At 42.0% G+C, this 288,358-nt stretch overlaps 1 protein-coding gene across 1 annotated transcript; it reads left to right on the forward strand.

Annotated features, from left to right (window-relative positions):
* The first annotated feature begins 12,047 nt into the window (after positions 1-12,047).
* On the forward strand, positions 12,048-229,976 carry LOC127380384 (sodium channel protein type 5 subunit alpha-like). Its single transcript, XM_051609169.1, has 28 exons — positions 12,048-12,082; positions 53,490-53,808; positions 55,448-55,566; positions 60,940-61,029; positions 64,453-64,581; positions 69,242-69,333; positions 77,259-77,489; positions 92,426-92,489; positions 105,429-105,570; positions 107,032-107,229; positions 111,084-111,266; positions 113,678-114,079; positions 123,530-123,662; positions 127,417-127,655; positions 132,372-132,545; positions 133,994-134,350; positions 155,977-156,447; positions 172,166-172,312; positions 179,161-179,281; positions 188,244-188,398; positions 192,349-192,522; positions 207,821-207,943; positions 213,953-214,234; positions 220,903-220,956; positions 222,293-222,434; positions 223,152-223,252; positions 223,742-224,012; positions 225,768-229,976. The coding sequence occupies exons 2-28, from the start codon at positions 53,542-53,544 to the stop codon at positions 227,000-227,002; spliced, it is 6,096 nt and encodes a 2,031-aa protein (XP_051465129.1). The 5' UTR covers positions 12,048-12,082; positions 53,490-53,541; the 3' UTR covers positions 227,003-229,976.
* Positions 229,977-288,358: the final 58,382 nt, after the last annotated feature.

Here is a 288,358-nt window from a genome sequence, read left to right on the forward strand (position 1 = left end):
GCCTCTCACACAAGCATTTTTCTCATCAATCAAGTAATCTTTTGGCTCTTTTCAGTGTCTTCCTATATCTGATCTACAAATGCCAGACCAGCTGCCTGTCATGACCATTAAAACCCTGATAGTATGCAGCCAATTTTCCTGCTCCTGGGAGCTGAAGAGCAGGAATCAACTGTGAGGAGCTTTGTTGGATGTGGAAGGGAAAGGGTTAACCCATTCAGCCATCAGGAACCAGCTGCAATATATAAAAGGTCAGGGTAAAGGGTGATTGCTTAGGGTAGGGGTGAGTAAGTTGGAGAAGAGAGTCTTGGCTCTTTTAAGGTGAGGAAGAGCTGGGTGTTGTTTTGGGAGGAGAAGTGATCTGAGTGCTAACAGCTGGAGGAAGATATGGATGAGTTTAAAGGGACTGGATGACTTTGGGTAAGGTGTGAGCTTCTGTGGGTGGGAAGATCTCAAAGAGGTGACCTGTGGTAAGTAAGCATGGATTTGGTGGTTTTTTTTCCTGCTTCCTAACTCCCTGGTGGGAGATGACCCTGTGCCATGAGGGGGGCCAGGCTGAACCTTAGCTGCTGTGGAAGATAAGATTCTAGCAGTGTGCTGAGGAGAAGCAGTTGGGCTTGCTTACTACTCTGGTTGTGGATTTAGCCTAGGTTAACTTAACCTACAGGGAGTAATCCAAATTATGTATGTTTCCACATATCTAAAAGAAGAAAGTTCAACCAGGGTCAGCATAAGATTAATAATGTACTTAGAAATGTTTGGTGTACTTCATATTTTCTCCCTTCAAAGCAACATGGAATTTTGAAAGGAAATGTCTTTCCTGGCATTGGGAGCACTTGTTTAGTGAAGTTTTAGATCATCCTGCTTGGTGATCTTCAAACATTCTCACCTGATTTCTACTCTACCCACCCAAATATAGGGAAGATCTCAAATAGATCTGTTTTCTTTTTCTGGTTTGGCAATTCTCAGTGACTAAAACTGGTGTTGGCTGAGGGTGTCCCTGAGGCAATGAGGCCCAGAGTTCCTATCTCAATAACATGCATGATATAGTTCTCATCTTGGGCTCATAGGTTTTGCAAGGTCTTCTACCTCAATGAGGTTCAAGTCATATTTTCAAGTTTCTCCTCACTGTGTGAATTGCAGCTTTTTTTCTGAAATGAGAACTGGTTGAACACTGCATCATGGGGTTCAACACAGGAGCCACTATGGGTATCTCAAAATGGCAGAGGAGACAAGTGACCTTCTCAGAGAGAAGGATTCAAGAAAAGATGCTAAAATGTGTGATGCAATGAGAGCATTTCCATTGATACTCAACTGTAGGGCAACCTCACCAGCTTGTTCACCCCAGTGCTCCTACTGTGAGGTCAGCAAAGCACAGCAGGATGGGGGAAGCTCTAACCCCTGTGTATGCTGTAAGCCATTAACAGCTTTTATGTTTCACTGGATCAGGTATCTTATATTTCACACTGTGCTTGTTGGCACTGATTGCAGGATCAAAATGTTTAATAACAAGTGGAGGATGCCAAAAGTCTCCTTTTCACACAGCTGTGTTTGCCACATAGTGACTGCTATGACCCTCCTAAAAAAACCAAAACAACAAAAAACCCCACAACAAGCCACATAGCTCCCTCCTGAGCTAAAGATGTCTACACAGGTAAAACCAAATCCTATGAAAAAACCCTGTGCAGGACAGGATGTGCCTGTGATACAAATTGGGAAGATAACTGAGACTTCAATAGCCACCAGAAAAACCCTATTTTAGGCCCTGTTGTAAAATGCAGCACCAAGCATTGCTGCCACCACTGATGGTGAGCAGCAGGTAGCTGGTGGGGGTGAGGATGTCCCTCTTTCCTCATACTGCTTCCCCCACCACCTTTAACAACACTGTATTCCACTGTTGGGTTTCTAAAAAGGTAAATCTGTAAGTGTATTTGCCAGATCCTCTAGGCAGGGAGCAGGACACCTGATGTTAATCTAAACATGTAGGTTGCTCCACATCTGCTGATGGGATGGGAAGGACACTGCAAATAGCCCCATCTGGGGGCTCAGCACCATCCCCCTCTGCATCACATGTAGCAGGTGCAAAATACAACTTCAATTTATCCCACCTCATTTATCTATGGACAAAGATCTTACTGAAATGAATACTTTCTTTCCAGAATTATTTTTTGCCCTCTGTTCTTCCTCGAAGTTCTCTGAGACTTATTTTCGAGCGAGTTTTTTCAGGGAAAAGGCAGCTGGTGAATGTTCAGGTTAATATGGCTATTAGTTCCCTCTTGCATTGAGAATGCAGCACAGTAGCAAGAAAAATTGTAGTGACACCCACCAACACCCAGAACTTCAGCTGTTAATTATTTTTTTTAATTTGTCTGGGAAGCTTTTACCCACTCTTCATTTCCTCAAGCAATTCCTGAGTTAGGCCCTCAGCTGGTATAACTTGATTGGTGGTGTTGAGCCCATTCAGACCAGCTGAAGGCCTCATCTGCTAAAATCATCATGAATTAAAACAAAGTTACTTGAGTTTTGGGTTTTTCAGTTGTCTTTTGGTTTTTTTGTCTTGGCTTTTCCAGCAGACATGAAACAAACAGAAAATGCACCAACCTTGTAGTTGTAAGGGACCAAGCTCTGATGGTTTTACTGGAAAGTCACAATGTTGGGAGAAAGTCTTGAGCTCTTCAGTGACCTCAAATTTGCTTAGTCTAGGGGGTGCCCTCCTTGGCTTCAGTCTCAGAGATTCTTGTGCTACATTATAGCCCTAAAGCAGTCACAGGTTCTGTAGTAAATGAGATAACAGGGCTGAGATGGATTTCTCTGAGAAATACAGCACAAGTATGTTTGGTGGAGCCAGGCATTCAAAGCATGTGGAAATTGGGAGTTCTTCAAAAAAACAAACAAGCAGGATGAAGTCAGTGCTTTCATTTGTTTGAAATGATAGTTTTTTCCCAGGCTGGGTTTCATTGCTCTGTTTGTGTGAGATGTTAAACTTGGGGTGTGAAGTGAGAGTGCAGAGTGGTGGGATGTTCTTGAGGAGGGACTGACATGACTGAGTTACAGATGTCAACATGCTGTACAAAAATAGTAAAATGGTGACCCCATGTGCAAAAAAAAAATGGGTAAACTGTCATTCAAATCAGAAGTGGGTACCTGCCTTTTACATATATTTACACTTCAACTTGTCCTTTACTTCAAACCATCATTTTAAAACAGATTTTGTGTTGGTTTTTTCTTCTCCTTTGATATGAACATGAGTATAGAAAAAACAAGTGAAAACTGGTTAGGAAAAGGAAAATATGAAAAGAGCCAGGTGGTGGGAGGTGCTTCTCAGCATCCATCCTTTCTGTTGGATACCCAGAAAAAGGCCACTTCTAAGCCCATCCAACTCTTCTGGAGATCAAAGGCAATTGTTAGGTTTTTGTGTTATTTTCCATGGGGGGTGGTGTGTGCATTGAAAAGAGCAATCCCCTTCAAAATACCTGGCAGAAGCCCCAGTCCTGTCCCATTTAAAGTCACCCCGAAATCAATGCTTGAAAATGGATGAAAGAGTAGATGAAATAATAAAAAAAACCCCCAATCCTCTCTCACAGAGCACTCAAATGCTGAAGAGGAAAAAAAAAAAATAATAATTGGGCTTTGCTTGATGCTGAGGAGAGTATTCAATATCCAGCAAGGGCCTGACCCTGCACTCAGAGAGGGTCAGTTTGCAAAGCAAAATGCAGTTGTTCAGTGTGTGCATTGATGTGCTTTAATGCTGGATTTCCAGTCAAGAGCAGTATGGTTCTTAAAGGCTCCATTTGTCAGAAGTAGGATAGTGCATTAAGGGTGAAGTCTGAAAAGCTGAGAGACTTGAGCAATTACAGGTTTGGTTAAAGTCTTCTCCAAAGAGGCAAACCAAAAGGAATCCAAGTATTCCTTGATTTTTAACAGGACAAATTTTCAGATGCTCAGAGGGAGCCAATGACTTTATTGTACCTTATCCCAGTAGGTCACCAGGCCTGTTGCATTAACAACCAGTTCCTGTTGTCCTCCTGCTGCCTTTTCTTGCTGCAAGTGTCATGCTGGTTTATTACATTAGGGTTACAGGTGATTTATTCTGGAGGATCTTCCTGTAGAGGTTCTAACTTTATCTCGCATCTAGTTTTGACCAGAAATGGCTTGTTGGGGAAAGGAAGAGGAAGGGGAAATCTGTGGTGGAACCTGGTGGAAGTTTCAAGTTGGAAGTGACAGTAAGGAGGTGAGGGGTGAAGTGTTTGCAGACTGTACTTGCAACCAGGCAGACAAGGGAGAGGAGAAAGTCCAAAGAGATGTGTGAGGGCTGGTGCTTGACTGTTCACTCAGCCAAGAGACAGCCCGTGCATACATCTGGTAATTATTTCTTGTTTTGTGTGATGTTGACTCAAAGGTGAAGGGTGGGGATTTGCACGTGAAAAGTGTCTCCTGATATCTGGTCTTGTTGGTACCTTTTGTATTCCCCAAGTAGGGAACTGGTCAGCCCAACACAACCACCAGTCTGTGAGTACATTTTTGTTATCGAATGCTTTTCTATTTATAACCTTCCACCCAGGGTTTTGCTGATCATCCGTCCTCCTTATGCCTTCATCCCACCAGGGATTCACATGAGCAATTCCTGAAGGCAACAGATCTTGGACAAGTTGCCCACGTACATGTGGTATCAGAGTGAGAATTTTAAGCTGAAAGAGCTAGAGGGTAGGACACATACCCACCTGGAGCTCCTTAAGCTGCTCAGCTTGAAGATGCTGACCAGTTCTAATGACAGTTACTGAATTCAGTCATGCCTTCCTCTTTTCTGAGAGAAAGACTCTTGTCACATCTCTGGTGATGCAGTAGACTTGGATTGGAAATGGATGGAGAAGCAGGTATGCTAGGAAAACAGGACCAGCTAGAAGTCATCTGGGGGACTGGAGAACTTCACCAGCAAACTAACACGGGCTGTCAAGCCCTGCAGCCTTACAACCCCTGAGTTTGCAACTTGGTACGTATGAGGATGAAAACATCAGTGAGGAGCACTAGGGAAAGGGCACTGAAGGGTGCAGATGATGTAACAACCTCTCAGGAAACCCCACAAGAAAAGGAATAGGGGGGTAACAGTTTAATTTTCCTCAAATTTGTCAAGCTTTTATCAGAAATTCTGAGTCACTCAACCACGTGTGACAACAGTTTGCCCAAGATCTGGCTTATGTGAGCATCAGTAGGCCTAGAGCAGTCATGAGGAAGCCCACAATATTATTTCTGTGCTGAAAGACATTGTGGTCTTGATTGCTTAACTATGCTGGGTCTTTCTACTCCAAGCACCAATAGACATTACAATTAATTAGAAGACCCAATTAGAAGAAAAAAAAGGAAATAGCTCATGATTCATGTAAAAAGATTAAGTAAATGTACTGGAAGGAAGCTTGATTTTAATTAGTGTTAAAATGAGGGGAGACAGGGCATGGTGGACTGCAATGAAAGAACGAAGAAAGATTGGGATACTAAATGCAAAAAATGACTTTATCACTTTGAGTTTCCCTACAGTCCTGGTGGGGGTCTTCTCATTAGCTGTGTCTCCACAGTGCAACCAAAGGCATGTTTCTAACTGCAGGCTTACAGGTAGTGTTTGACCAAGAGCAACCAACCAATTTCTCTGACTCTATAAGAGTTTTTTTTGGGTTTTAAAATTGTCTTTAACAGAGTGAAATGCAAAGGACAAGCCAGAATCAATTTCAGGCTGGAAGCAGCAATGATCTCACCTTGAAGAACCTCTGTACAATGCACAATAGTGGCTCGGGAGGCAGAAGTAAGGCAAGGATTTGCTCAAAGTGCCTGTGCAAGGAAAGGACACAGGAAATGTCATTTTTATACCATGTATGGTTGATCTTGCAACATATATAAGGCAGCAGTATTTCTAGATGCTTTAGAATCTATGTAGAAATATTTATAGAACTTTTCTTTGGTCTGCTTTGAAGCCCTTTCCCTAAAGAGATCATAGCCAAAACTCCCATGCAGTTTGGCAAAGTTTAGATTTCAGGCTTCAAAACATCTCCCCAGGGCATCCAAAGTCCAGTTGTGCCTAGGAGCTCTCTTGATTTTCTCCGTGGACTAAGCCTTGCTGTTTCTCAAAGCCACTGGAGATGGCAATGTCCTCTGCTAGAGAGACTGCAGGGGTAAAGCCACTTTGCTCTCATGAGTTGGTGCTTCTGACCTAAAAAGGAGCAAAAATATCAATATTTCTCCATCTTGGCAGGGACTCAGTGTGTGACTGCTCCCTTGAAGGAGGGTTTACCTGGGCATGGGGGAGTTCAGGTAACTTTTCGGAGGCAGTTCACAAAAGAAAGTTCTGGTGAGATAAATCTTCTGGGTGTCAGAAGGTCATCCATCCTGTGGTTTATTATGATTCAGAGAACATGGGAGGAACAAAAAGCTTTGCTGAAAAACCAGTCTCTGCCGTTCTGGCACTGCTAATCACTAAACCCCATGTAAAGGCTCTCCCCACTTAGCAAAGCTGTGTTTCTTTGCCCTCTAATCACCAAATATTTGTGCTGTCCACAGACAGCAAGACCACAGTAATGGGACATAATTCAGCCCAGCACAGCATAACCTTCATCCCCTTTCTAAATTAAAATGCAGCTACATTCTGGTGTGACATAAGTGGACTAATATGGGGGGGGAGAGGGGAGGGGGGAGCCGTTTCAGGGAGGTGAAATAAATTTTACTTTAATGATGTGAGCTGTTATGTGTCTATAAGAGCACCAAATGCTTTCTTCACACTTGAACGTGTTCATTGACAGAGGCACTGCCTGCCTGGAAATTTTTTTCTTTCCCCCATTAAATTAGATTAGTTCACTTCAGGATTATATCTGTGAGTCTGATTGAACAAATGTAGCAATTTAACCAGGCATTACAGAATTTCCCCATGGATGCTTGATGAGAGATGCTCCATGAGGATCATACACTTAATTAAAAGAAAAAAGCTGAGGACTGATACAGATGTATCCTGGCACAGCAGCTGGGTTTATGTCAGGGTCTGTCTGCTTATCAAAGCTGAAGTGGAGATTGAGAAGAATGGAGCTCTTATTGCAGAGGGAGGAACAAGCCCAGATCCCAGACAATGACATAAAATGAAGCTTTAGCACCATAGAATCATAGAAGGGTTGGAAGGAACCTTTAAAGGTCATCTAGTCCAACCTGACCTTGAACATTTCCAAGGATAGGGCTTCTACCACCTCTCTGGGCAACCTGTACAAGTGTTTCACCACCCTCATTGTAAGCAATTTCTTTACTGTATCTAGTCTGAATCTCCTCTCTTTTAGTTCAAAGCTTTTACCCCTTCTCCTATCACTGCAGGCCATGCTAAAAAAGTTTGTCCCCCTTCTTGGTGCAACCCAGCAGTGGATTCAGTCCTGGTGCAGATACTGGCCTGACCCTTATGCTTTCCATAGCACAGGGATGGGGATGTTCCATTTGCTTACAGTGGGGCTGGGAAGGCAGCAGGGAAGGGAACTTCTGAGGGATCTATATTCAAGGGGGGGGATGAAGTGTCAATATGGGATGGCCAAAACTCTTTTGGCCAGTTAATAAATGAGCAAAGTGTTGGATATGCTGAATGTGATGCCCTTTCTTCATCCCATGCACCTTGAATCACCTGTCATCTTTAGATAAGAAAACCCTTCTTGTCCTGCTATCTCCCTTTATTTCAAAGGCAATTATAATATCGTAGTATTTTTCTTTTCCAGTAGAGGGAAGTATTGGCTAAACCGAGTTTTCCATGCCACAGCCTCATGGCATCTCGTGCTAAAGGATCTTCTCACAACACTTATCCCAGTGAGTAAAAGGCTTTATGGAAAGCTGGAGTCTCTGGAAATCAAAAGCACTCCACCGAGCACCAGCAGGGTGGGCAAGCCAGGAAAATCTTCAAATATTGAAGAAAAAAAAAAATAATTATTTCTTCTTTGCCAAATGAAGTTTTACAAGAGAAGTATTTCTAAAGCAGCACGATTTCTCAAGAAAAAACCCCAAAAAACAAACAAGAAAACAACCACACAAAAAAACCCTAAACCAAAATAACCAAAGAACGTGTTTTAGTTTAAAACTTCTCCAAGCTCTCACAATTTCAAAAGCTTTACACTCTTCAATACCTTTGTTTCATTAAAAAAAATGGTGGCAAGAAATGTGTAGGGCTATGGACTGAAAGAAAGGCTTTATAAACATCTCAGAAGAATGACTGGCTCTTTGCAACCAGCACTGCTCTCTGTAATCCCTTTAAGAAAGCAATGATTGGTTTGTGGGGAAAAGCTATCCTCATTTTTTTTATATAGAAGTGAATAGGAAGATGACATCCATGGATCTCTCATGTAGGGGTTATTTTGCTTCTGGTACTTAATTCCATCTGACATGCACTTCTATTGGGTTCCAGCTGATGCAACTGAACTTTTTCAGACATTTGTAAACCAGTATTACCTGAGTATCTCTCACAGAAATGAAGATTTTTTTTGCAAGACAGCACAGGTTTAATCTATTTTCCTCTCTCTGATCAGCCTGTCTATAAGGTTCCACATAAGGTGGTTGCTTTCTGATTAATGCCTGCACGAGCTGCTCCTCTGCCAAGGATGCTCCCCACTTGCTGTGTGAGTTTGGTGCTGCACAGACCCCAAACCCACCCCTGAAGTGTTGCCCTCAGCTTATGCTCCTGGGTCACGTTTTTGAATTTTCTGAAGTGATGCTCAAAGGGAGGGAATTTTGCAACATGTACCCAAATAACACATCCTGATTTCACCTGAAAACTGGGAGAAGGGACAGTTTTCTGGGCTGTGAGTTGAACTCAGGGGTAGGAAATGGGTGAATTCTCTTATTCCTGCTCCTGGCATGAAATAAATTTGATAGGTAGATTTCCCTCCATGACTTCCTACCTTTTATACATCTTATTCCTTTGCAAATATTGCTCTGTTTTCTATAAGCTGGGTTCAGATTGAGCTGATTTAATGAGGATTTGCTGCTATTAGCTAAAATTTCCCAAGTTCTAGACAGTATTTCCTCCCTCCACAAGCAAATGATAGAGGTGAAAATTTAGAGTAGCCTTATGTGTTACAGGCTGCAAAAGAGAGACCAGAGGTGGGACAGTGGATGGAACATTAGGTGAAAGCTTGTGGTTTTCCCCTTTTCACCCTGGTTGTGACACTCAATGTGTGAAAATGGGACCTGCTTACTCCCCTGTCCACTTCCATTTCATTTCTGTTATCAACCCTGAGACTGTCATTGCTCAGATTGCTAAGGAAGGAGGGAGGACAAATGAGGATCTTCATCCATGGACTGTGAGTGGAAGAAAAACTGGTTGGAAGAGAATATTTACTTCTAGCTGCCAGTGCTCCTTCCACATGAAACTCATGAAATGAAGTTAAACCTCCAGCAATGTCTGTGTAACAACAACATACAGAGTCAAACATTGATCTGTGAAAGCACAGGTGAGGAGGATATACTGACCCAAAAATTCCCTCAAATGTATACACGTGTACATCAGCCCCAAAATGTACATCTTCTCCTGTCATCAGCACAGAGAGCATGATGCCATAGCCTAACTCCTTTTCAGAAAGAAGCAAGAGGTTCACCTATCCTCTCTCCACAAGCTCAGCTCCACCATGATAATATTTTTCAGCTGTTCGGGTGATCTGAAGAACCATTTTCAGAAGTGAGGTAGGGCATGGCTGTTGCTCTTGTAAGACAAAGATGTGCCAGCATGGCAGGAGGGGTTCAACAGCAAGGGTTGAAGTGCCAAGGACTCAGTTTGCATTTCTGGTGTTGAAGACTTGCCTGTTCTCTGCCCATTTTGGGTCCTCATGAGAACATCCCTCCCTTTGCACAGCCACTATTCATCTTCACATTGAGTGATTCAATCCCTGAGGATTTGTATTCCTTTGTCTCCTACCTTGTACTTTGCTCTGTGCTGCTCTAGGATTTCAGAGGCTCCCACCAGGGAGCTCATGTCCCTCTTCCTCTGCCTTTCCTAGTCTTCATTCTCCTCCATCTCTTCTAATCTGTTGTCTTTGTTTTCCAGTATCTGACCTCTACCCCCTCTTTTCAGCTCCCTCTTTCCTCAGCTTTCTCTTCCCTGTTACATTCTTCATTCACTGATTTTCCAGTTCTGCATCTTTCTCTACATTCTCTGCTCACTTGTTAATTTCCTTGAGCATGAATTTATTCTTGAATGCAGACTCACTCTCCTTCCTGCCCTTCCTGGGTCCACTGCTGCTGGTTTTTGGGCTGTTTTGTAGCCCACTCAGGTTTTTTTCTACATTATCAGCTCCTTTTCCAGCATTTGCTTTCTTTCATCACTACTAAGCCCTGAGCTGCTTTTACAGCTCCACACTCCTCCTGGACTGGTAACAGCCACTTCAGAGCCCACTGGGCAGCAAGTAAAGTGATGTCCTTCTCCCTTGTATGCCCTATTTCATGTTGCTCAGTACTGTGAGGTCTTTTTGCTGTTCTTCAGAAGTTTCTTCTAGTTTCACCACCCAGAATACTTAAATACTGCCAGCATCCATCTATGAACTTCTGAGTTTTGTTGGACAGCTTATTTCCAGTAAAAGTCACTGCTCCTGCTCACTGGGGCTGCTGCCTGTGAGCATGACCCAGGTATCTGTTCCTTATAGTCCTCACTTGGGGCAGGTGGCTGTGGGAGCTTTTGGGTTTGGTTGTCCATGGGGTGAACAGGTGGTCCAGCTCTGGCAGTGTTCACACCTGCACCCTTCTCCTGTGTCCTGGGGACATCCTGCCCTGTCCCACTCCCCAGCACTTCTCCTCATCCAGGTCAAAGGTTCTATCCAATCTCCTGGCCACCCTCAAATTCCACTGCGGCTCCATCCTCACTTCTTCCCTCTCCCACCTTTCTCCCCAGTCTTCTTTATCTCACAGGCTCCTTAACTAGCTCTCCTTCATCTCCTCTCCTGCCTTACTTTCCATCCTTCCTTTCCACATCCCTCCCTAATTCTCAGCCCTCCTCACTGCTCCTTCCTCCCCAACCTCCCCAACCTTCTTTCCCCAACATTTCTCCTTCCCCACCTCTGCATCTCCTTCTTCCCTATCCTTTCCTCATCCTGCCTTTCTGCCCATCCCCACCCTTTCTGCCTCTCTGTTCTCGAGGTCTCTCTATCTTCCCTCTCTCCCTTTTCTCTTTCTTAACCCACATCCCTCTCTCCCTCTCTCTTCTCTACCTTTCCAGACCCCTCCTTATTCCCCCCTCCTTTCCTCTCTATACTCTATCCCTCCCTCTTCCCCCATCCCTCTCTCCATCCCTTTCTCTACCCCTCTGCAGCCTTTTCTCTTCCCCCTCTCCCTCCTTCCCCCATTCCTCTTTCCCTTTCTCCCCATCCTCCTTCCTCCCCCTCTCCATCTTCCTACCTCTTTCCTCCCCCCATCCCTCCTTCCCTCCTTCCTTCCTCCCCCATCCTTCCTTCCCTCCTTCCTTCCTCCCCCATCCTTCCTTCCCTCCTTCCTTCCTCCCCCCCATTCCTCCTTCCTCCCCCCCATCCCTCCTTCCTCCCCCCCATCCCTCCTTCCTTCCCCCATCCATCCCTCCTCTCTCCCCCCCATCCCTCCTCACTCCCCCCCACCCCTCCTTCCTTTCTCCCCCCCACCCCTCCTTCCCCCCCATCCTCTTCCCCTCCCACCCCCCATCCTTCTTCCCCACCCCTCCTTCCTCCCCCCCGTTCCTCCTTCCCCCCCCATCCTCCCTCCCCCATCCCCCTTCCCCTCCCCTCCATCCCACCCCCACGACCCCCCCCTCTCCCCGCACACCAGCAGAGGGCACTGCGGGTCCGGCGGGGCGGGCGGTGCCTCCCCCATCCCTCCCTCCCTCCCTCCCTCCATCCATCCATCCCTCCCTCCCGCCCCTTCCCCGTTCCCCCCCCCGTGCCCGTGCGGGGCTTCGCTCCCGCGGCAGCGGCAGAGCGGGGCGGCGGCTCCGAGCCATGAGCCCTCGGCGCCCGGCAGCCGGGCCCTTCCCGCGGGACCCAACCGCTCGGGGACTAAAACTCTGTGGATACAATGAAGTGGCTCTGGGACTCTTGGTTTAGCAGGAAAAATTAAATAAACCCATGTAAGTTTCTCTTTTTTTTTTTTTTTTTAATTTTATTTGCTTGTTAATCGAATAATAAAAGGAAGAAGAAGAAAAAATAATAATTAAAAAAAAAGAAAAAAAAACCAAAACCAAACCCACCTCCTGATCTGAGCGTGTGGTGGAGGAGGAATCGGTAGCGCCGGGATTTTCCCTTCCCTAAAGTTTCCCTTCCAGGCGGGAAGAGCGGAGGCTCCGGCACCGTGTCCGTCCCGTCCGGGCAGGGTGGCAGAGACCAGAAGGGGCTGGAGGAGAGAGAAGTTGGCTCAGCAAAGCTTGCGGCAGGGTTTAAAAGCAGAGGATGTGGATGGAGAGATTGATTTTGCTGTTGAAGGGTAACTCCGGAGGGGAATCGGTCTAGTTTCCGTCTCGTTTCTGCACCCACAAGTGCTGGAAAGAAACAGCAACACAGAAAATACTCTGCCAATTGTTCAGTTAGTGTCATGTGGCGTCGGATGTGCTGGAGTGGAAATTTAGTGGCACGTTTTGAAGGGAAAAAAATGAAGGGAAAACATTTCTGTTGCGGCAGGGAAAATGTATCCTCCTGTGTCAGGAGAATATTACTGCTATTACTTGTTGTAAGAACTGATTTATTTTTAAGTGTATATCTTAATGGCACCACTCACCTCACAGCTGCTTGTAGAATACATCTACTTAAAACATCTGGAGTTTTTACCAGCAGGAATTTAAAACTTGGCTTATGCAAAGAGTAGAAAAACAGGGAGAGCTGTTCTGCTCGCCAGCAAGGTGATTGTGGTTTTATCCCGAGGGAAACAGGGAGATACTGGGAGCGCTGTGAGAGGGAAGGTAAAGCTAAATTAAAGCAAAACTTATGCAATCGGAGTGCGGCTGCAATGGGAATAAACCAGACCTTTTTATTTTATTTTTCCTGGAGATTTGGGTGAGGAGGTGGAGATGAGCTTCTAGAGAGCGGAGAAACAGGAGCCACGCACACCTCTGGCAACAGGTCTTGTTTTGCCTGGGAAGGATAAGCTGAGCTTTGTGAGTGCTTGAGCTCAGCCTTTCCAGTTGCAACTGGGGCAACTGCTGATCCCGCAGACAGGAGCTGGATCCAGAGCTGGTGGCCCTGATGTCTCCCACTGCTGGGTTGGTGAGCAGCTCTCCCCGAAGTACAGGGAGGATGGTGGAATAAAGGCGGCGTTTCAAAGAGGATTTGTCAATACTAAAAATAAACAGGCCCGCAGATGTGTCCTGGAGGGTCGTGTCCAGGCGCAGTGATTTCAGGGCCGATGAGCTGATTTCGGCCACTTTTCCATCCCTGTGTCCTGTCCAAGGTGCTGAAGTTCGTTTTGCTGCAAATTCCCACGATTTCGGGGCTTTGCAGAGGTGGTATTGGAGGCTTCCTCGCATTCGAAACTGGTGGAGGGGGTTCCCCTGAGTGGTACAAAGAGAAAGCAGGGATGTGTTTTCAGACACGTATATTTGATCCGTCCTTTTGGCGTGGGAAAGCAGGCCAGGTGGAGCCGCAGATGGATCCGGCAGATCCTATAAGCTTTTGGTGGCAGAGCATTGGAAAGGTCAGAGCTGTGAGGCAGTGAGGATTGAAACTCCCTTATTCTAAAGGACCAAGAAAGTGGTATTTCTGAGGGTGTCATTGCTGTTGGTTTGAGTGCATTGCCTCTGATGAGACATCTGGTTCCAAAAAAGTTGAGGGGAGCCCAGTGTCAGGATGGGATGGGAATCAAGCAAATGGGATCGGAGTGATGTCCACAGATTTTGGTAAATATATATATATATATATTGTTGTTGTTGTTCTGGGCCTTTTCAAATGGCAGGTGCAGTTGACAGAGAGCTTCAGAAGTAGAGGATCCTTAAGAAAAAAGCATGTCTTTTGGGGGTCTCAACATTTAAGCAATGGAAGCCTGTCCTGCAAGTTGTGGTATTTTTAGATTAATGTGCCAAAAGGTCTCAGCTTTAAGTAGTGGAGTTTATGTAACCTTTGGTATGAGGCAGATCACAGTATTGCTAGAAATAACCAGAGATGAATATGTTGCTTAACTTCTACGTGATTGGAGTTTGATGTTGTAAAGTGGTTTTCTCAGTCCTTGATGCTCATTCCAAATCCATTCATAATACAGCTTTGTACTTCTGTCTGAGACTGTCAGAGGGTTTTACAAACACAAAGGGTCAGGTTCTGATACCCGTGTTTGCACGGGAAAAATAGTTTGTGCTGCGAGAAGTCCTGCAGACTTAAGGCATGCAAAACCTCAGTACAGTATGGTAGAGAACTGATACGGTTTCATGCCCTCAGTCATTCGTCAGAACTCAGAAAGGTATTCAGTTGCATCACTGGGTATGTAGCCTAAATACCTTGACCATGAAGGGTGTATGTGAACTGTGAGGCTTCCTGACTCTGAATGACAGCTTCTGGGTAGAGACTTTAAAACTGCAACAGAGTTGACAGCATTATATTCCTGGCTTGAATCAGAAACTGGCCTCGGTTTTCGTTCCGATGGACTAATATCTGTGGCACCAGCTAACACCTCCCAGGACTTTCACAGGGTACAGAAAAACGTTGAGTAGTTGCTATGTTCTTGATTTAAATATGTTGTCAAAATTTTATTTTAAAATGTACTGGTAGGAAATGGCATCCTCATGGGCATGGGAGATTTATGAAATACAGCTAGTTTTAGTTTCTTTAAAAGATCCTGTTTGTGATGTTAGACAGGTATTGGTCTCTTCTCTACTAGAAAAAACATTGAAGAGACTTGTTGTTTTCAGAGGGTGGGTGGTCATTTCTTCCTGAAAATTACTGCCTTATAAGTTGTCTTCAGTCATCCTCAAGAATTACTTTGGAAAATTATAGCTTTGATAGTTAAAAGGTGACAACAAGTAATTTCTCAGTTCTGTTAAATAAAACTTGGGTATCACAGAAGCAGCATCACTTTTAAGTATCTGCTTGACTTTTCTGCTTTGTATTTCTGTGCTGTCCTGAGGTAGGGCCTTAATCATAGTATGAAGCAATTTATATTTGAAATTCTGTCATTCCTTCTCACTTTTACCATCTTACCTGGTGGAAAATACATAAAGTCAGTTTGGTATATTCCTGTTTGCTTAAGGTGAATATCTCTTCCATAGTGTCACATATGACTGCAAAAAGTTCAGATTAACATGTGTTTATTTATATTTTAAATTAGCATCTACCAAAAGAGAACCTTAGTTGTAGTTCTATTGATCTTGGTTTATTATTTACTCCGCCAATGAAACTCATGGGCCCACTTTGACCTGGCTCTGTCTCTTTGGGTTTAACTTGCAAAGTGACAGTTTCTAAATCAGGAAGGAAATCAGGTCACATTTCTGGCTCTGCAGGATTTATCTCATTGCTCTTCTTTCAAAGTAATTAGAGTTACTAATAATGAGGAAAAGAAAACTTTTCCAGAACTGGATTGTCCCTAACCCTCTCTCCTTCTTGCGGTTTTTGTGTCACTGAAGAGATCCAGGTAGTTCAGAAAGTTTGTTGTGAAGGATCTTCTTGCTTCATTATACAGACACTGACTTCCTTTAAGTTTAGCTGCAGGTGACATGGTCACCCTTACAGATGTTCCTCTTTTTCCTTAGATTAATAACTTTCCCTTATTTATTTTCCACTCATTCCGGGGTGGTGTTACTGGACCAGCTCTGGGCTGCCCAGTTGCAGCCAGTGAGATCCCAGATTTCAGACTAGGAGAAGAATGAGGAAACATTTTCCAAAATTGTCCCCTGTCCCAGTCCCTAAGCAGGCTGGAGGCAGTGTGGACACACTGGTTTTGTTAACTGCCTGTGGTATCAGCTGTCATGATCGCCCTTTGTACCCCTCCTTTTTAGGCTTATTTTCAGTCCCTGTTCACAGAGGTATATTCCCAGGAAAGACACCCAACGAGCCATAAAAATTCCTAAAAAATTCTTCTAATACACCCACATTGGAGGAGGTGCAGCTTGGCCTCCTGTGAGGAGGTCACCTTGTGAATCTTTTGTGTGCACAGTTTTCATTGATGTCAAAAGATTCCTTATCTTTCATGGCAAAAACATGCCTCCCTGGTTTTTGTCATGAACAAAGCCTTTTTTTAATCACAATTCTGCATAACAAGAATGGCCCAGTCTTAATTTTTATCATAATATTGCAAGAGCTTTTTAAACTTAGAGATATTGCACATCAAATAATAACGTTGTACAAAAACATCAGAAAAAGTAAAAGTTCTGTTAAGCCTTGAGTTTTCCCTTTGCCTTTTTTAAATTTAATTTTAAAATGATGAGATTTTCTGTTCTATCTTGGAAAAAAAATTAGTCTATTGTTTACCAGATTATTTATTTCATCTTTCAGCTTGAACTTTCCTGGTTCACTAAACTTCTGTCCAAGAGGCTTTCAACTGCAATGCTGAGAGCCCTACCAACAGGTTGTAGATTCTTTTTAAAGCTTGCTGGATTCCTAAGGTACTTAAAGACCTCTCCATCCAGGTTATTGTTTGAAAGGTATCTGAAAACTGTGCTTTATTAATTTTAATCCAGTGCCAGTATTAGTATGGGATATTTAAATGGTCTTGCTGGTGTCAGGTTCATGTTCAAGCATGTAAAAGTCAGCAAACTGAACCCAGCTTGTGGGCGTGAGTAAGGTGTCTGTGTTAGAAGCAAGGAGTCTCTCTCAATATTTGAGACATTTGCAGGCTGATTTTTAACTAATAAACCAGGTTTTTGAGGTTTTGGAGGGGTCTTGGAAGGGGTGAGTGCCAGCCCATTTCAGTCGTCTGAGGACAATCTCTGCTGCCAGGCTGTACAAGGGCAGACACTGCCCCTGGGAAATCCTGAAAAACATGAACTTTAAAGAAAGATATTATTAAATAAACAAAAACCCCTCACTGTCATGTAAAGACGAGCAACTCTATGATGAAGTTTTTGTTTGTCCCCATGGTATAGCCACCAAAAGCAGGCATGGAGCTATGGAGAGAAATGTTAGAGGGAGGTTGTCGGCAATGGGAGGAAGCTCTGTGAGTGTTTGCCTCCCTGGAGATGCAGGGAAATCCCCTGGATAGGGATGGGGGTGGAAGAGGAGGGCAAAATAATGGGGGGTTTAAGCCCAGACTGAACAGCTCTGAAACGCATCATTAAAGTATTGGAGCCCGACCTATAGACAGACATTTAGTGTTGTCTGAGGCCTGACATGTTAGTAACTGTTACATAATGCACAATTATAAAATCACACTAAAGCCTCTTTAAGACACCTGATTATATATAACAGGGTAATTATGCCACATTTTAATGGAGCTGGCTGCTGCAGGGAAAGGACCCCCCTGCACCAAAAGCCTGCTCCTCTCCTTGCCGTGTCAGATGCAGCTGACAGCACCATCCTCTTGGCCCCAGGGAAGTCCTAAACCCTCCAAAGCCCCCCACGGTTGTGTGCCTGCTCCCCTGGCTCTCGTGTTACAGGGGTTGGTCCTTTCCTTCCGGATGAGGATTTCTGGCCACCGCTGCTCCCCATATTAGTCCAGCCAGCGCCACGGTGTGACGCAGCCACCCTTGCTCCCTCCCCGGGGCCGAGCACATCGTCCCCGCTGCCTCCCCAAACCAATTTCCAGCGAGCTATGCACAGCTTCCGTGCTGCTGGAGGGGCCAGAGGTGTTGCCAGCGGTGTCTGCAGCAAGAGGGTCTGGAAAGCACTGCAAGTATCTCAAGAATTTGTTATTATTTTATTCCCCCCCCCTCCTCCTTTATCTCTTTTCACCAGCGTTTCACGTCGAGAGGTCTAATCTCCCTCGATGCGTGCGTCTAATTCTCATTCATGTGAGCGCAGGGGCTGCTGCTGGCCGTGTGCTCCGTGTCTCATAGGAAACAACCCCTTTGGACTCGCAGCACAGGGCAAAGTTCCCCTAGTTTGCTGAAGTCCTCGTAGCTCTTTTCTTCCCTGTGTCCGTCAAACAGAGGGATGAATCCTCCTCTTGCCTCCGCCGGCGTAAATCCAGATCGATTTGTTGTACTTCGGCGAAGGAGCTAATCCAGATTTACACAGCACTTTCCCTGAGGACTTCCCCTTTCTTTTTTTTTTTAATTTTGCTGTAGGTGACAGCTAGTGGGCTGATGTCAAAATACATCTGATGTAGTCAGATTCCCTGTCTCCAACCATTAATTACTCCTAGCAAAAGTTTCTGAGGAAGAGCAGTTGTATTTGAAAACAATATACAAGTTCTGTTGCTAATTTTAGAAAGTAAGGGAGATTTTTTTCTTCCCCCCTCCTGTTGAAACTAAATATAATTTGAAAGATAATGTATGAAGATGTAAATATAGCAGGCAATTACATATTGCATATGAATAGTTTCTCTCGTTTTTAACATGTTTAGTTTGTTTTTCCATCTTTCTCAGGAGACAGCTGTTAGATAAAGAGAGAAAAGCAAATACTGGTTATGAAACTGTACGTCATAGCTAAAAGGAAAAAAAAAAAAACCTAACTGGAATTATCATATGAATGTGGGAAGAAAAAGGCAGCATAAATCCTCTCTGCTTTTCCCCTCCTTTCTTTATATTTCTGTAGTAGTGCTTAGCTAAATAAATACTTTAGGACAAATTTCCTCTAGGTCCACTGTGTTCCTGTTTCTACTGAGTTTGGGCAGTTCTGAATTCTTCTCAGAATGATGAAATTGAGGTAGAAACTTTACGCAGAAAGTCTCTGAGGTCTTGGATCCCTTTGCCTCTAGTGGAACTTTTGCTGGAGTTTACTTTTCTATGTGGTTACTTAAAGTTGACCACCCCCAAAAGTTTTGTTGTGACCACACTGTGTCTGAACAAGCATCTGTCAGGTGGACAGATGTCCTTTTGGTTGGTGAGGATGGCTTGGAGAACATGATTTTTCCTGTAGCTGTGAAATTCAGCACTGCTCCTCTTGTGCTGTTTGATTTGTGAAAAGTTGTTCTCTTTGTTAAAAGATTCCTCCACTTTTCCCCAGGTTTTCCTGGTTTTGTGAAACCTGAGCAGTGCTGGGCTGGCAGGTCCTGCTTTCTGTGTTGTGAGCTGAATAGACAGGACCCAGCAAAGCTCTCTGCTTTTCATCTGCCTCTCAGAGCAAGCCAGAAAAAACCTAAAAACACTGCACTGGGTCACACACATTGCCTTTTTCTTTAAAAAAAAAGATGGGGAATGGCAAAAAAGTTCCCCAAAATACTAGTAGTAATAGTAGTAGCAGTACTACTACTACTAAAATAATAATAATAATAATAATAATAATAATAATAATAATAATAATAATAATAATAATAATAATAATAATAATAATAATAAAGCTGTTGATTCTAGACTCCTGGGAGCAGAGCAAGTGGCTGAATGTGAGTTTATGATCTGAAAATACTGAAAGATTCTGGGCTGTGGTTTTCTTTTATTAATTAGCTAAAGTGATGTTCAGAACCTGAAACCAAGGCTTTTAGACACATCTCTGGTGCCTAATTCTGCTCACTGTCTCATAACAGGGTGGATCAAGAGACTGTTTATTGAAGTCAGTGATGCAGCATCAACCTAAAAGCAACATAAGGGAGATGGAGGATTTGTTTATGAGCATAAATGTCCCCTGGACAGTTTAACACTAACAGTGAAAATTACTGAATAGCTGCAAAGCACCGAGCTTAAATGTAGCTGAAATAAGTTTTCTGGAACATTTCCAAAACTATTTTAAGGGCCTGATCCAGAGCCTGGTGAAGCCAAAGGTAACGTTTGTTTTGACTTCATTGGATCTGACATTACACTTTTAAACATCATTCCCTCCCTGGAATTTTCTAAGGCTGTCTTTTAGGTGTTTTTTTAATTCACTATTATGGCAAATGTCATGTCTTTTGTATCCTTTTAGCGCTTGGATTGGTTAAATATAAGAAGGAAATAGCATAACTACTTTGTTGCACAGGAAATTCTAACTTTCCATCTATTTAGTCATTCATTGTGCAAACCACAGAAAATAATCTTTTGTTGCTCTGTTTCTCAGTTGGTTGCTCTCATGATGCATCTCTCCTATTCTGTAGCTTTTGAATCCACTGGACAATTTAATTCAGAGGTTCAGGATTAAAAGTTGTTTGGTTGTTTTTGCAAGTGCTGTCAAAGGATGTTCCTCGATAGTCAGCAGAGACACTCAAAGGAGTGTCCTGTGAAAGACAGTGGCTGCAGTTTGACTGAGCCACGTGCTACACAGCAATGAATCCACCAGAGATCCATAGGGAAGCAGATTACTTGGTAATGTGGATTGTTCATGGATTTTTTTATTGTGTTATACCATATTGTATAGTATTTCATGTGTGGTGTCCTATTGCCAGGCCAGTGACTGCTTAACCTACATCATCCAGGTTGATGAGATCAGGCAGTGCCAGGCGTAGGCTGGGACTGGGCAGTTTTAAAGGGAACTTGGAAGCAAATCCATGACATTTCAGCCCCTTTTGAAGTCACATCTGAAAAGGCTCCATCATACAGATTTAGTGCCTGATTCAGACCTGTTGGCTTCAGGAGGCTGTGGATAAGTCTGCATGTGCTGTCTGCTGAGGAGTGGGTGTCAGGAGCCAGGGACCAAAGTTGGTCCCAGCCTGTGGTCCTGTTGAAAGACTGGAGGAGGTGGAAGAGGGACAAAGATGATGTCCTGGAGGACAGTGGGTCTCCATCTCTAGTCCTGCTCCATGCACGATTATAGCTGAATCTCTGTGGGTGGGGGGAGTGTTTGATTGTATTGACAATGCTGTCTGCTTATATGCATCAGATATGGATTAATAACCATATATACGCTTATAAAAATACATTTTTAAAGTGTGTGCATATATATATATAAATCAGGAATGGAGCAGAGTTATTGAAAATGTAATTTCCAGCTCAGCCAGTTGCATACTCCCCATTTTGCTGGGAACTGGCATATCTGTGACGTCAGATAGGACAAGAGTGCCCAGCTCTTGCAAGCATCTGGTGCAAACCAGGGTGAAAGGCAGCAGGGGTACACTGAGGGCACCTGCAACCCTTGTGCACCCTTGCAGTGAGGTTGTGGCTGTTTCTCCCCCCTCCCTTGCCTTGACCATCGCTGTGAGTGGTACGAGGAAGGGAAAATGGAGGGTGTCCCTGACCCCAGTAATCCCCAGCTGCCACCAAGCCTCCCGGGAGGCACCCGCAGCCAGCACAGATTAACACAGCCCACAGCAGGGACTGGCCCATGGCCAGCATGGCCCTGGGATCAAAGGAGCATGGAGGTGGCTGAGAGCCACCCTGAGGCCCCTCCTCCTTGCCCCGCTCTGCAGCAGCTTTTCCATTCCCTGACAAATCAAACCCACCCTCTGCAGTTGGTTGCAGATCAAAACAGTGGTTTTTTTTTCCCCCTATATACTGCATGGGGTTGTTTATGGCCAGATGTGCTTTCTGAGCTAATAATTGGCACGTAGTCATCTTAAGCATCTTGCTAGAGGAGCAACATGCATGCGTGCTGCCTGCCTTTTTTCTCAGTGAGCTGAAAAAGGGTCTTCTGACCCCAAAGTATGTTATGAGGCTGTGAACCATCATGAGGTTGTCATGGGCAGATCCAGTGTAGAGGCACGTAATGAGCTGTACCCCATTCTCTGCAGCGTCCTTGCTGGCCAAGCTGCCTCTAGGAGGAAAGGAGCAGGAGGGAAATGCATGCATCATTCTTTTGGAGTTGAAAAGGTCACAAGGAGCCAGGGAAAGCATATGCAGGTGCTCTAAAAATGGTATATATTAATGGCAAGCTAGTGCCCTTGATTGGGTTGGCTGTGGTGGTCTAGCTAAGAAGCTTTATCCCTGTTAGAGATGTTATTTTGAAGGGCGGGTCTGCTAGGACCAGGAGGAAGGTATTTTAAAGTATAATTTGGGGTGAACAGCAACATTGTTCCCATCAGCTTCAGCAGCCCTCATGCCTGAAAATGCAGACTATTTCCCTGTGCATGGGTGAGCCCTTTTGTGGAGGTCCCTCACCCCATGCCTTCCCCTTGAGCACCTTCATTTTCAGTTTCATCCCTGGGCCAACAGCAGTTTTGTAAAGCAGGTAGTGCTGCTGGCCAATGCTGCATGGCCATACAACCACCAACAACCTGCTCCACCAGCCCTGTGGGTGCTAAGTCTATTTTCCAAGGTGGGGATTGTGCCAGCTGTACTGTTTTTACAGGGAAATGGTGCCAGGGGTTGGCCAAGGATTAACTATGCCTTAACTTTTGTGTGTCTGGCAAGTTCTCCCTCCCCAGTATTAACCCAAAGTCCCCCTCAGGCAGGGAACAATCTGAGCAGTGACATGTGGAGGAATGCTCTTGCAAGGGCATCTTCTTCTCTCACTTCAGTGGACCAGGATCTCACCTGGAATGCAGAGCACCACCACTTCATGCTCCTTTTAAATTGTAGCAGCTGAACACACACAGTGGTTTGCAGGAGCCCGTGGCCCCAAGCAAGGCTCAAAAAGCAGCAGCTCACACATTTATGTCTGTGAGAGGTAAAATATGTTGGATTGTTCTTCCTAGTGCCAGTTTGAAACCTAGTTTTATAGTCATAACTTATCTTTGTATATGTTTGAATGGTTTCCTGGTACATGATTTCTTTCAGGGGGTTCCTATAATGTTAATGAATGTGAAAGTTGTGATTAGCATGGGAGATTATTGCTTATAGCAACTACACAGTGCATTAGGCTACCCATCAGTCTTGCTGTTAGAGCACTCTGCAGAACTCAGTAAGTGACATTATGTGCACAGTTGCCTTTATGAGCTTGGGAAACTTTGCAAAGCATCTTGTAATTTAGGCAATAGCTTTGCTAAAAAGCAAGTGAGCTCCATTGATTGCAGTTCTTCTCTTTGGTTACTTGAACTGCAAGCTAAAAATAAATAAATAAATAGATAAAGCAGAACTGAGATCAATCTCTAATTGATTTTGACTTGTATCCAGTGAAAAGCAGAACCAATGTTTTCCGAAATGTTACTGGTGTTTGGGAGCTTTGTAGAGCTGCATATGAGAGAAAGCATCAATAGCAGAGTGTAAGATCTCTTAATTTGGGCTTCATACAGAGTTTTAGGCACTTAAATGTCAGACTAAAGTTCAAGTGTTCATCAAAGTCCTACGAGGAGCTTCAATGTCAATGAAATTCCTATTAAAAATGGTCCTGTGAGGCTTTGCTGCCTGTAAGTGCTGGTTCCTTGGACCAGAAATTGCACGAACAGTTGAGGCAAAGGCCTCCACAGGATAAGGGGATGGCCAGAGAGTTTCCGAGCAGGGAACAACGGGGGAGCTGCCAAGAGACCCAAGCTCAGCTGCTTTCCTTTGGCTGTGGGTCTGCTGGGGATGGCCAGCATCCCGGAGGGCAGGGATGGGCTGTGTGGCTCCACTCTGTCCCCACAACCTCCAACAGGGCCAGAGGGTCTCGGGTTGCAGCTCCCATGCTAAAGGGGATGGAAATGGCTCTGTCCCAGAAGCAGGAGGTCAGGCAGGGACCCCCGGCATGATGTTCAGCCATAACACCCCATCCTTCTCCTCCATCTCCAGAAATACTGCCCAGCTCCCTCTGCTGCTTTTCTGGATGTTTTCCCCTGGGCCGCCAGCCCTCTGCCTTTGTGGGGGGATGGAGGGAGGGGAGAGCCAAAACAGAGGGCAGACTATTTTTAGGCTGACTATCTCCCACTCCTGGAAGGCTGGGTGCCAATTAGGTGGTGTCGTGGGGTGACACTCGCCTGCCTGTAGAGCAGCCCTGACGGCAGCTGGAGCAGAAAAGGAGCAGATCTGAGCCATCTTTCCCCAGTGAGGGAACCTGAGCCTGTCTAGATTTGCAGGAATGTTTACTTCTTACCAATGCATCTGTTTATTTTTAACTGGAGAGCTTTCTTATCCCTCCCATCACGTTTTATAACAGAGCTCCAGACACACTGTGTTGTATGGGATTTTGGCTCGTGGCTTTGAAATTCAGACTCGCCCCCATAATTTAGAGATTATAAAACCATAACATAAAACTGTGATCATCTACTGTCTGCAGAATAGCAGAGGGCTCCCCATAGTTAGCATTGTTTGAGGTTCAGCCTGTACTGTCTAGAAAACAGGAATTGAGAGGGATGGATTTTCCATCCTTCAGTCTTTGGTAAATGATCAGTCTTTGGTAAACCGTGGTTAAATTATTTTCTTAAACCCATTGCACCTAATTTATATTTATTTTGTTACAGTTCCTGGGTACTGGATTTCTTAAATCTTAGTCTGACAGACTGCAAAATACTCTGTAATATGTGGAGGGGGAGGAGTAGTATTGTTGTAGCTGTGTTTCTCCAAGGTACAGTGGTTAATTCATCCATTTTTCTTTTTCTTTGGTATGATTGAGCTCTCTGCTGCATTTACTATGGGCCTGTTTTCCAGCCCATAATTGTCCTCAGTGATACTTCCCTAAACCTTTCTAATTTATCACCATAACCCTTGTGTTTTGGACATCAGAACTGAAATGCTCTACAGGGGTAATGTTCCCTTCAAATTATATTACTGTCCTCTGAGCCCTGATTAGCTAAGCCCTGCATCAGCTATTCTGCTCTTCTGCCCAGAAAGCAGAGAGGCTGACAGCCACTCAGATTTTTCTGTTGATCTGTATAAAACTACAACTGTGGTTTTCTTCTGGTGCTTTTCAGCAGTGTCCCAATATCTAGGAAAGGAACACTGATTTTCAGAGTGCATCCTGGGCAGGACCTGTTGATTAAAACAGTCAAGCTGAAGAAGCTGGTGTATGTTATACTTCTTTACTGCTCTTGAACTGGAAGGAATGTCATTCTTAGTATATATTTCTCCATCACATGGATTTTTTCCCAAATACTGAACAGATACATATATGGGATGTTTCTGCCATTTCATTGGTGTTGCACCTGCCAGTACTTACAGGACACATTGTTCCTTCTCTATTTGAACAGTTCCTTCTTGTCCTTAAAAAGGCCAGCAAAGTCTCTATCTACAGTTTTCTCACTGTGTCTTTTTGCTCTATCACTGCCACCTGAGTTACATGTATTATTCTTTACTTCCTTTTAGCCTTATTTTTAAAAGCATTTTACCTTACAGAGCTCGAGCAGCATTTCTTTGCATTGTGCAAGCGATTTTGGTTGATATAGGACAGGATGTAGAAACTTTTGAAGGATGATGCAGCAGGTATTTGGAGAGAGCTGGGAAACTAGGAAAGGGAAAAGTCCTCAACATTGTTAAGATTGAAGTATTTTCACTCTAGAAAGCCTCAGCAAACCAGATCTGCTTCACATCACCAAACCTTTGTGCATCCCTATTAATAAAGGACAGATTGTTGGAGGCTACAAACTTCCCAACCACTAATACAGAGCAGTGGGAAACATGGTCCCACATCATGGTGGCAACTGCAAATATGCTTTTTTTCCTTCCCGTTATACGTGGCTGCAATATCATGTCACCTTCTGTCCCAAGCGGGGCATCCTGCTGCACCTTCCTCTGTTTCTGCTAACATCCTACTCTTACCTGGGACTTAGGAAAATGACACCAGGGTCAAAACCAGAGTCCTCATCCTACAGCCACTGTTTTTCTGCAGCTGAGCTGTAAATGGCTCCTCTCTGACTTAATCCTGAGCTGCAGAATGCAACAAAACAGCATCATTGAGACAGTCAGTGGCCTCAGCATGCTCTTGCTTGGCTGAAACATCCAGGACATCAGGAGATGCTCTCTGCTCTATGGGAAAGCCCAGGCTGAGAGAGGGGACTGGGTCAGTGAGCCAAATATCAAGGGTTATGAGGAGGAAGGATAACTTCCTAAATCATGATTGAATCCCCACAAGCCAGTGAGATTTTCTTCCATGTACTAAAAGTATCAGAATTCAGTCTTTCCAAGTCACTTGATTCTGGCATCCCTCACTGAGAGACACAAGGCTTCCTAGCTGGGACTAAACATGACCTCTGGGCTGATGCATATTTATTTATTATTATTTTCTATTTCATGCTGCTGATTGTCCTAGATACAGGAAAGGAAAATGACTTTAAAATGAGATGATTTCTTGTAAGCCTGCAGCAAGAGTGTACCTGGAATGCAAACTTTAATCAGTTACTTGCTGGAAAAGTGTAACACAAGTATGTTCTCTGCTGGGTTTCCTTTCATCCTAGTATCAGCTGTACCATGGCATCCCTTGGAAAAAACATGGATTCTGTGTAAATAATGTAGACTTTTCTTAAGAACCTTGTGGCAGGGTCCATCTACCTTTCTTAGGGGCCCTTAGAGTAATAACAAATATTGTTAATAGCAATAAACTTGGTTTGGTGGGAAAGCTGTGCTTCCTTGGCTTTTCTGGGTTTTAGTGTTGAGAATTTCTAACTCATACTCTTGGATCCAAGTGTCTGCTTCTTCAGTTCAGAAGCAGTCAGGTCCCCATATTCTTGGTCAAAGGAGTGCCCTTAGCCCCAGGCAGGCATCCCTCCATCCTGTGCCTCAAAGGCTCTTGTCCCATGCACCTTGCAGGTGGTCACACACCAAGTGGGAGGAAGCTCTGCTGCAAGAGCAGCATTATCTCCCTGGGGCTGATTGCACGAGCTGGTGATGGTCCATATCATCCCTTTTGGGGGTACAGATCATCTCTCACCATCCCACTGAGCCCAAGGGGCAGTCCATGCCCCAAGAGCTTTTGCTATGCACCTAAAAAAAAAAAATCACTACTGCTCATGTAAGTGGTTGCAGTAAGGAGGCTACCCCAAGGAGGCTATTTTTTTTTTCAGGGCACAACCAGAGAGGCTACTTAGCATAGTTTTACATGCTGCTAATGTGGTTTTATTGCTTCTATGGCCTGACCTACTATCATTGTGTGCTGCTGTATTATGTGCTATGAATGCTTTTACTCATTTGGAGCTGGTCCAGGGATCTCTAATGGGGCTCTGCACTGAATGACCTAGGTGTGCTTAGCATGACACCATCCCCTGCACTGGGAAAGCTGGTTTATCACACTGCTGTGAGCTGGGAGGATTGGGGAATTAGGCCAGAAGCCCGCCCTACCTTATGCTGTAGTGTAGATCCTGCAGAGTACTGGGGGATGCTAGGGAGGTGTGGTGGGAGGGATGCCTCTGTGGTCCCCATCACTGCATGAGGCCACAGGTTTCCTTTTGCTACACTCAATGTGTGTGTGCAGAGTGCTTCAGTGTAAGCCCTGGTGTGCAGGGGATTCAGCGAGTTGTTAGTCATCCCCCCTGCTGCTAATGGGAAACCTGACAGCATCCAAATTAGAAATGGACAAAAGGTGTTTTCTGGAACTCACCTTCCCCCACACTGCTGAGCCCAGGAGTCTTGCAGCCACGGCTGCTCTACTCCATCCTATCTTCTTCCTCCAATGGGTTGAGCCTCCAGAGCAGAGGGGAAGGATGAGGGAGAGGAAGGTGGAGGAAAATGCAGAGAGTGCTGTTGAGGGAAAGAGCTCTCATTTATCCTGACCCATCACCAGGACCACCTCATCTTATAATTATTCCAAAATAGCAGGTCTTAACATTATCTGTAGCCCTTTAAGCACTTACCTTAAGCATTTTAGTAGTAGTCTAAACTATGTTTTGTCTGTTTTGGTGTTGCTAGTTTGGACCTTCCTTCCTATGCTACAGCCTCAAATTGCTAAACTTAGTGTGCTGTTCATTGTGCTTCTCATGGTTTCTTGACAGTTAACAGCACTTTGCATTTGGAGTTCTCAACTTTTTATTTTTTTTTTACTTCTTGGCCCCACTTAAAATGCTGATCCAGGCAATAACATCTTTGTTGTGAGATCAGTTTCTTTCTGAGATGCTTAAATACAGATTGAGAAAACCTTATTTTGGTAAAGGATTACTTTTATGCTTGAATAGCCCATAGAGACTTTGTGTTTTGAAAATCTGAAGAGCTCTTCTTTGTTACCAAAGTAGCAATTTCATATTGCAATATTGTGTTATGGAGGTAAAAGCTTTGGATGACAATGTGATTTTATTGTTGGGTACTGCGAGCTTAACTACATATGTAATTCAAGGGAGGTATTGATATGTGTTACTTACCATTATTTTTTAAAGTTATTTTGTAAGTGCAGGGCTTTCTTTATCCAAACACTATTCCTGGCTTTTTCTGTTCATGGCACTTCACTTGTTTCTCTGGGTGTGGAGAACAAGTGAAGTCACACGACAGACCAAGCATGGAGCTGGAGTAAGGGTCAGACAGAGCTTCTCAAGGGCTAATCCCGTTGTGTTGGGAACCTCTGCCATTACTGTGGATCTCTGCTGGAGGCCTGCCTAGTTTTTTCTCTGCATGGAGTTTGCCATGCATGTAGAGACCCTGCTGTAGGAATAACAGCATTCAGAGTATGTTGGCATGAGTGGTTCTAACCCTGATCCTAGCTCTATATAGACTCCGAAAAACCAGACTCAACAAAACTGCTGCAAATGTGTTGCAGAGCTCTGCCCTAAGCACACAACATCTGTAGAATATCTAAAAAGTAGTCAAAAAGGAAAAAGTTAAGAGTAAAAACAGAAGAAAGTGTGCTGCTGGTTCAGCAGAAAAGGCAATGGGACCTGCTAGTAGCAAGAACAACTTCATCATCTGATGCATGGACTTCTTCCAGCTTGTCACAACAAATAGTGCACACCCAAGGCTATTTGTTACATTAGCAATAAACCAGTGAGCACAGGGAGCCACAGCTCATGTTGACACATAAGCTGGGCACCAGTTACAGGCTGTGCAGACATACAACTGTTTAGGAAGGAGGAGAAGTGGTGAAGATATTAAATGGCACCAGGCTCACACTTTGTTTTCCACCTCCTCTGAACTGGGTGTTGATCAAGCCTGGGTGCTAAGTCAGGTCTCAAGTGGTAGTATGATCTACTATTTTGCGGGGAGTAGTTAAAAGACACCTGTCACCCTACAGCTAAGATTCACTTTGCTGTGGTTAAGATAAGACCAATCTTTTTTCTTGGAGGAACAGAGTTTAGTGGTGGACTTGGTAGTGCTGGGTTAATGGTTAGACTTGTTGGTCTTAAATGTTCTTTTCAAGCAAAATGCTTCTATGATTCTATGATTGGCACGGCATGACAGCAGCTGTCTTCAGATCCTAAACAGCATTAGAGAGATGAGTCTAAGTAAAAATCTGTATTAGCTTTGCCTGAATAGATGGACGTTATTTATCTTACTCTGAACTCAAGCAGGATGAAGGCAACAAGCTTTTCCCAAAATGGCTGGATTTCAGAGGTTGGATCTGTCCCGCAGACACAGTTTAGCTCCATCACAGGAGAGCTGCATTGGAGCAGCAGTACAGCTGGGGCTCAGATCTTCCCTTGAGTTTGTTGCTAAGGTCTTTCACAGTGGGAGCAAATTGCATGTGAGGTGTGCCCGTATTGCACGTGTAATGCACACAAGTGATCTGGTTTGTTCAGATGGCAGAAGGCCTCGGATTTCAGTTCACTAGATTTTTGACAAATTGCCTTGAAAGGTAGACCCAAGTTGTCTGTGTTGCAATAATGCAACCTTGAAATGACAGAGACCTGAACAAATGTGGTGAGAACTCCATTTTATAAAGATATGTGCAATCTCCTGGATAACTAAAATGAAAAAAATGCACTTCTCTAGAACACAGCCAGAAATAGTCCTCTAGCTTGCAAATGACCCAGAGGGCATGTGCCAGAAAGGTTAAGATGAGGAAGAAGAAAGCCCACATTACTCTTGTTAAAAACACTTGAAGGTAGTTCTCTGCTGGACATCCCTCTGAGTTGTCTTATTTGATGTAAGATCACCTGGCTTTCACCCAGGTTCCTGTCTGCTCCAGTAGCTGGGTGATCAGAGAGCTAAGTGAGCTGCACCTTTTGGAAAAGGATTACAAGAGAGTGTAATTGGTTTTCATGATGGGATTATGTAACCAAGGTGTGTATGACTTTGCAATCCAGATTTTTCTCAGTGTCTAGACCCGAACAGAGCCGTTCACAACCTAAAGTAATACAGAGATGAGAAATTAAAATATTTACAGGGTACCAGGTATGCTAGCAAACAATGGCATAGAGCTATCAACAAGGGGAAAAAATTCTTGGCCAAGAGTTAGCAGGGCTCATTCACAGAGCTTTAAAATAGACTTGATGGGGGTAGGGGACAAAACTCCTGGATGGTTTGATTTCCAGGCCTGCTGGCATTGGATGGGAAAACCCTGTCCCACAGGGGACAAAGGGTCCTAGGGCAGGAGTTAGCAGGGCTCATTCACAGAGCTTTAAACTAGATCTGAAGTGGGAGGGGATTATAGCTGAGTTTGAACTAGTGGGGCATTGTTCTAGTATTAATGAAGACCAGAAGGCCTCCTGCCTCCCAAGGGTGCCACCAGCCCTTTATGTGAGAAAGCAACTAGAATGTAATGAGCTCTGTCCAAGGGCCAATAAGGAGCAAGTGGAAAATCTGTGGGTATGAGTTAAGGGGCAGGCTGGCATGGGTGATACAGCTGTGGGGGTCTGTTACAGACCTCCTGATCAGGACGAGGGGATTAATGATGCTTTCTACAGGCAGCTGAAAGCAGCCTCACAACTACAGGCCTCTAGTCTTCATGGGGGATTTTAACTACCCAGATATTTGCTGGGAGGCCAACACAGCCAGCCATTCACAGTCTAGGAGGTTCCTCCAATACATTGATGATAACTTCTTGATACAAATGGTGGACAAACCAACTAGGAGGGGAGTGCTGCTGGATCTTGTGCTCACCAACAAGGAGGGTCTGGTTGAAGCAATTATCATCAATGGCATCCTTGGCTGCAGTGATCACGAGATGATGGAGTTCAGGATCCTGTGTGGGAGGAACAGAATACTCAGGAGGACCAGAACCCTGGACTTCCGCAGAGCCAACTTTGGCCTCTTCAATCAATTTTTAAGAGAAGTCCCATGGGACAGGGTACTAGATGGTAAAGGGGCTCAAGATAGTTGGTCAGCATTCAAGGACCATGTCTTGCAAGCTCAGGATCAGAGCATCCCAATGGGTAGGAAATCAAGTAAGGGAGCCAGGAGACCCACATGTTTAAACAAGGAAATGCTGGGCAAACTCAAGTGAAAAGAGAATCTATGGATCATGGAAGGAGGGGCTGGCCACTTGGGAGGAATATAGGACTGTTGTCAGAGGATGTAGGGAGGCAATTAAGAAAGCTAAGGCCTCCTTGGAACTAAGCCTTGCTAGTGAGGTCAAAGCCAATAGAAAGGGCTTCTTCAAAGACACTGCAGATGGAACTAACATTAGAGGTAGTACAGGCCCACTGCTGAATGAGGTGGGTGCCCTGGTGACAGAAATTAGAAAGAAGGCAGAGGTGCTGAATGCCTTCTTTGCCTCTGTCTTTACTACTGCAGACTCTCTCCAGGAGCCCCAGATCCCTAAAGCCCCAGAAGAAGTCAGGATGAAGGAGGAGTTTGCTTTGGTAGATGAGGATTGGGTTAGGGATCAGTTAAGGAGTCTAGACATCCATAAATCGATGGGTCCGGATGGAATACACCTGTGGTGCTGAGGGAACTGGCGGAGGTCATTGCTAGGCTACTCTCCATCATCTTTGGCAAGTCGTGGGCAACAGGAGAGGTGCCTGAGGACTGGAGGATAGCAAATGTCACTCCAGTCTACAAGAAGGGCAAGAAGAAGGACCCAGGTAACTATAGACTGGTCAGCATCACCTCCATCCCTGGAAAGGTGATGGAACAACTTGTTCTTGGCACTATCTCTAGGCATATCAAGGATAAGGGGATCATTAAGAGCAGTCACCATGGTTTCACCAAGGGGAAGTCATGTTTGACTAACCTTATAGCCTTCTATGAGGAAATTACTAGGTGGATAGATGATGGTAGAGTGGTAGATGTGGTCTATCTTGATTTCAGTAAAGCATTTGACACTGTCTCCCATAGCATCCTTGTAGATAAACTGAGGAAGTGTGGTCTTGATGATCAGGTAGTGAGGTGGATCATGAACTGGTTGAAAGGAAGAAGTCAGAGTTGTAGTCAATGGGACAGAATCTAGTTGGAGGTTTGTGACTAGTGGAGTCCCTCAGGGGTCGGTACTGGGTCTGATACTGTTCAATATTTTCATCAACAACCTGGATGAGGGAACAGAGTGTGCCCTCAGCAAGTTTGCTGATGACACTAAGCTGGGAGGAGTGGCTGACACACCAGAAGGCTGTGCTGCCATTCAGTGAGACCTAGACAGGCTGGAGAGTTGGGCAGGGAGAAACTTGATGAAATTCAACAAGAGCAAGTGTAGAGTCTTGCATCTGGGGAAGAACAGACCCTTGTACCAGTACAGGTTGGGGGCTGACCTGCTGGAGAGCAGTGTAGGAGAAAGGGACCTGGGGGTCCTGGTGGACAGGAGGATGACCATGAGCCAGCAATGTGCCCTTGTGGCTAAGAAGGCCAATGGCCTCCTGGGGTGCATTAGAAAGGGTGTGGTTAGTAGGTCAAGAGAGGTTCTTAACCCCCTTTATTCTGCTTTGGTGAGGCCACATCTGGAATATTGTGTCCAGTTCTGGGCCCCTCAGTTCAAGAAGGACAGGGAACTGCTGGAAAGAGTCCAGCTCAGAGCCACAAAGGTGATTAAGGGAGTGGAACATCTCCCTGATGAGGAAAGGCTGAGGGAGCTGGGTCTCTTTAGCTCAGAAAAGAGGAAACTGAGGGGTGACCTCATCAATGTTTACAAATACATTAAGGGCGAGTGTCAGGAGGATGGAGCCAGGCTTTGTTCAGTGATGTCCAGTGACAGGACAAGGGGCAATGGGTGCAAACTGGAGCATAGGAGGTTCCACGTAAACATCAGAAAAACTTCTTTACTGCAAGAGTGACAGAGCCCTGGGACAGGCTGCCCAGAGAGGCTGTGGAGTCTCCTTCTTTGGAGAGTCTGTGGAGTCTCACTTCTCTGTCTCACCTGGACACGTTCCTGTGTGATGTGCTCTGGGTGATCCTGCTGTGGCAGGGGGGGTTGGACTGTGGATGATCTTTTGATGTCCCTTCCAACCCCTAAGATTCTGTGAATCTGTGAGGAAAGAGCAGTTGAATGAACTTGCCTGTTGAAAAGAGTTGGTACTGCCTTCCCTTCTTATGGAAGCCTTGAGGCTGTCTTCAAGACAAGACTTGCAGGACATTCAGACAGTACATCCTGAATCTTAGATGTGGGTACAGTGACCTTGAAAACTACAGGCTTGTTAATAGTTCTGGTCTAAGATACCAGAAGAGTGTCTACAGGCTTTCTGGGATGTGCTCACATGGGCAGGAGAAAAGGACAGACCACAAGGTACCAAGTGACTGTGAAGACCAATCTTTCAAGGCCTGCATTGACCAGCCCATAGAAAGCAATTGCATCAAGTCCATTTTGGCCTTCTAGCCACCTAAATTGTACCTTGTCCTTCCAGTTTTCAAAGCCAGCAGCTCTGGTTTGCCTGTTGGGTGTTGATTTGGACGTGAGAGTTACTTCCAGAACCAGACGTTGACTGATGGGGAAACAGCTTGGCTGTTGAGTGGGAAGATGACCTCCCATTGTGGGCATAATTACTGCATTCCTTGACTGGGAGAGGAGCAGAGCAAGCCTGCCTGTGTAGGACTTACATGGAAATGGCATTTTTATGGGAATGTCTGAAATGCCTCTTACAGGCACCCATTTAACCCCCTCACAGTCTGGCCACAGGCCATTCTGGAGTCCTTTGAACTTCTTGCCCTCCAGGCAGACCCTAGGGTTGAGTTTTCCTACTCATTTCCAGGACACCAGGTCATTGCCAGCCACAGTGGAGAGATCCCAGTTGCCTGAAGTGTTACCCACAGCATTGTGTGCATCTCCTTGGCCACGGCAGCAGTTTCACAGGCACATCCAAAGGCAGGCGTTGTTTTCTACACTTTTTGCAGCCCTGTGTCCACTGGCAGACCTCTGTTTTTAGCAGGGTTAGAAATCAGACCACAGCTGGTAGCCAGGCAGCCTGCCAGTATGCTGGGCACATCAGCCATTGCTCATGATACAGAGCAGCTGAGCTAGAATTTTTTTTGTGGCAGCTTTGAAACACGGTGAGCTTGCCACATGGGAAAAAGTTCTGTTAGTTCCTGTACTTGTCTGCATCCACTTGTAGCAAGGGCACATGAGCTCTGGAGTACATTTCTGTCCCTTGCTTTAACCCTTGCTTTTGTCACACTGTGCACAAGATCTCATTAAGATACCGAGGTACTGTTTCATGATGCAGATCTACAATGGAGTACTGTGCCCACCATAAGAAGGACATGGAGCTTTTGGAGGGAGTCCAGAGTAGGGCTACAAAGATGATCAGGGGACTGGAGCACCTCTGCTCTGGAGACAGGCTGAGAGAGTCAAAGTTGTTTATCCTGGAGAAGAGAAAGCTTCAGGGACATCTTAGAGCACCTTCCAGTGTGTGAAGGGGCTACAGGAAAGCTGGGGAGGGACTTTTTGCAAGAGTTTGCCGTGAGAGGACAAGGGGTAATGGATTAAAACTGGAAAACAGGAGATTTAGGTTAGAGATTAGGAGGAAATTCTTTACTAGGAGGGTGGTGAGATGCTGGCATGGGTTGCCCAGAGAAGTTGTGGCTGCCTCATCCCTGGAAGTGTTGAAGGGCAGGTTGGATTGGGCTTGGAGCAACCTGGTCTAGTGGGAGGTGTCCCTGCCCATGCAGGGGAGTCGGAACTAGATGATCTATAAGTCCCTTCCAACCTAAACTGTTCCATGATTCTATGATGTGGTGGATAGAGCCCAGGAAATAAAGTTAAAAGTGTGTGCTAATTCAGAGGCTGCTTTTGCAGCTCTCGTGTACCATCTGCTGCTCTCAGGAGAGCAGGAGGTCAGCCCAACAATCAGGCTCCTGTGGGAGTCTTTCATTGCTCCTCTGCTGCTCTGGTCAGAGGCTTTGCATGAAGTTACCACCCCTTAACCATAATGAGGACTGAGCACAGCCAAGGAGGCTGGACAGCTTTCATGGCCTCATTATTCTGCATGTTGCTGCTTTAAGGGATTGAATCATGTTTTCAGTGTTGGTTTTCTCCTCTTTTCTCACCAGCTAAATTTTAGACTTTACTACTTTACTATTTCAAGGCAGAAGAGGATAAGAGAGGAAGCCACAGTACTGATCCCTGCACAGCAACATGGATTCTGCTTTTCTAAGGTTATTACCCTAAAACAGGAAAAATAAAGCTTCTGTTGCTTTGTGAGCAACAAAACTAATTCAGCCTTGTTGCATGTGGATCTAGCTCCTTTAACTTGCCCTTCTACGCCCGTAATCTTTTCCTGACCCCTTGTGGGGCCAAGTTGCAATGGTGCCGTGGCTTATTGAGAATTAATTTGCATCCCTAGTTGATTGACATGCTGACTGTCACCTCTCAGAACAGACAGGGGTTGGAGCTACCCCTTAGTGGGAGCACTAACTACCATGGCCTTATTTAGCTTAGCTTTTAATTTCTATAGGATGGGTGGGTATTTAGTGTATCTGAAAAGTCGATTTCTGTCACAAGTGTGGTTGAAATTGGCCAATGGTTTCAGAAGTTATTAGAGGAGATTAAAAGACAGAAAGCATGATCAGATAAGCCTGTTTCCTCAGAAAACTAGGCTAAAAAGGGAAAAAAAAAATCTAGTGCAAGGACTCCTGCAATGTCCTCTGTACATCCTGTGTTTTTCAGCATCTGTGGTAGTTAATGCTGGAGGAAGCTCTGAGTATTTAAAAGTGAGGGACGTACCACATACAAAAATGCTGCTTTCCTTTCCTCTGACTGTTTATTTACATTACACTAAGAATATTGAATGTGGTCATCCCACTGGTGTGGCATCAGTCCTCTCTCTCAGCAGCTGAAATCTGTTGTGTGTGCACAAGGAGTGGTTACAGGTTTTCTATGGCTGAACACCTCCTTGCCCAAACCAGGATTCAGCTGCCAGGAGACAAGACCCCTGGATGAGTTGCTGTTTGTTGAGGGGTTGCAAGACAAACCAGCAGGTTGGTCATTCCGTGTCCTCCAGCAGCTGCTGAGAACTTTGTTTCTCCCCCTCAGTCTAGGTGTGAACATGGGAATATTTTAACTGAGTAGGTATAAGAGGCTGCGCCCACCTCAGCCCCAAGTTTATATTTGACCAGCACCTTTCACAACAGGGCAGCATTTTGCTGTCTAGAAGCTGCCAGTCCCATTTATAAATCAATTTTTCAGACTCTGGGAGGTGGGGAAGTCCATGAGGTGCCGTGCTCGGTCTGTAGATAAGACATTGTCACTTTGCATGTACAGCCAAGCCAATGACCCTGAGATCCTTGTGGATATTTAGAGCAAACTCTGTTAATCGTGATCCCGTGATCCAGGAGGAGTGTCAGAAAGGGGATGGGTTTAATAGAGCCTTTCATCTGAGAGAAGAGTGCTGGGATGAGAGCCAGTCTCAGCTGCAAGAAGAAAAATAGTTAATGTCTGTGAAGGTATTAAGACTTGGAATTTAATTTCAGGCTAAATAAAGGCACGTTCTGCGAGATGGAGTTTGAAATGTCAATGAAAGGTACAAGGCTAAGATTTGGGGTTCTGGGTCATCTTGGCATTTGTAGCCCAGTTTCCTATGTTCCTGTTTATATAGCAAAGCTGGTGCAAATTTCCAGCAGACGCATAAATCCATATTTTTTTCCTCCTGTGTTGCAAGAGATACAGCCTCAGATAACCTGACTCTGAAAGACTCCTGGTACTAGCTCCCTCCCACCCTCCTTGTTCCCATTTGTCTCATGTCTTGTTTTGCAACTGCTTTTATTTTATCCCTCTGGGGCTCCTACTAAGGCTACCCCTATGATGGATGCTACCAGACCAGATGCATAACTATTAAGAAAAGCAGAAAGAGCCAGACCTGCAATTTCTTTGTGCAGAACAGTGATGGGGATGCTGTTCTTGCAGCTGGCCATCACAACAGCAATCTGAGGTCCAGATTTAATAGCATGTTAGACTAAATTTTTAGCTGGGACTGTAACTGGGCAGCATCTTGTGGTCAGGCAGAGCAGCAAACATGCTGGTTATACTGGTGTTTTTCACTAGACTGCTGAAGGGCTTGTTCAGGAGACTGGGCTGGTCTCCAAATGTATGCTGTACCTTGTTTAATTTCTTGCTGCTAGAGCAAGACAAATTTGTGACTGGATGATCTTATTTATTTGGAGAGTTTCCTGAATCCTGACATGCAAAATCTGATGTGAACATTGGACCCTGCGCACAGCCCTAGAAATGATTATGTTGACTGTCAATCTGGGATGTTATCCTTGTACTGCAGTATCACAAGTCACCTGCCTACATGACCACCTTAATAAATCAGTGGGTGATGGCCTGCAATTGCCAGAAGTTTAGTATTATCAGAAAGCCTGATGGCAATATTCAGATACTGGAAGAACAGAAAGTCTTTATTAATGCTGAGTTAGCTGACTTTTCTCTAATGCTGTTTCCAGTTCAAAGGATGTCTTAATAACAGTGTTTGGTCTGAAGGCCACAGAATTATTGATGGTCACAGATCAAAATACCATCACTTTGAATAAATTATGCTGTCCTATTTCTGTTAAGAAGTGCACCAAGGATCAACATCTATAAAAGCAAGTGGAAAATCTGAGCAGTCACAGCAAAGACTCATAGTGCTGCTTCTCAGAGTGAGAGCGAACATGATTGAAGTGCATTTCCAGAAATGAAATTTGGGGAATGCAAATTCAACCCTGGCAGTGCACCTTTATTGTGGACCCTGCAGCACAGAAAGGCTGGTGCTGCTTTTAGACGATGCCAGATTCAAACTTTTCCTGCCTACAACTCTTTCTCTACCATTTATTGTCCATCTATCCCACCTATCAAGACTATTATTAAGAAGGCAAAGAATATTTTTCTTACAGAGCAGGGTTGCAGCTAATAGTGTCAAAATTTTTTCATAGATTAACATAAATTTAATGTTCACAGTCTTCAAAACATGAGTATTAAACCCAAGTGCTTTTGGTGAGATCATGCAAAGATCTCAATAACCCTACACCCAGTACCAAGTGAGTAAAGTGATACTTGTAAAATCAGAGATTATGAATATAAGATAATCTACATTTTGCCAGAGCTGATGTCTCCAGGTTAGTGTGGAGTATCTCAGTGATCTTGTCACTCTTCCAAGGATTTTACCTTGTCACTTATGTTCTGCAGGCAAAAGAAGGCTCATCAGTTTAGCATTTTCAAAAAATACTAACTTTCACTTGCAAAAAATGTGCAAATTACCTTCCTCTATTTAAAACTAGCAACTATATTTTCTGTAGTAGGAAACAGGTTGGAAGACATCTCATCTGAGAGCATACAAAAACTGACCAGAATCACTCACTTCAGCCCATTTACTAGAGTGAACCCTAAAAGTAGACCTTTGCAGAGTTCACGTTTCCTTAGGATGAAAACTTTTGCTTTGTGACAACCTATGAGCATCCATTAAAACACAGATTGTGGAGCAGAGCAGATTGTGTGGTACTGCCCATCTGCACGTTGGATACCCATGCTTACTTTTTAATAAGAGCAAGGAGCTGGATGTAATGTCATGCAGTCATAATTCTTGGCAGTTGTTATAGTTCATATGTTTATTGGAAGCTGAAGCTTTGGAGCATTTATCAGATCTTTTTACGCTTCCTGCATTAGTGCTTGGGGTTTTTTTCAGCTGAGCTCTCAGGCTCCTGAATCCCTGTTTGGTAGGGAAAGAGCCTTGTGTCCGGTGGAGTGTTTAATAGGAGGAATGACTATGCTGGAAAAAATGAACAAGTCCAGAAACACCTGCCTGGGCAATGCATGTTTGTAAAATTAGAGGGGTTTTAGATATTTTGAGAAGAACAGAGAAATACTTTCCTGTAAGAGAGTTGTGTGTTTAAATGGAAATGCAACCCTGAGAGGTGAAGGACTCTCCCTTGGAGAGAAGGTGGGTTGTGATGGACTGACCTGGGGAAAAGCAGCATTTTCTGCCAACAGAAAGTGGACTGCAATGAACTCACCTGTCAGCCTTGAGATGTTATTTAAAGGTTAGACTCAAACTTGAGCCATGACTTTGAACAGCAGGAGGTAAAGAGAGTTTCTGACTGTTTGATCCAGAAAGCCTTCTTATACTACATGTTGTCTCATCCACAAGGCCAACTTAGAAAGAGGATCCAGGAGTGCTGAGGACTGAGGATGTACATCCACCCCCACTCCTGCCCACTCCCTGTGCCATGGCACTATGGCACTGAGTGTTCCACATCTGTGTCCACCTAAGCCAGGCTGGCACATGGCCCCAGCCATAAAATGAGGGTAATGCTCCTTGCTGTGCAGGGCTGAGGGGGAAGAGATGCCCTCACGGGTTCATAGCTTTTGGCGTGGGCTGTGGGAGCTGCAGGGAGGGTGATTTCCTGGCTTTTTGGGACAGCCCTGAAATGCAAACTTTGGAGCTCTCAAGTCTTCTTTCCCACTGCTTCCATCTTGATGTAGGAGAGCAAAACCAGAGGATGCTCTGAGCTACCCTGCTCCTGTGGCCCCAGCCTCCTGAATAAGCCAGGTAAAGCTGGAGTTTGCCCTTGGGAGGATAATACAGTATAAGATTTCTCCCCGGACAAAATTCCTTCTTTTAATAAAAGCCCCTTTTAAATAATCAAAGTCCCAGAGATGAGATGCAACTGGCCTCTTTGCCCAAGAGAGTGTTTCAAAATACTTTTACCCAACAGTTGGGCTGAGATCAAACAGACTTGGCATTGCCCTGTTTCCTGGATAACACGCCATCATTATTTATTAATCTGAATCAAAGTGCTTGATGTTTTCATGCCATCAGTTAGACAGAGCTTTATTGTCTGCCTCTTTTTTTTTCTTCTTCCCTTTTTTTTTTTTTAATTTGTTGGGTTTCAAGACAGTTTTGAAGCTGTTGCAGTGGGAAATCCATAGCTTAAGTGGCAGCTTGCTCATCTTTTATTTATTTTGGTACTAATCCCATTGTTACTCATTCAAAGCTCCAAAACATCCTTGCCCTCTGTCAAATGTTCTATGTTTGGATGAGACTCTAATGGTGAGTTTTAGAAGAAAAGTGTTTTTTTTCTGGTTTTGAATAGATATTGTCACACTTACTGCTTTGTCATTTAAAGAGATGTAATTTGTCTGATGAAAACTGAGTAATTTTAAAATACGTTTTTAAAGTGGAAGCTAAATGACTATGTGAAGTTCCTAATTTTTTCATATACTTTAAAAACACAAATGCAGAGATGTCGAGCCAGTGGGAGAACCAGCAAAGGGATGTGATCAAGGTGATTTCTGGCCTGTTTCTCATCATTCTTACAGAGGAACTTTCTTTTTCCCCATGAAAAAATGTGATTTTCTCTGTTTCCTTTTCAGTTTGGAGGCTTCTTTGGTGCACAAATAAATTAGTATCTCAAAGTAGATGCTCTTTACTAAAATGCTTCTCTTATTGGAAAAGCCTTTTTCCATAGAAACAGAATTTCAATAGGAAATTTGCAGTCAGCTGTTACATGTGGCAGGCAATGCTGCTCCCCCTTCCTCTCATACGGAACCTGCACTTCTGTTTACCCATGCCACTATTGTGGTTTTATAAGCACATTTTCTTATTTCAAAATGTTTTCCTGTCTCCTGTTTTTGTGTAAAATATCCACACAAAGGAGGAGGATGATTAATTGGAAACTACAGAGGAAACTACAAAATCAATTGCACTCAAAGAACTGGTTAACGTAGAAACTAAGCTAATAAAAAACCCTAGAGAAATACATGTTTTCTCCTCTTCTGATTTAGTCATAGGAGTTTTAGCTGCTACTTGGGAGAATTTTCTGAAACAGAATTGTAACACTTGCATACTATCTTATTGGTGATCAGATACACATTATCTGTGAACATAGCAAAAACATTTAAAAAAACCCAACAAAAATATAAACTGTCTAATTATTCTGACCATTTACACCAAAAGAAGATCTGATCCCCAAGCTGATTGTGCTTCTTTATGAAATTAATCCATAAGATTTTATGCTCATAAATAACTGTGGAATGATTGAACTTTAAATCAGAAGACTTCTGATGTGCTAAACCTTATGGAAGAATAATCTCTAGATAAATTCAGTTTTAAAGTAACGGAAGCATAGATGATTGCAGTTCTATTTTTAGACGTGCAGTAAAATGTTGTTGTTTGGTTTGTAGCAATGATAGTTTAAGTTAGAGCCTCCAAATGAAGACAGAGTTGTGAGAATGAGCAGGAGCAGGAGGGTCAGCATGATGAATAGTCCTGCCTTTGGAAGCAGCTTTGGAGAGGAAATCAACCCAGACTGTGTTTGCCAGGGCAGGGAGAAGGAGGCAGCGAGTGAGGTATGAGAGGGACAAAGCTGATGGCTTCACTAGCCATATCAGAAGGATTTGAAGACCAGAGCCTGTATCTCTGCTGTGCATTTGTACCAGCCAGCAGAACTTAAGCCATCCATTCTTGGGAGCATTACAGCGTGCAGTAGATAAAATGGAGGCAGCATCAGGAACTCTAGGTCTGTGCTATCAGACCATACCTGGAAAATAGATATAAGTAGACCAGGCATTGAGATGTGTTTCTGCTTCATGTGTATAAGAAGGAAGTTAAGATAAATCAGCAGAACTCTGTCCTGGACTGTCTTTTTCTTGTTAGCCACTGTGAGAGTAAATGTTAAGCATGTGAAGTGGGATTTCCAATTACATTCTTAATGTGAATCTTCAATTTAATTTAGATTCATCTGGGAATATTATAAATTGTAAGAATTGAGAGGATCAGTGATGCTTTTAATGGTCTGATCTTTCAAGCTAGATGTTCTTTTGCTTGGACCTAAGGATGGTTGTTAGGCCCTTAGAGAGTGTGAAATGTATCCTGGAGACGTAGATAAAGGGAATCTGTGAAATGACATCCAACTTTGTCTTTTCCCCGCTTACATTTCTCTCTCCTCTGGCAGTAGAGATGGGCAGGAGAGAACCTGGAACTCAGACAGCTTTTCTGGAGTTAGCACTGCAAGTTTTAGGAATATTTTTGGAAGGGAAGTAGAACTGGGGAACATATTTTGGAACCAGGCTAAAGACTTCTGTTTGAAGAGAGGAACTGTGCCATCCCACTTGTTTCTACTTTTAAAATCACTATATGGTCTGACATAATCTGCAAGACAAGCCCAAGACTGGAGTAGAAAATTGTGAACTAGGATGGATGTGCTTTTTCAGCTCTTTTTTGGCTTGTTTTGTTGTGATCCCCTAGAAGTCATGGATGCTACTGTGGCATATTTCATTCTACTTTTAAAAATATTAGCTCAAAAAACTTTTGCCCATCTAATTGTGCAATCCAGATCTCACACATCCCTTTCATTTGTAGAAACAAAGCATAAGAAAATGTCTTCCAGATTTGTGAGTCTGTGGTGAGTCAGAGTATGAGGATAACCCGGGTGACCATGATTCTGGGAACAACGTGGTTGTAATTGACTAATTGAATAGATGTGGTTCGCTGAAGCTTAAGGTCTGTATTTCATGTTGTAAAGTAATTGTGGGCACTAGAAAGCTCTTGTAGAAGTGTTGGAGTTTGTCACCTGCTGGAGTGGAACAGCCCTATGTTCCTCTCCTTTACCTCCATGCATTTAGAGGTAGCTGATTCATTTTTTTCCTGAGGCAACTGAAGCAGAAGAAAATTACATGCCTGGTGTCCTATTCCACAATGGTTTGAATTTTGTGGGGACAGATTTCAGTCCAGATGTCCCTGTTCTGTCAGAGAGAAGCAGACATGCAAGTGTAGACACTCAGTTCACAAGTACCTACAGGTACATATCAACACCTAAATTTATGTGTCCTAATAAACAGAGTCATCAAGACCTTCCCTGGTGTCTAAAGCATAGTTTATCTCTCTAAGGTAGACATTTTAAGTAGGAGAGATTACTCACATCCTGACAGTGTCTACCTCTCCTTGAATATCTAACATTCTGCCTTTCTTTGGTCTGGCCAATCTGTTCCAGTGCATCAGAGAAACTAGATTTTAGTTGATTCGTTCTATCCTGTGTATGAGGCTATTTGACAAGAGTTACATATCAAATGCATATTTATTTTTTAGCTAGAGATTTCTAGAATACATTATTTGGCTTGTCTAAGCTGAGGAACTATATTGCAGAATGGATTAAGTTACAGGTCTTTACATGTTAGATTAAAAACTGAGAGATCTGGCAAAAATCTTCCATTTTCTTGTCAAATATTTATTTTTAGATTAAATTGTCTTGAGAAAGGAAAAAAATAAATAAATCTGAATGTTCACGGAATCACAGAATCACCAAGGCTGGAAAAGACCCTTAAGAGCATCAAGTCCAGCCTGTGACCAACACCACCACATCAGCCAGACCACGGCACTAAGTGCCACATCCAGCCTTTCCTTGAACACATCCAGGGATGGTGACTCCACCACTTCCCTGGGAAGTCCATTCCAATGTCTAATTACTCTCTCTGTGAGAAAGTGTTTCCTAGTATCCAACCTAAACCTCCAGCTTCAGGTCAGGCCCTCTTGTCTTGTTGCTAGATGCCTGGAAAATGAGCCCAGCCCCCACCTGACTGCAACCTCCCTTCAGGTACCTGTAGAGAGTGATGAGGTCCCCTGTGTTGAAGCAGTACAGTCAGTTTGGTATCATTTTAGGACCCTATCAGAGTAGGTGCTATTAATGTCCCTTGGAGGATTTTACCTTGTCCCCAGTGTTCCTGTATTATTGTAGGTCTCTAGCATAAAAAGAACCCTGGCTATAGGAGGGGATTAGGGTCAAGCTACTGGATCATCTCTTGGTGCAACTGCTGTTTATCAATGCTGTTAGTAATAATCAAGTTATTTTTAGGAATAGTGGTTTTAATTTTTTCCTTCAGGAATTGCGCACAGTTTCCCAAATTATGGATCTAGTGCATTTTCCATTTAAAAAGCATCCTGCATTGATACCATTATCAGATATTTCTCTTTCACAGGCCACTTGATGTATTATTTTCTGGTTTACTCATTGACTGTTTGGTCCCATAAGCTAAATTAAGCAAGAAGCCTCAACAGGGTTTGCAATACTAGGCCACTATTGTGTGCTTCCAGTCCATTGTGCCTCAGGTCCAACTGAGTGTTAGTAACCATTCAAGCATGCACTGTTGACACATAAATGCATATTTAGATGGAGCTTGTTAGTAAATAGAATGTCCCCAGCAGTTTTATTTGGATGATTATATTATTTCTAATTAACAGAAAATGTCAAGACTTTTGGAAAATAATTGTTTGTACAATGCCTTATTTACTCTGAAAAGCTGTTTCATGTAAAAAAAAAAAAGGGAAATTATACAGGGGAGAAGAGTAGGAATATTCAGGAGATCCACAGGGTTCTCAGAAGCATGAGTCTCATTGACATCAGTGGGACACAGCCAAAACCACTTCTGGTGATATGATTCACTCATATACCTTTAAAATCATCCACGTTCACCATTCTTTAGATGGTCCCCATCATTTGCTCAGGTTTTGGTTAGTGTCAGGAGAAATAAATTTAATTTGGCTAACTTACCAGCAAAATGTAGGTGCTGGAAGGCTGCAGTCTTGGTGCTAGTGTTAAAAGCTATTAGATATTAAAAAAACCCAACAATGAAAAAATCTTGTCTTCTCATCCCTGAACTTCCCAGTTCAAGAGGGACAGGGATCTGCTTGAGAGAATCCAACAGAGGATGATGAAGGGACTGGAACACCTGCCTTATGAGGAAAGGTTGAGAGACCTGGGGTTTTTCAGTCTAGAGAGGAGAAGACTGAGGAGGGACTTAATGTCTATAAATACATGAGGGCATCAAGGAGGCAGGGACAACCTCTTGTCACTTGTGCCCTGTGACAGGATGAGGGGCAGTGGATTCAAACTCGAGCACAGGAAGTTCCACCTTAACATGAGGAAGAACTTCTTTACTGTGAGGATTACAGAGCCCTGGAACAGGCTGCCCAGAGAGGTTGTGGAGTCTCCTTCTCTGGAGACTTTCAAAACCCATTTGGATGCCTTTCTGAGCGACCTACCCTAGGGTTTTTTTGGTCCTGCTCTGGCAGGGGGGTTGGACTCGATGATCTTTGGAGGTCCCTTCCAACCCCTAATATTCTGTCATTCTGTTATTCTCTGCCTCTGTGCTTCTGCCTACCTAATTTACATAATGGCTTAGAGCATGATGTAATTAAAACCAAGTCATTGTCTGCTGGCACCAGCACCCATTGCATCTTTTCCGCGAAGCTACTGCGAGTTGCTGAAGGAAACTTATTTGAAAGGAATGACAGAGATGAAATAGCTCTTGGCTCTCTGACGCCAGAGGTCTGACCCACTGCCTATTGCAGCCACACAAAATATTCCCCTTGACTGACGTGTGTGGAGGATTGCACCCCCAGAGCCATGTAAGCTCTTAACTCTGATTCCTAAACTTGGCAACAAAACCCAGTCGGTTTTCAATTGCAAACAGGCAGAATATCCCTCCTCTTTGGAGAGCAATAATCTCTTTCTGTCTCTCAGGGGGAGGAAATCTTTTCCATCAGGTTGGAAGATCCACTAGCTTTATCCAGATAGTATTGTCAAATTAAATTAAATAATGAATCAAATCTTCAGTTTGCCCCAGCAAGGAGCAACCAGCTATTCCCTGACAGGGTCCCTGTTCAGTTTGTCCTTCATGAGTCTCTACTTCCATTACCAGGGAAGATAATTTTGCCAGTGCACTTCTAAATCTGTGTCTTTTGGGTTTTTTTTCTTCTGTGTATTTTATTGCAAAAGCAGTGAAGAAAAAGCCCCCCAGCCAGTACCTGGGGCTGCATTAGCACCGAACACCATCCAAGCCTATAGACAAATTAGGAGCCTGCATCCTTGTCCAGGGGAACCTACCATGATAGAGATGCATTGCATGGGGCAAGCAGGACAATAAAGTAGCTGTGCCAAAATCAGGATTGGTGGGAATGCCAGATGAGGGTTGTTGATGTGGACATGGAGAGGTTTGTGGAAAGGTTGTCTTGGCTTAGAATAAAGTGGGTGGGAGGGTGAGGTAATTTTCTTGATGAATGAATAGGAAAGGGACAGAGGTGGAGAAGGATGGGAAGCTGGGCACACTGTGGATGTACTGATGATGTGGAGGTCAGTGAAAGTGGTCATGGAGGACAGTGCTCATAATATTGCAGATGAAGGAGTGCTTGGCAGTACTTGCTGTCTTGCCTCCTATCTGCAGGATGCTGGAGGGGAACCTGTCACCTCCCACAGCTTAACTTTGTATGATCTGGGTCTGTCTTTCTCAGCCTTTCATGTCTGGTGTTTTCTTCACCCTTCATCTCAGCCTGTTGTTGTTTCTATCACGTATATTGCTCCATTTACTACTAGAAATGGAGTTTGACTGTTACACCATGGCTCTCTCTTAGTTCAGTCTTACAATTGTGAAAGAGGCCTCTGGTATCGCTTGTAGAGTTTCATCCATCTTTTTAAATGTAAACATGCCAGTTCTGGTGGAGAATTGTATACATCTGTTGGTTTTCCCTGCTGATGAAATGTGTCCCCATAGCTTAGATGGGGGGGGGGGGATCAGTGATGCCTATAACTTTGTGGTAATAAATCAGACAGCTTTCCAGCCATGACTCCCTCTCCTCTAGAAGCATGTAGCCAAGGTTTTGGTGGCCAACAGAAAACCTGCCTTCTTTCAGCAGCATAAGTATCCCATAATGGCTTCAGAATATGTTTTAATAGCTGTTTTACAACCTCCTGTATCCGTTAGAATGTCTTTACAAAACACTCTGAATAAAATGGTCCAGTTTTGATATATTTTATTCATGTGAGCATTCAAAGCACCTAATGGTGTGAGTAGTGTATATTATATTTGGCACAACACGGAGTTGTTCTGTAGATTTCTTACTTGTTCAAAAGCTAATGACTGCATCCTGAGCTGAAAACATTCCTCTTTCTTAGTAGCTCTCTGCAAGCTCTGTTGGTTTACAGTAGCAAAGGAGAAATCTTGCCCTGCATCTGAAGGCTGAGTAGTTTACAGTAAAATAACTGAGGCCAATCTCTATTTAATTAAAATAGACATGAAAACCTCTTGGGTGCAGAGAATTATAATTTTCAGCCAAAATATAAAGGTATGCACAGGTAACTATAACGTGCTTCTTCCCTTTTGCTTATTTGTGTCATTTGGTTGCAGCATAATTTGAAACAAAAACACCTGCAAAGAAAGCAGAATATTTTTGGCTCAATGAAAAAAATATTTTCTTGTAAGAGAAAACTTAGTGCCAGCATTTAGTTCTTGGCATCACATTTGTCATCCCCAAATACTGTTTCAATACTAGGATGAAATCTTATGAATTAATTTCCTTTCAGCGTATGTTGACTTTCTGAAGACTTTATCTTATCAGTAAGTCATTGGTAATGTCAGAATGCCATAATTCTGATGAGGGAGATGCCAGCAAAACATATTAAACTGGATTTAAAAGAAGATATAGCACAGGCAGAGCTGATTGTAACAAAAGGTCTGTGGGTCAGTGACTCTGAGATTTTGGTTTGGACATTTGGTGTTGTTATGTTTGTTTTTTTTTCCCAATGATGTGATTGCAATTATTTCTCTTCCTTATTTATTTCTGCCCTGGTTGGCATGCATGGTGAACAAACAGGGCTCATTTTAGGAAGACTGTGTTATGTGATGCCTTATCAAGCTGCAGGGTTGCCTTGTGACGTGGGCAGGAAGATCATCTCAGTCTTACAGCTCCTCCTGCGTCAGTCTGGGGCTGATTTCAAGGCTGTGCTTTTCCTAGGAGATCTTCTTTGAGAGCTAAATTTTGCAGCCATTTCCATCAGGTTCTTGTGGAATACAAAACCTTTCCCCTGCAGTCCAGCCACGGGAGCCTGCTCGGTCCCTGGCAGGCATTGGTGACTCCAACACCCCTTTTTTGCACCTTGGACTTTAAGCTCACCCAACAAGATGTTGTTGGGTGAAGAAGCATTTGCAGATTGCCTTCACATATTGCAAAAACTCCAGGGTTTTCCAGCTCCCTGCAAGCTTGGTTACCTTCTAAGCCATTACTTTAAAACCTCAATTACACACTCTGTGGTGTACATGCTCTGGTCTGAAGGTACTGTCTTTAAAGGAAGCATTTCTATCTGAATATTCTTGGTCCTAATAAACCACTTTCCCAGATGCTGTGACTTCCCTGGGATGGGTAGAGCTGTGCTGATTTATGCCAGCTGGAGATGTGGCTGATTATATGTTAGAGACATGTACCAAAAAAATCATTGTTTATGGTCTTGACAAAATTATGCCTGTTGGAAAAAAGAAACAAGCCAGATATCAATTTAAGCAGAAATAATGAGTGTGCTGTGTAAAATTTCAAGGACAGTATTATTCAGTTCCCCTTTGTTTTGATGTGAGCACACAGCCCCTCAGAGTGTGTGTTAACAGCAACTGAAATTTTCTAGTTAAAACAGAATTTCCCATGACACCTTCTCGCTCTGGAATATGAAGTGCAGTATAAATACAAGTGAATTAAATCTCAAAAGATTGTCTGTCGCTTGTCAGTAAAATTATGAAGAGTGTCTAAGTCACCTACACTTCTTTAGCCTCTTGATCTTTATATGTATCTATATACAAAGTCTTTATTTGATCTTCATTAAAACCAGGAATTCTCCATGATGCCATAGCTGGAATAAAACTTTCATGCTGTCCCATATCACTTTGTAATCTTTTAAAATATAATACAAAGTTTTTGTGCATGTGTAAATTTATGCATAAGAATTTGTGTACCTGAGCCAATGACATTAAATTAGATGTGTCATTGTATTGTTCTTTACTTCCCTAGCCTATTATTCTCATGTTTTGCAGTGCTCTGGAGGTCAAAGGAAAATGCCAAAGAGATTAGATGGAAAAGAGGGGGAAGAAGAAGTACTTCATGTAGACTCCAAGGTTTAAAAGAAACCCGTTCTCATGACTATTTTTGTTACCACAAGAGTTCAGAATGTAAAGTCTATAGTTAAGACACAAATATTTATTAAACAAGAAGTGTATTTAGGACTCCTGATTGTTATTTTGTAAGATTTAGGTCTAGCAGAACTGTAGTTTAAACACACCTGCTGCCATGGGCTATCATCCATCTCAATCACAGAATTTTAGGGCTTGGAAGGGACTTCGAAAGATCATCCAGTCCCACCCCCCTGCCAGAGCAGGATCACCCAGAGCACATCACACAGGAACGTGTCCAGGTGGGTTTGGAATGTCTCCAAAGAAGGAGACTCCACAGCCTCTCTGGGCAGCCTGTCCCAGGGCTCTGTCACTCTCACAGTAAAGAAGTTTTTCCGATGTTTACATGGAACCTCCTGTGCTCCAGTTTGCACCCATTGCCCCTTGTCCTATCACTGGTCATCACTGAACAAAGCCTGGCTCCATCCTCCTGACACTCGCCCTTAATGTATTTGTAAACATTGCTGAGGTCGCCCCTCAGTCTCCTCCAAGCTAAAGAGACCCAGCTCCCTCAGCCTTTCCTCACAAGGGAGATGTTCCACTCCAGCCTTTGGTCAATAGTAGCTTCTTGAGTGGCACCATGGAAATCAGTAGGCTTAAATTATTACAATTCTGTTCGAGATGAGCATGTCTAATCTTTAGCCTGTGTGCAGGACTTTCACATTGTTGATCTTCAAGTTTAGGTTTTTATTATCAGTGTCTGAAATAGATGCATGCATGTCCTTGATACCACTCCAGGCAAGCAATCCTATGCTGTTGTTCAAGAGGGAGATGGAGGTACAAGAAGCTTCTCTAAAGTCAGTGCCCAACCAGGTGTAGTGCACAGAAGGAAGGGAAACCTTTTACTTCTGGGGGATGGGACCTACCTGCCTGCTCATGTCAGCATCTTGTGCCAGAATAAAGGGTTGGCAGGCATTAAGGTGATGATCTGAGTAGACAAAGCCTGTACAAGAGCAGGAGGGCAGCCAACTGGAGATGAGCAGAACCCACTTTCCTTGAATTTACAGGCCTGCAGGGAACTTATTGCCCAAGGTGGCCTTTTGCGTGATGGTCAGCCATCCATGGGAAGTCCAGGAAAGGCTTGTAGAACATGCAGGCCATGTTCCAAAGAAGAACTTTAAAGGTCTTCTAAGCTAGGATAGGCTAAAACTGTAATGGAAAATGGCATTCATCTTTCTGAATGGATGCAATCCCAAGCAGTATCTTATGTGTTTGTACTGTTCTCACTTCTTGCCAGGCCATAGAAAATATGCATCTTGGGACTTATTTTCATATGCACATTTATATCAGCAAGAACTGATGTTAACTGAATTTAACGAAGACAAAGCAAGAGGGAAATGTTCATTCTGTGCATGGTAATATCACAGAAACAATGCATTTAAAAACTTGTACTTCAAAAATATGCCTGTGAGGAATGGAAAAATCCAGGCTCATACTGTAAAAACGTGAGTCACAACAGCTATTATCTCTTAAGAAATGGCATTCCAGCTCTTTGATTCATTCACTGATGATTTCCCTTTTTAAGTTGTGGTGCTTACTTGCCCTTGCAAGAAACAAGTGTACTAACCCTTGCTATTTGTAGAAATGTGTGCAATTCAAAGATTAAAATAAATTAGACATAGAAAGGACTCATGAAATTATCTTGTTCATTTCATGAAAGCTTATAAAATAGACAAAGAATTAGGCTAAATACATATATATTAAAATCTGGAACTTTAACTTATATACAATATGAGGACAGAACATGTAAAAATTTTTCAATTCTAAGGGTGCTGGAAACTAATTTTTTAAGGAAAAGTAAAGAGAAGAATAGCAAAAGCTCTAATGAGGTTTGTGAAACATTTTGCAGTTGTTCTAGGCAGCTGTCTTTCTGGAATTTGCAGATAAAATGGAAGAGATCTAGTTCTGACCAGTTTGAAGTTGAATCAATTTTCTGGTAAGAGAGAGCTTTAAGCAAAAATAATTTCCTTAAAAACAAATTAAAACTTCTCATTTTGATTACTTTTTTTCTGGCTATTTTATCCCCCTCACCATCCCCTATTCTTTTTTATTTTTATTTTTTTATATATTTTTTTCTCTTTTAAAAAAATTCTGACCAGTTGTGTTGCCTGAATGCCTTCTTTCAGGAGTCTTTAATAAAGTATGAAAAGGATTCTGAATATTCTAGTGAAGATTCTGTTTTTGTGATCAAGCAACACCCACAAAAAGGTTGGAGGAAGTCACCTGGTCTGTGCTTCAAAGCACTGGAAGGAGGTGATTGGTGCATTACAGGTCCTGAGCACCTGCAGATGGACAGGAGGTGTTAAACTTTGCTTCTCCACGGGCTTCCATGTCTGCACAAGCTCAGGCCAGCCATAGTCATCAGGCAGATCGAGCCCTTGCCCAAGGCAGTGTAGACTTTCTTGTGTTGACATTAGTGCTACAGAAGGACAAAAGCACATGAGATGAGATGAGATGACCAGTTTCTCCAGGCTGGTAGCCTGGGAAGAAAGTAAAAATAGGGCAAACACAAGTAGTGTTTCTTGCATGCACCCAGGTTTGGCAGCTAAGGGATTTTTATCAGTGAGATGCAGCCTCTTTGAGTTCAAAACCATTAATGGATCCTTTGTCTTCTGTTTTTGTGAATCCTTGGCATTTGCAGCCAACAAGGTTGATAGGGTAACTGCACCATGTGGAAAGTGGCCTCAGTGGTTGTTTCAAACCTGCTGTTTTGATTTAATTTAAAACTGAGTCACAAAGTGTTGAGCTTAAGAAAACTCGCTTTGTGGGAAAGCTTCTCATTTCCTGGGGTTTTTTTGAGAGGAATAGGATAAAACAAATTATGTGGGGAAAGAGGGGAAAAGAATAAAAAGAATAAATTTAAATAAGAATGTCAGAATTGCCAAATTTCAGGAAGTCCAACTCATTTTAGCTCTGCTTGTTCAAACAAGCAATAGTGTGGAGTGTAATGTACACACTGCAGTAAATCACTCCTGTATGATAGGCTGTGATCAATGACAATTTAATGAATTAATTTTAAAATGAAGTCAGAATAGTAAAAACAGTAGTTATTTAAAAGAGTACTCCACTCAAATAAATTGAGTCAATAAATATGCTATTTGTCGTGCAGGGTCCAGTTAAAGTCTTGTTTGCTAACAAAAATGCTGTCATCACAGAGCCTAATAGAAGCAAACTATCTGGAACTATCCACTGTAAATAGACAAATAACATTTGAAAGCAGAAAACAACAATTGTGACTGAACAAAGAATTGTGTCCTGCACGCATGGATGACTGCAATAGCGTAGCCCACTACATATCTACTGTTTTTTTTTTGTCACCAGCTTATATTCTGATTTAGTATTAATGATCTGGTGGTGGTGAAAAACAGAGGTTGTGTTTCTTCTATTGAAATGAGTTTTAATTGTTGCCTTCAGAGAGTTTTGCTTGCTGGAAAAGCGTGCTATAAATGTCAGTATTAACTTGCAAAAATACGGCAACTTGGTTGGATTTCTGGAGGCTACTAGAATGAGGATAAGCTTCATCTCTTTTCATACAGTCGTTTTACAAAAATTTTCACAGCTCTTCACGTTGTTTAGTGTAGATCCATGGAGACTTTTTGTTCTGCTGTGTTTTTCAAGTACAACTTTATTCATGTCAGTTGAAGAGATGTGGCAATTCTCAGGCAGGGATTGGAAGTGTCAGCGGTGAAGCACCATCATCCAAGATGCTCAGACCTCATGGGTTTGGATTAGATGTTCAGACTGGTGTTGGCTGGAAGGAGCCTGGTTTTCTAATGTGAAGACTGGGCAGCAGTGGCTATTCAGCATCTCAGAAGCCTGGAGTGCTTTTGTGAGGGTCCCAGGGCTTTGTCAGGGACATTTAGGCTTCCAACATCCTTCAGATTGTAGGGTGTGGAGGACAAGAAAATGCTCAGAAGTCTTGACAGATATCTTGAAGAAGGTATTTCGTACCCCAAGGAAAAATAAAAACGATGTGGCAGAAGCCAAAGACAGAGACTATGAAGAATTTCTATGTGATTTAAGAACCTGAACTTGACCCTTCATTCTTTAAATTTGGAATAGAACAGCTGGGGCCTTTTTAGAGTTTGCATCATGTGGCTGCAGATTGGCTGATTTTAATCTGCCCTGCAGTCATCTTAGGCACATTGTTCATCCACTCCCAGAGCTACATTTTAAAAAAATGAGTTACAAATCCAAATCCCTGTGGTTTTCCATGAAACTTAAGCTTGTATAAATCTAAATTACTCCTCAGTTTGGATTAATTATTCCAATTGAATGAAAATTTTAAGAATACTCCACAGATTAAAACTTAAGAATACTCCAGGTCTTTTTAGCTCTGATCACGAGTAATTCCTAAATTGAAATTACAGTTTTTTGTCATTTCTGTTTTCCTTGATTTCTCTTAACCACAAAGAAATAGATGAAGGGTTTCCTGGTAATAGACAGCCTACAACTATTTGGGTTGTTTTGTTTTCATTCCGACGGCTTTGCTCTTGCTTTGCTCCTGTCAGTAACCTTTGGTACTTTTTCTTCCAGCTGTTTCCACTACTAGGAGTAAAGACCAGTATAGACAAAGCAGGATGAAAAGATGGCTGACTTCTTGTTACCACCGGGTACTAACAGCTTCCACCGGTTCACTCCTGAATCCTTGGCTGCTATTGAGAAACGAATCGCGGAGAAGCTCGCGAGGAATGCGAAGCAGGAATACAGAGAGCAGCTGGGCGAGGAAGAAAAACCTCAGCCACAGTTTGACTTGCAAGCTTGCAAGAAGCTGCCCGATATCTATGGGACTGTTTCTCCAGAGCTCATTGGAGAGCCACTGGAGGACCTTGACCCTTTCTACAATGATCGTAAGGTGAGCACCAGCCATCCATCCTGCTTATTTGCTTTTGCTATGAGCATAAAAGCTTGCTCTGTTTTCAGGGCTCTGGTTTTTTATCTTTCTACAGCCAGTACAAGTATTTTTTTCAGATTAGGAGTTTTGGCACGAGCAGGGCTCCCAGAAAACGTCTAAGCAGGAGTGCGAAAAGGGATAAAGGAGCAGAGCAGTAGCTGAGTTAAATGAAGCCAGAGGTTTTTATCTACCCTATCTTGTCTTCTGCATGAGCCTTGACTCTTCACAGGTCTGTTTATCACTTAAACTCCTTAATGTTAAGGGCTTCTGGGTGACCTGAGTCTTCTGCTAGCACTCTGCACGAGAGCAGGAGGCACCTCAGCAACCAGGTCCTCTGCCTGCTGAGGGGTAGCTCAACTCCAGTGAAGATGACCAGAGCAGAGCTGAAGGGAGATGTGAACAGCTTCTGCAATGCTGGCACTTTGCAGAAGGGTAAGCTTCATCCCAAAGGGAGCACCACCTGATGAGGGGTCATGTGTAGGCTGGCCCAAAGCCACTACAGCGCAAACAGCTTCTGTCAAAAGGCTGTTGACAGCAGAGCTGGGCTGGTCACTTACTACAGTTTGTTCCCCTTTCCAAACATTTTGCAACACGAGGGACAAAATGAGCCTTGGAAGCACAGTGTATTTTTAGGCAGCTTCCAGTACTTTCAGGTACTGATGTTCCTGATTTGGGGCTACGCTATTTCCTGTAAACAAAGAATGAATATGCCCACAACGCGGCTTCTGTTAAAGCAGTGCAGAAACAGGTGCAACAGCTACAGAATAAAAGTTAAATGGATAAAGACAAATAGATTACGTACCTGGAAGGGCCAGAATTAATTTACCTTTAAATTTTTCTGCTATCCCGAGGCACAAGCAGCAGGATATAGATTTGCAATTTTATTCCCATGGAAGTCTTAGACTCAAGCTGGGTGTGTTGCTTATGGTTTATCTTTTGAGTGTCCTGATCCTGTCTCTGAGTGAATATTAGTTTTTCTGTGCATGGTGGGGCATCTTTGGAGCTCTACAAATCGGGTCAGCATCCAGTTCACCTTTGCTTTGCATTTAAGATAACTCACCGTAATGGTTTCCTCTGCACTGAGTACAGTGACAGTGCCTCAGTGCCAGGGTCAGATCCTGCTGTGCCTCCTGCAGCTTCTTAGCTGGTGAGACAAAGAATCATTGACTGAGATAAACAAAATGCTCAAGGTAGGGAAGATGGGGTAATAACACAGTAACGTTTCCAACACCTGGTAAGATGGGCATAATAAAAATCCCTCTCTCACATTTGAAGTCCCCAGGTAATTTTCTATTTCTAAGGGTATTTCCTTTCTTTTCCCATCTCTGTGATGAAGGTGATGACACCCTGCAAGGAGTGAAGGAAGATAAAATACTTGGGATATTGCAAAAGGACAGGAGACAGCTCTGCAGGGAGGGTTTTGGACAAAATTCTTCACTGAGTGAAGAGTTCTTCCTTCACAAAGGAATTTGGGGGTCTCAGGAGGGAGTGAGGAGGAAGTATGGGATATTGGCAGGAATTTCCCAATGGGACATGGGCTGGGAAAAGCTGAGCATAACTGCAAATACTGAATATTCTCATTTTCTATTTTGTTTTCCAGACATTTATAGTACTGAACAAAGGGAAGACAATCTTTCGATTTAGTGCCACTCCTGCCTTGTATATACTTAGTCCTTTCCATCCAATCAGAAGAGCAGCAATTAAAATTTTGGTACATTCATATCCTTTCTGTTGATTTCCCTCCTTGTGTATTTGATATGGTTTTTAAACACAGATGGATGGAAGTCAGAATCCATTTTCTTTCATTAAGCTGTTTTAAATCTTTTGGCTGAATTCACTTGAACAAGCAGAAATGCTTTTGGATTTTTCACTTGTTTCAGTTTATATTGTTGTGTGAGCTATGAAAATGACTATATTATACTGCTGGCATCAGATAATGTGAATGGCACTGGAGGCTCTGGTGAGTTTACTCAGGATTAAAAGGTGTGAAGGTCTGATCATATTTAGTAGAGTCAGTGGAAGAAACTGGATGTAGTGCCTTTGAGATGAAGGGAGCCAGAAGGCTGGAGCACACATGGGGAAATCTACACTGATGGAGAGCTTTGCTACTGAGCATTTAAGCCACCTCTCCCGTGAGACGCTGTGACAACATATGCAGATGCAATTTAATTTTCAACTGCCTAAGAACTGATTTTGTTTTCTCTCCTGAAACAGAACATTTAAAAAACTATCTTTTGTTGTTTTTTTTTAGTTTGTTTATTGCAGTGTGGTATCCAGCTAGGATGAGCTGAAAGCACAGGCTGGTCTGCTTGACGTTTCACTGGAAGGGCAATGCCTTCTGTTCTAAACTCATGCAAGACACACTGCAGAGGTTTGTTTGGTCTTGGCTTTTTAACATGGCCACAGAAACGTTGTATTCTGACATAGTCACATCTTTCTGGAAGACCAGACTGACCCAAATGTTCAGCATTGTGTGAACATTACTAATAACACACCCTTGTTCATGAGTTGCCTGATTTCTCTACGGTGAGCGTGGGAGACCTGGAGGGGGTAATTCAGACACTCCACACACTGCTGGGATGAGCATGTGATGTTTTAGTAATGGAAATCCCTCATGTCCCTCAATGCTCATGTCTACCCCTAAGAACTAATAAATACTAAGCAGGTAGATTCTTAGAATCTTTGGCTTAGTATCACATTTCAGGGAAAAAAGCAGGGAAAGAAACCAGATTCCCAGGGGCTGTCCATGCAGCAGGAAAAAAAAAAAAAAGAAGATAAAAAGAAAAAAAAGGTGAGAATATAGATAGTGTAACAAGAGAAAAAATAGATAAAGCTTCTCTAGTTCTGTGCAAAAGTGAACATGTGATATCAGCCAACATGTTTGTATGGTTACTAGGAATACACCATAGAATATTGCAGAGAGATTTGCTTCTGGATGAAGTTATAGGTGCAAGCAGCACAGCACATGCAGCTGCAGACCTGGAGCCCAACAGTGATTCTGAGGGGCAGTTACATCAGCACAGCCTTGCTGAAGTTAATTGAGGTCAATGAATTTGCACAGGTATGGTTAAGAGAAGAATTTGAAAAATGAGCTTCTTAGAAAAAAGCATGTATGTGTGAATATTGCCTCCCACTTTGGAGACCTGTTCTGTCTTCTGCTCACTTTCTTCTACACCAGCTGGTGAAGCCAAGAGGCCATAGGTATGTGTAATAGACAGGAACTACAAGCTCTTAGTAGCAGTCAGCCAAAATACAATCATGCAAGAAGTGTTTGTTACGTTGCTTGCAAGGATGAAGACCACAGAGGGGAATTTGAAAGATATGTCAGGAACAGAAATGTCAGGAACAGATAAGGAGGATAACATTTCAGCTGTGGAAAGTTTCAACGCAAGTAAAATTTTAGTTCCAGAGAGACCCAAGTTATCACCTTGTGTTGCTAATGTCGGTCCAGCAGCTCAATCTTCATCAAGGAAAGGTAGGAGGCAGCAGCTCCAGTCCCAGTGAAACAGCAATGAAGTTCCTGCGTCAGGCACTGATTTGTTTTCTGTTGATAAAGACCTTTCACATCAACCTGAAACACAAAGGCCGGTTGGCTGAGCAAGCAGTCGATATCCCAGGCAAAAAAGGGGCCTGAATCTGCAAGTACTCAAGCAGATAATATCCTAGGCATGAATCTGGGAACCAGATCTATTGTCTTGCGTGAGTGTAATCAAGCAATCTTTTTTTTCCCTAGGGCAAAAACCAAAAAAGAGCATTAACAAATGGTGCTGTCACGTAAGTGTCTGAAGCAACTTCTTTAGTAGATGCCATATTTCCATTTCCAGTCATTGACTGTACCTTGAAGGCCAACAGTAGAACAGAATAGAGAGGGCAGAGCAAAAATGTCCTATATAGAAGCTCTGGGGGTCAGATTTCTTGGTTAAGTAGCTGTATATGGAGTTCCTCCTCTGAGACTTCAGGGAGGATGGGTCTTGTCTGTTCACTGCTCATCCAACCAAACGTGATCAGCCTAGTCATTCCAAAATGCACCTTTCCAAGGGAAAAAACCCCCCCACAGCCTACTAGTAATGTGTATTACTTCAATTAACAACATACCCCTAAACTTCTTTTTAGGTATCTGTCTTCTTCTTCAGAGTTTAGAAAGCCTCATGAAAGGACTGTAGTCCAGATGGCTGCCAGACAAGGTCCTGGTCCATTTCTGTCACAGAGAACATGGGGAGTGCAGGTCTGCATCCCATCTCTATCAAACAGAAAACAGAAATACTGGGTGAGCCCTTTTGCCTTCTGCATCATTGTTAGCTGGTATCGACATCTTTATTTACTATCTCCACCAGTTAATAAGATTATTTAAAGATTCTTTTCTTTCATTGATGCCTTATGCTTAGAAGACTCTTCTTATTTGTTCTTGCTTGCAAGCCAAAGTCCATTCTGTGGTATCCCTAGTTTCTCCAAGCAGTTTGCTGTCCCACGTAAAATCTGCAGCAATTGCTAGTTCCTAGGTTTTCTAGGTATTATAGACCATTGCTCTCCATTTGCCACTGATCCAGAAGGAGATTTTTTGCCAAAATTGCCTTCCTTGATGCCAAAATTATGGATTCTGTCCCATATTAAAATATCTTCTTTCAGAATTTCCAAACATTGTTAATGTTTTCCGCTTGCAACTTTTTCTCCCATCTGGTTTTGCACACTTTCCTCCATAAGGGAAAATGAAACCTTGTGAAGCACCAATTACATGTTGTATTGATTGGGACTAACCTTTGTTTGCACATATTCTCTGTAATTTTGCAAGGATCAGTTAAAGAGCCTCTAGTATTCAGTCCGCTAATTAACAATTATCCATCATAACAAGACCTAGAAGTATGCTGTGTTTGACTCAATGTCTTTGTGCTAGAAGTTAAAATTTGTAACTTTTAGAACCAGTTTGCTCAAAGCCTATTCTCTGACTTAAAATTGGAAATAATAGCCTTAATTTATTGCAGAAAGAATCCTGATGAGTAGCTTAATATATTTGGATTGCAGTCTGAAACAGGCTCTGACTCTGGATGCTTTTAGCCATGTCCACTTATGGATCAGTAGGCTTTCAAAAATCAGAATTAATAGCAGTTCTAAGACAATGGTGCTAATAAGATTATCTCTATTTAGTCACCTTAACCTTTTCTTTTTTTCTAAGTAGATCATCATTACTTTTTCTAACGCAAACTATTGCATTAAATTTCAGGTAGGAATGCTAATTTTCATTCTGTAGGTGGTTTTGGTTTTTTCTTTCTTTTATCACAGATCTCTGTCTTTGGTGCATAACCAGCTGAAATGTTCCTTTCTTTTATGTTCTTTGTAGTTTTCAGCTTAGTCATGAAACTCAGTTTGAATTCATCATGCGTTTGATGTCCCAAAGCTGACCCCTTACATTTTCAACCTGTGTTCTCTGGTATATTCTCTTTGGTGTTTCAGTAGGAAGGTGATGACACCTGCCTCTAAGTCAGCATCTGGGAAAGCTGTTAGATTCAGCTTATACCACAAGGAAACAGGGATGTATAAATCAGAACAATGATCCTAAAATGGCTTATTATATAAGAATTTCCTTGCTTGGAGTTCAGTTGGAGGATGGTATTTATTTGGCCTGGCCTGAAGATACCGTGCTGGTTTACAATTGTTGTTTTAATAGCATTTCACTGCATTTGAAAAATGAATGCAGTGTTTTCTAGGCTAGCTGCAGCTTATAACCTAATTGTGTTAATCAGATGGACACAACTTTTAGAAACGTATCTCAGGCTGACTTGAGAAAATGTGACTGGGTATCAGATAACCTTCCCAGTCCTTCAGCAGAAGGTGTTGACCTCAGAAGTGGAAAATGTTTGTGGGATCAGCAGTCCCTTTGAGTTCAATTACTTCTTTCTGTGGTGACCCTGGGGAATATGCAGGTTGGTTACTAACAATGTAACCTCATTGGTGCTTACGTGACCCATCGGAAAACTTTTCACTCTGTATTCAGCAGAGATTTTTGGCTCTGCAAAAGGACCATTTTCACACAAACGTTTCAGGACAAACCTTTGAAATTATAGACACTCTTCTGACACAAGAAATACCATCAACAGGATCAGTAAAGGAGTAAAAGAAACACAACATTTTTTTTTTTTTTTTCCCTAAAGAAAAAACCCCAAACATTTGGGTGCTACTGTTCTTCCTTGAGAAGCGTGCCAAGCTACTGACTCTTTTCCTTTGCCTTATCTTCTCTCCACCTAAAGTAATTAGTTAAACTTCCTCCAGTAGCACCAGACCTATTGTTTATGCAGGAGAATCGCATCATATTTGGTAATTTTTTTTACAGAAAGCAGCATGTGCTTTTAGGAGAGCAGCTCAGAGGACTGTGTTTACAGTTTCAGGAATCTGATTTAGGATGCTCCTGCTCGTATTTATGGCCTCAGTTTAGCAGCTAAGTGCTTGGACTATACACTTGGGAGGTTCATTTTAGCCTCCAATTAGCAAAACTGGTGCCTCAGCTCGGGCAGTCAGCTTTGCAGACCAAGACTGTATTTGCCAACCAGGTTTGCAGATCAAGCCTTAAAACTAGTGCTGTGAAACTCGTATTAGTTTTTGGTGAAACTTTATACTGAAAGCAAGACCTCAAGCTCATTAGAGAGATTAGGAAGACCAGATTTATAACTTGCCTTACTGCCTGAGAAGTGTTCCAGGATGCAAAATAAAATAGGAATTTGCAGACAAGGGTTTTTCTGTAGATACTTAAATGAAACTAATCCCTCTTTTCATACAAAGTTGTGCACCTATGCACATTGTCATCTGACCGACACAGCTGTAAATTTGGGGTATTGTATTTTCAGAAGACTGCAGAGTCAGTATGTTTGTTTGATGTATAAAGCACATGTAAAAGACACAGGCAACTGAAAAACAGACAGGGAAGATTCCCTCATTTTTGCTATGTTTATATAATTACTTGTTTCCTTATGTAGTTGCAAATGTCTATAGTGCTTTTTAAGCATCTTGCAAATTATGAGTTGTCACATCTTGTGTGAAATCACAAAAACTTATATAAAGTCTTAGAACATATGCATTGTTTTCCTTAATTCACTTATTTACATTGTTCAGTATGTTTATTATGTGCACTATTTTAACTAATTGTGTATTCATGGCACAATCAGAGACTCCGCCATGGAACAAATACGTTGAGTAAGTATCCTTGCTATTTTACACCTACCCTATCCTTATCTCATCCTTCCTCTTCCAGTTGTTACATTCTTCTTTTTATCTTGTTTGCTGCTGCCTAATTTCTTTTCAGTAATACTGTCCATACTGTCTGTCCTGAGAGAATATTTTGCCAGGTGTTTCTTGCTTGTGAAAACTCCCTTAGTAAGTCAACTAACAACTTTTAGTCTGCCAAGCTCATACTTATTACTAAATACACCTGCTGTGCTGCCTCTGAATGAAACCACGTGCAAGGAGAACTCCGTTTGAAACAGTCCAGTCTTCCACAGTTCCCATGCAAGAGATTTAATGGTTGGACACATCAGAAGAGGCTGATGGAGTTTAAGTTGAGTTATTTCAGAAAATACTTCCTGGTCGTATTTAGTTCTGTCCTTAAACTTGTTGGGAGCAAAAGTTTATTTTGGACTGAGCGCATCATGAGAAGTGTTCTCCTGTAATCATTGGTAGGCATACTTTAAGAGCAAGCATAAAATAGTCTGGGAACACTTTGATGAGGATTCCTGTCTTTTTAGCATGTCAAATTTTCAGAAAAATAAAGCAAAGATATTGCCTGAGCATTTTTTTGATGCTTTTATTATTTTTTTTATTATTATTTTTAAAAGAGACCAATGAGTTTCAGAAAGCTGATTTCATGCCTTAAAGTTGCTTTAAAATATTCCTGTTAGAAACAGATACCAGATGCACAAGCTAATCAACCTACAGTGCATTAAACAATTATTTTGGCTCATTGAACCAATCAGGGCACACTTTTTATTTTTGACTGACATATGATAAACACAGCCATCTGCTGCTCCACAGCCTTGTGGTTGGTCTACTCAGGGCTGTAAGGAAGATATCAAAATGCCCTTCTTTTAAGTTTCATAAAATCATACAGGGCACATCTTCTAGGCCATAAATTACTAATTATAGGTAGCACTGAACCAAATATTTCATCTGATCACAATAACTTCCTAATCCCAGGATGTTTCATGTATTTCTGTATGGTGCACTACCCTCAAGTAAGTCTGTGACTTTCCCTCTCCCCTGACATCATCCTTTTCTTACTGAAAACTGTCCCACTGTCCCTTGGCCATGACATATTCAGCTCAAAATGAGCATCTCATCCATGAGAGTCAAAATTTGGTGAGCAGGTCTGTGGCTGGGAATTTGAACATTCTGGAGGAAAATATCCAAGTGCTTGTTGCGTTTTCCATAGGCTGGAAAATGTGGGTGATGTTATCAGTGCACCAAGCAGGGCATGCAAGAAACAGAGCAAAAATGCAAATGGACCCAGGCAGCATGGAATAAATCTTTTCCCTTCCATATTTCCTCTTCTCCTGCATCTCCTTATACCTCTCAGTTTTTCCTCCTGAAATGCATAGAATGAAATAAAAGGCAAGTACTTTTGAGGAGCAAAATAGCCTGATGAACTTTAATTCAAATTGATTATATTGGATTTGGAAAAGAGAAATTGAATCCATTTGCTGTGCTGTTCCAGACTCACAGAGGAAGCAAGACTAACCTTGTGCAAATATGTGCCCTAGATCTTTAAAACATTTTCCTTACCATTTTGAAAAAATAAATCAATTTTACTTACCCCACTAAATATTATTATTATTTTTTTTAAATCCTGACTTCTGTTGTTAAAGAAGCTGTTCAGTTGCTGGAGGACTTTGCCCGATCCATTTAGAATTAGATGATGATTATACAATCAATTAAACCATCTGACATGCTGAATAAATACAAGTGCTCCATCATTTTAATGAGCTTATGTACCATTAAGTATTTTTTTTTTAGTTCTTTGCATGTGTTTTCTGCATATATTACTGAATACACATGCTTAAAGAGACTGTCACATGGGTGACCTATATTTGAAATACCATAGCAAAACTAAATAGGAGCTTTGAGAAGTCAGATACAAGATAATACTTAGGTGCATGGTCAGAGGGGATGTGAGAAACATTTAATACCCACTGTTGCACAAAACAGTCCTGCTAATCTCCATCTGAAGATGAAACATGCTGAGGTTTTATGTGTAACTAGCTCTGCTGTGTGACATGATGGCAGGAGGGTGTGAGATTTGCTACTACCTGTATGTATGCCCAGCTGCAGAGAGGGGAATACAACTAAGACAAAACTTGTCCTTTTTATGCATAATGAAGTTCTTCCATATATTATTACCTTTAATTGCTTTCACCTTTTTTTTTTTTTTACCAAACAGGAATTCCAACTGTTTTAATTTTTTGTTTGTAATGGCATCATTATTGCTGCTGATGTTTAGGGACTGAACATAAAACTCAAGCTAGTGTTTCCAGTGAAAACCCTAATATGATAATTGGTGAGCTTTATGCTTTATGGGGTTGTAGGTGTTTGGGGTTTTAAATAGACTTTGGTATAATTTGCATCTTCATTTGGAGAACAGGGACAGGGAGTGCCAGTGGTGTATAATAAACATTTATTATTTTTATTAAGATACAGCCCAGAACACAAAGGCCCATTGAGCTATATATTTCAGTTAGAAACATTAAAAGGAGGTGTGGCATGCCCTGAAGTATGTCCCTGATGGTAGCTAGAGCCCTGGGTGAATAAAGATATGAAGGTTGTCAGATACATTGCTGTTCTCCACAGAGAATTAGCTATCTTTTATAACAAGTGTATCTTTATTATAAAAGGTAAGATGTGTGCTCTGAGTTCATCACAGTCAAGAGGCTGTTGGTAATGAACAACTTATCTCACCAAGGGATAAAAACCACCCTCATGTTTCTCTCACAATCAGGCAGGTCAAAATTACTGCACATAGTATTTGGGTGGGAGTTTTCCTCTTTTTCAGTTAGGGCAATCTGATGTTTAATTCTGAGGGCTCGTAGAATTTTCCATGGATATAAAATGCAAGGGGAGTTGCAGGAAGAATGCCCTTCCTAGCCATGAAAACCTAGTGGTGATGTTTTTTAACCTGTGCTTCTTCAAAATGGCCAGGGCAGGAAAAGATGAGAGATATGAATAGAACAACCACCCTCCTTTATATCAGAGAAACCACAAGGAATGTGGCATAATCCATTCCTCTTTCACTAGTGACTGCAGGTGTCAGAAGTCCCATCGCAGATCTCAGCAGCCTCATATTCATGCTTGACTTAATGAGTGAAGGTTCATCAAGGGACACTCTGTGGTGAAAATGATCTTCATCCTGTGCCTGCCACTAGCACTTTCCCTTTTCTTATATGTCCCTCGGTCCACACATGAAGCTGCTCATCTGCAACCCAGTGCTGCAGCCGTGACCCACAGAAGCAACCCCTGTGAGATGGGCAGGAGTGTCTCATATGAGTAGGACGCGGTTGAGCGTGACTCTGCCTTTCCTGACGTCTACTGCTTGCTAATGCTTTTGCTTATCTTGGCTACTTTATTTCCCAGATACACTTTCACTGGCATTTACACTTTTGAGTCATTGATAAAAATATTGGCGAGAGGATTTTGCATGACAGAATTCACCTTCCTTCGAGATCCATGGAACTGGTTGGATTTCAGTGTTATTGTTATGGCGTAAGTAGCACTCCTTTATGTTTTTCATGATAGCAATATGCATTAGAGCTTTTAAAGAAATTGTCTGGCTGTTCTCTGTTTTTTCACTCAAATTGTACTGAAAATCAGAAAATGCTGAAGTGTATTAGGATGGAGGTTTGTTTGTTTTTTTTTTACCTGAATTGTTTCAGGGGAAGCCAGGGGAGTTCTCAATTCTATGGTCTCAATTCACTAGAATATCTTTGAGAAATTATTTACTCTCCCTGTTCTCCAGAGAGAGAACTGTTGGAAAGTATCTGTAATAATACTTGCCTATCTAATGTAGTTTTGGGAAGCTTCAGGCCCCTGAGTAGGAAGTGTTTTAAGTGGGACTGAATAGCTGTGTATTTGAATCTCTATTATTATCTACCTGTCCATAACACCACCAAAGTTGTTTTTGCATTCTTCACTTAACAAACCCTCTTCACTCTGCAAGTAATTACTATTTTACTACAATAGAGAACTAACGTAGAGGCCTTGAGAGTGGAAATATGGCCCCCAAACATGTTGTACCTCTTCATTTGTATACTTCTACCTATATCATTAGAGTTCACTCGGGGCATATGGGGTTCTTGTGCTTTGAAAGAACAGATGGAGCTGTGGCATCTAGACAGCTAAAAATACATGGGGTAGGAGAACAGTCAGCCAACACTCAGAGCATACACAGGGTCAGCCCCAGCTCTGGCCAAAGGCCAGACATGTTGGTATCTCCAACATGTTGGTATCTCCAACATGTTGGTATCTCCAGCTCAGCTAGAAATCCAGATTTTCTTCACAGCCAAAGAAGAGAGAAAAGCACGTGAAGAGCACATGTCGTCTTGAAGTGGAAGCTAATAGAGATGCTCTTAGAGGCCCCATTTTCTAATCTTAGAAAGATTTCATCTGGTCTGTCTGTATTTTCTGCTTAATGATGCCTATATATTGTGTTCTGGTTTTAGTTTAGTTCTTATTGCCCACTTTAAACCTTATAATTCACAGCCTTAGGTGAGATGTAAGCCTGCTTGCCCTCACACTGGAGCTGAATTTCTGGGCTTGTGACAGTTGAATGGAACCAAACCCAGTAAAAAAAATGTTTAACCAAACTTAGTTCGAACACCAGTGAGGGCAACTAAAGTTGGTATCAAAACTCTGGTAGGGTGGAAGAATCAGGACTAGTTTTCAAAGAGCGTCTGGATGATGGTGTTAGTAATATGATTTACTTTTAGACTGCCCTGTGAGGAGCAGGGAGTTGGATTCAATGTTCTTTATAGGCCACTTTCATCTTGAGATATTCTATGATTCTTAGCAGCAATTAGCAGAAGAACAGCATGAAGATACGTGAAACCTGTGAGGACATCATTGGGAAGACTCCTATTTATTTTAGTAGGCTTTGGATCAAAGCCAGCCCTGGGACAGATCCTGGTATCTGTTACTGCATTCCTATGGACTTGGCTGAACTGACATCTGGCTGTTGTGATAAGTTTGTAAAAAATAGGCAATGGAGATGGGGAGGAGCTTTTGGAGGCCAGCACACATCAGATGTTGTTCTCAGCTGCACTTTTTCTCAAGCAGTGCGAAGCGTAATTCTCCTACAACATAGAGAGGCAGGGCAGAGCAACACAAGAGGTCACTAGCCTCCTCTCCTGTCCATCAGACAGATGGAAAAAGCATCTGTGTGTGAGTTAGGACACGAGTTTATTTGCAGGTCTCTGAATTCAGCACAACATGGAGAGCTTGTGTGCATGGGTCCCCTCTGTTCTGCAGGGAAGGAGGCTTTTGACAGTAAAGCAGAGAGGAGCAGAGAAAAGGACACAAGCCACAGTTTGCAGCCTTGGCAATGAATCTGCTCCACTTCATCTTCTCTGCCTGGACAGAGGTTGGGGCATCACTCCTGGCTCTGCAGAGCTCCTCTGGGAGCATCTTATTTACTGTTGCTGAAGTTCAAATCTGAACAGTCAGTGCAAATCAAGGTCTGCATCTCCCTTAAATTCTGTCCCCATAATCTCTGGGTGTTTGTGGCTTAGGCAACTGGAAAGATCTGAAGGTTTGCACAGAGATGATGTGGGCAGTTGCCCAGAGGTGAATTCACTCCCTGCAGGTAGGAGCCAGGATTTGGTGCCCAGAGGCTGTGGCCTTACACCTATTTTTGCTTTTCTAATTCTTCTAGACTTGTATGGCCACTCTGATCTAGCCCAAGGATTCGTGACACCTTCTTTAAGGTTTATGTAGTGAGAGACTTGAGTGTCTGTTCTTTCTTTCCTAACTACATTTCTATTTTCTTTCCAAACAATATTTCATCTCTTAATTAGAAGACCTCTAATACAGGGAGGCCTACAACTGCAAAAAATTTGAGGTTCTCAGCATCAAATTACAGCAATGGCCATGCTCTTCAGAACTGGCATCCATTCCTATCATTTCTTTAAGGCATATTAGATTAACATTTTTAAAATAGAAAACAATAATTGGAATTCTGGAATAGAAAAGAAATAAAAAAGTGTTTATTTGAGGACATAGCACTGGGAAAGTTAAAAGTGACTGCAATATGATCTTCATATGTACACTGAAACCTCTCTCCTGAGTATGCAACCAGCAGATAGTACAGTGTTGGATAATGGACTCTATTCTGATATGATTTATCCTTCATATAAATCTAATTTGCAAGTAAAGTAAGAGTGATTATACAGGCAACTCTGTGTTGTCTTTGCTTGTAGCCAGTGTGATGCTAGAGGTGTTTCTGTATCTGGAAACAAAGATGGCATGAGGGTTCAAAATGGGAAAGCCTGATATGGGACCATGAGATCTAGATGGACCAAGGGTTTTGAGCTCACAGAAAATCCGATTCTTTCAGTTGTGGGTGTTATAGGGGAATGGCCATCACTTGCTTTGCACTTATTGCAAAATAACTTCTTACCTCCTCTTTTGGGCAGAAGCAGCACAGATTGGGTCACAGAGAGTAGTTTCAAATAGCATACTTGAGGGCAAGAGGTGCCACAGGTCTCCAGGGCTTTTCTTCCACCCTGAGCTAACAGACACGGCCATGGTTTGTGACCCTCTTGAATGGGTTCAGGGGAAATTTTGAGTTTGCCTCTGTTTAGATCACTCTTTCCCAGACAAACTAGTCTGCTGCAATTTCATCCAAGAAATGGCCAAAATAAATCTTAATGAACTCTTGTGAACAAGCAGTATTAGTATTTGCTTCATATGCTTGTTCATCTCTCAATGTGTTATTGCAAACCTCTGATCAGCAAAACCATATTGCTTCTCCCCAAATTAACCTTTTCCACCCTTGCAAGCTGCAGAAGAGTTTGGGAGAGAAGCACTGGGTAAACCTAGGGAGGAATTTCCAAATAGGTAAATCTTTGCCCAGACATCCCTATGAGATTATGAAGAGGAGAAGCAATATTGCTCTTCCAGGCTGTAATTTGAATTAGTAGATATGAAGAGGATGCTTTGTCCTCCCTAGAGACCTTTGCACAGGGTCTTCTTAAGCAGCCTTTGTGAAATAACCAGGTGAGTTAACATGTAAAAATGAATTCCTCAATGAAGTAAAATATGTAAATAAAATTTAAAAGAGATTTCATAGTAAAAATTAAAGGGTCAAAGAGCTGTTTTGTGCAGAAAATGCAGTGGTGACTATTCTTTTACTGTATAATGGCATGGAGGAAATAATTTCATAAAACACAGATAAAAATAAACTCATTCCATAACTGACCCTCCTGGGAGCATTTCTCTCAGATGTGGCTTGGGTCTCCATGATGACCAAAACAGGCACAGCAGTGAAGAGTTGGGACTGGTATTTCACTCATAAATAGTTTTTAGTAGGATTGCAATTATATTCATTCAAAATCCATCTTCCTGCAGCCAAAGGGCATGAATTTAATGTACAAAACAAAATAAAATTTTAAGCATCTCTGGAAGCCAACATCTACTTTACCACAGAGTGCAGCATCCTAGAATAAATAACCCAGTAGAAACATTTGCACTGATATTTTCCTATGTTGTCCTACATGTAGTTTGCAGAAACTATTATGTGAAAGTTACTTGGCTATTTGAAGCTTTTTTTTTTTTTTTTTTTAGAGCAGCAAAATAACTGTTATTGTTTCCTATAATGTAAAGAATTTCTGTTAAACTACATGATGGTAAAATCTTTTCAGTATTTCTTGTTGAACAGCACAATAGCAAAGTTCACCCAGTCCTTTTAAAGAATTGATGCCTATTAGGTAATTTTAAAAGTTCAGGAAACATTGAAATAATTTGTACTATGAAAAATCTAGGAGAAGTTGCATCAGGGAACAGCCTGAAAAGTGGATGCACTTCTCATTTGGCTGTGTTCACTCCTGCTATGTATGAATGCATTCTTCATTCAGACAAGTCTCATACTCTATTGTATAATTCCAAATAACTGTGACTTAATTCTACAGGTATGTAGGAGAATTTGTGAATGTAGGCAGTGTTTCACCTCTTCGGACTTTCAGGGTATTGAGAGCTTTAAAAACTATTTCAGTAATCCCAGGTAAGAAGCCCTGATCCTTACCTTTTGGCTCTCAGCTACAAGTGATTCTTTCTCTGTCTCTCTTTGTCCCTTTGACTGTTGTTGTTTTGTTGTTTTTTTTTTTTTGCTGGTGTTTTGTCATTGTCTGTGTGTGACTTTCCCTTGTTACAGATACATAACTGAATTTGTGGACCTGGGCAATGTCTCAGCCTTACGAACGTTCAGAGTGCTGCGGGCGCTGAAAACAATCTCAGTCATTTCAGGTGAAAATCAGGTTAAACACTCCGGCTGCAGTTAAAGCCTACATGCCATTTCCTTAGTAAACACAGTAATTACAATTGACTTAACCATAGATACTGATCAGGAAATGGAGGAATGTAGGGAATGTGACCTGTCAATAGAATACATTTTTTATATGTTTTTCCAATACTGTTTTTTGTGGGCAGGAGGAATTAGAATGCCTCCAGAAATACAGCCCTCACTAAGATGAGAGCTGTTGTAAAGGCTCTGGTGTGTGTGGCTCATGAATCACAGACATCAAGTACTTGCTCATGAGCCATATGAAAATGGCAATGAAACTCTTCTAAAGTCTTTGAATATTGATTTTTAAAAATGGAAGGTTAATGACCTCAAAATGCATATTTGTGTTTAAGAGCACATCGATAGAGGAATCTAAATCTGTGCTATGAGCTGAGGTTTCAAGACTGCAGGCATAGATAGCCTAATTTGTCATGGTGTTTATCCACTTGCATGTGATAGAAACACTGTTTAAATTTCTGACCCTGAAGAGATCAGAAAACTTTGTCGTTGATTTCAGTGGGTTTAGCGTTTCACCAACTCCCATTTCCTTACAGTTTAAAGGATATTAACCCCTCTTCCCAAAACAAAACAAAACAAAAATGATCAGTGCTTTACTACAGATCTGGTAATGAAAGAAGCTCTTTTTTTTTTTTCATAGCTTTTTATCTAATCCCTTGCTATTCCTTAAAATATTGAATAATATTTGCCACTTAGTAATTTCTTACCAAGCAATATCTATGGACAGGTCTCATTCAGCCTCAGTGTTTAACATCTCCAACCTGCATGACAAGGTAGAGAAGATAGCAAAAACCATGCATGGTAGATATCAGTGATAATCCTGAACAGATGTTGGCAATTACATCTCAAAAATACTCAAAACATCAAGAGGACTGCTCAGATTCTCACACACTGCTCTTTAAGGTCTGAAAGGCTTTTCCACCCGTTGTATAAGCAAATTCTGTGTTGTAAACTAGTAGGCATGTGTATTATGACTAGTCACCTGCACTCACATGGAGTATAAAATGGGAATTTTGGATTTGAGGTGTTAAGAAAACATATATATGAGGCTAGAGCTTACTCCCTCATTCCAAAATTAATGAAAATCAGTGAAATTACTGAAAGAGTAGGGTATTTTCATTGAAAGTCCATGTCAAAATACAGCCTTTCAAGAATATTTTAATCACTCATTAGGTCTGGAGTTCCTTGAAATTGGTTTGTCTTAAGTTTTGTCTGTTTAAAACAAGTAATCTCAGCAGAGAGGTGTGGTTTTTTTAAGTACTTCTAATTAGATTTCCATTTAAAAAGCATTTATTTATATTGTTTTTTTCCTTGAGAAGCAATTTTAAAGATCATGTGGGATAGTAGTGGTTAATTAGAGAGAAAACTGGAGTTTCCTGGCTTCCTTTGCTAGAAATTTGAAGACTAACTTGGAGGGACAGCCATCTCCAGGGAATGCCTTTCCCTTTCCATCTTGTCTATAACTTGAGCCTCTTCAGAGCAGAACCTGTCAATTTTGCTGAGTTATATATATATATATAGCAATTTTCTACTGTCCTATATCAGACTTGGAGCAGAAGGTTGGGTTTTTAGTGGAAAATAAAGGAGTATTGCAACTCAGAAAAAAAATATTTCAAAAGATACCAAAGCCCTCTGAAAACCATAGTTGTTCCTTTTCTTGATTAATATAGAAAAAAAGATAAAGAGCATTATTTATTAGAGTAACACATAATAACTCACATTCTCATTATTTTTTTTCTTCCCGACTCTTTGGTTGGGTTTTTGATAACTTGCATTTTTAGGTACTAGTACCTAAATTATTTGCTGACATAAAAGCCTGAAGATATGCTAATAGAATATCTGGTCTTCGATTTTACTGTCAAGATCACCTGTTCCATGAGTATGTTTAAATTACAGATGTGGGGAGCTACAAATTGGTAAGGAACATGTAGCTGCCTGTAAAACACAGCTAGGTTTGGGTTTTTTTTTTATGTTAGTAGATAATTTCAGAGGAGTTGGTTCATTTTTCTGTTAGACAGATATATTTTGAAAGAAATATTGGGCATGATGCTGTGTTTATTTGCAGATCAGCCCGAGTTTTTAATTATAACATAGGCTTATGCTGAGATAAAATATTGTTCCACAATAGGTTTAGAAATGAAAAGTTGATAAACTCTTTACATCCTTCATGAGATTTTTGAGTTCAACTGCTAGGGGGAGGAGAGTAAGGTTGTTATTCTTCTTCTTCTTTTACATCTTAGGTGAAGAACACTGAGATGCATTCTCCTTTGCAAAAATCTAAGCTTTTCCCAATAAAATTGATCACACTTTTCCATCAGGTAGTTATGCTTGCACAAACATACTTGGGCTCAGCATGCTCAGTGAAATTGTTTACCGAAAGTAACTGGCCTCCGTGGTGTGAGGCTTCTGTCCAGCAAAGCACTTAGAGGCTGGTTTTCAAAGCCTTTTCAAAGGCATTTTGCTTCACTTGAAATCAATGAGTTTCACTATTGAGTCCAGAGGGAGTCAGTATAGCAAACAATTAGTGCTTTTATAAATCTCACCAACCTTTAATGCCTGGCTCTAAGTGCACAAGCAGGCACAGGGACGTTTAGGGGACACAGACTCACAGGACTCAAAAAGATCTCCCAAACTCTAGGAGTCAGTTCCCCTGGCTCAAGGCTGTGTTTTGTCAAGCTCAGACCTGGCATGATGTGTATTGCCTGACTTGTTCTAACAGTCCCTCAAAGGTGGAGGTCTCATGATATTCCTGATAAGTCTGCTCCAGTACCTCATCACTTTTGCATGAGAAGCTCTGCCATGGGAGCATGGGTTCAGATTCAGCAACACAAATATTAGCATCTACCAACAAGCCTGCTGCTTCCCAGTCACTGGAGATCTGGGGCTCCATTTGGTTGCCATCATGCCAGCATCTCCTGCTGCTCAGGGCCATGGATCACCTGCAGGTCCAGACCCCCATCCAGCCTCACTCTCTATGCGTTACCAGCTCTTTATATTTTACCCCACAGCCACCGTGTAGGACATCAGGTCAGTGCCTTACCCTCTGAAGCATCCTGTAATATGCTTGAGGAACTTCATGGATCCCTTCAATTTTCCCTTTTCTGCACTAAACACACCCACTTCTTTCTGTTTTCCAGTTGCCCATGATATTGAGGGAGAACCAGCTTTGCACAGTAGCTGAGGAGCTGTTTATCCAAGCTCTTTAAAAGATTAATTTTTTTAAAATTTCTTCATATATCCCTCATGTTCAGGTAATTAGATGTGGGTACCATTTTCTCTATGGAAGAATAAAACTTTTAGCTCTCATTGGTTTTATTTATTAGTTAGCGTCTTGCATGTTGCCATGGCAACTGGATTCATTTGTTTTCAGTCTCAGTAGGAAACATGGTCAGCAGCAGAACAGCCCACTGAAGTCACTCATTTGTCTCCCATTACCAGCATTTCCAAGTGCCAGTGTGCTTGACAGGAATGTTTCCTGTGCAAACAGAGGTCTCAAATAATAGTTTATCTGCATGGAAAGCACCCATGGTTTTTTGATAACTACTAACTGGGGTAGTGTCCAGCCCTGAGGTACACCCGTCCGTGCAAAGCTCAGGCCACCATCATCATCACCAGGATTTTGTGAAGTGCCCAGATCCAGAGAAGCTCTGCTGCACTTTCTGGAACAGGCGTGTACGTCACGAACATCTCACATAAAATGACAGGATGCTGGTGAAAGGTGACCTCAGAGAAAACTGGGCCAAGGCACTTTGGGGCCTGATCCAGCTCCCGTTTAAGTTGGTGTGAGTCTAAAAGCTATAAATAGTGCTGTGAAAGTTATCCAGTACTTTGCTGATAGCCAGAACAGAGCTGGAAGCACAAGAATTAAGGCTGTGTGGAGGAGACTGATCCCTGATCACAGCTTCAGTCTCACTCAAGTCCTCCTGCAAAGAAATAAATGTTATTCTTCTGGTGGGTAAGTCATTTTTCTCAAGAAGTAACTACCCCACAGTTGAGAAATACATGACATAATTGCATTTTCCTTGGAGACTGGCAATCCCATTTCCATGCAAAGTGGTCTACAGAAATGCTGACAACCATTCAAGTTTGCCAACATACTGTTAAACTCTTTGCTGCCCCACATATCGATGGCTAATGGCAAAATACATGAATCAAGAGTGAACTCTTCTCTCCCTACATGACTCATGCAAACATTTACAAGACACATGCATATATCCTCAGGAAAAGGAGTAGGCCAGGTGAGGACAATCATGCTGCAAGCCACACTCTACTTTCGGGGTTTTGCTTTTTCTCCCTGCTCGTTTCTGGACTGGGCCTGAAAACATCTGAAGTTCTGTAGGTGATTGCCAACATCTGGTGTGGATGTCATACTGAATTACGTTAATACTTTCTCACATCTCATAGGAGGAATGGATGGTGTTGTGGGAATCTTGCAATATCTCATTGTTTGGTGTTGCTTGCATTTTCTACTGTTTCTGATTTGCATTTGAAAACTGATTATTTGATTAACCTCTGAATGTGTTAATTTCTACCTGCATTAACAGCAATGTTTGGGTCAAATCCTTCTTGCTTTCTGCAGATGTCAGGCTGCCTATACAGGCCTCATTCCACTAATTTTGGATTTTGTGGTGGTGTTCATGTCATGCAAGCAGGATTTGGCCCAGAAGTGTGGAAAGAAATCAGTGATTCAGGAAAAGCCTGTATCCATTACTCCATAGGGAGTAATCTAAAGACCCATTGTCATTAGTGAGTGTAGATGTTACTCAGCTTTGGATCAGATTCTCAATTTTTTGCTGCATGCTGCCTGGTTTGATATTTGACTTGCAAGAATTAAGTAAATGCCTTTAATGCCCCATAAATAATATCTTCTAATAAGCTACATTGCAGTGCTCTCATTGGCACTGTTTCAAAGGAGGATTATTTATCTAGATTTAACAGTGCTCTAAATTTGAATACAGCTAGCATTGCTTTTGCAAAACATGGGATTGATTCAGTGAGATGCAAAGCATCTGTAAGAGTTCCTGGGTGTCCTATTTCCCCTCTGAGGCACAGAAAGTTTAAGCAAATTGTCATGTAAACACTTAGCAGTGAGTTGTGCCAAGTAACTTGAGGGATGCTACTTAATTTCCTGGGCAAATTTTGGTTTTAAAGAGTGAGAAAAAAGCCAGTTACATTGTAAGTACACCACTCTCCAAATGATTTTCCTGGAAAAATTTAGCAAAGATCCAGGAGGCAGAGCACTAGTTCTTTTTAAAAGGTCTTTAATTGCAGCAATTTTATTACTAAAGCATTTTCAAACTGTTCAGGAGTCTCTATGCTATTAAAACACAACAAAAAAACACAAAAAAAGCAAGTAAAGCAGAAAGCTCTCTCGTAAAGAAATTATTTGATACCTGCAAGGAAAGAACTTGTTAAAAACTAATAGTATAGTTACTATTCTATTTAAAATTCAGTAAATAAACTGAGAAAAACATGTTTCATGAACTGACCTTGAAAATAACAATACTGGGACCTGATTTTGAAAGCAGATAGTCTTTCTTGGTGATTAGGATTTTGTAGGTCTTGTTTCCTAGTATTATCCTTATTCCTATTAGGACTCCCATTGTCCTTGCCCATGTGAGTAAGATAATTATTGTACTTAGATGATACAAATATAGCCTCCAAGCTTGCATTAGTATTACAAACAAATACATGTGCTGCAGGGATTCCTCAGAGGGTACTGAGTTAAAAGAATTCGTGGTTTGGCTTTTTTCCCTTTTTTTAAGACTTGGTTTGCATTTGTACTTCCTAAGCTTCACCAGCTTCAGTGGACAAACCTCAGTGCATTCAAAGGACAGCCAATGATGAGAATCATCAAAAACATTTCAGAATGTTAGATAAAATAAAAAATATTCTATTGCATTTACAAGTCATATTTCTTTTTCACCACCCCAGTACTTGTTTAAGACCTGGTTGTCCTAAAGGTCTTACATTCTTCACTCTGGATGAGAGTGAGACCAGGCAAGTCCTTCAGAATCAGGCTACAACTAAAACTAGTTTTACTTCAGAGGTCAAGTTCACCAAAGACTAGATTATCTGAAGAACTATGCTTTTTATTTAGGTATCAAAATAGGTAGCCAGATCTACAGATAGATTTAAAAGTTCAAAGCTGGCCCTTTTCTAGGTACCAGAGTAGAATTGACCTCATTTGTGAAATCTCTTCCTGGTGATGAGTGCATGAAAATCCAGCTTTTGCCTGATGTTGTACTGCAATATTTTTTGCTTTACTTTTGGGTAGAGCAGTCTAACCTGTCTCTTCTTAGCATGCCACAAACTAGCTTTAAAGAGGCAAACAAAGAATTTAGTGGAGAAAGGGGGCTACCCACCCCTGATGGGTCATTCCCTTTTTGTTAAATGGCCATTTTTTATATTTAATATAGTTCACAAGTTAACCTAATGGCAATACTCTATGCAGGAATGGAATATTTTAGGCTGCTGGAAACAGGGACTACTGGACCTGTTGGCCATCCTAGCAGCTCCTCCTTCAGGAAACTATGATTTCCCCTTACTTTAAGTGCAGAATTTTAAGTGGGACCAAAAACCTATTTTGCTCTCCCATGAGCCCTCAAGTACATCTTCATATTAGTTTAAATTATACAGCACTAACTCAACCTTCGTGGCTGCCAAACTCTTCAGGGTGGAATTCCAGAGAACTGAGATTTAATGTGTGTGATCATATTCACTGAGCAAACCAATGTGCTTCTGAGTATTGCCCAGGAGAATTCCTCCTGTTCCCCTTTGCATTTCCTTTTTTCTATTTAACTCCATTTCTCTTACTGCTGCCATAGTGGTGACACTGATTATCAGAAGCACTGATTACTACTTATTGAGTATTAATTAAATATAAATAGGACAGAAACAACAAAATTGCTACCATTATGCAGCTGATAATGATGTCCGACTACAGTACACAAGTTTAGGAGAGTCTTTTTTTGAAGTGTTTTTTGTTGTATTCATGTGATGTTCAATTAGCTCAAATAGTACTGATCTGCAAGATCACTTCAAAAGCAAGCAATATCTTTTGAGAAAACAGTGTAATTATTTATATGTTTGTATTTATAGACTAATAAACTCAAGCTAGTGATACAGGGTGAAATAACACAGAAGAAGGTAATTTGTGTGACCCAAGCCTTTGGTGGTTGCAATAAGATGATTTATCTACACTGGCAGCATATTATAACATTATTAACTTCACCCAGGTATTGTTGGAGCCTCAGGTTGTTTTACTCGAATAGTTTCCACTGGAATTATTTGATTGCCCATATTATTTGGCTTATTTCTAATCCCAAATTCTTGTTGTTTTAAGCAAATTAATAGAAAGCAGAGGAGTAATTAATATGTGGACAACGTGATGGATTTGACAGATAAATATGTAAACCAATCAGGGAATAAATAACATTTCCATACCTCTTTACCTGTTTATGTGAGGGATAAAGTTATCAGTCTAACCTGAGTGGTTTCAAACTAACTCATATTCTCAGAATTCAATGGGATTTAGGCTTTATGGAATTTACTGCGGCCCCATGAAAATAGAAGACGTTCTGGATTTTCTTCATCCATCATTTTTGTCTCTCACTGTTCCTCCATCCAGTTCTTTCCCTCCATTTTGAAATCAGTATTTGTGTCAGAGTGATACCAAGACTAGACAAAAGTAGGCCAGACTAAATGTTCCTAGTGATCACTTGTCTCTCGTTTCTGCCATCCAGTTACAAAGGCATAGTAGAAACCCTTCCAGTTTTCCCTTCCATGGAGAGGTTCATTGTGAAAAGTAGCAATCTGCAGACACATTTCAGCCTCTCAGTCTATAAACTCTTGGCTTTTATCTCCCTAGGACTGAAGACCATTGTAGGGGCACTTATCCAGTCTGTTAAGAAACTTGCTGATGTGATGATCCTGACCGTTTTCTGCTTGAGTGTCTTTGCCCTCATAGGCCTCCAGCTCTTCATGGGCAACTTGAGACACAAGTGTGTCAGGGACTACACCAAGTTTAACTCCACCAATGGCACGTTTTACTTGGATGGTAGGATGTGGAACACCTCAGAGGAATTTCTTAATGATCCAGGTAAACTCTTCTTTTCCCTGTTGTCTTTTTTTTTTGTATGTGTGTGTGGGGGTTCTTTGGGTTTTTTTTTATTATATTGACCAAAATCTAGATGTGAATCAGCAAATGTGGCATTATGTGACCACTGGCTCTTCATGGGGGTTTCAAAAGATCTAAGTAACTTTTTCTGATCTCTGTGGTGTCTTCACAGTTCATGCTGTGAAGTATTTCTGGTGCTTTCCTATGACACAGACTAAGATCCCTTGTTGTGTCATTGATGATTTTCACAGTTTTAGGATCTCTCATGAGGTTTGTCTTTTTTTTTTTTTTCTTATTCACTCCTGGAGTTAGGCAATCACATGAAAAATTCTGGTCTCTGTGTGGGTCTGGTTTGTACACTGTTTCTTTTAGACAATGTATAGCTCTTGTGTTTTCTACCAAAACTTGAAAATTTGAATTAAGTGTCTTAAAAAAAAACAGAAAGTGAAGCACAGCAATTCGGTATTTATTAATCTGAAAAATCCCAAGAGCATATTTTAAGGAACTCATGTGCTATTTGGGCCCTAACTCATTATCTAGGTTGGGCCATCCTGAAGTACCTGGTGCTCTGATGTTTATTGTCAAAAGGCTTGTTTTCTAGGCCAAAGCAATTTTTAATACTCTAAAGTCTGCTACATTCTGAATTACAATGAAATAGGTTCACTGAACTCATTTATTAACATTTTAAAAAAATTAAGCATTTCCTGTAAACAAACTTCAGAATGTAAACAAGTGGCCCAGCTGTTGCTGCTCCAAAACCCTCTGAGTTACTGGAGGACCCAAACCAATTGCAACAGACACAAACTCACATCTAAAACAATTCAATTATGCTCTGGAGGGAAGGAAGCAGCCAGACTGATGTGCATTGGCAGGAGCTTATGATCCGTGACCTTTGGTATTTTATTTATTTTGAGGAGAAGGATGAACTACATAATCAACTCATTGTCTGGATATTTGGTTGGGAGGAAGTGACATGGTCTCTTGGGGTATCTCTGCTCGGATTGTGCGGACCTCGCAGTCCTCATTTCTGTATCTCCAAGCATCTGTACTGTAAAAACCCTGAGCCTGACTCCTGGAAGTTGCTTGGATTGACCCCGGGGTCTGTTGATCACCTGGCACAGGGTTGCCTCCAACCTGTGCTGGCTTCTCAGCATTGTACACCTCTTCAGCCAGGCTGCGTGGTCCAGGGATTGGGCCAAGGACAGTCCCACCATTCCCCACTGGTGACTTCTGGCCTTTCTGCTTGATTCTTCTCCCTGCAGTCTGAGCAGCCCTGGAGCAGTGGTGTTGGAAAGGTTTCATTCAAGGAATAAAACACTCAGCATTGGAGTCTTTAATGCACAATGGTGTTAATGAAGCATTAAGAAAGGGCAGTTCATGAAGCTCTGGCTGAGTGAAGGCTGTGTTTGAGACTGACCTTGCCCATCAGGTTATGTGTCCCTTCAGTGTCCCTGTACCAGAGGCTCTCCTCAGCAGAAATGGGATAAAGCTCTGTGCCAGAGCTAAAATACCACGCTGGATCTATGCTGGCCAGTGATGAGCCTGCTGACATGTTTTCTAACTTAAGGTCTCTGTGCTTTCAGCTTGGAGAATCGTGGAGATAGTAAAGATATCTCTGCACCTGTGGTGGATTAAGGCACTCTAGGGTTCCTCCACCTCCAGATAACTGACAGCTGTCTGAGGAGCTCTTCTGCTCTCTTTGAGGCATTGAGAGATAAAATAGTGATGGCTGGAAGCATAAATCCCTGCAGTAAAGGTGAAGGGATTAAATGGAGTTGTGAAGATAGTCTGGCTCTCTGGAATTTGAAGTAGGGTAAATGTTCCTCTGGACAGTCTCTATTTAAAAAAAAATAAATTTTATATATATATATATATATATAATGTCAGGGCCAGCTGCAGTGTTGCTTTAAATGGGAAGAATTGTACAGCTGCTTCAGCATACCATGAACAAGTTTATTTGGGTGGTCCTGATAGGGAGAGGAGGGGACACACTCTCATAAATCTAGTTAGTAAATCCAGCAATGGTTAATATGGCCATGAAAATATACTTGTTACCATTAAAGGACATTTACCTAAGACAAAGGTAATGAACTTGGTGAGATAATGAACTAAAGTAAATTAAAGTTTGACCATGTGATATTAGTAGTACTAATAGAAGATCAATGAATGTTTTCGTGTTTTTGTAAGGTGTGAAAATAAAGACATTATGGCAAACAGGCATCAGTTGTGGAAAATAGACAAAAAATATGTGAATAATTCAAGTGTTGAGTCAGTACAGCTGGCCACTGAGGAACTAGAAGAAAAGTAGCTTTAGATGAAAATGTGTTCCTCAAAATCCTGGATAAGGTGGCTTAGCTATTAGGCTAGGGAGAACAATTTGAAGTAGGATTTTCATTTAATGTTGACTGCTAGACTAAAGCAATTCAGAAATGGAAGAACTGGCTCATTTTGTAACTAGATGGGATAGTGCTTTATATTTCATCTTGTCTAAGTGTTGTGGTGAAATGAAGTGACTGTTTAACAAGAGTAGTACTGACCACAATTTAATAACAGTCCAAATTGCAAGTACTGCAGGGAATTAAGCAATACATACAGTTAGATTAAAGTGTAGGCAGACCAAACTAGATAAAAAGAGGAATACATTAAGAAAAAGAGTAGTGTCAGTGTTTATTTTGAAGAACTAGAGAAGAAAATTGGCCAACATACTGAGATTGTAGAGTTCACTTGAAGGGGGGCACAGACAATTGCAAAAGCTCTCTAGAGACTTCAAAAGCAATGTGGCTGATTCACTTAGTTCTGGAGCAGGGATACTAATCTATGAAACAGAAAACTGAAGTACTGTCAGATTCATAAGAATACTTTAAAAAAAAAAAAAAGGATGTAAAGAAATAAGCAGCAGTAAACACTCAAAAGCAAAACTGGAAAGAAAGAATTGTTAATTCTGTTCATGAGGACACCAAAACAGAGAATCAAAACAGGGTGATATGCCAGTTCTACTCGTCTTGAAGAGCAAAAGCTTGCATTGGATTCTTTGAGAGAGTTTTTTGTGTTTTAAAGGAGAGCAGGGAACCTCTGAAATGGCATCAGCTCCTTTTTTGCATGAATGAACAAACAAGAAGTGGAACCCCTTACAAGGGTAACAGTGAAGAATTGCCTGGTGCTGCAGAGGAAATAGCTGAGAGACTTACTCATGATGTGCAGAGATAAGAACCTGGTTTTCAGTCTTTCTGAGCCCTTTTGAGCTTCAGATAACTGTGTGCCACAGGCACTTGGTTCAGGAGACATTTTGGGTTTGTAGAAGGCCTGATTTTTTATTCCAAACTGACTTTGTAGTAAATTGTATCCTCTTTCCTTAGCTCCTTACAGCCCCCAGGCAGGACATTTTTCATCATCTGTCTTCAAAATGTTCTTGTTTTCATTTCACAGATGGGGAAAAAAGTAAATTTATTAACTTTGTTTGTATCATCATTGGCTTAACTAGAGTTTTGTGGTCACACTTGATTTTTGGTTGATAATTCAGGACATACCCACTGTGCCCCCAGGGTTTGTCAACTCCTGCCCTTAAGACCCACATGTACTCCTCTGCTCTCCCACTGTGGTCACCATGACTGTCTTGGCTGATGGTACAACTGCTGCCTGGCCCCTCTGACACCCCTGTGTCTGCCTCCACCACCAGTAGACCCAGCATACCTGCACCAGTAGTGGTGGCAGGAATTATGGTGTAAGAAGAAAAGGTTTTTTTTTCCTAAATCGGGGGGAAAAAAAAAAAAAAAAAGGCATAAATTGTGCAATTTCTGTGCAATTTCTATGCATGATAGATCCATGAGCAGTCAGCCCTTACCACCTCTCCTTTCAGGCCTTTGGCTGTTAATTTCTCTTGCATGAACTTGTCAATCCTACACTGCAAGGTTGCCAGCACTGTTGCAAATTGCTGGGTTCTCTCCTCCTCTTGTGCGTCTGACACACATGATCATATAAACTAAATCCTGTAAGAAACAAGGATTTTCTGCCTATTCACCCAGCATTTTGCTTGTTCTTGCCATTGTTTCAGTGGCTCTTGCAGCTGAAGGAAATGCCAGGAAGCTTGGGAAAGCAGAGTGCTTAAGCATGGGGATTGAGTGGGAAAATCCCTGTTGAGAGATCACTTTGATTTAGCTTCACTAAGTCCTAACATGCAACAGTTACATTGAATATTCCTGATTAGACTGTCAAGACAGGACTTTCTTGGCATTCTCATTAAAAGCTTAATTCTGTGAGAGAAATGTCTGAGCTAGTGCAGGTGCTTCTGGATCCTCACTTTAGCTACTGAGCACAGTGAGATATCTGCTTAGCCCCTTCTCAATTCACACTGGAGATGCAGGTCTAGAATCTGCCTTTTGATGGGCACATCTATCTCATGATGAGCAGGAGGATGATTTTTCTTTTCTTTCCACCAATTTAAATGGCTCAATGTCTTCACAATTTACACAGCAACTCTAAGAAAGCTTATCAGAAAAGTTGTTCCAGGTTTTGCCTCCAAGGAGTGGTTTACCACTGCAAACCTAGGAAGGGGAAAAAGGAAGATTAAGGCAGAAGTAGGTCATCAGGTCTCCCACCCTCTGCTTTGGGACTGTTCTTTGCCTGTAGGAATGGAGTATGGAATGGGGGGTAGTTGAGCATTAGATAAAATGAGGCAAAAAATTCCAAATGTCAAGAACCAGTGGTAAAGTGGAGGCACAGCTTGTCCCTCTGGGAAAACGATGACTATAAGTCCTGTAAGTCTAGATTTGGTAAGGGCTTGCAATCAATAAGTCCAAGGAGGATTATTTTTAGACATTAATAATAACAAACCTGGGAACCTGAACCTGTAGTTGCAGCAGTGATCATAAAAATAATAATAATAAAAAAGTTAAAAAATAGTGGCAAATAGTGATAGTTTTCATCCACAGCTTCATGAAAATGATCTGGTCAATGTACCAATATCAAAGATATTGAGCTGTCATTTATCTTCAGGAGAGCAAATAGTTTAGAAATACCAGCTGATGGAAAAACTGCAAGGTTAATTCCAATATCTGCAAAGATTTCTGGGAAAACATGCTTGAAAGTCTTAGGTTGTGGTGTTTGAATTAAAGCTGTATTTGATGAAGCTTTATGAATGTGTGAGCGTGGATTGAAAGGTACATGATGTCAGGTATGTCATGGGCTTAGGGAGAGAAAAGAAGTACCAACTGGACTGGGTGTAGTTGATTCACATGGCTGATGATTGTACAGTCTTTAATGTTATCTATGTATTCCATTACTAGAATGGATTACTGACTGGTCAGCAAGCAGAAAGTAGAAATCTGAGTTTAAATAGTATGTTCTTTTGTAGACCAGGGGCCAATGTAAGTGCTGAATTCATAAGAAAAACACTTAAGCAATAAACCTGAAAAATATAGTAAAATTATTATAAAATCACTTTTGAAATTACAGTCTCAAACCCCAATGTTTTCTTTAAACTAAATACCCTACTTAAAACACTGAAAGGTCCTTGTTTTCAAAGTGTTCTGTAAATGTTTTCTCTCAAAATCAGTATCTTGTAAGGTAGAATACAGCCCTATAATTTCTTTTAGGTAATCCAGTTCAGGAGAGGGTAGTGATAGGACAAGGGGTAATGGTTTGAAACTGAGAGGGGATATTCAGGAAGAAATTCTTCACCATGAGGGCAGTAAAGCACTGGAACATGTTGTCCAGAGAGGTTGTGGAAGCCCCCCCCCCCAGAGGTGTTCAAGGCCAGGTTGGATGAGGCTTGTGCAGCCTGGTCTGGTGGGAGGAAAAAAATAAATAAATAGATAAAAAGCTCTACTTTAAAAGAAAAAATGCAGATAAAGCAAAATATAATGTGCTTTGCCATCTCCACTTAGACCTGGAAGACTTATTGTTGCTTCAGGTTCTACATCTAGAAAGATGTATAAATACATTAAGTTTAGGTCCTTACTTTAAGTACCTGGTCTTTGCAGCTCATAATGACATCCAGGAAAGTGGTAGGAATGATTTGGAGAAGGAACTTGCTGAGGTGGGGAGGAACCTCCTTCCCTTTCTATTCCTCGACCGTGCTCAGTAGCTGAGGGACATGGTCCAACTAAACCAACCACAACAGATGCCTAAGGTTGAAGACCATGAGCTCTTCCCATGGATGACCTTTGGTTGCAAAGCATCCTGGTGAACACTGACATGATGCCCATCTGCATCACGGTCTCCTGATACTTGAGGAGGGATCACAGGCTTATGAGAAGCAGCTGGTCTTGCCCGTGGTGTGAATACAACCAGAGCCAGTCTGGCTGCTCACTGCTGTTAAGTCAGGAGCTGTTCCAGACCAACGGGAAATAATTCCAGAGTCTTTTTGCACCCTCCTCTGTGATGTCCTAGGTGTAATGCACCGTTGAAGTAAATGGCCATGGATATTGATGTATCTGTTAATATATATAAAAATATGTACGTGTGTATATAGATGGGTGTGTATCTTCTCTAAGCTCTGTGCCTGATGATTAGCTCTGTCTGACATGTAGTTTCATTTTTGCTTTCAGAACCACTGAAATGGAACTGTATGAACAAATACTCTGAAACTGTATGAGAACTGTATAGAAAATCACAATGTCCAAGCTAGATAATAACTGTAACAAGTTTGGAGAGAGCTGAAGTGTTTGAGGTGTTGTCTGAGGTGGCAATAGAAGAAAGTGAGTGTTTGATGAGTAATTATGGAAGTGGGAGGAAAGAGGGAAGCAATAAATCAGGTTGAGACTGGAATAGGTGTTTTATTATGCATGATTGTATGTGAACCAATGACTAAGACAAAGAACCTCTCTGGGCTTTCAGACTGTGCTTGTCAGTGTGGAATCTATTCACGTTACTCCACCGTTAGCTGTAAATATTGTGGCTTTATTCAGGTTCTGTGGATCTTTTGATAAACAGCTTCACAAATGCTCAAATGTTAGTGCTCTGATGTGTTATTAACATGGGTATTGTACCTGTGCACTTTAGTGTTTTAAGCTAAATAGGAAAAAGAAAGGCCCAGCTGAAGTATAAGGATCAGAAAAACACAGGAATTGGAACTGTTGCATCCAAAAGAGTCTCTTGCTGACCATTCAATAGGAATTTTTTTCACCTTGAGCTGAAAAGAGGAAGTTCTTATCTTGGAACAGGTTGCAAAGCAGGAGGACTTGTCCCTTACTTTTTTTTTTCTTCTCTCATTGCTGCATTACTGCTCACAGAAAGGAGAGAACTATTAGAGGAAAGATCTGCCAGGGAAGATTCAGACTAAAGATTTTCAGTTTTCCTCCAACTTCAGACTGTTCATAAACTACCAAAGTCACATACCACTTGACTGACATGTGGTGTTCAAAGAGGCATTTGAAAGGACCTTGTCTGTGCCCTTTGGAGCCTGCCCATGAGCTTCTGCATGCCCTGGGTTCAGCAATAACAAGGTAGCATTCATTTCTAATCCTGAAGTCAGTCCAGGTGCACCATGAGCCCACCAGAAGAGAACAGCTTGCATTGCTGCTGTCCCTCATTACTCAGGTTTTAAGGATTAAGTACAGAAATGTTTTCTCTGAGTTCATCCACTTGAGGTGGAGAGGAAATACAGGAATTACCAGGCTCAGCCTGGTCTTGTTATACCTGCAGCAGCATCTGACACTGGGACAGGGCAGCCCCACGTGTTCCAGATGAAATCAGTACAGCCTGAAGTATAGATATTTTTCTAAATTTTTATTAACACTAACCATGGTAACTCTGGATATCCTTATCTACATAAGCAACAAATGTCTCTCTGAATGTTTTGGCTGAAGGGGCAGCCTGTGGCAGTAATTTCAGCAGCTGAAATGGCAAATGTAGGGAAATAGGCTTCCTTTATCTTTACTTTTGAAATTTTTTTCTTTTTTTTTCTTTTTTTTTTTTTTTCCCCTTCCATTTTCTCTAGGGCAAAAAAATTGTTGCCACATTCTGTGGCTAGGAGCACACAAAGCTCCCCGTCCTCCTGAAAAAATCTCCTGATTTTCCAGAATCCATGCTCTTTTTGATTCTGATAGTCACCTCTTTTCTAAGATCAAGGATCTCCATTTTTTTTATTGCTGTTTTTATTAAAATTTTCCCTGTCATTCTCATTACCTGCTTCTCAAATACCCCTTCAGTCCAGCAGTTCCCCTACTGAAAGCAACTCTGTTGTCTGCTGAATGAGACAGCCATTGTGTATTACTGCATCCTGTTGCTCCTGCATATCAATATTGCACTTCATATTACAGAAAAGTTTTGGCCGAGGGTCCTTAAAAAAATCCAGATCCCTTACCTGAACTAATCGAAGGAGTTTAAAATTTGACAAGGTTATGGTCGGGTTTGATTTTCTCCTTTTCTGCTTTACTTCACATTCTGATAAAATAATATCTCACTTTGCATTCTCCACTTTTTTTTCTTCTTTTTTTCTTTTTTTTTTTTAGTATTTTTTGTGTTTTGTTTTTAAGTGGCATAGGCCTCTCCAGTGTTCTTCATTCTGTGCTGGCCTTGGCTTTGATTTACCTGGCAAACATTATGAGTAGGAGATTTTGTCAGCTCTCTGCTCACCTTCTCTTTGCCTTGTACTTATGAATGTAATAAAGTGGTGCAGATACAGCCCTCTGTTAGCTTTCAGAGATACTGCACATTGACTTCTCATTTTAACCTTTGTCTTCTGTCTCCTAGCCAGTTTTTTGATCCAATTCACATGGTTTCTTTAGCACAGGACAAACAGGAGTATTTTCTGTTTTTCTAATCAAAGGTGCATTCGACCCTTTTGGCAGCTTTTCGTCTTAATTCTTTTGTGTGAAAGGTATAAAAAAACCCCACCAAAACACAAAGACATGCACAAAACTTCCAGAGAGCACACTTCAGCATTTTGCTGCCTATTCATGTGAAGCATATGACTAAACAAGTGGTACTAAATATGCTTTTAGTTATGTGCTATGCAGCCTACAGCCCTAAGAGCATGGGGCTGTGTGATTGGTCAGACACAGACACAGAAGGAGGTTGTCTGAAGATGTTTAAAAGCCAGTCTGCATATTTGTTGCTAGTCATTGTCTCCTGTCTCACCCTCCTCAAGATTTTTGTGGCCTTGACATGGTCCCCAAGCCAATTTAACAGCATCTAAATTCTCTGGTCCTCAGCTTCAGGTGCTCGATGTATGTTTTTCCTTCCTTCCTGATGTGCTTTTCCTCCCCCCAGACCACACAGGCAGCACAAACCAGGTACTGTGGATCTTGGATTCTTTCAGACCTTCTTCCTAGTGCATGAGAGCCATCTAGCAGAGGGACTGATTGATAGATTTAGTGGCTTTTTCTTAAAAAAGGAAAACGCTATACTACCAAAATTGGACATATTCTTTTCCGTGCTATGGTGGTTGCTGGGCACTGGCTGGGGAATTGCTTTTTTGGCTTGTATCAAGCATGAGGAGAAGCACTGGTAGGATCTACTAGGAGCACTTGAGCTTAAGAAATCCACTTTCCTCCCAACACCTTATTGTATGATTTTCTATTATATCCTCTCAGCCCCTCAGTATCTCCTGCAGGATAGCTCATGCCCAGAATTGAGGGCTGTATCACAGAATCACAGAGTCATTCTGGTTGCAGAAGACCTTTAAGATCATTGAGTCCAACCATTAACCTAATTCTACTGAGTCCAGTGATAAACCTTGTCCCTCTAGTTACCCTAAAGTCACATATCATAGAATCATAGAATCATAGAATCATAGAATCATAGAATCATAGGGGTTGGAAGGGACCTCGAAAGATCACATATTAGCTAATGCTGTATGTAAGATCCTCAAAAGAAGTTGGCTCCTTTGACTCTGCTCCCCGAACAACCAACCATCTTCCCAATAACCCCTCCTGTTCATTTTTTAACTGCAGTTTTGCAAATGTCCTTCCAGACACTTAAGGGGTGAGGTGATGGGAGAGAGCTGGCCCAGGGAGAGATGGGAGAGAAGTGAGTTCCCAGGGGGGAGGGAGGGAAGGATGGGAAGCAGGAGGGAGGGGAGAGCACCTCAGATCCTGCAAAACCAGGCAGAAGGGCCTGCAGCAGCAAATCCTGGGGGACAGCAGGGGAGAGCCAGATCCCCTGTCACGGGCTGAGCAACAGGAGAGCAACTGATTATTATAATTATTTGCAACCCCTTTTAGCGGGGAAGAACTAACTGGCAGTGCCATTTATTCCCAAGCATTCTTCCCTAATAATACCCTTAATACAGCCTGTTCCATCGCTTTTGTGAGGCATGTTTTTCATCTTCAAACTCAATTTCATTTATTAGAGACTTGACCGTGTGTGACACGGTGTGCACACGGCAAGTGCAGCAAGGATTCATTTTAATTATTAGGTATTACCAGGAGGTACAGTGTGTTTGTGCCAGCGGGCGAAAGGGCGAGAAGGGGGAGGTATCTCTTTGGTTCCTGTGTCACGTATCACAACTGTAAGGTGATGGGGCTTTCTGAACTGCAATTTAAATTTGGAATCGAGACGTTTGGTGGCTGTTGGTGCTCTCTGCCAGATGCAGCATGGGGAGAAAGTCTCCAACCAGTGAGGACCCGTGTGGCTGCAATAAATAGTCTGAGATAACAGGCACCTCGCTGAAGTTTTTGTTAGAAAGTCAGCCAGAGGACTCTGCTCTGGGCAGTGACTAGTGATATTTGAATGCTGCTGGTTATGCAAGTGAGATTACATTTCAAAATTGTAATGAATTTGTTGCAAGATGAGTCAAAATCTAGACTAGAGAAAAAGGACTAGAGGGAAAGTCTTAAAGGGATAGGCTGAGGGAGCTGGGGTTGTTTAGCCTGGAGGAGACTCAGGGGGGACCTTATCACTCTCTTCAACTACCTGAAGGGAGGTTGTAGTCAGGTGGGGGCTGGGCTCTTTTTCCAGGCATCTAGCAACAAGACAAGAGGGCCTGGCCTGAAGCTGCTCCAAGGGAAGTTTAGGTTGGATATCAGGAAGTACTTCCTCACAGAGAGGGTGATTAGACATTGGGATGAGCTGCCCAGGGAAGTGGTGGAGGCACCGTCCCTGGATGTGTTCACAGAAAGGCTGGATGTGGCACTCAGTGCCATGGTCTGGCTGATGTGGTGGTGTTGGTCATAGGCTGGACTTGATGATCTTAAAGGTAATTTCCAGCCTTGGTGATTCTGTGTGAAAATATAATTTCAGCTGAGTCTTCAAAGGAGGAACAGAAATTGGATTCAGAAGCAAGAGTTTTCTAAGCAGAAACCACATTTTCTAAGCTGACTTAAGCCTTTTTGGTTTGTTGTTTTTTTCTGAACTGGAAAATTTTTCCTTCCTTTGCATACAAATGAGGAGGACTTCTACCCTGCAGCTCTCCGTAGGCCACTCCCTTTCTGCTCAGTGGTGTGATGTAGATGTGGAACATTTAAGCTGGAGCATAATTTTTAATTAGAATATTTTTATTTAAATATTTTTAGGAAGTTGGCCGTTTCTTTTTTTAACTTTTTTTTAACACTGTAAAGGCTTGCTCATTTGGAATTGCCTGTTGTGGAAGGGAGTAATGGAGAAACCTGAAAGATACTGATAAATTGGGGGGAAAAAAACCTGTGGAGTAAAACAGCAGAAATTATGAGAAGCTTGAGGAATTTTCTTTGGAAGGAAGACATTGCTAGGATAATCTAGAGGAATTTGTGTATTTTCTCACTACTTGCATGCAGCTATAATTTTAACACTAGTGTCAACATGGTATGTTTTGAGCAGTGTTATTCTGACCTTTATTTTGGTTTTAATTGTTTTAACATGACCAATTAGTTATGTTACTCTGGAAATTCCTGTAGGAAAGTTCCTGCAAAGTGTTGTGTACACCATAGCTGTGACACCAACATTTCAGTAAATAGAAAAAAAACCAAAAAAAAACAACAATGGAAGATCATTTCCTTTGGAATGAATAGGATGTTGTGTAAACGTTACGTACATATGTGCAGAGGTACAAATCCATTGTTTTGGCTTGATTTTACTTTAAAAAGTAAAAAAAATATATACTACAGATTTGTTTTGCTTTGTTTTCCACTCTCATTTTGTTATTTTGCTTCCCAGTGGCATGCAGAAATTTTTCAGTGAAAACGCTGACAAAACAAAACAAAAAAGTAATTGGAATCTTCCAAGACAATGAGAAATTCATTGTGTTTTCAGGTGCTTTGAGCAGTTTCAGAGACAAAATTCTACTGCAAATGAACAAGGAGTTTTATGTTCTTTGTCCATGTAGAGTTAACTTATGGAAAGCTGAGGCCACGGGTTAATGGGACGCCAAGGTAATTTGTTCTTAAAAGCAAGAGCAGTGGCTGTTGCTTCCTAAAGACCTCTGATTGCTGGGCATGCTTGATCCAAACCACCTTGCTTGGAATGACAAATGGATTGTTGTGTGCTTTTTTGATAATACAGTGATTTGTCTTCTTGGGTGTAGTACTCTAACCCCCCCTTCATTTATCAGTAGGGAATCAGCAATTCAGCTCTTCCTCCAGCTGGGGTTTGGCACAGCAGCTGTGACACTGTTGACAGCTGCAGACTCCATGGTGAAGATACTCCCTCCCAGCAGCATCTACACACTGGTTCCTCAGCGTGCCGTTCATAGCACTCTTTGGCACCTACTCTACTGCTTGTTTTAGAGAAGTAGATGTTTAAGTTAAGGGTAGTCATCTGAACTCGCTCTGTTCTTCAGATGTAAAGTTTGCTATTTGTGCACAGACTCTCCTTTTCATCCTTGCTTTTGTGCTCTGACTCTGTTCTCATCTTCTGATTTGGTTGACCAGGAGGTGTTCGTTCAGTCTTCAACCAGCACTGTGCTCCAGAGCTTCAGTCATCCCCTGAAGGAAGTGGTCACCACACAGTGACAGATCTGTTGTCAGGGCCTACAAGAAGGCTGGGGAAGAGCTGTTCACAAGGGCATGTAACAATAGGACAAGGGGTAATGGTTTCAAGCTAGAGAAGGGGAGATTTAGGTTGGACATGAGGAAAAAGTTTTTTACTGTGAGGGTGGTGGATCACTGGAACAGGTTGCCTAGAGAGGTGGTGGAGGCCCCATGCCTGAAGACATTCAAGGTCAGGCTTGTTGGAGCTCTGAGCAATCTGTTCTAGTGTGAGATGTCCCTGCTTCTTGTAGGGGGGGTTGGGCTGGATGACCTTTAGAGGTCCTTTCCAACCCAAGACATTCTATTATTCTGTGATTCTACCCCATGTGGTGACCATTTCAGAACAGGGTGCAGAACCTCTGCAGATGTTTCTCTATCATTTATCTTATGGTTGTACCATTTTTCCTCCATACCCCAGAGCCTGATAGGTTTGTGTCACTATGTGTCCCAAATAACATACCCTCTATCCTAAAAAAAGAAGTGTTTCACCAGTAGAAGTGGAGGGTGAATGGAGAAGGAAGACGTGGCATCCTTCCCCCATTTGTGATGACTGATCACAGACCTTTAACCACATTGAATACCTGGGTGTTGCCATCAGTCAAGATGTTTCCATAGAAAGCCCACATTGAAGACAAAGTGGAAGAGCATACAGTCTGAGCTGGATATATGCTCTGATAACTTTTGAACACCATCACGTGCCCTCGTAACCACAAGCTCATGGAAAGTAATTCCCTCTTGGCATGCAGCAGGGCAGGGCTTTTCTACTGCTCACAGCTTACTGAGAAAGCCACAGCACATCTGTTCAGTGGCTTGAGCCACTGAGCATTCTTTGCATAGCCTGCCTAGATAAGCTGTCACTCTTGATTTTTAAAACATTTCACAACAGAGAGTTAGCCTAGAATGGAGAACCCCTTCTGAGCATCAGCTGCAGAGGCCCCTCTGCTTACAAACACATGCTGTGCAAGGCTGCCACCATCATGGCTTATGTCAACAGGGGATCACATTCCCTCTGCTGCAGCAAAGCACACTGGTGTATCTACCCTCCTTCAGTCCTCTGTTGTCCTCTCTGTCACATTTATTATGTTTCTAGAGCAATGTTTTCAGTAGTTCTCCCATGCCACCATTCAGGTTTTAGAGATGCTCCTTAGAACATCTCTTTGCTTCAGGCTCTCTTTGGCCAACTGGTTTTGCTTATCCTTTTGGGAAGGAGTTGCCCTCCTGTTCTGTTTCTGTGAATGTTAGACTTTGTTGGCTGGGGATAGAAGAGGGAGTGTGTGCACAGAGGCTCTCATTAGCCTGGGGATGCTAATTTCCTTACGCCTCATTGATAATCAACCAGGGAATGATCCAGAGCACTTAAATTTAGCTTGCTCCTCTGAGTCTCCCTTGAGAAGTGTCTGTCTCTCTCCATAGCCATTACAGATTACTGTGTTGATAAATATTTGTCTTTATGAATACTTGCTTGTTTGATTGATCTTTAACAGGGTGAATTTTTCTGATTCTTTTGCATTACAATGTATTTTTTCTTCGATAAGCAGAATCCACAAGACTGGGGGAGTGGGCTTCTTTGTTAGTATTACTACATTTTGACTTATAGCTGGTTGTGTTTTTAGCCTGTGAGTCAGGAATTTCCATCAGAAATGTCAATTAACATGTATCTCATCACTGTAGAGTGTAAAAGTTAGATGTGGATTGGCTTCACTACATACTGCTGTACTGAATTCAGTCACAATCTTCTTGGTTAGAACAGCCAGAGACAAGGCTACATCAGGGCTTCCTACACACGTTGCCCTCAGCTCTGCTGCCACCTTATCAAACTGGTCAGATTTGGAAAACAAACACCAAGGGCTTAAAAATCTTTGAAAACATATATTTGTCTCTTGCAATTTATAACAGTTAAAATTAACAAAACAAAGCAAAAACATGCCATTCCACTCTCGATTCCACTTGAATTTGCTGGTTAGTGGATATTTGTGGATGTTCTCATTCTCAGAATGTACTTGTTAAAATGTCATTTCTCTCTTTCTGTTGCAGTGAACTACTTCATCAAAAATGGTACAGACGATGTGTTACTGTGTGGCAATAGCACTGATGCTGGGTAAGTGCTTGAAAAATATTTTCACATGTGGTTTGGTTTTGTTGCACTTCTGTTGGGTCGTAGGTTTTGGGTTTTTTTTGCTACGTTTTCCTTCAGTTCTGTCCACTTCTTACCAGCATCAACTAGCTATTTCCGTGTGTCAGTCATCAGAGGATAAGAACAATATTGTGCATAGTAAGATGGTTTTCTGAATTGCAGAGAAGTTTGTGTGTGTGTCACTTATTCAGGTTTAAGATCTTCAGGGGCCTTATTACAGTTGTTCTTCAATATATTTTTAAATTTCTCAAAACAAAAAGAAAACTGAGTAGCACTTTGATTGGAGGGTATTTTAAAAGAAATGAAAGAGGAACAGAAACAGAAAAGCTGGAGGGATTTAGACCAATGATGAATTCTTGGCTTGTGGCAAAGGAAAATAAATCAACAAATGCTAGTGCCCAGAATAATGTGCTTTGGAGGTGGGAAGGTACTCAGAGATGAACTGTGATCTATGCTTTTTTCATTTTCTTACAGTATAGACATTGAGGAGATCCAGAATGATTCCTATGGTTATTAACTCACTCTTTATAAAGGACCTTATTCATATCCCTGCCAGCTGTAGATGCTCATGGTTCCTTCTGCATCCAGTCCTCAGGGTCTCAGTGCATTGTTTGAGTGTGTGTTTTTGTTTGACAGGTTCTCATGATCTTGATGGAAATGGGAGTGTTCAGATGGGATGGAGAGAGATGGTATCTTGTGTGGGCAGAGGAGATTATAAACTGTGCAAATATTGTAGGCTATTAGGAATTGCAGGAAAAGGAAGAAAATACCCTAGAGTAGTGAAATAGATGAGCTTTTGATCTAAATATGTATTTGAACCAGTGAGGTGGATGACCAAGGTCAAGTGAGGGGAGGAGATGACATGATTTTTTGGAGGGAGATGTTTTCAGTTGTTAGAACTAAATGTGGAAGACTGAAAAAAAAAAAAAAAAGTTTAAATTAGGAAGAACTCAATGTGAAAAGAGGCATCAGTGCACAGGGAGAAAGCAGGAAGATGAAGGGAAGATAAAAGCTCAGCTTGCTTGTGGACAGGGCAAGAAAAGCTGTGGGCTTTGCTTTCTGCTGCCACTGTCCATGTCAGTATTTAGGTAAAACAAGGGGAAAGCTGAAGTATCAGCCTTCCCTCTGCATGTCTTCTGTGCCTGGCCTGCATTGCCAGTGTAATTTCAACTGTAAGCTCCTTGGGCAGAGGGCCTTGCTTTCCTCTTCGTTTGTTCCAAGAAAGGTACAATGTCAGCATTCATTAATGAAGTGTCTTGTTGATTGTAATACATTGCATTTATCCGTGCTCAGGTTGGACTCCAGGACTGCTGGCATGCTTCCTGGGGATCCCAGGGTTTGGCAATCTACCTATGCCAATGGACTTCAGCCTTTTATTAGCCAATAGATAATAATATTGAAGAAGTAATGTTCTGCACAGCAACATTTTGCACATGAAACATTGTACATTGTTCTCCCTGGTGACCTGAACCATGGTGGTGGCCAGCTGCTAAAGGTCATAAGTAACATCAAAAGGGTTGATTAGAGTATTGATAATTTGTGAGGTATAGTTTGGGGACTACTGCTTTGGAATTGCCCAAATAGTGGAAAGTTTAATACCAATCCAAAGGCTGGGAAACATTTATAAGTATTAGCAGCTTGTGTGGATTTAAGGGTTGGGTTCTGGCAAGGCATACTAGCAAAACCACTCTTACTTCTTTCCCTAGAAAGTCAATAAATTGCAAAGTGACAGCAAAAAGCCATGATTAGAGAAAGCCTCCAATGGAGACACTAATGCCCATGGGAGAGTCACAGCCTGAAACAGCCAGAGGAAAAATTCCAGCTCTTATGTACAAGAGGAGGAAAATACCACCCCCATCTTAGGAGTCCTAGTGCTTGTTTTGATAAATACATAAGAACTAACACTGTTTGTGCCATTAAGGGAAACTCACTTTCCCTTTGTTAATAAATTCTTCTTCAGCCTCTTGCTGTTTTAGTTAAGTATTTACTACCACTGGGTAGGGTTTGGTTTTAAATGCCTAAAAATGGGAATAAATATTCCTACTTACACTCATTTTTTTGCCTACTAGCAAATATTGTCTCATCTGTTCTACCTTGCACAGTGCCTATCTGGTAGGGTAGAGTGACCATTGTTTACAGGCTGACATATCCAATAGGGTGGGATTTGTTTTCTTTTATTCTTCAGTGGTCAAAGAGCAAGTGAGTTGAATACTAAAACACAAAATCTGAATGCACAGGGACAGGTTCTGGGGAGATGATTTAATTGTGAGTGGATGTATCAGACTGTGGTTTCTCCATCTATTAGTAATGAAATTAATGGCAAATGAGGATGCTTCAGTTGGAAACCCATCAAGGAAGGGGGATCAGGAAAGACAGTTGGCAAGGCCATGGCTAAGTGTTCACGGCATTTTTGGAGCATGCTTCTCCTCCCGATTTGGAGCTTGAATTTGTCAGCCTCTGGGGTAAGCTGAGGACCCAAAGGAAGTGTGGGGGAGGGTGGTGTCATGTGTGCACTCCTGGAGGGATTTGTTGTTAGGGTGAGGGATAGCTGTGTTGTGGCTGGGATATTAAACCGCAAGGTAATTGACAAAGCCATTTCAGTGTATTTTTAAGAGCATGTTAATGACACTCTGAGGTTTGGCTTGTTGCTGTTATTATAGAAGAGTGAAAGAGAAAAAGCTAAATAAATCTACTATGGCAACTATTAGGTGATGAGACTCAGATGGTCTGATGTAAGACTGTGTAGTGATGGAGACTGCAACCTGAGCTGGAGCAGCATGCCAAAATCAGCTGGGAAATGATCATCAGTGGATGTTATATCACAGGCAACATAATTATCTCCAAGGTTGGGACTTTATTACATTACTGGGAGGGACTGTTTTCTGAACAAGCACCCAAACTGCCAATAAAGAAGGAGGTAATGGATCCAGCTAATATTGATTCTAGTTCAGAATGGATTTGAATATATGTATGTCGCTCAGCAAGCAGCAAATATGTCTCAAGTACTTTAACTGGTAACTGGAAGAGAAAAACCTTTATTTATGTTTTTAGATATGCTCAGGCAACCTCAAGAAGCTACTTTAAAAATGACTCTGCAGAGATATGGTAGGAATGTCTGGGACACAGCACATTTCTTAGTTGCTCAGTGATTAACCTGTCTGTGGGGTTTTCCATGTGATGCCTCAGAAATTGTCTTCAGGATACCTGAAATCTGTTTTTTCTTCATTCAATCAAATCGAACTTTTTTGTTGCTTTTCATTTTGTTCATCAAACTGCATTTTCCCCCTTGATCTACTGCAAGAATTTGCTTTGTGTTTATGAGGAACAAAGAGTCCAATGGAAACAAGAAGTAATGTTTGGAGTAGAAAGAAAATCAAATGATTGTGGCCAAATATGTTCTTTAGCTCGAAGTGAATGCTAGTGACACGTGCAGGGTGTTTCACAACAAGCACCTTCAGATCACCACGTTAATGGGAAAATCTTTTGCTCTGAGATGTGTGTCACAGATTGGTCAGACACTGAAAGCAGAGCTAACAGCAATGGCTCTTTTAACAACAACAAAAAAGTAGTGCATGTGCACAATTATTCATGTTTTTAGATGTGTTTCAGGGTTAAGTTTGGGGTTTCTTTTGGATGTGGCTGTGCTGGGATTTATCCAAGTTGGTTCTCTTCACTGTTTCAGCTTCTTTTATTTCATTCGATTAAAACAAATGGAGAAAGCTCAGATAGTCTGTTTTTCAAAGGCATTACAAATTCTATCAATTTACTTTTCAATTTGATTCCCAGAGTAGCAGCTTATTCAATTTTGAACACCTTGTTTTAGCCCTGAGAAGGGTCCAGTAAAGATCCAGCACAAGTATTTGGAAGACCTTTGCCAGGAGCAGAAGCTGAACACAGCTGTAGCCTTTGTGAAATCCAGTCCTGACATCAAGTGGACTGTGCTTTGCAAGGGCTAGAGGACAGGAGGTGACAGCAAGAAGCACCATACACTGTCTGTAAGGAGGCATCACAGGCCATTTGAAAGCGTTGACCAAAATTAGACCCTTGAGGGGAAAACTACCAGATATCAACAGTCGAGTATTTATGGTGATAGTGCCAAATGGAAGGCTGCAGGTGGATGCAATGCTTTAGGGTGTGCTCAGGGACCTACAACAACCCAGGATGTCTGTTCTTGGCTCCAGGCAATGGGACATGGCCAACACCAGGCAAGAAGCAAAGGAGCCTTTGAGGGCAGTGCTGTCAGGAGGAGGTGCAGTCCTGATCCCACGTTCAGATCCAAGGAGGCACAGAATCATGAAGGTTGAAAAAGACCTCATAAGATCAAGTCCAACTGTCAACCCAACACCATCATGCCCTCTAAATCATGTCCCAAAAAGCCTCCTGCTAGAGCACATCAGCAGTGCCCCTACCAGGCATTGCCCTGCTGCCATCACAGACCAAATCTCTCAGTGAGTGAGCTGTGGGAACCATGTTCCCCACAGAGTGAAGACTTAACAGCAGCTTGGAATTATCTGTTGACAAGAAAAAGGAAGATGGATTTAATTTCTGAAGCTTTTCTACTTTTATCCCATTGTAATTTCACACGGATACATTTCTGCTGTGCACAGAGTGCTGTTTTTCCTTCCTTGTTTGCCTGAATGTTTGGAAGAGCAATAGAAACAGCAAGGAAATTTGTCTATTAGGAGAAAAAGAAACAGACAAGATGCTATGAATGTACAAAGTAAGCAAGCAGGAAAAAAAAAAGTACCTTTTTTCTCTTAACTTTTTCACTTGCAACTACAACAGGGAGCTGGCTTCTCATAAAAATCTGCATAGTTGATGTTGTGTCCCCTTGGGATCTCAAGGTCAGACAGCATAATTTTTTTTCTCCTTTCATACGAGATGTCCTGTATGTTCAGCTCATGGCCAGGAATAGTCAAGGAGTTCCTGCTGACAATGCCAGCACATTTGCATCATGTCTGTACTGATACTACCAAAAAGAGTAGTGAACAGGACAGAAAAGCAGCCAGTGAAGATACTTCAGCATGCAACAAGGAAACACCTTTAGCAACTGCATCCTAGTAACTGTTGCTATAGAAACTTTACCTACCTTTATCATCACTATGACCTTGATTTTGCTTAACATGGAACATTAAAATAATGTACAGCATGGGGTGGGATTCTATATGGTTTGGTGAATTCTGATGTCACTGAGCTTATTGCATATAAGAGATGAAGGAAAGACCATGTGCTGTGACACTTGTTAAAGTTTTGCAGGGAGTCTGAACTCCTTCTAAAGTATCATCAGAACAAGACTTTGTTTCCTTTTGTGCTGTGGCATTTTACTCAGGTAATTAATACTGACACATAAAATCACATCAGATGCCTGTTTTCATAGTCCCCATGAGTACTGAAAGCAACATTTTCATGGTAGGTTCTCCATGCCACTATACTCTCAGCATACTCTTTACAGTGATGCAGCACTTTGATCTCTCTGAGTTATAGTAACATTCCTTTGCCTTTATACATCCTCCACACAGTGATCTAAAGTCTCTTGCAAAGGCTTATCAGAACCCTCAAGGGTAGAGAAGAAACATGCACCACACTGAGGAGCAACTCTGTTATCAGATGCTTCCACCAAATCTACTTTGCAGAGCCTGGATTAATGTGTATGTCTGCCAGAAGAACATGCCAAACAGCATGCTCTCTCACAGCTCTTATTTCCCTAACTACAAGAAAACATGCCCAGAAACACAACCCTAGCTGTGCTAGATACTGGGGAACTGCAGAAGAGAATAATGCACCCAGTTGGTTCTTTTATTCTGCTGCTGGTAGTTGGGACTGCTGCAACTCTGAGTTGCCTGACCTTAAATCTGTACTATTATTCTTGTCTTAATATAAGAAGGCTCCAGATTCAGGCCTTGTTGTGTAGGATGCTGGACATGTAGGGTGAGAAGAGTCCCTTTGATTTGAAGAGTTTGCATGTCCAAGGTGCAAGTCCATGGATGGGTTGGGGTGAAGATGGTGCTGGAGTGTCTTAGTTGCATATATGTACTCCTGAAGAGTGCCAGGAACGTGCAAGATCTGGAGAAACAACCAGTTGCAGGTTATCTCTGGACTAGACAACTTTGTCAGGCAGGTCATGGTCTGGCAGCACGTTTGACTTGCTGCATGAATGGGTCTATTACTGGAAATGGGCCCATGGGGAGTTTTGGCGTGTGCCTAATGGGACGGATGTGTTCGTAACACTTGCCAAACTTATCCAATGGGATACAGCTGGCTGGTGAATGGAGAAGTCTGGAAAGGCTGGTGGAGTGAGGAAGGGCATAAGGTTCCCAAATATACCTTCTTCAAATATCACTAAAGTGAGGATATCTAGGAAATAACCAAGTGTATTGTTTAAGAGCATTAGCTCTCAGAAGAGCTAATGACCAAATTTCACCCCAGATCAGTTAGCAATATTGACTTTTTTTTTTTTTTTACAAACCTTCAGACTGTGCAGCACACCTTCTATGAATTTAACTAGATTCTGATGCACATTGCATGAACTTTCAGTGTTGGCATCACAGTTTTAGCTAATAACCAGGTGACAGATGCTCTCTGTTATTCCCCCACTACCCTCCCAGGGGAAGATAATAAGGGGAATAAGAGAGAGAGACTTCAAGGTTGGAAAAAAACCCAACAAATCTAGAATGGGTTTAAAAAAGTAGTAATAATAATAATGATGATGGTGAACTACAAATGTATACAAATGTATACATATGGAACCCATGCTCCTAAGTTGGTAATGACTTTCCAACTAGGAAAGTCCTAAACTGGAGTCAGCAGCATATGGGGTGTGCTTGAGAACAAGGCCCCAGTGGCAGTCTGCAAAAGCCTTGGAGCAGCCAAGCTGGTCCTGCTCAGGGAGGCAGAAGAAGGCCACCTGTCTTGATGAACAATGTTCTTCTCCAGTGAGAGAACAGGATTCAGGAACACCAGCAGCAGCACAGGAAGCAATGATAAACAAAGTGAAACAAACCCCAGCACAGCAGCCAGAGAGACCAGGGGAGGGTTCTCTCAAACTAGGACAGTTGGTTACAGTGACATATGAATGAGGATGGTTTTCTCATGGTGAGAAAGCCTCTCACTTGAGTACAAGAAAAGACAGAAAGCAAGCATGTCACCTGAAAGATACTGCAGGGGCCTTGGACATAACTTATTACGTAGACTTAAAAGCAACAATAACAGTCCCCACTCCTAGGGATCACTTGTGTATTTGGAAGATCATGTCTCTGGTTAAACAGCAGCACTAGGGATTTAATCCAAATCCACTCAGTTCTTAAGGATAGGTAATATTACCTCTTAGTCAAAGCTGTAATAAGCTCATCAGCCACATGAGAGAAGCAGACTGACTGTGGGCTACAGTTTTCATTAAGCAGTAATCTGTCATTATGTTTATGATGATAAACTATTGCCCTATGTTTTGCTTGATGGGCTAGACAGAAGATGCAGTGTCTGGCTGCTGGATTCGGGGAAAAGAAATGAGAGTTTGCTTACCTTGCTGCAGCATGGAGTCTAAAAAATCACATTGCAGCAGAGAGATATTTTCCTCTCACTGCTTGTGTGTATGTATGGGGAGATCTGATGTCTCAGGCTGAAACCAGTGGTTTTCCACCTGCCTGAACAAGCAGCCAGTGGGGAAGGTTGCAACTTTTTTTCCTGGATACAAGTCTGTGGCATGCACAGGTCAGTGAGTGCCCTGTGTCTGTGAGCCAGCCTGCTCATGGGTACCCCCTTCCCTTTGCTGCTCCAGTTTCAGTGCCTGGTCAGTGTTGCTCTTTATTCTGAGTGCTTCTTTTTTGTTGTTTCTTTTCATGTGATGTCTGGTTGGATTCGCTTGCAATTCCTTAGTTTCACACCATTGGCACCCCTTGCTTTAACAAATGCCCTTTAAATTTTCCTTGACCCCCTAAATACTTGGAGTGAGAGGTGCTGGGGGCTCCTAGTCAGACCTACCCAATGTGAAACGTGTTTCTGGAGTCAGACATTGTCTCTTAGATGGTAATTAATGGTGAATTGTAAGTCACACCCTCTAACTGATTAGTAATATATATCATAGAAAAAGCAGAGGAAGGAGAGTGACCTGTAGCTTTCAGGCAGACCAAGCACCTCATTGATGGCAACTCTGGCTTTAGCTGGGGTGCTGCTGCTTTTCAGCCCCTTTCTCTTACATGCCCAGTTGCCCTTACAACATCAATATTTTAAAGTACTGCTCTGTTTCAGAATAGGTCATTTCACCTTGACAAGTAGGAAAAAATGTTAGTCTAGAAATTTTTACCTGTTCACCCAGCCACTGCACAGTATGCACTATTTGTTTGGCTGCTGATCTTCTCCCTCAAAGCCAAGAGAAGTAAGAAAACATGAAAAGTGCAGAGATAAACCCTCATGCCTGTGATCTAGAGATCTCATCCTCTCCTTTGTGGCCTGAAGATTTTGGCATGAAGAGGAAGGTTGAGAAGGACTCTATCATGCACATCTACAAGCCTTAGAGGTAGTGGGCACCGTCTGTCCTTCCAGCTCTTACTGCCAGGCTCCAAAACCCTACCATACTCACCAGGGTGGTTTCCATTCCTCTGGAATTAGCCATGTGCTGAAGACATCAGCTACAAACATTTCAGCTTGATTTCTTCATTCTTGGGCTTAAGCTGTGACCTTAAGCAGGAGCAGAAAGGGGCTGTTACCTCCATATGGGATTTTTTAGAGGTTTTGATATGTCTATGATATACATTTTGTCTCACACAACTGCTTCTCTTATAAGCAATTTGGTGTAGCAAGCCAGAGTGTGCCTTTGCAACATAAACCAAATAAAAGTGCAGCCTCTACCATACAGATGCTGTAGCTGACACTAGCAGCTGTTTGCTCCTGGTAACACATGGACAACTCTTCCTGTATTTTCAGCATCTGAGTGTTACAACTCTGCACATGGTTGTTTTACAAATCTTCTTTTATTGCACAACCTCATTGGCCCCTGCAGTCTGGATCAGCAGGTTACTTGGCTTGCCTAGATTAAACTCTTGAGCCAGAGCATTTTGTAATTATGCCCCTCAGCAACAACTCTCTGGCATTCCCAATCTGTGTTATTTAAAACAAAGCTGTTTCTTATGTTCTTTAATTTCCTGTACCAATGCCAGCTTACAGTGGTGATTGCAGCCTGATGGATAGGTAGGTAGACTGATGCTTTTAACTTTTCTGAATCAATGACACTAATTTTATTGTGATCAATTGAACAGCATCCTGTGAGGCTCCTGTGGAGAATGTTATATTTATGTAGCTTCTTGTTGTTGCCCATCCCTGTGCATCAGAGGACAGTGCAGTCCTGTGAAATGCATCCCTGAGGTAACAGAAGCTAAAGAGTTTGGTAACAAATCCAAAGGAGAAGCTTTAATATTATACATGGAAGACGTGTTAGCAAAATCCTGAGTCTGCTTTAAAAAATCCTTGGAGAAAATGGTGTCACTTGCAGAATAATATTCTTGTGTCAGTCTTACACTTAAATTTCTGTAGAGTGTGTTTCTGGGAAGCAGCATTTTGTTTTTCTCTGTGTTTTTAAGGTGTTCCCACACCCCATGCATTATCACTTCTGTCAGCTGCAAAAGAGAGTGAGCAAGAATAAGGAGTTGAAAAGAGGGATTTTTTTGTCTCAAGCATCTAGTTTCTCTAAGAAGGATGTTAGCAAACATTAATAGCATTTTTGAGCTGGAGCTGGAGTTCATGCTTGACACCTTGTTTGAATGCTCTTACACCTGAACATAATATTAGAGATCTCTGTACACTCACTGAGGAGTCAGATCTTTTCACACCAGCAAACTATTGCTGAGTGGAAAAGGTTGTAGAGACACACAAAGACGGAATGAAACATGAAAAAATACTGAGTATAAGCAGAAGATATTAGTTGGAGGTTCCATTGTTCATTTTCACAGTCAGAGGAGCTGCATCTGCATATCCTTGGTATTTCCAAGCAGTTATGGTAAAGTCCTTTGAGCAGTTATAACCAAAAGTTCATCTGCATCAAAACAGAGTTCCCCCAGGAAGAAATATTGGCAGCAAACAAGAGAGTGACTTTGTAGCCTCTAACTGCTAAGAGGTTTCTATGAAAACACCTCCAAGCACAATGTTCCTAATATCTCCTTTCTTTCAGACTGTCTGGCTCAAAATGGTGAAGAGAATAGGAGGAAAGTATCTCATATTGAAATTAATGGCAAAATTTCCATTTTGCCTATGATTTTAAGCAGCTTGTTTTAGATGAAACCTAATTTCCAACCAACTTCCCTGCCTAGGCTGAAGTTCACCATTAATCACCATCAAGTTTCTCACAGCTGCATTCAGAGGTTTTAGCCATTAGCAATAATGTCACAATATGTGTGATGAGACCAACTCAATGGAGACACTTGGAACTAGTCTCTTGTGGAAGACTAAGGAAGAACTGTCCACCTCTGGACACGACCACCGTGTTTCCAGCCAAGCACAGGCTGTGAGCACAGTCGTTTTCTCACAGCAAAAGGAATGATCCTTATAAATTTTTTCATGTCCTGTCTTAGCACAAGTGAGGGGAAAGGGTTTCCTTCTTGAGACCCCAGAGGATCCATTTCTCTCAGCTCTTCAACAGTGTCAGCAGCACATCATGGGCACTGTTAGCTGTCTGCAGCAGCAGATCAGGGGCAGAAATCTCGTGTGTCTGTGGCAGAGAGTGATAGCAGATAATGTCTTTAGGAGGGAGGAGATTTAATGAAAAGGCTCTCTCAAAAAAGGACATGGATATACAAAAGAGATTCACTGTACATCTCCATATTTTAGGGGGGTGAAAGATGAGATTTCTGCATTTTATTCTCTTCTAACTCAGTAATTTACTCTGGTTGTTTTGTTGTTTTTTTTTTTATTCAAATGTGGCTCTTACCAGGAAACAATAGGTAGTCAAAGTAGGAAAGATCTAGAAGGAGGCGTTTTTAGGCTGAGAGGGAAAAAAATAAAATATCTCTTTTTCTTTCTTTGTGAGATATAATTACTGTTGTCTAAATTCTCAGTTGGTATAAATTAACCTGGCTCTACCTAAGGTGACATAATCACTTATATTCTCACTTGGGTGTTACATTTGAGTAATTCTTTTTACATTTTTGCTACTTTTTCTGAAGACTACTGCAAATAAAGATATGCACACATTTTGCAATGCTTCAGCACTCCTTTTCTCAGCATTCAAAGCAGACTTACTTAAAAATTTGTGCTTGACTAATGATATTAAATTAAGCTTCTTAAAGTCTTGAATGTCTGATATTGGTCGCTGACACCATAGAGATTTGTAGATCTTTGGAACCTATAGCAGTGTATTCTCATCTCAACATGCAATACAGGTTTCTATCCTGTGCTGTAGAGGTTTGATTTTTATCAATATAAAATTGGTATTTTAAAAAACCCCTCCGTCCCTGGTTTTCATACTGAGACATACTTTACTTTCTCAGGAGTTAGTATCTTCTAAGGGTGGCATTTTAAAAATTACTTTTCATTATTTATAATACTGCTCTGCATTTTGATTTGTGGCAACATTCTGCTTTGGTAAGAAGCCAGCAGTGGTTGAAACACCTTATGGGTTATTGCTGGGGAAAAAAATCCCAAGCTCTACACATTGGCTGGTGAAGTGTCTAAAATGCCTGAATATTACTATAATTATCCTATCAGAAGACAGCTCAGAAAACCTTGATTCCTCCATCTGACAGGCAGAACATCAAGCTTAGTATCTGTCAGGACAGAGGGTATTGCTCTGTTATCAAAACACTACGTGGAAGCTGGTCTCTCTCAATGTTTCCTGTCTGTGACAAAGTGCTTTCACAATCCTTCTTGTTCTAACCATCCCTACTCGTGTCAGCAGGATTTGCCCCAAATCATACCAAACCCTTCTCTATCTGAAGCTCAAGGAGAACAGAGGGAGCTGACATTACTACGATTTCTGCTGAGATCTGTTTGTTCAGATAGTTAGGTGGTTCCCACCTAACAAATTCCCAAATACTGTAGGGTCCCAGGACACTGGCAACATCCTTGGTCTCTTATTCTCTTCCTATGAGACATCCAGCAGTAAGCTTTTGCATATTCCTCCCTGTCTTCAGTTTCTGATGGGGCATATCATATGTTTGGAAAGCAGCTTGTGATGTGTAAGAACGGTGGGGTCTTTTGACTCGTCATATTGCACTGTGCTGGGAGAGAGGGAGGCTCATTGACCCAGGGTCTTTTCCACCTTCTGTTTCACTTGATGATGCAATACAGCCCTTTTGTACTTATGTACTTATATACCATTTAATATGTGAGTCTGCAAGACAGACAAGGAAAATATTTTCCTGGCAAAAAGAGAAAAAATTGTCCTGCATTTCTTAGGTTAAAGGTTAAGTCCTTGCAGGGGGTGAGTACAAGGTCAGTCATGGTAAGAAACAGGAAGGTGCTCAGATGACACATACTGATGTCATGCTGGAAAAGCAGGTTCACCGTCACACTATTGCCTACAACTGTAACAGGAAACACCAAGTTTATGATTCTTAATTAGGAATGAATGCCAAAGATAAATCATATTTAAGTCCTGCTTAGGCTTCTAAATCAGCTCTATTTAAAATATCTGAAACTCTAGGTTCTCATTTGCCATTGCAGCTCAAGCTATGGTTACCATTTTCAGTTTATTTTTTCAAAGGAAAAATAGGATTTCCAAGATCTTTGGTGCTGTGCAGGTAACATCCACCTGTTTCCTGTGTTTTCACCCAGTAGAGGAATTTACCTTGGAGCATCTGTGCTCTTAATCAAGAGCATTCAAAATGTTCCCTTGGAAATAATTTTCTCCATGGTGAAGATCTTCATGCTTTCTCCATCTATGATGCATTTTTGTGTATTGTCTTCCATATTTTGCAGCACGTGCCCTGAGGGATATATATGTCTGAAGGCTGGGGAAAATCCTGACCATGGTTACACAAGCTTTGATACTTTTGGCTGGGCCTTTCTCTCTTTGTTCCGTCTTATGACTCAAGATTATTGGGAACGTCTGTATCAACAGGTATGAGATTGTTCTGTTACTGTTAAAAATACAAAATAAAGACATCACCTTGTTTAATTTCTAAGGAGTGATAATACCAGAAGACATTAGGCTGAGTGTTTGGGGAATAGGGGGAAAATTGTGACTGAGAGAAAGCCACTTTGAATGTGTATTTTACCTGAACCTGAATAAAGTTCACCACTTATTAAAGATGACCATATCATCACTTAATGATTATTTTTTTGATGGCTGGTGTAAGATGAACTTATTTTTAAAGCCCAGTATTTGGCATAACTGGTTTTGCAAGGCATGGTAATAAACACAAATTCAGTAATACCTGGTACCTTTCAGTTCTCCCTGATGCAAACTTTTAATCATGGACAATTTACAGTCGCATGTGTGAAGTTGTCTGCTAGTAAGTGCTCATTTTAGCATGTGTTTCCTGAAACGTATGTGAACTCTGAGGAATCTGTATGATAGTTTGGTACTGAATTACATGCTCTGCCCATGAAGCCACTAAAAATTTACTTCTGCATCTCAGAATTGCAAAACTTGAGCATGTTCTTCATGAAATCAAGGGAGTCAGTGCTGACAGCTACTCCTCTGAAGGTACTGTGGTAGATATATTTAAAGGGTACTGGAGATTTCAGCTTCACATGCAGCCAGTTATACAATTTCACTTCAGAAAAAAAATGCAATGAAATTGAAGATTATTTTAAAAAATCATATTCACTTACTTGGCACGAACCTGCGTGTACAACTCTGGAAGGCTGAAGCTGTCATGGCAAATAAGGGTGAACATCAGTCCCTTTTGTTATTCAACCTTATAATATCACACAGTTGTTTCTATCACTAGCATCAAATCATTGACCATGATACATATATGTAAGGTAAGCTCAGGCTGTACCCTAAAGCCCAGTTATGCCTCCAAATCTGGTGGGGAACCAGGAGAACAGTCAGTGGAGCCTGAGGTTTGATTCTACTTGTCCTGAGGCAGATGCCTAAATAACTTCCAGATGATTTGCACCCTAAAATTATTTTTTTTTTTCCCCATTGACTGTAAAGGACCTAGACTGTAGACATCTAATGGGGTACAACATGTATCCTGCTTGGAAAGTTTCTGTACACTGGACAAAAATAGATTGAGCTATGTGGGGGAAGCTTTTACTGCAACTGATTGTAAGATTATCTATTCTCAATGAAAACCAGCAGAGATATTTGGTGAAGAAAGAAATCATTCTTCTTTTAGAAATTAATCTTACTGCAAGCACATTATTTTTGACAAAGGTATAAAAATCTATCAGTGAGAGGATTATTTCCTGGCATGTTGTTTGTTATCAAAGGGATTCTGTTTGGGCTATTAGCAAAGGCTGAATTCAATTACATTATACATATAAATAGTCATAAAATTATAAATTTATTTTCTTGTATTTTAAGACACATTGTTAACAAGTGTTAGTGATTTTACTGTTGTGCTTACAGACCCTCAGATCTGCTGGGAAGATCTACATGCTTTTTTTTATGCTGGTCATCTTTCTGGGCTCATTTTATCTGATCAACCTGATTCTGGCTGTTGTGGCCATGGCTTATGAAGAGCAGAACCAAGCAACTATTGCTGAAACAGAGGAGAAAGAAAGAAAGTTTCGGGAAGCCATGGAGATGTTAAAGAAAGAGCAGGAGGTGAGTAAACTATGTGACATGATTAGCCTTGGGTAATTTGAACAGATGGTATCTTGAGAATCACATTCTCTTTATTTTACATTTATGTGATAACCAAAGTAAGAGTTTGCTTGAAAGCAGCTTGATGTTTATTGGACAGAGTTATTACAACCTTCTAAAAGAAATATGAAGGCTCTTCAGGCTGGGATTGGAGCCATTTAGGATTTACATATCCAGAGTTGTATTGGTTTAACTGTACTACAAGTGCCAAGAGAGGAATTTATATTGGTTGACACAGTAGACATTTTAATGATGGTATAGCTACATCTGCATTTAAGCACAGAACAGCTATTCTGGTAGCTCAGCCATAGCCCCAGCTGAACTTCTTCCATCACCACTTTAGCTTGTTAGTTTCTTCACTGTCTCACTCAAACTGCCATGAATATCCAGCTGTCCAATCATGAAGATAACGATGTGGGATAACCTGTTTGAAACACATAGAACTTCATACCTGAACAAGTGGACAGGTGGGTCAGATATAGATTTAATGTTATGTGGTAAGTTTAAACAAAATGGGAAGCCAAATTGTGGATGTAACCATATAGCATTAATAGCACTAGCTAATTTGCCTGTGGTTTTAGTGGGGTAGAAAGACTTTATTAAACAGTTGAAGAGAACATTTTAAGTGCTGTGAACAAGAAGACAATAAGAAAATTAGTCTGAAATAGCATGTAGCACTATAGTTGAGAGAAATAAATCCTTGATACACAATATAAACTAATATACATTATTTTCTTTTGGGTACATAAAGCTTCAGGACCTAATCCAAAGCAGATTTAAATCCTTGGAAAGAAAACAGAAAATGCAATTCACTCATGAAAAATTGCTAGTAGAGACTTATACATAATTTAAGTCCTTTTGAAGATCCTCTTTGGTAGTTTAAGTAATAAGTAAATACAATTTAGTCTATGTACAGGCACTTTAAACAGAGTAACTCTCTGCCATAACCTAAGGGAGCAAACTGAGCTCCAACTTGTACCTATTTCACATAAATTTTATGTGTTTTGACTCCAGCTGATCTCTAATAACAGTCAGCTTTGGTACTACCAGCTATAATTAAAGATACTTAAAAATTTCCCAATGCAGGCTTTGATTTCAGTTGAGCTTGTATGTACACAAAAAGGAACATTAAGCCCTTAAAGTCAAAATGTTCGAAACCAAAGTTCGTGAACATCCTAAATTGTTCCCATTTGTCTGTATGCTTTATAACACAGTCTCTTCTTCAGCCTACCATGTCTCATTTTTCCTGTGCCCTGCTCAGTACAAAGGGTGGACAGTGCAAGACTCAAGAGCAGCTCTTCACTTTCTCATCATTTGTTCTGTAGCCTTAGGCCAGCTCGAGTAGACTTCCCGACTCAGGCATTCAAAGCCTGCTTTGAAGACAAAATTACTAACATTGTCAGAGGTTTTTCAGTGCCTCTTGTCACTGCTCAGACTCTGTGCACTTAAAAAATTCTCATTTGTTTTTGCAGTATTTCTGGAGAAGTACTATCTATCCTAATCTTATGGAAAGAAAACAGGAGCAGAGCGATTGGTGTCCACCAGGTTCATTAGCGAAGCCCAGTAATTTTGCAAATCAAGTCCCAACATTTCAAATTAGCCATCTGGAAGAAAAGGCTCAGGAAAGCTTATTGGGTGGCTACACCATGTGGCTTTCAGATATCTTTCTCAGATGTCTCACCCCAGTCAGAGCTACTCAGCATTTTTCAAGAGTTTGGTTTTGATTTTCTCACTGTACTGATAAATTCTTGCCTCAAGTCCTATCTCCTGCATAATCCCCATGTCAGAGCTCATGTGAACTAAGCTTTTCTCCCACCCTTCAGCCACCACCCATCCTTGAGAGGTGTGCCCAGCCCCACACTCCTTCCCTACTCCTGGGAGTTACCCCAGTATGTTATGGGAGTCAGGACATGGTCCAGCCACAGGAACCCAGCCAGAATGGGTAGAGAGACCAATATATGGGGACATTCTCTGTGCCCTGAAAAACAATTTAGTCAAAATCCTTTTTCAACAAATGAAAAAGGTGCATTGAGCAGAAGCATTTCAACCTCAGCCATAGGTAAGAATATGCTAAGCAACTGAAAATCAGTTAATTTTGCAGCAAGCTTACAGCATATTTAGTAGCCCAACCTACAGTATTTTCTAGATTAGTACAATATGATGGCAATCAGAAAGGAAAACTGTAACTCCTTAAACCAGCTTTTACATTGTGCAATACAAAGAGAGCACAAATAAAATTGATAGGCCTGCTTGGGGTCTATCAGTCAATTTACACAATTGGTCTAACACATTCCTAAACCTGAACTTAACACCAAAAGACTCACTGAATCTTTATGAAGAGAAAGCACTTCAAAATAACAATTAAATCAATTGACTTGGAAAAAAAAAAATGAGCTGAAACAGCCTAGACTGGTGTTTGAGCCCTCCTCCTCTCTGCTTTAAGCAGCTTGCTCATGAAAGATATTTCCCACAGGAATTAAGTTTTGTTGTGCTCTCAGCTTGATAGACCTACCACTACTCCTTGAAATACATGATTGATTCTTTACACGACTGTTAAGTGCCTTCACTTTCCTTGGACTGATGCCTGTGGGAGGAAGGGAGTATTTTGCCATGGAGAGCTGATTGCCTGTTTGATTCTAGTGGCTTACAGACAATAGCACTGAGGATTCATCTGTTTCTCCTGTTCTTGGGAACCTGGAGAGGCTTTTCTTTCTATTTTTTTTGTAATTCACTTGCTTTATGTATTTCGGCTGGGGGGTCTGCAAATGTGATTGTCACCAGGCGATTGATGTGGCTACCAGTGAGATGCCAGCACCTCCAAACCTGACCTCCTGCTTTGTGCTCAGAGCCCCTTTGCTCCTCCCACCCCCACCAAGGATGGATATGGGCTGGCATGGGCTGCAGCTTCCTCCCTGCTCCTACTGATTTCTCCTCCTGGCTGCGTGTTTGCTTCCACGGCTGTGGCTTTGTGAGCTTAGGCTTTCACTTTCAGCTTCTGCTGGGTTTCTAATAGTTTATCAGTCAGCTCCTGCAGCCATCCCACCAGATAGCTGGTACAGCAGCAAAGCACACGGCAAAGCAAAGTCCACCTTATCTCCATTTAAGCTCACAGTTTTCTGTCTCCGTCTCTGACCATAGCAGCCTGGGCTACTGTATGGGATGACTATTTACAAAAACGTACCAGCTCAGTTGCCTGCTGTTCCTGGTATCCCTCTGTGACAGGGGAGGAAAGTTCTCAGCAACCAGCTCAGCTACCCTCCTGTTCAGCCCTCTCAGTCCAAGGGGCTGAAGTTGGGGGGCTTAGTCTGCCATTCCCCAGGTTGAGATTTCTTTGGACTGGCACCAGAAGTTTTACTCCAGACTGTCTGTGCACAGGGTGCAGATGTGTGCACTCAGACCTTTCCTCTTGTGAAATGTCAAAGGGTGTTGTTTGTGAGCATACATAGAGTCATGGAATCATTTTGGTTGGAAAAGAGCTTCCAGATCATCAAGTCCAACTTAGCACACTGCCATGTCTACTACTAAACCATGTCCCTTTGCACATTATTTTGTGCAGCCATTCCTGATGTGTGCATTTATACCTGTCTCACTTATTTTCCTCTGCCTAAATGTAGAGGTTAGAAAACAGATTAAGACTGGTTTCAGCCATGCAAGGTAGTTTTATAATTAATGAGCACTTGGAATTTTTAATTTATCTCCTATACAACCTTAAAATTAGCATGAAAAATAATTGCTGAGCAGAGTAATAATTAGTTCTCACAGAGATCCTAAACTCAACTAATAAATGTTATGCCTTCTACCGTCTCCTCTTTTAGGCACTAGCTGTTAAAGGAATTGATTCAATGTCACTTAGTTCATTGGAAATGTCACCTTTAGCATCCAAAAATGCCAAGGAAAGAAGAAACAGGCGAAAGAAAAAGAAATCTTTGGGGGCCGAAGAGTATGGGGAAGACCAAAGGAATCCCAAGTGTGACTACGACGATGCTCAGAGGAGGATGGTAAGCCACGGTCTGAAACATCTCTTATCTCACACTGCACTTTGCCTAGGATAGGCCAGGCTATGAATAGGAAATTAAAGCTGAAACTTCCAGCTTTAAAGAATAATCAGATATCTAATATCATGACTGATCTGCAGACAGCCTGTGTGAGAATGGTGGAAGGAAACATATTAGCACTTTATTTTCAAAATGAATTAAAAATGCCCATTAAGCATTCTTACAAATCTATTTTTTTCCCCAATTTTTTAACCTTTTTTGCTTTTTTTGCTTCAAGATTACCCACAGTCTGGTTTATTTTCTTACTTTAATTTCATTCATCTGATTATATCTATCCTATCCCTACTAGAAATAAAAAAAAAGAAAAATTCTTAGAAGAAACCTACAAAGCTTAAAAAGAAAAAGGAGGAGGAAAAAAAAAGAGGAAACTTGTCTCTGAGGGCTTTTAAAATGCTACACAAAGGCATTATTAACATTTTTATATTCCTTTGCTAGTTGCCTTCACGTCAAAACTTTGTGGCACTTGTTTCTACTTTCTATTGCAGGGTGAAAAAAAAGAGTGAGACTGTTGTTAAACAGGGTTTTACATAAATGTTCCTGACATGCATGAATAAGAATCTGCACATGCTGTAGTTATCAAATGATCATAAATAGCTTCAGATAATTTGTCTTCTCTTAATTGAGGGCAAAGTTTAAAACAGTTTATTTTGTGTTTTTGAATTGCCATGTAATGGGCTAAGTCTTTTTATATTTTGCTGCCAGTGTATTTAGGGGTATTTGGCAGCTATCAAAAACTCATAGAAAACAAGTAAGTGATGTAAGTAAATGTGACCAATTAATGACTCCCCAGCTCACAAAATTTACACAGAGCTGGATTTCTGTAAATGACATGCATTTTTTAATCTAATCTTTTTTGTTGTTGTCTCATTGGTGAAGTGGGTCATGCTACAAATTACACCTTTGTTAAAGCTAGAAATGCTCTTTAGCTTCCTTCTGGATGAGTTTCAAGACACCATGTGCCAGAATGATCATGGGTTGGAGCTGTGCATTGCCACTTTGTTTCTTAATATTTCTTGTTTTCACTTTTTGCCCCTGCATGAGAGACATGGGAGAAACATTTCAAAGCTTATAGTAAATCTCTGCAAGTCTGTGTCTGGCATGGTTGGAAGGAGTAAGGCTGAGTCATCATTCAGATGCAATCTGAGCAGCTGGAAGTGTGTTGCCATCAGAGATCAGTCCTAATGGCTGTGCCATGGAAACCCAGGCATGGATTTTTGACCAGTTAAAATTTGGTAGCAATCCAAACGGATTGTTTTTAGATAGAAGGGGACTGGTTTTTGTACTCTTCCTTGTACTAGTGTCACAAAATAGCATCATTACCTAACTCAGGGGTGTGAGCTACAGAGCAAAATTAAATCAGGCTTCATTTGGTTTGTCTGGTTTGTGAATGCTGTGGAGATCTGAAATATATACTTGGCTTCAATGTACTTTGCTCATGAGAAAGTTCTGAAGAAGATGAAAATTCTGTACAAGCCATAAAATCAAAAGTATGTTCTGCCTAAATGCTCTTATTCCAATAATTTCCTCTCCAGATATGAGGGAAGGGGAAAGACTTGAATTCCTTATGCATTTTCTGAACATCCTTTTCACTCTGCCAGGGTTTAGGCGTGTTTAGTGCTTGGCCACCTCTTGCTGATGCTCTGTCAGAGTCACACTCTCACTCACTCTCACTCAGAGTGGATTGTCAAATCTGACGTTTCGGTCTGAAGGAATCTGCTGGGTACTGAGGTTACCTCAGTGCATTGAGATAATAATTCTACAATCTAATAAACCATATCCCTCTTCTTGCTCTTGTTTTTTTATTGTTTGGTGTTTTTTTTCCTTTATCACCTTCTTCCGTCGTATTCTTCTTCTTCTTCCCTCTTCTTCTTCCCTCTTCTTCTCATTTTCCCTGCAGTTCATTTCCTGCCCTATTTTTTTATCTCTTCTTCTCCCACTGCAACGTTCCTTCCCTAGCTGTTATGAAGATGTGTGTTAACACGATAAACTGGAGCTGGATCCCCTTCCCTGCTCCCGTCTTCCATTCCTTGTGCAGCCTTCCCAGGTCCATTGGCACTTATCAGCTGGGGAGGGAGTAGAAGCAAAGGGAGTATCATGCTACGAGGCAAATGCCTCCTTGACCCTTCCTATTTCAGTACATCTTTAACTGTCAAATATTAGACAAATGCCTAATGTCTAGGAACGACTATTCAGCCTCTTAACTTTGTGAAGGTTGAATACGTGTAATTAAGTCTTTATCTGAAGCACTTAGTTTAAAATGGAACTTACTGCTCTCCCCAGACCTTCCTCGCTCCTGAAAACATGTTGCAAAATGTTGTTTCTCTTTCCCCTTTTTCCTTTCTGGGGGTTTCTAGACTCTCCTTGGCATTAGTTATGGTCCCAGTGCAAACTTGGTGAAGCGCAGAACCAGCCACGGAAGCATATTCAGTTTCCGACTCCGTGGCAGAGACACTGGCTCCGAAACAGATTTTGCCGATGATGAGATCAGCACCGCTGGGGAAAATGAAAGCCACCGGGGCTCTCTCTTAATTCCAAGATCTGGGAGGCGTCTGAGCGTGCAAAGTCAAGTGAGCCATAGTTCTCACCCTACTGCTCCCAACTACACCCAGACGGGCAAAAGGAACAGCTCAGTGGATTGCAATGGTGTGGTTTCCCTGATAGGAGGAGGCACCGGGGCACTCCACCCAGACCCTACTTCTCCTGCAGGGTTACTGCTCCCCCCAGTTATTATGGAAAAACCTGGGACAGGCGACCTGGTGAGTACTATATAACTTTTGTATGTGATTCACGCTCTTATTTCCTTCTAAATGTTCTTGGAGTTTGCTGTAATTTATTTACACGACATGCTGTCTGCAGTGAGAAACCCAGAGCCACCATCCTAGGCAGGTGGGGAAGCCAAACAGGCTGACTCACAGAGCAACATGTATGTAGTGCCACAAAGGAGATGATCGTGATTTCTGGTGAGACTTACTCTTCAGAGCTGGCTGGAGGCAAATCACTAAATCTTGGATTTGATAGGAATTTTCTATTCTTGTAGGGACATTTTTAAAAATTGGTTTCTTTTGATGTTTGAAGATCTGACATTGTCCAGTGGATAGAAAATGGTTCAGTGTCTGTCTTATCATCTTGAGACTGCATTTTCTCCCACTGGTTGCCAACTGCTTGCATCTGACCTCTGGTCTTCCATATAGCTACTTGTGAAAGCCTGTCCTTACATTCCAAAGGTAGTTCCCAAAAAGGTTTAACATCCACTTCAACTGACTCCCAGGAAAGATAAGCAGATGATCAACAGACTTCAAGTTTTTGCAGATTTCCAGGATCTTTGTTGCAAAGCACCACTGCTGCAAAATATTAATAAGGTTGTACATGAAACTGTTAGGACTGATACCATTGGGATCCAAGTATGAAATGACTTGGAAAACCATGAGATGGTTATTTGGAAATAGGTGCTACAGAGGGAGGGAAATTTGGAAGGGTTGCCAGTTTGATGTGGTGGGAATTTGTCTTTTTAATGTAGATAATTTATATTGGAGCTCATCACTCTCGATAGCCTTTAAAGCAATGGAGGTCTAGTCACTATGGTCAGTGTGGGCAGGACTCACTTCATCTTAGAGATCTAAAGTGGGTCAGAATAGTCTCTCTCCCTCAAAGTGCCTCTTTCTGTTCACTTTCACTATATAAGGGGAGCCCAGGGTGGATAACTCTGTATGGCTCGTCTAAAGTCAGTGAGATTAAGCTCACTCAGAGTTACAAGGTGCCAAAACCGGGTTACATTGGTGGGGAAATAAACAAATGTGATTCTAACATGTATTAGGCAAGATATTTCCTGAAGAGAAAGGCGACTGAGATGGATCCCAGCTGTGGTGTCAGATTATCAGTAAATTGAGAAGTAGCTTTTTTCTCTAAAGCCGGGCAGCTTCTTCCCTTTCAAGCTTTGGTTTCAATTTTTTTCCTCACCTATCTGGGCGTTCCTTGTAGTCCTGCAAATAGACTCTCACACCATACACAAAAGGAGGGGCCGTGCTGTGCATGGGAAGCTGGGTGGTGTGAGAATTATCTGCTTTGTTGACAGTTTTGAGGCTGTTGCTGCTTTTTCAGATGTTCACACCTTCATTCATTTAGGACTTTGGTACTCCCATATTTACTCTCAGCAGACAAGGAAAAAGCTGTGCGTGAAAGGGACTGTGGAAGGAAGAGTTCGTGTATCTGTTTAAAAAAATAATCTGAACCAAAGTAGAAAGGGTTTAGTAGATGAGCAGGGAATGTCCCCCTTTTTCTCTGTAAGGAAAGCAGCTCTGCAGGCTGCTGAGGCTCTTTTCATTTGCCAGCTTCCTGCCTTCAGAAGAAAAATGGATATTGAAAGATAGATAGCCTGGGTGGGTGCGCTCACTTGGCAGTTCCCTGGTCATCTAGGAAATAACACCCAGGCACTATAGTAACAGAAGCTCATTCAGTGAGGCAATGTGAAGGATGTTGTGTCTTCTGCAGAACAAGTTTGGTATCTAATCTATCCAGAAGATGTTAGCAGGAGTAAAAAGCTAATTGGCAAGAAGCCCATTGCCATACGGATGTATTCACTGCAGGGACCAAGAGCGCTGGGCACAAACGTGCAGCCTCAGCTGTGGAGATACAGGCAAAAGGAAAAAGCAAATCCAACACCTCCGTCTGCTTGGAGATAAATGAACACACTTCTGGGCTTTGTGTTTGATGGTTTTTGCCTTTTTCTTGTTAAAATTTAAAGTTGAGTTTGTTCTTTGTTAGCAGCTCTGGCTTCTTCTTGTAATCCTGATCCTTTCAGGGGGGAGCCAAAAGAAAGATGTTGCAGGGTGAAGTTGAAGTTCCCTCATTAACCCCACTGACTTTGCTGTTGTTACTTATTTATTTTGTATGAGTGTAAGTACATGATGACCCTCTTATGCTATCTGTTGTATCTTCCCTGAACAAGAAATGAAGGATCAGTCCATGAAAAGGCATCACTGTAATAGGTGATAAGCCATGACCTGCAGCTTCCTGAGGTGTGGCATTACTGATTGAAAAGTGACATCTGAGGTGATGCAGTTGGCAAAACACATTTTACAGCACTAGGCTTTGAAGATTCATTTGTTTAAGATCCTTTCTGATGCTCAGTAGTATCAGATGATTATAACAAATGCCTGATTGATTGGTGCTGCCTGGGGAGACTGCTAAATTCTGGTTTGGGAAAAGCTTGGAAAAGCACTTCTGGTTTAAAAGACAGAGTAAACGTCAAACAAGATCTGACCACCTATGGTTTTGAGTTTCCAACCTCCAGCCCATGGACTGCCCATAGTTTCAGCAAATTATTTCAAGTTGGGCCCTCCTAAGGTTTCTCAGTGAAAGCACAGAAAGTCACAAGACACTCTTGACAATTTTAGCCTACTCAGTTTTAACAACATTCCGCCTGAAGATTTTACCCCAGGCAAGGTAGTTTGGAGTACAATGAGCAACTTTCATGCCTTTGTGTTGTTGCAACTGCTATCCTGCTATTCCGTGTCCCAGCCAAGGGCTGTTTGCCCACAGGAATGGCTGTGGGTGGCAGCTGAGCTGACATGAAGGCATCTGTGACTCTTGTGCCCTGTCCTGTGAGGCTGCTGCTGATTATCCCACTATAGAGGCTGGTGGCTCAGATGGATGGTCTCAGACACTTGGCTGCAGAAGAGCATGTAAGCTAAACCAGCCAGTTTCAAATGATCCTCAGATGGCCCTAGCTGCTTGGCACAGGTGAATGTGAGTGTGTTTCCAGGAGAAACCAAGTGTATTTAAACTTTCCATCCCTCCCTCTAATCCCTAAATACAGCTAGTGAAACAGGAGAGACTGCAAACAAACTCAATAGGTGGTGCTTAGGTCCATTAATCTTGTCAGCTGGGCTAGTGTGACTCGTCAACAGGCTTGTTGGCCATGGACAGCACAGCATGGTCCATGCAGAATGCCATCTGCCCATTCAGTCTTCTGCATCAAAGCAGTCCTGCCAGATCTCTGCAGGGATCCTATGTGTCTCTGCACACTTTGCTACACCTGTTGTTGTTCCCATGCCAGTTGGGAGCACCCAAAAGAGGTGGAAGTGGCATTGCTGGGAAGCTGTCCTTGGCAGCACAGAGTTGCATTTGAATATGCATATGAAGAGCAAAGCAGTGCAGTATGAAAGTAGGATCTGCAAACACTCTCCACAGAACGGCTCCAGGTTGGGCAGTTTTCACCTGGATGTGAAGAGCAGAGGTGTCCAAGTCCCATGGGTGCAGGGAGCTTGTCCCAACAAACCCACAGTAAGTCCTAGTCACTCTCTGGTGTATCCTGCAGAGGACTGAATCAGGGCTAGTCCTGTTCTGCCCACTTTCTTCAAATGGAGCAGCTGCTCATTTCATCAGACTTACCCCACTGTAAAAAAGGTACAAGAAGGACCTGGTGACTATGCTTTAAGTCGTTGTTGTTGTTTTTTTTTTTTCTTTGCTTGATCTTAGACTGAGCAGTTTGAAAACCTGTATGTTTTTATGCTCCTGCTGATTCCTGGGCTTGGAGTTTGGGCTTTTGCCTTTTTATAGAGAAAGTCTATACATTGTGTAAGTAACTTCAAACTAAAGTTTCTGTGCATTCTTGTAGTATTTACTTGTATCTACATATTGCTCTTTTGTGTCTTGGTGTTTCTCAGTTATTTAAGAGGCTAGAACTACATCTTCCTTCACAAAATATTGATCTGTTTGAATAGAATTGGATTAAGTTATTGAGCTTTTATTTGTAGCTCAATTTATCCATGGGATCTGAAGAGAATGAGTAAGATGTCAACTGTGGTTGTTGAGAATTACTTTAGGGTTAAAAAATCCATATGATGGCATCCCCTCTCACCTCCTAGCCAACTGGAGCCCTTCCTGTAACTTCACAAGGATATCCCTGGGGTTTTTTGGTTAAGCCTGACATGTCAATTATTTTGGAGATTAGAAGTGGCAGAGACATGGGACTGAGGAGGTGGCTGTTGGCAAATGGGCAGCTGGCTGTTACCTGGTGGTCTGCATTGCTTTCTTCTCACCCTCTCACCAGAGCTACCCACCAGCCCAGCAATGGATCAAGGCCACCTGTGAGATGGCTTTGGGCTGAGCAGTAAGGTGCAGCTGAAGCTACCTGGATTCTCCCTCTTGCATATACAACCTTTCCTGAATTTCCTCTTAGTTGTTTGCTCGCTTGACAGGAGTGAAAACTACTGGGGAGTGACCTCTTAAGAGGGACCAGACTGCTTATTGAGGTGCCAAACTAAGGATTTAGAATCTAATATTTGGTTAAACTTCTATTTGCCTTCTTTATTTTAGAATAATAAGAATAATAGCAACAACAACAACAGTAATAATAATGATAATAATATTATTAATGACCTTGGCTTTTTTTTCTTGCTAAACATAAAACTGTTTTGCTGATGACATTGGTTTGAGGTTTTCTTGTTGACCCTAAAACTTCCCCGAGGTAAAATTTCTTTTTTCCCTTCCTTGCTTTGCCACGGGACTGGTGAAAAGGCAAAGTGTCAGCAGTTCCAATGTTCAGAAAAAGGTCAACAAAATAAGGCATCAAAAAATCACTGCCAATAAGCCGTGTGGATAAAAGCTAGCAAGTCCTCTGCTGCTGTCACACAAAGAATTGTCACCGTGGCTCTAGTTTCTGCTCATTTCAAACTTTCCTTTAGCACATTCTACCCATAAATAATTCAGATTTTCCACAAATATTGCAAGCTGTTTCAGTTTACAGTGCATCTCTTTAAATAATCAAGTATCCACAAAATTAAATGGCTTCTTTTTAATGCTGTGTGTTATTATGGTCACCTCCAATCTCATTAAATGTTTGTGTTAGTGCCTTAGTGGGTCCATTGTTCATGGTGTAGCCTGTTCACCTCTTCTTATGCTTGAAAAGATCTTTACTGTACAAGGAAAATTAAACCTGTCTCCGTTCCCAGCTGTGGTCTCTAAAATGCTGCCATGTATCAGCCCACCTTCACATAACAGTTTTGACATAACTCAGAACTGTAGGTACTCAGAAGAAGATAATTCTGAAAGGTGGTGCATCCTCATTTGCATGTAAATTGCTGGATAGTACGTTTGTCCCTATAGAATTTAGCTAATCCAAAGGAGCAACATTTCCAGTCAATCAGGGAGCAACACAAATAATCTCGTCCTGCTGGAGGTGTGTGTGTTTAACTCCTCTGTGATTTCTCATCTGGATCCTAAGGAGCCTCCTTGCATAACTGTAGGGACTGCTGTTATTTTTCTTTCTATAGACCTATAAGTATGATGAAGGACTGTACCTGTGTACATTCTCTCTGTAATGATAATAGCCTTTATGCTGCCTGTTTAGTCCAGTTCCTGGAACTGCTCTCTATCTCAGAGTGCAAAAACTGCCAGTTCCTTGCCTAATAGCTGCCTCTGCTCTAAAATAAATAATAATAAATTCCCTCATATATCTATTCTTTACCAAGAACAAAAGCTCATAAACTTCCCTAAGTAACTTCAGTAGCAATTTTAAGCAATTCACCTGGATGGAAACTTTCTTTCCTGGAAAAAGTGTTTTATAGTGAATTGCAAGCTGACTATGTGATAGATGTACTGCTCTGTTGGTAAAGAGACCATGTCCTTCTCTGAGAGCACAGGAGCATTCCTTACACCCATTGCCTGCCAGACACTGTCTCCTGGTTCTAGGGATAAACCTCTAATGTGGGCAGTAGGCTTTGGGCTCTGCTCTCCAGGAGGGGCACGTGCAGCTGGGCGAGTGGGTGGGCAGCAGTAAATTGCAGCAGCCCACCTTTCCAGAGATGAAGGAAGGAAGGAGCCATGCACATCTCCTTAAGAAATACCCCTTTGCAGGCAGAAGATGGCAGGCTGCTAACAGTGTCCTGGACTCCAGCATGACTCCTGAAGTCTTGGGGACTGATCTGAAGTCCCCAGCATAAGAAGGACATGGAGCTCATGGAGAAAGTCCAGAGAAGGGACACTAAGATGATCCGAGGGCTGGAGCACCTCTCCTACGAGGACAGGCTGAGACAGTTGGGGCTTTTTAGCCTGAAGAAGAGAAGGCTCTGGGGAGAATTCATAGTGGCCTTCCTGTGCCTGAAGGGCTCCAGGAAAGCTGGGGAGGAGCTTTTTACAAGAGCTTGTAGTGAGAGGACTAGGAGGAACAGATTAAAACTGGAAGAGGGGAAATTTAGGTTAGACATTAGGAAATTCCTTAGTGTGAGGGTGGTGAGACACTGGGACAAGTTGTCCAGAGAAGCTGTGGCTGCCCCATCCCTGGAAGTGTCCAAGGCCAGGTTGGATGGGGCTTGGAGCAACCTGGTCTAGTTTGAGGTGTCTCTGCCCATGCAGGGGGATTGGAACTGAGTGATCTTGAAGGTCCCTTCCAACTCAAATCGTTCTGTGATTCTATGATGACTCTCATGACACAGGTGGCAGGATCAAGGATGCAGGGCTGAAAAAAAAAAATAGAGTAACCTAAAAAACTTGTTGGGTTGGGAATATCACACCAAACCCTGGGAAATAAAATCCCTGCTGTTTGTTTTTGTTGTTTTTTTTTTATGAAGGATATGCCAAACCTCTTTAACTTGGACTTTTCACTTACCCTGGTTTAAGCTGAATAAAAAATTAGAAACAATGAATCTCTGAATGTGTTTATTCAAGTTTTTACAGTTGAATTCTGCAGAGAATTCTCTCTGCACCTGTGAATAAAAGGTTGCTTTCAGATATAGGCTACCAACCCATAACTTCTGCAAGCACTTCTGTGGGTATAATCGGAAGATAATATCTTTCTTGACAGTCAGACAACTGGTACTTCTGGGGATGAGGTTGTCTAAAGATATTCTGCTGTTATGTCCTAAGCTTTGAGTCAGATGGGATGGGAAGATTGTACAGTTTAAAAAGTCTAAGATGATCCAGAGGAATTTGAAATTTGAGGTTTTCTTATGGTTCATTCTACAGACAGAGGGAACTGGAAGGGCTGGGCTTTTATTTGGCCTTTTTTTATCTTTTTATTTGTTTTCACTTTTTTATTATTTTTTATTTTATTTTATTTTGTTTTATACTTAAAAGTTTGTCTCCCTCATGTTTTTTTTTATCTTGCCTAGTGATTTCTTTTCAGTCCCATGTATTTGTTATGTACTCCAAACCAGTGCAAATGGTTATGCAATTTTGTAGATGCTTTCTTCATTAATAAAACATATGTTGTTTCTTGGTTTTTTATTGGCTATTTTTGAAGTGAAGGGAATCAAGTGAATTAATGCACCTGAAATACTGCTGCTGGTTTCCCCAGCTCCTAAGCCAAGGGTAGAGGGTTTTCTTGATAATTCATGTGCACAAGTAGGAGCATCTTTGAATAAGTTCTGATTGCACCTCTCCTTTGGAGATGACTGCATCAGTAACTCAATGGACAGTGAGACAATTGTTTTAACATAAGAGGACATTAAAAAGCAAACAAACAAACAGAACCAACAAACCTATTTTGAAGCATTACTGCTTTCCTGGCTTAGCTAACATTTTAAGTGCCTTCTTTAAAAGTCCTTGCCCTTCTCTGGTCTTGCAGTGATTGGTATAAATTTTTAACTGCAGTACTTTGAAGTGACCTTGGACCAGTATCCTGACTATTCTTTTCAGTGTCAACCAGTGGCCAAGTGGCTTTGTCTTTTGCAACCACCTGACAAGGGGACGTCCCCTGCCCTGAAGAGGTCACACTCCAGAAAGTCAGCTTGTAGAGCTTCTTTTTTTTTTTTTTCCTCCTGCCATCCTCATGGAATTGCCTTTCTTCAAGAGCAGTTTTGATAGAGAAATATAGAAGAGGAGGCATCCTGAGTCCTTCTGGGTACATGTCCAGGCACAGAGAGCAGAGCTGTGGAGCTACTGCCCGTGGCTCATCTTGCTTGGCATCCTGGATGCTTCCTGGGGTGGTTAGGGCCGTTCCAGAAGCAAGTGATGGGAGAACCAGAAGCCTGAATCCAATTCCTATAGCTCATTGGACTGTGGAGAAGCAACAGCAGCTACTCTGACATCTGAATAAACCAGAGGTTTTCCTCTTCATAAGAATCTCTTCTCTCACGTTTTCTGGAGCTATATTGCCGGAGCCATCAGGACCCAACTGTCTACAGTGCATCTCTATTGCTCACCTAGTATCTCAGACCTCACAGCATGTGTGCTTGGAGGAGCAGGACAGGGTTTGTTAAAACATTTATTCTGGGAGACTGAGTGTCTTGACCAGGAGGTCTGCAACAGAGAATGGCATTGAACCTGGCTTTCCCAGATCCTTACACCTCAACCACCACCTTTCCTTCTACCTGTGGAACAGCTGGAGGAGTAAAGCAAGCAGGATTTTTCTCTGTATGAAGTGGAAGCTAATAATAATAGAAATCTTAACATCTTGCTCCTGTGGGCTGACAGAATAAAGTATTTAATACAGTGTGTGACTGCAGCTATACTGTGTTTCTGGCTGACTTCAGAAACCCAAGCCTTCAAAAAGCATAAAACTAATTTAAAATAAAACATAAAATAAAGACACTTTGGGAGTTCTGTTTTTCTGGTACTTGATTTCTTTGGTGGTTTGGGTGGGTTTTTTTAAGCTTTTGCTTGAGAAACATAAGAACCAGGTAGTTTGGGTTATTTTATTTTTTTTCCCTGAGAAAAAAGAAGCTGAGATTCTCCCCTAATTATGGAGCTTTAGAATCTGTGACACCAAAGATCACCAGAATGACAGTGTGTTCCTGAGATTTGGCAGTGTTTCAGGACAATAAAAAAAACCATGTGTTGAGGAGTCAGTTTGCTTGGTATGAAATCAGAAGCCTGTAATGAAGCTGATACCCACACCCCTTTTTCCTCTTCTAGCAGTATAATTAAACAGTTAACACATTTCAGAAGTAATGGAATAATTAATGTAATTGAGCAGGGCTTCTTTCACAAGCAGAGTGTGGTAAAAAAGCATTGATGTTCCTCTGGCATCAGAATTTCCACCTGGATCTTTCACCTGTTTGCACGATGGTAAAGGGCAGGGCAAAGTGTCCCAAAGTGCTCCAAGTGCCATTTTGAAAAGCACTACCCTGCCAGCATGTGCCTGGTGGGGAAAATCAGTGAGCTTTGGACTTCTCAGATGGGAAAACCAATGCTTAGGCAATTTAGAAAATGCTACCCCCTATCTGCCTTGGTTTTGTGCTGCTGACCCGATGTGTTCGTTTTCACAGACCTCTCCCTCAGATGAGACAAGCAAGAAGCAGCTTTTGATGCCCCACCGCCCCTCCGTGGACCACTCAGATGAACCTCTCCAGAGGCAGAGGACAGTGAGTGCTGTCAGCATCATCACCAGTGCCCTGGAAGGTAAGACACATCTTGAGTTCCCCAACTCCAAGCCATGTGCATGTTGATTGGCAGGAACAAAGTGATGCAAACAACCCTAATATTGTTTTTCTGCGAGAAGGTATTGCAGGTAGTTATTGCAACCCCTATAGTAGAGGGGGAGATGTAACAGAAGGCAATATTATCACTCTCTTACTCTCTTACACGGACTTGTAAAAATCCTGGCAAAATGCTGGTCATCAGATTCAGATTTGGTAACAATTTGGGACTTCTCAGCATTTGATTTCTCAGAATCAGAGAATCATTCTGGTTGGAAAAGACCATTAAGATCATGGAGTCCAACCATAACCTAACTACACCAACCACTAACCTAACTCTACCAAGTCCAAAGCTTAAACCATGTTCTTAAGCACCACATCCATACATCTCTTAAACACCTCCAGGGATGGTGATTCAACCATCTCCCTCAGCAGCCTATTCCAGTGCTGCTGGAATAATACCTATCTAATTTAAACCTCCCCTGGCACAACTTGAGCCCATTTCCTCTTGTTCTGTCACTTGTTACGTGGGAGAAGAGACCAACCCCCACCTTGCTACAACCTCCTTTCAGGTAGTTGTAGAGAGACATAAAGTCTCCTGTCAGCCTCCTTTTCTCCAGGCTAAACAACCCCAGTTCCTCAGACAGGGCTTGGGCTCCAGAGCCTTCACCACCTTTGTTGCCTTTCTCTGGACTCACTCCAGCACCTCAATGTCTTTCTTGTAGGGGGAGCCCAAAACTGAGCACAGTACTTGAGGTGGGGCCTCACCAGTGCTGAGCTCGGGGCCATTTACACAGGACTAGCCAAGATGCAGGGTAAGGGAGCACCAGACTGGCTAATTGTACATACATTTATATCTCATCTCTTTGGAGCTGTTGTGAAGCCTGATGGCTCAGTCACCGGCTACATGCAGAACTTCCAAGTACGGGAGGAGAAAAGTCTTCTCCTCGCAGAGCAGCTACTGGGACATAACAGTGGGTTTTGGAATCCCACTGTGAAATTTAGGAAGCTCGAAGGACCTGTTTGTCCAAATTTCTCATCACATTTTTCCGTTCCTCATTAGGCTTCTCATTAGGTGCAAGATTTTCTTTCCCTTTTTCCATACACAGGAACTTTCCGTTTCCCTTTCACAAATCTACTGATGGCAAGACAGCAACTCGTAGCAAGGCGTGGCATTTCTAGGCTTTTTACATGCAGCATGAAAGGGGTTCTTACTGTTCCTCATCACCCACATTGTAAACTGAGACAAGATAGGAGGTAGCAACTGAGAGTAGAGAAGAACATCTGTCGAGATGACAGCATGGAGCAAGGGAAATTTTGGATGTTCCTGCAGACTTATTTTCTGTGTTGCTGATGAGTAGGAAGGCAAGGCAAGACAGAGGGATTTGTCTGATGCCTCACAGAAAGGGACTGGGCCTTCCTCTTTAGAGACACAGTCTGGTGTGTAACCACAAAGTCCTCCTTCTCCCTCAGCTTTATACCATCCCCTGTGGTTATATTCAGCAGTATTGTGGCCAGAACAGAATATATATATATATATGCTTAAATAAATAAAGTGTTATAGTCTTAACAGATAACTAGTAACTTCTGTGTATCCCAGTGCTTAGTGTAGTCTGCAATGGTTTTATTTGTTTTCTCTTGGGCTTTAGCAATTAGCTTTGTGATTTATTTGCTTCTTTGTAATGTGTTAAGAATGCCTAAAAGGCCTGAGCTAAGCTTCTTATTTATTTAATGGTGCTGTCTGCTACTTTTTACCACAGAAACAGAGACCAGCAAGTCTATGGTAACTCAGAGGATGTACATTTTTTGCCTTATATAGAAGAAAGTTCTTTCAATCCTTAGAAAAGATTTTCTAACTGTCAGAGTTTAATTAGTCATTGAAACTGAATACTTGTTAACAACAAGAGGTTTATCAAGTCAGAATAAAATGTATCACAGGCTTTAGCTATAATAATAGCTGCATGATTTGTGAAGCAACTATGTGAAGCAACCAGACCAGAAATTCCTTCTCCTTTAGTTACCTGGTTTCTGCTCTCAACTCTTGGATAGTCATCAACTCATTGTTTTCCCAGACATCTAAAAGTCTTGCAGTCAAGAAAGGATCTAGTTGGGTTGTTTGTCTGGAGTTTTCTCATTTAAAAATAAGAGGAAAAATACCTCCAGACACTAACGTTGACTGTGTTTTTCTGACATTTTTATAAAACAATATCAAGTGGCATAAAAACCAGTTGAATCTCATTTTACTTTCCCTTGTGCAAATGTCTTTAAAAACTTTTAAATCTCGTGTGATTTAAAAGCATTTTAATGCAACCTGGATCTAAAGGAGCCTCAGAGCAAAGAGTGACATACCTGATGTGTGCCCATCATGAAGGTCTCCAAATTAATAATAATGGAATAAACAGGGTTGGTTAGAAGTGATTATGAGCAGGATGAATATAGACAGATGTAGTCTTCTGCATTTACCTGGAAAATTAAGTCCCTTAGGAAATAGCTGCCCCAAACTCCTTATTACTTTGAGGTGACTTTCCATAAAGCTACAAAATTAGGATTTTACATTGAAATTTGTTGGGGCGTGGGTATTTCTCACTTCATTTTAAGCACTTCTCTGGAAACTCACTGTGTGGAGGCTGGAAAGACACTTATTTCCTGGGAGCAAGTTGGTTTCCCAGAAATCTCAGAGCAGTGTAGGTGTCTGTGCAAGACATGTACATGGAGAACACCATCCTAGGTTTTGAAAGCTTACTAGAAAACACCTCATACTGCAGTTTCGTTGTCCAATGAAGGAAAATGCCCAGAGAATGCATCCTGGCTTGAGAGAGGTGGCTGTTTATAAACTGATTGAAATAACAGCTTGGCTGTTATCAGTACAGGTTCTAATTATATAGACTAAAATTGTTATACAGCATTCCATGCCCATAAAGGAATCAGAAAAGGAAAGCATTAAGCAATTCCAGTAATCATTGTCATTCATCCATTAACTGTCTTTTTTGGCTTTCTTTTTTCAGCATTTAACACAAATTATACCTAGGAAGCTATTTCAATTATTTTGTGCTCAAATAAAATGAACATATAAAAGTTGTATTTTAGGTTATATTTTAAAAGCACCTTTAAAAACTATAGTGGAGCTTTAGTAAAATTTTCAAACTGACTTATGCTTTCCCCTGATTTTGTATGTGGACCTTTCAGAAGAAATTAAATGCTTAATGCCTTTTTGGATTGCACATCAAGACCAAAACTCTATTGATAACCAGGGATAGTCTGGCTCTCAAGTGCTTATGTCAGCTCTAAATATTGGATTTAGGCTCTTTCATCTCTTAACCACTTTAAAAGGTAATACTTCAGGTAGTTCTAAAATGGGATCTGAACATGAAAAAAAAAATCTAAGTTAAGCAAAGGTACTGTATTCTTACCCGTTTGAGCTTGTCAAAGTGAGAAACAGAGTAAAAATCCAAGTCTATGTATAATACTGGAATTTACATATTTAGTGTGATTCTCCCTTTTTGCTTGTGACACTAGTAAGAGGTTTTTACTTTCAGAATAGGCTGCTAAGTGCAGGTCAACTCACAAAAACCCAGATGTGCATAATTTGCTAGCCTGTTAGGACAGAAGTATTTTTATCCTAAAAATAATGTTTGGGGCAATTCAGGGGCCTTCCTCTATTTTATGAGTCATTTTAAGTGTTCTCTTGTCATATAACTCAGTGTGAATTGACTGTTATTTTACTGCTTGTGACTTAGAGCTCGAGGAATCACAGCAGAAATGTCCTCCCTGCTGGAACCACTTTGCTGTTAAATTTCTCATTTGGGATTGCTGCCCACTTTGGCTTTTAATCAAGAAATTTGTCAAGTTTGTGGTAATGGACCCATTTACTGACCTCACCATCACCCTTTGCATTGTGCTGAACACGCTCTTCATGGCCTTGGAGCATTACAAGATGACTAAGGAGTTTGACCACATGCTTTACATAGGCAATTTGGTAAGTGAATATGAACTTGAAGTGCTACCTGCTGAGTTTATTTCCTGCTTTTTGAAGTTTCAGCTTACTAAGACCACATTTTGATATGCTGTCAGCATTGGTCTCCCTATGACATGTCAAAAGAGTCTACAGAGTCATCTCTTTCTGGGGTTGAAGAGAAATGTATGAAGGACAAGGATCTGTTTTCATTAAACTAACATATTTCAATGGTATTAGTAAACATTAAAGCCATGTTTCTGGGCTGTTCCTGATAGGTATTTAGTTTATATCTGTTTAAGGAAATGAGATGAGAGAAAGATTGATGAAGTTTTTTTGAGATGTCTGGTAAAACTATGACAAGGCAGCAATATTGGAGATGAATAGTGACTTCTGTGTTAAATACACCTACAGAAAAAAGACAAGGCAAGGTCTTGGAGGGAAACAGAATGGTGTTCAAGCATATCTAGATATGTATGTGGGAAGGTGCCTATGGTACATTTGTTATATGTCCCTCTGTGTTCTGTTGTGCCTCCCTGCCTTGTCCAGCCATGTGTGCTTAGTCCCATGAAAATCCTGGGGCAGAAGGGACATGGAGCAAAGCATGGCTGGTGCTTCCAGGGGAAACTCTTAATGTGCAAGCTGGAGCGGCCTTGGAGGCAACTGCAAAGTAAGTAGGGACCACGCTGCTCCAAGGAAAAGCAGAGGGACTGCAGAAAAGCCTTTCCAGAGGTGATGCAGTGCAATTTCTTAACCCAGGGGACCACTAAAATTCTGCAGTAGATACAAACCAGAAGCTTTTTCTTTAATCGACTTTCTCTGAGTTTGTGTTTTACAGTCACCATGTTTTACTACTTTAAAACTTAATATTTAAAAACCTTTTAATTCTGGATGTGTCTGTATTGGGGAAGGCAATCTAGCTATGGCATGGGAGAATTGCCCCTAAAATCTAGTGGCAAAAGCAGAGATATCCCACAGGACCATAAGTAAGTCTGGAATACCCTGGAACATGGATGCTGCTAAGTTTGTATTTGAGAAGCTCACAGCTGAGATTAAAAAATCCCTTTGTTTCTATGAAAAATGAAGGCTGCAGTATCTCAAAGTGGGATTCACTTTACCTAACTTTAGGTATTTAAAGTGTTAGGAGCCTCTGTTGGACCTGGCTGCCTTTAAAGTCTAAGGAGAGTAATCGACAGTTTAAGGCACAATTAATGTGATGTTCTCAAGTTACTTACTTTTTAATAAGGTGAACTATGGCCTGGAGGCCAGTGACTTTGAGGGGAATATACAGAGGCACTACAGATGTAGTATCTGCCTTTAGTGAGAAGCATCCTACGCTGGCAGGCTGAGGTGGGTGATAGCAATAGTCAGACTTTTTGTATCAGTCCTAGCATATGTGGAACATCACTTATGGATTTTCTTCTTTATCTTGGTTCTTGTTATTCTTAGCTCTGGGCCTCGTTGGGCAGGCTCATGTCCGTCTCCTAGGCTGTGGGACCAGTCTGTAGTTTTTCAGTTGCTGTGTCTTGGCAAATCTCTCTCTGTTGTTGCTCTCAGTGAAAATCTGTTTGGTCTCTCTTGTTTCCAGCCCACACTCTTGCCTTCTGTGGAAAGCAGTAGATAAGAGTAGCTCAGAAAGTCATCTCACAGGACTGCATTTAGCTCCACTTCACAGCCTTGTTGTTGCTCAATGATTTGTGGCCTTCTAATGTGACTTAAAAAAACTCATTTGGACTCAGCATCTAGCAGAGCAGGTGGCAATGCTGCTGTTTCCCCCTCTGGCACTTGGGATAGTAAATGTGTCTGCTCCTTGCCCTGCTTTTGGCAGATCAGCTTCTCCCTTTGCAGACCACAGGCAGTGAAACTTTAGCCTTTGGCATTCCTCATGCCAACACCTGCTGACTTGCTGGGGCTGAGTGGGGCAGGGGGAGGAATTGCAAAGAAAATTTTGGGTTAAAAAAAAAAAAAAGATAAAGAAAAAAGTAATTACTTCACTGGGAGTTTCTCAGCACTGCTACTGCCCAGAGCTATTTCTCCTCTTTATGCTAAAGTAAAAGAAGCAAACCAGCCTGCTAATATTTTTTGTGACAGTCTGATATCGTGGGCCTCCCCTTCCCCTGAGATCCCAGGATGGGTTGGTGAGAGGCGAGGCAGTCTCACCTTCTCCTCTCCAGCTTTACTAAACTCCTGTGTAACTGGATTGATTGCGAGGAGAGCAGGTCAGAGGAAGGTAATTCCGTTTTGCAGAGGGTTTTGCAAAGTCATTTGTAATGAAAATTGACTCTTTTTTTTTTTTTCCCCTTTTTGCAATCCCCTATGAAAGGGAAGGGAGTCCCAGCTCCAGGGCAGGCTGCCAGGTTGCTGCATCTCCTAAGCTGCAGACTGCCAGACCCCTCCTCTGCCCCCACACTGGCTAGCATCTTCCCATTGCATTTAACCCTCTGGGAGTGATGATACTAACATGACCTGGGGGGAATATTAAAAAAGGGCAGATCTTTGGCATTTTTTTCCTCCAATCAAATGCCTCTGGGATAAATGAAAGAATAAAAGGGGAATATGAATATACTTTCTCCAAGACTGATTCTTCATCTGCTGCCCATCATTGAGATCTCCCTATCTGATTGTTCCTCTCCTTTATGCAGCACCTGTTACCCTCAGGCTCCTTTAGTTCATCACTTACAGTAATCAGCACTTTCAAATGTGATCAGAAGGCCAGCCAAGCACATGTACATCATTACATGGTTCATCTGCCTGTGCAGTGCCACCACTTACAAAACAGGCAGATAGAGCAAGATTCTCCCATATTTTTTTTTCCCCCCTTTAGGAATTGAGATACCGTTGTGCAATATTAGAGCTCAAATATCTGAAATTATAAATAAAATATTTTTTAAACACAAAGTCCTCCAAATCAGCAGCTTCATATTCATTACCAGTGGGATGTTAAGTTGCTTGCTTCCTTTCCAGCCTTTATTATATCGAGTATCCAGCCTCTTCTACAAGCACAGTTGCCATGTAACAGGTGCCATTTGAAATTCGTAGCTGGTACACACACATGATTCCTGATGCCTTTAGGAAGGCTCAGACATTTTCCTATCTTACTGTGACATTTCCTTCTCAGAAGGCTATTGATTAAAATGATTCAGGCAAAGAAAGCCATCCTCCTGAGTCATTTCTCAGCAAGGTGGTTGCATAATGTACACAGCGTGGTATTGTGGTTTTTAAGGCAGTGCCCTGGATACAGTTTCACAGACATCCAGTTTTGTCTTGTCCTTAGTCCTAAGGGAATTTGGAGCATTCTGGTGGGAATCTACAGTATCTCTGATCATCATGACTCAGAAATTGTTAGCTAGTTAGACATAAGAGACAGGTGATTTTGTTGGGTTCTTGGTATGAGATGGTGATGGGATGAGAGCCCAAATTGTTGCAGTCCAAGGTATTATTTTCCTGATGAGAAAAAGAATGTATTTTACATAAGAAATTGTGTAAAATGGCCTCTTGGAATAATTCATTCCTGAAGCATTACAGAGTAAAGCCAAGCTTTCCTCAAGTGCAGGCTATGATAATTTATTTTTAATTCTTTAGTACTTAATGATAGAATCTTAACTTTGCCCTTCCATAGCTTAGTGGGTTTTTCATCTTTGTTGGTCAAAGCTGATCAGTTTTGCTGGGATACTGCCCTGAATATTCAGCTTATTGGAAGGAAAACATTTCCCCTTGACTGTATGTTACTCAAAGGTGAGTTCTGGATTCCCCCCTCTATTTTGACCAACACAGTGTACTGATGTTTGTTGTTTCAAGGAAAAACATGTCCTTTAATATACATATACAAAGATATTTTTTTTTCATAACACAAAGCTATGGGCACCTTGTACTTGGACTTGGAATGAAAATAAAACAGTATATTGAGAATTTATGTCCTCATTTTGTCATTTTAAGCTGACTGTAGCCTTGTGTTGTGCATTTAAACTGGTACTTAAGGAGGGCATAGGAAAGGACAAGATCTGATGCTCTGAGATACTTTACAAGACTGTGTAAAAACTGAATATGCTGTCAGTAGCTTTCCCTTACCCTTTCCCTCTGCCTCATAGGTAATACTTTTATGTTGCTTTAAAGAAAAATGTTCCAATTAGAAGTTCCACCATAAGACGTTTGAACTGGGTCATAAAAAAGCTGTGTTCCCAAGATGCTGTGAAAAGAAAATTGCTGTGACTATTTGTAAAAAAAAACACCCAACAACCTAGGACTCAAATGAGAGTTTCTAATCACCTTCACTGCCAGCAGTAACCTCAGAATGACTGGAGGCTTGTGTTGCCCTGGTATTAAGGATAACAAACCAAAAAAGGGATAATACAGCAGGTACACTACAACCCAAATACCCTTTTAACACTCCCACTCCATTCATTCATGTTTCTCCACCGAACTGAATAGATTTAACCTTTTAAAAAAGCACCTTTACACTTTCTGATTTTACCACTGAGATTATTCAGATGCCGGAAGGAGCTGAAAATGTATGTTCCATTCCAGAGCTGGAACTCAGATGTCATTGTAAGTTTACAACAGTATCAAAAATTGTTGTGAGGAGACTAGACAAAGTTGTAACAGTGGAAAAGAATAAGCCATGCAGTATTTCCTTGTAAAATATTTTTTGGCTTTACACTGTGTTCACTTGTATCAATGGGAAGCCTGCAAGCAAGGAGGTGTGCTTATAAGGTTACTTTGACTCATATTTTCTTTCTACAGGTCTTCACTGGGATTTTTACAGCAGAAATGATCTTCAAAATTATTGCCCTGGACCCCTACTACTATTTTCAACAGGGCTGGAATATTTTTGACAGCATAATCGTTATACTAAGCTTGATGGAGCTAGGCTTGTCCAGCATGGGAAACCTGTCTGTTCTACGCTCCTTTCGACTGGTAATGGTCTTATTCTGTTCTTATCCCTCTTCTTTTATTACATGTAAACTCTGTCAGGAATGCAATATATATTTTTAAAAACTCACCTGCCAATAAAGACATGAATTGCTGCAAACTGGTGAACAGTACATGACCTTAATTATAGGCTGCGGGATAAATGGAATTGTTCCACATTTACATCAAAGTAAATGAGAACATAATTTGATTCTTTCTAGTCATGCCAGGTACTTGTAATGCACATAAAATATTTGAGTTCCAATTAGTAATAAAAATCTGCCATTTCATACCTATTCACCTGTTAGCATAGTCAGCAGATATTTGATAGCCCAAGAAATGCAAGAGCCAGTAACTTGTTGGTTTAGAAGATGTTATTCCTAAATTATGTTGAAAACATGCCACCATTCTTTTAAATGTTGTCAAAAGAAAATGGCTTTGGATTATTCTCAGAGTGATTTTTTTTTTTTTTTTTTCTGAAACTGATCAGCATAACATAGCATCTGTCTTTCACAGGAACTCCTTAGCTGTCAGCTCCTTTGTTATGCATGGGATAGTGGGATTCTATTAATGAGAGACTGTCAACATATTGGAACAGAAATGTAGTTTCCTTGCCAGCCTGACATTTGTGTTGCACTCGGTGTACCAGGATGTCCATGCTAATCATTCTGTCCATGATATGGCTTCACAACTTGGAAAGACCAGGAAAATAGGCCCTTAGGTTTAGCTAAAGAGTCTTTTTTTTCACTTCCATGCCCCCTCGCTCCCTAAATTCTCTGTGCTGCTCAAAAACCCAAATTTTTCACTGCTGCTGTTAGGTCCTGAGAGCTTTCCATCAGTTCTTGAGCAATCACCTTTCACAAGGGCTGAAATTAAACCTTCAGTTGAAAACACAGCGCAAGGGTTAGGAACCATTTACATCCTTAAAATAGGTCTGAAGTGGGATGTGGGTTGTGCATAGTCTGTGTGATCCTCAGCACAGAGGTGATTTTCACCCTGGGAGCTAACAACTAATAGCATCTGGCTGAGGCTTGCTCTGAAACACAGAGGAATTGCTTCTCTCTTTGTGGCATCAAACCCTAAACCCTTTCCCCAGTTGCCTGCCAGGCTGTTTAATTTGAGGAGGAAAAGCAATGTAAAAGAAAATGCCGAGACCTGAGATTTCCTCCTTCCATCCTCTCCCCACCATGGTAATGAGGGAATAAGCCTTTAAAATCACATCTATCTAATAAGGCAGAGCATAGCTCTGCAAAACCTAATTCTCATCCAAGAAGCCCAAGTGATGTTTTATTAATAAATGTAGTGAGGTTTACAGGAAGTATGGCTAACATCACCTTCCTGCACACACTGTGGCATTTAATGTCTTTCACGTGTTACACACTTTAATAATTCATCAGTTCAAATGTCTGTTTCTTCTGTGTGAACTGACACTGTTGTTTATGTTTTGTTCACAGCTGCGAGTCTTCAAACTGGCAAAGTCCTGGCCGACCTTAAATACACTCATTAAAATCATTGGTAATTCAGTGGGTGCCCTTGGTAACCTCACTCTTGTGCTGGCAATCATCGTCTTTATTTTTGCTGTGGTAGGAATGCAGCTTTTTGGGAAAAGCTACCTGGACAATGTGAAGAAGATAAGCACAACAGGCAACTTGCCACGATGGCACATGAATGATTTTTTCCACTCGTTCCTCATCATCTTCCGGATTCTGTGCGGGGAGTGGATTGAGACCATGTGGGACTGCATGGAAGTAGCTGGGCAGCCACTGTGCCTTCTCGTCTTCTTGTTGGTCATGGTGATAGGAAACCTGGTGGTGAGTTCTCAAGATGGCTTTTTTTCCTCCCTTTTCTGGTGGGCGTGTGATAATGTACCTTTGGTTAAATCCAGGAATGGCAAATTTCACATTGCTCCATGACTTTAATCCAGTGAACCAAATTGTCACCCAGAGAAACTTGTTCATATCCCAAGTACAAAATGGATGGCATTGCACTACTAATCAGGAATGAAGCTATTTTTTGCAGAACAGAAAATGTTTTACTAGAAAAAAAGACACATGGGCTGGTTATAATAATTTCATTTCTTAAGCCATGAATGGGGCTGAAGGGATTCCAGATGTCTTTTCTATACAACAGTGGCCTCAATGGTCACATTATGAAGAGATATTGTAACTTGCCTTCATTTTTGGTCCAGAGCACATGAAACTTACAGCTAGCACAGTATCTTTGAGTGGAGTTTTGAATGTCTTTAGCCTGCATGCTTGAGAAAGATGCAGGTTGTGTTTACAGTAATGTCATTTGCTCACTTGCTTTTTTAATAGACTGTCCCATAAGCATGGCTTACATAAGCTGTGAACCTATTAAGACTGAATTGTGTTTCCCTCTTGACATCTCATGGAGCACTTTGCTGGCTTGCAGTCACTGTGGAAATGTTTCCCCAGTTCAGCTTACAGAGCATCTTTGACACTGTGGCTTTAATGGGTTTACTGTTTATGTAGTGGGTTGTTTAATAGCAGATGCTGCTATAAAAAAATGTTGGGTCTTGCTACAGATTGCTTTTAGTGGTTGTATTGCTTTTAAGTACCCAATGTTTTGGTTCTCAGATGCAAGTATAGAAAAGTTCTTGAAAGAGCTTGTATGAAAACAGAATACATTGTTTTGATTACATTAGGTTATGTTTTAACAGTTAGTTTTGCACCTAAAATGTTGATTGCAAAAGCAAATTATACTTTATAGGGTTTTTTATAAAAATCAAAAGATTGAACTGTGATTACTCAGGAAGTGACAGATTACTGACGATTTTTTTCCCTCTCTTCCTGTTTCTAAAGATCTCCCTTGGAAATAAGGAGTTGGGACAAATTATTACATTCTGCACGTATTTTGGGGGAGTTTAGTGTGAGATTCAGAAAATCAGTCTCCCCCTGTTATTAACCAATGGATTCTGTGTGTGGTAATGAAACCTGAAAATAATATGAAAATAATCTGGGGAAAATGTTAACATTTTACATATTCATGGATTCTTGAAAGTTGTGAATTTGCAACATCTGATACCCTTAGATACTAACACTCATTAGTGTGCATAAGTTCTGTTAGATATGAAATCTCATTCAGCAGAGATTGCACTAACATTATCTACATATACTTAACCTTCAGTGCTCAAAACAGACTGTCCCAGGTGTAAAACCAGATACTGAAAAACTCAGTAAGCCTGGATAAGCTGAAGTTACTGGTCAGCTGAAAGCCAACTGTTCTATAAGTGTGCGGCAATGACTGGTAAGGAGGGATAATTGTTGTCTGTAGATCACTCAAAAAAAGAGAAAATGATTCATAGGTGCCAAAAGAACAAGACATTCTGAATCATAAGACTCCTCCAGCGTCAGCTGCATTTTATGGAGATTTCATGATGTTGATTAGCAGGTAGAGAGGAGGTTGTCTTATTCCTCTGGCATCATCAAAATTCTTGCTTTCTTCAGTGAGTGTGGATTGAATTCAGAAACTTGTTTGCTCAACATCATCAGATGTTAGCCAAGAAAGACCAGGTACCCTTAAATATAAGCAAGCTCTTGCTTGTAACTGGGCTGCAATCTGTGCCAGCAAAGTTACTCTTTGAGCTTACTGGGATCCTTGTTCCTCCTCTCCGTTTCAAGAGTCAGTTCAGATGAGAAAAAAAATGTATCCTGAGGTTTTATCTCATTTGGACTCTGAACACTTTCACATGTTCTGAGGACAAGGAAGAAATCATACAGCATTTTTCCCCATACAGCAGATCTGCACACTCTTCTAGATTAAATACTTTCATCTGTCACATCTGCCAGTATTATGGTAGTGTCTGTGGTCACTGTCCCAACTAACTCTAAACTATACCCTTTAACTACTGTAAAGGCTGCAAATTGGTGTTGGAAGAGTTACAACCACTGCAATTCTGTGGTATGTTCAGTGATTTGATTTGTGGGTCTTATGGAGCCACACTAACATAAATCCAAAGGAGTGGTGGAGGAAAAGCAAAGAAAGTCAGTAAGTACTCTGGGCAACTTCATGTTATAGAGCAGTCCAGATGGTGCAAGAAATTTTAGAGAATCATAGAATGGTTTGGGTTGGAAGGGACCTAGAAGGTCACCTAGTTCCAACCCCCCTGCCACGGCCAGGACACCTTCCACTAGACCAGGCTGTGCAAAGCTCTGTCCAGCCTGGCCTTGAACACTTCCAGGGATGGGGCTTCCACAACCAACCTGGGCAACCTGTGCCAGTGTCTCACCACCCTCAGAGTAAAGAATTTCTTCCTAATGTCTAACTTAAATCTATCCTCTTCCAGTTTAAAACCATTACCTCTTGTCCTATCACTACATACCCAGGTAAAGAGCCCCTCCCCAGCTTTCCTGTAAGCTCCCTTCAGGTACTGGAAGGCTGCTTAAAATCTTAAATCTTTGGTTTGTGTTCACATATCCTGAAAATATCTTGGCCCACAAAACTATGTCACACGAAACTATGTTTACTGCTGATCAGCTGACATTTGAGCCTTCTTGAAAGAACTAAACTTTACAGCATAGTTGGAAAAATTAAGTGCTGTTTAACTGCCTTTTGCACAATAATATCATGCTACTATTGTCAGAAGGCATTTTTAGAGCCATTGAAACCACCTGGGAAAGGAAAGTGAAACCAGACAGAAAATAGAATAGCTTCTCCTTCATTTATTAGAAAGAGCTTCTGAAATTGCTCACAAAATAATTATGCTTACTGTTATCTGTTATAAATTACTTCTAAGTATGTTTATGTTACTGAGGTTAATAAGGAAAATGACCGAGACAGGAATTATTAAGATGATATAGGGTAATGTGGGTAGTGAGGCCATGCCCAGTGCCCCCTGCTCTGGTGGGTCAGCTGATGCCAGAGTCAAGTGTGACACCAGCCACTTCTCAGAGGACAACTGAGTGTGATGAGCACTAACAGTGTGCGTGAATAAAACTAACACTTCAAACACAGAAGGAACAACCTTCTAACCTCTTTGTGCGTGCATGGCCGAGCCACCTTTTTATTATTCTGCTGGCCACCTGGATGAAGTCAGTTTTCTACCAGCTTCTGCCAGCTTCTCTTGAAGTGCCACAAAGTGAAGGGCAACTTGATGCAGAGCAGAAACGCACTCACTGTCTTTGTTTGTGCTCCTGTTCGGAGCACCAGTTAGTTTTAACCCAAAGTAAGAGCCACAGTCCATTACCTCACCCTCAAGGCTGAGTTTTTGGGCTGCCACTGTCTCCCCTCTGCCTGATTTACCTACAGCCCCTGGTACTTCCACAGCACATACACCAACATTTCTCCATCCACCCCAAGCTGATAATTCACTGCTGTGTTTCCATCGTGGATTTTGTCTTCCTGGAGTCTCAAGCACACCAAGATGAAGAGTCTGTAACCTGAGAAGTAACATCTTCAGAATTTTCCTGAAAGGTGAAATATAAGGCTGGAAGTGTTCTCTTAGGATCAGTCCTAGGCTTTTTGATGTTGTTATTTACTGTCTATGGAAATGCTATTCACACAAGAAAATATTAATGACATTTTCTGAAAACACAAAGGTAGAAAGCACCATCCATTTCTAGGCTATCAGGCTATCCTGTAGGAAGAACTGCATAACCATTATCATTGAATTAATGTGTGATGCATGGAATTATGAAATACAAAGTGTAAGGTTAAGCTCTTAGCCCTATTTAAGAATTTATGTTATGCTCAAGCAGCTTACCAACAGCAAATGTTTGAGAGGATAATAAAAGTGTATGTATCAGTCACTCTGGACATCTACAGCTGAGATAATTGCATGGAGATGACTTTGTAGTCAGATATGGTTAATGGCGTCTGTGAAGTCATAAAATACCTTACCCAAAAAAACATCTAAAGTACATCAGGTTCAATAGACCCTAAAAGTACCTATTTCTGTCCCTGTCATCTTGGGAGGCAAACTCAGCTGTAGATATCCCCAAGTTCATGTCACTCTGGCTAACTGAGCCAGTACAATGTTCCAAAGTGCTAATATAGTGCATCCATTTTGAAAAGGAAACAAGATTCTATGCAGATCAGAAAAGGTAATTGCAGCAGAGAAAGATGAGTATCAGGGCTGGTGCACAGCCATCTGCATTGCTGATGTGCAATATGCCCTATTAATGACTGATGCTCAAAGAAAGATTAAGTAATACTGGGAAAAGCACAGTGTGGGAATATGAAGATGTTGAAGGGAATGAAGAGCATAGGAGGAGAACACCTGAAGTGACAGGATACTGCTCATCCTAAAACAAAGGAGTATAAATCACTACAGATAACTTTAGGCTGGGATTGGAAAAAAGGCTTCTGACTGTCAGTGCAGTGAGGTTATTTAGGAGAACTTCCCAGGAAGACTGAGTGGCTGCAGACCCACAGCTTGTGAGATGAAGCTTGATTAGTTAGTGAAGGAAACAACCCATGTTAGCAGGGAGCTTGACTTGGTGACCCAAGAAGGCTTTCCAGTCCTGTCTTTCTATGGTAATTTGAGTGCCAGGCAGCAGAGCTGCTCAGCACAATTTGGATGAGATTTGAAGTGGCCTGGTTTGGTTAAAACCCAATGGAAACTTTTCTCTGAAAAAGCCAGATACACCTGGAGCCTGTCCTTTAATTCTGCTTCCACATTTCAGGAAAAATTAATGGATATTTTTTCTGTTTTAACATGACTCATGACTGTGACATAGAAATCTGGAAGTGTCATGTTCTTGGAAAAAAAGAGGTTTGTTCCTTCCTACAAGTCAGTGTAGGACAGTTCTTTGAAGAGGTGTTCTGGGAAAGTGCAGCTAAACCTCCATCAGGTTAAAATCTGTGGATTCTCAAGCTGGTCAGACACACACACAAACACACAAACAAACCCTCATTAGGCCTCATTCACTACCATTTTGATCTTTACCAGCCACAATCTGCTGATAAAATGGCATGTTGCCAGATCTGTTCTGACAGAGACATGTCTCTGCAGTAGGGCAAGAGAGGAAGGAACTGAGTTACGGGGAATGTGAGCAACACGTAATTTATTAGTAATTCCTCTTCAGCATGTCCTTCCACAAGTTTTCCTGCCTTCCACTGAAGGGTTGTCCTGAGTACCCTGGACGGAAATTAATGTCCTAGAAGGAGGATAAGGGTGTGAGATTTAGCACAGATTTTGGCCTGATAGATATGCAAGAGAAATGGGGATGGGGAGGATTTTTTTGGGAGGGGAAGAGAAGAGACTACAGGCATATGGAGTCACTATGCCTGATGGTATTTAAAGGACATGTAGGTGTGGCACTTAGAGAAATGATTTAGTGGTGGACTTAGTAGTGTCAGGTTAATGGTTGGACTTGATGATCTTAAAGATCCTTTCCAACCTGAATGATTCTATGATTCTATATATGAAGCTTAGTCAATGAGAAGAAATTAATAGCAATTTCCTATCCTGAATCACTTTCCTAAATGACAAACTCTAAGCAATATCAGGAGTCGCTGGGTCCCATGTGGCTATCTGCTACTTAGTAGCCATGGCTGTTACTCTGTGGCAAAGTCACTTTCCTTGTGTGCCTGCACACACCTGAGGAGCATGATCTCTAATCGAGGAGCATAAGGAGTGTGTATGGCCACTGTGTGGGCAGACTGGCAGCCCATCCTGGGAGTATCCATCAGCTGGCCAAGTGTAGGGATGTAACAAGTTTCACAGGCAAGACTGTTTCAGCTGGATGTTTGTGTTTAGCACAGGGTACAAAGAAGTTTAATAATATAGAGCAAGACGATGTTTTCCCTTTGTCCTCAGTGCCAGAAAATGTTCCTTGCCACATTTAATCTATTAGTGGAGAAGAAGCCATAAAGTCCTGTCTCAGCCAGTACTGATACATCTCCATCACTGCAAATTTCTCAGCAGATCACAGCCAGGCTTGAAGGAGGTTTATGGTAATGTGTCAGATTTTCAGTTTAAATGAAATGGATATGGAGACCTATCACTGTCCCTTGTGGTAAAATCACAAGTAATAGCAAATAGCTAGGCATCTAGATAGGCCTAGATAAAAATGGATGACAATTTTACATTTCAAGAGCTCAGACAGTGAAAGCATACGATGATGGTCAAAAAGGGTCTTCAGCTGAGACTTGTAGTTCTGCCTGACATGAAGAGACTGTCACTGAGGGAAGCTACATCAAGACTCTGTCATTTTTAAAAGACATGAAGGATTTCACCAGGGGTTTTCAAGATGACAACACTTTTTACAGGATGATTAAGGGTTGGTTTACCCCAAAGGAATGAAGCCTCATCCATTAAGATTTCTTGTGCCAATAAATGAGTGAAAATGGAACACTGATGACATATGATAGCACATTTCCAGCTGTCTCCTTATTTTCTTTTTAAATTATATACAAATCCAGAACTACTGAAGCCCCATTTTCATCATTTTTACTGTCTATCCCTGGAGAAATGTGCAACTCAAGAGTTGCACCCAGGCTTGCTGCCCTGAATCAAGTTAATTGTTTTTGCATTTAATGACAAACATGTACTTATTCATGGGGGCCACTGAAGGCATCCAATGTGTGAATAAAGTTTAATCCCCTTGGAGGGAAAAGTAGTATTTATATTGCACCTGATGATTAATACAAATGAACTGCAATTTTAAAAGATTGTGTGCCTTCTAATTGCAAAAACTAGTTAGATCTGCTTGCTGGAAATAACAGCAAGTTTCGAAGAAGGCATTACAAGCCCAAGTTACAACACTTCAGGTTTGTTTTTTTTTTAATTTTCAAGTGTTAGTGGAGGTCTGCATCCTCAAGCTTCCTATTTTGCACTTCTACTGCCAAGCAGGTACTCTCCTTGGGGCCCACCACTTCCCTTCTTGTCAAATGGAAGGAAGAAAGGAGAAGATGCTCTATATAAAGCTGGAAAAGCAGTGTTTTTTGAGGAAATGTGCATCCACAGGAAGTTCAAATAGAAGGCCAGGTTGTGCCAAGTCTTGGATGAACGCTGCCTTCCCTCCACTCTCTCTGCACCCACATGTTTGTGTCCTGGATGCCATTATTCACCTTATCTGCTCTTTCAGCAGCTCCCAGCATTCTGGAAATGTGCATTTTTGTTTTGGTTACATCAGCTGAGAAGACCATTCTACAAACAGGCGAGAATAGGCATGTCAGTAACAGTCAGCATCAGGACACACAAAATCTGTAAAGTGGGGCACTGTGGAGGAGCAGGAGACATCTGAAAGCTGCAGGAGAACTGGGGGAATACTGGAGATGGAGGCTAGAGAGTTAGAGAGTCTGTAAGAAGCCAGGAAGCCCAAGGGACCATTAGCAAGAAGTGGAAGTGTCATTTGAGTCTGTCTCATCAACTTGGATACTTACATAAGGGAGGCAAATTTGCTTTCTTGAGTCACGTGCAGCTTTGCAGAAGAGCAGCCCAGAATACATGAATAAGCACATTTGGGGACACAAGCAAAAGAGAGTCAAAACAACTGTCAGCAAGTTATCATCCTTTTTGCTTCCACTGCTGTACGCTTGCGGCTGGCAGCGTAGCTTTTAGTATCACATTTGGTGTGATACTGGAGAATTCAAACCTCAGAGGAAAGCAGCTAAACCCCAGCGTGTTTCCCAGCTTCTCCCTTCATATTTTTCACACCAGCTACCTGCAATAGTCCATGTGTTCCAAAGCAAAGTTTATATTTGTATTCTGCATTATCCATCCTTGCTTGAGCAGTGTCTGGAAAGCAGAGCACTCAGGTAGCTGATGCTTTTGAGTAAACATCTGGCCATATCTACTGAAGTATTAAATATCCACAGGAGTAATGAAAGGTCCAGCTACCATCATGTGATGAATCAAAAAGATAAAACCTGACACCAGCCATCAATCAGTCCAGTTGCCTCTGATGACTCCCAGTAGAGACAGAAAGTTTACATCCTCTTATAGGTTATGTTAAAGACAAACATTTGCCTAAGACTCCAGGCTTTAGCGATTGTGTGATTGATCAGTGCCTGCCCTTATGTGTAACACTAGATGTGGGTGCTAAGAAGTCTGAGGAAATTAACCTTAGGCTATTTATGGTGGACCATCAAAGACTGATGCATTTTAAAAATGATGTTGTATGGTAAGTGGCAGGTACAGGGCTGCTTTGCCCAAGAGATGTGAGGAAAATGCACCTGAAAACAGATGGGAGGAGAATCTACTTTCAAAATACACTCCTAAAAAGTAATCTGCTTCCTTCTGTCACTCCATATTTATGACTTTCTGTATCCTGCCACAGGCTCAGTTGTTTCTTGTGAAGAGTTGAATCTTGGCACTTGATGACTAAATCTGAGCATGCATCTCATAGTAGGGGACAAGTGTGTCCAGTTCCTGTTTTCAAGGTGCTATGTGGTGTCCAAGTTGCATATATACTGAAATCTGGCATTTTTTTCCCCTGCAACATCCATCCACTGGGAGATAGATCATCTAACATACAAAAAGCCAAAATCCTAATACAAGTTGGCATAAAAAAGAGGAGCAAGATTTTGCTTCTGATGCAGTTCAAAAGACTCTCAAAACAAAAACTGGACTAAGGCTCCTTTTTCATCTGTGGAATAATGAATTCCCAAAAGCAGTAATTCAAATCAGCTTCGTTGGTGGGCTGTGAAAAATTGTGGCATTCCGTGCAGATTTTCATTGGTAGAATTATAAATATTGCTTCTTGGTCTATAAATGAGTCACTGGGATGTATCAGAGAGGAATAAAATCTGATAATAATGCTAGTGCTCTTCCATTGTATATGAGGGATTATGAAACTATCTCCCTTTTGCCTTCGTGGGTGTGAGACGACTTAGAAATATGGAGGAGGAAGAATGTTAATACATTAGTTCAATCAACCTTCCCCTTAGAAGTCACCCTTAGGCTTTGTGTTCTAATTGTATTTCCAAGTCAGAGGGATTTCTCTAAAAATATTGTGTAAACATTGGTTCCTTTTTATATGAATTTCTGACAAGATGAAATATTTGTAATAGGATCCACCATGTGTGTAAGAACACACATATATTTTATTTGTGAAGATGATACTAGTGGATTGTTCTCTGTAGTCTGGGGATTGAAGAGCTGAATTTTCAAAATAAAACCTGCTGCCCTGTTAGTATAGTAAACAGCAGTAGGGTAAAATACTGTCAATTTTTTGTACTACATCTGTCATTGGTTATTTGTGTAAGTAAGGATTTTTCAGTGGTTAAGTTCTTGCTAATAGTTGGGTAGTTATTAAAAATCTAGAAGACACTGAGTCAAATTTAATTGGACAAGAGTTTGCAAAGATAGATACAACTAAATGTGTCTCTTTTTATCAATATCACTGTGCAAGTTGCCTGGATGTCATTGAAAGGGTAATGACAACAGAACTCTTCCTTGCATGTGCTGAGGGAAGGGCAAGGTTTTAATATTAAAGTAGACCAGCTGGTGCAATTTAATACTTTATTCATTATCCTACATACCATATAATTTCATTAAAAAAAAAAAAATAGTTAAAAATATGTTTCCCCACCAAAACTAAGCAGGGAGCAGTTTATCAGAACAGTTGCCTCTAGAAATAGCTTTTTAAAAAGCGTATGTGAAACAATCAGCCCATCGTCACAGCCTTAACCTTCTTAGGAGGTGTATGATATTTAAAAGAGGCTGGATTTTGCTTTTTCCATATACAGTGCATATTGATATCTGCATTTCTCCACCTGGCATGTACGTGGCAAGATGGTCTGTGGCTTTCCGAGGAAATATGCTAAAGAATATATTTGGAAACTAAATGTAGCACACAGGATTAGATACCAGTTTCCTGCCTTTTTGGGTCTATTTGAAAAATAAGAAGTTCTTGTGGTCAAAGAGGTCCTGTCCTTGGTCTCCTACTACCATTCCACATTTCCTCTTGTTCCCAGAAGTCAGCTTGGCTGGCTCTTACTCTGTTAAAATCCAATAAATCCAATAAAACCATTGGCCCACATTTGGTGAGGAGAAGCTTCAACAGATTGAGATCCACTCCATCGACGTTGTGTTACTGCAAATGGTGCAAAGGAAAGGAGAATCACACTTGCTGTTTTTTTCATCCCTCTTAACATTATTAATTCTTTGCTGCTATTTAAGACCCTTTTGTTCTATTTACCTGTCTCTAGTTTTCGTGTGTTATCTTCTTTCTATTTTGTTTGAGTCATCTCTAAGCAGACTCTTGTTTAAATTAATTCTCACCAAATATGACTCAAATCTGCCTTTATTTTTTTCTTTTTGGTCAGCTGTGGCCTTGATTACAGTAATTCCCTCTTTGACATTGCCACATACCTCTGCTGTAGTCTTCCTAGTCTTTTGCTTTGAGCAAATCTCCTCATCTTTGAACAATGCTTTGGCTTTCTGCCTTTCATGACATCTTCTGCAAGCTCCATCTCATTGTGCATCTTGACTTCAGCCTTCCCAACACACAAGCAAATTCCAAGTCTCTGTCCTGAAGTTATATGAAATTCTTGTACCTATTTCAATGCAAAACTGGTTTTATTTTTTGACCAAGCCACTTTTTGTGCAGAAGTTCTGCCTGCTGTGGGTCACTGTTGTGTGTTGTTGGGAATGAGTACATGCTGATAGCAGGGTGTGGATTGAAGTATTCTGTTAACATGTTGATATTTGCTGTGCTGAATTTTCTTGGAGATGAAAAGAGGCACTTACATTTGGTTTTGGGGATGGACATTTCTCAGGAAGATCTACTTGCAGTTCATCTCTTTGTCCTCTGTTTGCAGCCTCCTCCTCACCACTGTTTCCCTTCTCACGCTCTTTCACACTCATTTGTCACAGCCACTCAACTAAGAGCACTCTTATGTTTGTGCTACAAGCTTGTTCTTATGCAGGTTTCTTCCAGGAAGACTTCCATGTTCCTTTTCTTCTCCTGTAATTTCTCTTCTCCCACATCTAGCTGTCATACCATGCCATTGCTGGGACATTCAGCAAATGCAAAATGCCTGCTGATTCTTTACTTGAAAGCACAGGCATGTGGCTGCATCTATAAACTGGCCAGGGCATGAACTCAAACATCATGAGGTTCCCTCCTTTTTCTTGGTTAGCACATTCCCTGGCCAACCCATCCCATCTGGTGCATGGTGCCCTGGCTGAGGACAGCAACCACTAAGCAATTCTGCCTGGGGGGAAGAGTGAGGAAAGGAGGTCAGCTGCTTGCTCTCAGGGATGGAGAAGAGGTCTTGGCTTGACTTCATTTACAACTGCAGATGCAATTTCTAGATCATAAAATGGACCAGCTGCTTAGTTCTCAGTTCCTTTCTTCTGTCTAGCAGACTGTCAGTGAGCATAAACTCATAAAAAATTATCTTATGGACAACTTACACCACTAACTCTCTCCTTTGCTTCCCCTATTTTATGTCCATCTTGCACTAAAGAAGATCTTGAGCAGGTCCAGTTTCTGAGATTTCAGCCAGGCATACAGAATACGATCAACAAACAAAATAATTTTCAAATATCAACATCAGCAAAATACCTTTGTATTTCCTGACACAAGAAAGCTGTCAAAGATGAGGTCATAATGCCTGGAAAGAATAGTTTGCTTTGATCGTGAGGCTGAGCACAGACCTGATTTGAAGGATGATGGTAGCCAGTCCCCATTAAGTGCTTTGCTTATATTTTTAGTTATGCTTCTCTGCAAAACATAGCTCAGAACCAGCTTTATCCTGTAGATATGCACTGCAGGAAGACAGGATATCCACCTTCTTTCCTGCATTGCAAAAGAAGGGTATCTCCCTGGGCCTTTAGGAGGCACTGAGAAACCTACAGAAGTAGCCACAGCTACAGTCCAGAAACCAAAGGGGACAGACAGGCTGGTGACTGGGGGCACCATGGGAGCCAGGAGCAGATGATGGCACTGGAAGTGGGTCACTTTTTGGGACAGCAGCGAGGCATGTGTTTCAGCACCTCCTGCCTTACAAATACAGGGTGTCCTTTGTTTTGGAGCTGTAACCAGCACCACTGCTGGTAAACCCTCCTGCCCTGTGTTTTTAACCACAGACAGAGGCTTTGCCTCACTTTAGTCACCTGTCTTTTCCAGCAGAGGTATGTGAAAAATGCAAGCCCAGCCATGTGCTGTGTAGGCAGGAGATTTTATACTGTGCAAAATTACTCATAGGAATCTGTTTTGTAGCTTTCCTGCAAGATGCCCTCCTGGCTGGCAGACAGCTCTGTCATTGTTCTGCCCTCCCAGGAGTCCATGCTTGCAAAATGCACAAAACCTGAACCTCCTCACACCCCTCAAGTTCACTAAATAGGCATCCTTTTCACATTTACTTTGTAGGTAAGTGTGAGTCTGTGATGGAACCCAAATTACAATATCAAACCTGGGAAATGGCTCAGAAAGTAATATTTTAAAGGAAAAACAAAACAAAATAATATTTAAAGGGAAAAAAAAAATAACCCAAACCACACACAAACAAACAACAAAACCACCACCAACAAAACCAGAACTAAACAGCCAACTAATACTAATAATTTATTGACTCAGATTTTCTTTTCTAGACTCTGGGCCTACCCTCATATTCATTTTGCTTTGGTGCAATATAAACAATGTAAGGAAGTAATTCCTTACTGTAGCCATTTTCACTGGCTTTCCTTCCCTACTCTTCTGTTTCCAGGGGGGTTTTTTATCCTTTTGTTTCTCATTGACTTTACCGTTCCCCATGCAAATGGGAATTACCTCCTTCTCTTGTTCTCTAGTCTTGAGTGCCCAAGGAACCTCATGGCCTGTAGACAACAGAATTCAAAACTTCATGCAGTCTTTGGTCATGGCTGAGTGTCCCCCTTTAGCCTTCCCAGGTGTGGGATCTGAATTTTAAAAGGATGAAGTTTTTTTCTTGTTTAGTCACTATATAGTAATCACTAGAGCAGCTGATGAGACGGTGTTTGCAAACGTGTGGTGAAAATATTCCAGGGACAATGTGGGTGCTTCACACCTGTCATCACTCCTTGGTTGGAGCAGCAATAGCAAAGACTTGAAGTCTGTATGGTCAGTATAAGCCTGTACAGTCTGTCTTGCTTTCTAATTGTCTTGACACCCTCATCACCATGACAGCTAACCACTTTTGCTGACTTAGCACAAATGTCTCTTGGTTTGCAATCAGGAAACTTTCCGTAGTTTAGATCTCTTGCTACGCTGGTGAATTAGATATTTGATGAAAAACCTGTGAGAACATGTTTGTTTTTATGCGGTGGCTTTAGTAGCGGAAAGAATTTCATAGAATAATAGAATAATTTGGGTTGGAAGGGACCTTTAAAGGCCAGTTTAGTCCAACTGCAATCCGCAGGGAGATCTTCAACTAGATCAAGTTGCACAGAGCTCCATTCAACCTGACCTTGACTGTTTCCAGGGATGGGGCTTCTACCACCTATCTGGGCAACCTGTGCTGGTGTATGTGCCTCCACTCTCCATCCCAACCTCCACTCACATATGACTTGGAGACTTAGGTTTTCAGATCAGGAAGCACTTGGTTTCCGGAGACTTGTCTTCTGATACTTGTAAGTGCCTTACTTTCAAAGAACATGGAAAGTTATCAGCTAAAAAAAATAATAAATCTATATTCAGTTCAGTAGTTCTCGAGCAGCACTAGGAGTGGTACAGTTGGTGTGCACATTTATACCCACATAGGGAGATAACAAATGTGTAAGACTTGTAAGCATAAGGGATTCTCCAGGTGGTGGTAAGAAGTGTCATGGGTTGCCTCAGGTCTGTGTTTCAGAGTGATAGTCACATAGGTCCCCTTCTCTGCCTGATTTTGGGGGCTGCAGAGGCTGGAGATGAGGAGGGACAGAAGCTGGTGGCTGGCCTTTGGGAGTCAGCTTCCCCTCCTGGTTCATCCTCCCTCTCTGAAGAGGCCTTTTCATCGTGTGGTCCAGCTTGCCAGGCTGGCAGCAAGAGCAATGTCAGTGTGGTGCCCTTTGGCTGCATCCCCCTCTCAAAAGGATGTAGCCAGGTCAGGTCTTACATACCCTGCTGCTAGTGTAGTTTATAGTTCCCCTGAAATCAGAGAGGGAAGAATGGCAGCTTAAAGTGACCTCAAAAAACTCCTGTGTGACAGGAAGGTGCTGTGAAGTGTAATTAATGGCTTAATCTACCCTTCCGTTACTCAAGATTTAGTCCTATGTAAAGTGGCAAGAAAAGCACCAAGGAATCTGTCCTATTAATTATACATACCCCTTTAAACTCTGAAGCAAGAAATAGGGTGACCATTTCCCCCACCCATGCAGCCCCCATCAAACATGGGTGAGCACAGCTGCCAGCCAGCATCACTTCTCTGCCTGGCACTGCTTAGAGACAGCCGGCTGCACAAGACACCACTGGAACTGAGGGGAAACCTTATGTCATAGAATCATAGAATGGTCTGTGTTGGAAGGGACCTTAAAATTCGTCTAGTTCCAACCCCCTTGCCAGGGGCACCTCCTGCTAGACCGTGTTGCTCAGAGCTCCATCCAACCTGGCCTTGAACACTTCCAGGGATGGGGCTTCCGCAGCCTCCCTGGGCAACCTGTGCCAATGCCTCACTATCTTCTCAGCAAGGAATTTCTTCCTAACATTCAATCTAAGCTATCCTTTTTCAGTTTGAAACACCCGCCCCCTCCACCCTCCCCCCATCTTATCACTCTGTGCCCTTGTAAAAAGTCCCTCCCCAGCTTTCCTGTAGCCCCTTCGGGCACTGGAAGGTGCTCTAAGGTCTCCCTGGAGCCTTCTCTTCTCCAGGCTGAACAGCCCCAACTCCTTCAGCCTGTCTCCATAGGAGAGGTGCTCTGATCATCTTGGTGGCCCACGTCAGTACCAGAAGTGGAGAATGGTGAGCAAAACTCCTAGCCTGATGGTAAATACCTTAAAAACAGTAATGGGATGGGGGGAATGTTCATCTCACCTATTTCTATAATGTACTGTGCAGGTAGCTACTCCTGGATCCACTGCCCTACCTATTCTTCACACTCAACAGGGAGAAAAGGCACTTTTAACTCTTCCATTTCATCTCACTGGGTGCAACCATCACTTTTAGGATGGGTCACACTGGGCTCAAACTCCTCTGACCATATGGGCTGGATTCCATCTATAAAGGGAACCCTGTTGATGCCTTTGCCTCCCCTAAAGGGAGTGTGAGAGCCAGCTGTGCCCCACAAGTGGGCTTTTCAAGCATTCTCTCTGCTCAAGCAGGGGAAATGCACATGGTAGCTATGAAGCCAGGGGGAAAATCAGGCCTTGTTCTTTCTTTGGGGAAATGGAAATAATTTACATGAAATCACTGAATTTATAGCCTTTTTTATTTGCATATGAGAGAATTATTCCTACTATATTACTTCCATTTTTCTTTCTCATGGAGAACATTCAGTGTCATTACCATCATAATGTAATATAAGGATCTTACGTGGTTAAATAGCTGAATTTGTTGTATTGTTCTTATTAGTTTTCTTTTTATTCTTATTATTACATTTATGTATATTGTTATTTATATTCAAGCAGAAAGCCAGTTATTTCACACAACAGATTAACATGGGGTTGATAAGAAAAAAAAATACGTTGCAACAAACTGGTGCCCCAGTAACCTCTGATCTACAACTTCTAGCCTGCCATGAAGGATCAAACAGAGTCCACTGGGGAGAGGTCTGGCTGCAAGGCAGGCAAACCATGTCCCCGTTTCCATGTGTTTTCCTGATCTTGGGCAAAGAAACATGAAGAAGATGAATTCTGCTCAAACCTTTGTCCTCTCTCAGCTGCCCCTGGCCGCAAGGACCACATGCCATACTTGTGGTGTCATGATCGTTTTGACAGTGAGAAACTAAGATATCATGAGAATGGGATTATGAGATTGACCACAGGATAAAGAGAAACTGGGCTGGGAGGATATAAGCTTCTTAACCAAGCACAAATAGCTGAAATAATAGAAAAGGGAATATACAAAATAACTGATCATGTAAATTGCTTTTTGCAGGAGTACTCTCTCTTCGTAAATTTTCCCTGGGATAAAAATGTACAGGGGATTGGAAAAATATACTTCCAAGGAAAGAAATAATACTCCAGTAGCAGAGAGTTGGACTAGATGCCCTGTTGTTGTAGATCTCTGGCTTAAACTAAATTCTGACACTTTCTTGATACAGTGAGAGCCCCTTTATGAACAATTTTTCTTCTCAGCTTCATGGATTTTGATACTGAAAAAAAAAATTGTATATTTTGTATTAGGCATGCTGGAGGTCTCCAAAGAGGAAACTGCATCTTTCCCACCTGTACTAGCCAAAGAACAGTGCAGGCATCCACTGTCATCAGAAAACAAACAGGAAGGAAGAAAATCAGTTTCTTCCACTAGCCAGAGAGTGCCTGAAGAGCTTCTCACTTGGTCTAACAAGCACTGCTGGAGAAGTGGGTTTGAAAAGGTTTAGGTGTATCTGTCTTGTTTTATCCACAAAAAAAGCATTAGGCGCATAGTTGATCCTGAAAAGTACCTCACCATGCTGTTTGGGCTTTTCTATGCTCTGGACCCTGTTGTAACAGAAAATCCTGCTTACCTGGCTCCTAGGAGATTCATTTTCCACAGGGAAGCATGCTCAGGTGATGCAGTCCCCTCATAGGTGCCCTCAACTTTTTTCCATTTCCTGCAGAAGAGATGATGATACACATCTGAAGGCTGAATATCTTCAGATGTTTGAAGAGTCCTGTGGGCTTACAAGCAAACAAGTGCCCATGAGAGCAGCTGCAGAACTGCTCTGCTTTATACACCTCCCACCTGAAAAGATAATCCCATCCCTCTGTCCAGCCTACTAGGATTTGTCCCATGTGGTCCAGGCAGACAAGAATATCTGGTCTTAGTTCCTGCTCAGTGTGAAGTTCATTAAACCTCATGCACATGAAGGGGCCAGAGGTTTGAAAATCAAACTTCCTTGTTAGTTCCCTCTAAGAGAAAAGCCACATGGGTGAACTCATGTTAGATCCTCTGCAATCAAACAAGAACAGTAGCTGAGGAGCTCACTTTGGAGATAGCTTAACCCTGCCACTGAACTTGTGGAGAACATCATTCTCTCTAGTAGCCAAATGAAATACAGAATTATTTTCAATCTGCTAAGAGATGGCCTTAGACTTTTGGTGGATTTTCAGCCTATATTGAGTGCAGTGCATGAGTGAGAGTGCAGGGCAGTGAATGCGTTGCTGAATCAGCTCACAGGAGTACAGGGGGTTGCAGAGGCTGGGAACTGTTCAACTGAGTGACAGGTGGAAGGCTAAATACAGAAGGTTTTGTATCCCTCCATTTTTGCCAAATCAAGCCAAATACAAGAGTCGAAGGGAAGTGAAGGAGTAGTCACATGCTTTTGCTTCAAACTTATTTTCACTTCAGCAACAGGGTTTGCAGACAGGTATTTTCAAAGAGAGTTTCATCAGAAGGTGTCATCTGAAATAACACAGTCTGTTTTTCTGTTGTGATGGCCAAAACAAAAGGAGGTGATGGAGCTGAGGCATTCAGACTGCAGCCCACCGTGGCAGTACATATGGCTTTCAGCCTCCACCATCAGCACCTGCCTCGAGCTCCTTGGAGAGGAGGGGTCCTTCCAGCAGCCTGGTTTCTGCCCATGGCTGGGCAGATGGGAATTAGCTTCGCAGCTTCGTGCCTCTGTCCTCTTCACTTGCTGTGACCACAGAATCAGTGCAGCACTTTGTGCAATGCCTGGCTTGATACCTGCAGCTCTGCTCAGCATGGGCAGAAACATCCCCTGCTTCCCTCTCACCTACTGAAGGTTGCCTGGTTATAAAGGCTGGCCACTGCTGGAGTGTGGAGTACCAGACTGGCACCAAGAAGGACTTCCTGAGTTTGACAAGTCACAGATGGCACACTTAGTTGTTTACTTTTATATAGTTCTGCCAGGAGCCTGGAGCTGGACTGGATGATCCTTGTAGGTCCCTCCCAACCTGAGACATTCTGTGATTCTGTGTTAGTTATTTGTTCTCTATTGTAAAGTGCCCTAACTTTAATCCAGCTGCAAGATAGTAAAGCCAAGCTAGCCTAGGCTTCAGTAGGCAACATCAGAGATGGTTCAGCTCTTCATCATCTCTGCAATGCCAGACTGCCTCCATCATCTACAAACATCCTAGGAAAAGTCCCCCAGGTGAAGGCCCTCAGAGAGGTGCCTGACATTAGGCTGGTTGAGTCTAATCCTTTGTGCCTTATAACGGCATAACCAGAGTCCTGGCATTGGAAAGGCATTAAAAAGTGAGGCAGCCTATGAGAGCATGTTTTGTTGTCATTAGGGTAGATGCTTAGCGTTATTATGCTAAAGGAGTTGGGGTTTCTTTTGAGTGCATCTGTCATTTGATTCCTAATCTCAAAGACCAAAGAAGTGACCTGCTTTCCGAGACTGGCTGCTTGGTGTCACTGGAAAGTAGATTCCTTTTGAAGGGCAATCCATATGGACATACAAACCTGCCATTGCTTTTGAAAACTGAATTAGTCTTTAGTTTGCTTTTACTTAAACTGAAAGCATTGCATTAGCAACCAGGAGGACTGGATATTATTAGTAACCTTTTACAGGAAATGTGGTGTGTCATGGGTAGAGCATATATTTTTTTTCTGGAAAAATGCAGTCTACAGCAAAATGGGGGGGGAATAAGTAAACAGAAAGTGCTTATACTGCAGTTCACTCTATTTGAACTCCCAAATACACCTCTGAGGTTACCTGCTCATAAAGGAAGGAGGGAATGGTATTCGAGATTTATTCTTGGCTAAAAGCATGATGTGCAAATAGTTTTTCTGTGCAAGATGTCAGCTGCATTTCTGGGAAGCAAACAACCTTGCCCTAATAAGCCATGGTAAATAACAATACTAAGAATGTTACCATTACACCTGCATTACCTGTTACACCTGCAGGTGCATCTGGGTGGACTTATGTAGCTGTGGTTTGACATCCAAAATAAATACATAAAAGTAAAACAAGGCATTTCAAACAAGTTATTCTGTGAGCTGCACAATTAATGAAGTATAGGATGAAATTCAGCTTCAGATAACAAAATTTAGGTGCCTACATGAAGGTATTGATGTATAGTGAAGACAGCTGAGCTACCACTACAGTCTGCAAAGATCTAGGGTGAGACTCAGTTTTGTCTAACACCTCCAGGGTGTAAGGGACCCATCCTGGCCTCCAGCTAGACACACATCTCCCATAAGAGTGTATTGTGTTGGCCACTTGTCTCCGGAGGACTTGGGCATGCTAGGACCAGTTGGCACTACACCACTCATGACTTACTGGCAGCTGCATGCAGACCTCACGTGGTCACCGGCATTTGGTCAGGCTCCTTTGTATTTTGATTGAAATGGGGCTCAGATGCCTCATTAGACCCTGAAGCTTTGGTGTTTTAGTCTGAAGGCAACTGCCATGAAGCATGATTGAGTTCCCTAAACACCCCCAGTCTGTTGCAATACCCTGGCATGCCCTGGGTGGATGACAGCTGGAGATTTAGGAGGTCTGGCGCAGATGTATCAGATAACCTCAAACAATAGTAGACACCCCTATTAAGGTAACTGAATTGAACCTATAAAGACCAGAAGATTTTAATTCTGGATTTCTTTGTTCCCTCCCTTCTTCCAGATCCTTCCCATGTCCCCAGGTTGGTACTGGGAAGGAGATACAAGCTGTGGCTTGGTCCAAGCTCTGTCAGGACACTGGTGAGCTGGGCAGTGTCTCTTCTCTACGTAGGTGCTTATTTTTGGGACACTTGTAGCAATGTAGTTATCTCTGAGACCACATCCTTCTATCAAACTTGGTTGAAAATGGTTAAAGTGATTCTACCAATGCCTCCTTCACTGATGGGCTCCCATCAGCTTGGCATTTTATTCAGTACTCTGGTTTTCGACTCCCTTTCAAAAACACATCACTTGCAATACCTCTGAGTGGGATATGAAATGAAAGATTGATTCATAACTGACCACTGCAGTGATTAAGAGGAGACCCACAGAAGCTGTCAGTTCCACTCCAGTATGATGGGCCAGCTAAGAAACAATTAGCTTTAATCTCACTTTACTTTAGAGCAGGGTAGTGCTCAGTGCAGCAATAGTTTATTCAGTAGTTCATCATGGACGTGGGCATCTGCTGTGCTACCGTTTTCATTTATAATCACAGTGATTGCAGAGTACTTTACAAAGCAGTACTGACAGGACACTTCAAATGCAGTGTCACCAGAGTGATTAAGACTGGGATGGTTTTCACAATTCCAGCTCATGTATTCTCAATATTTGAAGTAAGGGGGAACAGGGTGGGAGGATTATAGCAAAAGCTTGTGGCTCACTGGTAAGGCGCAGTACTGCTTATACTCTTTGTATTGGGCTAGCAGACTTAATAAATTTAAAATACTATCAGAAAGGCAGAAGCCAGGGGACTTACAGGTATTTCTGGTAGCATGAAGAGATCACAAAGAAAATATCATCACAAAGTCCATTTTATTGCTAAACCAGCACAAGTGCTGCTGCACTGGTCTCTCCCTTGCAGTCCCGTAGAGCTGGCAGCCACCTGCTTTGTAGAGGCTGCAAATGAGTTGATACCAGGAAATTTGGTTCTAGTTTATTTTGGGTAAATACATTTTAGCTGATGTTGGTTTGAGTCACCTTTGCTCCATTCCCATCATCCCAGGTATCTACCTCCAGTGTGAGCTTCTTGTCAACACAGCACAGAAGTTCTAATTCATTCCTTCTCAGACCACGAGCAGGTATAATGTCCCATACACAGCAGCTGGTGATCAGCCTGCAAGATATTTTACTTTACTGCTTTCAATCACTTCATCCTTCAGTCTGTAGCGATACTGAGGTTTGCCCCAGTCCAGGACCTTGCACTGAGCCTTTTTGAACCTCATGGGGTTCACATGGGGTGACTTCTTGAGCTTTTCCAGGTCTCTCTATGTATTATATATATATATTATATACTACATAATATAAATAACAGTATTTACACTAAGTAAAAACCAAAGAAGTCCTCAAAACTTTCCTCCTATAGTCTTTACCTGTAAGCAGTACCTTTCTGGATGTCAATTAGTGTTGCAATTAGTGATTTTCTCCAAGATGGAATGCTGGCAATTACAGGAAATTCATCATACCACCACTTAGGGGAATATTTATACTATATAGCTTCCGATTGAAATTGTATCACATATTCTGTGTCTGACCTTTCCCTTTTCTTTTTAATGTTTTAGCATGTTAGAGGGGGAAAGGGAGTGTCAGAGTGTGTTATTGTCCATGGTAAAATTCTGCAACTCAAATGAATGTGTTCAGAAATGTCTGCAGACCTCCTTTCCCTACCAAAACCACCTGTAATTTGAGATAGTTCCACAAACACTCGTGGTGTTATGGTAGCACAAACGAGATGAGACTCAGACCCTTGTGCTTCCAAGACCAAACGTTTGACCTCCACAATGAAGGTTTATTGATTTCCTTGTTGCTTTATCCCTTTCAGGTGCTCAACCTGTTCCTTGCCTTGCTGCTCAGCTCCTTCAGCGCTGACAACCTTTCAGCACCAGACGAGGACGGGGAGATGAACAACCTGCAGCTTGCTTTTGCTCGGATCCACAGGGGGCTTCAGTACCTGAAACACACAATGTGGAATTTTTGCTGCCATGTCCTCCGGCACCCCAAGACAACGGCTGAAAAGAAAGCCATGATGAAGCTTGCAGCCCAGACTACAGGTGCCCTTAACAATTGCGTGAACAGTCACACAACCGCTGAGCTTGGCAAAGACATGGAGAACTACAAAGAGAACCACACTGAGGATGGGATGAATAAAAATGGGGAGAAACACCTAGGAATTACAGACAACGATGATTTTATGACCAATCCTAACCTGTCCATTTGTGTTCCTATTGCTGTGGGAGAGTCGGATATCGAGGAGGAAGATGAGGAGCAGAGCACCTTTACGGAAATGGAGCAGGTAGGCAACTAAAATATTTACTAGTTACAACTTATTCACATGGCCTTTGTTCCAACACTTGCTTTGGATCCCTGGCTCATGATTCAAATGTCCTATGGCCTAATGCTGCCTTTGATATGTTGTTAACTTCAGAAGAAGTTATACATGCATATCTAAGAGCAAAATTCAGTCTCCAACAAATGACATCCTTTTGTATTCTTTGTGCTTGCCTAGATTAATTCTTCTAACCAGAACAATTAAGCTCTTTCTCACACAGGAGCCTGTTTGGTTTTGGTTGGTTTTGCTGTGGTTTTTTTTCAGCTGAATCATGGGAATGTTACAGAACAAATCTTAGATCTTCTGACTACAGCAGGGGATTTTCTCAATATGCAAAAAATTGGGTTGATTTATTTGTGCATCACGGCTCGAGGGCCAGTAGTTCTCTTATAACAAGGCAGAGGCTGATATGAAAAGGCACCAGAGAAAGTGATTGTATGTATTCAGACAGGAAAAATAGTTATTTGCCTGTTCTTTGGTGTGACATTGCAGATTTTCATATTCACCAGAGCACTCACAGGAAGGGTTAAAAAATTCTGCGTGCTTCAAAGTGTTGGTGTAAAACGCAGAAGAAAAGTCTTCATGGGAATGCTTTTCTTTCTCACTTTCTCTCCTCCTTCCCTTTCTACCAGCTTTATCTCTTGGCCTCATGTACCATAGCTAGTTAATGTTTTCCAGACCCTTCAGGCTTGATCCAGCACCTTCTGACACTGGCTGAGACCTGCAGAGTTCAGCAGGACCTGGATCAAAGCTCCTGATTTGGATCCAGCTGTCAGGAGGGATCCCCAGTCTCTCAGTTGAGGGGAAGAATGTTTTGAAGCAAAACTGTCCTTAGAGAAGGGTTGTCCTAGAAAAGCCCAAGGAGGGACTCTGTGTCAAGAGGTGGGCACTAACTGGCTGCTAACAATTAATTTATCCTGCTTCATTGTTCAATAGTTACAGTGTTAGTGCAAGTCTTACACATTGAGCATTCCCTTTGGGACCCGAAGGGCAAGGGGTCAAAAGACTTTATCATCAAGCCCCACTGTCCAAATGAGAAACCTAGCTAATAGAAAAAAAAAAAAAAGAAGTCTGAAATTTTTGGTAAACAGCTTTAGGGACTTTTAAAAATCTTTTTTAAGGAATACTCTTCTTGAAATGATCAGTGAGGGTAGCATGGTTAATATATATTTTTTCCTTTGAAGTCCTTTCCTATTCCCAGCTTTGAATTAGTTAAGCTACAAGCAGAGTACGCTTGAAAAGTGAATTATGAATAACAGTAGACAGGTTTCTTAGTAGTCACTGATCTGCAAATACTAACTATAGAATCACAGAATCACAGAATGCCAGGTTGGAAGGGACCTCAAGGATCATCTGGTCCAACCTTTTTAGGTAATACTATAGTATTTAATAATGTGTAAATGTGTTTCATTCTGGAGGTTTGGGTTGTTTGTTTTTCATTTACTTTTGGCCTTTTAAGATACCCTTTTAAGATGCCTTTCTGCTACATCTGACAGAGGGTCACAATCATAAAAATTCTCAGATTTTTCTCTCACTGTACCAAGCAAAAGTTAGTTGAAACTTTACACATAGGCATCCATGAGGTCTGGAATCATGCGTGTACGTGTCTGTAGGTGCACACGTGTGTATGTTACAATCCTGTATTCCACCATTCTCAAGATAAATAGCAACATTCACAATTGCAATCTGAACTGCAGCACAGAACATGGAGGGTTTGGGATTTTCACATCTTCCTGTACCTTAAAAGTATAGAAATGTAGAAATAGAAATAGAACTTTAGCTGCACAGTGTGTCCGTATAGATGCTGGTGTGTATTTTAGTAGGTTGAAGAGATAGTTGTCCATTTTATGCTGTAAAGGAAGTAAATGTGGAATTAGACCTTTAGTGAGTTCTATTAGAGTCATGAGTGAGAGCACTTATATAGAAAAAAAGGCACTTTAGTGAAATAGAACATTATGAGTAAAAGTTGACCTGAAAATATTAAGAAAATTTGTTCAAACTGTTTCGTTAATATTTAAACATTATCATAAGTGATACGAACATCAAGTGCCCAGAGTGAAACAAACTAGAAGGAAACAAAACTCAGTGGGAAAAGCAAACCAAAATACTGTTTTCACATTGTATCTCTTAATGATATTTCAATAAACATTAGGGTAATATTATCACAAGATATTTGGATTGCAGGGAAATAATACAGGTCACTGCTAGTGTGTGCATCAAATAGGAGGGATGGAGTGGAGAAATGTATTAATTAGTTTTGTCACTTGTGTTTTCCAGGCTTTGACAAACAGCTGTGGCAGGTCACTGTAGTTCCCCCATGCATAGCCCTGATCAATGAGTTTTGACCTTTGTCCACAGGCCTAAGGGGTCTGCTGCTGAAAAGGTCCAAAAAATAAGTTAATTCATATATCCAGCAAACAGTTTTGTCAAATTTCTAGAGAGGAAAATGTGTGGATGTGAAAGAGTTCCAACTCAAAGACTCAAAATACATTGGCATAATAAATAAACAAAAATAGGAAGAAGCTCAACACCAGAAATAATAATTGTGTAATAAGATTTGCATTTGCTTTTCTGCAAAACCCTAAGAAATTTACACAGCTGTGCACATCTTCATAAATAGCAGAGCCATGAGAAAGCAGATCCCAAATGATTCAAAGATCTGTCATTGTTTATGGTGCTCATTCCAAAGATGTATGATCTCTGGACCCACAAAAACCTCACTTGATGAAGGTGCGGGTAATTGCAGTAGATATTATCATAGGATCACAGAATGGTTTAGGTTGGAACGGACTGTAAAGATCATCTAGTTCCAACCCCCCTGCATGAGGAGGGTCACCTCCCACTAGATCAGGCTGCTCAGAGCCCCATCCAACCTGGCCTTGAACACTTTGAGGGATGGGGCTTCCACAAGTTCCCTGAACAATCTGTGCCAGTGTCTCACCACCCTCACACTACGGAATCTCCTCCTAATGTCTAACTTAAATCTCCTCTCTTCCAGTTTTGATCCATTATGTCTCGTCCTCTCACTACAAGCCCTTGTAAAAAGCCCCTCCCCAGCTTTCCTGTAGCCCCTTCAGGCACTGGAAGGTGCTCCAAGGCCTCCCTGGAGCCTCTCTTCTCCAGACTGAACAGTCCCAGTTCTCTCAGCCTGCCCTTTTCAGGAGAAGTGCTCTAGCTCTTGGATCATCTTAGTGTCCCTCCTCTGGACTTCCTCCACGAGCTCCACGTCCTTCTTATGCTGGAGACTCTAGAACTGAACACAGTACTCCAGGTGGGGCAGCTGGAGCTCAGTATGAAATACCAGTTCCCTGGATTTGGAGTTGTGAGCATTGCAGCTTGTTAGCCTTTGTATCAAGGGCGGTCCTGTGGGACTTGGGGGAATAAACTTCCCCACTCACTCCAGAAATGTTAATCCTGTGAGCCCCAGCTCCATGGGGATCCTCGCCTCCTTCCTTCCAGGATGGCCACGATAACCTTGACAGAGCTCACAAAGGAAAAAACAACATGAACAAGAGCAAAAATTACATGATGATTGTGCTGAAAGGGCACAATTATGGTGAAGTATCTTTTTTGCATGGAGGGCATCATACAGAAAGGAAACAAGAACTACCAAGGGTACACTAAACATTCAAATCTATTCTAACTTTCCCCTAATTATAATCCATATTTTTACATATTTAAATATTTTAACATGCACAAAGAGAATGTGCTTGTATATTTACTTCTTAGGAGAAGACAAGGTACCCTGCTTCACTTTAAAGTTGTTGACTCACCTGGAATTTAGCAGCCCTTTGGCAACATTGCCACAACCTGCCTTCCTCCTCAGGAGTTTAGATTTTGATGCAATAACATGAAGGAAGAGGCAAAAGGAGGTGCATGAACAGGAAGTATATGTATAAATGCCTCTGAAGCACATGGCTAGGTAAATCTACACAATTCATAGATTCATAGATTCATAGAATATGCTGACTTGGAAGGGACCCATCAGGATCATCAAGTCCAAATCCTGTCCCTGTATAGAGCACCCCAAGAATTGCACCATGTGCCTGAGAGCATCATCCAAATGCTTCTTGAACTCGGGCAGGCTTGGTACTGTGACCACTTCCCTGGAGACTTTGTTCCACTGCTCAACCACCCTCTGGGTCAAAAACCTTTTCCTGATATCCAACCTAAACCTCCCCTGATTCAGCTTCTTGCTATTTCCCTGACTTCTGTCATTGGTCACAGGAGTGAAGAGATCAGTACCTGCCCCATCTCTTCCCCTCATGAGGAAGCCAGAGACTGCAATGAGGTCACCCCTCAGCTTCTTCTTCTCCAAGCTGAATAATCCAAGTGACCTTGGCGCCCCTCATAAGTAATCCACTCCAGACCCCTACACATCATTTACATTTTCTTTGTCAGCTGAAGATCCTGTAGTATATTCTGTTCATCATTCACTCACATCAGTCCAGAGCCACCCATCACAACGGAGAGGCTAAAGGGAGGCTGATCTCAAGTAGAAACAGAAAGTTGTTGATCCCAATGGGCTAAATCAGGATAATGATCAGCTCAGCTTACAGCTCCTGTGCCATTGCTGGGCTCTTCCTGTAAAGTCAGAAAACTACTCTAAAGCAAGCTTTTGTGGCTCTGGGAAATGGGCCCCACAGTGTTACACACAGCAGTTTGAAATTTCAGATGATGAGAAACCTTTCTGTGACTGCACATTTTCCTCTGAGTAATAGAAATGTCTACGTTTAAATTTCAGCTGCCATTTCTCTTATCAAAGCTTACACTGGCAGCAGCCGTCTTCCTGAAAGCTACCAATTTGTGGCACTGTCACTGAGAGGGTTTTGAAAGAGTGAGACCACCTGATAGCTTCTAAGTCTCCTTTGATTACTGAGATACAGGTGAGAGGCTTTGCTGGCTCGAAGAGGTGGGAGACAGATGTCTGCAGCCCACACATATGGTGAAAGGATCAGAAAGAAAAGCTGAATGTCAGCACGGGTGCAAGAAGCTGGCAAAAGAGGAGTGAGGCTGAGAAGGATCACTTGGAACTTTGTGAATTCATCTTTATAGTGTGATATGTGTGTTGATGCCAGTCACTGCAACATTTTTGCTTAGGGCTTAACTTAACCCCTTCTTTGCCCTGCTCATAGGGCTGGAGAAGTCTCTCCCAGTCACTCCACAGAAATTTTTCAGGATTTGATGAGAAGTTTATCTTTATAATGAGAACAAGAATAATCACAACATCATCCGCCTTGTCACACTTCAGCCCCAGTGACCAAATAACCTTCTATTACATGAAAATTATCTTCCATTTTTCCTCTCTCTTTGAGATATGCAATTTTAAGTATGGGTTGTCTCACCAGGAAAACAGCTCCCAAAAGCTCAGCAGCAACCAAAGCAACACACTGGTTGTACCATCTCAAGGTTGTTTTGGGCTCTCGTTTTGGCTCCCTAAAGCATTGAAATGTGGAAATTATTTCCTTGAACCTCCACAGAGTGTCTTGTAATTGCTCATAAACACCATATTTTTATGTGACCTCAACTTTCAGTCTCCTGAAGGTGTAAGAACCAGATTATGGAGACAGTAAGGTGATGGGACAATTCCAAATGCACAGACCAGTCCACCCGACGCAGAGGATCAACCCTATTACAACTTACCTGCAGTTTAATTACATTAAAAGTTTCAGACATCAGAGGGGTTTGTACAATTTACATTAGATATAGAAGTCCAAAGCTTAAATCTTAAAAATTCCTGCTTTAGTATTGCTTAACCTTCTAGGTGCCCTCAGCTCTATCCCAGAGTGGTGTGTGTCTGTTTCACAGTGACATCACTTTGTGCTTCAGAGGAAACCTGTGATTTATAGACTAAAAGGAGGTCCCAGATGGGTAACACTTGGTGTCCTAATCAGTCCCCAAAGTACATGTCCTGCACTTATGCTGTTGAACCCCGTCTTTCGGTTATCCCAAACCTCAATGGTGTTCAGGTCTTTCTACAGCCCATTACTTTTCTGCACTGATGAGTTCCTACAGTCAGCACATTTTATTAGCAGAACCTAAGGAAATGCCTCTACACTTTCCTTGTTGTTTGAGTCAGCCCAACAGGGTTGTTATTGTTTCCTCCCCCTTTAAAAATTGAATTCCTACCTAACCTGCCTTACTCAAACTACTGCCCTCAACTTGATCTGTCTATAGTGTGCCAGTGAGAAGATAACCCACGCTGTGCTGGCCAGTGGATCTTGGCCACAGCAGTCTGGAAAGCATCTCTCCTTCTCCCCCTCTGCTGCAGCACAGCTGAGCACGGCCGCTGCTTCCTGCAGCGGTAACACCTTTGGATCCTCCCGTGCGGAAAGCAGTGCCCAGCCAGCAGCACTTGCCTGCTTGTCTTCAGAAAATGCCTTATTGATTTGTTCCAACGGAGTGGCTAATTGGGTCATATGGAAAGTGCTGGCTGCCTGCTGCCAGGACAGAGCCTTTGAGGCTTTCTTACCCCTTCCTTGGCACCAGGCACGCAGGCGGGAGCGCTGCCGGCTCCCTGCACGGCAACTGAGGCCCAGCTCCCACCACGGCTGATTTGTGCCATCCTGAGACTGCAAAGCCAGTGGAGGGCTGGCCCATCCTCTTCACCAAGGCTTACCTCTGGCTGTCGAAATTCCTGAACAGCAGAGAGTTGTTGCTGTGCCTGTTAGGGCTCACCTTTCCATGACCTGTCCGGGAATGTTGCCTGCTGGAAGGGCCAGTGTCTGTCGTTGCCTCTCAGCGTTTCCCAGCTGTAGAGCTGCACTTCTCAGAGGGCTCTTCCTACACCCCTCCAAGGCAGAGCAGCACTTCTGCTGTGATGTCCAAGAGTTTTGGCTCTGGGTCTGCCGAGAGGACCTGAGGGTTTGCCTGGATTTTGCACACTGAATGAGTTATTAATTGCTCCAGAGCACTCCTTGCTTTCTTAGTCATATTGACACTTTTTTCTTTGTTGGCTCTTCTCCCATATCTGGGCTCCACTAAACACATCTCCCAGGAAAACCAGTTTTCCAGACTTTAGGATTATTGCTTAGGGACATGGTTTAGTGGTGGACTTGTCAGTATCTTAAAGGTCTTTTTCCAACCAAAATGATCCTTTCATTCTAGATGAGTAATTGCCCCTGTACGTGTCAATGACAGAGTTTGCTGCCACCAAAATCCGTGTTCAGTGTTACAATTTCTATATTGCCCTGGACAGTATCAAAATCCCAAGCTTTGATTCACTTCTTCCTCATATTTAATTCAGAATTACTGATTCATTTTAGTTCATTTGAAAGGGTGAAATTGTTTCAGATGGATTTTCTTTTTTTGTGTGTGTTCCTGCCAGTAAGAGATTCATCATTTTGAGGTCAAAGAGAACCATTTGGATGATCATGTTTTAGCTTTTTCATAACACTGAGCCAAAGACTTCAACCAATAATTTCTGCACAGAGCCTTGAAGTTTATTTTAGGTATGATACATCATTTGTAAGACAGAGAAAAGGAGGAAATGTCTCAGGTAACAGAGAATTCACCATTTGCATCTGGTCCCACATCTGTTTCCTTTGTACACAGTGGAAATTTTGCTGTTCAATTTCTGTGCATTCTAGACCTGCTCCTGAAACTGAAGTGATTCTGTAAAAGTCAATAGAATTTTTCCAGGTTGACACGAGGGTAGCTGAAATTACTGAAAATTATTATAAAAATGCCAGTGCATAAAGATTTTGCTATAAAATAATTTGTGACACTGTCTTATGCTCCTAATAATTCTACCATCTATAAATCAGAGATACCAGGAAGTCGTGTTTATTTGACAGGGTACATTAATTTCAGCCTTTTACTGCAGGAAATGCACTTTATTGTCAGCAACTGCAATGCCTTTTCAAACACTATTTATATTCCTCCTGTTTTCCGTTCCAGTCTGGGGGACACAGTTTTATTTAGTGCAACTGGATAAAATACCTTTGAATTCTGTTGATGACTCCCCAGTTCTCACTGGCAGGAAAGTGAGCCTATGTGTACATGTGCATGCAAGATGCAATAAATCTTACAGCACTCTTTTTCTCAGCTTTATTTGAGTCCATATTTTTCTGATCTTTAAGTAAGATAACAAGGTTTTTCTCATTATTATTACATACATATTTTGCCTGGATTTCTCATTTTCTAAACTGTATGTTTTGCTTTGCATTTCTTGAAAACTACATAGAACTCAATTATCTTTAATATTCTTTTTTTTAGCAATAAAATGGAATATTTCTGTATTTATTGTCTTCGGGAGAAGAGCAGCAAAACCATTAGGAAAAGAATAAGGACTGTAAATCACAGCAGCAGATTTAAAGCCAGAGTTAGTGACTGTGATGATGTTTGCCTGGCAAAGTTTTAGTTCACTTTTGTTCAAAATGAAAGAAAATACCAGGGTAGGCTGCTTTCAGGACAGTTTTTACTGTCAACAGCCTCTGCTGAGCAGCTGTGGTTTCTGGCCAACCTTAACCCTAACCATTCTAAATTTTAAGGGCCAGATTCCGGTATTTTTATCCAGATTTGAATGTCTCCATCTTTGCTTTTACCTATAGAAAGACCTTTGTGTTTATTTTGTTTCAGTGGGATGAAGCAGAAGGGGAAGATTCTGTATCAGATCCCTGCTGATGTGATTAGAACAGCCACACTGGATCAAAGGTTTTAGGTTGCTTTGTCAGTACATGGTGGCAGGGAAATATATTTGTCCACAGCATAATGCCTAAGGTGCAGGAAACACAGGGAGCTAATGGAAGAGAGAAAGAGGGTGGGGGGGGAATAATAATAAAAAGAAGGCTGGCATTGAAAGAACTGATATCAGGCATAGCTGACTTGACAACATGCATTTGGACAAGTGCCCAGACCGTGGACTACGTGTCAGTCACAGCCTACTGGGTGCCATTTCCCAGTATCCATATCCTTCCCTGAAGCAAAATGCTGCCTAGAAATGAGCATTTCTCACTATTTCTCCCTTTGGTAAAGAAAATGCTGACATTTAACATTTTTTGGACAAAATGAACAGCAGCCAGTTCCCCACCAGCCCCTGTGCCATGTGAGACAATGTGTGCATGTGTGTGTCAGGGCATTGACATTATGTTCATTAATTATGGTCCAAAATAACATTTAAAATAATGGTTGTTTTATTTATCTTGCCTTTTTTAATGATCAAAATATTAATGCCTTGTTTGGGTGAAAGGTTGCAGATTACTTCAGGCACCCACACTCATGGCACTTTGAGGCAAACTTCCAGAATTTAAACTTCCATCAGAGAAGACCATTAGTTTGAGTTCTTCATATTATACTGTGGAGAGATCCTAATTACCAAAAGAAACATAAAGTAGAGAGTGATTAAACTTCAAAATGCAATTTAGCAGAAGGTATTAGCTTGAACTCTGTACAATGAACACTTATGAAACACTTTCACTGCCTATTTAAGCCTATTGAATTGATAACAGGCTAAATTAACTTTGGCAGTCCATCTTTTTGCCAAGTTCTCTCACTTAGTCTCATTTCAAGAGTCAACTCTTGGAATAATGAGTCTATGTTTTATTATGGGCAGTGTTTTGCCCAGTGTGGGCAAAGACCCTCAAGGCAGGAGCCATCAGAAATGACACACCTCACTCCTCCATGACCAGAGTTGAAACACTTGAAATGTTCTGGATTGATCTAGGAAGGAGCCCTGCTGAACTGTTCTTTCTCTTCTTGAGGGATGACATTTGGCAAAGCATCCAGCACTTGTGCAGAGACCAGCAATTAGTGACTGTGATGATGTCTGTCTGGAGAAGTGTTAGTTCACCTTTCTTCAAAATGAAAGAAATTACCAAGGTAGGCTGGTTCCAGGGGAGTTTTTGCCATTAACAGCCTCTGCTGAGCAGCTGTGGTTTCTGGCCACCCTGAGCCTTAGCCATTCTGCATTTTAAGGGCCAGATTCTGGTATTTTTATCCTGCTAAGGACTCAGTGAAGCATTATTTTTTAGGACAAGTACTGTGGCTTTCTTCCAAATAACCTCTGACTTTCGGGAGGGGGGAGGGGGAAATGTGTTTCTTAGGTCCACCAGGAGGACAAGTTGTGTGTTTAGCTGCAGAGGTGTAACTTCAGACTACAACGGCCTTAAGTCTGACAGACAACAGCTCAGCTGGAAGCTCCTTGAGATCTGTAGACAGATCCAGATTGGGGGCATAATTTGATCTACCCAGGAGCTGGGCAAGGGGCCAGTGCTGGTTCTGAACTCAGACACTGTTGCATTTAATCTGTTTTGCCAGTGTTGCTCTCCTGCAACAATCTTGGTCATCTGGGTTTTGATAAACAGGGTCCCTATAAAGACTGGGTCATCAAGAAAAAGAAAAAAAATCCAGATGGACTCACATGGCAAATATGAGCAGCACCTTCTAATCCTGACATTTTACTGCTCCCTTTGCACCAGACTGTTTCGGACTTTTGGGGAGACAAATAGCAAGAGAGAATGCTTGACAAGGGCTGAAAAACTGAACACAAATCAGTCCATGAAACCAATGTCTGGCTGTTTCTGCTGAAGTGGCACAGGATGGAGATTGGGGATCACTAGTCTTAAAGAATCAAGTTTAGACTTTCCTGTTTTCATATCCCCTTGGAGGAATTTGCAGATTTAAAAATATGTACATGTGTTGCAAACTTAAAGTAGGACCTCACACGCTTCACATCAGTATTGTAAACACAGTGGGCTGCTAAGAAACTGCTCTTGAAAAGGAGTGGAGAGTGACACGAGTCCTCTCTGTGTCTTAGCTGTGATCCCAGCACTGTGATGTGGTATCACTCCAGGTTTTCCTCTGATTTCTCATTAAACTGAGTAGTAGCAGTTCTGCTTTACAGAAGCAATTCATTAAACCAGGGTAGAGAGATTCTCAAATGTGCACACTTAAAACTAACAGCTGCACAGCAGCCCTCTTTATTCCTAGCAGAATAAGTGATATTAATCTTCCCCTTCTCACATTAAGGAAGCAAGGGGATTTTCCTGATATATTTGGCGATTTTGCTTCTTGGGCTAAATGTGCAGAAAGATAAATCCACTGATTTCACTGGTGCTACAAGGATTTACATTTATTTGTGGAAAAGGAGAACAAAGATCATAAATTATCTGTTCTGATAATAAGAACTCACAAGTCTTTTCTCCAGTTTGTGGTTATTTATTTCTCTCTCATTTTAGCTCAGATTTTTCAAAGCTTTTCGGAAAGCCTGAGTACAGCATATCTGAGAGTTGTCAGCCTGACAGCTCTGCAGATTGTAGTCTCCTGTTTATTTTACACACTAAACAGGTGCTACCCAGGCAGTAATGCAAGCTCTCTGTGTTACAGCAGCGTTGCAATCTGCCCTCTTCTCCTCTTCTGTGGAGGTAGGATATAAACAGTTTGGTTTTCATGATCATTTACTTCTTGGCTCCTTTGCAAAGGAAGGGTGCCAGTTACTAGATGCAAACTGTTGCTGAGAAAGGATGCCAAGTGCTACCAGGCACAGTAATTTTATGAAACCCATATCTGTCTGCAAGGAGGGACACAAACATCAACAATTACTTTACAGAGTAAACAGTCCTCTCGTAACTACATATGTCACACTGATGAATGGGGTTTGCCGTACATTGAAAGCTCCTCAGACTCCTATTATGGTATCTGGAAACTCGCTATAGAAAGCTTTGCAGGTTAAAACATATTGTCATTTATTAAATTGCTGCTTTGTTGAGCTGCATTTCCTGAGGAGGCTCAGTTTCGTAGTATCAGTCCTCTATGAATGGCTATAGCAGGAATATTTCTGTTGCCAGCATCCTTGCCTGCTGCTGATGCTTCCTCTGACAAGCAGTGTCTCTTGGTAAATTAGGGTCTCACCTAGATGGCGGAGTGTGTGCAGACTGTTTTGTGGGGAGACCAGGACAAGCCTTCACATCTCTAAGTCTGCACCTGGAAATGTCCTGACCATCTAATTTCTGGAAAGTGATGGCAGAACCTGGAGATCTGTAAAATCCCATTAGTGTCTCAAAACTGGTCTTCACAGAGACAAAGGGACACATGAGCCTGGTGGTGAGCAGAGAAGACACATAGGGTTGAAGCTTCCCAGTGCACAATAGACTGAGGAAAGGGCAGTTTGTATTTGTACTGTCCCACCAGAGGCAGGGGATACCCTGTACAGCTTGTAAAATAACTTGAATGAACTTCATCCTGCCACATCCTTCATCCTTCCTTGCTGGCTCTGCAGTGGCAGTTGCAAGGGGGGAGGGCTCTAGAGCCAATTCCCATTTCTTGCCTCCCCACTTGCTTGGGAGAGGAAGCTTGCTGCTATCAAAGGGTTTGCACATCATCTCTCCCACGAAAGCTGTGGCCAGGGAATCAGGAAACAAATGTTATAAGCTAGGGTCGTGATCCAGGGAGTGAGTGAAGCATCAGGAAAACCCGTTTGAGCTGATCACTTTCTGAAAGGCAGGTCCTGGGATCTTCTTCTAAATTTACACAGGATGGAAAAAAAGATATTTCCATGGGGAAGGAATAAAAGGAATCCATGCTGGTGACAGGTATTTGTCTTGTTTTGCCAACAGCAAGTCCTGGTTCCAAAGGAGAGGCATTTGCACTAATCCCCATTTGAGCCTGAAACAATTAAGCGATCTCTGCTTTTCAGAGGCAGGACACAGTGTGGAGCCTTTGTATTTATTTGTGTCAGCAAACAAGTATGTGGGTCCGTGCACAAACACACTTGAGATGTCACCCAGATTATGCTCTGTTTTCAATCCAGTTGCTGTTTTTCTAGTGCTACAACTGACCTGCAGCATGCAAGGGAGCAACACTGGGTCCACAGTCCTCCATGTGCTGATTATTGGTACAGTGTTGGCAGATCATCTCTTTTAGGGCCCAGATCAGAGCAGAGGTGAGCAAACTTTTGGTGTATGCTCTAAAGGAACTGAGGTCTGTCCTGAGCTCCCTACCATCCATTTGCTTACGCAATGTTTTTATGTTGCTGAATGGTTTTACTTTATGAATTATGAAAACAACTGAATCAATAAATATTAACATAATGTGTATTGCCTTGGCAACATGGCACTTGATACAAAAATTAAAACCAAATTATATAAACCACCCACAGTGGGAAATTTTACAGGAGATAAACCTGCCATTGCTGCCAGAAGAACAAATCATCTGGAATCAGAACAAACCCAAACAGTCTGAAGTTAAACAACATAAACCAAGGGCACCTTTTCCCAGACAGGTCTGTGCTGATCTTCAGGTGCTGTGTGCTGGAAATGGGACCACTGCATCCCATGAGAGTTGCTTATCAGAGCTGGCATCACCTGTTTGCAAAAGCTGACCTGACTCCCTAACACTCCTTTTGGGATCAGTCTACACAACCAGACTCTTTTGAAGAGTTTATTTCTCTTAGAGATTTTTCTCCCACCTTACAAATTTGCAGGATGAGTCTTAGAACACATGATGATGAAACAAATCATTGTCTGAGCACATGCACATATTGTCCCCCTGGCTAATTTGCCAGGATATATTTAGTCAGTTTTATTTAACCTTAACTGATGGGATACTTGGTGCAAGTGTGATTTTTGGGAAGTAGCTAGGTCCAAGTTTCCTGGAGTTTAGTCTCTATGAATGTGTTGCTAAGTCTTGATACCACACAGAGGAGTTAGTAAATAGAGAATTGGTGTTAGTCTGGCATTTGACTTGAGCTTAATGTGATAATTTGCCTAACAACTTGAGCATTTGTCAGATCATCTGGGTTACACAGCCTGTTCTATACACTGCATAGTTTCTGAAGAATCTTGAGTGCACAGCCTTTCTGCATAAATGAACTTGAGACGTCACCTCAGATTGCATTGCACTTTTAACATGAAACAATTGTTTCTGTTGTTTTTGTGCTATAACCAATATCATGCCATTAAGATTACTCACTACTAGGTTGTATGAACATTGCATTAAAAAAAAAAAAAACAACAACAAACCTTTTCATGGCTGAGTGCCTTACTTTTGCATACTGTGCCTTCCACACTACCTTTCCCCTGAGTATCACACTATTTCCAAAGATGCACCTTAAAGATTGTTGCTTTTTGACAGGGACAGACGTGTAACTCAGAGATCTCTGGGCTTTGTTCTGAACTGTGCCTAGAATTTGTATGTAATACATTCTTATACAGAGAGTACAGGCTTGAATGTGCATAATTTAATTTATTAAAGTTAGAATATATTTTAGACCACATGCCCTCCAAAGCAGGAAACAAGTAATTTAATTTTAAATTAATTTGCTTGAAACACTGAACGACATTTGAAAGGCCTGGTACAAACCTGAAAGTCCGAAAGCATTTCTGTGGAGAGCAATTTGCTTAACCAACTGCTTCCTTTGTGTCATCTGTTTCTTCAAATAGTTAAAAGTGAAATAAAGTGGGTTTTTGCTCCTGGTACCTCTTGAAGGAGTTCCTGTGGTGATGTGGCTTTAGAACTGAGGCAGGTAGGCTGTGACTCCCTGGGGAAAGGAAACTCACTTAATACACGAATAACATTGAATGTCAGCCAAGCCAAGGCAAAAAAAAAAGGTGGACGTGAAAGTGAAAGATAAATAGGCTTAAATAATTACTGTTGAAATCCTGTTATGCTTGTAATTTTTTTCTCAGCATGGAAGTCCTGCTGTAAGCAGTTCAGTGCAAGTCTTTGAAACTGGCTAGAGTTTTATTAATATTTTAGTAGCAGTGTTAGTAATTGCATGAATGATGGTAGTGCTGTGATGAACTATGGAGTTTTCAGAGAAATCCCTCTCTTAGGTGAATCAATAAAGCCACAATGATTTGCACCAGGGGAGAACCTGGGCCTCCAGATGTAGGGACCAACCCTCCAAACATATTTGCCTCTGCCTTTAGTTCCTGGAGCACTTTGAGAGCTCAGCAGCAATAATCATCATCCCAGGAAGAAGTGGCTGGATTTAATGGCACCACTCCTGCTAGGAAGCACTGGGTCTAGTCAGACATGATAGCAGAAGAAAAACTATTGCTCCAATTCCAGAGTCCAGTCCTTTTCAGTGAAGTACTTAAGGATGTCCTCTCCTTTCAACCTGTGGTTAAGTTGGGATCAGTGAGTTCAAAGTAAAGTGCTTTGCTGAGTAGGAGCTGTGTACGTTTATGTGTTTACCTGCAGATTTTCCACATCCACTTTTAGATACCTTTTATCTCTTCCTGTGAACTTTGCATTTTCCTCTCCTTCAGAGTGTATCTTGTCTCCTCTGGGTGTGTTTTTTTCCACACCTTTTGAAGCAGATTTGTAGCACAGCATTTGATGTAGCACTCGTGCTCCTCTCCAGCTCTGAGTGTCACCACAACTTCCAAGTACACCCCTCGGTTAGTTGACTGAACACTGGAGGAAACTTATGTCTCAAAACCAGACTCAAAATGGACATTACAAGGGTGTTTCTCCTGTCCCAGCAACAACAGCTCAAAAAAATAAAGGCCTCTTTGTATTTCCATTTTCTACAGCCAGATATCTTGACATATCCAGTCATTGAAGCTCAAAAGTTACAGCATAAGCTTGTGTTAGCTTGTTCCTTACCATTTTTCCTGAAGTTGTCATCTCCTGACAAGTATAGTCCAGGCTATTTTCTCTTCTAGCTGGGGAGTTCTCCTTAAGAAATAAGTATGCTATCAAAGAAAAAGAAAATAAACCCATCTAGGATTATTTCCAGCAGGAAAAACAGCTGCAGCCCAGGGGGCAGCGATGCCAAAGCCCAGGCGGCCGGAGTCAGAACTCTGAGATTTGTGAAGAGTTAAGTGAGTTGCACGTGGATAAACAGTTGAAGGCTGAGCCACCACCTCCAGTAGGGCCAAAAGAGGTAACAGAAACAACTTTCCTACCTGCTACTGCATGCAATTCGTCGCACCAGCTCTGTAGTGCATGTCACTGATTTATGTGGGCTTTGTGGCTTGTAAAAATGTGTGTTTGTCCAGTGGTAAGAAAACAATATTATGTAGTAGGTATTGCAAGCTTAGGGAAGAAAAGAGAGAGTTTCATTGTTGTAAAAATAATTGGAAAGCTTGGAAAATGTGCCTTAGAAATTAAGGTGGGATTCTAAGAAGCTTTGAAAAAAAACAACCACAAAGTGATCTGTAATGTTACTGTCTTATTTTAAGAGCAATATGGGTGTGTTTGCTCACTGAAAAGCAGCTCTAGGAATGGCATCTGCTGACTTGGCAGATCTGTACCTAGAGTTCACTGGAGGGTATCTGCTCTCTGTCACAGATTACCATTTCTTTTCCTCTTAGCACTTGGACCCAAGAAAGGAGCAACAATTTAAGTAGTTGACATGAAGACTAACTGAATAATAAGCCTTGGTATCATTCAGCTGATGTTCATCCAAGTGTAGCTCACTCATTGCTTTTCTATGTGTACACATTGACATTTATTTTCAGTTTGTAGGATTATGTTGTCCTCATAAACATGAATACCAAAAATACATGTCTTTGTACAGTACACTGACTCCAGGCTTTAAATTCCCCATATCCTACTCTCTAACTTGCTGGGTTTTTTTTTCCATTCAGCTTTAGCAATTTATTGACATAACACTGCCTTTATTATTAGAGAACAATGGATTCCTCTCTTTGAAATCAGGAACTAGAGGTTTTGAATGATGTCCTGGGAGTTTGAGGAGCTCCATAGCTCCTTGAGATTGGAACCAGTGGTGATTTTGGGACTGAATTAATGAAAAGGAAAAGAAGATACGGTATCAACATGCATAACACCTCCCAGTTCTGCTAGTAAAATGCTGGCTAATTTGTGCCAGCAGGAGCAATTCCATGGAGAAATTTTGACAGGACAACAGGAAGCAAGCCCATCACAGAGCTAGAGCTCATCCTCTCCAGACCTGCTGATTCATATTACCATATAGGGTGGAATTTACTGGAATTAAATGTAAACATCTGCATTTGAACTTGTCATCTGAGGCCCTTTTACAGTCAATGAGGGTCTGAAGCCAATGTAGTTAGGTACAATGTGTCCCATCTCTGACAGAAATCAACATTTAAATTAGGTCAGATGAATCATCTTCTAAAAATGTCTGTTTCTCTCTATTGACTCTAATGGGAGTCCGGGGTAACTAGATGAGTTGTACACTTAGGCGAGATAAATTCCACTCACAGAAACCAGAAATCCTCTGGCCATGAAGCATTTCTTCAAGGACCAATCCTCCTTGCCAGAATACTTCTTGTCATATGGAACTTGCTCTTCAAAAAAAAACTTTAGAGGAAGGAGACTCAAATATTTGATATCTCAGTCTCAGAAAAAACAAACAAACATATATTTACCAACGAATCCCCCAAATTTAAAATAATTAGACACAGCATTATGACTAGGAGAAACTGGAAGACTGTTTCAGGAATTTTTATCTCAGGGAATTAAGTATCCATGTTTTAATGTCTTTTGGAGATAAATAAAACCTGTTGTCCTAACATGGAGCCTGGAAAACTATGTCCTTTTTTAGTGCTATAATGAAATGTCATGATAAAACAAGAACATTCTAGCCTTGATATTCAGCAACGTCGTGATAAAGAAATTATCCTCATTTCCTCACTCACCTTTCAAAGGGTCCTGGGACCCAAATGTCACCTTTCGATAGCAAAGTATTATTGATTCTATTTGCAGCTGCTTAGAAAGAGGTGGAGGAATATGGCAACAATCCAGGGGTGACTTGAAATCAAGCGGAAGCTCACATGAGGCTAGGAATGCCAACATAAAAGAGCAAAGCCCAAAGGATGCTATTTTTGAAGGCCAGATCTTGCGTGGACATTGCATACTTATGGTGCTCCTATTCAGAAGTAATCTTTGTGCTGGCAGACAAGGACATGCTAATCATCTTTTTGATGAATGTCCCAAGAACTTCTGAGTAGCCAAATAAAGGCAGTAGCAGGTTTGATGTGCCCAAGAGGCAGAGCTTCAAGTGATTCAGTCAAGAGCAGGAAAAATTAAACATGTTCTGAATAAAACACTGTTGGTGACAGTAAAGGGTACATTATATAACAAAAAAAATTCATCCTATATAAATCATCAGAAAGACACCATAGAAAAGAAATTATTGATGTCACAGGTGAATAACACCTCAGAGAACAAGCTGGTTGAATTTTCTACCAAAACACTGCTTCTTAAAATATTTTGTAGTGCTTTGCTCTATCTATCTTTAAATGTATAAGGCAACTTAGGTTTCTTCATTTACCAAAGGAAACAATTCACTTGCTTAGAAAATCTCGTGTCTGGCTGTATTGCTTTAATAACCAGCATGCCCCACTCTCCCTATTTTTTTTTTCCTTTCAAAGTACCATTTCATTTTTAACTCTTATCAATTTTATCTGCCATTCTCTTTTCATTAATTAATATAACAATTTAATAGACTGTTGTTAGTTTTATTTTGTCTTTGGCTTACCCCCTAAAGTCACATGCCATTGTTCCTTCATTATTTAATGTAAATGAGTAACTCTGTCCCCTTAATCTGACCCTTTTTTACCTCTTTCTCTGCAACTGCCTCAATTGTTCCTTTTTGGAGTTGTTCTGCCAAGAATTAAGCACAATCATCCCAACACAACTTCAACAGAAATATAAGGAGAGAAAATGGTATTCCTAGACATTGTGCTTTCATATAGATTTTCTGCATTGTTATATCCTACTGCAAAATCAAGTTTCATTTTTTAATATTACTCCAGGTGACTTGGGGTTACAGGTTTCCAGGATTACTATTGAAATTTTCTCTGAATTCATACAGTTTTGAACTGTTTTGAGTCAAGTCTCAGGCTGCTTTCTGTCCATTTTTCACTTCTGTTTTCCTTTCTGCTTCCTTGGTTTCAATACTCTCTCCAATGTAATGCCATTGGCTAACATGAGGATTATATCAGTTAGTACCTCTTCTATATCTTCAGTGAAGGTAATTCTGGCTCCAGTGTCTACAGATCTCCTCCTCTGAGACAGTTTGTGTTGTATTTGGGTCCTTAGGATGTTTTTCTCCACACTGCAGTGGGTGAATCCAAACAAATTACAATTTATTTTAAAAGTAGACTTTTCTGTAATAGACATTGGGATATTTTCTGAAGGTTTATATATCATATGTTAATTTGGTAGATTAAGCCTGTGATCTTCAAAGGTGAGGGAAAGATGAAAGGAGATAAGAGAGTTAAGCATTAAGTAAATATCAACTTTCAATGAGGCTTCAGCATCTCACTGCTAATGGCCCTTTAAAAAACCCACTCAGATCAATTTGACACTATTACAGACACAAGAGGTGGGTGTGGAAGCCCTGTCCAGGGACTCAAACCAGTCACTTCACCCAGAAACATATCAAAAACTACCCTCTGCAGCATGAATTCATGCCCTAGTGGGAGGTTCTGAAGGGGCTTCTGATGGATCCCATTGTCTCTGCTAGGTATGCCTCCTCCACTCACTTATTTCAAGAAAGAAAGAGGAGATTCGGTATTTGTCTTCTTGCTGTCTTTTGTCCTCTTTGTACTTCATTTGTGCAGTTCCCTTAGCAGACAGGAGAGCCACCTCAATGCCTTTACATCTCTATGACATCTCACTCCAAGAAAGCACTCTCCATTTCTCCTCTGAGTCTTTATTTAATTTACTTTAATTACGAGCTACAGTGAGAGTTTAGTGATCTGTGATTCCCATGATTATTCCCTTTTCCTCTTCTCTAAGCTCAGCATTGTGTTTACTTACTGCTGCTCTCCAGGGCTGTTTCCAGTTGTCCATGAGTAGTCACTATTGATGTGGTGTGTTAACTTTGTGTATCGGATCCCTCGATGCACTACAAAGTGCCTTGTCTGGATCTGCTGATTTGCATCTCTTTCAGGCTTTCTAGATATTCCTCTGCTTACATTTCTATTACACTAATGGGCTTTCTCCCCTCTTTTTATTGATCCCCTTGTTGGGCTCTTTTAAAAAGAGTTTGTTTTCTTAGGCAACTGAATTTTGATTGGTTACATCTCCCTCATTAATTGTCTTTATGTCCCTAGATCTTTTCTTTCCATTACTGACTTCATGGAAACCTTCTTAATCCCTTTAACCTTCTGGCAAAGAGTAACCTTTGCTTTTTTTCCTACAAGCTTTCCTAATCTTTCCTTCCTCTCTCATATATACAGTTCCTTCTTTTCCAGTCCCAATTCAGACCCTCAAACCTTTATCTGTTTTTCTCTGAATCCACCCTTGCTGCCTCTTCTTTGGAGGCTTTTCAGAAGACAACCTGTCTATTTTGTCTTGCATGTTTCCCATCTCCCTTTGACACTGATGGATTCTAGTATTTTCTGAAAACTCCTTATGATAAATAACTCATGATAAATAATTCTTTATTCTTTAAGGTGTTTTCCTTGTCATCTATTATAATTGAACCATATTGTGTTCTGTGAATTTCCTAACCTGTATCTGCTAAATACAGCACTCTCATTGCCAATGCTATTGAGCTGACATTGTTGTCCCAGTTTTCTTTGGTTTCTGTCAATTGGTAAGAATTATACCCAACAAGGCCTCTTTTCTCATTGGAACCCTTATTTTCTGCATTCTACAGCTGCATATGATTTAGCACTGTTTCAGTGATCTGTGTTTTGATGTCTTAATAACAGAGCAGATAATGACTAAATGCATTCCCTAATGAACAGTATCAGAAAGTTCTGACTATGCTAAAACTTGGTATGATGTTTTATTCCACCATCATATAGTGTTGGTAGTCTGTAGAAAATGGGCTCTGCATGACAACTGCCTTCCAAATATGGATTTTTTAGAAGATTTATTCCTATATTTGACCTGTGTTTTCTGCTCTGACTCTCTTTTTAAAAGGTATCTTCTTGATTGTTTGCAGTCCTTTTGAGTAGAGCGTTAAAAACCTAAGCTAAGATATGACCTTCTGGAGGCTGCAGCTAATTGCAAACAAGTAGTTTCCATCCCCACTTGCAAGCAGTGCTGGAATGTTCAGTCTGGCCCATTTTACCCCAGGTTCAGCATTTCTCTGAATTCAGCTATAAATTTTGCATTGACTGTGTATACTGGAAAGCAGAGGGCCCATTTTAGCATTAATAATAAATACATAAAGCTGCACCTATTCTCTAACTCCATCACCACCATCCTCATGAAAATATTTTATATGTGTGTGCTGTCTCTCATACAACTATCTCACAGGTTGTTTTAAAGCATGGGTAAGTATTGTTGTCCTCATTTGTTTTAAATGGAGACAGTATTACTGCAAGAGAAAGCACAAAAAGGTTTCAGTAGGTACTCAGAGAACAGAAAAAGACAGTTAACAAATAACCCACCTCTCCTGACTCCTGTTTGTGGCTACTTTGCATTTATATGACCCATGGAAGACACCATCTTAGGCACCACTTGTGCCAAATACTGCTCTAATACAGTCAGAAACAAACTGTGAGCAGGGGCTGGCAAATATTAGATCTTTCACTTTAGCAGCCAAGCTAAATAATCAAGTAAAACATAATTTTGGATTAACACAAAATAGAAATGGTTGATTTTGAGTAGTGAAATAAAATATCAGAAAAATAATCCTCTTTTCTTCTAAAGGAAGTATTTTGACACTATCAAAATAAAGTTTTAACCTGAAATGAAATTTTAGTTTTGTGTTTGAGTGATACATTTAATCTTGTATCATATCTTTTTTAATAGCAAATTCAGCCAAAATTTCAACTTCAGCTTAAGATTTTTATCAAGTTCCTTTGCTATATTTAACCCTTTTTTTTTTTTTTGTAACCTCTAAAACAATTTTTTCAAATAATATATTCCCCATCAATTTTTACGCTGATCTACTCGAGAGTTCCTGCCCTAAATAGATAAGACAACCAGTGCTTCAGGGACTGGGCATATCCTTGTCCCCATTTTACAGTGGAGGATTTCAGAAATGCTGAATTTGAACAACACGCCTAAGATGGTGGAGTCAAATGTTTCAGGCAAGTGATAGAGCATCTGAAAAGTGTCCAAAAAGCCACCTGTCCCTCCTCCTGTGTCACCTTGAGATCAGAATTGTGTGAACAAAAGGCTTGGTTCCCAGCATCATTTGGTGGGAACAAGTTATCCTGGGAGGAGGCAGCCCTCTCACACGTGCATGCCTGTGGCATCGTATGGCTGGACCCTGGTGACAAAGGGACTTCTGCTCACCTCAGAGGAGAACCTGTGGCAGCAGGGAGCAGAGCGTGGTCCTGACTGACAAGGTGCAGATTTCACCCATCTGTTGTGGGTGATGAGCCTCAGGAATGGCACTGCAGAGACAGGAACCCAACACAGGTCCTCAAATCCATCCTTCAGCATTCCAGGAGCTAGGTCCCACTTCTGGTCACCCCCATCTGAAGGTATGAGCTTTCAGGATGTACAAGGCTTAAAAGCATGAGTGATTCAGTCCTTCCAAGCTTCCACCTACCATTATTATTCAATGACTGTTCACTATCTGCGATTTGCTCATGTTTTCTTTTAAAAAGTAAGTTTTATGTGTTAACTGTTTGTTGTTGTTCTTGTTGTCCACTGGTCCTCACCACCTCATAGGCAGAGCTGTCACTCCAGGAGTGGGCACCGTGTGAAGTGCATGGCGATGTCTGTCGTGGTGGCTTTAGCTGGGATATTAGTTAGGAGAATAAAAATTCAGCTACTTCCTTCAGGGCGATTGATCAATTTATTTTCCTCGTCTTTGCCCTTGTTGACAACAAGCTTGATGAAATCAGTCTTTCTGAAGGCAGCACGGTGGACTTGACAAATCCTGCAGAACTGCTGGAGCAGATCCCTGAGTTTGCTGAGGAGCTGGCGGAGCCTGAAGATTGCTTCCCTGAAGGTAAGGGCCTGCATGTTTCACTGTGATGCTGAACCAGCAATTTCTTCTGACCAGGCATGTGCTTTGTACAAAATATTTTAATTAATTATTTTAGCTTGCAATCATTCACATTTACATAGCTGCTTTTAATACCCAGATAAGCCACCATTGCATTAATTTTTTAATCACAAACCTGCTCCAAAACACAGGTCTAAATCCCATCAGAAGACCTGTTTTTAAGTCAATCCAGAAGGTAAATAACATCTTAAGTTCTTTTTTCTCTAGCAATTATTTCCTCTGTCAGATTATTCATTTATTTTTAAATCTGGATTAGGTAAAATGTGAAGCCAAGGTAAAATAGGGTTAGCTGAATGTTATTGTACTCCCTTGAAAATTCAAATATTATTCTAAATAAAAACAGGGTTGCTCAGATGGGATCAGACAGAGATGATTTGCTGGGAATATGAATGCCCCTGAAGTCAGCAAAAATGTGCATCTCTATATGTGTGAGAAAGATGATTGAATGAGGTAAGGGAGCCCTGCAGGGCTTACAAATGTCCCTGGGATCTAAACATTTTTTTGGCAGCTCTGCTTAAAAGCAGTAGCCAAAAATTAATGCAGTTGACGGAGGAAAGCATGGTGCTGGCCTGGAACTATTCTAGACCATACAGTTTCATGTAGAAATTAGGTCTGGTGTTTTCATTCCTTCACAATATATTTCTTAATGAGGTTTGTGAGCAGCACTCTATGCTGTGCTCTGAAAAGTGAGAAATTATATTTTAATAGCTTAAACAAGCCAGTGCTGTGAGACGGACGCTAGTCAGATGGCAGTTTACAAAGTCAGAGACTGCGATTGGCCATGATCCCCTTCCAGTTTTTAAAAGAAATAAGATGGACATCACACAACCCATCACTTCATTCAGTGCCCAGCCCTCATTCAGTCCCAGAGCAGTAGAAGTCTGTAATTTGGAATGAAAATATCTTAAAATAACGAGAAGAAACTCCATCATGCAGGACTCTGTCAGTACCAACCCTGTCTGTCAGATCTTCTCCACTGCTGGCAATAAGACACAGAGTAGCAAGTGGTGCTCATCTAGACAGCTCACTGAAAGCCTTAAACCTGTTCTGAAGCTCACTGGTCATCCTGACACCAGAAAAATGTAGAAATGAAGGCATTATGGGCTGAACCCCAAGCTTGCCCTGTGTTACACTCACCCTACCAGCTCCTGCTCTCTTACCCCTGAGCATCTCTGATCCTCCTTTTGCCTTTTATTCCTCATCTCTCCTAGTTCCTTACCAGTCCCTGTTCAAGTCAGAGTATTTTCCTCTTCTCTCAGGGTATGCCAGCTAAGCCTTGAGCTCTGAATGGGAATTGAAGGAGAGAACCTGCTCCCAGCCCTTGGCCCAGTATAGGGTGTCTTCGGGGACTGCGGATGCAGTTGCAGGCAAAGTCCTCCCGAGCTCTTCTTTCCTGTGCAGCACATACCCATGCAGGGGTTTCAGAGGCTACTGTGTAGGCTAAATGTGATCACATTCCTCATGGATTTAGCAAAAATGCATAAACCTGATGTGTAGATGTCCCTTTGTCAAGTTTCAAGTCAAAGTTCTGTAAACTGAAAGTCCAATGGTTCTTACTGCAATGACATTTAAATTTTAGTTTGTTTATGCAGGGAAGCAAAATGTTTTTCCTACTGTCTTCTATTAAATTCCTTCCAATATTTTTACCCAAATTTGCTATTGCAATTAGACCTCATGTAGTTATAATTTCAGTCGAGTTTAAAAAAAAAAAGCAATAAAATAAACAACAGTCTAGTTAGATAAGGTATGACAAGGTTATGAAGTACTAAAATGAAATTACAGAAGGGCAGGCACTGGGAAAATTATCTAGTGTTGCCTTTGCTGGCTTGTAGTAAAGTTATACAACAATATTGGGTATATTTGGGAGAATGACCAGCTAATACTTGTGAAACAAGGAGAATAGGTGAGATGAAGAGCAGGGGGAAGGGTTAAGTTCTTACCTTGTTAGCTCACCAGCTATCTAAGTTCAAACCAAGACATTTCTAAATACATCCAGCATAAGTTGTGTCCTGAAAAAATATGTTCTGGATTCAGCCCCCTTTTTCAGATAACAAAGGCAATGAAGATAATGCATGTTCTTGAAATACTTGCTGAAAGTTTGCTGAGGTCACAGTTTTCCCGGAGTTGGGTGACCCAGATAAACCATAGGTCATTTTTCTTGGGGAGACTTGTTAATTTGTTATCATCTCAAAATAGCTTTGATTAGGGTCAACAGGGAATATTCTTGGGTCAGGAAATGTGAAGCCAAGGTAGGCTCCCAGCTCTGGCAGCTAGCAAGTATTGCTGGGAAAAACCTGATAGAAATGGAGAGATCATTCTTGTTGTCGGTTGATGGGAAACCAGCATGTAGGCAATGCCAGCTATTTGGGTACTTTTTCCTCCAGATGCCTTGCAACACTCCAGTCCTGTTGCCTCCATTGGTATGCGTCCTCCGCATCAGAAATCACTATCTGTTTGGCCACTCTCTTCTGTGTCTCACAGAAGGTCATCCAAAGAAAGCCCCCTGGCCCCAGCACGCTTCTCTCTCCCAGACCCTAATAGGAGAAAGTTTTCACCAAGTCCTTCAGCATAATTCCCCGGGCAGAGCCCGCTGGCAGGGGTTTCAAGGAGTATCATCTGGTGGTGGTGCGAGAACGAGCCACCTTGCTCAACGCGCGGTTGATCGCAGCTCGTGACACCGAGGACGCCCACAAGCAGCTTTCCAAGTGACCATTTAAGAGCAATTATCGCAGCTGGAAAATGCCACGCGCTGCAGGGAAGTCACTCAGATTAATGGTGGGACCCACGTCATGCCCTCCCCAGCCACAGTCAGAGGCTGTTTAGCAATGAAAAAACAAACAGGAGCTCAAACAGGCCATTAAACTGAACAAATCTGAACAGAGCAAGGGGAACGACCACCAGATGATGTAGAAAAGCTGAGTAAAACCAAACCAAGCCCAACAAAACAGGTTAACTGTCTTCCTAAGGAAAAAAAAAATATCGCAGAACAAAATAAATTTTTAAGGTCTCTTTATCCTCTAGCCATAAGATCTGAGATACAGCTTTTTTTTTTTCCATCAGAGAGGGCTTGCTTTTCACCAGGGTGTGTAATAATAAGGTGGGGGTTAATGGTTTTAAACTGGAAGAAGGTAGATTTAGGTTAGACATCAGGAAGAAATTCTTTACTGTTAGGGTGGTGAGACACTGGAACAGATTTCCCAGGGAGGCTGTGGATAACTCCTCCCTGGAGGTGTTCAAGGCCAGGTTGGATGGGCCTTTGTGCAACCTGATCTAGTGGAAGGTGTCCCTGCCCATGCAGGGGTTGGAAGCAGGTGATCTTTAAGGTCCCTTCCAACTCAAAACATTCTATGATTTTATGATGATTCTATGATTCTATGATTCTATGCTCTTATTTTGTTGTATAAGTTTTCAGCCATCATAAGACTCTTAAGGTCCTATTTCATGCACAGAATTAAATTAATTTGGGTTGCACAGGACCTCTAGACTTCAAATTATCCACCCCTTTGCTCAAAGCAGGACTGCCATAAGTGGTGGCCCTGGCTGCCCACCTCCTTTGCTTCCAAGTGTCACATCATTATTTGTAGTGACCTCTGAGAGGACATGTTTTGAGGAGAGTAGTGCAGATAAACAAGTCATGTACCCTTGTAAAGCCCTTGAAAGAATAAAAGTACCTGGCAGACTGTGGCTTTGTCAGATGCTGTCTTGGCAGCACCCAAGTTGTAGTACACCAGAAAAGACTCACATCTCTGTGTGTGTCACAGGTACCCAAAGGTTGGAGACAATGATGGCAAATCTTTTCTGTGTCAGCCCAGTCTAAAACCCAACCACAGCAGTGGGTTGGTGGGGCCAGAAGTCAAGACATGGGTTGAATAAAGAGGGTCTGCAGAGATCAGGTTCCCTCTACACATGGGGAGACAACTGGTGCCATAGGATGGGACTACAGCAAGACTTACTTTCTCACTTGAGCATACACAGCTAGCTAGATTAGAAGTCCAGACTGGAATATATTTTTATATATATACAAACCATGTTATGAATACCTGCCTGCTTGAGTTTATGCTGAGGAAGCTGTATTTTCTTCGTGTCAGACCAAGGAAGGCTGAAACGAGTATTCAAAGCTAAGAAAAATATTGTGTTATTCTGAAAGTGAGTGTTCCGGTATTTGGGAGCTTTTGTGTAAACATAAGTACAAAATTACTTTGATTTGAACACAAGGTACCAGACATACTGGACCACAGTACAGAATAAATTAATTGATCTTTGTGGTTTACAAGAACAGAACCAAAAGCCAAATCCAGGCAAAATGTATCTAATAATTTTATGTACATTTAAATGTATGTGTTGATGTGAACAAGCAGTGGATTTGTAAAGTCTTTACTCATGAGCCTGAAATCAATAGGCTTGGCTGTCGTGCACTCAGGAGAAAGTTTTTGCAGCATAGTCCCCACACTTGTAAAGAGATTTTTTTTCCCAATGCACCAAGGTAATGCAGTCAGGTCTAACAGCTCCGTGATTATAATGCACCAGGCTAGGAAATGTGCATGTGGAACCAAATGAATATTTACACAAAATGCATTGTGAATTAAATTCCTCCTGCCTTTTTTAATTTTTCCTTCCCCTTTGAGTAATTTGTTTATCATTGTGGCAGATGCTTAAGTAAGAGCTTTCTCTGTCACACCTGCAGTGGAGACTGTGATTTAGGACACAGTTTAATCTGCAGTGTGTGATTGTGCTATAGGACACCCTAGTGACTGAAGGAAACAATTCCCTTCTTATGAAAAAACAAACAAAGCCTAAACAATGTCATGGTATAGAGATGCATTTGGGAAGGTTTCTTGGTAAATAGGTCTCCGTTTCATGAGAAATATGTAAAGTGAAAACAGATGTTGTTCTTGGACAAGCTGACCAGCAGTGCAGCTCAGTAGAGCTTCAGCGACTTACAAGCAACTAACTCAAACCTTTGGAGGGACTTTTTCTGCTGTTCTGAGTGTCTGTTGAGCAGTAACCTACTACCCAAAAGGCTGTGGTGGAAATGAGTCAGTTTGCCCTCAAAAGAGATATAGCACAACATGAACTAAGTCCTGACTAAATTACAGGATGGTTGGCTTCTTCTGCACAGCTCATTCCCTGCTAGCACTGATTTTGGGGATAGCACAAATCTATGAGACAAGGCAGAATGAGTAATGGTGTTATACGAAATGCCGAAGGATTTATTCTTGCCTTGAAACTGGCTGTGCTAAGAGGTGTTAATAAATAGCCTTCTTCGTGTGGATAAAGTAGCTTTCAAAACCTGAAGCTGGGGTCTGCTGGCTAGCTGCCTTATTGTAGAAGCCACCTGGAGCTGTGATTGCTTAGACCCTCACCAGTCATGCCTTACACGCATTGGAATGTTTTTGATCTTTTGATTTCACAGAAATGGGGAGAAAAAAAAAATTTAAAAAAATCTCTGAATACTGACCAAGGTCACAGAAACTTTTTTATTGGCTTGTGTGAAATTTCTAATTCAGCATTTAAGCTTGGGTCAAGGTCACCAGAACATCAGGCTACCAGCATTACCAGACCAGAAAAGCACAGGCATGAAATAAAAGGCAGCAAGGGAAATCAGAAATTTGAAATAGAAATACAACTTGACTAATTCATTGGGAGACCTGTTTGTGGTCAGTTTTCTTTTTTTCTTTCAGTTTTCTTTTTTTTTTTTCCTGTCTGATTTATGAATAGCTAAAAATAGCATTTCATCTGAATTGGAGCCAGCATGATTATTCACGGAAGTGCTACTTGACATTAGTAATTGTATGAGAATCTGGTCTAAACATTTCTGAATTGAGCCCAGCCAAAAGCATGGGATTAAATAGCACTGTGATTTTGGGCTGACTCATCTGAGATGCTATTTTTGATTTTTCAAGGTATTACTGTCAGTAACTAGGACTTTTTTTCAGGCTGTAATTGCATGAAAGCCAGCAAAGAGCATTAAAAAAAGAGAAGAGAACAGTTGTCCTAACTGGCTTCCTGCCTTTAACAATACCTCTCTGTACCTGTACATTATTAGATAGAAGCTGACTGAATCAGCAATAGCCTTGTTTTTACCATTTTGTAAGTATTTTCCATCACAAATGAAGTGACTTTGGAACTCACAGTGCCCTGCTCATTAGTATTTAACTTGAAGCTGATCCCTAATTTTAGCTGTGCCTGGGCTCAGGTAATCAGTGTAGTGTAGTGGAAAGACAGAGACAGGGAATAATTCATCCAACTGTCTTAGGGTGGGGAAAACCACTTCCTGGAAGATCCTAACCTTTTCCAACAGTACTAACAGAGCATTTTTACTCTGTAAAAGCATGACAGAGTGTGTCATACCTGTTACTAGCTGAGCCCAGGAGTTCATCTCAAAGACTGAAAGGCCAAATATCCATCTAGGAAGTAGCTTGGGAGAAAAGAGGGGAAGGTTTCTGGACAAATTTTTTACATCTCAGAAGTGCTGTTTTGTTCCAAATAAAGTTGTTTCTGGGAACAAGGGAGGCTCATGGAAAATGTATCATTTTATTCTCATAGAATCAGTGGTTACCTCCAGCACAAATGGATATTTCTGCTTCACAGGAAATACGAACATTTAGATAGTGAGCAGCCTGTTCATTAGGCTTTTCACCTAAGCTCACATCCTCCTGATCCAAATTTGAGTTGACAATGAGGTGGCCTTTGCACCTGTACCTGTCTACAGGGTGTGGACCAGACACCTGAAAGCTGGTAATGACCAATTTTTGGGCAGCACTGCTGAGAGATATAACTAAGCCACCTTCAGTCATGTCATGCTGGTGGGATTGCTCTGCTTGGGCATCTCTAAGCAAAGCTGCCATGTGAGTATGATAGCTCAGGGATCCTGGTATCTTGCAGTATTGCAGGCCTGAAGTCTGTTCCATGTACCTACTCCCTAAAATATACCCAAAGCACATGCATAACCTTCTCTGAGCATTGCACTGGTTTTAGAATTAAGTAGTGACTAACATGATAAACTTTTATCCCTCGACATGATTCTCTGGTGTTCAGCACTGAAGTGCTTAGAAGGATAAAACTTCCCTCTGCATTATGTTCTTCTCAAATAGTTTGAATAAATTAGTGTGTTTCAACTGAACCCGGAATTTCTCTGAATTCCAGAATATACTGGTAAACTGGGAACAGGTGTGGGTCTGCGTGACAAAGGAATTTAGAGGACAGGTAGTTACTTGCATCACTGTCCCATTACCTTTGCCTAAATAGTTTACTGACCTGTTAGTCCCATATCAAGACCTCAAATATCCAAGAGCCTACACCTGCCAAACGTCTCAGAAGTATGAGAAAAATGGGAGATCTAGGAAACATCCTACAGTTCTGCTTCTCTGTAGCAGGCATATGGGCTAAGAAAAACTTACAGAAAATGCCAGGAGGACCAGAGGAGACTTAGCAGCTCTCTCTCTCCTGGCAGAGCCTCCTGCCAGCAGAGCTTCACTTCCAGCTGCTTGGGAATCCCAGCACCCCGGTAGTTGCACTTGATCTCACATATCACACACAGCTCAAGCTCCTCTGTTATGCCACCTTGAATTAGCAGCATCTGCTGCTTGCGTAACCTTGGAACCCTTTTTTTTCCCCCCAGTTCCCTTGCCTAAATATTATTTTTACTTGCACTAGCATTGCATAGCATCACCATAGTGAGACGTCCTCTCTTGTCGCTTCTGAGCAGTTGTTGCGTGCTTCAAGATGTGTTGGTGACCTTGATGACCTTTCAGCTGTGGAAGCAGTTGGCCTGTGATTTTTTTTCACATGATGGGACTGATAAAGCTCCATAGCTGTCTCTTTCTATACAACACATGAATTAAACATAGGGTGAAAACAATGATTTTGAAAATGAAGTGGTTTCTGAGCATCATTCTCATCAGCAAATGTGAAATTTTAGTCAAATTATCTGACATAAGGCTGAATGGCCATCCTGGAAAAGGACAAGACCTGGATACCAGGGTTATCCTCTCACTCAGTTTTAAGTTCTTATCCAACACAAGGCAATGCACAGGGTGTGCTTTACTGGGTTTTTTTAAAATGGTACAGATGGATCTGTCCATTTCCAATGACAATATACTTCTGCTATAGCAAATGACTGTTGTTAAGAAGACTAAAAATGCCCATGTTTTTGCCTATCAGAAAGCCATGTGTGGTTCCCCATGACCACTACAACATTTAACTATCACAAAGAATTTGTCACTAAAGTTAGAAAGTGTAATGAAGCAACAGTGGGGAAATCACAGTAGACAGAGGCTGGATATCTAAATTTCTGCTGACGTGAAAGGGGATTTAACCACCTAAAAACAATTTACAAAAGTATTCTTCCAATGGTTTGTTTAAGCTCATGAGGGTTCAAGAGATCAAAATCTACTCCTGCTTTTCCTTTCTGAGCCTCTTCAGAGTGCTGGTCCCCTCTGCACTGTTGCACCTCCTCCCCTCATCTTCCTTTGATCAGATTGCCACTTTTAATCAATTATTCTGGTGGTACCATAATACCAATAAAATATCCTTAATCCGTTCAAGAGGATGTGGAAAATATTGCTAGAGTCACTAGTCCTGATCAGGGGTGCTGCCCGAGCTCAGCTAGCACATGTGATTGACCTAGGGCAATGATGACTCATGGCCAACATATTATCATAAAAATCATTAGGAGAAATCACTGGGGCACATTTTAAGTGATTTTGACTGTTTTTTAATAGAGGAGTGAGACGGGTAAATGGAAGGCAAAGCAGAAGAGGTTGGTGAGAACAACAAGGGAGGGAAGGTTCCACGCAGCAGCTTATTGCTAGAGGGAATCTTGTTTTGCAGCTCCTTAATGAAGCTTTAAAAATTAAGTGGGCTTTTTTAACAACGACTTTGTTTTTCTTTTGATCCTTTTCAGTTTGTGTGCGATTCTTCCCATGCTGTTCAGTGGACATCACAAAATTTCCAGGAAAAATTTGGTGGAGGCTGCGGAAGACCTGCTACAGAATTGTCGAACACAACTGGTTTGAAACTTTCATCATATTCATGATCCTCCTGAGCAGTGGAGCCCTGGTAAATGTCATAGGATTACCTAGCTGGTTGAAAGTGGACATGGGTCTCAGAGAAGGTTTTCCCCAGTTAGCTGTCTCTAAGATCTTAAGAGCTTTTATGGGTTGCTTCTCAAAGTGAGTGTATGTGTGTATGTTTGGGGCTAAAACAGGTCTTCTGCTTTCCTGATTTCACCTGCCTTTACCATATGGAGGGGTGTGTGTTTGTGGAATATTCTTCTGTTACCACATAAAATCATGATGTGTACATATTTCATAAAGCAAATCTCTAAGAAAATCTGTGTGAGGTAGTATCCCAGAGTTACTGTTTCAACATCCCATAGCTGCTCCATGGTAGTTCCCATCGGGAGGCTTGTGTTTAGCTCCAGGGATTAATTTTTTGTGTCCCTTCCCTTCCTTTTCTTCCTTTTTTTTTTTAGCATATTTTGGAACCAGCAAAGCAAAACCCTAAAACGCAGAGGGGTCACTGACTCAGTGCTGCATATGGAGCTGTCATGTTTTGAATACACCTTAGCTTAAACCACTGTGCCTGCCCTGCACAGACAGCTCCTGATTGCATCCAAATGTGTGTGTATGGAATTTGTTAGTCAGTGCCCAGGACTCTGGTAAGGGATCTTCTCTTTCTGAGATCCCACTACGTACTGGGATTATCGTCTCTTTATTATCAGCCCTTGTAGTAATGGCATTTATGTTGCTCATGTCAGGAATGTCGCTGAAGATGGTGGTGTTTCTGTCAGGTTTTTGTCTCAGGTGTGTAGACCAAAGTGTGTATCAAGAGTTCTCAAGGCTTTAGTCTGGTGTTCACTGATCTTCTCCTCCACGATAGCATAAGAAATACACCTACTAAATTTGCAGGCAGTGCCATGTTTGGACAGGTTATCCATGTATTTCTGGAGATCAGGATTAACTTCAGCCCAGACGATGAATCTACTTTAAATAGTGAGAGGAACTTTGTCTTAGAAAGGTGCCTGCTTCACCTCAACAGGAATAACCCTGGGCAGAATGGCATGGTACAGGGTGACTGGTAAGGTAGGAGATTTACCAAAAAGAGCTGGAGAGAGAACAGAGAACACACAAAATAGAGTAAACTACGTCACAGCACCGCACGAAAGCTGAACACCCCACTGGGCTGTATAAATAAGCATGTTCTTCCACTCCAGTTGGCATGAAGGAGGCCTCAGCTGGAGCACTGACTTCAGCTCTGGGCATTGCACTTTGGGAAAGACGTGGGCTAATTGAAGAAACTCCAGAGGAGAGCAGCACAAATTATCAGTGGCCTAAAAAAGAGGAAAACACAGAAGGACTGGGGTTATGTAGTTTAAAGAAAGTCTCTGCAGGAGACAAGAAGATGGAAATATGGAATTGTTGATGGGAAAGGAAAGGAATGGACCATTCTTCAGGTCTACCAGGAATGGGCTGAAATTTCACCAAGTGGATTTTATTTTACTATGAAAAGCAAGAGGCTGGAAAACTTGGGTAAAGAGTGGGATGCTGAAAATTGTCATAGTTTTGCTGAAATCAATGGAGTCTGACAGTTTTTGCTCTAGCTTGAGGATCTGCATGTTAATTTTTCACACATTTTTAAAGGGGCATGTAGCTTGCTTTAATACACTTTAGATGAATACACTTCCTTACATTTGCAATTAAAAATGCCTTTGATGCTGAACACTGCAATATGAATCTCATTTAATTTTCATTACGTGCACTCATTTCTTTTTTGTGATGTTCAGTTTAGCCAGTGCAGTTCTGTATAGGGACAAATCATGCTACATTTTCTCACATATCAGCACTGTGCTTCAGTGTTTGGACTGGAGCTGTTGGAGGGAACGAGCAACTTTTTTCTTCTCTTATTCTGGGGTAAGCCCTTCCAAAAGCTGAACTCATCTGGCTGCATCCCTGGGACATGCCAAGTTCTTGAAGGAGTTTAAAAGCCAGTATACATTTGTGTGTCAGTTAAAGCATCAGAATATATATAAAAAGTTTACTGCAAATGATGCGAAAACTTTTTTCATGTTTTTAAGCCATAAACACTCAAACTGGAAGACTGTGTTTTAGCAGTAATCGTGGATAACACTGCAGGTATCCTGTTTAACTCTTTTTTAATGCACAAAGCAAAGCAGAAGAAATAACCTTTAATAATGGTTTATATTACAAAGACCTCATTGGTCGTCACCATGAAAAAATGCGAAGAACCAGAGTTTTGTCATTTGGGTAATATCCATGAGTTGTGCAGAAGTACAGTGCACCTGAGGCTGGCAGGTAGTGTATTTTTCATCCTTTATTAAGAGGCTTCCTGACTCTAAGTGTGCTTTTAGTAGACAAAACACAATATACTCTTTGACAAGTTAGTAGAAAACAGGAAGAGCAAAGGAGGGAGAGGAGGAAATAACTTTAAATAGTTTGTTGTTATTTTTGCAGTAATTGCAAAGTACAGCAAGTCATCTGACAAAGTGAGTGAGTCCCTACAAGAAGTGATAAACTCCAGTCTCTCTGTGTATTGTTTTCTGTGGCTTTCTCCAACAGCTCTTTCACACCCTTGAAATATCATTTTTGAAGGGAAGATAGGAGACCGAGTTGCAGTGAAAACATCACCCCAAAGTGTGGGGACAAATGGACAAGCTTTGGCACAGGCTGCCAAGGCTTTCTTGTCAGTTTAATTACTGTTCCCTGGCAGGCAAAAGAGCAGTGTGACTGCTTGAGTGACAAGGAACACACTTCTTGTATCTCCAGGCACTGGGTGTTTGCTAACTTTTTGAAGTTCCTGAGAAAGTAGCTACAGATCTTGAAATATGTAAATGCAGATAATTAAGATGATTAGCACAGACCTTCTCAAATAATGTTGTTTCTTGCTGCCAAGTTCTCTGGGTTACACGATGGGATGAGAGTAATATATCAAAGCCTGGGTTATCCAGGGTACAGGGACACAGGAGCAGCTTGTGTGATGACAGTCACTAAAGTAGCTGGGGAAGCAAATTGTAACCGCTGCTTGACTTAGAGACACCAAAGCAGGCGGGGTATGTGCAACCCTGCCACTAAGATCCTGCATTTTATTTGATGTAAAAAATGCTAAAATGCTAAAAGCCAAATTCTGAGACAATTTATTTGTTTTTTTTTTGTTTTGTTTTGGGTGGGGGTTTTTTAGTAGGCTTATTGGTTTATATCTTAAATATTTTAGAAGGGTAATTAGGTTGCTTGTACTTGATACAAGTGCTGAACGTCCTTTGATGATGCCCTGCATAAGATTAGTTAGAGAGACAGATGAGATGGGTAGATAGATATCTTGACCTTCAAAACATAGTTGTTCTGCTAAGTGAATAATAATGAGCATTTCTTGAGGCAGGTATTCGTAGCCTCCTGAAAAGTGGTGGCTGAACAGAAGCCAGGGAACTCTGGTGCTCTGTAACACAGGGGTAAGCAGGTTAATAACTCTTTTTGTTGCCATTAGCAATAAGATGCATTTGACTTCTTGTAAGGGTCAGATTCTGCCTTCTAAAGGCAAAGCATCCTATGCCCTGAAGCACCTGAGATGCCCTGATAGCAGTGGCACAGCCAACAGGAGCTGAAGCAAGATGCCCTTGGGGAGCCTGGAGTGGCACCCTGCTCACAGATCGTGTTCCCAGATTTAGGGAGCTTGAGCTCCTCTTACACTCTAAGGATCTAGAGACTGGAGAGGCAGCAAAGCATGTGTCCAATATAATGGAAAGCTGAACAGGTCTCTGTTAGGTTAGTATCAGGTCTCTTTGTGCCTGTGCACTCATTGTGATGGAATGAGGGCACAAGCACAAATTAAATATTTAGTTTGTGCGTTAAAATACATCAGAAAAGTGAAAATGTATCAGAAACCACAGGCAGTACAGGAAATCCCATCAAATAATACCATAGACTTGCAGTGCAACACCAATGCTTTCCAAGGTAGCTCAGCAGAAGTTTTTAATCAATCTTTTGTACTTCCAGGCTTTCGAAGATATTTACCTTGAAGATCGAAAAAAAATAAAAACCATGCTGGAATATGCTGATAAAGTGTTCACTTACATCTTTGTCTTGGAAATGCTCCTGAAATGGGTGGCTTATGGCTTCAAGAAGTATTTCACCAATGCCTGGTGCTGGCTGGACTTCCTAATTGTAGATGTAAGTATCATTTTGAAGCTATGATGCTTCTTGTGTTGGGTTTTACAGTGCATAAGAACAGGCTGTTAAGTCTGGCAGCTTTGTGCTTGAAAAGTGACAGAGCTGTCACTCTGAGTAACAACCCAAGGCAAGGGTCTGATATGTAGCTGTACATCCCCAAGGAGTCAGTGTGCCAGAGCAGAGAAGATCACTCTGGGTCGTTGCTCAGGGGTGTTACCCTGCTAATTTGAGTCACATTCCCTTCTGGTCCCTAGGAACTTGCTCTTTCTTCTAGCATTTAACATCCTGTTCCACACTCCAGGCCAGCACAAGGTCCGGTTACCCCCGGCTGCTCCACACATGACCTGGACACACAAGTCCTCCAGCAGATTACAGAAGCTGTCCTTGGCACAGTGTCCCGGCGGGGCTGCCAGCAGCACGTAACAGTATGTTCAGTACCATCTCCCAAGTATTTACCACTTGAAGGAGTCCAGAAGAAGGTGTGAATAGTCCTCTTGTCAAAGTGATTTCGCTATTACAAAACCTCGCAAAATACTTCAAATGCTTGACATGTCACCGGGCTTAGTTCTACCTGGATAATAATGAGTAATCATTGAACAAAAGGGAGCTCATATCCCAGGAGTGTTGCAAGTACCAGGCATGTCCCCTCCAAAGCTTCACATTGCCTGCATGTGGGATCTGCCAAATTCAGGAAAAGCCAACAACATCGCATCCTCCAGATGAGGTTTCACTTTTCATCACAGCCTATCAATAAGGAAGCAATTATCTCCCTGAGGCCATTTCTTATTAGCTTGAGGTATTAATGTGGAAGGCTGGCAGAGCTCTGCCATGACTGTGTAACTGATTAAACTTTTGATAAATTATTTTTTCCCCATTTTACATCTGAACCTTGACTCAGGGGAGAATTGCACTTTCTTTGGCCCCAGTCCAGGAAAGCACTTCAATGGGACAATTTACTTCTTTGAAGTTATGGACATGTCTAAGTGCACTGCTGGATCAGAGCCTTTGGAAGCTTCTCCAGAGCTTTAATAAATTGATTTATGAAAAGGAAGTTCTTTACAAAAATTGTAAGTCATAAATTCCTCTTTGCATACATGTTTGGAAACCTCTTAAAGGGGAGGCACTCATTTTTCACAGATTTGTTTCAATAGAAGAGGAAGACCTGGTTTAATTATTTAACCACAGAATTGGAAACCACCAGTTCCTGAGTTAGAGCCCAACCATGAAAATTCTGTTTCTTGTGCTTTAGGTAGAGGGACACAGCTTTTATTTCTTGGTTTCTCTGTCAGTAAAATGCGACTAATAGGATTCACCTGAAATATTTTATAAGCTTCCAGAAATTTGTTATTAGAGTTTTCATGAACTTCTGAAGACTAGAAGGGCTGGATGAGGGCTCACTATTGTCACAACTATAAGTAGGGGTCTTGCTGGTGGGAGAAACAGTTTGCACAAGGAATTCACAAAAATAGTTGGAAACCTGCTGCACCATTAACAGTTTTAAATGAATTGCCACTCATTAGGAGTATGTACTTTATAGCATGATACCTATTTAATATCAAAGACAGTAAAATGGAACCTAAGCTAAATTCTGTCCTCTGTGCAAAAAGGCCCCCTGGAACAGAAAGATGCAAATGCAAAGTCAGTATGTAACTCTAGAATTTAGGAAGAAGTTTGCATTTTAATGGAGGGGATGAGGTTGTGTGTATAATGATGATGGCTTGTAGAGGCAGCCACTGGTGGGCTGGGGAAAGAAGCTTTACCTCCCCTGCCACACATCCAGAGCACCCGTGGCAGAAAAGAGTGCCATGAGGGAAAGGGGACAACGAGCCCCTGAGCCTCCCCTTATTCCCAGCAAACCCACCCCAGAGCCTTCTTCCTGACCCAGAGCTTTTTATTTTCTTATCCCCCCCTTTTCTTAACGTTTCTGCAGGCTCCTGAGTTAGACAAAAAGTTGCAACATCCTTGAGGTTTTTTTGGTTAATTATTGACTGCAGGAAATTGCTTGTCCTTTACTATACTCAATGAATAAAGCTTTTCCCAAGCCCCATTCTTTTCTTCAAAGTCATTTCCCAGTGTGGATTATAAGAACTATATTTTTAGAGGGTTTAACAGATGCTCTTCTCCCACCCTATTGCTCACACACCCTGCCACTCTGATTTGGCAGAGTAACATGCTATCATTTTTCCAGCTTTTTTTTTCCCCCCTCACACTTTTTACTTCAATTTACATTTTCTTTTTGGTCCTTTGAGAACCAAATCACTGCAACTGAGCTGCAGAAGGGAGTGAATGGGTGAATTAGCTGCTCCAAAAGAAGCAGATGAACCACTTGTCTGATTTTCTCAAATTTATTTGTTTAAAATTATTCACTTAAAAATTCCTGATCTGCAAATTATTCATTAGCAGTTTGGTATCAGTATTCAAAATTCAAGCTGCAATGGTTGATTTTTCATTGGACATGTGAAACCATCTATCATCTGTGTTTTCTCATTGTACAAATGCAACTCAGAATCCTTTTTCTGTTGTGAATAATTCATAAAACCATCTCAAAATTTGCAAGTATTCACTATTTCTAAATAGGAAATGAACCCGGAGGGGGTACAAGCATATTGCTGCTGATTTATTTGTTAATTTTTGTTAATTTTTTAAAAAATTATTCTTTTTTAACTTCCCCTGCCTTGTGAAAGACCTTTGACACTGATTTGGACCTGTGAAACCACAAAGGCTCCAGCTCACAATTGTGGATTACTAAAGAAAATTCTGCCTTGCAAATCCTGAACATGAAAACACACAGTAACCCATAAACCCAGAGCTATTTTTGCTGGATGTAAAATCCCTAAAGGATGATCCCTGACAATGGGTTTCTCTGCATCTGAAAGAAGTGTGCTAGTGTAGCAAAACCATGAGAGTGCTTTTCAATAGACTGCAATACAATGAAATCCTATCAAGTATGCTGCAACAGCTTTCTTTGGGAGGAAAGGAGAAAGGAGTAAAAAAATCACAAAATACAGGCTCATTTCAGCTTAGGGCAGCTGAGCAAGATGCCTTAGGTGTCTGCTGAAATTTGGGTGTACTGAACAAACAGCGTTAATGTACATCTATATGTTACCTCCCTGTAAATGACAATTGTACTGCTAAAAGTAACCTCCTTCTACACTGCAAATATAGCTTCTCTGTGCACCTGAAATGGAGTGGTGGGCACTCAGTTCACAGCTCATTTCAAAAGAAGGAAAAGCAGAGGCCATCATATATCTGAAATGTAGACAGAGTAGTATCACTATGAGGAATGGCATTTATACACAATCCTCTTTGCTAGGATGCACAGGCAAATATTTCCACACAGAACAGATATTTTCCAAGCATTCATGCAATCAAAACCTCTTCGTACAAGGCAGATTAAACAAGGAGTCTGAACTTGGCCAGGGACAGAGGTGTATGGCATTCAAAATGAATGTTTATGAAAACTGCTTTCAACCAGGCATGTCCTGTGACAGGCAGAGACAGTTGGGTTTTAAAACAAGGGGTAGATAAACTCCACTGGTTGTGCACGCTGGGGTCATGTTTGATGTTCCTTTCAATTGTTTCCTCTGACCTGTAAATATTATCTTGGGCTTATCTACTTTGAGCTTCAGCCAGTCAATTCTGAGCTATGCCCTAGCCTCTGCTGACAGATGATGGATTATTCCATCACAGTGGTCAGTTTGAAAAAGGCATCAGTCTGGAGTTTAGCATCATTCAAAGATGGGAGGTGTTGCTCTCAACAGCTTCTTCCCTCCCTGCTCACTCATTGGCAGCAGAGGGGAGAGACCAGCTCCCTCCAGAAGCTGTCACGAGAAAACTCTTGGGAAAAGGATGCAAGGTCCTTAATGCATTAGTAGAGAATGGTCACAAAAAGAGTCACAACCAAGTTCTATTGCCCGTGGCATACACAGAAAAATCCTCTCTACAATGGTCCATTATCACATCATCTGTGCTGTAGCTTTTGAGTTCAATTTGATTGACCAATAGCTGGTCCTAGTCCAGGCTTAAAACAAACCTGAGTGTCATTTACTGATTTTGGAGATGAGGGGAGGTGAGGGTTTCTCCAGTTCTCTCTAGGATTATCCCATCTCTCAAGATTTGATACATGGAAAAACTATTATCTCATGCAATTGCTTTTTTAAAGATGCTGGCAGCTTCCTTCCCCTTCACCCACCTCTAGCAAGGGGTCCTAACACTGTGTCCTGCATTTAGTCATCTCCAGTTCTCAGTTTTTGCCCTGATGCCCCACCAGTTTCTCTCCAGCTGTCACCACAGAGAAATATTGTGCCTTCCATCCTTTTTCCCAGAAAGCCTGCTCTTCTGCCATGGAGGCAGGGGCTCACAACAGCTTTCAGCAGTATATCTGTCTGCAAAATAGCTCAAACAAGGCTCAGCAGTGGATTTGGAGACCAGACATCTCAAACAAGTTATTCAGCAAGTCCACTTGGCAGGATTTTGTAGATGCTTTTATGAAAGTAAAAGAATATATAGGTTTTACCCCTGCAATTTATGAATGGTTATAGCAGAACACGTTTCTGCTGTTTGCCTGGAGCTGCTGAGTTTGTATCCAGCGATCTGTATTTCCCACTGAGCAGCTTTCCAAATTTCCTGTTTGCTGCCAAATTTCCTGTTTGCTGGTTTGAAACGTTCAGTCATTAAATGCACCATCGTTTTCACAGAATGCTTTTTTAAAAAATATAGATATTATGTTTTCTAATATAGTTTCCTGGAAAGCACATGCTCTAAGATTTTTAGTTAGGAAACTTCACTGTAAGACAAGTTAAAGTGCAGCCAAAAATCTTTGAGTTTGAGATGAACAATGTAAAACAGTCTTTCTATCCCTAGTTAAAAATTGAATTGAATTAAATTATGCCCTTGTACTGGATTGTCTTTAAGTGACAATTAAAAACCTGCTGTGTGAAGTAAATATTGATGGCTTCTGATTGCTTTAATTGTTTTTTCCATCTGTATTCCCTGTTGATTAGCAAGGTGATTTCTGTTTGCTTTACCAGTAATTACACAATCTGCTGTAATGAGTTGTTCTCAAACAGCACTGAAATCCAATTTGTATTCTTGGGAAGCTATCCTAAAACCATGCAAATTTTGTCTAGTTTCTGTTCAGAAAAGTACACAGGAACAGAATGACAAAAATACAGCCAAGGCAAAGTAAAAATAATATAATAATATTGTCACTTGGAGAAGCCTCTTAAGAGTTAACTTAATGTTCTCTGCAAATTATCAAGAATCCATGGGTGACAACAGAATACTATTACTTCAGAGTTCATTCTTTACTAGTTTTCTTAGTTTCTCAAAGCAAGCACTCATGTGGAGTTTTTTGAAGACTTTCAGTTCACTGTCTTCTGGGTCTGTGCTGATGGCACACAATTTTTATTTAAGTATAGAGTATATTTCAATGTCCTTCTTTTTTGAAGAATATGCTTGAAAATAAAGTTATGAATAAAACCTTTTAGATGTTGCATGCAGCTTGCCTGGCCCTCTCCATTGCTGTGAGTGTAGCAGCCAAATTCCTTATACAAAGATATTCTCCCTTGCAGGAGGATCAGAACAGGGACAGAGATGTAGACTGTAGCTAACAGTACAGGCAGAGTCCCATACACTCTGCAAGGACAGAATAGATTGGTCCTACAGTTCCTCCCCTTGATGACCAGCACCTTTGCAATCCAGGTTGTTACAGACTGTAAAACATCTTCCCACCATCCTTTTGGCTCCATCCAGGATGGTCAGGGACTGCTCAAGAGGCTGCTGACAGGAGGAGGAGGAAGGAAGATGTGAAGGGACCTTCTCACTCTCTACAACTACCTGAAGGAAGGTTGTAGTCAGGTGGGGGTTGGGCTCTTCTCCCAGGCAACCAGTGACAGGACAAGAGGGCCTGGCCTGAAGCTGCTTCAGGGGAGGTTTAGGTTGGATATCAGGAAGTACTTCCTCACGGAGAGGGTGATTAGACATTGGGATGGACTTCCCAGGGAAGTGGTGGAGGCACCATCCCTGGAGGTGTTCAAGGAAATGCTGGATGTGGCACTTAGTGCCATGGTCTGGCTGATGTGGTGGTGTTGGTCACAGGCTGGACTTGATGATCTTAAAGGCCTTTCCAGCCTTGGTGATTCTGTGATTCTGTGAAGAGACAGACACAGGCTGCAGAGGGGTCAGCTATTATTTATTTATTATAGGGGGATGAGAGATCAAAAAAATTGGGATGAAACTAGAAAGATATGACCCAGTAGTGTAGACACTTTGTGTTGGCCTCCTACCTTGGTATGACTGGTTTTGGGGGGCTTTGTGCCAGGGAAAATGAAGATGAGGAATAGTACTTGTAGTATGTAGGATTCCTATTTGTATAATTGTCCTCTCTGGCAGAAATCAGGGGATCTATAATTCTTCATAGTCCCTCTCCATCCTAGCATATTCCTTGCAACATCTGGATCAGCTCAGGTTTGAGAACCCAGATAAGCAGGGATGATTTTCAAGCTTCAACTGTCATACTTCCCACAGTAAGTTGGTATTTTTAAAATTGATTTGGAGCATAAATCTTTTAGGGAATTGAGCAAATCCAGAACAGCACCCTATGGAAACAGCCCAAACTGATATTTTTTTTTTAAATTAAAATGTCATATGTAAGTAGGATTGATCCTAATCCTGCCCAGAAATGTGTGTCTTCAGCTGAAGAGCTCACCTCCCACTAGCTTGGATGGAAGTGGAGCAGAGTGGATGGGGCTGAGACCCCAGGGAAATAACTATGTGCATCCTTGGCATTATAACACTGTCTTCAAATGATGAATAATACTCAACCATATTCCCATCTGCTCCTGACAACAGCATTCAGCATCAGGAAGGTACCCTGGGATGAACTGTGTGGTCATTTTGGAGATTGTTTTAAGGGCAGAATATCTTTCCTCTTCAGCTGCCCTAAGTCAAAGCTGTCTGTAAAGTGTCTGGAGAACAAGCAGAATGGATTTGATGATTAAGACATTATTTTATTGTAAATCCTGGTAGAAATACCAGACTTTTCCAGGCAGCTGAACCCACACAGCCACTGCTGCTGCACCAAGGAGAAAGATTTGGGGTCTTGGCCAAGGTCTGGCTACTCAAGGAGTGCTGTTTAGTCCTCAGAAGTCATAGCAATCCCTCTGCCATTCCTACCCAGTGCTGATAAATGGGACCTGGAGGTCTGGCAAAGGTGTCTGCTGTGAAAAGGTGAATTGAGACAGGCTGAAAATCCATTTGGAAAGAGTGGGGTGGAAAAACTGCAAATCAATAAGTCAGCTTGCTGTCTGACTGAATGGAAGATCACAGCAGCAGGTCATTCAGCTCACCCTCAGAAATTAGTGGAGGTTTAATTCTTGATTCATAGCCATCTGCCTTAGGAATTGACTGGGGTTGTTAGAAAAGCCTGAGCAGGTGTAAAGGAGGTGACAGATTAAGAGAACAGCAAGACATAAGGAAGTTCTTCTGGAAACTGCCAGGAAGCAATTAGGATGCAGGAATTACTTATTTAAAAGCATTTAAGCCAACAGGAGTGGCACATGCTGTTTGCAACAAGGCTGCCCTCAGAGAAGGAGATATCACCTGGAAAAACATGGACATGAGGTACAGGAAACCAGCTGAGAAGATGAAATATTGTTTTGAAGCCTTAGTTTCAGCATTAGATGGGAGAAACAAACAAATGAAAAAGCCAAAAAGGGGAAATGTCCTGGAGAAAAAAAGCCATGAGAAGATTATGTATAAGCAGCTTCTATCCTGGGTTATGAGAAGGAGTGCTGGCTTTTCCGGGAGATAATTGTTGTTTATAATTAATTCAGGCACTCGTGTAGCCCATCATGTTATAAAACACAAGAGCACTCCAGGAGCAGTAATGAACTTGGCTGCTGGTGAGGGAAGATGTTCATTAACTCATTTGCAGATGCACTTTCATCTCCGTGCTATGGACTAACTGCAGAGCAGCCCTAAGGAGTTCATAGTTCTTACCTGAATGTGAGGGTTGTGATTCAAGGAAACAGCAGAGGTGGGAATTTGGTTTAGGTCACTTTAGTCTCTCTCTAGCCCTAATTTTCAGACTTTCCTTTAACTTTCTGCCCTTCATTGATAACATGCAATTTCTGGATTGGCAGGTGCAATCATACAGTTAGGCATCTCTATGGCAGAAAGTTCAATGGTCAGAGTAAAAGGGTAAAGAGATATTTAAAAAGAAATAAATCAGTAATAAACCCCTGCTCAAAAATGGTCAATGATAAAGGGAATACCAAGCTTCTTACAAGCCTTTTTTGCTCCACAGTGTTTCAGAGCAGCAATAAGAAATTCCATGTATTTCAATTTATCACAGAATCACAGAATTTTCTGAGTTGGAAGGAACCTGGTTCCAAACCCCCTGCATGGGCAGGGACACCTCCCACTAGAACAGGCTGCTCAGAGCCCCAACCAACCTGCCCTTAAACACCTCCAGGGATGGAGCCCCCACAACATCTCTAGGCAGCCTGTTCCAGTGTCTCACCACCCTTACACTGAATAATTTACACCTTATCTCTAACCTAAATCTCTCTTCTTTCAGCTTAAAACCATTTTACCCCTCATCCTCTCACTGCAAGCCCCTCTAAAAAGCCCCTCCCCAGCTTTCCTGTAGCCCCTTCAGGTACTGAAAGGCCACTATAAGGTCCCCGGGAGCTTTCTCTTCTTCAAACTGAACAATCCCAACTCCCTCAGCCTGTCCTCATCAGAGAGCTGCTCCAGCCCTTGGATCATTTCCATGGCCCTTCTCTGGACGCGTTCCGACAGGTCCACATCTTTCTTGTGCTGGGGGCACCAGAGCTGGATGCAGTATTTACATGCAATTTATGTGCAAATTCCTCTTTCCCTGTGGCTTTTCCATTTTGCATTTGGGGTACAGACCTGATGTTGTTCCTCTTCAAATCAAGGGGAGCAAGTTAGGACCACAGGCCTGGCTTTTGCAGCCCCTGGTCTGCTGCTGGGGCTACGAAGATCTGCTCTTTGGGTAATGCCCAGACTGGATTGAAAAGAGGCACCCAAAATAATCCAAGCTCTCTTTATTTTACCTTTTTTTTTTAAAAAAGCACAATTATAGAAGGAAAGGCAGGTGTTCCTGGGGCACACAAAAAGCTGTTTGAAAGCACTGGGAGCCTGCATTAGCAGAAACTGCTTATTTAAATAAGTGGCCAAAGCTTTCAATTCAGCTGCTGTGTTCCCTTTCGGATGTCCTTTATTTTTCCCTGGTTCCCTCCCCTCTAATTTGGACAAGCAGGTTAATTTGATGAAATCCCTAGCTGCATAAAACATATGGTGTTACCTAAATGAGGAAGGAGGTCTCCCTTTCTCCCTGAGACAGCAGCTTGCAGGGTATTGCTCACAGATGTGTGCTGCAGCAGGCAGGCATTTAGTAGAGGCTCTTGTTCTCTCAGGTTTTGGGATTTATGTGAGCAACCAAGGAGTATTTTTACCATTGCCCAAGCAAAAGTCCTTGTTCCCTGAGCTCTGGTTTTAATTAATCTCAGTGGTGATCTGGGGTTAATTCAGAAATTCGGTCTGTATCAAGTATTCTGCCTTTGAATGGTGCTGCTCAGGTTTGCTTCCAGCTTGGTCCAGTGGAAGCTGGTTATCAGGAATGATGTGCTTTTAGGCTGGTGGGAAGGAACACAAAAAAAAGGAGGGGAGCTGGATCTATTCCAGATCAAACCCACCTCCTTGCTATAGGAAGTTGTCAGCCTTAGGTGAGACACTGCTCCCAAAGACTGAACCCTTTGGATTACTGCTGCCAGCATCATTTCATGGCTAGGGAGTCTGTGCTAATTTAATTGCTATTAAAATGCGTGTATATAGGAAGGAACCCCACTACTGTTATAAATGCAGTAGCTCCCTGTGATCTCTTAATTAAAGAGCATTTCCCTTGTATGCACATAAAGGAAGCTGCATTATTGTACTTCCTACTTTATAATTGTTTTTCTGCAGCTTTAAAGTTCTCTGTTGACAGCTTTAAACTGGTTGACAACACAGATTTCCAAAGTCACTGTCAGATAGTGAAGATCTAGGTATCTCCTGTGTAACTTGACCTCTGTATGTTCACAGTGAATAATTTTAATTGTCAAAAATTGCTGTATATCTTTAAATTTGAATTACTTTGAGAGTCAATGTGCACCCCAAGGGATCCTTCAAGGAGTTAAATTTTTTTTGATAGTTTAAAGAAATGCACCGTATAAAGACTAATCTGGGAAAGAAGTTGAAACATTTTGAAAGGAGATCACTTAGCTGTTACACTTCCCCTACTTTGCTTCTCACAAGTGGACACATGGCACACTGTGGCCAGTATGTGGAGACAGCACTGAGCACAGTGGCAGCCTAATGCTAAATCAGGTGTATTTCCATCTCAAGAATGACAAGATCTTATTAAAATAGTAAAACAGAACAAGTGGCAGTTACTGAAAACACATCCTGATTCCCATTCAAGACTGGTGTTTTTTGTCAAATATAATCTAGTAGTGGAATGTCAAAATAATTAAGAAATTCAGGGATTAATCTCATTAGAACACTGTAGCAATAACTTTGAACAGTTATCAGGGAGCCTATTCTCTTTTCAGGGATCATTGCCTGTGTTCTAAGAATCTAAATTCATTGATTATTCTTGATTTTGCCCTGGAAACACATGTGAATGTCATATAATGGGGCGCTCTAGCCCTGAGCTGCTAATGTCACTAAGCCACATAGATGACAGGAGCTTGGCTTTCAAAACACCAGCCACACGCCTGGTAATCCCCATGGCTGGTATTTCTAGTGTTCAGTGCAGTCAAAAGATTTTGAAGCTCTTGTTGTTTTCATGAGCATAACACAAAATGACAAAATTAAAAGCTGTGGGGTTCATTTCTCTCTCCCTTTTCCCAGTTTGAGGAGGCTGTAATAAAAGTGATCATAAAATCTAGATAGATAAACTTGCATATGTGGGAATATAGAAATGCAGGTCTATAGGTATCTATATATAATATATTTATAAATACATAGATCAAATTGTCTAAGTGCAAAGAAATTCAGAACAGGGGCAAAAAACCCTTCCAGAATGCCAGGATCAGAGAGAGCTCAATGCTCTCTGCCCTTCTACAGTGGCAAGAAGAAGCCAAGGTGTGTAGGTAACATCCATGTGGCTTTGCCTGCAGCCTGAGCTTTACTGGGAAACTCTATCCTTGAGTTGGGCAGTAAATGCTGACACTTTCTGGGGTTTCACTCTTGATGTGCAATAAATGTTGGGAAGTCATTGACAGTGCTGAGGCTGGGCTCTTGTTGGGCTGAGCTGAGATGATCTGAGAAAAGCAAAAGGAAAGAGCTGACATGACTGAAATCCTTGACCATGCTCTTGGTGAGATGTTTGCTGTTGATGTCCGTGGAGACAGGATAGTATACCCTGATTTATGAGAACCACTCCCCACTTTAGGGATTCTTGTTACTGCCCAGGTGTTATGCTTGAGTTCACACTGGATAGAAAATTCCAGTGACAACATAGTCCTGGAGACTTCAGAGGCACCTAATAAACAGCAAGTCAATGGGATAAGAAACCATCTAGAGCTAACATGGAAAGTATTATTACTTGATGAAGTTAAAGGTATTAAAGGTTTAAATGGAAAGCTGTGAAAGCTTCTTACAAAGATCTAGCAGGTTCTGGAAAGACCCTCAAGGCAGATGTTAGAGGCTGAGCATCTGCACATAAGAACAATAATAAGACTTCTTGAGTCAGAAGAAGTTTACAGAAGGATGAGAGACTCTGTAGCTTGCCAGTTAGCACACATGCCCTGTGAAAGGTGAAGGTGAGGTGAAAGCTCAAGCCCAACAGAAGGTTGTGCATACTGTGGGAAATGGTTCCAGGCAATAGTGACTCCTTAGGATTGCCCTGCTCTCCACAGCGTTAGTGCTGCCTCGTCTTCAGAGGCATTTTTTCTTTTCCCTGAAAAAGTTACAAAGCTGTTTGAAAATATTAGCAGTGTGTGCCATATTGTGAATCTGGAGGTTATGTTGACCCTGGAGGTGTTTTCTGAGTGCCAGCAAGTTTCAGACACCAAGCAGAGCACAAAGCAAAATCTTAGAGCAGCTCTGGGCTGCACAGTCTGAAACAGGGAAAAAAAAAAAAGTAAGAGAAACAGCTGACTTCACCTTTTGCTGTGATTATGTGGGGCAGTCAGTACCAATTTTGAAAACTGCTTGATTTTCTTCCTAAAAATAACCTTCCGGGTCACTTTTAATCAAGTCCAAATGGCCAATTCTCTGTGTTAGTAATTCTCCTATAAATAAAATTTGACGGGGATACCTTCAAAACCAACAGCCGAGCATTTAAACAAGTTGTCTCAAACTCAGTTCTGACTGCAGCTCTGTAAAGCATTGCCAAATATCACACAGCTTCATGGCCTAATCCTGGGAAGAGATCTCTAATGCTGTGTAAATCTGTGCCAGGAGGACAACAGCACCTGTGATGTGTTTCAGGGTGACATTTATGGCACTGTAGAGAAAATGGTAACCCTGCTCAGAACCAAAGTCTGGTCATTCAGGATTTGAACAGAACATCTTCTGCCTTGAGAGAAAGAGGAGTTATAGAACATAAATCTGGGATGAGGGAGAAAGCATGCAGGTGCATGAACCAAGGGAGTTTGAAGACCTTGAGAAGATCTGGCTCTCAGTCATTGTGGGTGAAGCTAGCAAAGAAAGGTGTCAAGTGCTCTTTATTTGCTTAATTTTTTAAAAAATCTCTACATTCATTTTACAGGTGAATGAGCTTCCCTTAAAATTTATGAGTGTACAGATCCTGGTTTCTATCATTGCATGTGCTATCATTGAGCTATTTTTCTTATTCCTCCAGTCTTTCTGGATAGGGAGCTCCAAGGCTTTGTGGGGTTAAGGCCTTTTTCAGCAATAAAATTTCCACCAAAGACAGAAATTCGTGCCAGAGGTTTACTCCTGTCATGATATTTCAATGATGCCAGTTACATTACAGTTTTAAGATTACTTAGTTGAATGGCTCCAGTAAAGAAGTAAGCTGCACATTTGCTTACTGCTATTAGACAGATTCTTCAGCCCTTTCCTCTTATTTAGGCAACATTAAGTCCAGGGAGAGTGAATGGAAGGAGAAGGCTTTGCACTGAATGTTAATACAGAGTAAAGGGTGCAATCAGGGCTGGTAAAATGTAGGGAAGACAAAAAAGGGTGCTGCATCAGCTTGGAAGCACTGATGAGTTCAAGATGGTTTTGAAGTGAAACTCAGATCTTCAACTGCGAGCATTAACTGAGCAGGATTTACAAGAAAAGAGACATTACTAGTGTATATATGTCAAACCTGTAGCAGTTACTGTAAGGTGTCTTCTTAGGTATGTTCATGTTATGGGTTCAGATCTGCTCTCTTAGAGATGGAAGCAAAAACTCCACTGGTGATTTTTACCTCCCCATTGTGTAAGGAGCCTAAGACATCCGACCTTGATTCCAGTCTGTCTACTGTGCTGTTCTCATAGCACACTCACCACTAAAATACAGAACTATGTAAAAAGACCTTCCTTTCTGTGTCAGCTGCAGGGTCTGTACACAGGAGGTGAGTTTGTGTCACACCTTGTTAAAGAATGACATGTTAAAGTGTGACAATCAGCCTCTGTGCTGCTTCATTGTCTGCAAAGCTGGGCTGTCTTATCCCAGCAGATATCCAGCCTGCTCCATCCAGCCCAGGCTTGATGTCTCTGAGACCTCCTACCCTTAGGCTTGCTGTCACCCACATGCCACAATAAAGCCATCAATAGATACATAATTTTTAAAATTGAGCAAGTTTTACAAAGATGCGTAGCTGGGCAGACAGCACTGGTACAGAAATGAATGCATATTCAGGAGAAAGGTTGCTCCACAGAGGACACTACCTCATGACTTAAGGGACCAGGCTTGTCTTTATCCTGCTTTGTCACAAACCTCATGGGTGATGCTGGGCTGCTCAGCCAGCGGTGGAGTGAAGAGGAAAAATCATTCTACCCTAAAATTAATAGGAATATTTCCCACCAGAGCTGGCTGTCTTCATGGGGGAGCTGAGAGTTCCCTATTACATTGAGCACCTACTTTGATATAGTGTTTATATAGAAGAATCCCTGGTTTTAGACTTAGCTTCTCTGTTTAAAATGGCAATCAAGCACACTCCTGCCAGGTAAGCTTTGCACACCCAGTAAGTGTGGATAATCCAATACCATGATAACTAAGGCTGTGAAAAAAACTGAAGTAAGATGGGAGTAAGGGAAATGTGATGAGCAATGTGCAAAAGTCTCTTTTTTCCTAAGAAAAAAATATTTTATAATATATGAAGATTTTATTTTGGTTCTTTTTTAATATATGCAAATTGGCATGGTACCTGTGGTGTTGGAGATCTGTTCGTTTCTTACTCCCTGCTTGGTGAGAAGTCAGGCTGTGAATATGAATTTGAGCATCCAAACCCCAGTTACTCCATGTATTTGTTAATCTGACCCAAAATCTCCACTGCCATTCAGATCATCCAGACTGTAGACCTGTGTCAGAGAGCGTCTGCATTTCTGACCAGCTGGGCACTACAAAAGCTCTGAGAACACGAAGAGCACTGGAATCTTCTCCAGATTTGGAAGTAGATAGTTTATGTCCAAAAAATAGTCTTTGGGAGGTATGAGCCTCAATGTTGAGCACCTGTCAGGTTGCTTTCTCCCTTAGAGGCTGTACAGAAACCACAAGAAGTGAAAAAGTACAGAATTGAAGTCATACACATAATTCTTTTAGTGTCTGTACTATAAAGTCATGCCTATCAGCAATCTAGAAGGCTTGTTTCTAATCAGTAAGTTTAAGATTGGTGATTGAATGGTAATGCTGAAATCTTTTCTCTTTGCTGGAAATAGTTAGATCTTACAGGTGCTTTCATGTAGAAAGCCCTGAATTATAACAATTATGTGACTCATCATGTTTTCAATAGTGGAAGACGCACACACCTCGAGGAGTCAACAGAAAACTTACAGCAGAGGCATCACAGTGTGGTGGTTTTGTAATGGTGATCTCCCTTCTCAAAAATGTTTTCTGAGTTGGAAAGAGTTCTGTATATGTGTAGATGTCAAAACCTCACTTTTTCTGGGTTGCTCTAATTTGAAGGAGGTTTTTTGTTTCTTCTGCCCCACACGCTGTTCCAGATGTTTCCTACTAACCAGCTGTTTCTTTTCAGGAAGAAAAATCAGAAAGAAGGAAAATGGCAGGACTGAACTAACAGATGGGATTTTTGCTTTTTGTCTCCATTCAGGTCTCTTTAGTAAGCCTCATAGCCAACACTCTTGGCTACTCTGAGATGGGTCCCATTAAATCCCTCAGGACCCTCCGAGCCCTGCGACCATTAAGAGCTTTGTCACGATTTGAAGGGATGAGGGTAAGAACAGAGTATCAATCAAAGCTCAACTTTGTGTGACATCAAGCATGTAACAGGGAACAATTGCACGTGGTTTTGTCTTCATTTTGTCTGCCAAAGGAAGGGAATGATAATGCTGTATCAAACCAACAGAATCCAAAATCCTTCCTTTGTCTTCCTTTGTCTGCAGTGGTATCATTGCAGCTTTATCCTCTGGTGGATTTAATGATAAACTAATCTTGCTGTCTAACTTGTCATATTGTGCTTTAAAAAACAGCTTTTTGGCCGAGGAAGCATCTGGCTAACAATTACTTCTCAATTATAAGGCATATCAGGGGAATAACAAAGCTACAAGTTTGCTCCCTGCTTTTGACATGCATAAAAATCAGACTGACTGGGAAACTTCTTAAGGACTTTTTCACTAATAATTAAAGCAAAAAATGAGAAATGCTGAAGAGATGGAAAGCAAATGATTATATCAAATCTTTCCTTTGAACCGATTGCAGAATTAATATGGAATTTCAGGACTAACATTAAAACCATGTAGCTTGTGTTTGTTGCTCCATCTTGTGCATCCATCTCTTTCCCTTCTGCATTCCTTTGCTGGCATGGCTATATCCACACAGCATACCTGTGTATTTTTGAAGCCTACCTGCTACACTAATCAATTATTGTCTAGATAAGAACTTTATTTAACTTTTTGCACCACACAACTTGCAGGTGCTGACAACTGTGTTCTGTGTGAGCCGAGTTTACTGCTAATCTTGCAGATTGTGTAGCAAGATAAAATAAATCTCTGACAAGATTACAAGCAAAACAACTTACATTGTCTGAGGATCCCAAGTCTCTTTACTAGGCCAATGAAAATGCTACAGCTTTCACACCAAGGTGTATTGAGGGAAAAGCTTTCCTGTCAACAATATTTTGGTCTGAATAATCAGTGACTAAAATATGCAGTTCATGCACTGAGATCCTCGTCATTTACTGCTCTCTTTGCAATATCCTTGCAGTAAGAAAGACTGAGATAACCCAGGAAATATGGTCATGGAGCAATTTATGCAAACCCTGTACCTATTCCTTTGCCTGTTCTGTTGATGACCAGAGCAAGGGATCTAGGGCCTTGTCCCACAGACCTTGTGATCATCTAAATCACTTTATTTTGTGGCTGAAGATCAGACAAATCTAGTTGCAGACCACTCTCCTCTCTGTTAGTTGGTGCCAAGGAAAAGATTCAAGAGTCTCTATTCATTTGAGCACCCAAACCTGCATTGTTTTGTTCACTACACTCTTTTCTGCAAACACAGGGAATATTTTAAAGATTATTCATAAAATAAAACAAAAGCAAACTACTGATGCTCAGCTGGCACAAAGTGATGTTGCACTGCTGATGTTCCTTGAAGCTCTCACTCCTATGTCATTTGATGACTTCAAGTCTTTATTAAACATTTGTAAATTGAGCAAACATTGACATCAGCAAAAGCTGCAGTACTTTAACTCAAATCAATTAACTCTTAAATCAATTTAAATCTAGCTTATGAAGGCTTAGCTTCTACTGGTGGATTTGCAAGTTCAAGCAAAACCCCTTTAACACATTCTAAGCTGACATAAGAATGTTCACTCATGACTTTGCATCAGTTTAACTAAATGGGATTCCAACCTGAAAAGCAGTGGGCAGACTAGCCCAAAGCATCAGAAGGTGAGTCTGAAATAGGGAAGAAACAAGAAAAATGTTTGCATCTCTGCCTGAGAACAGGAAGAGGTTGGCTTGGAGAACCTACATGGCATAGCAGCCCAGCAAGTTTCCTTCTTAACATGCTCATGCTGGTAGGCCCCCAGTCCCTGACATCCCTCTCCTTCCCTACTCTTTTGCTGTAGCTGAAATATATTCAGTCTTTCTGAGCTATCAGAGGTAGTGAATTAGCTTGTAAACCATGATAAAGTGTAATTGAGAATACATGCTATTGGAAAATCAAATTATTTTATCTTTAGTTTGTCTAAACACACTTAACATGACTAGGAACAGTTAGACCTTTCATTATTAGGAGTTCATATGCTCCAAAATGCACAGGAAAATTGCCAGCGCAGTGATGGATTAAATAATGATAATGCTGAGAAGCAAACACTGACAGTAAGAAAATAATAATAGCTTGCTCTATTCTAATGTCTTTTTCTCAAATAACTGAAAAATCTCTGCATGGTTAAAACAGGAGCAAGAAGGTTCTCATTTGCACTGCAGTAAGCCAGTTATTTCATTGACATAGTATCTACATTTTGGAAACAGCTGGTCCTGAGGCAAAGGCACAGAGTAGCACTCGGATGGCCAAGAGGACCTGTTACCATCAGACTTTAATCCTTTCTCTGTCTTCAAAGAGCCTGTGATCTGTCTGAGTTTGACACCAGTCTCAGCAGCTCCCATCCCATAAAAGTTCTGTAAAATAGGTCTAACCTGTTGCCATCCTTGCCATCCTGCCCCTCTGTCCTCAGATAAGACCCCAGTAAGACCAGTATCCCACCTCCCAGTTACTGTAGACCCCAGGGTGCCATGCATATGCCACTACCCTGCATCACCCTCCACTTTCACAGCCTTATTTAGACCCCAGTGTAAATTAACTTAGGTCTGCCTGTTCTGAATCATGAAGTCTCTCATGTCTCCTCATTTGCTGTCCATCAGGGAATTACTTCAGAGGTGCCACTTCTCTGCAAGTTTCTTCCCAGCAAGGGAGGTTATTGGAATATTTTAAAAGAGGATGAGTGAGATAATGATAGACCATTTAATGTGAAAATGATCCTAGGCAAAATCATGATGAGGCTGCTACAAGATACATGCAGGAAAGGAATAGCATAATTAATGCTAGCTAGCATGATTTCAGGGGAATAGTTCTTGTAAAACTGATATGGTCGTTTGATTTGATTACAAATCATGCTGATGGCAGTAACTGTGCTGATATAATATCCTTAGGTTTCAGAGAGGAATCTGATACCACGAGACCTTGTGATGCAAACACGAGCTTTGTACCAAGCCAAGTAAACATATTTGAAATTAATTTAAAATGGGTGATGGATCTCCAAAAGTAATTGTAAAGAGTGATGACACTGTAAATTCGGTGATGTGTGTGTCAGGGTGAGGGATTCTTCAGAATCAGAACTGTCCTTAATCTGGATTTTAACATCAGCTGGAACAAAATATAAAATCTTTGCTGACAAGACACAAAGTGAGCGGAGCACTAAGTGATGTTACGGATAAGGGAATTATGCAGACTGATCTGGATCACTGTGGAAAACAGATCAACTGTACAACATGCATTTTAATAAAACCACATGCATCGTGCACCTCAGGAGGAGGAAAGTAGGTCACTCGGGGGACTGTTTCTTGGAAAACGGCCGCTGAGAAGGACTTAGGGATCAGGATGACTGTTCAAGGGGACATGAGCTTTTGAGCAGGTCCAATAAATGAGGTGAGTAATACTATCCCTCAATATGCAGGGAAATAACTCAGCGAGTGGAGGGAGAGGGCAGAGCTTCAATACTGGAATTCCAAAAAAACTGCTGGAAATGGGGTTTTTAAAATGGGAAAGTCTCTGCAGTGAGCTATGAGGGTAATTAGAAATCTGAAGGAACTATGACAGTTAGAAAGAAGCTCGGATTTTTTAGTTACCCAAAGCAATGTTCTGTGGTAACTCACCTACAGTGAAGACAGGGATGATAGGAGAAGTTGTCTAACAGAAGATGACTAGAGTCTCAAGTTCAACAATTTCAACCTAAAAATACTGCATCTGTTCCCAACAGTGAGGGCAAAGGACACCAGGAATAAATTAACTAATAAAACTTTTATCCATTATTTGAAATCATGACACTGTAAATTAGATGTCTTTGCAAAAGCTGTGCCCAGATTTGGCTAGGAAATGTAGCCTGGGCCTGGAACTGCTTTGGGAAGTCTGGTGGGCTCTGCTGTAACAAAGTGAGGATTAAAGAGCCGCGTGAGTCTTTTCTGGTTTTAATTTCTGAATCAGCTTCAGCTGAGAAGGTGGCCCATGAGATCAGGAGAGCTGGGGGCCAGGCACAGGTTTACATTGCTGTAGATTACGGCAGAGAGTGGCTCAGTTTCTAGGCTGTCCCTAAAGAGGTCACCTGGAAGGGGGTTTCTCCTATAGGTCTGACATATTTTCTGTATGTTTTGATGTCCCTAGGTACAACAGAAATTCAGCCCTTTCTATGGCAAGGTTTGCAGCTGAAGTTCTAACATGAATTTATGATGATAACTCACCTTTATGTATTCAGGTCTTTAAGCTCTCTCACTTGTCTCAGTGCAAATCAGGAGTGCTCCCAGCAGACCAAATGGCATCACGCTGGTGTAAGAGCAGAAGCTGTGAGAGAAGAATGAAACCCCCCTGTTAATAATTCATTCGGAGGGGATTTGCTCCAGCCTCATGTCGTGTTTTGTTATCTACAAGCCATTGAATATAGCCCAGTGGAAGGAAAAAAACAGGATGCAAGCATGGCCATCAATTGCACTGCTGAAACTATGTCACCTAAGTGCAGTGACTTCATGCTGCATGGATTAAAATTGAGCAAAAATCCTGTCCTGCATAGCAGCAAATTAAAGCTGCTTTGACAAGGGCCTAGGCTAAACCTAAATAAGCCCTTGATCTGCAAATTATTTGTCATTTTGCTTAACACAGTCAATTTGGTCTCAAAACAATGAAGTTAGCAATTGATTAACATCCAACCATAAAATATAAAGTAAGGGAAAAAAAAAAAAAGACAGACAGTGAAAGTCATCAGGAATGAGCCTATACAGGGGAAAAAAAAAAAAAAAAGTTAAAAAAATTGGTCAAGCAGCTTTTCCTGTGTGAAAATTAGCTTTATTCATAAATGCACAAAAATATAAATTTGGATTTTGAAAGATCTACATAATTTTGTATTGTATATTGTAGATGCAGCAGCTGCTATACATACATGAAAACCATTTCACTCTTCCGGTTATTTTTCTTCCTCAGCAATGCAAAAATGTTGAGGAAATGACTGTTACATTATTAGCTTGTCAGAAAATTGGACACTAATACATGAGAAAATAAGAGCTGACATTTTCCATAATCAGATTCACAATTGAATAAAGCTTAATTTTTATGGATCAATATTACCTTGTCTCAGTTTCAGAAATGTAGATGGAGAAGAGGAAGAGCTTCGTGTTTGCCTATCAGATTTTAATCTCCAAAGCATGAGACAGAGCTGGAGGCAAATTCATGAAGTGGGGCTGGTGTGTGCAGCAGTGCTATCAGGCAGCTTTGCCTGGACCATGCAATGGCAGCATCTCCAAAAGTGGTGAATTTGGTCAAACCTTGCTGCCACAGGAGAAGGAAAACTGCATGTTGTGCTCACGTGCTTCCCTCAGAAAATGTGTTGTTTCACACAGGGTTTCACAGCTCTGCCTGGGTCAATGTGTTAGAAATGGACAGCATGCTATGGAAAATTAGAAAGGTTTCACTGTTTTAATCATGCATACTGATCAGGTGGGACATGGCTTGGTATGTCTCAATCAGTAATTATTTCAAGAAGCCAAATTTATCACAGCTGGAGTTCGCATCCCAAGGAGTGTGGAAGCCTGAGTTTGGTAAAAGATTTTAAAAATCTTTTTTTGGTCTATCTTGAGACACTGTGATGTTCTCCAGCTGTTTCCAGTTAACTGTATGATTATTAAAGAGGGTTTGACTGAAGTGTGTTATCCAGTAGGATCTGAGAGTTCATGATGACTTTGCAGATTGCTCCTGAATTGAAAGATTCCGCTTGAAAAAACATCACCCCCTGGGTGGGGTGCCAACACATTAGCTTATAAATTACAAAAGGAAAAAAATAATCATGTGTGAAGCCTTTAATGGTGGCCTAGCTCCTTAGGCAGTGTCAGTAGTTATCCACCTGTCACCATGTGTGGGTTCAGCCTAGCTAATCAAGGGTGCACACAACAGCCTGTTAGCAAAGTGTCTATGTAAGTGCTGATGTTAATTCTGGTTTTTCTCTCCTGTTTCACCCAAGGTGGTTGTCAATGCCCTTGTGGGAGCCATCCCTTCCATCATGAATGTTCTGCTTGTCTGCCTCATCTTCTGGCTCATCTTTAGCATCATGGGAGTGAACCTGTTTGCTGGGAAGTTTGGGAAGTGCATTAATAAGACAGAAGGAGATATGCCTTTAGACTCCAAAATTATTAACAACATGAGTGACTGTATCATCTATAATGTGTCGGGCACGTTTTACTGGACAAAAGTTAAAGTTAACTTTGATAATGTTGGTGCTGGGTACCTGGCTCTTCTACAAGTGGTAAGTGTGGCCATCAGAAGCTAACGGGCAAACGTTGCTCGTTCCTTTTGAAATCATCAACTTGTAGGCTAAGGTTAACCTCAATACTTTTCTGGGTTTTTCAGCCTTACCCATCAGGGGAGATCCTTTCCTCAAGTGTACCTGAGTCATATTTGGCCAAGAGATATTTATGGCAGCTTCTTGTTTTAATTCGAGTTTCTAGTGCATCACTAATCCAGTCATCTGGGAGGTGATTTGACTCTTGAGGTGAAATGAAGATTACTTTCACAATATTGTAATCCAGAGCAAAGTTCAGTTCCAGACACAAAAAGTCATGGTCCAGGAAGGACTGTTCATGCAGACAGAGTGCAGTGGCCTTCCTGGACTACCTGGGACTTCACTGTACCCTGCTAGGAAAAAAAAATTATGAAGCTACAGTACCCTCAGTTGCTCAGCTGAAGTTCCTGCATAAAGCTGGAGGAATCTTAATTTACAGCCCTCTGCTTACCTTCCATGGAGATTACTGAGAAGGAAACTGGAGCTTCTCATTCTGGTTCCTTGCCTCATTTCCACCTGCTAAATATAATGAGTCAGATTGAACCTAACTATGAAACCTTGTGGTGATCAGGTTGCTGTAACTCCATAAAGCCTGGTCTCTCTGGAAAGGTGGCTAGAGCATATCAGAAAAGAGACTGTTGAGGTTCAAAGATAACGGCAATATTTGATCTATAAAGACAGAAGTGAGCTACTTTTAACAAACTTTTTCAGCAGAAAATGTAAAATACAGATTAACAGATTGTATACTCAGAAATTTACTGTGTTGTGATGCAGCACAACCTCATGAATAGAGCCACAGGAGACTCCATCTTCTTGTCCAGGCTCTGCTGCTGGACTGCTGAGTGATTTTAGATTTAGAGGTTTCTTTGTGTTCCATTTCCATGAGGCCCACATGTGAAATGGTGGCAATGATGCTTATTTCAGCTGTTCCTAGTGATGACAAAGGCTGGATATGCACGAAGAATGTTCATTGTGTTGCATTTTTTGTCTGAAGAGTGAAACAAGTTCCTTGCTACATCCCTGGACAGGGAGGTTATAGTCTTCAATTGCCTGGGATGGCATTCCTTGCTTCTAGGATAAAAAATTTGCATGCTGGGAGCTCAATTGAATTGTCATATAGAGACATCACCCTTTCCAATGTGGTAGGGTTCTGCCCTGGGCCTTCACCTGCCCTTCCAAGAGGACATGAGCCTCTCACATGCCCCACATCAGATCTGCCAGCCCTTCTCCTCTCCATGATGCAACTTTGCTTTGTCCCAGAATTCTTTCACTGTCGCAGACACATGAAATAGCTCCATGGAGCAGCTTTCCTTGTGGAAATACCTGTCCTTAGGTACTCTGTTCTGGTGTACATACACTTGAGTTTGAGATCTTCTGACCACTGTCCACTGAGACTTTGCTCTCATACCTTCTGAAAAGCAGAAATGTTAGACGGGGCACAACCGCTTTTGGTTATTTCTATGACATAAAGCTGAACTTGCTGAGAGCAAGAGCTTGTATCTTTTGAATGTAATTATAATATTCAGCTCATCCATGCAGGGGAAATTAATTTCCTTTGAACACCTTTAATTAGATTTTTCATTCTATATAGTGCTTTCTTCGTCCTTTATTTGAACATCCAATCTAGCTGAGCAAAAAATTCCAGGGTTAAGATGTTGTGCCTCACCTGAAGCTTCTTATCTCCTCCACGCCCACATACCAGATACCTAGTTTGTTTGGTGAAAAACTTCCATCAGAGTAGTAGTTATTCCTTCACTGTTCCTTTTATAAGGCTCAAATGTCAGTTTTCTGAAAATCTGCAAGTTTTCATAAATTGGCCTTCCCTAAGAAATGTCCTGAAGCAGTGTCTTCAATACCAGTTCCTGGGCATTGAGCACTGGTCATTGATGATACTGGCTGTGTTGAGCAGGTGGGACCATCTCCTGTTGGGAGCAGTGATGGCAGCGAAAACATAACTGGTTGTAAGGTGAATCTCAGCACATTTATGAAGGGATGGTCTAGTGATGCTATTTTCCAGCTTAAAATGGGCTTGATGATTCTGCAGGTTTCATTCAAATGTGATCTTGTATTGGGTAGCAGAGAAGTAGGTTTTCCAGTTGCAGAAGTACAAAAGAAGTGCCATAAGTATAGAGTCTGTGCTTGGCTGGACAAACTGGTTGTGGCAGGAAATGAGGGAGCCCTAAAGCTTTGCTCAGCTTTTATGGCAGGTGCTGGCTCCTTCTTCCAAGAGGAAGGACAGAAGCCAGATGCCATTAGGGGAATGGTCTTAACTTTCATCCTGTGCCTGGATCTCTTATGTCTGCTGCTAACAAGTCTTAGGCAAGGAAGTGTAAAGATGAGACCCACAGAGAAAGAGCCCAAACATCTGGGTCCCTTTTGCCAGACTCCAGCCGAGGAGTGTCAGTTACAGGTGCTCCTTGCCAAATATCCTCCATACGGAGTCACATTTCATGAGCAAACTGCTGCAGGAATTGCAGGGGATCAGTTAACAGCTCAGCTCTCCTAAAGAGCCAGGCACATCAGTGTGTCTGTGCATGCTGACACAGTGTGGAGCAATGTTGAGATAAGCATTTTGGTGACAACCCTCAGAGAACCAAAATATGAGCTTTTAAGTGGGACTTGTCTTTTGACCATTGGCATTATCAGCTGTGGCAACACACTCTTTAAATGGCTCTGAAGTTACCTTCAGATGCCTGAATGTGTCTGAAAATCCAAATAGAAATACGTTAAACAAATGTGTCTGCCTGTTGTTCTCTCTTCACTTCTACAGCAACCTTGAAAGAAGTGAGAAGTCACTACTGTGGAAACTTTAAGGTTTACTAATATCCAGAGGCAAACTTTATGACAATGTAGTTGAGAACTGTATGAAACTTTCACAAATATCCTTTGCTCTTTTCATACCTTGTTTAGCATCTATTATGTTGTTCTGAAGATGCCACTTGGAATGAACGAGTCTGAGAAAACATAAATATGAAGTGGTCAGTCAAGTTTCAAGCTTCTCCAGCTAACAAATAGCCTGTCTCACAACACTTACTAAAATCAGGGGTAGTTTCTGCTCACCCTACAAGCAAGAGAAATGTCTCATCCATGGGAACGCACAGACCTTTATTATCACGACTTTTCAATTTGCAAGAAGGATGATTCTCTCTTCTGGGGATTTAACACCCTTAACACCCTAATCTATTAGGGAAAAAATAATTGTTACGACCCAGTGCTTCAGTAATGCTTTTTCTATACTCTTAGAGTTGCTTTGCAGATCACAGCACTGATGTTCTATAAATCTGTATTTGATCTGAACAAAGAAATGTCTTGAATTTCCAGTAGGAGTTTTGCATTTCCCTTGCAGAATCCTTCCCCTCCCATTATGATCACCTCCACATATTTTTTGGTGACCTGTCTTGAAATTTCATCAATCCATTGAAGAACACTAAGAAAACAAGTAGCCTCTCATGCAGCAACACCCTTGCTTGGAAAAGTTCTCCTTGGAGAGGAAGAGACTTTTGTGTGATCTGTCTTGCAACTGCTTGTTGTTCTGGGACTGCAAATAAGGAAAGGGGAAGATAATAGAAGCCCTCGTAGACCAGTACAGCAACCAGGAGCTGTAGAGTTAAATCAACCCTCATTCCATGTTCAAAGTCATGACTAAGCTCATAAATCAGCTACAAAATGATCATGAGACAGGGGCGTGTGTCTAAAGTTACTGAGTTACACGATCTCTTGCACTTCTGTAAACTGTAATGCTAGATTTTACTTCCACTGTGGATGCAAAATGTTGAAAAAATCAGTGTGTCTCTGAACAAAATATATATTGGTACACTGAGGTAGACTTCTCCATGTCTGCAAAGATCAAGAGTAAGTAAGAATCCCATGAGGAGTTACTGATGGAAATTTAAGAACAGAGGCAGTGCCCTTGGAGGCAACATAGCCCACCCAGCACAGTGCAGACCTCTGGGGTGCTCTGGGGTGTCCAATGTTTGGTGGTGCCCTCCCCAGCAAATCATCTTAAGAAAAAATAACATTAAAACAAATGTTTGGTATAAAATTGCTGATGTGATGAAATTGAACAAACTGAAGAATTTGCCAGAAAAGCCAGCAGAGAGTGGAGGTGCCATAGACGACTTAAATACATGCAGTTTGTCTATACTGTTGGTGTCCCTGCTTTAGCTGTCAGAAGTTTCTCACACCAATAGTAGTGCTTAAAAAAGCATTTCAGAAATGCAAAGACCAGTATTTCTGCTATCAAAAGCAGCCATATTTATTGCACTATTGCAATCCTTTTCTAGGAAAAAAAAAAAAAAAAAAAATCTCCATTGCAGATATAAAGCTTGTTTTATTTTAAGGCACCATTTAGCTATACTAAATGGTTTGAAGGCAGCTGGTGCCATCCCACCCATCCTCCTCCCCACTAATTTACTGCATTGCAGCTCTGACCACCAGTCATATAACAAAATGTAATCCCATCCCAGGATGAGTTTATCGGTAGATAATCTCATCACATGACAGTTTCAGTAGAAAATGGTGTTTCTCTGGATAGCTTCCAGGCAGGATAATATCACAAACACTCCCATGAAGATTTTGTCACTTCTTTATCCGGAGTGTAAGTGGTTACTAATTCCAGATAAATAATTTCTTTCCCTAGTGTTACGTTTCTTTCCTTCTCAGTATCTTTTAGCTTCTGCAAATGAAGTGTCGAGGGAAGCTTTCCAGAAGCCTTGTGGATTTTTAATTCTCTTACTTCTGGACAACTGGGAAAAACAGAAAATCACAGTACTTCATTCTCTTACTATTTATTTTTGTCAGATCACTTCATCATCTGTTATCTCTATAAACCACTGTGCCTTTGCAGTAGAGTCTCTCGTGTCTGTGCTACACATCAAGGGGTGAAATAGCTACTCAAGGGAAAAGATTTTCTCCCAAGTGGGAGAATAAAACAGGTTAAGAACATATCATTTTGTACCACAAGGAAAAGGATTTCTTGTTTTATCCCCTCCACCCTTCCTGAATGGCACTTTGAGCTGGAAGCTGCAAGCAACTGTAATGACACCAGAAAATCTTTCATCAGATTGGAAAGAGAAGAGCAAAAGAGGAAAATATTAGAACAGTTAAGGACTATCAGCATGACAGGTTCAAATAACTCTTGGTTTCAGTAAAACTGCTGATCATTCCTAGAAACACTATATCTGAAGTGGTTTTTAACACACAGTACCATGGTATAGTTTTTCCAAAAGGTTCTGATTTAAGTGTTTAATCTCTTTCAACCAGTAGATAAAAATGCACAACCTTTCAAACACTTTATATATATTTTGATGAGTAATATGGTCAACCTCTTGTACATCATTTTCCTTTGCCTCAGTAGCCTTCAGAGGGAAATGGGAAGGCAATTGTACCTCCAGGATTTAATTTCATTATAGAGAATGTATAATGAAGCATTTCTAAAACTACTGGAGTTACCAAGCTCAACACAAATGCCTGAGTTTCTCCTGGGAACCACTGACCAAATTCTTATTATAATTATCTGGAATTGTGTGGCAACACACAGTGTAGTAAATTCAACTTAAGTGTCAGTAGGATTCAAAACGTATTGGATGTTGGTCTTTCATGCAAGCTAGTGTAAATCTGACTAAATAAATGAAGTTAAAAGGGCATCATTATCTGCTCACACTGATTTTAAATCCCAAGTAAGTCTAAATGGGTCAAAAGTCAATGAGAACCAGCCCCAGAGGGCTAATATACAGGCATAGTGGCTTAGGCCAGGGTCAGACCTAATGCCAGGTACATTTGGCATCAGGCTGTGTCTAATGAGAGACAAAGATTGAGAGCAGAGTCATGGTTTTGCTACAGAATTGTGAAAATCACTTCTACATGTTTCTCCTAGGAGTGTGGTCACTGTCCTTTCTTCCACTGCAGTTTCCAACAAGATACACTGACTTCTGTGGAATCCCTCCTTGTTTAAGCAGTTTAAAAAATATTAAAAAATCCCTGGTTTAAAAAACAACAAGAAAAACCTGAGCAGTAAATCAGATTGAGTTTCCAGGGCCAGGCTCACAGCAGGTGTGGATTGCCTTTGCTCCTTTCAATTCAGCTGCAATTTAAGTGACTCCCTGGGCTTTGGCATTGCCTTAGTTTACCCCAGTTTAAAACAGAGCAGAATCTGAGTTTCAGAGGGATCCTACAGCACATTCACTGCTGATTTTCTGAACAAGCAATATGGATAGGATCCATCTCACCTGGTCTGATATTTGTGCAGGATAGTACCCTGAGTTATCCTGTGTAGCCATATTTCCTCATTACTTGAATTTCTTAAGGTCAAAACTTCCCAAGATTCAATTCTCGTGTTTTCTCTCCTCTTTAAAATCTCTCTTTAAAACCTCTGCTTTATCCCTACAACTGCAGAAAATCAGAAAACATGAATGAGAGAATCCAGGATAAAACCATTCTGGAATGATTTTAAATGTCCAAATGAACATAAACTCATGGATATATATTTCTTTAAAGAAGATTAAAATCCTTGACTGTGAAGAACACGCTCAACATTGCATTTTGAAAACACATCACAGAGATTATATATATCACCATTTCAAGTTATGCTTATTGAATTTGCCTAATTATGTATTTTGTGGGGTTTTTTCCAGGCCACATTTAAAGGTTGGATGGATATTATGTATGCAGCAGTTGATTCACGGGAGGTAAGTCACAACAAGGAAATTAATATTTTTTTTCTGCCACTGACTTTTGTAGCACTCAGCCCTTCCTATATTTTCACCTTAAGCAGTGTCTTTTCTGGAAGTGTTCAAGGCCAGGTTGGATGGGGATTTGAGCAACCTGGTCTAGTGGAAGGTGTCTCAGGTCATAGCAGGGAGGTTGGAACTAGATGATCTTTATGGTCCCTTCCCACCCACCCATTCTTTGATTCTTTTCTTGAATGTGCAGCTCCACTCCAGGAGGGTGGAGGAGCTCCTGGCATGTGCTGGAGCTCTGGGTGCTGGCAGCAATCTTGAGCTGGCAACCAATTCCTACCTATGTCCCATTCAGCTTTCAGGTTTCTGCAAAAAAAAAAAAAACAACTAACAAAGCAAAACCAACAACAACAAAAAAGACTGAGAGGTATTTCCCTTGCTACATCACATGTGGCTTGTTCATTTTTTATTGAAGGAAATGTCTCTTTTCCCATTTTTAATAATATTACAGGAACGAGGTTGCACTTACTGTTCATTTTTGAGGTAGTTGCCTGGTACTGGGAACCTGACAGGCTGACTTAATTAACAGGAAATGAAGCTGTTAATGGACAAATAAGCAGTGAAAAACCCTCATGCCATCACAGGAGCAGAGTTACCTCTGAATAACCTAGCTGATATTGTTGATTTGTTCTTGTAGGACAGGAACACATATGTGTATTCTCTCTGCTGCTGAATGAAACACAAGAAAATACAGCATTTTGGGAAACATGAGTTGCTGGCATCTTGGTTAGATACCTGGAGGTGGTGGGGCAAATCAGAGCATTTTTCCAAAATGTAGTACATATTGAGGCTCTTCTACTGTGTTGCTCAGTCCTTTAGAAAGAGACCCTACTAATTTCTGCTCTTCATAACAGAAAGGTTGTAGTTCTAAAACTAATGACTCAATACAATGTTTTCCAGTAACATTTAATTATACTGTGATCATGCTTTCTATAAGTACAATCCGTTTATATAAGATTAGGGATAATCAGAAAATTGATTCTTTTCCCCTTCTGGGTTCAGACTGAGAATGTTTTATAGGATTTATTCTGACACTGCACTTTCTGAAGCCGTGATATCTCTGTGACAGTGTTGTGAAATGTAGCTGAAGTGAGCGTGGCAATGCAGATGCCAGTGGTAAACTTCAAACAGAGCCCATGGAGTGCTGACTCTGCTCCTGGGAGTTACACTGGTTTTCCTGTTCCATAATCTTTAACACTGACAGACAGTTTTCTCTTAACTGCATCAGTATTTTGATAGATGCAGAGATGGTGCCATTTTCACCTTTTCCTTTTCCCTTTTGCAGTGTGAGGAGCAGCCTGAATGGGAATGTAATTTATACATGTACCTGTATTTTGTGATTTTCATCATCTTCGGGTCTTTCTTCACATTGAACCTCTTCATTGGTGTCATCATTGACAATTTTAACCAACAAAAGAAAAAGATAAGTAGTGCACATGCTACACGTCACCTTGTGATTGCTGCAGAGACCAGGGCAAGGGATAGATTTATAGTCAGCAGCTTTGCCACATTAGCCTCCATATTGGCAACGACAGAACAGCTGCGGAAACCATCTTGCAGAACTTTTGCAAGTGCACAGCTGTAGCAGCTCCTAATCTCCCCACAGGATGAGCATCCTGAAAATACATGCTGGGAGAGATTACGCTGCCCACAGAAATCAGTGAAGCAGCTCCATGCAGATGGGATCTCTGATACAAACTATGCCACAGAGACACAGACCACCCTGGTGTGCCCCATGCACAAACACCACCACCCCTTAGAGCAGTCCAACCTCTTCTCCATGCATCACCTCACTGCCCCAGAGTCAGGGAGGAGCAGCCTGGCTTGAGACCTGTGTTTCTTGCTCCTTTGTATGCTCTAAACAAAGGGCTGAGGTTCTTCTATTTTCCCCTCTCACCCTGGACCTAGCTTGAGTACAGACAGAACCCGAGTCTTGCTCATCCTTGGTCTGTCTCCTGTCCTTCACCTCCATGCAAGAAGCAGCTTGCAGCACTGCATCTCATCAGGCCCTTCTAAGATATTTAGATGAAACTACATGGAAAGGGAAATAAGAAAACAGAAGAGGATGTAGCCCTGAGCTTTGGATGTAAGCAGCAGGGCTCTTTTCATCAAAAGTAATAGCTTTGTTTTCACCTTATACTTAGGTGGCCAGGATATCTTTATGACAGAAGAGCAGAAAAAGTATTACAATGCAATGAAAAAGCTGGGTTCTAAGAAACCTCAAAAGCCAATCCCAAGGCCACCGGTAAGAATGGCATCATACAGTTGAGCTATGTGTAATAGCTGAATATTTATTTCACAGAATGAATGCAATTTAACTTCTCAGTGTAGGAAGAGTAATTTGTTCCAGACAAAAGCCACTTAGGATTTACGTGTTTTGATTTTGGATGGTGTTTGCGAGTCCAGTGAGCTGTGTGGTACAAAATTCTCGTTGTTCTGCAATATTGGCTAAAAATATAATTTACATATGCAGTCATGGCAGTGGCCACATGCCTGCAATGAATGAATGGCCCCAGTCCAAGGTCTTTCTTCAGTAGTTTCAAGAGACATTAGTAGTAAATGGGTTTGAAAACTCTATCATTCAAGCATTTGTCATAATCTTTATGTTTATGAAGTTCTAATCAGAAGCAGTACGAAGTCTATTTTCCTCTGCTTTCTGATCAATCAGGAGACAATCATGCCATCATTTTCACACAGTTCCAATTTCCTAACTAAACTTTTTCCTTTCCTCCAGAACAAATACCAAGGTTTTCTTTTTGATGTCGTCTCAAAACAAGCCTTTGATGTCTCCATCATGATTCTCATCTGCCTTAACATGGTTACCATGATGGTGGAAACAGATGACCAAAGTCAAGAAAAAGTGAACATCCTCCATAAAATCAACATGCTTTTTGTTGCCATCTTCACTGGGGAGTGCATCATCAAAATGCTGGCTCTACGACACTACTACTTCACCAATGGCTGGAACATATTTGACTTTGTCGTTGTGATTCTGTCTATCGTAGGTAGGTGAATCTGGGTTTGCACCCAAACTCCAGAGCTAGGAAGGCAGACATACATTTCACTAGACAAAGTTGAAGGCTTCATGCAATAAAATATGCTTTCAACACAGATAATTAGATCCTAAGCATATTTTTTTAAATATATTTAAATAATACAACATAATAGTGCTGAACGGTAATTGGTGTGATCAGCAAAATGATGAGGTTTATCACACCATAGTATTGGTTTTGATGTACACTTTATGGTTTGTGGTGATAAAACATGGGGCAGAACTGGTATTATGCGCTTAACCCCAGTTCTGCATATCAGCCAAAGACAGAGAAGTAAAAAAGCCACGTGAAAAGGGCACATGCAGACTGCTGTTGTTTTGCTACATATATTTAATTACATCAGCATGAAAAAGCCCTTTGAGGCAGGCTTGGGCAGGTGCAGTGAGTTTAGATGTTCTCAGCCCCGCTGTCTCTGGAGGTCTGAACCCTCATCTGCCCCAGGGATGAAACATAGAGACAAAGTTTTATTGTTAATTTGTGCCTTTTGTTGCTCTGCAGCACCAGCCACAGATCATATGTTAGGTGTTACGGAAATGCATGTCAAATGTGAATCTGAAATCCTGCCAAAAGTGTTTTCATTGAAGTTGGAAATAAAGTAGCAACTGGAAGATAATCAACTGATCCACTGAGCAAAAGGAACTCAGAAATTTGGCTCTTCCAATATTGTCTCCATTTTGAAGGATGGAGTAGGTGAATGAAAAACTGTTATGTTAGGAAAACAGAGGCATCTTCTCATTGATGGATGCTTCTGTTTCTCTTAACTCTTTCTGGTGGACCAGGGACCCTACAAGATCCCAAAGCAAGAGTTCCTTGGTGCCCAGAGAGAAGCCTGTGCTTTGGAAACCTTGGCTCAGCCAAGATCACCTGGATTTCAGAGGTTTGGGTGACACAGGGAACATCACTACCACACAGCTGTCATCAGGGCCTTGATGCTGGATGCAGCATTGACCAGAGCTGTCACATTGTTTGTAGTTCTGCCTCATGATCAACCAGGTCATTTCAGTGTCAGAAGACTTTGGCCTCTGAGCCCTGTCCCAGGCTAGACTGGGAGACGTGAGCTAAGCAAGGCTCAGTCAGCCAGGGACTGTTTGCATTAGACAACTTGGACCAAGCTGCTCTCTTTCTGCAGGCTATAGAGATGCAAGGTCATTCTTCTGCTAGTAAAATATTGGCCCTTATTTCCCTCCCAGCCCTTCAGGAAAACTGGAAAAAAAAAAAAAACAAAAAACAACAAAGCAGATTTCCAGTAGAAACTGCACTGTTCCTGTGGCAGCTCAGAAAAATAGGCCCAGCATACCAGTGTTTCAGTGCTGACTCACTAACATTTTACAGACAAAAATACTGTCATGTCAGAAAAATTCCAACCAGTTGTGTTCAGGATAAGTTTCTCAGGTGGGTCATGGCCAAAACCTGCCAATATCTGCATTTTATCGGGGGTGTTCCTGGTTTCTCATTCCCAACAGACAAGCTTTCCCTTAATAAAGCTACAGCTACCATTGACACCTTTTCTCATAGTCTCAACAAAGTTTGCATGGATCAAATGAGCATGAAAACACTAACAACGATGCCACGCCCTTTGTCATGGGTCTTCCAATCTGGGGAAGATTGGAAGGGACATTGATTTCGTCCATAATCCTGACTGCTTTAAAGGGAAGCCTGGGATTATTTCCCATGTACTAACTCGCTGTTTGTCTCTCTTCTTTCAAGGCACTGTACTTTCTGACATCATCCAGAAATATTTCTTCTCTCCCACACTCTTCAGAGTCATTCGCTTGGCTCGAATTGGCCGGATCCTAAGACTCATCCGGGGAGCCAAAGGAATTCGAACTCTCCTGTTTGCCTTAATGATGTCCCTACCTGCTCTGTTCAACATTGGCCTCTTGCTTTTTCTGGTCATGTTCATTTATGCCATTTTTGGCATGGCTAACTTCGCCTATGTTAAGAAGGAGCATGGGATTGATGACATGTTCAACTTCCAAACCTTTGCTAACAGCATGCTCTGTCTCTTCCAAATCACCACGTCAGCTGGCTGGGATGGTCTTCTCAACCCTATTTTAAACACTGGACCACCACACTGCGACCCAAACCTTCTGAATGCAAATGGTTCCAAGGGAGACTGCGGAAGCCCTGCCGTCGGGATTTTGTTCTTTGTTACTTATATCATTATATCATTTCTCATTGTTGTAAACATGTATATAGCCATTATTTTAGAGAACTTCAGTGTAGCCACTGAGGAAAGTACAGAGCCTCTAAGCGAGGATGATTTTGATATGTTCTATGAAATCTGGGAGAAGTTTGACCCTGAAGCCACTCAGTTTATTGAGTATTCTGCACTTTCAGACTTTGCAGACGCGCTGTCAGAACCTTTGCGCATAGCGAAACCAAACAAAATCAAACTCATAGCAATGGACCTGCCCATGGTCAGCGGGGATAGGATCCATTGCTTGGATATTTTGTTTGCTTTTACAAAAAGGGTGCTAGGAGAATCCGGAGAGATGGATGCCCTTAAAATACAGATGGAAGAAAAGTTCATGGCGGCGAATCCATCTAAGATCTCTTACGAGCCGATCACAACAACCCTCAGGCGGAAGCAAGAAGAGGTCTCTGCCATCGTCATCCAACGGGCCTACAGGAGACACTTGTTCCGGCGCTCCCTGAGGCAGGCATCTTACTTGTACCGGCACAGAACTTTGGATGGCAGCATCCTCGAGGATGATGCACCCGAGAAGGAGGGTCTCATTGCGTTCATGATGAACGAAAACTACGGCAGGCCAATAGACAAATCAGAAACTCTCTCCTCCACGTCTTTCCCTCCATCCTACGACAGCGTCACCAGAGGTACGAGTGATAATCTCCAGCTGAAGATAACAGACTCGGGCAAAAGTGATGAGGCTATAGATTGTCTTCTCTCGCCAGACAAGGATAAAGAATCAATTGTGTAAATGTTTGTTTAGAATGCTTTAAAATATTGTTTACAGAATGTAATGCTGTAACTACACAACGATTGAAGCAGCCTTCTTATTAAACATTAGTTGCAAAGGAAACAATGGAGTTTTTTACCCTTAACTACAGGAGTCTAATAAGTCATATAACCTTTGACCCTGCTCTTTTTGACTTGGCTCAATATTTATATTTATGTATGCACAGGAAGAAACTTTGCAGGGTCATAGCTGTTATATCAATGGTGTGAATAAGAATATGCTAGACTGTAATACAGTACACACAGTGTATATCTATCCACAGATAAAGCCTGGCTGTATACATTCATTTAAGGTCTTACTCATATTAGTGTGTTTACTTATGGCAATGTATGACCTTGCATTCTAAAAAGGAAAAAAAAAAAAAAATCACAGCTGCTGTAGCAAAATGTAACACTTACTGTATATGTTGTGAATGGTCTCTCAGAAATTTATTATATTTGATATTTTTTTACTTAAAAAAAAAAAAAAGGTCTCTTTTTCCATGGAGATTAATGATCCTTACACTCTCTTCATGATGAACTCTTGAGTCAAGGTAATAGGAACTTGCGGGATCCCCAACGTTTGAAGAGAAAAGTTGTTGCAAAGTAAACTACCAAATTAGCAACATTTTAACTGTTTATTTCACTAAGCCCTTCCTCCTGGGACTTGCAACTGCTCATGAGCAGAAATTCAACAAACAAAAAGAGCAGAGGAGGAAATGATGTCAAAATAATGAGAGAAACGGCTTGTTCTATCCTTCAGGAAACTAGACAGTAATGGATACTGTTTGTACAACTGTTAATAAAAGCACTAATTTTTTAGTATGTTTCAAGAATCTGCTTTGAACACCGCAATCAAACCCGCCATAGAAGTAGCGCATCACGTTTTTGTGTAGTGCTCCAAAGCACCATCCACGCTGGCAAAGTTTCTGTTCAGGTAGTGGGATAGGTTGTTTTCCCCAGGAACACTGAGCTAAGCAGCCTTACTAGAAACTCAGTGCATCAGTATTACTCCAAAAATACTGCTACTGAAAAGAATAAGAAAAACAACGCCAACTGGGCTGTGCAGAATGGCTCTGACAGTGTGATCAAGAAGGTGGGAGGGGAATTGCCTCTGGATCTTTATGCAAATTTTGAGGTTTTGAATCCTTTCTACTCAGTGTCCATCTTTCATTTTCTCAGGCAGTACCATTAGATTGCTGGGAATGACAAGAAGTAGAAGAAGTAATAAGAAGAATCTACTAGAAATTAGATATATACTCATTCCTGTGGTCAAAGGAATATTTACAGCTGATGTATCCATCAGCTTCAGGCCAAAGAAGTGACAACAGAGTGAAAGGTGGATGTGTGGCTGTAGAAAAATATTGGAGGTTTTACATGCTAAGATAGATTTTTATTTATTATTAAAATTTCAGCCATGGTAGAATGTGAGAAATCATTTATAGAATATAACAAGTCCATCATAACAGACAAGTTTTCTTTTTCACCTTTAGACTGATTGTACTTGGGTTTGGTTGGACTTCATGGAAGATCCTGAGATTTCTGTAATGAGCCATTGCACTTTAAGGAAGAGTAATTGAGCTTTTCACCTTGGAGAGGCAAAAATATCAAGAATGTACTTAAGGTGTATTGTCGTTGACATTTAGTTACATCCCAGGTTGTAAAGGAGTCAAAATCCACATAGGGTTGGCAACCAGAATTGAAGTGACGTGTGGCAGTGAAGTTTATCTATGGCCATAGTTACCTGTCCTCTAAACAAGTCAGAATATGTAAAGACAACATGTCAAAAGGATGACAATGTACCTGTGTAAATATGAGCTAATATATTCTCTCCATTCGTTGAGAGATGTCTCAGGCATTCACTTGAGAGTGGTCTAGCAGTTAATTCAGAGGATTTGCCATCAGGATTTCTGGGGTCTATTCCTGGTTCTTACTACATGATTTTTAGGCAAATAATTTAACCTATCTGTGCCTCAGTTTACCCATCTGTAAAATGGGGGTAATAATACTTACCTACCTCACAGGGGTGTTGTAAGACTTTCTGTTTGCAAAGTGCTATAAGGGAATGAAACGTATTCTAGAAGTATTATTATAATCATGTTCTTTTGCCCTTTTCACCCCATGTCTATGGTGTATAACATAGGGCTGTTCCTCTGGGGATTTTGTTGCCTTTGAATCTTGTATGTAATTAGAGTCTAACTTAAGGGAACTACTCTTTGTTCCTTAAAGTGAAAACACTCTATTTTTTTCTTTCTCCCCACCCTTTTCCCCCAAAAAACACAAAATTGCTCAAGGCTTCTCAAATTAGAGAAACTTTATACAGATGCCCTGTGTATTTATGCTGTAATGTTATTCTGACTGTACATATCACCCACAAAGAGTATGTGATTTTTATATTTATATGCATATATATATATACACACATACCTATTCATATATGTATCTGGTGAGTTTATAGAGTGGTTGACACTCAGAGGACATGACTTCCTGATTAAAATGTTTTCTTCTCAATGGGATTTATTGATCATTAGCAATGAGCTACTGCCTATAATGAAACTGTTAAATTAGAAAATAGTACATTCATTACTTGCTGAACAAGCATTTATTGGCTGACAGCTGGTAAAATCATTTTCTTTTCAAGGCTTTAGAATGAATAAAGAGGGGGAAATATTAAGAAAAGAAGCATTTCTAATCTGATTTTTTTAACATACAATATAAACTATTCAAAACCCAAGAAAAAAGCCAGCCTGTGCTCAGCAGTGCAGTGCTGGTCATGCTTTTTTAAAAAAATGTTTTAATTATTTGCAACTTATATTACAAAATATTCAACTTATATTCTTATTAAGAGTCAGGCCCAGTAATGGACAGGATGTAATGGGACAATTAGAAGGTCACTGATTCTATTAAAGAAGAGCTCTTCCTCTGGTCATTTCACCCTTGTGTTGAACATTTTCTTGTCATTGCTGAGATAGTACCAATGCAGTTACAAATGGTTCTGTCTTCTACCCAAAACTTGTAAAAAATAAATATATATATATATCTAAAAAGAAATCACAATGCAAAAAAAAAAAAACAAAACAACAATCTGAAAGAGGGTCTTAACTATAGATGTTTACAGTGCAACTTTCTAAAACCGAATTGTAAATTACTTTCAAAATCCTTTGTAACTGGAAGGTTGGTTTTCTATTGGATTTTTTATTGGTTTGTGGCACATTTCTTTAGGGATGAAGAGGGAATGTTATCTTTGTATGGTATGTAGAACTCCCCTCAAAAACTTCAAATAACCTCACTTGCAGGTCTTCAGTAATGGAGATGCTGATCCAAATCTAGCAAGGATACAACCTCCTGGTGCAGTGATTTAGTTAAAGACACTAACTCAGTAGTTGGCCCACACTGTCTATAAGCATGATGAGTGCAACCATTTTTTCTGTTGATTTATTCAATAAAGGCTACCACATGAGTCACTCAAGCTACAAAAACAGCAAGGAAAATATCAGCCAATATCATAGGACATATTAAGCTGTTTGTACCTGAAAAAACTCAAGTTTATTATGTTTCTTTATTAAATAAATAAGGATAACAAATATGTCCCGTGCCTTTATTTTGGGTTTGTTTTTTTTTGTTGTTATTTTATCAACATTTTTATTCTTGTTTCTCTGGCTCTTTTTCAGCAAGTGTTTTTTTGGGAAATGCATGATGGCTTTTCTCAGAAGCCTTGTCAATGAAAACCCCTCCAGTTCATTTTGCATTGTGAGGCTAACTACAGGGCATTAAAGGCTTGAGCCAAAGCCTGTTGAAATCGATGGAGAATTTCTGGTTACATCAGATTAATTTGAAAATTAGACACAAAACCTTCTCTTCAAAGAGAGTAATTTATAGGATGAGCCCAGCATTGGTATTTCAACCCATCCTGCCCAGTAGAATTAGCTGGAGGAGGAATGGTTTTACTGGAAGCCTAGGATTTCATCCAGATATTATATAGACATATATATATATACACATGTATATGTATTTATATATTTTGATATATATTTTAATATATATGAGATTTTCTTAATGATAAAATGGATGTCTTTCCAGTTTAGTTATATTGATTCATATTGCAGTTATTATTATATTAATTATATGTTAATATTCCTACTAAACAAAGAGTAACATCCTTCCCAAAGCATGCATGTCTTAATCCTGGAAGGAGCTTCAGAAGGGATAGGGACAACCCTTAGCTGTTATCAGCATGGATTGAATCAGCCTTATCTTCACCCAGGCTGGCACCAGTTTGGTTACTCTATTTCAGTGCCCTGATTTCTACTGAAACTTGGCAGATTCCTCATCCTATTAGAACAGAAACAAAATTGAGCCGATATAGATGGCAATTAAAAAAAGGCCATTCAGTCTTTTGAATTAGTTTAATAAGATCACTTTATAATCATGTTTTACATTAACCTGGGGCAGTCTAACTAGTGGGAAAGACTTTTTTTTTTTTTTTTTTAGATAAGCATTTGCAAAAGCGTGTCATATAATTATATGACTTCCGAGTAGTCACGTGTATGGAATAAATCTGTCTGAAAAATTTTCAGGAATATATTTTTGGTTGGAAGGAACAGTTTGCCAAAATGAGAACTCTCTGTGGAGGCATGTCAGGTTAGTTAAGGAAATTCCTGGTTAGAATTCGTGGTCAAAGTTCCCATAAGAAGGAAAATCAGGGTCATAATCCCTACTATGGAAGTTTCTATGCCTAGGTTTTCTCCAGGATCACCTAACATTCCCACCACTGCACTAGGGGCTGCTTTGGGTTACAGAACTCTTATTATCTTCATGCAGATCTTGGGGAAATTTCTAAAGGCTGTCAAATTTTCTCTTTTTCAGAATGAAATTTTAAAAACAAAATTCCAAAGGCATTTTTTGCCTTCCAGCCTTAGCAAAGAACCTGGTGGACTGACTCCTCAGTTAATGTGAATTTTTACAGGTTTGTAGTTTTTTAAACATTCAGTCAAATTATGTTGATTTTACAAAACTGCAGATCAGTTAAATCAAACCTGTGTGAAACTGTGAGATGAGTCAGGGCCTACAACTTCCCAATTCACCCTGAGGTGTTTTGTGGGTTTTTTTAGTGGTTTCTGTTCCTTCTTACTTTTGATACAAGTTGTGTTGCTAAATACAAGATTATTTTGGAAACAAGCCTGTGTTAATTTACAGCAGCACAGGCAAACTCAGGCAGTTTTCTTAGAAAGCCACATGTGAGCACCTTGCTTTAGGTTTAAAGAGAACTTTTATAATAATCAGGGGTTGCTGTTGGAAGAGGAGAAATATAAAATAAGCGTTTTGCAGCTCATAGCTTCCACTGGGTTATAGTATCAAAGGACACTCATGTAGGATGACAGTTAGTGCTGTGTTTTCAACAACAAAGCATTTTTCTGCTGTGCTGAGAAAAGATTTGGATTTGAAACAAGAGAAAATTGAGAGAAGCACACAGCACACACACACACAAATTCCAAATGCCTGCGAAGCGGCTGCTACTTCATGTCAATTCTCCCAGCGAGCTGTGAAAGCCCGGCCGTGCAGGGTGAAGAACAAACATGGAAATCCTCCTGAGTGTTTACATATTGCAAAGAAATAGCAGCCGTGTCAAAGGGAAAGCATGTGAAAGCAAATAGTCTGAGGGGAATAGCTATTGGCAGCCAGCAAAAAAAAAAATGCTTTGGAGTCAAACGTCACCGATAACCCCGCAAGGGCTGGAGGTGTTGGACTGCAGCGTGGGGATGGGTTTGTCAGCACCTCAGCCCAGCTATTTTAGCCAGCTGACAAAAAGGATTTTGAGCAGCTCTCAGCCCTCCTGCAAAGTTTCTGAGACCTCTATTGCAGTTGTTGTCCCTGGAATCTAATTGATTATTTTACATGGTGAGCTTCTGCCAGTCCAGGGCATCAGGGTTGTTTTTTTTTCCCTAGAAAATAGCTGCACTGAATACTGTGCAGTCCCAGAAACCACAATCTTGTGCTCAAACATCACCAGAGTGGCTTAAGGAGGGAGGTTTACTCTTTGTTTGGGTTCTTCTAGCAATCTGGGCAATCTGTTCTAGTGTGAGATGTCCCTGCTTATTGTAGGGGTTTGGACAAGGTGATCATTAGATGTCCCTTCCAACTCAAGACATTCTGTGATTCTGTGATTCTATTATTATTATTTTCTTTTTTTTTCCCCAAAACTTCAAGAGTATATCCTGATCATATTTTCAAGTTTGTTGGTGTTGGTTTTTTTTATTTCCTGACAACTGTTTTAGAATAAAACCTGGGGCTTTAAGAGAAGAAGACTGGAGACTGAGACAGTTATGACAAAAACATGCAAAATGGCCCTAAAAGGAGTTAAACTGCTCTCTTCTGCTAAAATGTGACTTGAACTATGTACCTGGCCTTTAAATTATTTGTGTTTTCTGTGAGATGCCACTTACTTTAAAGCCAAAGGACTTTAGAGGATCCTGCCCAAGGGGAGACAGGTTTCCAATCCTTTTTTCCTATCAGCTGTTCCAGTTGCTCATATTTGTTTTAGTTTTCAATCTTTCCAAACCTGCAGACCAAGCACAAATAAGATAATTTTCATCTTTAACATAACAAGCAGTGCAGGTGATAATGGTTTATAAAGAGGACAAAAAACCAATGCAACATAGTAAGATTTAGCCTTTGGTGGCATCAGTGACATCTTGGAGTGCAAAGGAATTTTTGGCTTTTTCAAACACCAGCTGAGTCCTACTAGGAGGAAACCAAGTTTGTCTTGGTAATGTCTAGGAAGAAAAAAGCTCTCTGCATCAGGCAGGGCTGTTTTCTTAGAAAATATTTGTGCAATTGCAGCCTGGGTACAAGGAAAAGTTGTAAGCCCAAAGCTGTCTCTTTTATATAGCCCTTTTCTAGTCAAAACCACATGCTCACTCCAAATCTGTCCACACTCTTTCTCTGCAGGATCTGCAGACCTTTTGCATCACCACAGGTACTGCTCTAAACCTGCTCCAACCGAACACAGAAATGCTGAAGGCTGAGATAAAGAGCTTCCAGGTGAAGTAAATTTCCCATTCATGCTTTGGGCTCTAGGGCAGGTCCTCTCCCAAGAAGCCATACACCCTCCTTCATATCACTGTATCTGCTCTGCTCCTTTAAATCATGGAGGAACCTCTCCATCCTCCAGCTGCTTCCCAATTTACACCTGAGTGGAGCAAGGTCTGCGAGGAGGGAGAAATGCTCAGTTCACCTCTGGGGCTGTTTTCCTTCATGGACCAGTGCAAAGGCTTTGCATTTTCTTACAACAGGGCATGGGAGTGCTTGGAAGGCACACCTCATATTTCTTAAAATATTTTTGTTGATCTTGAAGGAATGTAATATTAATTTTTACTGACTGGAAGACTGCAGACCATGACTTGCAATCAAATCTATGTTAGACCTTAAGGAGGAGTGGACACCACTTCCACTTGTGCTTGTCTTACCCCACAGGCCAAGCAAGGCAGGGAAAGAGCCAGGCAGCTTTAAAGCTCCTTCCTCTTCTTATGAGAGTGGGAACTGAAAAGACACTCTGGTGCTTAGCTAGGTTTGTTCTGGGGTCTGGAGTCAGTGTGAGGTTGGCTGGAAAGGCTTCGAGAGAAGCAGAAGAGCAGAAGGTCCTCCTGAGCCTGTGACAAAGTGGGATATGTGTCTGAAGGTTGGTTGCTGGAGATGCTGCAGGGGGAGGTTTGTAGCTATAACTGGTGCTTCAGGAGCTCTGAGATGAGGTGCTGCAGTTATGCAGGGTCTTCTCTGAAGGTTGTGGTAGAAATGGGGTGAAGAAAGCTGTTTCCTTTGTGCAGTAGGAGAAGAGACACCTCTGCCCAGAAGGGAAAGATTGATGGTGATATCAAGCCTCAGAGTAGGGCAGGTGCCTCTCAGGACCTGTCTGGCTTTCCGTGGAGATTCTACATGATCCATAGCATCTGTTGAGTCCATCTGCCTGTGTGTGTGTCCCCACAGCCTGTCTCAGTGTGGTTGGATGGAGGGATGGGATTCTCAAAGAGAAGTGAATTCCTACAACTTCTGCCAAAATAAGCAGCTGAGAATATATCCACTGTGAGGCTGCAGCAAGCAGGACAGGTTATAAAAAAGCTCAGGTCCTAAGGAAAGACAAAACATTTTCACAGAGAAGACAAATCTTGTAAATACCTCAGTTTCACAGAATCATAAAATGGTTTGGAAGGGACTTTAAAGATCATCTAGCTCCAACCCCCCTGCATGGGCAGGGACACTTCCCACTAGACAAAGATATTTCAAGCTCCATCCAACTCTGTCAGGGATGGGGCATCCACAACTTCCCTGGGCAACTTGTTCCAGTGTCTCACCACTCTCACAGTGAAGAATTTCTTCCTGATGTCTAGCCTGAGTCTACCCTTTTCCAGGTTAAAACCATTACCCCTTGTCCAATTGCTACGCACTCTTGTAAATCATGAGAACAATTAATTTGCACTTTTTAACCACCAGAAATCATCCATTCTGTGGCCTGAAACACAGGAAATCAGTTGCTGTTTGTTCTGGTGCTTTGAGATTTGTTTGGATTTTTTTGAATAACCTTTATTATCTAATAGGAAGTTGCTTGAGGCAGAACCCACTGTACTTTTTGCTTTCCAAAAGGAGCTGGAAGAATGGCTATGCACCTTAGGAATAAGATCAGCCCTATACCTCTCTCACTTCACTTTTGTGAACGTGTTTCTCATCAAATGTTTCAGGAGTTGAGATAATAAAGGGAGAAGCAAGGTGAGGGGTACACAAGTACCTTGACTTACTTCAGTCCGAGTAGTTATTGAGCACCTTGGTGGGTGAGTGAGGGGGTAAGCTCAGTGGTGATGACATTGGCATAAATCACTTGCAGTAGCCAACACTCATCTCGACAGCATCAGCAGTGAAGCAGAGCTGTAAGCAGCTCAGGGCTGCGTGTGGTGCTGCCACGGCTGCCTCCTGGTGTGTGCAGCACAGATAACTGCTTATCTGCATGGCTGCTGCTCCAGCAGTCATTGATCCCCAGAGAAACGTGGCAGGGTTTAGCTGGGCAGGCTCTCCAGCCCCAGGGTTTCACTCCACAAAAGGCTGTCCTGGCTGTCCTCTCCAGGCAGCAGGGAGGTACAGAGGGCAGCAGGCTGGAGGGGCTCCTGCACATGGGGCTCCCAGAAAGTGTGTCACCAATACAGGAAGTCAAAAGAGAAGGTGAGGTGAGCTAAGAAAATACATCCACTGGAAATAAGATGTTCTTAAATGAGATCTTCTTTATTTTATTTTATTTTTTTTAATTTTTATTTTTTATTTTTAATTCAGGGCTGTGCTGGGAGACTTGGATTCGATCCTTTTTCTCCTCACTGTCAGAGAAATGTCCCTCTGAAACCCTGTAATATTTAAGCCCCAGGCTGGTAGCCCTGTTAGCAGTTATAAGCCAGACTGTTCCTTTCCTTTCCATATAACAGGGCACACTGCACAGCTTGGTGATGGGGAAGGATGAAGAAGAAAAAACACAATCAAAATGCCCTGGTTTAAGGCCTAAATTTTTTTACCATTCAGCCCATTTTGTCTGGCACGAGTGTGTGCCTGGCAAAAAAAGCAGGGCCTGGCAACAGCACTTGGAACAGAGCTGGGCTAAGAGACTGATCCCACTTTCTCCACTGAGAAGACAACAGAGGCCAGCAGAGAAACCAGCTTCTCATTCATGGAGGCTCTCTAGACTCCAGGGAGGTCTTCTTCATTTTGCTTCAAGCTTTCAGTGGTTAACCAGGAAAATAAATGCTCAGCTGGGTGAAGAGAGGTTGGTGATCCTATTCTTAGCCTGACACTGGGATGCCTTAGTGTAGCTGAAGAGAAGCTGTTCCCAGTTGAAAGAGGAGTACATGGTGTGAGGGGAAGACTGTCAGGTGTTCACAGGTCAGATGCGGCCACCAAGGATAAAGCTCCAGTTTGTCACCCCTCTGTTGACCTATGCCCATGTGCTCCTTTATGAGAAGCCCTTGCATTTCACATATGGTGTGCATATGCTGGGAACCATAATCCACAAAGGCTGCAGAGCTTATTTTTGGGTAGGGTCTCAAGGACTTAACAGCTTTGGGAGTGTGAACCTGCTATTCAGCAGCTGCGATCTCCTCACACCTCAGCCTCCCTGGGAAGGGTGGGAAGATCAGCCTGAAGATTAGTCAGCCTTCACATTCTTGGAGTGTTTGGCATAGAAACACTCCTGGACATTGACAGGGTGAAGGTGAAGAGCTACCCAGGCTCCAGAAAGTGGTAAATGTGGCCCCTGTCCAACTCTAACAGGGGGAGCAGGGCTGTTGCTTTACAAGGTTGTACATGGCATGGGGAGAGGGGGGTGACTTGCTGACTTCCAGCCCTCAAGTCAGTTCAGTGCTACAATATGTAGTGAGAAGGGTGGACAAAGCACAGCCCTTCATGCTTGAAGTGGGCCACCCTCCTTAGTTTCCTTGGAAAGCAATTTAGCTCACTTCCTCAGAAATGGGCTAAAACAGGAGATTTTCAGTAAAACTATGTTGTCACCTCCTTGAAGGCAACCAGGATGTGTCTTCCTTAGCAATCTGTCTTGGAGTGAACTCCAAATAAAGTTAAAGGGAGCTTCCCAGAGTAAAGAATGGGATAAAACTTGATCCTGTCACAGTTTTTTTATCTGATGGTGTTGCAATTAGCAATATGAGCTTTTGTAATCCTCTTCATTCTTGTTTTAGGTAGTTGATGGTTGCAAGTATCATGGTTCTGGTCGCAAAGCTGTGTCCAAATCCCTGAAGCCTGATGCTTAATGTCCTTACCCAGCTCTAATTTGAGAACTTTGACTCTCACACCAGCTGACTACATGGATTAAATGCATGTAAATACCTTCATAGTGACTGGCAAAACATACTCATGATGCTATCCTATATTGGGATGTTCTCTCTCCTGGGGTATCAGTTTGATATCACCTACTCAGAAAATAAATCCCTTTATTGAAGGAGGAAGACTTCATGCTCTCCAGCCAGGCCCACAACCAGCTTCTTTACCCTCTAAGTCTGCTTTCTACTCCACTTTGACATCACTAAAGCTGGTTTTCTAAGCACCATGGTGCAAAGTTGCTGTTATTAATGCTTTGATATCATCTCTATTTCAGCTCAGCTTGCTATGAGTCACTCTGATGATTGTACCTTGGTGCTCTGTCCTATTGGTCTGCGAAAGAGTGAAGATGAGAGTTTTCGTTCCACACACTCATCTCCTTCCCAGGTTAACAGGGTCAGACAGGTCCATATGCAAGACATGGATTTTCTTAAGGGTACCACATGACTTGGCAAAAGCCATGAGAAGGTGGCCCCTTCAATACAGATCGAGTGTTCCTTGGCTTACAGAACTTGCTGTACAACTTTGAGCAAGGTAACACCACACAACCAGCATGAGACATGTTTCATTTCCCCACACTTCCAAAGTGGTTGAGATCCCCTACAACAGTTCCAAGCACTAGTTTTCTATTTGTTTACCTTTGGTAAGGATGTACATTAATTTTTAATTATATTTTTTTTTACTTTGGCCATAGCATTTAGGTAAGCAAAATTAACACGTGTTCCTTGTTAACCTCAGACATAAGTAGTTTTCGAGCAGTGAACCAGGCAGTTCTCTTTATCTTTGGAGCATATCTTGGGTTGTGTTTCTGACTCATAAAGGTTACATCCATGCTGGTAACCAAAATAAGTCACAGGTTCTTCTGCTTGACCAGAGGCTAAACAGCATGGAAGGCCTTAACTCAGATTGACCCAGATCAGAACAGTCTTTCACTGTTCATCATTATCAGGGTTTGCTGCTAGACCAACCTCCACCAAAGCTCCAAGTCCTTCCAAGAGAGGAAATGTCTGGTCTGAGAAGAAATGTAGGTAGAACAGGCAGCTGATGATGGGAGACAATCAATGTGAAAGTGGAAGGAGTGTGAGTGTAGGGGGATCAAATATGCATGACATGAGATGCCCTGGGGACAGCACCATATTGCTACCCCTACCAGAAAGCAAACAGGGAGCAAAGAGTTCATTGATCAGAGCAAGTTTGTAATCCAGAGAAGGTGCCAGCACTGAGATCTGTGCCTTGCCGTGTCTTGTTTAGGGGTATAATAATCATAACTTTGAAAAAGGGCTCAGACACCTGAGGAGCAACCCAGGAAGTTCCCCAAGAAGGCTACTTCTCCATCTGGTCAGTCCCAACAAGCAACCTGAATGATTTGTCAAAACACCAAAAGATGTGCTGCATTCTGGTTTGAAATTCTCCTTGTCAGACCCTCAGGAATTGTGGACTTTGGGGAATGGATGTCTGATGATTTATTTTTTCTTATGTCTGACCAGTCTCACTATATTGTAAAAAATACAATCAGAAAAGCAAAGCTCTGCGTGCCTATGTGTGACTACATGGAAATACACAGCTGCAGGAGGAATTTCTGAAAGTGATTTACCTGGAGATGACTCCGTGTCTCCATCCTGGACTTCTGAGGATATTTGTCTGAGCCATAACTTGCTCTTCACTTTGAGAGGATGCAGAAGTTAGGGTACCTTATACTCTAAAAATGAATGCAACATGAATAAAGCCAAAACCATAAGAGGGCTCAATTACACTTGCATTACGAATTAACCACAAAATTTAATATTGGTGGAGTTCAAATGTCTGCTTGCTTCCAGGAAAGTGACCACAAGGAATGCAAAGCACGATCTGGCTACTGCTGTCACCACCCCTGGGGAGAAAGCCTGCTGGGCTGAGACCTGCCCCAAGCAGCTGACAACCCAAGATGTAAGTGCAGTTTGCTGTTATTGCTGCTTACTGCTGGATAAATCTCTTTCCTTTTTGTTTATAGAGGATCACAGAGGGAGGCAGGAGGCTTCTTGTGCTAGAGACAAGTCATCTCGCTAGTGACAGCAAGATCATCACAAGACCTAAGGCCAAAGTGAGGCAAATGCATCTGACTCAGCAGTAAATCAGCTTTCCCCCTCTCCCCACGTGCAGCATGACTACTGCTGATCCATAAAGGATGCTCTGGGCATCTCTTGTAACAGCAGCTGTCCCTCTGTTGAGAGCAAAGAGGCATCTCAGAAATCTTGGTATGTCTCCTGCCACAATCAGCAGGAAAACTCAAACTGCACTGCAGGCTAAAAGTGATCTTGCAGCAGGGTCAAAAGGTTCAAGCCCCAGTCGTCCTTGTCATAGCACATTAAAAACGGGTAATCATTCAGCTGTGCACAAGCAAAGGCTTTTATGTAGATCAAATGTAATATTCTGCCACAAACCAGCATGAGATGGAGTGGGCAAACTCCAGGAACTAGGAGTTCTGCTGATGTTTGGAGTCTCCAGAAACATTGCATGCTTGGCAAGACCCAGGTCTCTGAGAGGGGGAAGTCATCCAAGGATTCCCCTTTTCTTTGCAAGATGCTTTCCAAAGAGCTCTGACAACTGATGTTCTCTAGCCATGGGCAGATGCAGCCTGTCCTGCCTTGCTCTTGGTTGGTATTTAAGGCTTGGTGGGCCACAGGGTGCTCCATGGGAAGCCACATGGCAGACCCTGAACATCGACCCTGCTGATATTTCCTCCAGAAACACTGTGGCTCCTATCTCCCAGACTCTCAACATGGAGGTCTTCAGCTCGTTGGTGTTTAATATTCCTTTGCCAGGACTTTCCCTGATTTTCAGTGATGGAAGTGAAGCCAGCAGATATTTTTCTTTCAGTAATTGAACTAAGTCCAAATTCAAATGTTTTGGTCAACCTTATATCAAACATTTTGACTGAACCAAAATAGCATGTATATTAATTAAGGGCAGCTTTAGCTGAAGACATATTGAAATATCATGCTCACATATTTAGACTCTGTAGTTTTCTCTCTGAATACACTGTTTTCTTATCTGCTGCTTCTTTCATTAAGATATAGGTTAAAAGAATTTCAAGCCTTGGTCAGGCTTGGACACCCAGCCCACGTCAGATGTCCCTGGTGCTACTCTCAGTGCTACAGGCCAGAAAATTTCATTCTTCTCTACCAGCATTGAAGCCTGAAATCGTATCATGTCCTGGAGGTGGAAGCCTCCACTGCCCCTCAGGGCTTTTGTAGCACCTGAGAGCATCCCTACTGTGCTTAGTGCAGCAGTGAGCAGAGAGGTGAGAGTGTAGCACATAGACATGGTTACAGAGACAGGAGACCTGCCCCAGCTCTGCCCAGATCCAGCCTCCTCTGCAAATACACTGCAGGACTCTGCACATCAAGCCCAGCCCTGCCATGAATAAAGACAGCCTTAGCCCTAGGTGGCTGATGTGGTAAAGAACCAAGGTCATCTAATATCTCTTCAAATGACTGGACATATTCTTGATATGCTGCTAACAACTGAACTACATCCAACTGCAAGCACATTTGAAAAAGGGAGTTAAGACGCACCCTGCAGTGAAGCAGCAACTAAATCTGTTGCCTGAAGACCGGTTGATAGTATTTTTGGCCCTCCTATCATTTTTACTTTCTCCAGAACAGCCCAAGCAAGTCACCACCGTCCTAGAGAATTTTGGTGGTAGTGGTCATGTCAAATAATCTGTTGTTCCAGCTACACAGTGAAATATCATCTCTCTGGGTATTGCTGTGTCTGTGGAACTGTCAGAGCCTGTGCAGTCATGATGACTTGCAATCCCATCTCTTGTTGCTTTGCAAATGAAGCAGAAAAGCTGGGATGGAAACAGCTGCCATGGGTTCCCCAGTGCCAGTGTCCTTGTGTGCACATGGCACCAAAAAGCTGCCACTCTCCTGAGACTATTAGGTGCATGAAAAGGATCACTGCTCTTTCTCCTGTGGTCCAAAGCTGGTAATATTCTTGTGTAAGTAACTGACTGAACTATTTGTAGTTGCATTCAGCTGACAGCACTGCTCTTAAACAGTGAATACTTGATCTTCTTCTCTCGCACTCCCTGAGTACAAATAAACCCAAGGCTAAACAGCACCCAGTAAGACCATCCAGCTCTACACTTGCATGTCTCACTTTAAGACCACAAACCCTTAAGTGTAGCCTGTCCACATGTTTCTGGTGGGTTAGAAAATATTTACATTGTGACAGCCATTGCTGAAATGTGGTCACTTCGGGGAAGAGAAGCAGCTGCTGTTTGCTGAGGGAAAGGAGGCATTGTGGTTTGGACAGTGCCTGGACCCCAAGATCTTATTCTGGTAACACCATTAGCATCATGTACACATGTCTTTGCAAGATGGGCATCACATAGCTCAGGTACTGGTTGGCAATATAACCACAGACATGAGCACAGAGCCCTCTACCATCTGATTCATCCACTTTCTCGTAACTTACACAGCTCGTTCTGACCTCTGTGTTCTTTTAATTAGATTGCTATAAGTCAGCAGGCTAAAAGTGAGCTCAGGTATGACTGGTATCTAGCCCTAGAAGATCCTGAAGACCTGGGTTACATTGCTGATTAACCCCTTGAGGAAGGTGTCTGCTTTCTTTACTCTCTTTTGAATGGATGGATGGAACGTGTGTGCATGAAGGGGGTGGAAGGGCAAAAAAAAAAAAAAAAGAGTAATCAAAGTATTCATTAGAAGCTAATACATGTAGCTCAGCAAGGTCCAATCCTCCTTTGGTTGAGGGTCTGACATATCTAACCTGTCACTGTTCAGGACTCTAAATAGAGCGGTGGCTACTCAGCTGAGACTGGAAGGTAGGAAGAATCTCCTGGGTTGATTAGGCACGATTAGGCAAATTTAAGGCACTTGTCCACCTTTCAGAGCTCCTTTTTCTCTTCTTCTCAGAAATACCCCTTCTCAGAGTGGATGATGTGAGTTGGGAGTTCTCTCACAGCTCCATATGGGCAGATGGAATGACCCACAGTGTATGCCATGGGAAGGTATCACCCACTCTCATCTCCCAGTTTGACTCAGATGCAGGTGGTGACAGTAAAAGGCCTGTTTTTCTAGACACCAGGAGAAAAAAAAAGAAGGAATGGCCAAACAGGGATGAGTAGGAAGTGGCCCATTGATTGTTTTATTTCAGGAGGAAAAGGATCCTGTTGGATCCTGTCCCTTGTATGGTTTAGCTTTTTTTGTAAAGGTAGCGTAAGGGCACCAGTGGTGGCACATACATCAAACCAGACAATACCAGTTTTACTAGAAATGCTTGCTCATTTAGTCTTATGCCTGGATGAGTTTTACATGGTAACCAAACTGGACAGGTTTTTTTAATGGGATCCAGATGTGAAGTAACCTTTAAGGGCTAACAAGGAGCGGTTTGAATCTGCTGGGTACAGCTCTTCCTCATTCATCACTTTAATGCAATGTAGCAGCCCAGGGTCTTGGAGGGATGTGCTGGGAGTCAGCAGACTGCAACGGCCACGTCTGTCAAACTGCAGGATGCTTGGAAGGCTGCATTAGCAGGCCCTCAGGGACAGCAGGGATTGTCATTGATCAGTCACACAAAGTCTCTCCAGGGTGGGGACAGGAGCAGGGCTGTTGTGAGCAGCAACCAGAGATTCTGCTTCTGCTTTCCTCCTGCTTCCTACCTGCCTGGAAAAAGCTCCCACCACTAAAAGATCACATGTGGGATGTTCTGAAGCAGAGTCAGAGCAGATCCGGGACTGTTAAGGTAGCCTTTCAGTACCGAAGTGTTAGAGCCAGCCCAGCTGGGTGCTGTACCCAGAACACTGAGATAAGGTCCTGTGGGAGTGGCAGCATCGTGCTGCACATGCCACAAAGCCAAGTCACAGCCCTGAAAAAGGTGATGAGACACCCGATACACTAAACACGTGGCGAATCACAAAGGAATATGAAGAAATACTCAGTCAGATACTCAACCACAGGAACACACCAGCCATCCCGGACGTGGTATATCATCTTCCTCCAAATGAGACACCCGTGCCTGACAACTGTTCCAGTCTGTCAGCTACAGCCTCTACTATACCTCCAGCCACGCACAGGTTGAGCAGGAGAGTGTTTGTTGTATTTACTGGGCTTTTTTTGGTTTCTGCTTTGGAAGGCTGCCTGCTCCCAGAGGAGCATCCTCCCCACCAGTCCTCAACTCCACCCCAACTGTGCGAGATGGCAGGCAAGAGCAAGGGGCCAGAGAGCGGCCGCTGTGCTGCCATCCCCTGCCTGGCAGCGAGGGTTGTGTTTGTCAGAAAGCTGCCATTAGTCCTGCATGCCAGCTATAATCTCCCAGCCCGAACACAGCAGCATCTGCTCCAGAGCCAGTATTATATAAACACAATTGGCTTGTGCAGGGCACGTTAAAACCGTGAACAGGAGAGAGCCATTGATTCCACGGCAGACCTTGTCTTTAGTCAGAGCTTTTCTTCGACTCTACAAACCTGTGTTGGTTTGTTTTTAATCCCTGGTACAGTCTAGGGGCTGTGTCTCATGGCAAATATAAAAGCATGTACAAATACACATATAAATCCCTAGGCAGTAGCTGCTTGAACTACTGATCTTAAATTCCCAGCCCTGGACAGCATGAAGTTAAGAAGAGTCTAAAAAAAAAAAAAAACAAAACAAACAAAACCAAAACAAACAAAAAACCCACAAAACAACAAAAACAGCAACAACAAAAACCACTTAGAAACGGTGACAGTGGGATTACACGCCAGGGAAACTCCAATGTGTCAGATTTATTGAGAGGCTAAAAATATGTGCCTTCTTTAGAGAGAGGGGGAAGTGACTGGTGAATAGTATTAATCTGAGACAGCCTGAAACAGATAGAAGGATTATAAAGCAGCTCATTTAGGACTGTAGAATTCATTTTCAGCCATTCCTTTGTAAAATGCTGGGTGACTCCTGTGTGCCTGACAAGCCCTCTGAAAGCAGCGTGAAGAACACAGGCAGGACTTTAGCCCCATTATGCACAATTGCAAATCTCTGAGTAGGACATGATTAACTGTACTCAAGTGACAGCCGGGATTAACTTGGCTGAAACCAAACAGTACAGAAACATGTAAGACTAAATTCAAGGATGCCTCGGAAACTGCTAGGATAATCTCTCACAAGAGCAGCTTTAGGCACAAGAAGCCAAAAGGTCCAGACAGACTTCCCTGCCGCTCCATGGAACTAATGTGTTGGCTTTTGCTGGTTTTAAGTGATTCTGTGTGTGCTTGTGCACAGCACACGTGCACAGATGCACACCCTCCCCCCCTCTCCCTTCCTCTCTGGGGTGGTGGAAGACCCTCTTCATGTGTAACTGTGGTCAGCCACTCAGCCTTACAGACCCTCTTGCTCCTTCCGCACCAGATGACTTTCTGAAGGAGCCTGAGCAAAGTCTCAGGAGAGCACACACCATCCCTCTGATGGATGCTGCAACCCTGAGGCTGCACAGAAAGGCGGTTTTTCACAGCCTGCCTTCACAGGAATGAGGAGTGCTCGGGAGAAAAGGCCAACCTGCTTGAAAACACACGGGTCACCACACAGAAGAAAAGGAACGGGGGCAGAAGAGCACTTTTATTTTGCTTTCAATCTGCCAGGCTGGCTCTTGGAGGGCCCCAGCAGCACCCTCTGGTGACCCGAGCTGTCCCAAACAGGCAGCAGTGGCTGAGAAGAAGGGGTTGGGCTCTGCAGAGCTTTTGCCATTACTGGAATAAATCATACAAAACTCTGACAGTCCCCAGGGGGTGTTTGAGGTCATGGAAAAGTGATGGGGAGGAGAAGAAATGCGTGGTGAGGCTCTTAGGGGATGGCTGAAGGTTACCTTCGTTGTGCAATCATCCTGTATGGGGCTGGCTTTAAATGCCAAGGCAGCTGCTCAAGCAGGTTAAGGGATGTGGGCAGGAGAGATATTAAAAGCTGCTGCCTGCCCCAATTTCTGCCTGCAAGAAAGTGCTCGGGGGTTAATCAACACTACAGCCTCTTGCAGGAGCAGTTCAGTCGCTGCCTTAAAGGCTCCTCAGGTGTGAGGCACCGTGTCCTCCTACCACCAGCAACACCTGCTAAACCTACAGAGCTAGTGTCACTGTTGTCTCCTGCCAAAATACCCTATTCTACTGACACAGCTGGTCTGCTAATGCTTCTTGTTACCTGTCAGCTATCACAGAGCAGGATGCCTGGCATGCAGGCTCCAGCACATGGGAAATCCCAGACAGAGAGTGCCGTGTGTCTCCCTGGTGACAGAACCTCCTGCTCCCCGTGCTGACCAGGGAATATCAGAGCAGATTCATGGCCTCTCATCTCTGCCTTGCAAGCATTTAAACATATGGACTGAAGGGATCTTTAAGATTGCCTGGAACTCTCAGAATAAAATCCATGTTTATAACTTTGATTTCTGCAGTGGAAGTCAGTAATGTGCCAGAGAGTCACAGGATAATTTAGGCTGGAAAAGACATCTGGAGGTCCAATGCCCTGCTCAAAGCAGAGTCTGCTTCAAGTATTTGATGCTAAATAAGGTTCTTCAGAGCCCTATCAACTCAGGTTTTTGGCAATATCAGCAAGGACAGAGATGGCACAACTTCCTTGGTTCCCTGTTCCAGACTGTGTCACTCTTTTGAGGCTTTTTCTGTCCTTTATAATCAATAGAATTTTCCATCATTGCAAGTTGTGTCATTGCCTCTTGTTGTTTTGCTGTACTCCTTGGGAAAAAAATATAGCTCTATTTTCTCACTTATCCCACATCAGGTAGGTGAAAACAGCACTGTGATCCCCTCTCAGTCTTTCCTTCCCTCCAGGCTGAGGAAGATCTGTTTCCCCTCCTTCTCTCACGTACTGTGCCCTCCAGCACCATAACCATCAAGTTGGCCCTTTCACTTGACAAGCTCCGGTTTGTCATATCCCACTTGAACTGGGAAGCTGGAAACTGGGTGCAGTAATCCAGATTATCCTATAAGGCTCAAGAGAAGGAAACAATCACATTCATGGACATGTTGGCTCTACTTGTGTGATACAGCCCAATATGTGGTAGACCTTCATGAGGGACCCCTGTAGACACTTGTTCAGCTATTACCCACCAGGATCCTTTCTGCAAAGCTTCCTCCAGCTGCTCAGTCCCCAGCCAGTCTTATTGTGTGGGGTTGGTTATTCAGCCCGAGGTGTAGGACTGGAGCATTTGCTCTTGCTGTGCAAATTGCAAGAGCATTTATGCTTGCTACAATCTGTGAGGTTTCTGTCTCCCCATTTCTCTGGCTGAATGGCAGCTTTGACCTCCATGTGTTGTCTGCTCCTCTTGGTTTCCAGGGAAAGTAATAGCTGGCACATAAGCAAGCTTTTGAATGACACTTCATGCCTGGTATGTGTGGCTTCTGAGATTTGAAAGCAAGAAATTCAAAAAGGTCATTGATTGACTGGTAGTATTGTGCTTCTTGCTTTGGAGGTGACAACACCAGACTTCCAGTAAGCACATTAACTGAAAGATGAGGACAAAATATGTCTGAAGACACTGTTAAGTAAAATACTTCTCTACATATCATCTGGGTAAGCAAAACATGATCCCAGTCTCCTGTATCTCAGGACAGGTCCAACCATGACTTTCAGGAGCACTTCATATTCTCCTTGCCATGTGTGGTCTGGAAGATGGAGAATTTCTACACTGGTGGTCCAGGTAGCTTTAATCTGTCCTAAAGGAGCAGGGGTTTTATTCTTAGGTGCAGGAGCTGCTCTGGGACTGTGGTTTCAATGTGCCTCCCCCCTTTGGTCAGAACAGGAGGTCATTAAACAAATGGTTATTAGGTGTTAGGGAAGGATGGTTACTTTTGACTGACAAATCTGAGAGTGGGTTTAAGTTTCACCATGGATAATGACACAAAAATGTAGTCTGAAGAGATCCCAAGCAAGATTATTTCCCTTGAGCAGTTGGTCATGTTGGTTCTTCACTCTTCTGCTCCTCATTCCTTAGTCTTGTTCTATTTGTTTACTTTGGGAAAAGAGTAAAAAGAGGAGTTGATTTTACATTTTCTTGCCTCCATTGAAAGCTTGTGTAGCCTTTGATTTTTTATGTCAATGTCTCATACATATTTTAATGCAGTGAATCTTATGCAGAAAAGCACGTTCAGTTATCCTCTCTAACCGATCTATTTTATTGTGCCTCATTGTTTTACTTAATCTCTTCTTAAAAATACAACCAAACTCCCTTTGTATTCCACCATCATGTAGGCCTGAGGTAAGCAGAAAATAATGAAAACACCTGAGCTGCTTTGTCCAGAAGGAGCTGGGCCATGATATGACCCAACAAGTCCTCCTAAGTCTGGAGTGACCTCTGCAGAATCCCATGAGTCTGTATCCCATATCAAGTCCCCAGAAGCATGAGGACCAGGGGAGAAAAGCAATTTTGGGACATAGAGACATAAGTATCTTTGCATCTGAGAGCTGCACCTGGTCAAATTGGCTCTGGAAATAGCTGGAGGATGTGGTGGATGTGTCCCCATGGACAGGGAGGCACGGACCCACCTCTTCCCATGACACTCATGCTCTTGCACAGACTTGAGCACATAGACTTGTATTTATATGCTTGCAAGCACATGTAGGCAAAACCTTTCTCCTTCGTGCTCCTCTCCAAATGCAGACCAATATACCAGCAGTATGGGGCAGAGAGGCTTGAATGACCCCACTGAAGTCTGTCAACTTTTGGTGCAGCTCGTTCATTTCTTGATGTCCATTAGAAGGCATCTTATGGGAGCCCAGTACCCAAGATGTATGTAGTCTGGGGATCAGGCCACTTCAGAAGATGCACTAGCTGTTCCCTCTAGCTGAGACAAAACAAGTAACTTCAGAGTTCAAGTAACAGTTCATGCATTTTTATATTTCTATTACCTGTTCTCATCTGTAGTTCTTGGCGTGCTTGTGAGCTAGGCTGATCAGCTCTGAGTACCCTCTTCCTAGCAAAGCTGTGCAGAAGGGATCATTCAGGGGTTATGGCCAGGATGGTTATAACTTCAGGGAGTGCTCAAGGAGTGGGACTGAAACAGCCTGGGTGCTTTGCTCTCTGAGTTAGGCTGTCTATGGAGAAGAGGCTTTCACTGAGCTAAAGAAAGGTCTTTTGTTCTGATTAATATAGAGATGACTGCTGTGTGAGGAACTCAAGTCATCCTTTCAAGTATTACAACTGCAGAGATGTAATCTGCCAGTGTGCTGCCAGGTCACCTACCTCCAGTAGATGAGCTGTGGGGGAGGTTTGTGTGTGAGTCAATGCTGGATCCTCATCACAGCAGAAATGCTTCCAAGAAAAATGTCATCCCTCTGGATGGGTATCCTTCTTTCTTCTGATGGGGAATCTTAAATGTTGTGAAAGTGGATTCTTTTTTTTCAGAGGAAGGAGGAACTTTTTGAGACAAAACTGGAATGTTTTCCACCACTAGATGAATTAGAAGACAAAGTTTATGGTGTGGACACTACTCTCCTCACTCACAAAGGGTGAGGTTAAAACCTGCTTCTAAGTTCTAGCATTGGAAACATGACTCACTGAAACTGGAAATTTTATTCAGAGGCTGAAAAATCCCATTGAAACTCCCTGTTTTTTAAAATAATATTTCTACTGAAATCGCACATCTTCTCATCTTAATTCTCCATTTGAAGTTTCCTGGGAGTTAACACAGCTTTTGCTCTCATGCAGGTGGAATGCAAAATCTAAATAGAGATCAGGGTTACACAACTACACTATTTCTCCTCTAGCATAAATGCAGAAACCTGAACACACAGTGTTTGGGTCAGCAGCCTCCTTCTGCAGCTGGAGATGGAGAATATTACTATTTTGAATGTGCCATTATTATTTCTAGTTCATAGTGCCCTACCACCTTCCTCACCTGCTTAACCTGATTTCCAACTGCTTGTATAGATGAGGCAATATATAGTCTCAGAAGTAAACCAAGAGCAAGATTTTTTTCCACATTATTTTATTTACAAGTCCCTTCTGATTGTTGAGCTGACTATTTAGCTGGCTGTTTTGCTTGATCTCCAAGATGGACCTACCAGCATCACCGTTGGTACAAACCTGCTTTCTCCATCCATGGCCTATTCCAGTGCTGACTTCACCTGCCTTGGAGATGAGTTGTCCAGTTCCCAGCACAAGGGTTTTGGAGAATGACAAACCTCCTGGTCTGTCAGATGCATCAGGATGCTACAGAGGCTGGTAGATGCTCTCGGTGGATAGTGCAAGGTAACCTGCAAAGGTAGGGTGCTCCTAATGCTTGTGACTGAGAGCCTGTCTCAAAGAAAGCAATTTTCTTCTGAGCTGTGAATATGAAACAAGAAGAGAATAAAGGAAAAAGTTTCCCATTCGATTCTGGGGGAGAGAACAAAATGCAGTCCTGCTAGAGGCAAAGTGCAGGGCCTGAGACTGGCATCCTGTCCAGAGCCCAGTGATTTCCTACTTAAAAGCTGATTAATCCAAATGCTTTTCAATTTAGAAGGCAGAGATCAATCAATAATTATCCCATTTAATCCCAACATAAATCCTTTAATTTTTTTTTAATTAAAAGCAGCCAAGCACCAGTGGCTGGGATGCACCAAATTGCATTAAACCCTGGAGTCCCAGGAGAGAGGCACAGGCAGCAAATTGTGCATGTGATTTTCTTCTTTTGCTGCTGGGTATAGTGGCTGTTCTCTCTGTCTCCTGGTAGAAAATGATGAGCTTGGGGATGTGTCTGGCAATGAGTAGGCAAATTAGACATTACTTCCAAGTGTACAATGACACAAATAAGACAAGTGTCCCGTTTCTGGAAGGAGAAGCAGAAAGAAAGAACTTCAGCAACTCCTCCTTTCCTGCAACAGGGCCCTCCAACAGAGATAATGGACCCTGGTCTTGGCTGAATCCATGAGGTTCAAATTTCCCAGCTCCATATGAGTGAGGTTTGGGCAACTCATACATTTTTTTCTTAGATTGGGAATTTCAAAGGAACCTAATATTACTGTTTGGCCTGTTACTTCCCTGCTTAGTGCCAAAGGCTCTCATCCTGGCCAGCAATCATCACAGCATAACTGTGGGTTTGAACAATTTTTAATGTAAACAGTAAAAATGTCCCCATAGCTGGACCTCTGTACTTGAGCAACTTTATCTAGTTCAATATGTCCCTGCTCACTATAGGGTGGTTGGACTAGGTGACCTTTAAAGGCCCTTTCCAACCCATTCTGTGATTCTATGATCTCCTCTGCCAACAAACTACAGCCACCCTGCAGGGCAGGCACAGGGTGTGCAGCAAATACCTTTGTTTGCAGCCTTAATTTGGTGGCTGAATTATGAACACTGCTTGCAACCACTGCTCAGATACATCCACATTCTACCTCTGTTGGTCTAAGTAATTAAAGTTAAGTCACACCTTTTGTCTTTGATGCCAAGGAAATCTTCATTAAATGGTTTTTACATAAGCATGCTCCTGTTACAACTTTAATGGTAAAGTTTAATTAAAAATGCCACTAGTCAAATCAAGCTGGGCTGTGCTCCTTACCTGCTGTAATGAGTCAGCTGTGGAAGTATGGAAAGGGTCAGAGGCTCACAAGGTTGAAGAATCCTTTCTACAAACAAATGCCTACGTCTAATCCACCTCCTCTTCCTCCCACTTCATGTGAACACCACTACATTTTAAAAATTGCATGAAATAGCTGAAAATGGTGACATTGCCTTTTACATAGCCAGAGGACAAGGTATCCTTAGGGCACTGTGCTGGAGGGGAAACCCTTCCTATTTGTTTTTTTCTCAGCAGATGCATCTGGTAGGAACAGCATCCCAGTATGACTAACTGTAAGCCAGAAATGAAAAGTAAGGATCACAGAAGCAAATACAGCCCAAATTATGAGACTTTCCCTTTGGCTTGCAGAGCAGCTTTCTGTGTAATTTGACTCTTACCCTAATTTGATAGCCTTTTAAAGACTTCTTTGGATTTTAAAAGGCTGTTTGTATTAAGCTAAAAAAGGGCTTTGCAGCACTATCCAGTAATAGTTATGTCTTTGTTGGCAATCACAGAACAAGGCATTCTTATTTAAATGCCTCCTTTTTGCTGGTTCCAGTGCTCTGCTTTTGAAGTGTGTGTGTAATTTAGGTGTCCCTGCAAAAGCAACCCTTCCTTCATTCCTTGGAGTTTGAGGGTTTATTTTCTGCCAGCTGTTATTTCAAAGGTTTTGAATAAAGCAAAATTTAATTATCTATTAAAAAAAAAAAAAAGAAAAAAAAAGAAAAACACACCTCATTATTTTCTGCAGCACCCTAGGATTTGAAATGATTGAGGCTTTTCAGGAAAAAAAAAAAGTCAAATAGATGTCACACCTGATGAAAGTGAAAGCTGTGGTAGAGCCACACCATGCAGGCACACCCTAAAGTCTTAAGATTTACTGAAGAAGTACCCTGGGAATATTTTGAATTACAGAAAAGGCTACAGCATCTTTGCTCCATGGGCCATTAGTCATGTCCTGAAAACCAAATATATTAACTTGAATCTTATCTGCTGGCCTGGCTCTCATCTCTCTCTCTGGTGAGGAATATGATACTACTTAACATGGCAAGTCACCTGCTGGGGTGACACAGGGATGAGGATGTTTCAGCAGTGCTCATTAGCATGACCTGTGGGCCCGTTTTGACATTTCCACAAGTATCAGCTTCCTGAAGGGGAAATGTGTTGAAGGAGAAGGATGCAAAACTTACGGTGGTGTCTGAGGTGGTCATTGGCATGCAGAAACAGAGCCGTGGGTGTTAGAGGACAGGTTAGGAATTGCAATGTTGGTATGAGATTGCATGAGGCTTTGTACAGCCTGGTTTAGTGTGAGGTGTCCCTGCTCATAACAGGGAGGTTGGAACCTGGTGATCTTTAAAGTCCCTTCCAAACTTAACCATTCTATGATTCTAGGATTTTAGTTATTTTTGATACTGCACCTGAAGTCAAGGAACAGCAGAAGACATCATGACACCCATCACCAAGATGGTCAACATTCACATCTGCCTTCTCTAGACTTTGGGTCTGGACGTTCCCTAGACAACTCACCTCCCTGCATCAGTCTTTGCCTCATAAAACCCTCTCTTAAATCTGCCAGAAACCCGAGAAAACACGATGAAGCAGCAAATGTATTGTTTGTAGTCATCCCTTGCAAGTTTGTCACATGCAGATCCTCTGCAGCTCCTGTATTTGAGTTTTATCTTGAGGGGAGACACCCCCATCATTCTGGCCAACCAGGAGCCTGTCTCTCTTCCACTGTTTCCTCCTCAGATCAGTAATGCCCTAGGATTAGCAATTCTGCTGACTCACTGAGTGGCTGGAGAACATCCCTGGGATTGGCTGCAGCTGCTGCTATCATGTTGGAGATACTCTGTAAACTCATCTGCTGTTATCAGCATGGTAGCTCTCACCCACACAGAGCTGCCCCAACAGCAATGACACTGGGTTTTCTCAAGTGTGTTTTGAGGATACCAAATGCAGGGTTTGGGTACCTGCTGCTATGGAAAAGGCAAGGTGAAGGATGCATGGCTTGGCTCTGAGCAGAAGGATTGAGATGGCCATCAGCACTGGGGTTATACCCTTGCTGAACCTGGGATTGGCCTCCACTGCAGCTCTTCCTCATGCCCGTGTGAACATCAGCCTTACCACAAACAGTTCTGCAATGCCTTGAGAACACAGCTGTCATCATGCAACCCTTGGGGCTCTGAGAGAAGGAGGGACCTACTGACACCTTGGAGGTAAAGTCCGAAAGCTTGGTGTGATTTGGTGCTTCCTGGGAATCCTGTGGAAGAAGGATTTTTCCCTGTGGAGGAGCAATCCTTGCAGAGAAGGTGTGCTATAACCTTCTATCAGCTGAACTTCCCTGTTGAAATCCATCAAAGAGCAAGCAAGGCCACATTTTAGGCCTGTTAATTGTAGCAGGAATAGGTTTTGGCGTGTATCCCATCCAAGCAATAAATCCATAGTCCTAGGAAAACACATCCATGCTCTGGCTGGAGTCCACATCTTCAAACAAGGGTCACTTCAGTAAATGCAGGAATGACAGCTTTTGTTGGAGGAGTGTCTGGTCACACAGCACAATGTGTGAGACCTGGAAGTCTGTCCTCCAAAATGAGGTGGCAGCAGGGTGCTGCAAGAAGGGTTTGGCAACCCCTCTAGGCACTAGAGGCAATGGAAACTGCTGCTCCAGTGCCACAGATCTGCTGGGGAGTTTCTCTGGGATCTGTCGGAGGAACACCTAGCAAATAAATGTCTATTATCCACCCTGGATGGCAGGCAGGAAGCTGGGCTGTTGGTCTTCACATCACCACTGACAGCTTCTCCCTACCCCTCCTGCCCAGCATGTTAGGAATGACTGGGAAGAGCTACAGCACCACACGTGTCACAATTACAGAACTGGCCCTGTCAGAGAACCCACTTAAGTTGTGCCCAAGCACAACTTAAGAAAGGTCTGTAATGTGTGTTTTTCCTATTTGAAAAAAAACCCAACCAAGCAGAGCAGTGTTGGGAGAGCTGTTTCAGGGAAGATGCTGCACAAGGCAGATTTAGACCCTGGTACAGACATAAATCATAGCTGGGGCAAACTGCAGTGCAACTTTTTTTACTTACCCCCTAGCAAGAAGCCCATGCCTATGGCTTCCAAGTAAGTCCTTTTTCCATGTGTCTTATCCATAAATGCTTTTCCCCATCATTTATCTGGTAAGAAAGACAGAAACCAACCTGCCTGATTCACAAACACAAGTATCCCCAGGATGTATCACAAGGGGGGACCTTGAGCTACCTTGGCCCTAACACGTACAACATCTTCTCATTTTCTAGGTATCTGCTTCATTAATGAAAGGAATCACTTGTAGTTTGTATGTGACCTGCTCTGCAAGAACACCAGCGGGATACACTGTCAGTGAATAAAGATGCTATTAGTTACAGTTTTTCTGTTTCTGGCTTTGTACCCCCTTATTGCATCTCCTTGACATTTAACTTGTGTGTGAATGAACATCCCTGGAATCTGAGTAGTAAATTCACACTTCAATTTTGCCCCTTTTCCAAACATGGATTGTAATCTTCAGATACTGACTTTAAAAGTATAGAAAAGAATCCTTTTTCTTTCAGGATCATACCTGCCTTAAGACAATGCTTAGAAAATGCTTAGAAAACAAGGACAGGAGGTGATGTATTCCAGGAAACTCCTTTATTTCTTTGTAAACCTTGTATTTTTCTATTCTGAAGTATGATTAAGTGGAGTGCAGAACAAAAGAGTATTTCTAAATCTTTGTTGAAGTGTGGGGATTGTGTTCTTCTGGTGTATACTTGTTATCTAGCTACTGAAATCCTTCTCTTTTTCTCTTCCCTACATAAAATTGGACATACTCTTTCAGGTTACTTCTCCAAAAGTTCTGCCAGTTTTCTGTGAAAAGGGCTTAGATTCATGGGTAGAAACTCAAGGAAACATCCTGTGTTTGGGTTTCTACATGTGTAACTGAGGACAGAGCTTATTCTGCCTCTGACTCCAGGAGTCATCTCCATTTCAGCCTGCTGCTGCAAGAGGGCTTCAAGACACAGACCTGATCCTACATTCTCCACCAGCCTTCCTAAATTAAATGCCTTTTGTGAGATGAGGATGTGGAGCTGGTCCTTGGTGTGATCTATCAACAAAACTCCCAAATATGGGCTCAGTTCAGAGAAGACTTTTGGTGCTAGTCCTGCATGCATGTAAGCCAAGAGCCATTAGCAATAGGGTCATGGAAAGGCTTGGACAGTGATATATTTCTCAGCAGAAAAGACAAATGGTTTCCAGACAGGACCATCTTGGCTCTCATAACCCTTCTTCATTTGCTTTTAGCAGCAGATCTTGGAAGGGGAAACAGACCTGCTTCTTTCTTCCCACTATTTTCCCTAGGACACCCTTGGCAGGAGAGGGTTGGAACCCTCAGACTTTCTGTGGGAGACTCAACCTTGATGTTGTGCATCAGGTTGTCACAAATACAAGTGAATAAGGCAAAAGGCTTTTTGTGAGAAAGCTGGTGACCAGTGACTGTCCTGCTGTAACTGAAGATGCAGACTTCTGCAAGCAGGCTTGAAAGGAGGCCCCTGGAGACATTGCCTGGCAAGGGCTGGTTACAGGTCCTGATGGACATCTTACAGCCCCGCACCCCTAAAAAGGACATTAAATTTTACCATACTTCCTTCCACAGGACTGACATCATCTTACACCCCAGGAGAGCACCCTCTCCAAGGCAGGTTTGCCTTCAGATGCAGCTCATGTGGCTGACACATGTCTGACTGTGTAACCCTAATGCCAGCACCCTAGTGCAAAAGAGGAACATGTGGGGAAAGGAGGGCTGAGCACTGTTCCTCTGTCAAGATCCCTTTTCACCAAGAAACTGACTCTGGGCTGAAGCCATCTGTTGTGAGAAGTGTTTGCTTGTGATTAACCAGTCTCAGTCTTGCAAGGAAACCAAATATTTTTATGAACAGAAAGCAAGTAAACAAACAAACAGAAACCAAAAACCTTCTTTTCTGAATGGGAAAAAAATCAGTAAATATCTCCTGAAAAAAAAGTATTCTTAACCACTATGCAGTATATCTGTGCAGGAAAGCCCTTCTGCCCAGCAAGGAGTGACTCCAGTCTGAGGCAGCATCCATCTCCTCGGGAGCACAATCCCCTTGCTTCTGTGATCACTAACGTAAATACTCCCAAATTGTGACTGAAACCCCCTTTTTCCTCCTGTCCCGTCCCAAACACTAGAGCAGGAGAAGTAAAGAGTGTTTTTAGAAAATCAAGAAAAAGTTCCATTTCCCTCTTTTTGCTTCTGATGTTTCAGCATCTGCAGGTCATATTTTCAGGCTGCAACATGATGGGCATTTTCTCTACCACAAGACAAAAAACTTGCCTTTCAAAAATCCTTCCTAAAAGGAAGGATTTTAAACACCTAATCACTAGATTTTCAAAGCCAGGGCTTTAAGGAAAATCACAAACTACTGCAAAATAAGTAATTTGAAGAGCAAGCACTAAAAGAGCGTGCTCCTTCATCCATGGCTCTCACACAGATGTAGAAGCTTCTATTACTTCTCCCCAGATTAAGAGAGACTCGGTTTTGCCTTCTGAAATAATTTTATCCCTTTATTTGACAGCTGAAATGATTACTTTGTTTAGTTTGCGGTGGCCATACTGAATTATTACACTCTCAGGCACTCTCTGCCCCTGGGCTGCCAGCAATTTCACAGGATGCAGAGAGAATTTTTCCCGTTTTAACACTTGATACTCTGCTCCTGGTTTTACAAACATGCCAGATACTGGTGCCAACGTGAATACGATTTGCATTCAGTAACCTTTGTGCCTGTGGCTCCTGAGAATACATTTCCTGACTTTGTATCACCTTGTAAAATACTTATAGTGAATGGGCAATAAAACATAGTTATTACTCCGTGGAGCAACCATCCGATATGTAAAGTCAGGAGTTCAAAGAGGATTAAGGATCAGTGGTGACAAGCAAGTCGCATTGCTTGTGGATGTGGAAGCAGCCACAGCTGCTCTCCCTTTTCATGCACTAGAATTATGTCAGTGTCAGTACCAGATTGTTCTGGAGTTTTACCTCTCCAAAAGCCATTGACCCATATTTGTTGCATTTAGCAGAATCAAAGGTCACGGGGTCAGGAAAAGTGTCCTGCCTTGCAGACTTGAAGGAGTCGTTAGCCACTCAGTGTGAGAAAATCCACCACACACATGCAAGGTGGAAGTCAGGCTCTCTTCATCTAGAAACCTACCATTTACCCCATATAAAAAAGATTAAGGACTTCCCATCCCATCCATGTAATTCCTCTCAGGGCTAGTACTGCTTATTCTAATATTTGGACCATCACTTTAGACAGGTTGTTCTGGCTAGCTCATTTCAGCTGTATGACTGTTTGTTTGCTAAAAAATGAATCAGTTCTTAAGAGAACACAGGTGACCACACATGGAAGAGGTACTATGGAATAATATTACTTGGACAGTAATGTGTACCCAAAGGAGCTGTTGTTTGGGAATATTTTAACAGCCTTTTTCATGTTGATAATAGAAAAGTAGATGCAGGCAGTAATCTCTTGGGTCCCACTCTCCATATCCTGTCTCCAGAACACCATCAAAATGCTTGGGTAGAAGATAGGGTGTCCAGAATTTGCACAAGAGAGCAGAATTGCCTCTTGCAGAAGCCATAATTATCAGAACAGTGACTTAGATGCTAATTAGCATGAACAATGATTCTGTGCTCCTGCTGGCTACCAGGATGAAGGGGGCTGTCTGGTGGAGCCTCACTAGATGACAGCTGCCAAAGGAGGGTTCTTTGCAGTGTGGGCTGGCAGCTCTTTCCATCCTGCCCTATCCAGCCTCAGGGCTGTGCCCCCTGGCTCACAGCTGCACTCACCCATGAGTGGTGGAAAATGAGCCCTTCCAACCCCAAAAATGCTCTGGGTGCCTGGATGATCTGCTCTCTGCAGGGGGTGGGTACCACAAACTGAGCCAGCAGCTCATCTTCAGCTGCTCCTGTGACATCTCCCTTGCAGGTGCAGGCAGCCAAGACTTACTGCTCCTTGCAGCAGCTGCACACAGCAGTCTACCCAAGAAATATCAGCAAGTGTTACTTGTTGAGGGAAGGGTCAATTATGCAAGTAAAGCCATGCTGAGTGAGGTCATATCTTGCTTTGACTGTGTTTGTGATAAACACAACTACTAAACAGGAAAGGGGGTGAAATAAGTGTTAGAAATGTGGCACGTAATCCTCACTCTTGGGTGCAGAACAGGGAGTCAAAATGAGCTGATGAAGTCTGGGATTATTTTTTTTAGTTAATCCTACAAGGAAACTTTGTGTTAGTGCTTGTAAGCTGGAAGTTTTTTGTCTCCTCCTCACAACCCCTGCTGGAAAGTGCTTAACTGTCTTCATTATATTAAATTATGGAAAATCTAAATTTTAAAGGAAATAGAAAACTCAGACATGGATCTTGTTTTTCTACTGCTGTTTTTAAGGCTGAATGTCTGAGTGCTCAACTTCAAGGATGCTCCACTGTTATTCTGCCCATGGATTATGACACTGTAATGTAGTCTTTTAACTCATTAATGAGATTCTTACAAATGCAAACACAGAATATTTTATATGGGGCAGTTTTCCCTCCAACTCTGCCAGCTTGATTGGCAACAAGGTGTCATGGCTAGAGCAAACCCTCTGGAAGGCAGGTAAACCCTTTGTAGACCTGCTTTGTCTCTCCCCTGTGGGGTATGGTTTGGTTCAGCCACAGATGTGGGGTTTAGAGCACTCAAAGTTTACCAGCAGCTTTGAGATATGGGGCCAATGTGCCCTGGGTAATGCAAAGCTGTAGGAGAGGCTGCTCCAGGGGTTAGGTGGCACTGGGCAGAATCTGATTCAATTCCTTGCTCTGAGTTTCTTACCTATAACAGCATGTCTCAGTCTGAGACAGCAACTCTCAGTCACTAGAAACAGGCAATTTCAGAGAGCAATTCCATATAGACAGCCATATTAGGAGAAGACAAATCACTCTGTAGAGGCACGTATTTCTCACCATTTACTTAAAGCCAGCCTGAAGAAATAGTTCAACTGAGGTTCCTTTGCTGAAGGGTCTCATCCTGTCACTGTCCACCCATTGTGTTCTTCTAACAGCCACAGGTACAGTCACAAACTTGACATCTGTTCCATGTCCTTGATATGGTAATTCACCATGGCCACCCTATGTCCACATGTTCATGGCCAAAGACATGAGGGTCTGCACCAGTGTACTCTTTCCCTAGACTTATGCCCACAGTTCATTTTCTGCCCAGTTAAACTGCTTGATAGTGGCTTCAAAATTCAAGACTTACTCTTCTAGGTCTCCGTTCCCTACAGATAAAGTAGGAATAATTGCATCTCTGCTCCCTTCAGGGCTTTTTTTAAAGACAAATACAGTCAGGCCTTGAGAAAACCATCTCCTATAGGAGCTGTGGGGAGAGATGGCATAAAAACACCTAACTGCCATTTTCAGGACTGCCTCTGACAGAAGCCACTGGCATTTTGTTATTTGGGAAAAGGTCGGCTCATACTCCAGGAAGAAATTTTTTAAACAACTTCATTGAATGCTGAATTTAAGTTTGTCATTTTGCTTTTCCATATTATGTAAAGTTTAAACTAATTTTTAACAGAAGGCAAAGTTTTAAATCCTTGTACTCTTCACTTGCCCTCTGTGAACATAATCTTCCCCCAGATAAGCCTCAGACAGATGTTTATCTTAAGTGCATTCTTATACCAGATAATACAGGAAACTTGGGATGAAGATGTCAAGTGACCTTATAATAAAAGCCTCAGTGTGGGTACTCAGCTCTCTGCTCCTAGTGCAAGATCCTTGGTGTGATAAAGAATACAAAAAAGCAATAGAAAATGCTGTAAGAGCCCACTGCAAGGGCATCTCCATTTCTCTGATGAGGAAGGAAAACTAGGAAACCCTGAGCCATCCAAGGTCTGACAGCAACATCCCATAAGCTTTCCACTACCTGGCAGGGGAGGCTGCAGACCATGTCACTCCAGAGATGGCCTTGGCCAGAATATGAGTGAGTCCTTGTGACCTTGGAGATTTTCTGGCATGTGTGGATGTCTGCAAACAGTTCAGAAGAAGGGAAGGAGAGAGGGTAGATGAGAGAGAGAGAAGTATGAAAAAGTAGGAGACAGAAGGGTTAAAACTAAATGAGGATTAGGTTGACTTTTGTAAAATTACAATATAGATGTATGGTCCAGGCTTCTATAGATGTGCTGTAAAGAGAACAGGAAAAGTGCAGGAAAAAGGGAGTTACGTCCTTGTCCACCCATATCTGTCCTTACATTAGGTCTTGAGGAGCAGGTCTGGGCAGAATCTACCTCTTAGCTTGTAATAGTTAGTAAGCAAGGGAATTGCTTTGGTTAGGATAAAAGGATAAAACACAAGAAAATAAGGGCTAAATCAAGAGCTACCAATAAAATTCAGTGGGGTTTTATGCTTAGTTCCCTGGTTAAAAAGTTGTATCCTCAGCAGCACCTTTAATGCCTGGAAACAGTACAGCTCCAGTGCCTGCAACCAACCCAGAGTAACACAAGCATCACCATAAAATGCTGTGGTTTAGGTCTGATGACTCTTTATTTGACCCTCAGCTTTCATTCAGCAGCTGACCCATGCCCACATCACACAGATGCCCCAAGAAGAGCTTGACAAACACTGACTGCCCACAGCAGTGAAGCAGGACCAGGGGAAGTGTGTGCAGCACCAAAATTACAAACATGCACGAAAACTTATATTGGCATTTAGGAGGAAAAATGCAGGGAAGAAGCTGTGGGGAGCAATGGGAAGATGCACCCTTTCAGTCTTGTGCCTTCTGCTTGCAAAACAAATAGGCTCTGACTGTATTGTTGCCCCTTTGAATGTCCAAGGTTGATTGTTGGCAAGCTGTCTAAAGCCCATTGTGTTCCTTGCTCAGCCAGTTCTTGGCCACAACCCCATTCTGAAGCAGCAGGGAAGAGTAGGTGGGGCCATGGTTAGACAGACCTGGTTGTGACAGTGCCCTGTCCAAACTGCAGAAGAGAAGGTAGAAAAAAAAAAAAGGAGTCTGGGAACTGGCATCATCTTCCCTCTCCCCATCCATTCGTGGGAGTTCAGCTGAAGTTCACATCTGACTTCAAGATGGAGCTGGAGCTAATGTGTGGGCTCATATCCATCACATCCTCTGGCTATAATGGATGTAGCGGGGGAGCTTGTTTCACTGGAGGAAGATCACAGAGAGTCACCAGCAGAAACTGAGCAGCAGAGAAGTCTCCAGGCAGAGACAGGAAGGAAGAGGAGGAGGTTTAGGTAACACCACACATGTAGGTGTGAAACGCATTGATTTTTCCAATCCCAAATTGTAATGCACATATTTCAGTTATAACTCCCTGAACTTACCCAAACAAAAGCCACGAAAAGAGACTTGTTCTTGTTGAAATCGTTGGGGTTTTGGGTTTTTTTAAATAAGAACTTGTTTCTGTTTCTTGTGGTTTTGAGTTCTCAGGGTCACAGCAGTGGGATGAGTTTTTACAAACCACACAAACAACCACTTCTGAATGATAAGCAAGGACTGAGGCTACCTTTGTAACATACATGGAAGGCCAATTTGAGCTTACTGTGACAAAGCTGAGCCAGAGAGTAACAGAAGCCCTACGGCCACCGTCACACTGCCAGCCTGGCTCACCCTCACATGAGCAAAGCAGGGTGAACGGGGCTGCACATCAGCAGTGCAGCAAGCTTCTTCCCTGTCATGGAATCAAAGAATCGAAGATGGTTTGGGTTGGAAGGCACCTTAAAGATCATCGAGTTCCAACCCTCTGCAGTGAGCAGGGACATGTCCCACTAGATCAGGTTACTCAGAGCTCCATCCAACCTGGCTTTGAACACTTCCAGGGATGGGGCTTCCACAGCTTCCCTGAGCCACCTGTGCCAGTGTCTCACCACCCTTCAGAGGAAAGAATTTCTTCCTAATGTCTAACATAAATCTCCCCTTTCAGTTTGAAAACACCCGCCCTTGTTCTATTGCTACTTGCTCTTGGAAAAAAGTCCTTCCCCAGCTTTTCTATAGCCCCTTCAGGTACTGGCAGCTGCTCTAATGTCTCCCAAGAGCCTTTTGTTCTCCAGACTGTACAACCCCACCTCTCTCTCAGCCTGTCTTCATAGCAGAGGTGCTCCAGCCCTCTGATCATCTTTGTAGCCCTTCTCTGGGCTCATTCCAAGGGTCCATGTCCTTCTTGTGCTGAGGGCTCCAGAACTGGACACAGCACTGCAGGAGAGGTTTCATGAGAGCAGAGCGGGAGAACCACCTCTTTTGAACTGGTGGCTACGTTTCTTCTGACACAGCTCAGGACACAGTTGGCTTTCTGGGCTGCAAGCACACATTGACAGATAATTTCCAGCTTCTCATCAACCAACACCCCCACATCCTTTCCTCAGGGCTATTCTCAATCTATTCTCTGCCCAGTCTATATTCATGCTTGGGACTGCACTGACCCATGGGCAGAACCTTGCACTTGGCCTCATTGAATTTCATGCAGCTTGTGTGCAGGGAATGCAGGACTCAAAACTGTCTCACATTCCCTTCTCACACCTAAATGGATGACCGGGGTTGCTTTTCTCTGCCACTATCCCCATATTGTCTCATCCCCATGAGACAACATGGTGAGCTCATTAGCTGTAAAGACATTCAGGGCTATTAGGTTTTGCATCAATCTCTGCAAAGCTGGCTTTAATCAACACTGTCCTGCCAGCCCTGCAGAGCATTCCCTGTCATATCAGGATGGCAAAAAAAAGAAAGAAGGAAAGAAAGAAGCAAAACCAACAGCTGTCAACATGGTCTTCATAGCTGTTTGTGTGCTCTGGCTGTCTGGCCTGAAACGTGTATACAGACTGCGTCCTAAGTGCCCTGATAAGATTGGGGCTCCAGAATGTGTTGTCCTGAGAACGCTTGCTGCTGTTTATCTGTGAGCTGAAAAACTTTCAAAAGTTTCCCGGCCATCAGGCCTGACACCCTGGTTCAGAGCAGATGACAGGTGGACACGATACCAAACAGCTTTCGTGCCTCGGGGCGATACCGAAGTGGCTGAGAACCCAAAAGCTTCAGACAAGCTGTTGAGTTGGGTCTGCTGACATGGTGGTGGCTGTTGAAACCTGCTACTGCTGCTCTTGTGGCATCCTGGGAAAACCGTGGAATTTGTTCCTTCCTGAGACCCAGGGTACATTTCATCCTCCTGCAGCTAGTGGTCAACCCTGTCCTCCCTTCTCTTCTCTTCCAAGTTGTCAGTTGCAACTTCTGTTTGAATCCATGCAGCATCAACTTGTGGACATATATACTGCCCCAGCACAGATGTGTTCCATGTGATGGACGTGGGAAAGATGCCAGAGGCCCTCGCTGTGGGCATCTGTGTTCTTCAAAACATAGGCACTTTGAAGTGCCAGTGGGTAGGGGCTATTTTAAAGCTGAGGGGACTGACATCCCTGGAGGTGTTTAAAAGACGTGTAGATCTGGTTTGGTTGGACTTGATGATCTTAAAGATCTTTTCTGACCAGAACAATGTTGTGATTCTGTGACATCGAGCTGTGCCGAGTTCCCATCAATGCACAGGAAATGCTGAGCAACCTCCCAGCAGAGTGCTTGCTACCATGCTCCCAAAACCACCCACCCACAACCTGCCTCTGGTTTGCTGACATTATCCTGATTTATTAGATGTTTCAGTCGTTTATATAGAAAAATAATTTCAGGATTTATTTTTCCATTTTTCAGCCAAAAAGAAAAATCCACCAAGAGTAAAACTTAATCTTCTTACTGTATACATCCCTATAAATCCTTACATACTCAGTGGGATGTTGTGTGGTTTAATGGCTTAATTAGTTAATGTTTATAAAGCACTTCTGATATCCTTGTGTGAAAGATGCTGTAGAAGCACAAACTTACAATATTTTCACTACCCACTTAAGATCAAGCAACCTTGAAAGCAAAGAGATTTCTTTACATAACTTAAGCATTTTATAATCTTTCCAGAGCTTGCAAAAAATCAAAAAAGAAATTAAACTGGCTGCTGCTTCAGCTACCAACCATTGACGAGTCCTGAAGGTTTCTGGTAACCCAGGTCCTAAGGAAGGGAAAATATTTTCTACAGAAAGCTGGTGTTTATTCAGTCCTGCACAGTCTGCAGGGTGATGAAACATGTTTGGCACAGGGGCTGCCCATAGAGCCCTGCAGTTTGTGTTCCAGACACTAGTAGCACTAGAGAAACCTTATGAAGATTGGAGTTAGGCACTATTTCTGGAGGTCCTCCTCATCAAACGAGCTGAAAATAGCAATAAATGCCCCAGGCTCTTTGCTAGAGGGGTAGCAACCAGGGCCCATCAAGTTTGGTTCCCACTTATGCAGATCCAACTCTGGTGTAAAGGTCTACAAGGAGTTATTTGCTTTCTTTTCATTCATGTTGTTGGTGTCCATTAGTAGCAGCAGCTTTACTGGGTGATATATGTGCTTTTTTGGATTCAGAGAAAACATAAAGACATCAATTTCCCCTCATGTCTTTAGCTTTCCACTTAAAACTGAAGTCTTTTAATCTTTCTCCCAGATGAGCTGGAAATCTAGCTTTTGCCACCACCATGTAGCCAATGTCAGACAGAGGTGGGCAAAAAGCTTCTGTTTTGGAGAAATAGCTGCTGTTGCTCAGGAAAGAAATCCTGGAGCTGGAATGGGTATTCTGAGAAAAAGTCAGCTATAAGGGTGGTTGTGGGCAGTAAAACTCTCAGGCATGACTGGGAGGGATATCAATGTGCTGCTAGTGGGTCTCCATCGTGCCTGGTTCCCATATCCCCCCTTGCCCAAAAGATGCTGCCAATTAAGTGTAGGGAAGGGTGAGAGGCAAGATCAAAGGTATGACACAGCTCCCATGTGGGGAAGGATTTAATAGACTGGGAGTCTACTGCCTGCAGAGGAGATAAACTGAAGGAGGATGTGATAGGGGGGTATAAAATCATGACTGGCCTGGAAAAAATGAGTAGGGAAGGTGACTCTGACTCCTCTGTTCCAAGGACCAGGGAGGTGTCAAGGAAACCAGCTAGCAGCGGGTGGGAAAGGAAAGAAATGAGATAATCTGCACCCTCCATGCACTTCAGCTTTGGAGCTTGGACAGAGGGATGCTGTAGAAATTATGGGGTTTATATACAGGCTCAAAAAGTGACAGTGAAAATGGATGGATGCAAATTCCTCCAAAGATTACTAAGCACAAGTCTGCTGGGGTGTCACAGGGCACTGCTCCTCCCTGCTCACCCTGAGCTTGCTCCTGGCAAACTGGGCACATGGAGCAAGACAAATCTCTGGTTTGACACAGCATAAGGATTTTTATGCTCCTGTTATGCAAACTTTATTTGCCAAAAAATGAGCAGTTTCCTGTTAGTATCTCAAGACAGCCACTCTGGTTTTACACATCAGGAGTGAGCCCAAGACACAACATTGGGAGTGATCTCTGCCTTCATGAGCAGCTCCTCAGTGGTGCTGTTCACCCAGCCACATAATGGGCCTCCTGCACAGGGGCAAGCAGCATCACTGTAGCTGTGCTTTTAGTGCCTCTTCCATATTTTCTCTGTGAGGATTTCTGCAAAGGAGTTCAGTCACAAATTATTATTGAAGCATTTTCAGATAGCATTGCTTTAGCTCTGCAACCCTGGAAGATGCTGCTCCATGTTATGGGCATGGGTGCAGAAACGAGTCCTCTTCCAGTTGCAGAGGGAGCCCCAAGTTCAGCACCAGCCCATGTTTAGGTTGATCCTATTTAAACTCTGTAGATGACCAGACCATTTAACCACAGACTGTCTCAAAATACATTTGCAACACAAAACCTCTGTGTCTTACTCAAAAGCGCCCATGAGACTTGGTCAAAGACAGGAGCTGGATTTCTCTAACCTATATTTTTACCTAAATGAAGATCACCTCCCTGCTTTTGATTTTATTATTAAATCAAGGCTCATCCTTCATTTTTTATAAGAGGACATGAAAAATTCCTCACTGATCTACTGCCTGACTCCATTCTTTCTATAGTCACTTCCAAAACTTGGGGTCACCACTGCCCTTAACTGGGAACTTTTATTTCCTTCTCTCTTCCTTCAGCTGCAGTTCTGTTTTTTTTCTGGATTTCTAAAATGTAGTCACAAGATGACTCTGATCTTGGTCTCAGCTAAATCTACATAAATTTGAAAAGTCACCTCTGCCTTTGAGCCAGGTTGCCAGTGTGAAGAATCTGTCTCTGAAGTACAGACAAGGGGTAAAACAAAAACCTGTAAAGCTGATATAGCTCCAAATCCAAAGTTATCCCAGACTATCTTGGTCTTCTATTTCACTGGAGACAATGGTGTCCAGACCCACGTGTCTTCGGAGTTTGTGAAATTTAGAGGCATTTAATGCTCTGCTTTTAGTTTAGGCAAAATGCAACGACAAAACAAATTCATTCCATCTCCTACTGATTGTTTTGATTAAAACTGGTCTGCTCTCTGTCCTTCACTGACTGTTTTCACTCTTCCACAGCACAGGCCTTTTCAACACTGCAATGCCAACATTGCTTCCCATATTGTTTCAGCCCCATATACCCCCATATATACTGAGATAGAACAGAGCTTGGATAACAAAAAAAAAATCTTTGGGTTTAGAAGCCACTTTTTAGTTTATCACTTTCTCATTTTGAGATCATTTTGGGCTACCCCTCAGCTTTGAAATTACAGCCTATATATTTGCAGTTATTTTGTCCCTCAAAACACCTTGTCACTGAATTATTTCATGCAGGAACTTTCTTATAACTTATCTCCTCCTCTGACTTGTTCACACTTAAAGGTCACAGTCCTCTACCTCTGATATCACCAGCTCTTGCTGCAGAAAGGGTTGGAGTCCCAAACTATGGCAGGAATTTGAGGAGGAGGAGACAAAGAACTCCAGGACAAAAGCATCTTCTTTTTTTTATCTTTTTTTTTTATCTTTTTTTTTTTTTCCAGATAAATTACAGAGAGCCCAGAAAAGGGGGTAGGATGAAGGGGATGAGAGCATCAGGTTGCAGCTTTGAGCAGGCAGCATTGGATACAGCCTTTCAGGGCTCACAACTGAACACAGACATGTACCCCACCTCTCATCACAACCCACGTGGTCTTTACTGCCCCTCTCCCCTTCTCAGAGCAATGTGTTATTCAGAAAACACTTCAGCTGGGTGGCAGCCCCTATGCTGCCTACTCAATTACAAGATGCTTTGTAACGGGCCTTTTAAATGCGGCCTGCAAAATGTTTCACTGAGTATCTGTATTTGTGATGGGACAGAGGTGAAGTTAAAATGTCTGCATCTTGTCATGTCAACAGAATACACCCCAAAAAACCCTAAAAATATTTCCAATCTCTGAGATGGATTTTATTAGGATACAAATTAGAACACGAATATCTCTTAGACAAAAGAAATGGGGACTTGCTGGGTGAGATAAAGAGAAGTACAAAGGTTGGGGGTGGACTTCACTAACATTTTGTTCCTGAAGGTCTTTCAGCTGCTCAAGACTCTCCAGCCAGGTGTGCTCAGCAGCATCCACATGTCCTATTTCAAGGTCAAAATAACTAGAAAACCTCCCAGTATCCACATTTAGACTGGAATCCAAAACACATGAGGGACAAGTTAATTTTGCCTCTGATAAAACAGGATGCCTGGCCAGCAGATTTTATTGACATTTCAACAGCAAGTGGAGAGGAAAGGCAAGGACTGTTCTCAGAGGAGACCTATACAGGTTGCATAGCCCAGGTTTTCATTTGGTTGGAAATATGTTAAAGATAATTGAATTTCCTTTGGAAAACAGAAGCTTAAGTGAGAGAACACTGTTTTACCACACTTTTAAAGTAATAAAACTGTTGTAAAGACTCTGTAAGAAGCCAAAGCAGCAAGCTCTTCTAAACCAAATCATATTCCAGCATAACATATTATGCAGGGAGGCAGAGAGGTACATGATGCTAAAGTGATAGAGATAGAGATGGGAGCCCATTTCTAGATGGAGATTTGTAAATATTAAATGTGAGTCTTAATAGTCTTGTATTCTCTGCCAATACACCTACAGGGAAGGAGGATTAGTGAGCAGTTTGGCACAAAGGTGTCCATCTACAAAGCAGATATTCTGCAATTTGGAGGACCACGTCTCTGAGAAAAACATTTATTTGCTTAATCTAAAAAACCTGTTGTTAAAAATCTACCTCTTGCAGGCACATGCTGAATTGAAAAATATGTGCTTTTTTGCTTTCCACAATGAGCAGAGGCTGAGATTTGCCCCACTGGTCTGAGACAGATTCTGTAAGGATTGTTGAAGTGAGGGTATTGTGAAAGGATACGAACGTGCTAAGCTTCACTGTTCATTTCCAATAGATCTATGTGGATAATTGGTTTTGCTCCATTACTGCCAAAGGCAAAATCTTTGAGGAGGAAGCAGAATCTTAAATGCCAACTAGTTTTCAGGTTTTTTTCCAACTCAGAGATGTGTTGTGCTTTACTTTCTTCTGGTTTTCCCCACAGCGTAAGTTCCTGAAATACAAAATCCTTCGGAAAAAGGAACATCTGTGTTAATAATTGTGCAGTGCTCTGGGGGGGGTCACTTTGATGCACAACATCTTGTTTGTATCCAGAGAGTGTCACTGACAGCTGGGTGTAAGTTTTGGCTAGGATAGAGCCAATTTTCCTCACAGTAGCTCATAGAATCATAGAATGGTTTGGGTTGGAAGGGACCTTAAAGATAATCTAGTTCCAGCCCCCCTGCTGTGCTTTGGATTTGTGATCAAAACAGTATTGATAACACAGGGATGTTTTAATTATTGCTGAGCAGTGCTTACACAGCAGCAAGGCCTTTTCTGCTTCTCCTGCTGTCCTCCTAGTGAGTAGGCTGGGGGTGCACCAGAGTTTGGGAGGGGCCACAGCTGGGACAGCCAACCCTAAGTGACAAAAGGGATATCCCAGACCATATAGCATCATGCTCAGCAACAAAATCTAGGGAAGAAGAAAGCTGAGAGGGAAGTTCAGGGTTATGGCTTGTGCCTTCCCAAGTCACTGTTAAGTGGGATGAAGTCCAGCTTTCTTGGAGATGGCTGAACACCTGCCTGCACTCCTGGTTCTCCACATCTTCAAAACAACTTGGCCGCTGCAGGACCACGCAGTAGCCATCTCAGGTTGCTGTAGCAACTTCATTAAGTTCAAGCTGAATTGAGCTGATTATGTCCCAAGATAGCAACCACCTAAGTCTGCGTTCCTCACTGCCTGGCACAACTCTGACCTCCAAGCAAATTATTGCTCTGCTCAGTGGGAGCAGAAGCAGCCACCCACGAGCCTCCCAAGCTGTGAATTTGTTATCTTCATCATATACATATTTTAGAAAAGCTTAGTTTTGACTCCTTCCTTGAACTTTCCTGACAGTTCCTTTCTGAACTGTCATTTTAATCAGCATTACCAAATTATCCAAGAGAGTTTAATGCTCCTGGACTACAGTGGGCTTCTTTTTTCTATACCAGTTTCATACATTCCTGTCCAACGTCTCTACCTGGCAGATTCTGTCCATCCCCAGCAGGACTCTGCAACACATAAACCTTCTCTGCAGAAACAATGTTGAGTTTTTTACCTTTTCTCTCCCCGGGTAAATCTTTACTATGCTTACAAGATAAAATTAACAATCAGAAATCAACCATTTAACAAGTTGAAGCCAAATATTTGGAAGTAAGATTTGCTGGTTTTGTAAGCAGCAATGACAGGTCTGCCCAACTTCAAAATTTGCAGGTATATAGATAAACCTATATCACGAAGCCCCAGGTAAACACATCTGGAGTGTGTGCAGTGATCTGATCACTGCTGTATCCGTCCATCTTTACCAAGGCAGAACTCATAAAGCAATTCACTATTTTTAGTAGATACATGCTTTTAAGAAACTTCTCAAACTACAGTTTCAAAACCACCAAATATCAATTTGTTTCATTACATGAGAACACCATCACCATTACTCCAATGCTGTGTTTTGCTGCTGCTGTTATTAAGCCCTCTGATGTTTGTGCAAGATAAATTCACTGCACTTCAGATTATTTAACACCTAAATGAAACTGAGTTTGTTCATCCCACTGAGTTGCTAGGCAGCCATTACAGAGCATCATGGATTTCTGATGCATCTGCTAGCAGGTGAAATTAGTGAAGAAAGTGTAAATAAAAAGAGCAAAACTGAGTTACACATTTTTAAGTCAGGCGCTTGGTTAGCACACGTGCTTTTGTACCTGTGTAAATAAGCAACTTCATGTACTTCCAGCATGGAAATGTTCACATGGGCCACCTAGGTGTCCATTGCACGGACAAACAAGTATTGTCTGTGTCTGTGATTTCCCTGCATGTTTTTTGAGCTGCAAGAACATATAGAATCATAGAATCTCATAGAAACATTAAGGCTGGAAGGGACCCTACAGATCATTAAGTTCCAACGCCCCTGCCATGGGCAGGGAACCCTGCCACTAGACCAGGTTGCACAAAACCTTGTCCAACATGGCCTTAAATACCTCCAGGGATGGGGCATCAACAGCCTCCCTGGGCAACCCATTCCAGTTCCTCACCACCCTTATAGTGAAGAATTTCTTCCTAATATCTAACCTAAATTTCCCCTCTCTAAGTTTAAAACCATTACCCCTTGTCCTATCACTATCTTCTCTGATTAAAAGCTCCTTCCCAGCTTTCCTGTAGCCCCTTCAAGTACTGGAAGGTGCTATAAGGTCTTCCTGGAGCCTTCTCTTCTCTAGGCTGAACAGCCCCAATTTTCTTAGCCTGTCTTCATAGCAGAGGTGCTCCAGGCCTTTGATCATCTTGGTGGCCCTTCTCTGGACCCTCTCCAACGGGTCTATATCTTTCTTGTGCTGAGGGCACCAGAACTGTATGCTTAAGCTTTTTAAAAAATTAATACAGAGCAGTGCTTGGAAGAACACAGCATGTTGTGGCACTGTGGGTCTCCCACCCTGGCTCACAGGGCACCTCCTGGGGCATTACTTAGATCCAGTCCAAAAAAAGGATGAGATATTGGCAGGTTTAGGCACTGAAGCTACTAGAAGGGAGGAGACCAGAGAACTGTCCACCCCCTCTGTGCAAAATGGGCCACAGTGCTCCTTGGGTTAATTCAAGTTTGTTCTATTGCTTAATGCAATAACAAATGAACAGCTTGAAGAACAGGAGCTGCAGCAAAGGACACCCTACTCCTCCAAGAGTGTGCAAACCACAGCTTCTGAGCAGTAAATTATGCAATTAGTGAGCACTAAGATACACCAATTACAATGCTGTTCTGAACATCTCAGCATTTTTATTCCTTTCAGGAATCTCAGATGGAGACAAGTTGCTACCAAGTTTCCTCCCACTCTTCCCTAAGGAGCAGAGCCACAAGGGATCAGCTCCTTGTCTATTACATGACACTCTCCAGAAGAAGAATTTCAGTCTGGGAATTTTAGAAGTTTCAGAGCAGCTCAGGTTGTTCATCTTACAAAGTGCCCTGTACTGGGAAGTACCAATTAAATGAAAAAAAATAATGCAAAATCCTTAATATGGGCATAAGTTTTGTAAAGGTTCAAGAGCAGAGTACTGCCTGAGGAGATTTGGATTTAGAAAGACAGCAGGCTGATATTATTTTTTATACCTTTTTTCTGTAAAACATGTGGCTGACCATACAAGTCATGATCCTGCCCCAAATTACCAGTTGTTAAGACACCTCTCCACAACATACTCTGACATACTTTGTGACTATGCACGAGAAACAAGATAGAGGTTATGTTGGTGAAGGAATGGGGACCATGGAGAAAAGTGCATTGCTGTCCTGGCCAATGGAGGACTTCCCTGCTGGGAGGTGAGTTGGCACTGGGTCCTCTAGGTCTGGCTGGTGAACAGCATCCTTTGCTGGAGCACCATGGGCTTTACAAAGTCAGATTTATTCAGAATTGTTCTTTAGCTGCACAGCAATTATGCTAAAATTCAAAAAGAGATGTGTAACAGAAAATGGAGCAACCAGTCACTCGGTATTTTTTTGTTTTGAAATGTAAAATAGCTGGGTTGAGTAGAGTCTGACAGGATTGGAATTTGGTCATGAATTTACAAGTTCTGGACTTGGAAGGAATACTTCATATTTATTCCCCCAAGAAATCTCAAAAATCTTTCAAGAGGTAGAGTTTTGTAGATATAAACCATATTCTGAAAATACCTTACAATGTCGTTTTGTTCTACAAGTTCCTACACGAAATGATCTTTGTCAACTTATTTGAATAATAAAGAAAACACTTGAAAAAAGTAAGGAAAAAAAAAAATGAAGTTGAGGAATTTTTTTTGGAAGTGGGGGTGGGAAATAAAGAATCTAAAGATGTTCCAGGTTTCATATGCAAACAACACATTTGTTTGACTAACTGTGAATGTCTGTCCGGTCGGGGCACCAACCATCACAAGGGCAAGGAGTGAAGCACTTGATGATCTCCATGTAATGCCTAGATGAGAGCAGAAAAATGGTGCTTAGAAGTGTCTGTCCCTCTCCAGTGAGCTCAAGGGGAGTTTGGGGTGAGTAGCTCTTCTGCAGATCACAGAATCACAGAATAATTTTGGTTGGAAACGGCCTTTAAGATCATCAAGTCCAACCATTAACCCAACACTGCAAGGCCACCACCAAACCATGTCCCTCAGCACCATATCTACACAGCTTTTAAATACCTCCAGGGATGGTGACTCCCCCACTGCCCTGGGCAGCCTGTGCCAGTGCCTGACAACCCTCTCAGTAAATAATTCTTCCTATTATCCAACCTAAACCTCCCCTGGCTCAACTTGAGGACATTTCCTCTTGTTCTATTGCTTGTTAGTTGGGAGAAGAGACCCACACCCAAATTGCTACAACCTCCATAGCATCTTACATGGTAGACACCTGAAGTGAAATGAGAAGAATGCCCTCCAAAATGCAACCTGGGCTGCAACCAGGGTTTCATTTTGGAGGCCATTCACCTCGTTTCACTTTAGGTGCAGCCACATAGCAGATGTATAGGATGCCATTACCACTCTGCAGCACCACAGCCATCATCCCACCACCCATGCAGGGTGCAGGGGCAGCCACCTTCAGTGCATGTGGACCTGTGGGGGAGAGAGGCCACACCACTCCAGGGTCTGGCTTTAAAAGAGAGTGGTTGGAAGTTGTGCTCTGTCACCACACCACGGCTTTCTGTCTGCTGTATGACCTCATGCAGAGCTGCCTTATGCATCAGATATCTGGGAGATCTGAGACTATTCAGCTATGCCATATAAGGGGATTTCAGCTGAGCATGCCTCCATCATGCCTGGTAGGTATTATCTCCATAACCCCTCCGGGCTGGATTATCTCCTTTACTGAAATCTGCTCCATATAAGGGGCTGGGAAAGGGCTGTGTTGCTCAATCTGCTTGTGCCTTGGAGTGGCGAAAGGACCATGTGCCTGTGAGGAGTTGGCTCCAGCCCCAAAACATCCCCATGCCGAGATGGCTGGAGCAGTTGGCATGGGAGTTTGCTCTCCCTGTGATTTGCTAACCTTCCCCATGAAAGTTCTTCAGAAAATGGGTAATTTGTCAGACCTTTTGTACCAGGTGGGTGATGCCAAAAAGTCTGGATGCACGTTATGAAATCAGCTCTAGTGTATGTTATAACTGGGAGAAGCCAACACTCGAACCTCATGTCACCATGCAGGAAAGGGTATGGTCAGTTTTGTTGTCATGGAAATGCTAAAAGTACATTTTACATCTAGCAAATGCACTGTCTAATCTCCTCTGTACATACTACAACTCAGTAGCTACAGGTAAGATTGCTGTACTGCAGCAGAGAATCTGCAGAGCAAAGGAGTGTCCCACTCATTTCTGGGATGCATAATGATAAGATAATGGCACAAAACAACCCATGGTCAAAGCAACTTTCTCATCCTTCCCATTAGTATGTAAATTGGTTTGTATCTAAATGATTCATTATAGAATTTTGCTGTTCTATCCCCCTTTTGCACATATGCCAAATGGTAAGGAAAGCCAGAGGCAATTAAAACAAATATGGCTTGGAATCCCACAAGACCATGTGATAAGAAAATGGGTTAAGATGTTCAGTACAGCAAAGTTGATGCTGCAGAAAGGTCAGCTTCTCAAAACTAGCCTCGATCCTGGCTTCCTCATGCTCACCCCACCCCCTCTATGAGCCAGGGTTCCTCCAGCCTTGCTGTCCCATTCCATGCAAAGTGGGCTCACGTGGCTACACCTGCCTTCCACTCCCGGTCCCTACCATCCTGCCATAAGAAGCCACATCTGCTCAAAGGCCACATTTTACCTCCCCAGCCCAAATGCCAGAACCTAATTCCAAAGTACTTTTCCTCTGAGTGCTGATGGGAGAAAGCAAGAGCTTCATGCTCACAAAGCAGAGAAGAGAATAAGAACATCAAAATAGCAAAGGGTGAGGGAAAATGAAAAAGGTTTTCTGTCTTAGACCTCTGCTGTCACATCAGATCAGGGAAGGCAGAAAAGGTCAGCATATTTATTGTTTCAGTAGTGCATTTCTTCTGGTGAACTTTCGGTAGTGTCACCTTCTTCACTGTGATTAGATAAATGGATCAGGATTTGGGGCAATGCTGTGTCCTGCACTAACACTGAGAAAGGAATCATCCAAATGCAAATTCAGTCCTGTTCATAGCTTCAGGGTGTACAAATAGGTTTGCTCTTCCTGGCACAGAGTTGAGAAGGAAATTTAAGAAATGCTGTATGCAGAATGACCTCTATAGAGGGGCTGATCAAAAAAGAATTAATATATGTGGTCAGGTCTCTATAGTAGGGCACGAGGCTCCCTCAGAAAGTCATGGAGAAAGAAATCACCCATACCTCACTGTTGTGCTTCTCTATCTTATGATTAATTTATGTTGCACACAATCTCAGTGCCTTGCACTGGAGTAACTAACACATTAAACCTTGTACTCAGTGCTTTCCCAGGAAATCCTGAGCTTAACTCTGCACTTGTATTACATTTCTGATAACTGGGCTGGACATGAGTGGAACTTGACATCACCGTGGGTCTGAGTCAACAGGAACCCCATTAATCACCAGTGGAACTGATGCCACAGCAGCCTGCTTTAAATGAGGTCACACTTCTGTATCTTCAAGGCTGTTCAATGTCCTCAAAAGCCAGGACTTGCAACACTTCCCCTGTGCTGGTTACTTTGGCACCGAACTGTTTGAATGGATGAACTTGTAATTCCCCTCCGGCTTTTAGCCAAAACTTTCCATAGGAAATTTTAATTTAGTTGACATTTCTTTTTTTTCACAAAATCCTGGAAAGTGCAGCTTTTAAGAACCAGAAAAAAACAGTTCCTTTGGAATGGCAGGGAGAGATTGGAAGGTGGAGACACCTACGGTTTTGTTTGGCTGTCAATGAAAGTTAACGAGGCAGTTAAATTTGCAAATTCCAGCTAAAACTATGAGATTTTAATATATTTTATTATTGTTTTCTTAGAAAGTGCTTACCTGAATTTTTCCTTTGCTGTTCTCTTCCTTGCAGCCCTGCACTCCACAGGGAATGAGCCCCTGGGTAGGACATGTTGAGGAAAAGAGTGCAAGATAGAGGGGAGAAGGCAGCAGAAGGAACAAGATTGCTCTTTTTGTTCCACAGTTAACACTGTAGCAAAGAACACCCTAGACTTCAATCACTACCTCCACATCGGGTCAAAGTAAAAAAAGTCACCTTGAAAAAATACCACTTGAGATTCCAAGACTGGCTTGGGGATTTTTACCTTTTATGTTTCCATTGCACTCCCATTTAACACTCTTCCCCCTGCAGGTGAATCGTTTTCATACATGTATTCAAACCAGCTTTTCCTGGTGTAAAACACTTGCAAAGGAAGAGCCACTGATGCTGGTCTAGATGATGTATGGCAAGGAGCCAGCTGAAGGGAGGAGAAAGAGGGAGCATTTGAATATCTGAGCTGGAACTGTTTCAAGTCTCACCACAGGCCATAAGTTTGGACAGCTAGGAAGGGGTGAGTGGGGCCAAAAAACAGTGAGAGTTATAGCTTCAATAGACAAATAAATAAAACAGCATTTCTGACCTATTTTCCCTTGCCAGATCACATTGCACATTGAAAACAGTAATCAATATTAAGTATTTACTATATGTATCTCAATTTATGAGCCTTCCTCCACACAGGCCACTGCGACAGAGATGTTTTCAACACTTTTACTTACAGGGGAAATTTGACCTGTCAGCTAATTTTTGAGCTGGTCAACAGTTGCTCTAGGTCTGACCTCCCATAACTTGTTTGCAGTATTACTGGAGGGGAATGCTGCAATAATGCAACTCCTCTTCTCCCAGTGCAGAAAACAGTGCAATATGGTGCTGACACAAGAGGAGATCAGAGTGTCCTCATCTTGCTCCTTGCTTTGGCAAAATGGTCTGGCTCAACCGTGTATCAAGTATGGGTGTTGGTTCAAGTTACCCTGGTTTGTTCTTGAAGGACCCACCAAGTCTTGGCACTCTTTCTATCCACTCTTCTTCTAATTCAGCAAGAGAAAAGTAATGATGTCTCAGGAACAAAGGTTTGTCTAGGACACAAACAGTGTGATCTTGTCAACAGAGCCCTGGATAATCTTGGGAAAAAAAAAAATAAAAATGACTGCACCTGGCAAGCCAAGAGATCTGCACTAGCAATATTCCTGTGATTAGAACAGTATTTTACCATATTTGCTCTTTCTAATGATGATGTTAGGCTGAGACCTACCACACTGCTTTAATCAGTCTCTAGTTCATTTGTGGGTCACTACAGATTGCCCTGAGCCTCAGCCATGCATCTTCCATCAGAAGTGAAATTAGTGGAAGATGGGCACCAACAGGAATTGTCATTATAGTTACTGAATGAGCAGACACAGCCCTCTGAAGAGGTTGGAAAGCATTGGTTTTCACCTGATTTATTGTAATTTATGCAAATGTCTAGCCTGTCTCCTAGACATTTGTGCACAGGCTTAATCTGATCTACTCATATAAGTAAAGTACTTCAAAGTTTGCAGGTTTTGGGCCTAAATCCCTAAGAGCAAAACATCTTGCAGCATTCCCTGAATTCATCTAGACCAGAAACCGTTTTTTCAGCTTGAAGCTTCCCAGACCCTCTGCCTGTGCTTTTATAAGAGGATGATCTTAAGCCCTCAACATATTCTGTTCAAATGTGATTTAAAGTTCTGGCAGAAAGGCAAAACTTTTTTTTTTTAACTTTTTTTTCTTTTCCCCAAATTAAAACACAATAAACAAACATAAGCTGCTGCCTTTCTCTGGCTCTTCACTTCTTCTAGTAGATGGATTCCTCAGGCAGACAGGTAAGACACAATTGAATTTGTGAGCCTAATGCATATCAGTTCATGCACCCTAGACTAGCTCCCAAAACTGCACATCACACCATCTGTCACGTATAGGTGGAGGGTAAATGGTAAAAAAATCATCTGCCTTGGTACATGGGAGAAAATCATTAGCACTGGAAAGGTGCTGGTACCTAAAAGAAGGCAGCATGTGCCCCAGGGAACAAAAGCTCATTAGAGTGCTAGTCTGTTTCCCTCATCGTTAACCATCGTGGGTAAACATAGGCCAAAATGTCTATTTGAACAATTACAATGCTCAGTCACACATAATTTTCAAGTGCTTCTTAGATGTCTGTTCTTGCCAAGAGCTGTTTTTAGCTTCCTTCACAGCATTTGGGCTTTCCCTCCATGTTTCTCCATGTTACAGCCTGTGGACAGCGTGTCTTTTTTTCATACTTGAGTTTCTCATTCTGCCTCCTCAGAAAACACCACCAAAAGCCATCAGCTTCCTCCCCGAGCCAGGGTTCATTCTGGTGCAGCCAGACTTTGGCTGCCTATGCGGTGCAGGGATCAGCCCAGGCTTTACCAAGCAGGTTTCAGTCAATACTACCAAAGGTCCAAGTTATTTCATCCATGAATTTGGTAGAAATCACCTTATTCCACAGATATTTCCACCAATGCCAGCTTGATCCAAACAGTTGAATGATGCAACCAGATATTCAGCAGAGCTAAGACTAGGCTTCTTCCACATGGGACAAGGGTACTGCCACACCAAAATCTCCAGGTGCCTCCCAGATGAGACATTTTTCTTTTCAGTCATCAGACTAGAGGATAACAGCATCCCCTTTTCCTTTAAATTATTTATTTACAAACTTCCCCAGCACTGATGCTGTAATGAATGCACTGATCAGAAATACTTTGCTAGTCCTGGAGATAATTGAATCTTTGCTGTCAATACTTATTGATGCACAGAACATACATTGTCTGGTGAGTGCTTAAAAGTGACTGAGGTTATTATGTTGTGGTTGATTTACAACAAAACCATCTTAAGTTATGAACTGTGTGAGGAAGAGGTAATCAAATCTGAGATTTTAAGGCTGCCAGTGTTTGGGATTGTGATAAAATCAAACAAGTCTTCTTCAGTCATGCTGGCATCAGGGGATGCTCTGCTGTTCCACAGGCATATGTTTCATAGGGGGACAAGGCTTTTACTGGCAAAATGGGACTTATCTTTTTAAGGGTGGCTATTCCACAAGTTAAACCAAATTGAACCGCTACATGTTACAATAGAAAGGTTGCAGAATGGCAAAGGAATTAAAATAAAACAATCAAATCCTGCATCAGACTGTTTTGTGGGGTTTTTTTCCTCACCTTTTAGCTCTCAGATTTATGGAGGCAGTTTTAGCAAAACACCTACCAGCAACTTAACTCCAAGTTTAGATGCCAAGAGCTCTTTCACAGCAAGTTTGCTGCCATTGTTACTGCCCAGCAAAGGCTAAACTTTCAAGCTACATTATTAATTGAACCTAATAAACAGTTGGTAGAAAGGGGAAAATTCCTTCAGAGTCTGATTCGTCCTGCTTATCTGAGCTATCTAATTTAGAAGGGGATGAACTGTTCTTTGTGAGGCACCTGTCTCTCACCACAGACTGCAAATGGACCTTTTAGCACCTAACTTTGTAAGAAATAATATTAAAGGAAATTCCACCTGGAAAGGCTAACTGAGACAAGAGATAAGCTCTTGTTCACTTTGTGTGACTGGTCATTGCTCACGTCTTCCTAGCTGCACATCTGTATCTTTCTCCCAGTGATAAGAACTGGGTGTATATTGCCTGGTCCAGCAATACAGATAGTGGAAAAAATAGAGGTACATGGTGTGCAAAATTAATATCCTTTCAGGTAGAGACATTTACCAGGCAGGCTCTGGCATCTCAGCTGGCATAGCTCTCATTGTAGTCAGTGGAGAGAAAGAGACACTTTGAAGGCATGAGTCATCTGACCCACTTTAGAGGACAAGAGGAATTGTTCTTCTGATGCTATAGACTCTTCCAACTCCCAGACTCCACAGTCTGTAAAAAAAGGCAAGTTCAGACATAGGTGTTTTCAGTGGTGTAAGATGTTTTATCAGGTGTAACCCAATTCTCTAGTCACTGCAACTGGTGACTAGAAGAGATCCAAGTCACAGACCAGAGCAGGAAAGTTTTGGGCTGCTGATTCTTGAGCAAGGAAGTGTTGAAACATCTAGAACGAGGAAACACAACTACTTGCCCTAGACTAAGGTACTTGACATCACATATCTATTTTAAAGGTTCACATTTCAGTATGTACTTTCTGAAAACATCCTCAACATGTTGCTTCAGAGTCAGGACACTTCTTCTCCACCAGGTGATGGATGAGTTACTTTCTTTCACTCATTTATTCTGCATTTCTTACTTTAAAAACAACACAGCTTTTAGGGGCATGGGTGTGCAGCTGTAATGGCTGGACATGGTCCTAGAGGAAATGAGGCTTTTGCTCTCACTCTGGCTCCCAGAAGCCCCACTCTTGGGGAACATGAGTTTTCAAGGTTTCTTCCAGCTCTGTTTTTTAGGAAATGCTCATTTCTAATTTCTATGAAAAGGCACATTTGTCATATACTTATCATACACAGTTGTCAAGATTACAGGATCTGTTCCTACTGCTCTTGGCGTTAGCACAAATAATCTGTAATTCCAGAGGAGTCATTGTTATTTGTGGACAGCTTTAAAGGATGCTTTTGTATTTCTTCCTGAATTAAGGCTGAAGGCATGAAAGCACAACGAAATTTGAGTCCTTAAAAAAACTTACTTCTGCAAATACACAAACCAGATGTTCTTGTGGTTCCTAAGCTGACACATATTCACTTCAGCAGAGTTAAAGGGATTTCCTGGATGGATAAGGATTTAAGCCATTAACCCTGGTCATTCCCTCCTCCCAGCTTCCCAAAGGATCAGTTGTCCTCAGTGCCTATCTCCTCAAATGCTTCTGTGTTGCATCCTCTTCACCTCTGATTTGGTGATCAGTTTTCCAGCTAGATATTTTGATTATTCTTACTGTAATACTTGCTGTACAGATGACAAAATATACCATAAATAATATATTCTCCAAGAATTCCACCATAAGAGCATTATCATGTGCCTGGGGATGGGTTCATTGTGCACTGTTTCTGCTTTATCTGGCAATAAAAAAGTCTGCTAAACTTGCTGTATGTGGGATGACAGATGCTTTTTTCTTTGGAAGCACCAATATTGCATTTGAGACTCAGGGTCCCCTTCCACCTTGAACCAATGCAGGGACGTGCACTTGTCTGCAGCCTGCATCACCATCAAAACTGGGATTTCCCTTGCTCTTGTTAATAAGATTGTGATACTGGCATTAAAATCTCATGATGCAACAATATTAACCATTTCCTAGCTGAGCCCACTGGTGAATAGAAAAGGGTTCAGATTGAGAAGGAAGTCCAGCATGTAGAAATTTGGGATCTGCTGCAGCAAAACAAATACAAAAGAAAGAGCAGGACTAGATGAAAAAAAGCGAGAAGGGAAGGGAGAACAAAAAAGGAGGAAATCACAGTACTTTAAAATGAAGCAGCAGTAAAGCATTGAACACACATCTCATCACACAACTTCTGCTGAAGGAAGTATCACCTGCCACAAACCACCTGCTGTTACTGGTGATTGTTCTCTCTGCACTGTGGAACAAAGAAACCTGTCTTTACACTTGGCTTACAGCTGTTCAATATAAAACCTGATTTCCTCCCCTGGAAGATATGATGCTCCTTGACCAAACAATATTAGAAAATACCTACCTTAATTTTCTAGCCTAAAACACATCTATACACGTTGGATATCCCAGCAAATTCAACCTCCCCCTTCCTACCCCCCAGGTTTCTAAATCAGCTGCACAAATGGAGGCTTCTCTCTACTCTTTGCCCACGGGCAGCTTGGAGGCAAGTTTTGCAGTAAGGCAGACAGGAGAGTAGACCTCTATTAAGAGAGGTGGCAGCAAAGAACAACACAGTGATTAAATGCAAAATTGAAATCATAATGAAAACTGGGGCACTGAAAAGAAATTTTAATTAAGTAAGCAACTGCAAATCAAACAAATGTATTCATTATTTAATCAACTGGTGAGTGCAAAAATCTCAACTAATCAGGAAAGTCTCAGGGAACAGATAAAGAAACAAATCAAGGAACCAATTTAAAAACCATAAGAAAATAGCACACATCCACACTATAAAAGAACATTTGTCAGAGAAACAGAAGGTAAGCTGCTTTTTTTTTTTCTTTTTTCCCCCCACAAAAGTCATCTTTCTTATCTTTGTAAGGCTGTGTGGTATTTTGTAAGAAATAAAACTAAAATCTTACGCTGGGATTTGGGATGCTTTGTCTTTTTGCATATTTGTTTTTAATCTGTTCTGTTATAGAAAGAGTGACAGCAAAGTGATGGTTTTCTTTGCCTACTTCCACCCCTTTTTTTTTTCCTGCTGCACAGACCCCCCCACCCCACTTCCACCCCCAGGTATCATGATAACTGACTTGTTTTACAGGGGGGTAAAACTTTGGGTGCACTCAGCTGCTGCTCAGCTCGGGGTATGACGTGGCACATTGGCAGGGCAGAGCATGTTGGAGAGGTGGCTGAACCATAAACTTGCCAACTTGCTCCTGCTTAAGAGCAAGAAGGGACACTGAGCACCTCAGCTGGATGATGAAGACCTGCATGCCGCTGTGCTCTTAGGCATGTTTTCACCCCCAATTTTTTTCTGCCTGACACATGTGACTACAAGAGCAGGTATACACTGTTCACTTCAATGAACTCCTTGCCAAGTCAGCAAACAGCTCAGCAAGAGCACAGGGTCAAGTTTCAGAGCAACTTCAGGGCAACCAAATGAGTCACAAGCAGCCAAGTAATGACTTCTGCAGGCTTGTAGAATAGAATAGACACACAGAATTATTTAGCTTGGAAAAGACCTTGAAGATCATCAAGTCCAACTGTTCACCCAACACTGCTAAGTCCACCACAAAGACATGTCCCTCAGCACCACATCTCTACATCTCTCAAACACCTCCAGGGATGGTGACTCCACTACCTTCCTGGGCAGCCCATTCCAGTGCCTGACAATCATTTCAATGATGATTTATTCCCTAATACCCAATGTAAACCTCCCATAGCACAATCTGAGGCCATTTCCTCTTATTCTATTACTTGGGAAAATAGACCAACCCCCACCTCACTACAACTTCCTTTCAGGTCCTTGTTGAGATTGATAAGGTCGCTCCTCAATCTCCTTTTCCCCAGGTTAAACAACCCCAGTTCCCTCAGCTGCTCCTCATAAGACTTGTTCTACAGACCCTTCACCAGCTTCACTGTCCTTCTCTGAACTCACTCCAGCACCTCAATGTCTTTCTTGTTGTGAGGAGCCCAAAACTGAACACAGGGTTTGAGATGCAGCCTCACCAGTGCTGAGTACAGGAGGACAATCACTGCCCTACTCCTGCTGGCAACACTATTTCTGACAGAGCCAGATGCTGTTGGCCTTCTTGTCCACCTGGGCATATATTGGCTATATTCAGCTGGCTGTCCATCAACACCCCCAGGTCCTTTTCTGCCAGGCACTTTCCAGCCACCCTTCCCACAGCTTGTGGTTTTGCCTGAGGTCCTGCACCCCAGTGCAGGACCTGACACTTGGCTTTGTTGAACCTCATACAACTGGCCTTGGCCCATCAATCCAGCCTGTCCAGGTCTCTCTGCAGAGCTTTCCTACCCTCGAGCAGATCAGCACTCCCTCCCAGGTTGGTGCCATCTGCAAACTTACTGAGAGTGCAAATGATCCCCTCACCCAGCTCATTGATAAAGATGTTAAACAGGAGTGACCTGAGCCCCGGAGAACACCACTTGTGACTGGCAGCCAAATGGATTGAATTCCATTCTCCACAACTCTCTGGGCCCAGCCAGCCAGTTTTTACCCAGTGAAGTGTGCACTCATCCAAGGCATGAGAAGCCAGTTTCTTATTATGAATTTGCACCTGACTAGCTTCCTTATGTATGAATTTAGATCTGTGTACAAAAGCATGAACCCAGACAATATTGGCCATCAGGCCTTGCAAACATAGACTTGTTTGCACTCAAAGGAGTTGGAAGGGGCAGGAGTTAAGTTAAAGAATAGTACAAATGAGTAATTTACTGCACAGTCTTCTAAGTAGAGCCTGTCAGGAGCCTAATAAAAAACCCACATATTTAATTAGTGGCTTCATTCAACATTGTGTGAAGAAGTGATTCACTATGCCCAGCAAGAGGAGATGGGTGGCAAATAGACCTTGTACAAGGTACCTGGGGAAAAAAAAAAAGATACCTTTTTTGCAAAGAGTAAAGATCAGCTGTGTAACAAAGACCTGTGTAAAAACATGCTGGTGCTTTTAAAACACAAGTGTATCAAACTTTTCTGTAGGATAAGTGGAAATTGAGTACATCTCTGCACCAAAGGGAAAGGAGTTAGATTTTATATCCAGAGCAGGGAACTGGGACACCAGGTATCTGGTTTCTTATTCTGTCTCTGCCACTGGACCACAGCACAAACACTTTTCCTTTTCTATTTTGGCTTGCCTATGTTATTTGGTTGATGATGCTGTCACAACAGCCAAGCACATCATCATGCTTCTAGCATTTTTCACCTCATCACACCAGTTCTGCAGATGCAAGTGCACAGCCTTGTGTCCACACAGGGATCCTGATTGTCTAAACACTGCTTGGGGCTCCAAGGTGAAAAACTCTTGTTCTGCAGAGGCAAGGCTCAGGAAGCCCTTCAAGTTCAGAGCTGCTGATGTCTTCTTACATTAACATTTCCAGGTAGCTAAAGGTCTGCTGATAGCACTCGCCAACATGCCTCAGTCTTCAGAGGACCAAGTATCCCAGCACCTAGCTCATTCCTCACTTATATTGCACAGTTAGGAGCTACCTGGTAGAGTTTGGATTGCAGACATGTTCTGAGGAAGGCTGGGCTTTGCTCCACCCAGAATTAACTGATACCCTGTGTTTCTCCTTTAGGCCTACAGCTAACAAAACTGGCTCATTTATGGAAGACTAAAATATGGGTCTGTGTCTAAATATGGGTCTGTGTCTACCATGGGCAGTTGAACCCATTTCTGGGCACCGTGGCCACAAAAGCAGAGGGAATGCTGGAGTGATGTGTGCTTCATTCCCTGATGTTGATGTTATGCTGGTTTCTTGAAATAATTAAATTATAATTGGGCTGGGATTGGAAAAAGGGAGAAGTGCAACTCTACAGCTTCATGAGTAGGGTACTCCCCTAGGAAGGAAGGTAGCTGCCTTCCAGTCCACTTAGGATTTTACTGCTTAACATTAAAGAAAAGTCTTTGTTTTGTTCTGTTCCATTATTGCCTCCAGAGATACACAGATCTTCCATCTCAACCTTTTTGTCCAGCTTTGCTGTCAGTTGGTGTTCCAGTGTGGAAGAGCAGAAGTGTTGCAAGCCCAGCTGGGACCTGCCTTGCATAGTGAAAACCACTCCAGTCTCTGGGATGTGTATAGAAGCATCTGCCCATCACAAGCCCATGGGCAGCCCCAAAGATGTCCAGTTCAAGTTTCACATGTATTTTGCAGAATCAGGGTCAGCTTGTCTTAAACTACAGAAACTGCAACACAAAGGTAAGTTTAGGTGGGTTTCCTGCTGCTGACTATTGCTGCACAAAACAGTCTTAACTTGGGACATTTATGCTTCAGTGATCCAATTCAAACATTGTTCCAATTTTATCATGAGAGTGTAGCATCCCTCTGCCTTGCAAGCAGTAATTGCTCCCCAAAGCCCACAGTTCACACACGTGCTTTGGTGCTGGCTTCACTATGACCAGCCAATGTCCCAGAGCATCTCCTGCTGCCTCCTAACCATATTAGCAGGAGGTAATGACGTTGTTAGATTGGAAGGAAACACTAAATTCAATTGTGACTTACTAGCAGGGTTGGTGTGCTGTCAGCAAGCACACGTATACATGCACATGCCCACAGAGTGACCTGTCCTTACATACACACTGGGGGTTGTCTCTGGAAACCCACTTTCCATTAATCAGCAGAGATCAGAAACAAGTCTCTCAGTCTACTACTGGAGATAATGTCCTTCTGGGATAATAATAAATATGTCAGCTGGAAACTGGATGAATAAGACTGATTTTAAGGAGGGTGAGATCATTTTTAAATTACCTCATGCAGCCAAGCTGCAGCCCAATTTATTTACTATGAGAGCATATAGCAATTCCAGCTTTGCTACAAGAGCATATTTGAGTAAGCAACCTCAGGGAAGAGGCTAGAAATTTTTCAATGCACAAGAAGCTGCTTCATGAACCTCTTCATCCCACAGTGAAAGAAGCACCATTATCTCCAGAAAATCCATCTCCCCAAAACCCCTGGTTATGTCTAGAGCTGGAGGTCAGAACTGCGCTTGCTAAAGGGAAATCCAACTCAGGACACATTTAACTGTGTTTCTCTCTTCCAGATCCCACATAGCACTCCCTGATTAAAGGATATACAGGAAAGAGGAATCAGTTGCAGCCAGGTTGATGATTTTACATTATTAAGCCTTTGGGGACTGCCAGACAATCTGAGAGCTTAGCAATCTGAACTCTCTAAGATCTGTTAAGTACTCGGAGGCACTATGCAAACCCACCAAATAGGAGCATTCAGCATCAGGCAGACTTGTCAGGATACTCAATACATGAGTGACAGAGGAGAACAGAGTAGAAAAGAGAGTAGGGGAGGGCAGAAAAGAAGAATTAAGAGGTTTCCACAAACCTCTCCTCAAAGTCTCACAGTCATTCTTCAAAACTTTTTACTGGTTTTTGAGTGAGACTTCACTTTCCATTTCATAGGGGCAAATCCATGCTTTAGCACTGATCTCACTGGAATTACTCCAGATTTACTGCAGTTTAGCTGTACAGCACTGGCCCTTTATAATAATATGCCTCATTAGTGGCTACTTAGAGTGTAACTGAATCATAGGATGTCTAGTTCTGGCCAGTTGCTGCAAAATGAAGCACTGACATGACACCTAATAAAGTACTTGTAAATGCCTTCTGGGAGGTAACATAATAATGTTATATTATTTATGAAGTGCCATTGTGTTTTAAAAGCAGAAGACCAGATGTTAAAATCTATGTCCCTGATGATTAAATCTATTGTCTTTGCTGAGCAGATCTCAATATATACAATGCACACGCTGTCATGGAGAATCTCTGGAAGCACAGAGGTCATACACACCAGGGCACACCAACACCATCTATGGAGACCAGCTGGTTCAAAGTGGATGTGTCCTGATGCCAGATGTTAAAAACTTGTGTAAAAATAAGTATATTCTTCCCAGATCTGACTTCTCACAAAGCTCGAAGCAGCAGGGGTTTTGGTGATTATTTATGCAGCATTTCTGCTAGGTGAAGAGTGCTCAGGAAGAGCAGGACTCCTCCTGAAAAAGGAATAGTCCCCCATCATGAATTTTGGGAACAGGAGGATTCCTACCAGGAGTTTTTTCTTAAGGAAATCTTTGTGTACAAGCTCTGAATGTGTATTAAAGAGACTTCTGATGGAGAAAAGAAATGCAGCCTAAACTTGAACCTCTGCAGCAGCAACATGCCATAACCCCACTCTCTGCATTTGCTGTTCAGTGCTTGAGGGCAGCACGTTGCCCGAGTCCTGGAGCACGTAGGCAGAGGTGTCTCCTGCCACGTAGGAAGTGCAGTCTGGTCCTACCCTGAGGCACTGCCACCAGGCGACTGCAGCTCCAGCTCCAGCTGTCACATCACCAGTGCTCAACGGAGCTGTGTGCTGCTTCCCAGTGCTGCAGAGACCTCTCTGTCTTGCATCCCTTGCATCCCTTCCAAACCAAACCTTTCTATGGTTCTATGATAGGAAAGGCTGGGGCATGTGTGAGGGCAAGGAGGTGCATCTCCAACAAAAAGGCTGGACCTCCAGGCAGTCATCACCCTGCACAAAGGCAGCTGTGGACTTGTGCAGAAAGGCTTCCTGGCCAGTTGGGAGGGACAGGGAGCACCACAGGAGCTCTGAGGATCTTTGGACAGGACTAAAATCAACCTGTGATGTCAAAATGTCCCAACAGAAACACACTATAAAAATAACTGCATTTCAATATTGTTTTAAATCTTTAACAAAACCACCCCTATTTGGGGTGAAGCTAAGTGTGCATCACCCTCCCACCAGGGAGAACCCTGGGGGTTTAATAGGTTTGGGACTTTGTCTCAACTATGTGCCATGTAGGTGGGATGGTCATTCTTTATCCAGGTTAGATGGAGGTGGTACCTAAGCTCTTTGCAATGAAAACAGCTGAAGTTGCAAGACTATCATCAGAAGAACATGTGAGGCTGATCAAAATTAAACCATGTAAGAAGAGCTTGGTCTTGCAACTGGATGCCAGAGCAGAAGCCTGTGTGGTAGTGTTGGCAAAGTGCCGTGTGTTTGGCTAGATGTGGCTAGGAGAAAATGAGCACATAGGTTGCTAAGCAGAGTGAGAAGGTATTTACAGGAGCTTCCTTAATCATAGAGAAAGGTTGAGGTGCTGGCCAGAGAAGAGAGCCTGG

Source organism: Apus apus, chromosome 2 (assembly GCF_020740795.1).
Source record: "Apus apus isolate bApuApu2 chromosome 2, bApuApu2.pri.cur, whole genome shotgun sequence".
Classification (NCBI taxonomy): Eukaryota; Metazoa; Chordata; class Aves; order Apodiformes; family Apodidae; genus Apus; species Apus apus.

Bases quoted from the DNA above. Each gene is read 5' to 3' on its own strand.
- LOC127380384 (XM_051609169.1), top strand. From the start codon at position 53,542: ATGGCTGACTTCTTGTTACCACCGGGTACTAACAGCTTCCACCGGTTC. The intron at 61,030-64,452 runs GTAAGTATCCTT...TTTATTTCCCAG, and splicing joins CCATGGAACAAATACGTTGA to ATACACTTTCACTGGCATTT. The intron at 105,571-107,031 runs GTATGAGATTGT...TTGTGCTTACAG, and splicing joins GGGAACGTCTGTATCAACAG to ACCCTCAGATCTGCTGGGAA.